This window comes from Denticeps clupeoides, chromosome 12, assembly GCF_900700375.1.
Source record: "Denticeps clupeoides chromosome 12, fDenClu1.1, whole genome shotgun sequence".
Taxonomy (NCBI): Eukaryota; Metazoa; Chordata; class Actinopteri; order Clupeiformes; family Denticipitidae; genus Denticeps; species Denticeps clupeoides.
The window spans coordinates 16,411,927-16,700,284 of record NC_041718.1 but is presented as its reverse complement, the minus strand read 5'-3'; the positions used below and the strand labels follow the sequence as shown (position 1 = coordinate 16,700,284).

Below are 288,358 nucleotides of genomic sequence, written 5' to 3'. Positions count from 1 at the left end.
ATCTCAATGTATGCCTCATTTCCACCCAATGAGTTTAATTAATACAGAAAAAAAGACTAATAATGCAAATCTTTGGGGGATTTTTCACGCACTTCTAACTGAGAAAGAACCAATGTGTGTTTGACAGACATGAAGCTAATAGAAAAATTGAAATAATTTTTATTTGTTAGAGCATCATGCATTGTTCTTTTCATATTGTGGCCATAAGGTCTCTGTCACACCACGATGGTTTTGGAAACTAAGACTTAATTAATGTGATTGGTTTGATTGATGAGGGCTGTCAGTTGCAAACAACAAAAACAAAACAAAAAAGTATCAGGTCAATCTCTGTCACATTGTAATTAACAATTATTTGTTAAATAATTATTACATTGAAATAATGCACATTTGCATAATTGTTTTCCGAATGCAAATTCTTCAAATTAAGTCATCCAGACTATGTGACCCTATATAACATAATTAATATGAAATAATAATTTTATATTTTTGATGCTTTTTTATTGTTGTTATGAATTTGGAAGGCCATGTGGGCATTTATCTTCTTGCATAAGCATGTATCTTCCTCGTGAAGCAACTCCACATTTTCACTGGAGGCTTGCGGTGACTAGCTTCTTTCTTTTCCGACTCAGTGTGAAGACCAAACACGTATTGGCTTTGATCACTTAATTCCCGCGCTTAGTGGAGTTTCAGGTGAGTGCAAGTCTGAGCTGAGAGCAGAGTGGCTCAGATGTCTTTAGGAGCTTTTAATGTCTTTATTCCACTTCGTAAACACGACATGCATCCATTCCTTGGACAGTGGCTACAGTGAGATTTTAACAGCGCTACAGACCACATTTAACAAGTTTTCTATAAAAGGGAAGGTTAAACAAACACTGTGCCTTTGTAGCGTTACGGCCAGCCCTTCATCCCGCCCTCCTCTTCAGCGCCGCATGTGAATAGGCTGGGTGCTGGTCCTGACTGCCTCTCCCAGTGGGGCTGTTGGTCTGGGAGAATGGGGAGTTTATACAGAGGCCTGTGTGTGAATGGGGACGACTGCTCTGATCTTTGGTGTCCTCAGAGGACCGATCGGGCTGTCAGGCTGAGTGAGGTTATGTGATGACTCCCCTCTGTGGGCCCACTGAGATGTAAATGCTGTGATTCGGGCAATCTAATGATTGCTCTTTCTAGGCTGCTCTGGCCACTGGAACCCCAACCCCCTCACCCATGACCTCTGTGTCATGTGACTTCATGTGGGGAGGTCAAAGCCTCTACTGCGAAGTCCTGACGCAAGTTGAAAGTGAAAGTGAAGTGATTGCCATTGTGATTGCACACGGTGCACACAATGAAGTGTGTCCTCTGCTTTTAATCATCACCCTTAGTGAGCTGTGGGTAGCCATGACAGGCGCCCGGGGAGCAGTGTGTGGTACTTTGTCAGTGGCATCTCAGTGGCACCTTGGCGGCAACCTTCTGATTACGGGACCACTTCCTTAACCACTAGGCCACCACTGCCCCAAGTTATGTGTGTGTGTCAGATGCACTTGTGTGTGTGTGCACATACAGTAAATGAATAAACAAGTACATAAATAGTTATATGAAAGTGAAAGTGAAGTAAAGTGCATAATAAATACAAAATAAATAAAAAAAAAATATTTTGAAATGGTCTGACTCCAACATCAGCACCATTTCCGGAAAACTAATATTTTTTCTAAATAATTTTTCTAATAATTATTACTGTAATAACATCATGACCTTTTAGACAATTTTTACGAGACTTTCCAGCACCTTTACTGCTCTAATGAAGATAAAAACATGTCTAAATTTTTTTTAGTTTTGTCAGTTTTAACCTAATTTGAACACAGATGATATAATGCGCATACTGAAACCAAGGCTGTATTTTTATTTGGTCTAATCCATAAAATCTGACACGTGTTTGGGAGCCAACATTTAATGTTCGGTTATGACACTCTGACAGCGAGGGGATAAAAATTATGCACTTTTCAGATTTCCTTGAGCAAATGATGTCATTACAGCTCCCGTAATTACACCCGTTAGATGACGAGACTGTGAATAAGCTCTCAGCGACCAAAACATCAGCACTTAATATTAACCAAAACAGGCATTATCGTGCCCCCCCCCCTCCCAAGCCAGTTGGGTTTTATGAACAGTTGTGTGGTCTGTCAGTGTGGCTCTCTCTCTCAGTCTCTCTCTACTTTCTCTAAGATAAGCGGGGTTGGCAGCAGGCGTGTGGGTAGTGCCAGGCCAGGGGCCAAAGGCCTTCGGAGACCACGAGGCCCCTCGTCCCACCTCCCAGTCGCTCGTCAGCGCATGACTTGTGAAAAGTGCCGAAGTGAGGATTGTAACTGAGCAGGACACTCATCACAGCCCGGCCCGTGCGGGCCTGTGACACCTGTCACTGCGGCTTACAGTGAGGACCTGCTGTTCGTCACCTCCAGCCTGGCCTCGCGGCACCGGGAGGGTCAGCTGGGGAGGGGGAGGCGGATGGACTCTCTATCCCGACTCGGAGCAGCGTTAGCGGGCAACCAGCAGAGACGCGGCCGGGCCAGGAACGTCTGCCTCGGCGAGCACACGTCCTTCAGATGAACGTGCTGCTCGCTTTGGGCCCTGTGGCTACAGAATAGTGAGGACAAAGACTGGACGATAGACCGGTGGGATAAACACAAACTTGAAACTGTGGCTTTTTTTTCTCTTTTGGTTGCCAACCTCCAGAAAAAAGTAGAATGGGTTTCCCTTGTGACCCACAAGCTTCAGATTAAAGGAAAGAGGGGAAAATGCTAGAATGTTAATTTCATTCTGCTCTAGATGAACTATGTCATCACTTAAAGAGAGTCAAGGGAGTGATTAAAAGACTGCTGCTCACTTCTTAAGGAGAGAGGGAATGGGAAAGCAAGGCAAATGGGGAGAAGCACTGAGAGAAAGAGAGAGAGACAGTAGAAAGTAAAAAAAAAAAAAAACTTGTTTAGTTCAGGAACCATTTAACAACTTCCCCGGGAAATTGAAAAAGGAAATAGTTTGAGGACGGATAGCAGGGGGTGGGGGAGCAGGACGCCATATGAGTACCAGATGAAATGAGCTCCGAGCCAAGCTGTGCGGAAAGCTGAGCGGGAGGGAGGGAGGGAGCGGGTCTGCCGGCCAGGGCAGTGGTTTAGCAGGAAAAAAAAACGAGAGTGGGGGTGGCTGGTGTTTATGAGGTCATTTACCAAACTCGTGTTTTCAACGTTTCCCTTTGACTTGAATTTTTTCAGCTTTGTTCTCGGCTAATTGCTTCCATCCTTGAACAAGAGAGCGGAGCAGTGTGTGAACTGAAAGAAGAAGAGTGGCCCATATCCCTTTATCCCAGAGAGCTGGCAAAATCTGAATCCTCACCTAAGTTAAACCACTATTTCTTAAATTTTCATTTTGTCCTGAAAATGTTCAGTAATTCAATGGAAATAACAAAAGTCTTGCTTTTAGGATTTATCTGTGGATTCACTTCCCTTTTCCATTCTCTGGAAGTAGCTAATGAAATGTTAATCTAAACAAATATCATTCTAGAACAGTTTACACTGCAATTTAGTTGTAAATTAAAAGTACACATGTAGTGAAATTAAATACCATGACACACACACTCACATTAGGCTACACTCCATTGCTAATGTGATCTTTTATATACTGGGGTCAGGGGTCAGCTCATTTTAGGTGCATTCATAATGGAGGGACCTATTTTACATTCCTATGCTAATCTAGTGTTCATTACATTATACAAATAATACGTAATAATGTTATTATTTAATCTGAACTGCTGCAGTCTTTAGTAGAAGACATACTAAACCTGGCACCATTAGGAAACTGCTTGGGCCTGAAGTAGACAGCATGAACACAGCCGTGTTCTTTAAATACTCAGAGACAGGGAATCTCTGTCTAGCTGTTTCAAACGCAATAACCTCCTGAACTTTTTTCTATGCTTGCGACAAAACGTTCAATATGTAATGTCCTTATTTGCATGTGATAAGGTGTAATGTAAATACCTGTCGCAAAGGGACCCTTAATCTGTTTAGAACAGGTAGCCTTGAGGGTGTCCTAAGGCCCTGATAAAGGGATTAATACATCTACTGGGTGAAGGCAGATGCATTTAGAAGATAGATGTCACATAGCAATTCATCTACAGTTCTCAGCAGTCTGGCAAGAATTTTGTGAAATGCTAAATTTGAAGTATTTGTATGTGAATTGTTGTAATATAATTGATTGATATTGTTAAAAAATATTTTAAATTGTATACGGCAATGTGTACAGCATGGTACACATTAGCATTGAGGTAATTGACGCATGTTGATTGTAAAAGTGGCTAGAAACACTGGCTACAAATTTCATGAAAACAACAAATTCTAATTTTTAAATTTTTATGCTCTGTTTCTTTAATGGAAAAGTTTTTTCTCATTGTTTTTAAACAATGTTACAACTTGACAGAATTAGCATGTTTGCTAACACATTGATTATGTGAATAACTCTACAAACTGGCCATTTTTGGCCAGTTTGTAGAGTTGCAGGGTTGTGACATTAAACATGTCACAGGCCAAGACATCAGTAAATAGGAAGATGACAAAGACATACATTTGTGTTGTACTCTTACATTTAACTTGGTCTTTTTAAGTTTGTTTCATGTCTTTTTGTAGGCTGCTTTGCTCAAATTAATAAAAAATAGAGATTGTTGGAAAGGCTGTCGTACTTCCTCATGTGAGTGAATTTCCTGCTTAAGCTCTTGAGTGTGTGATACGTCTTCCTTATACCTTTCAGTTTATTCATAGCCACTTATCACAAATTTCGAAAGAAAAAGGTTTAATAAATATAATACAAAATATCGCAAAACGTTCTTACAGAAGCTCCACAAAGGCTTGTTTTAAACTGATTGTCTGGTGCAAGGAGCAGAAAGAAGGCCTTGTTGGGTGAATTGTGTAATGCCGCACGAGGTCCCCAGTGTATTAAGCCATGTAAGCGAGAATGAAAATTTTATAAATGCATCCTGTCAGTGGTGGGAGACCATCTTAAGGAACCCTCAGATTGAAAATGCTGTTCTGACACATGCACTGGCTCGGTTATGAGCAGCAATGATCTCGTGACTGAACTGTGCATCTGAATACAGACGACAGAAAAAAAAAAACGGGTAAATTACGGTGTGGGAATGACAAAGTAACAGCATTAAAGCTGTGAGTCATGCAGAGGGATGAAACAGGAGAGCAGCTTCACATGCAAAGCATCCGCGCCAGTGAGCGAGTGCTGGGAACAGGTACGGCACACAAAACCACAGCCAATCCTGTTCTCAGATCAAAGCTGGCAAGCAGAATGGCTGCCATCCGCATGACGCATGGGCTGACAGGCACTTGCAGGGTAGCCGGGCTGGCCCTCAGAAACACCCACGGTGATCATAAGCCCGGCCACCGCCGGGGCGTGTGCTTTTACAGATCACATTAAATCAGAAGTAGCTGAGGCATTCCGGCACGAGAATTCGGAGAATGAGCGGCTCAAGTCACTCTTCGGCTGAAGCGCGTTGAGAGATTCTGCGAAATCCTCCCACGGTGCAGCCAGACCGCAGTTAACAGGAGCACCTGGGAAGTGAGAGCCCGAAGCGCGGCAGGAGTGACGAAGGGCCGGTAAAGGAACGCGTCTGGTCAGCTGGGGACGTCCGCTGGCATCCCGGGCCTGGTTTGTTAACATCGAGCCGAGGCCCTACAGGTCTGGCCCTCGGGCTGGGAGCCTGTCAGTCTGAATTACAGCCAGAGAAGGAGTGCAGGCTGCCAGCGCTCCGTGCCTCCCGCCGAGCCGGGGGGGACCTGTCTCCAGAGAGTCCGGCCCCCCCCCCCCATTCACCCACGCGGCCCCGACAGCACCTCGCAGTGTGTTACACTTACACCACACACCCCTGGGAGCCCCCCTGCCATGCATCTGTTTATAACCAATTTGAAAAGGAAAGATAATTAGCGCTAGAGCTGTTCTACCAAAGCGGGAATTACAGTGGGCCTGCAGTAATCATGGGTTTGTGGGATATCTGGGCAAACATAATTCTCCTGTTTGTTCGTTTATGCAATGTCGGCAAATACCTGTTGACACATCAAACATCAGAGACGAAGTCCAATTTTGTTCTGTCAAGACCCAGCTTGTCGCCTTGTAGCGAATTGTTGCTCTTTCCTCTTCCTTGCGTGGGACACATTCACACACGGCTTTGCTCTGGTCGAATCCAGCCAGCGTTGTTGAACACGAGTTAACATGTCACATATGGAACTTGCCTCTGAGCCTAAACAATACATTTTAATGTGCTACAGAGAGGCTTGCTTTCATTAATGCAAATTTTTGTCTTTTCACATTCATGGGCTTGCTCTGTGAGATGCACAACTGCAGAAGAAAAAAAAGTGTTATTTCGGGTTAATTGCGTTTCAAGTAACGAGTTCACCACTCAAATAAAGTATTAGTAATGCGAGGGCCTTTGATGTTTACATTTTGGTTTAAGGCCCTGGCCTGATGTCTTGACCAGTTGAAGACTCATTAAAAATAACTGGATAGCGGCTCACAATAATCCCAATTTCATTGAATTTATTGCTGTAACAATTTGTTGGGAGGACAGGGCCCTTGGCAGAGAACTGCCCCATTAATTAGGAGAGCGTTGTTGGTTGAAAGTGCTGAAGGGGTCACGCAGCCTCGGTGGACGAGTTTGCGTTGCTACCACGTGTCTAAACCTCCAGAAGAAGAGAAGTGGAGGGACTGAAGCAAGGAGGTGAAACTGAGCTTCCTGCCTCTGAAATATGCTTGTGTAATTAAATAGTTGTGCATCATCTGACCCTAAGCTATGCTAAATATTAATTATGTGCTCCTTGCAAATTTTACCAGAGGGGCAAATAAATGAATATTTATAAGAGCAAACCTCATTTTTCGTTCTTCCAAATATGTTACTGGCCTCGTAACTGCTTTGGACGTATTGGCAAATATTAATATTTTCTTTATTAATTCATTGTGAAGTTAGATTGATTTTAATTTGTAATTCCTATTGCATAAGCAATATACATAAATAGAATCTTCAATATGTGTATTTTTGGAATAAATACAATTAGAAATACTATTATAAATAGTCCATCTAGTCCAAAGTGTGTGTATTTTTTTTTTATTTATTGCAGAATTTGATGCAAGCACTTTAAACAATGATGTTACGTGTATAGAGAAAGAGACAGCATTATTCTACGGTTCTCTGAGCAACAATACAATATTTTACAGATTTTTACTTGTAGGAGATCATTCATTAGTTTACAGAGTTGGGAGAGACCAACCCACAGATCTTCTAGCACACCTCTACAAACAAAATTAAATTATTGCCTTTTGCACCAATGATTATTATATACATATGTGTGTGTGTGTGTGTGTGTATATATATATATATATATATTTTTTTTTTTTTTACAATTTTAGATGTACTATTTTTACAGTTACTGTTGCGGTTTAATTAGTTTCAGTGCTGACTAAATCTTTTCGCACACTAGTTCACCGGATGGAAAATTGATTATTAGCAGCTACATAAAAGCACACAAATAATATACATATGTATACACACACACACATATAAATATAGTTCATTTGACTTTCTGTGTTTCTCTTAATTATAATTTTTTCTAGTGAACCAGTCAGGGGTCACTGGAGAGGCAGCTTGCCCTCTAGTGTTGGAAATTAGGTTAAGCAGCCAACAGTAACAACTTTTGGTGGGAAAAATATTTTAATTTATATATATATATATTTACATCACTACACATTCATCACAACATTCTGCTGTGCATCTGACATCAAGCCATGTTTGATCCTGTATACTAATTTAATAGTCAGAGGGTCCTTTTCTTGTGATTTGTCGATAAATTGCAATGAATCATATTGGTGCTTGGTCAAGAACAGATGTCATTAGAAAAAGAACAAAGGGGGGCCTGGGTGTCTGCAGTGGGAATCCTGGGCGGCTCTTTTTGCCCCCCACTGTTTGTGGTTCTGATTGAGAGAGGTCAAGCCCCACACCTGAGGGAGCTAAACGAGGGCCCGTTGGATTTAATTACCAGGTCCATAACCTCGGCCATTGTCATGCACAGACGACGAGGCAGGAGTGGTGGAGCGCAGACAGCATGCCACACTAAGTGTAGGGTGGGACAGGTCACCAAGATCGTCATCTCCTGTAATTACCGGGGGGGACCCTTCCCAAAAGAGAGGGATAGCGAGAGAGAGAGAAAAAGAGTGATTTCTGGAGAAAGCTCAGAATAATAGACAGGAAGAAGAAAAAAAAATACAAATAACAACTTAATGACTTGTTTTCCCTTCTCTTTACTCTGGACAACGCAGACTGTCATTTATGTTACTGTTCTACTTAAACGTTGCAGGTGTAGAGAAAGCTTGAGTGTTCATTCCTGCTATTGATATTTGCTTATGTTTTTTTTGGAGGATCTCCCCGTCCAAAAGTCACAAGTGGAAGTGGAACTGTAGCTGTAAACGTGAATTGCATATGCAGTACAGGCCAAAAGTTTGGACACACCTTCTCATTCAATGTGTTTTCTTTATTTTCATTACCATTTAAATTGGTAGATTCTCACTGAAGGCATCAAAACTATGAATGAACACACGTGGAGTTATGTACTTAACAAAAAGTGGAGACCTGAACCCAATCGAGATGGTTTGGGGTGAGCTGGACCGCAGAGTGAAGGCAAAGGGACCAACAAGTGCTAAACACCTCTGGGAACTCCTTCAAGACTGTTGGAAAACCATTTCAGGTGACGACCTCTTGAAGCTCATCGAGAGAATGCCAAGAGTGTGCAAAGCAGTAATCAGAGCAAAGAAACTAGAATATAAAACATGTTTTCAGTTGTTTCACCTTTTTGTTAAGCACATAACTCCACATGTGTTCAGTCATAGTTTTGATGTCTTCAGTGAGAATCTGCCAACGTAAATGGTCATGAAAATAAAGAAAACACATTGAATGAGAAGGTGTGTCCAAACTTTTGGCCTGTACTGTATTTGTGTTGCATGCATTGCAGCCTGCTGCTTCAGCAAAGCGAAATTACATTTTACGAGGCTTTTACAGGGTGCATTTCTCTCTCGTGACACAACCTGTTGTGCTATATCTAGAGTGGGGCTGGTGGCAAAAAACAAAGCACTAAAAAGCAGGACGACGATGGCTTCGTTCTTCCAACACCCTTTCTCTTTCCCCAAAGCATGCTGGGAGAGCAGGCCAGTGGAGATATAATCTGTTCTTTATATGAATTTAAATGCATGCAGCATGTACCCCCGCACCCGAAAGCCCACCTTAAAGGAAGGAATAGAAATGAACCATTTGCTTTGTATTTACGGCTGGGGGGGGTTTGGGCTTTGCATGCAAGCGTTCTCATCTGGTAGAGATTGCCTTTGGTTCTCAAAAAAAATAAAATCTGCAGAAAACACTAAACAATGGAGGCCTGTGCACTGTTTTGATGCTCAGCCCCTCATTGGTCCTTTTTGTCATCCGTACGTAAAGTGGTAATGGCAAAGAAGCTTTGGCCGTGTCTTTTTGCTGCATTATGTTTTAATCATTTTTGTTTCTGAGAGATCAGAGCTTCATATAATTTTTTTTTCCCTTGTTGTTTTTGAATTGTTCTCTTTTCTTCTCATTTAATCAGCATTGTCAACCCAAAGCCCCAACACTCGATACAGTCCCTTTCAGCGCTTGTTTACAATAAACAGCCTGATAATCATCTGAATGGGAGGTGGCCCTGAGGGCAGAGGTCAGGGTGAATGGGGGCGGACAGAGCCTGGGCTGCCACCGAGTACCTGCGAAGATCTGAAGGCAGCAAAATCAGAGGCAGCAAGTATTGTTCGCGAGAGATGCAAAAATGTTGAAAAGTTGATCACAACAAGATGCCCACACCAGAACAGTGTGTGTGTGAGGCTGCTCTGTCTAGGCTGTGATTGACAGGTCCAGTTGTTTCCCCTTAGTTAAGCATGGCCTGCTCTTCCATATAATCTGAGACCCAAGCATCACTTCCCTGCACTTACATAATATATATAAGTGAATTCAACACAATTAAACTATACAGAAATAAACCTTTATAATTAAATGTTACACTCTATTTAAATGACTGCATTGACCGTGAAGGTGAATAATGTAAGAATTATATACTAAAAGTATGTATAGCTTGAATGTACATTTCACCAGGGCTCTGGAAGACCGTGGACCCTGTTTTGGGATCTGTATAAAGTTGAAAGAACATAAATGAAAGTCAAAGGAAACAACCTGCGGAATGTACGTGTCTTCATGAGTCAGACAGTCTTTGTGGACTTCTGCACTCATCTGCAGTGTTTTAGAAACAGTCCTTGGCAATGTTGCTCAGGATTTGCTTTGAACGTGACTTGGCAGTCATCTTTTTTTTTTTTTTTTTAATTAACGTAAACTTAACTGCTGCATTTGGTAAAGGAGAGAAGTACTCGGCGCAACTAACCGCATCACCTGATAATTACGTCTTGACAGGTGTTTTCTCTGATGATAAGCAGCCATGAAAACCTTAACAGGATGCAAATGATCTCTGGCCTAAGGCCCTTCCAGCTCTGACGCATTCAGGGCAATTAAGACTCTCAGGATTCAGCTCCAGAGGTCAGATTTTCCACAGATCAACAAAAAAAAAGGCATTTAAACCTGTCCAAACCTGACTTCAGCCGAATGGGGGGAGAAGTAATATCCACTACAACCCTGGCCTAGTAGAACCTTCGCTTTGCTGCAAAGATATTTAACAGGGTTCAGTTAAATTGGCCATGTAACAACAATCTACATCATCAGCAATCACTACTACTACTATAATAATATAGTAGTAGTGGGGGCAGTGGTGGCCTAGCGGTTAAGGAAGCGGCCCCGTAATCAGAAGGTTGCCGGTTCGAATCCCGATCCGCCAAGGTACCACTGAGGTGCCACTGAGCAAAGCACCGTCCCCACACACTGCTCCCCGGGCGCTGGTCATGGCTGCCCACTGCTCACTCAGGGTGATGGGTTAAATGCAGAGGACAAATTTCACTGTGTGCACCGTGTGCTGTGCTGCTGTGTATCACATGTGACAATCACTTCACTTTATTATTATTATTATTATTAATAATAAGGTTATTTTAAAAAATGTAAGAATTATCTACATTATTTTCTTCTGTGATCTTCTTACATCATCGTCAGATCCAATTAGTCTCTATTGAAGGAAAATGCTGTGATCAATGAGCCACAAACAAGACGAAACAATCGCAACAAGGAAACAAAGACAGTGTTCTGCCTTACAGCAATAAAAGAACCACAAAACCTTTTCCATTTATATCTCCATTGTGTATGTAGAGCAAATATAGAGGCATAGAGAGAGTTTTTTCCCAAATAAATATTGAAGGTGTTGTCATGGGGAACACAGATTAAGAAAGCAGTAAGTGTTGAGGTGGGTACAGTGAGTCACCTAAGCAGGATTTGGCCTGTTAGTGTTGCAATTAAACTGAACAAGCACAACACAACAAGTCACTCCGGAGAATTCAGAACTATCCAATGCATCATTCTTGGTCTGCATCATTCCTGGTCAACCCCACCTCCTTGCACACACACACACACACACACACACACGCACACACATTCGTTTTTAAAGTTTCATTTTACCACAAAGCTATAAATTAACATAACTGCAGAAATGCAGAGCAATAAAATGTTCTGCGGAGCTGTCAGATGGCATAAATCATTAGGTATAGTCATTCCTCTCATCCGAACATCAGATAAAAAACTGTTAAAATTTTGAAAAATATTTCTTCTCTGAAAAAGATTTCCAGGTTTCTAATCCAACGTCATCATGATGCAACCCGGTAAAAGACAAGGAGGTCCGGCTCACAGCTGTATTAAAAAGAACCAAAGTTTTTTTTTTGGTTCTTCTAAAAATATTTCATAATTAGAAATGTCATGTCATTGCAGGCTTCTGTTTTCTTCAAAGCCTGTGTGCGGCTGCAGTGTTGGCAGCTGATGAATTTACACCGAAGCTCCCCGGGCAACTGCTGAAATGTCACTTCACACAGAGAAGCTGCTTCTCTTAATGTCAAATATCCTTCCTTTCATCTGCAGAGAGGTTAAAAAGTGAAGATTGTTCAAATGTCAGACACACTGAAATGTTTAAAGACAACTATGTTTTTTTTTCTAACCTACTTAAAGTAGGTTAGATGTGAGTTTGTAGCACATTGCAGATAAACGATGACAAATGGTATTAAAATTGTAACATATGTTGTAGTGATGACTAGAAAAAAAAAATCAGGACATAGGAGGTTAATGTGCTAATATATATTAAAAAGTTAGATGACACAAAAATCTCTTTGTTTTTCTCACATAATGAAATATAATTGTCATAAATGTAATTCAACATCATATGGACTGCAAGGTTGTGTGAAGTGAAGTGAAAGTGATTGTCATTGTTACGCACAGCACACGGTGCACACAACGAAACATGTCATCTGCTTTTAACCCATCACCCTTGGTGAGTAGTGTGGGGATGGCGCTTTGCTAACTGGTGTGTGTGTGTGTGTGTGTGTATATAAACACACACTAGTTTTTTAATTATAATGACAATATGAACTGAAATCGTTATAAATCTTTGAAATCTTTTTCCATGAGGACATTTGTAACTAGTTTAAAAACAGAAAAGGTTAACACTGTTTGTGAGCATCTCAGGCCCGTCACTTGATTTAATTAAAAGTGTGAAGCGCGTGAGGACAGGCTGTCAGCGCTGACAGGTTATCCAGGGCAGGATGACTGCAGCTCATTAACGGCTGCGTTAATCAGGGTTCTCTCAGTGCAGTTGTTGTCGGGGGATCTGTCCAGACAGGCAGAGACGAGTGAGACTGTCGCTCGGTGTGTCCTGCACTCTCTCAGCTGTCATCTCACACACACACACACACACACACTGCAGTCAGCATGCAAAGCATGTCACGATATGGGGACGTGGGAAGGTGGAGTGTTGGTGGATTCATCTTATACTCATCCACACACCTTGACCTTCATTAATCCCAAAAGGCGCTCAAGGTTAAAACATTAGATTTTACATAAAATCTTTTGCAAAAAAAAAACAGACAATGCTAAGTTTTATAAGTGGAAAAAAATAAGAGAGTTGGAAGCTTAAAACTATCTTCCAGAAAAAAAAATGTATCATGTAAGTGTTCCAATATTTATGCAGCACCTTATAATTTAATTCAAAAAGCCCAGAAGTAACAGGACCCCTACCAATCACAAAACAAAAATCAAAAAGCTAAATATCACAGAAATATCTTAGATAGATAAAGACATGAAGCAAGTATAATATATTTAAGGTATTTTATGTTGATATGTTAAAATTCAGAGGTGCTTTTTAATAGAACAGAAGAAATATGCTGTGCATGTATCTATCTTTAACACACAAAGAAACAGTTTAACATGCTACTAAATCTGGCCGCGTCAGACAATTCTGGCGTCTGGACGATACTCTGAACGGTCCTGCATTGATGTTGGGCAAGAAAGCAGCATCACATTTTTAGTTACGGCCTTTAACAAATTGTATCCTTATCGGCCGAATCCTTTGGGATCCTTCACGTCACGTTCCCTTGGTGAGTTTGCAGAAGGCATCAGAATAGGGTTCTGCACGCGTAGCCTGCATTTATGCACCCTGGAGGTCATGACCTCCACTGTTTACTTTTCTTAGACACATTACTACTCATGCATGGAAGTCACAAATCACTGCTTGTAATTTTGTGTAATTTCATGTTGTGTTGCTTGTGGAATTGGAATGGATGTACCCACCAAACACGCTGCATGCTGCACAAATTTAAAGCAACACTGAAATTGTGGGTGCCATTCGCCTTCAACAACACTCTGTGTGGTTAAAATTTCAGGACAGAGTAATAGTAGCTGACCCCCCTTTTAAGATAAGATGATAAGATGAGAAGAGATTACCCTTTTTTTTTGTCCCACAAGTGGGAAATTTACATTGTCACGGCAGAAAATGGACAATACAAGATATATAAAATGTTCAATATAAAAATAAATAGTGTGCGGAAAAAAAAAACAGTGGGTTTGTCTCCTGTTGGTGCTACAATCGTAATTGAACCCTGACAACCGGACCAACCCCCCCAACTCTGACACTACACACATACACTCCTCTGTCCTCTTGCCCTCTCTCTCGATGCCCCAGGGCCTTTTCACTATGAAAATGTGCCTTATGTGTTTCTAATAAATCACCCAGCCTAATGATGCCTTTCCTGCATGATTCATGACTTCACTGACAGGTCAAATTGCCGGTGTGAATCTCTGGCATGAAATGAAATGAAATCTAGCCCTGCAGGTCTTAAAGCTCTGTGTATGTGTGTGTGTGTGTGTGTGTGTGTGTGTGTGTGTGTGTGTGTGTGTGTGTGTGCGTGGTGCGTGTGTGTGTGCAGGAGGACGCATATTGCATACTCTTCTATCTCACTGTTCAAATTTATGATTTAAGCAAGCCACCCTAGAAATGAACAGGTAAACATATTCTGTCTTTTCACGTCAGTAAAAGACCAAATATGTGATTTCAATATTCATTCCAACAATTCATTCAAAATTTGGGATATTATATATTATATATAAGATTACATACTTCTAAACGCTTAAAATTTGAAACATTTTGTACGTTTGTTTACTTCATAACCTCATGTATTATTTCATGTATTTATTTGATTGTAAATATTAGCAGAAAAAAGTATGATTATTTTTAATTAGCCCTCCCAACAGGTTTTATATTATACATATTATATTATCTTTTGTGATGTAAACATATTACCATAATTATTTTACCACGATGTACAAATTGCAACACTGAAATTAGTGTCCACTAGTGATTTGGTGCCCACTGGCACTAGTTGCAGCTCTATCTTGTCGTATTTCCTTGTATGACACTGAATAATTTGGGATAATCTGTTTATGTATGCTTATATTTACGGCATTTTATAAGACACCCTTAACCAGAGGGACTTATGATCAGTAGTTTACAGGTACAGACCCCCTGAAGACACTTGGGGTTATAAGTTATAAGACAAATCTAACACTTACACACGCACATGCGTACACATTGCACAAACAATACAAAAATGTATAAATACGTTAATTTTTCCTCGTCTAGCACCTAACAATCTCTGAGCATGCTCCTCGCTGACAAGTTGAGCCTTATCAGGGCTCTTAGTTTGTAAACTCAATATTCTGTAGAAATCAAAAGAGAATTGCTGGTGTCTTCCTCTTGTAAGTCGCTTTGGATAAAAGCGTCTGCTAAATAAAATAAAGTAAAGTAAAGATAAGTGTCTAGCTCAGGGACAAAATAGTAGTAATTTGCAGCCATTTGATTAAATCATTTAAGCAAATAATTTTTCCAAATTAATGTACACACAGCACCCCATATTGACAGAAAAACACAGAATTGTTGACATTTTGGCAGATATACTAACAAAGAAAAACTGAAATATCACATGGCCCTAAGTATTCAGACACGTTGCTCAGTATTAAGTAGAAGCTTCCTTTTGATCTAATACAGCCATGAGTCTTTTTGGGAAAGATTCTGGATTTTGGGGATCTTCCGCCATTCCTCCTTTCAGATCCTCTCCAGGTTGGTAGACAGCCATTTTTAGGTCTCTCCAGAGATGCTCAATTGGGTTTAAGTCAGGGCTCTGGCTGGGCCATACAAGAACAGTCACAGAGTTGTTATGAAGCCACAAATTCTTTTTGTAACCTTGGCCAGATCTGTGCCTTGCCACAGTTCTGTCTCTGAGCTCTTTGACCTCATGATTCTCATTTGCTCTGACATGCACTGTGAGCTGTACGGTCTTATATAGACAGGGGTGTGCCTTTCCTAATCAAGTCCAATCAGTGTATTCAAACACAGCTTGACTCAAATGAAGGTGTAGATCCATCTCAAGGACGATCAGAAGAAACGGACAGCACCGGAGTTAAATATACGAGTGTCACAGCAAAGGGTCTGAATACTTGGCACCATGTGATATATCAGTTTTTCTTTGTTAATAAAGCTGCAAAAATGTCAACAATTCGGTGTCTTTCTGTCAATATGGGTGCTGTGTGTACATTAATGTGGAAAAATTATTTGCTTAAATGATTTTATCAAATGGCAACAATACAACAATGCTTTGTATATCAGTCTGTAATATGACGTGAATTCCATGCTATGAGTTTATTGAACACTGCTTAAATTGCAATTAAAAACACGGACATGAGAACCATTTGCCAAAAACAACCAAGTTTAACTAGTATTTACAATTATTTTGTTTCAAATGTGAATGATGCATGCAGTGTTGTCTTTCTTTTTTCTCTAGCATGTCGACCGTAGCCAGTGATTCAGAGTGCGTCCTCCCTCCTTAACCCTTCCTGCTGCTCCCATTTCCATCCCACCCTGATGCAACAGGAAACATTTACGATTTTGTGGTTCGTTGACTCGATGGCTTGTTTACATGCAATAAATTGATGTGAAAATCGTAGTCAGGGCCCGGACATTCGAAAGCAATTAGCAAGAGTTGCATATGATCGAGCGGGTTTATGACCTTATAAGGCCTCTTCTGGTTTGCTTTTAAATTGCGCTCGGCGCATAAATCAGTGTTAACATTGCAAGTACAAGAGCTTTCTGTGGCGACGGTGGTGAAGCAAAACTAGATTTAATGTCCCCACCACCACGGCACTGGCTTGGCAAGACATGAAAACAGTGTGACTGTGGAGTGTGGGGCTTCTGATGGTGACAGCCCTTAATCATAAAGAAGGGCACTACTGCACTTTCAATTCTCTCAGAAATTCTACGCAGAAACATTAAGTAAGCGTTGAAAAAAAAACAAGAGTGCAGTGCTCCTCAATGGCGCATTAACGGTTTCTACAGCATGTTTACAGTATCGGCGCTCTTTAAATTGGTGCATGGCATGCCATGGTCTTAATTAGAAAAATGTGCTTTTAAGGCTATTTAGAACTCAAGGGGCTGATGCGGAACTCAGGAAACCATGGATCTTAGGTGAAGGCAGCGTACGGACTGCCCCGACGAAGCAATCCGCTTATTGTTAAATTTTGCATTTCCCTTTCAGATTTTTCCAATTACTGGTTGTTCTCAGTGATGTCAGTCCCATACCAAAAACATGTTTTCAACTAAAGGTCCAATTCTTCTCAGCCTAAACGGAGCTGTGCCGGCCTCGCACACACAACTGGAGCGAGCCCTCGGGGGGGTTTGTGGGAAGTTTTCCCACACTGCAGCAAAGACTTTCAGCGACAAATAACAGACCCTATCTCTCCACAGGGCAGCCCAGAGCAGCACAGATGGGTACAGATTGTGGTTCACGTCTTCAGGAAGACAGGAACAGGGAGGCACCGGGACGCGTTTCTGCCACCATGAATTTCGGAGCGTATGGTTTAAAAACGTTTTGCAAATTGGAAAAGTGATGTGTGCAACTACCATAGATTCATATATATCATTAAGCTGTCATAATGCATATTGAAAACAGGCAGTCTTGTGGTGCAGTAACCCTCTGTCCCCTGTATGTTTACAATATTGGACAATGGTTTGCAAAATTAGGACTCAAGATGAATAACCATTAGAAAATAGCAAAAGAAACCGTCGACCACACAGTAGTGGCTCCAAAGAAGCCTCTTTTTCAAAATCAAGATCCGGAATGAAGGGCTTATTCATATAATATGCGTCACTCCAATTTTCAAATGTCCTCCAGACATCCAGTAATATGCTGATCTAAAATCAGTGGTGGGCTGAGTACACAAACCATACACTTGAGTTAAAGAAGAGACACCCAAGGTAAATATTACGTCTTTTAAAGTAGTATTTTTAGTTATTTTTTATTATGGCTGCAAATCTGTATAACAAATTAAATCACATTGTGCACGTTGTGCAATGAATACATCACAATGAATCATAATTCATACACATACACATATATATATCCAACATGGGGTGACAGGGAGATGGTCTGGTCAATGTGTCTATTTGCAACATTTTTTAATAACATTAAATACATGTATTTATGTTAGTAACAGTGTTAGCACAAAACTAGTGAAAACATGTCCTTGGTATGGGATTCATTTAAAGTGAAGATTTTGGGATTTAAAAAATATTTTATTTTGTCTGAATGCTAATGATAATCATAACTTATTTATGCTAAGCAGGGCATTCATTGTTCTGAACATTCTCCAGCCTGTCACCATACGGTGCAAATTAGACGACATAGTCGGAGATTGTTCCGATCAGTATCTGGTGTGGGTTCTGAGTACACGGTCATGCAAAAACAAAAACTGAAGACCGCTGGGAACCGAAAGGGTTACCCGTTATAAAGCGGACTGTGTGTTTCCTCCATTACTTTCTCTTTTTTCCCCTTTACCTCAAGTCGACAGCGGACAAATGTCGTCTTGAGGGGCACTTGCCACAGCAAGAGAGACATTTAGGGACAGGGCTAGGAAGAGACAGGAACCACAAGCTGTCAGAGAACAAAACACATCAGACCCACTGGCCCTCTGCTCACCAGCCACCACTGCGTCTCCGGCTAAATGCAGTTCAAAGGCTGCCCAAGCACAGGCCCGCCATCAAAGCCATTTTTTTTTCACTCCAGCTTGCACGTTGGACAGCATTTTCCTGTGGTCTTCTGTTGAATGGACACTGAAAGAGAGCTGGGGATGAGGTCTGTCAGCATTACGCCAGAAAGGGGGTCCGCGGAACACAGTTACCCCCCACAAGAATGGAAATATCAAAACATGCTTTTGCTCTATCAGGGACACAATGCAGTGTCCTGTTGCACAACTCCAGTCCAGACAATGCGCTTGTTTGCTCACAACAAAAGCAGATTCAGATTCACATCTGCGCCAGGACATCTGGCATGTGGCCCTGACGTCTGAAGTCGAGTAGAAGATGCGTGCAGCTTTCAACACACGTCAGGCTTAATTCGACCGGCAGAGATGCGGCTGATGTAAACTGGCCTCGACAGGTTACAGCTATTGTCCCGTTAATGTGAAAATTCACCTGACATGCAAAAAGCTCAAAAAATATATAAATTATGTTAAAACAAACAAATTATGCAGTTTGGAAGTATGACGTTTGTTGTCATTATGATTTTGTTGTCAACACTCACCTACTCTATAATAAAAATGACTATTAATTGATTATTATTATTTCACATTAAGTGGTTTAGAGAGCAAATTTTGGTGGGATGATTAGTTTTTAACAAATCGTCACTGAAACTAACAAGCAGAACCTAACCTGCATCTCAAAAAGAAAGAAAATGGGGGTCTCCCCTCAGGTCACACTCTTACCCTGGTCATCTTTCTAATGGTCATATGGGAGCAGGGAGTTGCTGGAATCTAACCCGGGGGTCAGTGGTGAGAGGGGCATGGTGGGCTTTCTAGACCTGAACCGGTGACACCAGAGACCGGAGACACGCCAGGATCGGCATTGTTCCACATTTCGCACAATACGGCCACCAACACCCAAAACAATGCAGACTTATTAGTGATGGCATTACATTAGCATTGGCCATTGTTGAGAGAGTGACACCCAGCATGGATGTGTGACTTTTAGAGGTGACTTTAGAATGAGAGAATGAAGAGAATGTGAGAATGAAGAACTGATCCAGCTTTAGCACCTGATGGTTCACATTGTTTCTTTACGGCAATATGGGTCAATACTGAATTATAAAGTGAAGTGATTCTATTTGATACAAATATTAAATAAGCTTCTTCAACTTTTACTATTATTATTTTAAATAATAATTTACTTTATTATGTTTTAAGGTCCAAGTCAGAATTGTATTGATAGGTGTGTACTAAATGAGAATTAATGGCTGCATCTGGCCTGGAAGATCACATAGATCATAATTATTCCCTTTTTGGCTAGCTTGGGTTGGGAATGTCCGATTTCCATACACGATAAATTATTGACCATATGTGCCATGTACATACGGACTTTCAGATCTCCCCCCTCTCCTTCCCTATAAGTAATTTCCTCGTCCGTTCACCGACTTGCATAATTAAGGAAGTAAACAGTTGAATTGGCAGCCCGCTTGTTTAGTGGCAGTCGCTCCATGTGAGGGCTGTGTGACTCCTTCATGCTGTAAACAGGGCGACAATGAAAGCTGGGAGCTTTCTGACAGCTCGGCCCCTCCAGGCCTGTGTCCTCTGGACCTCACAAGACCTACGTTACAATTCAGCTCATTCACACAGGTTTTTTAATCATTCTGAGAACCATTAATTATTAACCTCCACTTATGCAAATCCAGGGTCATGTGAGACGCTTCAGGGCCGAGTGTGATGGCAAAGAGCCACTGTTGAAAGAGATGCAAGGAATAATTTAGTTCTTTATTAAAATTGAGAAGTTTTTCAGGTCTCTTGGTTGTCCATCTAAATTGCAAGCCAAACCCATCAGATTAAACCTTTTAACATTTCACAGATTGTTGCTGTTTGCAGTGAAGGTAAAATGAGTAAGATGAGCTGCTGCTGTAGCCACGCAGCACATTACTCTGCTAATCTGAAGCAGCGTTTAATGGCCACAGCAGGGGTGAAAAAATTCTTCAAATAACTAATCGATATCCAGCTCTGTGCCTCGTTTCGCCCAGAAGCATAATGGGAAAAAAGGAGCGGTCAATACAATAAACGCTGAGGCAACCAATATACCATTAGGCCTGAAGGAATGAGCAAATAAATAAAAGCTGAAGAGCTCCGAGTTCACTCAGCGTATGTGGCTTAGGCTAGATCTGCTGCTGCTTCATCCTTGAAGGCGGTGCATCCATTATTTCAACCTCCACTATTTCAATTTTCTTTCATTTCGGCTCTGAACAGATCAGGACCTTCCAGATCACCTGCCTTACTTTCCGATTGGCTGAGAGAAATTGTGGGTATATGATACTTGTACCAGTCTGATACATTAATACCAGTCGACCTTTGTTTATAGTTTACGCAACCAACTTTTGTCCTTACGCTGCTTAGGAACATCCGAAACCATGACCAATATGAAAGGGAAAGTGAAGTGATTGTCATTGTGATACACAGCAGCACAGCACATGGTGCACACAGTGAAATGTGTCCTCTGCATTTACCCCATCACCCTCAGAGAACAGTGGGCAGCCACGACAGGCGCCCGGGGCACCACAGTGGCACCTTGGCGGATTGGGATTAGAACCGGCAACCGTCTGATTACGGTGCCACTTCCTCAACCGCCAGGCCACCACTGCCCCAATATATATCGTTGTAGGATGTGCTTTACGACAAAATGAAGATACCTTCTGAAGTTTGGGCCAGATCCAACTGATCACTGCTCACCAGTGCTGAGATTTATCAGTAGATCTCCCCCACTCATGCATTACAGCTCCACCTCCTCACTCTCACTGACACCAGTGACACAATCCTCCACCACCCTCCAAACTTCTACTTCTATTGTACTCTCCCCTGGACTGAACTGACTACTTACAGCTTTTAGACTTTCATGATGGTTAAAGGTCTGAGTCCAGCATGGAAGGGCAACTAGGGGAGAGCTGAGCTTGGTGGGAAGGAGGTAGAACAAGAAAGGGATGAAGAAAATGTCTTACAGCTGACCGGCACAGTCCAGGGCGGAGGAAGTGTGGTGGGTGCGGGGATGGAGCCAGGAGGCCTGTAAAGCCGACCTGCCCCACGTGGCTCTGGCTCCGGGGCTTATTACAGCGACTCTGCACTGGCAGCCAAAAGCCCAAACAAAAGCTGCAGGGACCTTTTTTTTCAAGACATTAAGACTGACTGTGTGTGTGTGTGTGTGTGTGTGTGTGTTGGTTCTGTTCAGATCAAGAGAAAAACAGGGAAACAAATGGAAAGACAATAAAAGAAAAGATAGAACTGAATTTAACTGAACTGAATTAACAGCAAGACACACAAAAAAAATAGAGAGAAATGAAATGGAAAATAATTTAACACCCTTTTATTTCAGATTACAAATTCCCACATTTAAACCAGCATGTGCAAAGCTTAATAATAATAATAACAGTAATAAAGAAGAGCCTGGATCAGTGCAAACCACCATCCACCTCTGCACTCACCCTCATTTGACTCCAGGTGGAGAACTGAGGTACAATAATGAAAATAAGTTGAAAAGTTGCCTTGAATCAAATTGCATTAACAATGATAGAACATCTCAGAGACCCCAAATCAAAACAGGAACAGGAAGTGAGACAGACAGTAAGACCAACAGACAAGAGAACAACCAGCCAACCAGAGTGGTAGAAGAGGAGTCAGCCAAAACTCCTCCTAGGAGACAACGTGTGTCGTCTTTAGCGCATCACTGTTTACAACAGATCATATGACATGTGAAGGTCTTAAATGTCACTGATCTGTGGCAGATACTGAAAACTGAAAACAGCCTTTTCCTCCTAACACAAAGCTATTTTAATATAGGGAAAATCCCCTTAAAAATGATATGTTTTGACACGTCACTGAATCATGTACCTCAGCGGCAGATAATTATAACCGCTCACATATTTCACAGCCGTGCATGCTGACAGCTTCTTACACCACACGAGCCATGCTAAATGAAGATCTTGGTAGTTGACAAAGTGAAATGCCCCTTTTCTAACATTTCACATAGTCCACATATCAAAGTTAAATGACTTTAAAGAAACAGGAATTTCTGGAAAGTGATTGTCATCTCCTTCTTTTTCATGGGAATCTCTACCGCAGCACACTGCAGAATTGTAACAGGGTGTATAACATGCTAATTAAAGAGAGATTACAGTTTCATTAACAGTAAATGTCTCTGTTTTGTCATGGTGATGACAATCACTCAACAGGAGGAGCGCAACTGCAGAAACCAGCTGGTGGACAGAGCCATCTAGTGGACAGAGGGCAGCATTGCTGCAACCAGACAAAGGCATTAACAGGTAGCTGTGAATTTTTAAATACATATTAACTTATTATATTGAACTATTTTAGCTATTGGATTTTAAAAATAATTAAGAATCAAACAACCAATCAGACTTTATTTATGTAGCAACATTCATGTAAATATCAATAAATGGAGATTAACAATAGAGTTTTCTGTGCAATCATGAAACAATTTATTTATAAAAATTGGAAAAAAATCTAAAAATCTAAAAAAAAAATTAAATTAGTTATACACAGCAATTATGGGAATGCAAAAATGAAGAGATGTGTCTTAAAGTTTTATTTAGAAGAAAACTATTAATAACCTGTCTCATCAAATATTGTACTGTAATGTGACTAAACCAAACAAACCTGCTGTCAGTAGCAGTATAGTAAAGTAAAAAAAAAAACTCAAACATAAATTAGATGGCTTAGTTTAAAAGAGCAAACTAATATATAACTAATAATATACTGTAATGAGAATAAACACATGAAAACAAACAAAAGCTACGGTTGATGGTTTTCAGTGCATCCATACACTGTTGTCACAATGGCTGGAAATGGCAAGGAAGAAGGACGCATACGCAAAACCTCGCAAAACGGGGGTTTAAAACATGGTGAACAGGACAGGGGAAATATCACCAAACAATGACCTGATGGCAAACAGACACAAACAGTGCTTTATACAGTCAGACATAGGTGAAAACAATCGGGAAACTCTGGTTCGAACTCCGGACCAGATCGTGACAACTGTAGAAAATGCTGTAATGCAAATGAATCAAATCAGAACTGTTGTAACCTGTTTACTTACATTACGTTAATGCAAAAATATTAGGTGCTACAGATTACTTATTTTTTTAAGTTTAGCCAGTGTTCACTTTTTTCAGTGTAGCTAGAATGATAACAATTAACAAACAAATATCTGAATACAGAATAAATTGTGATATTTAGATTTCATATTAATTAACCTTATTATGATATTATGCTGTTCATCAAACTACAATTTATTTCTAAATACATGATTCACTTTTTGTTTTCTCTAAATTAGACCAACTCACTGCTGTTATCAACATTGTGACTGTGTATGCTGAAATATGACAAGATGGAAATATGGTGTCGAGGTGGTGTGAACGCCACATCACACAGCCTACAGCACCCACCTGCGGTGCCCTGGCAGGACGTCATCATGTGACTCAGCACCTGACTCAATCGCAGGCCGCTACTTTGGCAGCAGCCGCACACGACCTGGCACACGTTCAGCTTGCTGCTGTTTCTGGGGCAATGGGAGGGACCTTCATGTGGAGTTTGGGCATATGAAACACGAACTGCAGGCCCGTGGTGGTCTCTTGAGGGACCAAGAGATAGTTACTTTCCAATGCTAGAGCTCTGCTGTCTCAAGGAAGAAGGACCCAGAGGAAGAGGGGAGAGGAAAAAGAAAGTGAGTCTACAGAAGATGCAGGATCCAGATCACACACACACACACACACACACACACACACACACACACACACACACTACAGCTACTACAATCATAGCTCACCTCCAGATGCCACATTCAGAAAGTCATGAGATGAATGTCCTCAATGGCTCAGTTGTTAAATTTTTATTGACATTTTTTTGTCATATTAATATTTTTCCCCAAAAATTCAACCTGTTTCTATTACATCAAAACATTTGTAACATCTGAATTCAACATTATGTCCTTGTATTTGCAAAATTACTGCAGTAAAATGTTATACAAATGTTTGGTTCTACTAGGTTATTAAAAATGTACAAAGTTAAAGAAGGCAACTGTCCACTTGGTGGAAGTGTTGTCCCAGAGTTCCTACAGCCTAACAGGAAAATCGCACAAACGATTCAGATTCTGTCTGTTTACAGAAGGGTTACGAATCCTGCAGAGTTCCGACAACATGAACACATTTCTCACTCATAAACGTAGTCAATTGTGTCAAAGTGTCTGTTGTTGAATATAAAACAGTGAAAGCGCCAGGCTAATTACTACATCATTATCTGTGACCCTTGCCATGTGAGAACTGAGTGAAATGAAGCAACGTCCTCATCATTTTGCTGTTTGGAGTGGGGGTGGTAGTAGCCTAGTGGGTAACACAGCCACATATGGACCAAAAGACAACAAAGTCCCAGGTTCATATCCCACTTACTACCATTGTGTCCCTGAGCAAGACATTTAACCCTTAGTGTCTCCAGGGGATTATCCTTGTCATTAGTGACTGTAAGTCGCTCTAGAGAAGGGCGTCTGATAAAATTCCATGAATGTAAATGGAACGAGTGCTGTGACTGCAGAGTCTCCATTCCCACAACCCCTTCTGCATTTCAAGTAAAAAAAACACTCCTATATTTTATGACACTTTGCTGTTCAGAAATGGCCATGCACACACACAACTGTATATGTACACAAACACATGCTCATATGTGTATATCATACCTCATACACTCTCCTGTTAACACACACACACACACAAACAAAGTCAAACATGCAGGCATCCCACACACAAACACACACATCTGACACACATACACAGACATGAAGAGGGCTCCAGAACACAAGTGCGCTTCATCAGCATGATTGGAGTGGAACAGCACCAGGCGTCCCTGTGTTACCTGCGTTCAGATGCTTGCTTTCACCATCTGTGGGAGGGACGTGTAAAGCATGATGGATTTCTGCAGCTACAACCTGCTCGCACCTCCAGATGGCACGGCCATAAAGTCCAGAGATACTTCTTGTCAGGGGTCCAGTCATTTCACTTTCGGATTGGAAATACAAAAGCACTATTTTCTAATAAAACTGCACAGTAAATGCATCAGGCTTGGTGCTTTTTAGTCTCGTGACGCCTCCTGTGTGGCCCATTACTCAGGTGCCAGATGCAGACCCAACTGCTGCAGCTGCTTTAAAAAACACAGATAGCACCAGAAAATGTACTTCCTGAAAGTTAATGTTGAGTGCCATGTTTGACCTGTTGCATGTTTTCCACATATCTTTTTTTTTCCTCCCAGGAAGCAGGTTTTAACCCGGCCTCACCTTCCTCTTCTGGACATGAATATAACAATTATGATGAAACTTTTCTTGAGATTGAATCAAATCATCAATAACATTTTAAATGTTGTAACCACACATGGAATGGTTCTACTGGGCTGTGCTCTATATACAGTGGGGCATATTTAAAGAATTTATTTGGAAAATATGTGGTCAGTAGCAAAAATTCACACCAAAACTTCAAAAGGTTTCACACACTGTAACTGGTAATTTGACCCATTGTTCCATGCAGATCTTCTCAGGAGATGTAATGTTTTGGGGCTGTCACTGGGCACATATTCTCTATCGGATTGAGGTCCTGAGACTGGCTAGTCCACTCCAGAACCTTGTAATGCTTTTTATGTAGCCACACACTTTGTTGCTTGGATGTTGTGTTTGGGACCATTGTCATGCTGAAAGATACAGCCACTTTTCATCTTCAATGCTCTCACTGATGGAAGGAAGTTTTTCCCAAAAATCTCACAATGTATCGCTCCATTCATCCTTTCCTTATTATGGAGCACTTGTCCTGTCCACTTTGCAGAAAAGCAGGCCCAAAGCATAATGTTTCCACTGCCATGCTTCACAGTGGGTCTGATGTTCTTGAGATGCAACTAAGCATTCTTCCCCTTCCAAACAAGAGTTTTAATTTGGTCTAATCTGACAACATGACCTTCTCCCATTCCTCCTCTGGATCACCCAGATGGTTTCTGGCAAACTTTAGACGGGACTGGACATGTGCTGTCTTAAGCAGGATTTTATTACATGACGATGTAATGTGTTTCTAATTGCATCCTTTGTTACTGTGTTCCCAGCTCTCTTCAGGTCATTGACCAGTTCCACCCCATGTAATTCTGGTCTGTTTCCTCAGGATCGTTTGCACCTCACGAGGTGGGATCTCGCATGGAGCGCAAGGTCAAGGGAGTGATTCTATTTTCTAATAATTGCTCCATCCTTTTGATATCTTCTCACAAAGCTGCTTGCCTAATTTAAATTTGCTCATCACAGTCATGTGCAGGTGTACAGTGTTGTCCCTGGTGACCTTGGACAGCTCTCTGGTCTTGGCCATGGTGGAAGTTATAATCTGACTGTTTGAAGGTGTGGACAGGTGTCTTTTATACAGATAACGAGAACAATCAGGTCCCATTAATACAAGTAACGAGTTAAGGATAGAAGAGCTTCTTAAAGAAGAAGTAACAGGTCTGTGAGGGCCAAAATTTTTGCTTTTTTTGTAGGCGCTAAAGACTTTTTTCCTGCACTATTATACACATAAAGTCTTCCTGGATATTTTTTTTCACATTCTGTCTCTCACAATTAAAGTGTACCTTTCCTCTTTTTAAGTGGGACTTTTTTTTTTAAGTGAGTCAAATTTTTTTGCACCACTGTACATTTATAATCAGTTTATTATTACGGCTGGTATCCAGCCAGTTACGATTGGTCAGATATGGAAAATGTTTTGGGCTTCTCTCTGTCATCATATATCAAAAGCAGGTGGGTCCAGTTTATTTTTTCATATTCAAATGAGTTTTTGGTAATATTAGTGGATAGGCTGTGTGCTCCACTGAAATATCTGCTTTTCTGAAAGTGAAAGGGTTGGCTGGTGTGGAATATTTTGGCAGATTTAAATCTATAGATAAAGTGGCAAACATGAATAAAAATCCAGATATGTTTATGTATGAAGTCTGCGATTAAAGTCCCCCACACTGGTGGGTCCAGGGAAGGTGTAAACCCAGCAGCGAGGCCGATTTGGAGCTTGCTGTCTTCCAAGCTGTAACAAGTTGATAAGCATCTATAGCAGAGCGGGGCATATCTCATTCAACTTCTCACGATCACATCTCAGACTTCTGAAATCACACTAAAAGGAGCTTTAAGATGAACACATCTAGCAAAAACTAAGTATGTGATTTGTACAAAAAGACTCAGATTACTACACATATGCAAAATGTGAAACATCACTTTTAAAAGCATAGTATAAGTAAATATATAAACAAACAAAAATGATACATTCACTACATGTATCTATATATAAACAATTAAATATGGATTGTTTGTGTACTTGGACACTTTTGCTATTAAGAGTGTGATGGATGTTCCTTCCAATCACAAGTCCTCCTCCATGTCGGCCTTCACTGCACCTAGAGCAGATCATATTATTGCTCGATTGTGAAGTGATTGTCATTGTGATACCCAGCAGCACAGCACACGGTGCACACAGTGAAATGTGTCCTCTGCATTTAACCCATCACCCTTGGTGAGCAGTGAGCAGCCATGACAAGCACCCGGGAGGACGGTGCTTTGCTAAGTGGCACCTCAGTGGCACCTTGGCAGATCGGGATTCGAACCGGCAACCTTCTGATTACGGGGCCGCTTCCTTAACTGCTAGCCTTTCAGCCAAAAAAAAGCCTAAGAACCAGCATCATCACCTACTATCGTTAAAATGGTCCTAATGGATCCCAGTGGATCCACAAACTTTTATTTAGAGGTCTGACTGCTACTTTCGATGTAGTAAGACTTGATATTTTAATACACGTATTACACTGCATTTGTTGTCAAGCTGAGTGCACAATTTTACTAATACTCTGAGTCACACTGTATTCCTTTAGAAATCTTTGTGCCCCGATGCAGAATCTGTTCTCTTGGAAGAAGAAATAATCAGAAGAGATGGCCAGTCAGGCCGGGCCCATAACTCTGCAAGCGTCATTGGGATTTGTAAGTTGATAGCACTTCCTGTCATTATATTCATTATGTCCATTGTGTCAAGCTACAGCAGGCAGCTAAGTCATCACTGCCTGCAGTTCCTTCCAGGATTCAGAGATTATTTCAGGACAAAATCAGGAAAATGCGCCCTAATTCAAGTGCACCTATTCACTTATACAGAAAAGAGAGAAAAAACAGAACATTTTTACATCTCTGCATTAAAACACTTCATGCACCTGCATTTGTAGCCTAAAACGCCATGTGCCTTTCCTACCCTGCACCTTCTGAAGATGTTTTAAGTGTGCGTCAGACAGAGCGCGCCTGTTTTTGACTGAAACAAGCTCCCCTGCACTGAGTGTTTTCCCCCTGACGGCGGCAGGGCCTTCTCAGACAAAGACAAACTCAGACAGCGAGAGAGAGAGAGAGCGCGCAAGAGAAGAGTTCTGTCACCTGCTACCTCCGACAGACCCCACTGCAGGTGGAGCGTCGTCTGCCTACCCTGCTTCTGTTCAAACATCCTCAGCAATTATCAAGCCACTCCCGAGGCCTGCCGGTGCATCATCTGTCAGCCCGTCTCTCTTCCCCGGTCCCTGTCAGTCTCAGCCAGGCCCTGATTAATCCTGAGTTGTACCGTTAATGTTCCGCGCCTTTGGAGGGGCGGAGGAGCGGCAGACTCCCTCCCCTCCTTAATGAAAGCTAAGTGTACGAAATGGAACGGGTCTACCGCTCTGTCAAAAATAAAGAGTCGCTTCTGACTTCGAAGAACAACGACGAACAGCCCCACCAGGGAGCACGGTGGGGCTACATGTGGGGTGTCAGGAGCGATGAAGAACCTCTACGGGGCGACATATCGGCCTATCGCTCAGTCAATATCCTTGACAGCCGCGCGACGCGATGCAAAATTCATGGAGTCGAGGTCAGACATGACATGCTGTAACAATCAGCCCCGGCTTCCCCGCGCTCAAGTTGGATGAGATCCACTTAGGCGTTTGCATTATTGAACACGTTCAAGCTAAGTCTTGCTGGGCCTGAACCTGGCATCAGTCTCAGACCCCCATGGGGGAATCATGCATTTCAATCGAGGGGAGACGGGGGCAGGGATTGTGCCGTTGAATGGCACAGAAATTAGAGATTTACCTTCAGATTTACTCTGTCATGCCTGTCCCTTGATTTCGATGCTCAGAGAGCAGTTTGTTCTGTCTGGTTTTATTCTATGAATGGAAAACAGACAATAGTCTGGCCCCCGATGGGAATTGTTATTTCAAATCTCCCCTAAATGGGCCGGGGGGATCCTCTTATCTCTTAAGGCTTTTTCTACAATAAAATCTCAGCCATGGTTTCTGTAACGAGTAATTAGGGAAGAAAGGCGTACAGAGGGGCATTGACGAACCCCTGCAGATGCTAGAGGAACTGGGCTTGCTTTGTGCTGCATGACGCACGCATTGCCAAAGGGTACAAATTTAATCAAGATTTCATCATGCAAAAGTAGCTATTTAACAAGCTATTAATTTTGTTTCATTTGCGTAGGTTAATATTTCATATTCAAGCTATGCACGCATTTCTGCCCCCTACCACCTGGGGTCGCCACTGAGCCACAGGACTTGGGCATAATTTCCATATTCTTTGGTGTTTGGGTTTAATGTTAATGTTAATAATGAATTAAAGTTGTGAATACAGACAATAAACTAATAAGAATAAACTGCCTACAATAAACGACAAGTATCTCTTTTGCAAGCTCATTTTCATTTGACGCTTCAGCAAGGCGCAATGCCTGATGGGTAATTTTGCTTATCAGCCTTAGGTGAAGAGATGCACCGCTGTTCACTTATTCCCCACAGGGCTCACAGTTGCCTTTAAACTGTGTGTTTTTTATGGCTTTAAACGTGGCTGGATATCCTGTGAAGTCCACTACACAGGGAACTGAACGGTGATTGGAATGCACCCTGTGCTCCAAATTTCCTGTCCTATATGTTTTGGTCCTTTGTTCTCGATTTTGACACCTTGTTGATATATTAACCATGGAAGGTGGTGTTTTGAACAGAATCGTTGAAAACGGTTTCCAGACCAAAAACTGTCAAAAATTATCTATCAATATTTAATTCACTAATTTAACACTAACATTTAGAGTGAAGAGAATTGAACTGTTTTTTCTCGCGTATTTGATAAAATTGTGTTTTTTGTCTTCTTACAATGCAAATAAATACCACAGCTTTACTGTATTGTGCCTCTTCAACCCTGTCCTGAACTTAGGAAAAATCCCTGAATGGAGGGCTTTTTACTCAGCCAGAACAGGAAATTCCTTTTTTTGTGAATACGTTTGGGATGAAAGCATGAAATGGGGATAGACAAAGCGCCAGGGTTGGAGCACTACTTAACGCAGACTTCACAACAAATCCTGAAATCAGACATGAACTCATGTGTGCATAAGGGTGCATAAGCGCACAATCAAGCCACCAGTTGGATGGGCAGATGGTCGTTACATTACCGACTTTTCGCTATTCATCATCCTAACGTTCTTGTTTTTGGTGACTGCAGTGTCCACAATGAGCCTGTTCGCAGAGGCAGCATTATTTTAATTTTTAACACCTCTGCTGAGGACACAAAGCAGCATGGTTGCTTTACAGACTCCACTGTGACTCACGGCCCGTGCTCCACACAAACAACACACTCACAGTGGGATCACTTGGGAAGAAGGGCCGAATGATAAAGGAATCAGAAGTGAAATAGAACATGTAGTCTTAATGCAGTAAATAAAAATGTAAAAATACAATAATACTGAAAATCGTTTGGCACTTAGACCCATGAGATGCACCTTTTCTCAAAGGGTGCTCTTCTATCAAAGTTCTCAAGTTAACAGGGAGTTGCATTAAAACAAGTCAGTTTTTCATGATGAAAAACCCACAAATAGCATTTTTATTCTCCTTTACTTTCCCCCACTTAAAATTTCCAAATTTCTTTCTGAAACATTCTTGCATATTGCAAAAAAAACTATTGCTTAATTTCAGAAATGCAAAGTTTTTGTTGGAAACGGGAAGCGCACACACACACGTCCGTAACGAGGAAGGTACGTGTGCGGCTCGACTGCGAGCATGTGCTCTAAAATTAGGCCCGGCTTTTAAAAACATCAAAGCAAATCAAAGCGCCATTTTGACGCAAACTTCACTTATCGCTCAGAGCAACAGATGCAGTGGAATAGACATCAGAAAAATCAAAAGGGGCTCTTTTCAACACCTCCTTTGACAATATAGATATATGCAGCGATATGCAGATTTCCGAAACTTCTGAGGGCCGCCTTTGAAATATAATTGAACTGTTACGAACGGGGTATGGGCCTCATACTGGATTCCTTTGCGACGGTGCGGGGAGTGAATCACTGGTTTGATTGGATTGTTATGAACACTGCATGCTTCGACAGCTTCTGCCAGAATCTGGAAATGTTTGCATCTTATTTGGTTCGTTATGCGCACGCAGCGTTACTCGCTCTAAGGTGCGCAGTCCAAACTGTCTGCTTCATGCAGCGGCGACGGCCAAAATTAGCTACTGAGCACAGCTCATACAGTATGTGGGTGAGAGTGGTTACAGTCCACTAAAAATATGTTTCAGGTATAAACTACTTTTTCTAATGCAATGCAATCAGCAGGTTATACATTTTTGACAAAGAATGCATGTGGTATGTTTGAAAAAATAGCTTGCATGAAAAAAATTATTGCAGTAAACAGCAAACACAGCCCATGATTGACAAATTATGAAGAGTCATAAATTAGATTTTTTTTGTTAAATGGCCTTGGCAGATCCCTTCTGCTTTGTAGAACAGCATCAGATCAACTGCAGAACTACTGACAGGCAAACATTCATGACAGGGAGACTTTAGTCCAATCGTCATGTCCTCTCTAACCCAGTATGACACATTTGAATTGCAAATGACAATTACCTGTGAGCGAGATCTGTTTCCATCAGAGCCCTGACATGAATACAGGCCTGAGTGACTCGTTTGAATAGTTTGATAGAATAAATGGATGTCGCCCCCTTTTTTATGTTGTTTTCCTTTAAATGGAACACTTGCCAACAAACATGCACTTGCAAGCAAACCTATGTTTAGGGCATGAGAGATTATTCAGGGGAAAAAAAAACAGAACAGAGTTTTGTGCTTGCAGAGCATGTGCTGCAGTTTCAGAGATGCTGTACTGCACAGGTAGCAGCTGCACAGGTGGGGCTGGTAACAGCGGTACCCGTGCACCCTGAAGGGTCCAGACGGTCCTTGTAAGTGGTCTCGTTGGGACTCATTGGCACAAAGAGCTGCTGCAGTAATCTTCTCATATTTGCTGAAAGCTTACAGAAGGAAATATGGGTTCTTTGTGGATTTTAGATGCATCTTTAGATAGATAAACAGATAGATAGAAGGATAGATGGATAGATGGATGGGTGGGTGGGTGGATGGATGGATGGATGGATGGGCCTTTTGGGCCACCATGCTGGCTCCATCATTTGCATGGCAGATTAGTTTGCTTTTCTAATCAGTGACGTGCAGCACAAGTGTGAAAATATCTAATGTCGACCTGGCTTTCATAATGCCTTTTTTACAGTTCCTCTGGCTGCTCATTTGGCTTTTCCTGAAAGGAAACCCAGTGGAAAAATCTGATGAAGACCAATTAGAGAGCAGTCTTTTTGAATATGGGAGGAAACTGGAGCACCTGGAGAGAATCCCGAGCAGAAACGTGAATGGATGAAATCTGCAGAATTCATTTATCCCCACTTTCAATTTTGCAAGGAACCAGTGCTAACTGTGCTGAACTGTCCTTCTACAGGTCTAAATAATTAAATTTTTTAGCCTCCTAGGATTCCAAAATATTTAGATTTAAATAAAAAATTGGGAGTAATACAATCACTACAATCTTTAAAAAGCGAATATTAGAGTCATAGTAGCCTAGTGGGCAAAACACTCCCCTATGAAACAGAAGACCAGAAAGTCAGAGGTTCAAACCCCACCATTGTGTCTCTGGGCAAGACACTTAACCCTGAGTGTCTCCAGGGACATTGTCCCTGAAACTACTGATTGTAAGTAGCTCTGGATAGGTTTGTCTTGTAAATGTAATGAATGTTCAACATAAAGTTCTCAAAAGGTGTCACGTCCAGTGCAGTGGGAAGACAAATACCAAACCCAATCGAAATATTGTGCTTTTATTTACAGTGAGCAACAAACCAAACCAAAAGTACTATAAAAGTACTAAAAGTACTACAACAACTACACAATCCACAGGAGGAAAACACACCATGAAAGGAGAGACAAAACAACAACACAACAAAGCCACAACTAACCACTCTAATCACTAACACACAACAAAAGGCTTATCCAACTACAATCCAAAACTAATACAATCCAAAACTCCAACCAACTCTCTCCTCTCGCTTCCTCCTCCTCCGGCTCCACAACAATGAGCCCTGAATGGTGGCTGGAAGGGTCCTTATGTAGTGCTCTGTCCTGTGCACTGATTGGCTGCCAGTTGACGAGGGAATTGGTGGGTGGAGCTGTAAATCCAAATCTCCTCCCCCAGCAGACAGCCTAAAAGAGAACACGCACAAAACAGAGCACCCCAAACCATTCTACGGACTAAAGGACGTAACAAAGGTCACATGTTGGTTGCCCTTCTCTCTGGCTTTCATGTATGTTAATGAAACCACCTGAGCCAGAGTTTGAATGACTTTGAAACCGCCTGGGTACCGTTGAAAGAACTGCATTGTACGTGGGTGATAGATTATGTCTAAGGCCACCTCCTCTGTTTAATGAGGGTCGTCCAAGCTTGCAGTAAACTGCTTCTCTCACACCTGGTTTGAACCAATCCTGCAGGTTTATATGCTACACCTAGTAGTCAGTCAGACTTGAGAAAGCCCACTGGAATGGAAGGGGATCCAGTTGGCAGTGACATATTCTTTTTTGAGATAACCATGACCTGAATGACTGAGAACCCGCTGTTATATTGAGTAATGTTATGTGTTATTGCACTATTTTACTTTGCGCATTATTATTCATTTCTCTAGTTTAGCCCTGTCTGTCTGTCTGTCTGATTGTACTGCCTGTGTCCCTATGTTTGTACTTTATGTAGCCCAGTTTGTCATTGTTTCATTTCACTACGTAATGTCTAACATGTATGTAGCTGAAATGACAATAAAGCTCAACTTCATCTAAATTACAGCATTGTGCAGCATGAAAAAGTAATGCGGCTGGATAATTCTATTACGGTTTTCGGCTAGTCAACCTGTGGGATGGTGCTCAACAACAGAAATGGTTAAATGGGTTCTAGATTAAACTGAGTCAAACTGGGTGTACTGTGATCTGTTCTTTTAGTTCTAAGCATTTCAACGGTGCACTGGTGAAGTAGGTTCCAGGGCTACGACCATTTCAAATCCCTAACAAGACAATTCCAGTGCTAAGATGAACCCAAGAACCCTGTATTTTCTCACAGCAAGGGAACACTAAAGACACCCTCACATGAAGGTGGTGCAAGGTAAGCAATGTAAAGACCACAGTGTCACCTGTGAGATCACAGGCTGCACCTAGTGTGGCTTTGTTTACTGATGGAAGAGAAAGCATGTCAAAGGTCAGAGGTGCACGGGTCAGTGGATGAGCATTGTGGGAGGAGCCTGTTTCCTCTGCATCATTTGTCACAGGCAGTGATCATGTGGAATCGACAGACATCCTTGATGCTGCCTAATCACATGCACCCATGGAAACCAATGCTGTGAATAATTTAAAAGCCCCCCAGTGCTCACCCATCATTGTGCTTCAGTTAATAGCAGACAGTGGGGACACAACTACAGTACAGCTAAGCCATCAATAGTTATATAATTTATGCATGAGTTGAATGTAATTGCTGTTTGTAATCCGATCACAAGGTTGTCACAAAGTTACAACCAGACAAATGAGACAGTGAAGACAGCTAGTTTAATAAGATTAATCAGTGCCATGCTACCTTGCTCACATCTTCACTGCAATATCCTGGACTTATTATTATTATTTTTTTTAAGTATTTAAGATGCCTTTATGCTTTACCATTGTGTATTTGTGTGTTTTTTTTCCCCAAGCTGGCGACTGCTGTGAGTTTCATACTATGTTGTTATCATGCAGCACAAGGAGGTGGGCAGCAGTTCCAGGTGGGTAAGCAAACTCAAATCTGAAAAATGACTTGTGGTCTCAGAACAGACTGAATGTAGGCAAAATAACATGAAGTGCAGGTGAGAAAAAGATGAGGTGAGACACAGACACAGGGAAAGTGTGAGGGAAAACAGGACACAGGTGAGACACATGAACACCAGTCAAGCCATGAGCCAATCTGGGTCACAATGGCTGAGGCACAATTGTCTTGTTTTTAGGTTTGATAATGACATCATTATCCCCTTATCTCTCATCGCTTGAATAATGTTAAAAACAAGATATTGCTAAACTCCAAGGTAAATAGTGGCTGGTTTCAACTTAGTAGTACTTTTATTGGGCAGTGGTGGCCTAGTGGTTAAGGAAGCGGCCCCGTAATCAGCAGGTTGACGGTTCGAATCCCGATCCGCCAAGGTGCCACTGAGGTGCCACTGAGCAAAGCATCGTCCCCACACACTGCTCCCCGGGTGCCTGTCATGGCTGCCCACTGCTCACTCATGGTGATGGGTTAAATGCAGAGGACAAATTTCACTGTGTGCACCATGTGCTGTGCTGCTGTGTATCACATGTGACTTTCTTCTTTCTTCTTTCTTTCTATTGTAGGCTCATTCATGAATTTTAGTAATTCATGAATGAACCTATAATTTAATTTAGGCACTGTACTACCCCATGCTTTCCTCCAGCCCTTTTCAGAGCATTGGAAAATAATTTCCTAGTGACGCCTATGTTTTTTTCCCTCAGTGGTTTGACAGGAGTTATAATAAAGTAAGAGAAAATTAATCATATGAAACCAAATCCACCCTAGGTTTGCCCTAAGTGAGCTTTCTTCTGGTTAGCCTAAGTGACATTAATGTCACAATGTGCAGAGATGGGACATACTGACGCAAAAAGGGATTTAATAAACATAAAACGGCATCAAGGCCAAAATTGACTAAGCAAAACACAAAAGGAACTAAAATTAACCTGCAGGCTTGTGGCAATTGCAATGAACTGAAAACATACTGAAGGTAAGTAACAGAGTCCACATTAGATAACAGTGTTGCTTTGCTGGTCCTCATAACAGGGCTCCAACCATGGATGCCTGATCAGCCACACTTGTCCATGTTTAAAGCCCTGCTGTCAGGATGAGTGGTGCCAGCTGTGGCCCCAGCTGCATCCATCCATGACGCATGAATTTATACGGCTCAAACACGTTCTTCTTTCGAATGTACCCTTCAATAAACAATACAATGAAAATACTGAGATCATTTGTCATATATGTTTAGGCTAAGGTAGTGATAATGACATTATTTTAATACATTATTTCATACTCCATAATTGTTTAAGATTTTATAGTGTCCATTTTTCCTTAGGGTGGTGGATGCAATTTCCAAACAAATCAGAACACAAGGACGAAAAGAAAGCCTCTCACTATATAAGACAGTAAGAGACAATGAATCACAGGTTTGACAATCACAGGTAAAAATGTTGTGGTGGTGTCCTCTGGCAGTTAGGATGTCACAATATACCACTGACTAGGGTAAGAATTCTAGGATTCTGCCCGCATTCTCCATATTGGTCATATTTCTTTAATTAAGCAACTTTTTAAGGGGCGGTTAAGGAAGCTGCCCCGTAACCAGAAGGTTGCCGGTTCGAATCCCGATCTGCCAAGGTGCCACTGAGGTGTCACTGAGCGAGCAAAGCACCGTCCCCACGCACTGCTCCCCGGGCGCCTGTCATGGCTGCCCACTGCTCACTCAGGGTGATGGGTTAAATGCAGAGGACACATTTCACTGTGTGCACTGTGTGCTGTGCTGCTGTGTATCACATGTGACAATCACTTCACTTTTCTTTTTTTTTTCTTTTTTTATAAACTAATATACTGTTAGTGGTAGTATTTTCAATTAATATAAGTTATTTGTGTGTTTCTGGTACAGGAATGAGGTTATACAAAATATCCAAAAAGAGATGTTTTGAGTCCTCAACATACACAAATATACACACACAGCATGGCTGCTGTTGCTATTACTTATTTTTTCATTTATTTATTTCAGTGGCATATTAATAGCAGCCAGTTCATGGAACTTCCAAATGGGATACTGGGTGCCCTGCTGTTGTGTTGGTGTGTTGTTGCTTATGTGACCTATAGCAAGGGAACTAATAGTCCATCACCCCAAATGTCCAGATCTAAATTCCCCAGTCCTCTTTTTAACCTATTCATACGTTTGAAATGTCAAAAAGATGGAGGGGTGATGCTGTGGGACATTTCATACACCAAATTCTTATCTCTAGTTTATCCTTTGAAAATCCTCTGACTCTGAGGGGGCAGCGACCACCTGCCTCTTGTGCTATTTTTCCCTTTACCTTCTTGTTTTCTGGCATCTCCTTCGGTTATTCTCAACCTGCATATATGCCTTAGGCCCTTTCCACACAATCATGGAATGTTTCATTTCCACCCAAGAACATTCTCACAGAAGGGCAAAAATGAGTGACTGCGCTGTACGTACATGCCAGACCAAGATGTGTCAGTGTTAGTTTGACATGTCAATATGAACCTACAACAGGAGATGACTTCAGGCCTGCATACCAGTTCTTTCTCGCAGGTTTCATCCCCAAATGTCTTCTAGCCAGTTGTTCCCTGGCCCAGGGCTCGAAATTCAGTGTGGGATTTTTGATTTCAACTCAGTTTTATTTATCCCTCCATGGTCATCAGATATATGCTCAAAACACAACCTCACAATAGCTGTCACCACATCTAGAGTAGATAATTTGGAGTTTGGGCAGAGTACAGGTCAGAAGCCAGATCTGTTCCTGCCCTCACATACCATCACAAAACCAGTTTAAACCCTGAGAGCAGTCCTGTGCGGCTCATTCTTTCCAAGGGGTTAAACTCCCTGTCAGTCCCACTGTGGGACTGCTTGTGGTGGTTTGAGATGAACCGTAGAGAAATTATATTTTTTTAGACGTAGCCTGCAGTACTGTAAATTAGGCACACAAACTGCATGTGGTGCTGCTGTGCCTATATTGCAACAAAATCCAAGCATTCTTTTCTGAATTCCTGTCTGGTAAATAATGTGTCTCTGCAGACCACTGTACCATCCATCCATCCATCCATCCATCCATCCATCAGTATTGCCACTTTCTATACTCAATTGCACCAATCTATCTCAGGAGGAACCCAATCATTGTGGAAATAGCACAATTCCAGATTTAGCTGCAGTGATGGCAGCATGAGCAAAGCTCCATAGTCTGCATTGCTGCTTCTTTGGATGTTCTTTGAATGCAAGCAGTCGTGCATTCTTTTTGGCAGTTATGTCCTTATTTCAGAAAAACACTAAAACAAAACAAATACTGATCTTCGCTCAAAAGAAGCAGAAAACATTTTCACTTTTATTTCTTTATGACATGCTGTTAAATGAACAATTACATAAGATTTTGTTATACTATTAATTCAATTTTTTAATAATATCCCCTCTGGTAACAATATTACACAACCTCTGTAACACTGACAGACAGCCTTGTAATGTCACATGTCACTGTGGTAAAAACCGCCACGTTCTGTCTCTCAATGATTGAAACTGCTGAAAGACACAGGAGACGGCAACCAGTTCGTCTTTCACACAGACCCCAAGCCTGTCAAGTGATCATCGCTGTAAATTAATCTCAAACTGTAGAATAAGCCCTATGTGTTGGAAAAAGGGGTTATTTCATATTGATTCTTGGGCATTCAAGTGGGAAATGTGCGCATTTGGGTTGTCTGGAAAGAGAAAGGCAACAACTTCACTGGAATGCTGAAATGTTAGACGAGTCGAAGTAGCATCAAAAGGTAAACTCTGTAAATTATACATGCAAAATAAGCAACATAAGTTATTTATGTTAAAATGCGGACCCTGCGAGCAAAATGAGTGGTTTAATGTTGGGTCCTGAGAGATGCAGAAGTGGCTCTTTTGGAAGTGGTATATCATATCATATAGATTCAGAGTGCACAGATAAAAAAAAACTCACACCCACATCTTTGGAAACACATAACTAGAGAAAAAGACATACATTTCATGTTTTACAGAAAAAGGGAATTAATTGCATGATAAAATGAAACTCAAATATTTTTTGTTGTTATCTTGGGTATTGAGAAATATATATATATTAAAAAATAGTGCTCACAGTCATTTCACTTGCAAGTGCAAATGTAGTAAAGAACAGATGTGACGGGAATGTTTCTATCTAAAGTCTCATAAATCCAGACAAATTGGCTGGACTGGGCCATGTGGCTGCAAGTCACAGATAGCATCTAAAGAGATAAGGAAACAATTTAGAAAACTAATATTTTTAGGTGAGGTTTACTTTGTAAGTAATTGTAAGAGCACTGGTTAAAAAACTCATTTTTATTTGGAAATATCCCTCCAGTGGGACATTTCTGCAAATCCTGTTATATATGAAGGTAGCAAAAGATAAATCCTGAGTAAATACTGTATTCAACCCTCAACTAGATTATATGGATTTCAAGAATGACTTGCTATATGCTACTGGTGAGCCAAAAAAAGCCTCAAACAAATGGTGCATTAATTATCAGTCATATGATAACCTTGGTGTGTCTTTCTTCTGAGTAGGTTATGTGCGATCTTCACAATTTGACAGTTCATTATTAGGAAGATCAGTCGCTCCTCTGTTCCTTAACTGTGCAATTAATCACATCGCTATGTAATTGTATTGTTAATTGATGTGTAAAATCCCAAGCAATTACAGTAAGTGTCTGATCTTGGCTCATTCGGTGACTCTTGTTTCACTCAAACTGTTGGACGATTCTGTTGCAGCATTGGTGCCGACCAGGTTATTCAAGAAAATGCACCTTACTGTCATACATAATACTGATCAATAAAAGTGCCATTTTATCAGAACATGTGCAACATGTGACATTTGGTCTGAGGCCGTGGTTGCACTACAGCAACTGATAACGTGGCATTTTAACTTAACACGCACAATCAAGCATATAATAGGGCATGGCAAGATCTCATTCAGAGTGATTAAAGAAAACTTGATGTGGCTGATAAAAAAAAGACTTAATCCTAATTAAACTGAGCCTCTTTGTTAGTTTCATTGCTTCATGCACAACGTGCTCTTGGAAGTCAGTCATTAGCCATCCTTTCTCATTTAAATCCCCTCAACAAATAAATACAGCTTGAATAAACGATACCCATGCATTACAGCCACCCAACAGGCTACTGAGACTAAGCCACAAGCACAAAAAAACAGGGCACCAGTCTTACAGGTGAGTTCAGGGACTTCATTTATTTGGTAAATTACCTGCCAGCTGCACAATCTGCATGAAACTGCAAGAATCCTTCCTTTGAATCCAGACAAATTTTGGAACTATGTGAGCAGATTTTGACCATAACAAGGCATCTTGGCATCTTTTTAAAGAAGTGAAGTGAAAGTAAAGTGATTGTGATATACTGCAGCACAGCACATGGTGACACAGCGAAATGTGTCCTCTGTATTTAACCATCACCCTTGGTGTGCAGTGGGCAGTCATGACAGGTGCCCGGGGAGTAGTGTGTTTCGGGACAGAATCTTGCTCAGTGACACCTTTGCGGATCGGGATTTTTACCTTCTGATTATGGGGCCGCTATGGGATTGATGAAATTTAGTCATCAAACATTTATTTTTATCCATCCAAATGCTGAATTATAAATCCCATTATAAATCCCAAATCCAATAAATTGGAAGCAGATTGTGGAGTTTCTCTCATTTTTGTGGAACCGCCATGAAAGCTGGGTGGAGAGGTAGCACAAAAACAAAAATGTTTAAAATATCATTCATTAATGAGAATGCCCCACTTTTAAAATGAACCCCCCAGTACCATTAAATAGATGAGATAAACATGCCAAAAAACATACTGGTGACAATTAAAGTCCAATGTTACTGAGCTCCTCATCACAGACAAAACAGAAACCGCAGCCCACGGCTTTTTAAAATAAATTTTAAATCATTAATGAGGATTAATCATCACCCAGCATGCATCAGTACAGGACATGTTTGCTTTCTGTACAACAATAACAACCCTTTATTTTACATTGTCTGCATTAGAAACTTACAAAAACTACCAAAGAGTACATTATTATTCCATTTAGACAGGCCTGTCTACACAGCTTACAGCATTAATCAGACGTCCCCTCTGCATAACAGAGAGGGCCTGTCTACAGATCTGATTCCTGCAGAGTTAAGGGCCACTTTATTTTCAACACTGGATGTTTTAGGTCATATTCTCATGGGAGCCTGGAAATTTCTAAATGGTTCATAAACTTTCAAGCACCACTTTATTAACAAAACAAGGCAAGTTTTTAACCCCGCATGTTCCCATGTAGCTAGGCAACAGTATTGCATAGCATAAAACTACAAGGATTGTAATAATTTTAGTAATTGCTTTTAGGAAATTATAAACGTTATCATTATTCATAAATACACTAAGCATGTATCTCAATAAGCATGCTTTAAAGCATATACAATCATACTGTCATGGAGTGGCATTAAGGGGGTTCTCTGGATCCGCGTCTAGACCAGATTACTGTGGAGTGTGCTCCTCTAATTTCTTGAGTTTTTTTTTGTACCTGCTGTTATCTGTAGAATTCTGCCCTGTTTGTATCATGTCCTGTCCAGTCTTACTATGTGTACTTTGTATCCTTGTCTGTAATTAGACTCCATTTCTGTGTAGAAGTCGTGCAAATGCATCTTCCATTACCCACCGGCAACTGTGACACATACAATGTCAGTGTCCACTGGATGCAATCAAAATTCCAAGAAGTGCTACCACAGTTGAATGTTTTAAAGGCTATAAACATACTATTAATCCACAATTACATTATTAGCATCACATTTAACATTATGTCACAGGCCCCACTCAACATCCAACAGAGACGTGCAGACGATTGAGGTGGCGCGGTCAGCCAACCAACCAAAAGCAAACAAGGAGGAGGACAAGCTTACACTTCATATGATTCTCTCTATGTTGCTTCTTGCTTTTTTGGACTGACCTCCCCTCATGCCAACCATATTGTCTATTGACTTCTCTTCTGGATTGCCCCTGACTGCCTTCTATTTGCCACTGATGTTGCGGACTCAACGCCGATTCTGCTCATTCCCATTGTTCTCCGAACCTCACTATTGCCAAACGTTTCTTGACCATTCTCTCTCCTGACGCCTGCCCCCACCAATCAGCCACGGTAAAAACTGAATTCATTCCTACACCATGTGCTCACAACTCGACCGTGGGGTGACGTGAACATGGGCTCATACTGTTTCCCAGCACCTAAGCATTCCCTCATTCTGTCACTCCTGCCCTTCAGCCCACGTCCATCCACCCCCAGTCCCCCTGACTCACCCAACGCAAATCCGCCCTCCAGCCCCAACCCTAATACATTATTTACTCAGTATTCCACTTAGGGTCAGGTTTTAGAAATTAGGGTTTAAAAAGGCAACTTTTTTAATTGTTATATGAAAGGCTGATTGAAAACTGCTATGAGGCTCTAGAAGTGATATAGATTATTTCCTGATGTGTAATGGACTGCTTGCAGAGTTAAATTAACCAATGCTAAAATTTTTAAATGAGTGTCACACTTTGCACAATGGATTGGGGATGCACGAGGCACAGACACAAAACCTGGTGAAAATCGAATGGTTTAATTACAAAAATAAACCTGGCACGATGGCCGCAAGCACAAATAAACATCACTAATTCAGGACAGGGGAGATACACGCTAGGACCCACAATCAGTTCTTTTGAGCAAACTGGTGGACCAGGGGCACCGTAGTTTCACAATAAGCTCAGGCCAAAGAACGTTAATTAATTTATTTTGCTACGTACTTGAAACTGATGCCACTTGTTGGCACTCAGTATGGAGATAACTTGGTTATTCAGTGCTGGCCATTTAGTAAATTAGAAGACCACAAAGCTTAAAGTCTAAACACCACTTATTCCAGGGGGACTGTTGATTGGAAGTTGCTCTGGGCCTCTGTTCAACCCCACCAATGAAATAAACACTAGTCCATATCTTTCTGACTAATCATTTGGATTGAATAAGGAGGACTCATGCATATCTTGTAGAAGTAACAGAAAATGACAAGATATGCATTTTCCTTAGTCAAAGTATAAAGTTTATCAGGATGTCAATAAAGTGGTAACTAGCGTATTATCACAATAATTTACTGAGGTGGTTTTGTGCAATGAAAGTACAACAGTGCCACCATATCCAGATATAATTCTCCTTTATTAATTATAAATGAATATTTGAAATTATTTAATTTATATGTTATATACATTGTTTAAACTATTTAAATGCCTTTCTCTTCACACAAACACTGGCAAAGTGAAGAGGAATCCATTTGTTTGCTTGTTTGCTATCACAAAATCCTTACTTTCTTAAAAAAAAAAATTCAGTGAGGATTTCCAATGCTTTTGGAATGTTTAAAACCACAATTCTATACTGTACACAATAGCAACAACACATTTAATGTACCATTAGGCAATAACGCAAGAAACTTGATGGTGTAACTTCTGGTAAACGTGTATATTATAAATATTGATGTGTTATTTTATTATACAATTTTTCAACATGCAGTGAGGCTGCAGCTTGAAACCAGATACTAAAAAATGGGAATCATATTTTCAGATTTTATATATTCATATATTTTCCAAAATATTCTTATTGCTTATCGCAAATTTTTTTTTTGTGCCTTTGGCAATTTGAGGCATGTATTCATCTGCACTACCTGCACTAATCCTGGTTGTAGAAGTATGGTCCACATAATTCTGAATGAGGATGCCACACCACTGCATGTTCTAAATATAACAACATATGTTTTATGAAATCGTTGGCCAAATTAATTCAATTAGTTAAACTGACAAGCTGCAGTCTTGGCAAGGGGAATATGTAGTGGCAGCCTTTTCACTGAGCAATGCCATGCTCTTATCACAAGCTGCACACTCCTGGTAAAACTTGCTGACACTCTTTGCACTAAGGGGTTAGTTCAGTCAAGCATTTTAGCTGTTAAATGAACAACATCAAACATCCCACTCGAACCCAAGTCGGTTCGATTAAAAATAGTCTGCGACTGTCCTGAAACGAACCGGCGCAGCAGTTACAGCAATGTAAATGCCAGACATCCTGTTTTATTCATGCAAACTCGAGTCTCATACATGCTGCAACATACAGAGGTGTGTTAAACTGTGCATGCACTGAACATGTGTAAGTATGAAGGATAGTTGTTTCTGTGCAGAAATCTGGTTTCACCTGCATCGTTTTATATAATTTATGAACATGATTTGGAATACTAACTGTTAAAGAGGCTGCTGAAGGCTAACAGGAATCCACCGTGAGGTAAGGAGGCACCACTATGTGAAGCTGTGCAAATGGAATGTTGGGTGATAAATGTAACAAGGCCTTCAGGTTTGATATTGTCCTTTATTGTCCAGACGTTAATGTGTTTTAATAAAATTGTCAAATAAACATCTTTCACCTTATTTTCTTTTCTGTCCGATTTTAGAACTCTTTTATTTTGATCTGCAGGGCAAGGACAGAGAGACACACATATATTTTCACACCTCTATGAGACAATAATAATAAAAAAAAATCACAGCCAGGATTGCAGCTTGTTGCAACCCATAAGAAACTTGCCTTGAGACACCTGAGTTATGATTTCCCTCACAAATCATGGTATCTAAGTATACAAGGCCTTTCGATATCAAATCGTCCCCTTGGGGTCTCCAAAAAGCTATTAATCTAGACAACATTAAAAGCCTGAAGGCCAACTTGGGAAGTGCATGTAAATAAGGCTTTTGATACTGATGTTTTATGTTAATCCGAAATAACGCAGATTGAAAAATGCAGAGGACACATAGAGGCAGCAACTCTGTGGATGCAGTGCTAAAAAAAAATTGCACTGGTGAGATTTAAGGTGTTTTTCTCTGTCATGGGCCATACCCATGGATCGTGCACTTTTTAGACTGGGAGTTGTCCGGCTTTACAGCCACGCGAAGACTTTTAATTAGAGGTCTGTACTTTTGAATCCAGCCGAGATGACGAGGCAGAGGATGAGGGAAGGGGGCAAGAGGTGAATGATAGATAATCAGACAATTCTCCCCTCTCTTCCTCCCCCCTGTTGAGCCATTTTCAGCTCGGACAGACAATAGTGGGGCGCATTAACTGGGTGCCACCCTCTAATTAACAGAAGGTGAAGAGCCCTCTGATCTGCCGCTTCCATGCTCTAAATGTTTCTGATGTGCCTTTGAAGGCAGCCTGGGCCGAGGAGATCCTTTCAACACCCCTGGATCCCCTGGCATCGGTGAAGCGGCGAGCAGCTTAGTGCACATCAGGTGTCTGAGAGGCAGCCAGGGCCGGCTGTCTTTTGCCACGTGGAGATAGACTGCCTCACCGGCTCATAACCGGGGTCCCCCCCCCCCACACACACACACGTGTTAAGGCCGTGATGTTTTTGGCTAGGTCCACTGATGCTCGGCGACAGGGAGCTTTCTTTTCTCCAGTCCTGTTAGACGCTGCCAAAGCAGGAGCTCATCCTTGCCACTCACAGCACCACTGCAGCTCCCCAAGGTGAGTTTCGAGCTCACCTTGTGGGAATTATAGCACCGGTGCTCAAAACGTTGGCTGTGTGTTCACTGAAACCTGTCATTTCAATGAAATCGACTCATAAAGCCTGAGACGTACAACTTATTCCAGGCAGTTTGGCAGCCAGGATCTCAATTAGAGGTTTTAAGAGATAGAATAATGCATAAAACTGACTGTAAATTAAATATTTGCAGAAAAAAATAAGCACACAAACCTTGATTTTACCATAGAAGGAACACCATTACTCAACTGTGTTTTTCTTTAAAGCCAGTTCACAGACACCATACCCTCACTACAGCCCCCTGTCTATCTTCTTCTTCCTTCCTCAATCCACCCCCACCTCCCAAACCCCATATCGCAGCTCCAAGGTATGACCCTGGCTTCTATGGACCTACACGGTTAAACTTGGATAAAAGCAACAGGGGGTCTTCAACCTCAGTCTAAGCTTGGGGAGAGTGCTGGCCCTCTGAAAGACATCCTGCATTTTTTCTGGTCCTAAGAAATAACTATTAGCTTCAACTGAATAGCTGTGAACCGGTGGCACTCATGTCACACCCAGTGGTGGCCTAGTGGTTAAGGAAGCGGGTCCGTAATCAGAAGGTTGCTGGTTCGAATCCCGATCCGCCAAGGTGCCACTGAGGTGCCACTGAGCAAAGCACCGTCCCCACACACTGCTCCCCGGTTGCCTGTCATGGCTGCCCACTGTTCACTCAGGGTGATGGGTTAAATGCAGAGGACAAATTTCACTGTGTGCACCGTGTGCTGTGCTGCTGTGTATCACATGTGACAATCACTTCACTTTTTTTTTTTTTTTTTAAATAAGCCTCTGGAGCGACTCTTCCTCCTCAGGCATCAGGTAAAACATGCCCAGATGTCGGCGTGAAGGATTCTATCCTGTACCTCTTGCACCAAGCCCATTTGCTCCTGGATAAATGGAAACAGCATGGTCAGAATCTTGTTCCTGGACTTTGTCATGGAGAAGGTGTGGCTTGGCATGGAAACAGGACAATTGCATGACTTCACTGAAGCACACAATGGGACTGCTTTATACACGTAACGATCATGAATTAGGAAGACAGCAAACTCCATGAAACTCCGACCGGCACTGGACTATCTGGAGTAAACCCAGAACAGTGACAGCCTGCAATACCATCCGGCCCATTCTGCTCCAAGCAAAAAAACAGTCCAGAATGTGGGTGGACCCATGCTTGGTTGCCTGTATCCCCAACTGCCTCACCGACAGACCGCAGTATATCAGGCTGAAGAACATCACATCTGACACTGTGGTTAGCAGCACATGAGCACTACAGGGAATGGTGCTGTTCCATCTCTGTGTCACATTCAGAAGTTTGAAGGAGACACAGCCATCATCAAGTAGGACAAGGAAGAGGAGTACAGGAGTCTGGTGAGGAAGCACCCGGACGACTTCCAGAGTCCAATGATAAGACCACCGGAGAGGTGCAGGTGTGCACCCAAAACAAACCCAGGTCTCACCGACCCAAAAATGGACTCATGACTCGATGGACAATCTTAAAAACAATATACTTCTGACTCTTATGTTTACAGTGTTAACAGTAACACTGCAGCGATGTTAATTTGGATGCTCTTGCTACCCTGGAAGGGTGTCCCTCTCAGAATTTTTCTCCAAGTGAGTTTTCTAGGCAGTTGTTCCTTGTGTCATATTTAGTGGTAGTAAAGCTGTAAAGCATTGAGATGATTTTGGGCTATACAAAAACCAATTGTTATTGTTATTTAACTTTTTATTTACATGTATATATTTTCTTATATTTCATGCCGATTTTATGCTGCTGCTTGAAACTGAATTTCCTTGAGGAATCTTCTCAAGGGATTGGTAAAGTTCTACCTATGAATTATCCAATGTCAGAATGTCTTTTCAACAGGCCAGACCAACTCCTGTCAAATCTCCCAGTCACAAATAAAACATATTCTTACTATGTAGAGCAAAATGAATGATAAATAATTTATTGAAAAAGTTATCTGCACGAAAAACAGTTTATACAAACACTTTTCTCATTAAAAAAATACTTGGGAATAGGCAGAGCCAAAGTTGTACTGAACCCTGCCAGTAGGGGCACTACAACAACGGTAGAGAAGTGTCCATGTTCTCCTTTTTTTTCATGTTTTACAACTGTTTTGAATTGATCCCGAGGGCAAGGACAGAGACACATATTCACAACACTAACAAACAGAAAAACTGAACTGAGGAATCATGGGAGCGTTTCATTTACCAAGCCAGGAATGCAGCCAGTTGCAACTCATAAGAAACCTGCCTTGAGACACCTCAGCTGTGCTTTCTTTCACAAATCCCAAACAAAATGACCCAGTCCTGTAGAGTCAGCACTTGCTGTGTGTCTGTGTGTGCATGTGTGTGTGTGGGGGTGATTCTCAGGTGCACAAAAGTGATTTTGCATTATGGGTCACAGCAGCCATGGTCTATATGAACGGCATTGTCTATGATCTCTGCTGGTAACCGCATTGATCTGAAACTAATTTAACATTAAATTATGAATATTTACCTGTTAGCAATGAAAGCCTAATCAGATTTAGATTTGGTTCTGTTACACTTGTTGGCTGCACAACCACACTTTGAAATTGTATGAATACCAGGCAGCTGCCAGTGTTTCCACTACTTTCTTGGGTTTTGTTCAAATTCCTGCCCTTAACTTAATTAAAAACCATTTTCCTTTCACCATGCTCCTTTTATCATGCAAAGTCTCCCATTCCCCGGGTAGCGAGATGCAGAGATAAAACGCACATTTTTTTCGAATGCATTAGCACAATACCCCAGAATGACGAACAATACACTCACGCCCTGCGGGACATTAACTGTTGGATGACATTGAACTTAAAAGTAGCCGCCTGCGTGTAAATCATACATGCTAGCTCTGCGGCCCTCGGCAGGCGAGAAGCATTGTATGCACCGCTGTTGTCTGAGATACGCCTGCATTTCATTTTAATACAAGACTCTGACATTGCAAATGTAAACAAAAGGTGCAGACAGAGGTATTGACTGGCTGCAAAAATGTTTTTTCTTCTCAGCATGGAATAGTAATTCTGCAAAGTAAGCTCTTCTGAGTCACATTCACAGTGCGACCACCGTGCTGAAAAAAAAAAAAAAAAGTCAAAAGAGATTAAACTAAATATCGATCTAGACATATGTGAATGCGGCACACTGGTGAATGCCTTTATATATGGAAAAAAAAGAATAATGGACAAACATGATAGGTCATCTTTATTAGTTTCAGGATTCGATTGCTACTTGTCTGTCAATAAACATAAAACAACACTTATATTACAAGACATTGTAAAATAAACGAGGTTACCTTTCATTGATTGTTTTTAGAAATAATATTTAAGTACAAGTTGCAAGATTGATGTGTATGAAGACACATTTGGGGGTGAACAGGCACTCGGGAAAATGATGACTTTTCCGCAAGACAGCGTTGGACGGAGCTGCTGTGATTGTGGTTAGCAGCTCATTCAACTAAACAAAGGAACTAGAGATGAGAATGGCAGGAACCCGCAAAACCCACCCACCCATTTCCCTCATGCTGTTTATGGAGGTAAAACAAGTTTCATTTTGTGGTACATTGTGTGGCATGTTTTTGTCGGAGACGTACAGTATGGCTGGTCCAATGAGGGCAGTGCTCGTTATTTTGTCATGAATGGATTTCCAGTGGGGTCTGACATCGTCACCATTTAAAGGAGATTTTTTACAAACATGCGCATGAGTGATTCACTAGGAAGGATGCTTCTCTCTGTTCATTTTAGCAACGCCGATGCACCACCCCACACATATAGAGCAAAAAAGCGCTGCAAATATCGAGACTCCAGAGGCCGCGGCGAAGACGGATGCTGTTTTCACCGAATGCGCTCCAAACAGGGGCGCATTTATTATCTCAGGTTTTCCTGCCGCGTCCTCAAATTAAATAAGTGGCTGGCAGTTAAAACGATATAAGATTAATCATGGAAAACTCTATTACCGTGATGGGAATTAATGTAAGGAGCGGCTTGTCGGTGATGAATGGTTAAATCAAACGTCGGGGTGAAAAAAATAAGGAAGAGGAGGTGGAAAAATAAAGCTACAGTGACAACACAAGTCAGCAGATGCTACAACTGTCCCGGAATCCTCCCGGACTTCTTTTTTCTTCATTTATTTACGGCTGTCTTTGGGATCACAGAGCATAAAAACAACAGCAGGGCCGCGGCCAAGAGGGGGCCGCAAACACGGCTCCACTTAATGATTCTGAAATATTACATGAAAAGCACAGCGCACAATGCTGGTACGTACGTCTTCAGCTCTGAATTTCTTGCCTGACAAAACATGCTGGCTCAGCATATATGAATATTTACCCGTCTACAGATGTACCCAGAGAGAGAACACGAGAGATGTTGACCAATAAGCTTCTATTTACTGAGCTGCTCTGCGCTATTGTTCGACTCTGAGGTGTAATTATGGTTTCGGCTACAGCTTTAAACATGAATTTACACACCCTATATGTCAGGCTTATATGAAGAGTTGGACCCAAGTGCGATTCTGAATCAAGTGTGGCTTTATTTATACGTGCTTAAGACAAAATGGGGATTGTGACCCTAAAACTTAACCACACGGAGACTGGAAAAAAAACGACATTTCTAGGAGACTAGCACAGACACGGGGCAATATGTCTAGTTTGGCACGAGGATCAACACTGGTGTGTGCCAGTCTGAGACTTTTTGTGTTTGACAGGATGAAATAGGTGCAATTGGGCAGTGATGAGCAGTTGAAGGTGCCCCCTCTGCTGGAGGGCGGTGCTGCTGGGACCATGACAATTTTTGGGTACACATATTAGGCAAAGGCTAGAAATACATAGCTCTGATGTGCCCTGCAACCTCATTCAGCGCGATTTAGACTCGCTGACTTCAGGAACCAAGTTGTTGAGCAGCATCATGTCTACAATCCCACTAGGACATCTGCACTTTATTTGGGGTTAATCAGAGTCTCTTTAATTGATGGGAGGCATGAACCCAAGAAGACTTAAAGCTTTAAATGCACTAATGCAAGCAGTTTATTGTACATTTTTGGTAAGTTTCAAAAGCTGAAATTCAATCTAGGGGTGTGTACACGGTTTATGCACTGTACATGACCACCACTGACCAAAACAATTAGATTAATTTAACATCAACTTCTGGCCAACAGCTTTTTAAATAAAAAGAATCTGCTAAAATCTTGAAACTGCTGCACAAATAAAGGGGGCGAATTTGAAATGACAGCTGGTGACATCCATTTAACACGATGTGACATGTCTATCTGTCCTTTGTCACGGCCCACAATTCCTGTGGAATCAACAGGGACCATTTTCTTGTCCGGTAGACAATGTAATCTCAAGTGCATTTGCACAGCCTCCTCACAATCTGATGACAGCCCGTTTAAACCCTTCATTTCCTCCGGACTGCACTGCATGCCTGATGTCAGCGAATAAACAGCTGCTTGTTTCAAACGTCGACTCGTAGTTACAATTAAGGCAATTAAGGAGGTGATTGTGCCATTCAGCAGTACACGGTAATTCTCCCCGGGTTCTCTTCGCTTTAGTTGACTTTTATCTGTTTTCATCTGTAACCAAATGTTTCAATTATTAGATCAATACATAAATAGAGTGCTTGTGCCATTGCTATCATAAAAATATCCCATAAGATTGAACTATAAATGTAATAAAAAAAAAAAATTATATTTGTGGTGTGTAGGATTGCCATACTGTGGAAATGCAGTGAAGGACACATCATGTAAAACCTGAATGTATTGAATAGAGCAGAATAACAGATAAATATGAGGGCTAACGTAACAAGTGGAAGTGGAAGTGCAGAGGTCTAGCCATAGGATGTATGGAAAGCATCTCAGCCAGAGGTCAGTCTCATCCCTCCACCGCTGGGAGGAGTTATAAAGCCGTACAGCTTGGGGTATGAAAGGCTTCCCGAGCAGGACTGAGATAGCAGTCGGCCACCACACACACACCACTCCGCCTGGTGATGGAGCTGTACAGGGGAATGTTATGGGTGAATGTTAAGTACGTTTACATTTACACCCTTATCCAACGCGACTTACAACGTGATTTCATGCTATTATCGATGAAGTAATCAATTCTGGTTCACTAGGACCCCAACTATGAATAGAAATAATTTGCTTGTTGTAGTTTTCTTTTCATAAGTCAGGTTATAAGAATGTTACAAGTTAGTCTAAGTATTCTCTAAGGTGTAAAGTCTTAAGTTGACATTTGAAAGTATTCAGCGACTGTTGTTATTAAGGTGCAGGCAGCTACTGGGAACCTGTGGAAGGAGTGTGGCAGTGGGGTGGTGTGGGAGAATTTGGGAAGGTTGAAGACCAGTCGTGAGTCCTGTGTTGATAGATATGATAGATAGGCTGGATCCGTCTGATATTGTAGAGAATGAATTTGCATAGAAGTGGAATCTACTACATAAACTTATCAGACACAGCATTAAATACACTGGCAGGTAAAGAGGTTCGGACTAATCTATGGCTATTAAATTTACATGAAAGGTGATGCCAATGAAAGTGAAACTGAAGCAATTGTCATTGTGAAACAAAGCAGCACAGTACACAGTGACACAATGAAATGTGTCTTTGTCATGGCTAGAGGGCGCCTCACCAGCCTGGGAGACGATGACCCGGAAGTGGAAATGGAAGCGGGCGGTGGCAAGTATAAAAGTGAGGTAACCCCAAGGAGACATGCCCGCTCTTTGTATGAGTTTACTCGCCAGAGACGCTAGCTCTCTCACCCACGACCCAAGATAATTGTGATTCCTGAAATACGACCTTCGCCTGCCCACGACTTCGAGAATTGCCTGATCCCCTGGAAACCACTAAAAGAACCCCGACTGGAACTTCCTGGCTACAACCTCTGCCTGCCCCTGACCTTGAACCTGCCTGGCCCATCGGTTAAGACGGGATTCCATGCTCCCCTACTTTCCTGCCGCCCAAGACCTACTCCCGTCCAGTCCAAGATCCCGGACCATCTTGAAACCCGCCGTCTTCCGGTTCTCCTCTGCCCTGGTCCTTCCCAAAGATCCCGAACTGACTCCCCGCTGCATTGCAGCGCGTCCATTGCGTCCTCATTCCTCGCTGGCCAGGCGCCTCCGGTCCTCCTGCCCCGCTCGCCCAGTGTCCTCTACCGGTACGCCGGTTTATGCCCACGTCCATAGTATGTCTGCAAGTGCGTCATCGAATTCCCCCTGTGACAGTCTTCTGTTTTTAACCATCACCCTTAGTGAGCAGTGGGCAGCCATGATAGGCGCCCGGGGAGCAGTGTGTGGGGACAGTATTTTGCTCAGTAGCTCCTTGGTGGATTGGGATTCGAACCGGCAACCTTCTGATTACAGGGCCGCTTCCTTAACCGCTAGGCCACCACTGCCCCACAAACCACCATTGCCCCACCTCTAAAACATCTTCCATTCAAAACATCTAAACATTTTAAATATTTGAGCATCAATATTATTTAAAAATGTATTATAGATTTATTTAAATATAAAGTTTTTTTTTTGTTTGATGGACAGACTGGCTCAAGACTACCCCCCACCCCACCCCACTCTTACTGACCCCATGACCCCATCCTTTTTGTGTTTGTGTTGTGGTGTATTCATCTTGATGTTTCCATTTTTTGAGTTCTTGCTTCTGAGCTGGATTGGGAAAGGGGTCTCTTTTGTATTGTTACCTTTATGCGTACTGTTTACGCGTATTCATACATAAATCAAAAATTAAAACTGACCAACATTGGTCATATTGTTACAGTGGTACATTTCAAGCTTTGTGATATATTATGCAGTAAAAAATAGTGAAATTTACAGATTTGAGAGACTTTGACAAGGACCACATTGTGATGCTGTATCACTGGGTCAGAGCATCTCAAAAACAGCATGCACTAGTTGGAACTTGGCATATGTGGTCTAGAGAAAGACAACTGGTGAGGGAGCAACCGGGTCATGGTGCCCAAGGCTCATTGAGACATGAGGGGATTGAAGGCTAGCCCATTTGACTTTTTTCTTTATTGAGCTGCATACCCACAGACTGGTCAGTGTGACCCTGCTGACCCCTGTCCATTGCCAAATTTGTACAGCATGTTAATAAGGTGCACTTTGACATTCTCTTCCAAATGTGTCACAAAAGTCTGACATTAAAACTATTGCTTCAAATGCAAAACTGAGATACCATGGGAGTGCAGCTTTTGGGTATCAAACTGATTTTGGAAGATGCCCTGATTTTTCAGAATGCAGTTTTTTTCCATTACAATGGTGCATTCTGTTGCAAATTGTGTTTCACAAATCTTTGAGTCCCAGGGGAATGGCTCTTGGAATTTTTTTAAATGAATAATTAGACGGTTATTGCTGTTTAAAAGTGTTAAAAGAGTTTTATATTTTACCTTGGTAATATTTGACTTATATTCTCCCAAATAGTTGCACTTTTACTTAGGTAAGGAGTATATATCATCATGATTAAGGATTATGATTTGAGGAAACAAAAGTTGTCTGTGTTTCTCCACATACTGGAATCCGTATGAGTCAAACATTTCAAAATATTTCTTTTCTGGCTGAGCACAGTGGGTGCAAATCTGTGTGACATATTTGCAAGTGGAATTTGGCCCAGTACAGGGTGACATGGGAAGATTGGGCCTGAAGATCTGCTTTGTCAAAAAGGTAAGGAGAAGCATTGACTCGGAAAGATAGAAGCCCATTCTTTTACAGGTAAATAATAAAAAAAAAAGAGAGGGGGGAAAAAAGAATGACGAAAGCCCAAATTCTGTTCCATCAGTCCCTAAACTCACCTTTCACATTTTGACTTTGTTTACCTTTCCAGCAAATCTGTCATCCTGGTCCCAGACAGCTGGGGTAGACAGTTGTGAGGTGAAGCAGCTAAAGAGGGCCATATCGATCATGCCATGTCTATGGTAGGGGTCTAGTGAGCTGTAAATATCCAATGTGTAGTGGATGAGTGCTTCTTGACTGAACAGCACAGGTCACGAGGCAATAGCTGTCCTCATCCAAATACACCACATATGCCCAGGAAGTAGTCCAGAGATTTCTTTGCTTCCAGAATTTTTGTGTTCACTTAAATGAGACTATATCAATACAAATTGGACATATGTAATTAGTAGATTTATGTAATTAAATTAATCTACAATGTGGTTAATATACTCTTTAAGAAAGGAACTTTCTACACAGTTTTCCTCAATATTTGGGGACATCATACCACTGATTGACCAACATAAAATTATAAATCTCTTTTAGCAATTTCCTCAGACTTTCTCAGTCAACATGAATATAATCAACAATATCAGTTTTTAGTTTCACTCAAAGAAGCAGAACTAGATGGCAAACCTGGGTGTGGGGAAAAAAGAAGTTCACATTTGAGTCATGTGGGCTGCAGTTGTAAATGTGCAGTCCATATTATCCCCAGTCAGCCATGTGATGTGCCTGTCTCCTATCAGTCCACCCGAGTTCTGCCAAAAAATAAAGCAAAGTACTCAATGATCCAACTATGGCTAAATGAAGGATTTAAAACCCATGTCATGTTTAGAGAACAAGGCTGTTGTGACCCCACTGCCTCTGTTGGAGATGCCTCTCTGCATTAGGATCAGTCTGATTTATCTACTTCAAAGAGAACAGGAGTTCTTCTAAACAACCTAGAATCTCAGAAAGACGATGTTAGGTCATTGGTCTGCAGGCTGAATTTGAGATGCACCTGGGTCATGATCAACCTTCCATCCAAAATGAGTCAGTAAAAAGGTTCCGAATCTCAGTGGCGAGCTGAAGCGCAACCTGAAGAGTCCAATGTTCTTATTTTCCTCTCACCGTATGCCAGCGAATTAGAGCTGATGTGAGGGGAGCAGCTGGCCAAAATTCCCGCTCCCGTCTTTTTAGGCAGCGCAGCTGGAGCAGGTTCACAGGTGGCATTACCGTTTATTGAGCAGGCAATTATTTTTTTTACAAGGCTGAAGAACTGGGAGTTTCATTACTATATTCTGTACACAAAATGAGTCACATTTTAGATATTTTTTGGCAGGGGTTCAGCACAATTTCCTCTTACTTATTTGGCTTCAGTTGAAAAACACGATCACATTTATTAACAGAAATATGCTAATGAAAATACTCAAACACACAAAAAAGCACAGAACACAAAGGAACGTGGAATCAAAAAGGCACAGGATGATTTGTTCTACATTCTTTGAACTGCCATGTATCAAGTCTAAATCCAAATTATTTTTTTTTACATTTTTAATATTTTCTGGTTAAAAAAGTAATTAAAACAGTAGCACATGCCTGTCATGCTTATGATTCATGCCTATCACCAGAGCCCAGAAAACCAAAAGAGGACCACATACAGTTTTGCTGTATTGTTGTTGCTAAGCAACATTAGACATTCAAAAGAAGGGTATATATCAGATATCAGGTAAATAACAGGGCCGTTGCCAGGAATTTTGTGAAAGAATATTGTTCTAATAATAGCCGGTTTTTGATGTGCCCCAGTTCAGCTTTAAGCCTCTAGAATTATTGTGACCCTTTGCCCTATTAGCAATGCCCCTGTAAAGTGATATCATGAGACATCAGCACCCCTAGGATGACCCTCAGCCAACCAAACTGCACCAACTGTCATTTAATGTGTCAAGTGATTAAAATGAATTTGCGTAGACATGAATATTAAAAAAAAAAAAAAAAAACAGAACAAAAGAACACTGTTAGGGGCTATTTCCTGAAGCCATTGTCAGCACGATGGTTTCACTCTCTGTTCTTCCCTCCCCTGAGTTCTGCTGCATTAAGAGAGTCACAGTGATCCCCCGGAGTGACCAGGCCGTTTTTTTCTCCCCCTCCTTCCCTGTTGTTGCAAGGCTTAACGCATCGCACGCAGGGTCCTCAGATGACTTATACTCCCCTGCTGAGTGCTGTTGAGCGAGTGATGAAGAGCTGACATGCATCACACCGCTGCGGAAACAACCGGCCGACGCAGGCAACACAAGAAATGAGCCTGGGCTACGATACAGCACTGGAGCAGGAGGGAGTTCAAATACACATGGCGTAGTGCGAACACCGAGGAAAATGAGATGTGAGCAATTGGCGGCCAAACACATTGCTTTTCTATGATGATTTGGAAAATCCCACACTTCCCACAATCTTGCACATAAAAAAAAAGAGAAAGAGAGGCAAAGTTTGTAGGCACATTCTACACTGTTCTTGTGAGATGGTTTCGTGAGTTGTTTCAAATTGTGCTTTCACAGCACATTGGCCAAGTGCCTTTTGACAGATGATGGTAACAGATTGTCTGATATCAAGCCTGACTTTTTTTTTTTCCTCTACAGTGACTGGCAGTGTGGCCACGCCGCCGAGACATTACACTGTGAATCGAAGTGTAACTAGTTACCAGAGGGAGAGCACGCAAATTGATCAATCTCTCGTTCCGCGTTTGACAAGGTCAAGTCCAATAATTGCAATACTCAGGGGCGACGCCCCAAATGTGCAGTGGCTAGCAATGTAAATTCCCATGCTGAGTGGGAATTCGCATGCCTGAGTGGCGGGCTGAGCGGGGCTGGAGGAACTACTCAAGGTCAGAACTCCCGGAAAATGACCGACTAAGAAACTTAAATAGCACTTAGATAGATTTCTTCTCAGTTTTTCGCAGATGAGCCATGCACACAAAGAGATTTAACATTTACCGTTTCACTTCCATCTTTCTATATCTCCAAGCAATTGACAATTATGGCAATGCTCTCTGCCTCTTTATGGGTCTTCATAACCATTGGCCTGGCCTCTTTGTTCGGCATCACCATGCCAGCAAAATGCCCGCGTGATAGGACAGTGAACTTCAGGTTTAGTGAATGGTTTCAGCTGCAATGAAAATCTCCAGTTATTGCCACAGCTCTGGCACTCGACTTTGAAAACTGATATGCAAAGGTGTTTGTCGTCACTGTCCGGTCTTGTGACCGATACGGCTGATTTAAGCAGAGATATGGTGGTTCTGTAGGAGTCTGTGCATAGTACTTGTGCTCATATGGCACTAATCTGTGACGATGCTTGCAAATTGTTCATGGCCTGTTGATCATTTCTACTAATTTCTATAGAAATGCTGAACACAAATAACTTTGGTTGTGGGTGCATTATCTGTTTTTTATCTGAGTGCTCTTTTGCTTGGAGAGATCACATCATCACACCACATCATCACATCACTGGTAGCTAATAAGTATAGCTATTTTATAGATTTTATGTTTTTGCATTCAAAATGCACTGTACCTCCTACACTGTATCCAGAGAGTGTTGAGATTGTGTTTCTCTAGAACAAAATCAAGTACAACATGAGTAAAAGATCATTTCATCCTTAAATGTGTCTGTATTGAGGGACTTTATGCTATATGACTTGGTTGACAATAAACATTTCTTAAACATCTCTAAAAATAATTTTTTTTTAGCCACAGACCAAGAGCGCTAAATTAAAACCAGATAAAACAAATTCTTGATTTGAGGCCATACTGGGCCAGAGTTTGAGTGTGTATTTATTTATTTATTATGATTCCTGCCTCTCAGTACATGGCAACTTTCACCATCACTTTAAGCCTTTACGTTGCATTTCAGAAATTTGCCAGTCTTTTATAACAGTGTAGATGAAAACAGTTACTTCTCCTTAATGAGATTATGCATGCTTTAATCCCCTTATTTATTTTCCAGGGCAGATGCAATTTTGTGCCGGTGTTGACCGATCCTTAAGGCACTGCGACTTAGTGCTGTTTTTTTTTTTTTTTTTTGGCTCACTTTTCTTCATTGCCTTCCTTCAGCCTTTTTTTTTTGCATGATGCATGAATTAGAGCAGGATGGGAGAGGGAGAGGACTGACTGTACCTGATCAAACAGGAAGGGCGGGAAGTCAGGAGGGACGTCAAGAGGGAAGTTAGTACTACCTTGTAAAATTAGAAGAAGCCTGAGGCAAAGTTGCATATATGTTGCATATGAGGTGTTAAGACATGCACAGTATGGCTGAGATTCAGACATTCTAATATGACTCCAACACATCATGCACACAATGGGCAGTGGTGGCCTAGCGGGTAAGGAAGCAGACTCATAACCTAAAAGTTTCAGGTTCAAATCCCAAACCATCGAAGTGCTAGTGAGGATCCCTTGAAAAAGGCACCGTACATTTTGTTCTGTGCACCTCATGCTTTGCTTGCAGTGCATCCAGTGATGGATGAAGTATTTACTTTAATGACATTTATCAAAAACCCTTATCCAGAAAACCTTACAATCAGTAGTGACATAGACAGTCATCCTTGGAGACACTCAGTGTTAAGTGACTTGCTCAGGGACTGTTGCTTCAGACCACCTTTATATTTTTGGCACAGACAGTCATTGGAAGAAGAACCAGTGTAAATTGTAGTTAATGAACGCTCACCAATATTGAGCCCTGCCATATAAAGCACTGATACCACAAAAACTTTAGATTACTTAGATTAATGCAGTGCTTCAGTTGCCTTGCCAAATGTGATCTAGAATGCGTTCTTCTGGTAAAAGTTCCATTATACATTATAATATTTGTTATAAAATTGTTTATATAACTGCTTATATAATTGTTTATATTGATTTTTTATATGCGCAGTCATGATAATGTTTTATTGAAGCAGCAACATCAGAATGGAAATTGCATATGTACGATCATTGTCATTTTAAGATGTTGGTACCATACTTCAACATTTAGGATCTGGCAACACTGAAAACAACGTAATATAAATTACACTGAAACGAGTAGCACAGCCACTGAACTGAAATGGATCAAATAGCTTTAGCTTGCTACTGCCATTATGGGTAGCGGCGTTTTTCCCAACCCATCTAGCTAACTTTGTTGAGAAACCAGCCATCAGACATTTCCATCAGAATTTATTTATACCTCTACGTGTTTCCTTAGATAAGGTGGTGATTTCTTGTAGGACGATGTCATATGGGGCTGAGGCCATAAGGCCATGGATGTTCTGGCAAAATGGAATATTGCAGGTGGGCTGTAATTCGATTGGTGCACTCATCTTTCATATACTTTGATTCCTTCTGAGGCATTGTAGGAGACACGGAACGCACGCGTTTCTCTGACGCTGCACGCCGCTCTGCATCTTACTTTTGAGGTTAGATTTTTTAAACGTAAAAAAAATGTTAATACTTTAGTAGAGTACAGATACAGAAAAAAAAACTGTAAACCAGAAAAAAAATACAGAAAAAGTACAGTGACGAAAGCAATCACTTTCACTTTTCAAATATACTATCAGTCCCAAATACTATACTATCAGTTACCAGTGTTCCCTACCTGCTGTTATGGGTTGGCGCCACACCCTGCACCCAATGTCCAGATATGGACCCCGACTGGGGATTCATTGGATGTGGATATTGGGGAATGAGCCCTTTGTGTATATGACACATTGACACATTAAACAACATAATACAGCTGAATGATATTTATCATGAGAAATTGTCACTCCCAGAATTTGTCTCAACTGCTGAAAAGCCCCGATTTATATAATATACATCACTGTAAAATGCTTTACAAAGCACATACAATTACCAATGGAAATTGGATGAATCACACCATCTATGTGGTCTTTTTTTTCCAAATTATACTAGGCTTGTAATGTTAATAGGGATCCATATTTTTTTATTTGCCAGTGGCTATATTCATTTCAATGCGTGCTTTAATTTTGTGGGAAAAATGACCTGAAGTAAAGCTCTGTTCAATTAAAGCATGTTCACTTCAGTCAAATCACTTCATCTCATTTCCAATTCTGCAGCAAGACATAATCCTTCCCTACACTTCACACTGATATCTGCCACTTCCACCTCACTTTGCTTAATTGTTTTTTGTATCAAAAAATTACAAGCCTCACTGGCAAGACAAAGGATTAAGACATAATTCTACACTCTTGACACAAAAGATAATTGTCTCCAGCATCAGGTAAAATCGCTGTAGCTCGGCCTGTTCATTAAATAATTAAATCCTCAAAGTTGAGTTTGAAACCAAAAGTTTGATTAATTACCATTTCCTTAATAGCTCTGGGTGTGAAGGGGCTTGTTCACCGTGGCCAACAGTCTGGCTTTTGATCAAAGCATAATTCGTAAATCTGACATGCTGCCTAATCACATACAAGAGTGCATGAGTTTATTTTTTTCCCCTACCTAGAGCTCTTTGCGTCATTTCCTCTAAAGGGTGCATGACAGCAGCACATAATGACTCTTGTCGCTCTCCTACCCAGTCCCCTACTCAAGTGATTGTGCCCTTCTTTTCACAAGACAAAAAAAAAATAAAAAAGGCAGCGACTGCCTGTGCATCACAATTAACAGACAGGAGGGAAGAAAGTGTGCTCTGGAGTGGGCAAAGAATGGAAAACTCTTGTCCAAATGATGGCCTTGCTCATAAAACTCTTCCTCCACATTGATGAGTAGTTGAAGAGCGCTATTGTGGGTACCACAGTATTCAATTTGTAGGAAGGTGTTGTCCTCTGACCTTCACAATAATTCTGTAAATGTTCCAGTTTGAAGCAGCACATAGCTGTGTGATATATAACTACAAATGGTCTTCTCGCCATTATGGCACATGTGTACTTTGGGTGGAGCAATGATGAAATTTTAAAATGCAAATATATGTCTTTTTTTTTATTCTATTACAACATTACGTTTCACCCTACATTTTAATAACATTCTTCATTCAAAAAAGCCTGTTTAGGGCTATGACCTGTGAAATCATTAATTCATTCACCTATCAGTTCAACATATCATTCACATACTCTCATATCAATGAATCAATCATGGCAGACAGCTCTGTCATGGTGGCAAGGCAGAGCAGGTAAAAGGCGGACACAATTGGAGTTTTAATAATACAAAAGGCACAAATGGCACACAAATGTACAAAATATCAAACACAAATACAGGGCAAAATGACCAATGGCATGACACATTGTGCCAACTCAAACACACATACAAACAGTTGAAATCAGGGAGAAAACATCGACAACGTAAAAACTCTGGACTGGAACACAGAGCCGGAGCACCCACCAGAGACAGACCATTTACAGTCTCACATGAGCTGTAACGTCCTGATCCAAAATTTGACAGACTCACACCCAGCATTTCCATAATTTTTTCATTCAGACACCTTTTCAGAAACAAATCAGCTCCATACCTGTGCTGGGGTCTTTTGCATGACTTACAAAATCTACTTTTGGCATGTAATCAATGACATGAATTAGAGAATTTTTTTGGTCTTTTTGCACCGTGAGCAAGCCAGTAAGATGGAACACATGTGCAACTAGGGCAACTGTGTCCTAATTGGCTGAAGTCATGTGCCGATTGGAAGAATTGCCCTTGTCTGTGAGAAGGTTGAGAGTGACAGCAATTGTAAAAAAAAAAAAGGCACTGCAGTAATTTAAAAATAAAAGGGACATTAAATATTCATCTTTTCAAAGTTCTGTTGCATAAATGAGTGACAGCTTCATTATCTGTCATACTTTAATTATCCTTTGTATTAGACACTCACATCTAAATTACCATGACACAAAAATGTGAGCAATTTAAGTTCCAAATCTCAATGTTGGCATATAAAGACGAGGAATATGTGACCCCCCCCTACTGTGAGAAAAATTAAAACCCAAGGACCATCCAGTTCATAAATAGACACCATCTGCCCTGGCAAGTAACTATGTATTTACCTAAATAGCATTTACAGTTATTTTCACACAAACACAGACACAGATTTATATACAGATAAATTAAAGAAATTGCATTTAAGGTTCATTTACTCATAACGAGTAAAACTGATAGAAAGAGAGTAATTTATCATAGCTGGGGGGCTGTCTTCCAGGAATGAGGATGCATCGCTGATTGGTTGATGAGAATGAATATGGCAGAAATGATATACGGTGGGTACGGAAAGTATTCAGACCCCCTTAAATGTTTCACTCTTTGTTATATTGCAGCCATTTGCTAAAATCATTTCAGTTCCGCCTTGCAGATCCTCTCCAGTTCTGGCAGGTTGGATGGTAAATGTTGGTGGACAGCCATTTTTAATTCTCTCCAAAGATGCTCAATTGGGTTTAAGTCAGGTCTAAAAACAACTGAATACAATATCCACACCACATGAAGGAATGTTTTTTTTTTTTTTTTTGAAAGAATAGTGTTAAGTGTTGAAGAGCTGAAGCCAGTTTTAGTGATTCATACTGTATGGAATTTTTTGGTTGTTGTTGAAATAAATAATTAAACGCCGACTGGTTAACTGCATTTAAAAATTATCTGCAGTACAAAGTGAAAAAATATCAAGACCTTAAAAATCTAAATGGCAGTGTATTTATTTATTTATTTATATTTTTCAAAGCAGCTCAAAAGCCATCACAATTTCTGTAGCTGCAATTTTCTTCCATTTTAATTTGCACAATTGCTGAACATCCAGTCAAAAGCAAGCCTTTCAGAAAATAGCAATTTGCAGTTCTCGCTACCAAAAAAGCATTGTTTTCATCCTTAAGACAACAGACTCTATTAATTGTCTGAGAGTAGCCATTTGCCTGCTTTTAGTCCCGTTAAATAACAGCATTTTCACCACACTTCCATTAAGCTGGCTGCCTGTGTCACATTTCCTCCATATACATATCCTTCATAAAGCATTCCATTAATTCTATTAGTCTGGATCTCCTTTTTTGCTCTAACACTGCTTCTGGTCTGCTGTAATCAGGCTTCTGCCCAAATGTTAGATTAAAATCAATTAATTTTCCTTCAAAGAACTTGGTTTTAAGTAAATAAATTGTACCATGAGAAATGTGGACATCAGTCAACAAGTGTGTACCACTGGGCGAGATGCCATGGCTCCTTAGTTTCATCTAATGGCCACATTTCACACTGTCTGAACATGAAGGCAAAATGCCCAACACCACGGAGCAGGAAATGGCCATTCATCGGCTGTAGGCTCTGTATGGTGGTGGCAAGGGTGAACATTCATTCTGGGAGGTCGTTTTGCTGAAAGATTTTTAGCAAAACCTTTCGGCAACTGCATTTCTCAATGTCTGTAACACATTTGGAAATGTGAGCAGCCCACTGTAAGTCAAATGATTTATTTCCAGCTCCCAATTCTTTTTTTTTGGATGAATCAACATATCAACATATATTGATGAACATGGAGAAACCACTAAAACAGTACTTGCTGCTGATTATATAATTAAGATTGAATCAAGTTGAATGGATGTACTTTCCAGCAAACCCAAAAAATCTAATTTTTTATTCATCTCACTTTATTATTCATAACAATTATACTTTTTACATTGTATATTTCTGGTCATACAACAAGTTGAATAAGTGAGCTTTTATACTAAAGAATTTTTTAGATCAATTTTTGTTTGTCACTCATTCACTGTCAATTAATTATTTAAGAAATTATAAAGAGCCATAAATGTCCTTGCAAACCAGAAGCATTTAAAATGTAGTTCTTTGTTGTTTTACACTGGCTGCCCTCCAGTTCCAGTGTGTTAGTATAATAATAATGAGCCCAGCAATTATGAAGTTTCACTTTTGTGACCACAGCATCTAAGACATAAGAAAATTGACTTTTTAAAACTGCTGGGGCAATCGCCAACATGCTTTTATTGCAAAATGCACTATGTTGAGAGCTCACCTTTGACCTGGGTAATGAGATAAGAGATCTCTTCCAGGTTCTGGGTGGATCACGATGGGATACAGACCAAGCTCATCATTTAAAATTCCCGTAACAACTCTATTCTTGGCTGATTTCATTTCACACATTCTTTATGTAAGTATGAAATTCTAACAGGCATTAGTGTGCTCACGCTGCATAAAATGGCGTTATTACAAGACTGATAGCTTTCTTACTTCAGACAAAATTGTGAGTGCGCTAATTAAAAAACACTTGTCATATAATATCCAGCCAATAAGGACAGCTTCATTGTGCTTCTGTTTCAGTCCAAGTCAAAAGGGGGTCCTGAATGCACAGTTGCTTATGAGAAAGGCATTCAGCTAGAAAAATTAAACAACTTCATTGTACCTTCATCATAATTGAAACCAATTTACCTAAAAGAAAATCACTCATCATCAATTTTTTTGCACCCTTTGAACTCCATGTAAAACAACATGTAATTAAAAGTGGCCTTGTTGACAACATGTCTGTTTGGAAAAGACATCAGATCCTTTTTAAATGGATCCTAAACTATCCTTAGGGTCTCACGCTTTGTATATGGTAGGGTGGTAGTAGCCTAGTGGGTAACACACTCAACTATGAACCAGAAGACCCAGGTTAAAATGCCACTTACTACCATTGTGTCCCTGCGCAAGACACTTAACCCTAAGTTGCACCAGGGGGGTACTGTCCCTGTAACTACTATTTGTAAGTTGCTCTGGAGAAGGGCGTCTGATAAATGCTGTAAATGTAAATATATCCATACAATGGTGCCATGCCATCATTCCAGCATGACGGTCCACTAACCGACTCTATTTCTATTTGAATTTATTGTGACTGTGTTGCACATCATATATAAGATGTTGCAAACATCTGTCAAGATCATATCATTTCACTGTTCAGTACAGTTCCTACTCTGGCAATGTACTGAAAAACACTGCTCAAAAAAATAAAGGGAACATTGAAACAACACAATGTAACTCCAAGTCATTCACACTTCTGTGAAATCAAACTGTCCACTTAGAAAGCAACACTGATTGGCAATCAATTTCACATATTGTTTTGCAAATGGAATAGACAACAAGTGGAAATTATGGTTCTCAGTTCCAATGTTTTCTGGCTGATATTTTGGTCACTTTGCTGGCAGTGCCTTCACTCTAGTGGTGAGACGGAGTCTACATCCCACACAAGTGGCTCAGGTAGTGCAGCTCATCCAGGATGACACATCGATGTGAGCTGTGGCAAGAAGGTTTGCTCTGTCTGTCAGACAGGCCAGTACATCAGGAGATGTGGAGGAGGTCGTAGGAGGGCAACAACCCAGCAGCAAGACCACCACCTCCGCCTTTGTGCAAGAAGGAACAGGAGGAGCACAGCCAGAGTCCTGCAAAATTATCTCCAGCAGCAAACAAATGTGCAAGTGTATGTTCAAAACGTCTGTAACAGACTCCATGAGGGTGGTAAATGGGCCCGACGTCCACAGCCCAATTTGCCAGAGAAACACCAAATTCCCCACTGGCACCCTGTGCTCTTCACAGATGACGCAGTTTCACACTGAGCACATGTGACAGATATGACAGAGTCTGGAGACGTTGGGGAGAACATTCTGCTGTCTGCAACATCCTTCAGCATGACTTGTTTGGCAGTGGGTCAGTAATGGTGTTGGGTGGCATTTCTTTGTGGTCGCAAAGCCCTCCATGTGCTCGACAGAGGTAGCCTGACTGCCATTAGGTACCAAGATGAGATCCTCAGACCCCTTGAGAGACCCTATCTGTTGTGGTTGGCCCTGGGTTCCTCCTAATGCAAGACAATGCTAAACCTCATGTTGCTGGAGTGTGTCAGCAGTCCCTGCAAGATGAAGACATTGATGCAGGTTACCTGTTCCCAAGACCTGAATCCAATTGGGCACATTTGGGACATCATGTCTCACCATCCTCCAATGTCACATTGCACCACAGACTGTCCAGGAGATCCCTCAGGAGACCATAGTCAGATCAAGCCCAGGCGTTGTAGGGAGGTCATACAGGCATGTGGAGGCCACACACACCAGGCCTCATTTTGACTCGTTTTAAGGACTTCCAGACCTCTATGGGTTGATAAATTTGATTTCCATCGGATTTTGTTTTCAGCACATTCAACTATGTAAAAAACCTAAATATTCAGTAAGAATATTTCATTCATTCAGATATAGGATGTCTTATTTTTGTGTTCCCTTTATTTTTCTGAGCAGTGTATTTTGTGACCTATGACAGGTGATTTTTTTATTCTATAAACACTGAGCACAGCAGAAACTCATTCCAAATGAAATTATTGTGGGAATAACGTGTATGCAGTGAACTAAGGGGAATAAATTGGCCTCTTGAAGTGTAAAGGAGCTTAGCAACTAAAAAAAACGTCAATGTCACACAAGCATGCACCAATGAAGGTCAGCATAAACTGCTGCTGTTTCATTTTTAAAAAATCAGAAAATGGTTCATATGAAGATCTGAAGCCAGTAAATAATTTCAATATGCTGCAGTGAAAAGTCATTTAAATAGCATAGACTACCTTTGTAATCCACAGAGAAAGGACCTTTATTTATGTATCTATAGAGACCTCTTTACAAGGGCAGCATCATTGTTAGATTTCCATAAACCGCCAGACAGGCTTTGTGTTGAGACACAAAGGTTGATTGATTGCCTCTAAATTTTTTAGTCACTATTAAGCAAGAATTCCCCACAATATACCAGGTAACCTTCAGTAGACTCCAAGCAACAATAAACACTTGTCAGACAAGACAGGAATAATGAAGTGCCCTTAGCTGAGAGATCCACAAGCAATCTTGTTTAGCATTTTGTGTTTCTTTTTTTTCTCTAATAGAAATATATGTTAAGTCTATTCAGTCAGGGCTGTTGCTGGGTTTTGATCATAATGAGCACATTCTTCTTTCTTTTCTCCTACTACTGTACATAGCATTTTCCTGATTTTGTAGGTGGCATAATCTCATTTCTCATCTCCAAAAAATTTAAATGAGTGAAAAAGCTAATTTATTACTTGATTGATCTTCTAGAACAGTAAGTGCACATTGTGATGTAATGTGAGCTGTGATGCATACTGTAAAAATGTTAATCTAAACCCTTTTTGTTCATTTTATTTTTATTTTCTCACAGATGCATGTTACAGGGCAAATAAACAGGAAAAATGTGGAGCACACAGTCCTCCAGCAATGATGTCTTGCAGGTATTTATGCAACTGTGCTCAATTAAGCTTGATTTAACTTAATTAGCTCATAGCTTGAATCAAGATGGATATGGTGTGTAATTGATTGAATGAGGTGGAAAAGAACATGCAGGATGATGACTGTCAGCTCCACCCCCTACGTACAGAAGGATAAATAAAGTTGGTGGTGTCTGAATCAATATCCATGCTTACTACTTGATTAAGACATATAATACATTTTCAAAAATATTATGTTTAAATGTTATTAATAACACATTCACTAACCCTTGTAAAGATTTCATTAGATTAATTATGTATATATTCTTACACTTGCTTTCATACCAGTTACTTTGGAGGATATCAATAACAAAGCAATGGAAAAAGATGTCCTGCTCTGATGAATCATGTCATGTTTGCATCATATGGATGGCAGGATGCGCTGTGGGAAAAAGGCAAGCCAGGAGAGTCTACTTTGGACAATGCACAGGGCCACATTGTAAAAAAAATGGTTCAAGAATGGTTGGACAATTCTCCCTATCTCAAACCAGTCGAGCATCTGTGGAAAATGTTGGGAAAACACAGTAAAGTGAATCTTTATGACGTAATGGAAACGAGACTAGACACATCATAAATGCTGGTCATGTGACAATAACTATAACAAGCTATATTGTATTGTTGATGAATAAAACAAGACTAAATGTGGTTAACAAAATAAAAACTATACTAAAATGTCTCTTCATTTGCTTTGATAAAAATTATGTTTTGTCCTTTTGTTACAATTTTTGATGCAGTATTTTGCAGCATTAATTAGATTTCGGGGTACTTGTAGTGGGTTAGCAGAGGGCTGGGAGAAAACGATGAAACGATCTTTGGACGCACTTTTTTTCTCTTTTAAAGAAAAGAGAATGTGTGCTCGAAAAACATTGAATAACATAACGTATTCTTGAGTCTATAAGGTAAAAGTGGTGGCCTAGCAGTTAAAGAAGTTGCCCCATAATCAGAAGGTTGCTGGTTCGAATCCCGATCCGCCAAGATGCCACTGAGGTGCCACTGAGCAAAGCACCGTCCCCACACACTGTTCCCCGGGCACCTGTCATGGCTGCCCACTGATCACTCAGGGTGATGGGTTAAATGCAGAGGACAAATTTCACTGTGTGCACCATGTGCACCAAGTGACAATCACTTTACTTTAATACAATATTAAAATAACAATTTTAATTATGTTACGTAATGACTATAAAAATGGTTTTGTAAATCCTACTAGTTACTTGTGCTTTATTGACTGGATTACATAGATTACTAAAATGACATCAGTTTTGATTAAAATAGCAATGGATATTATTATATAACTATAATAATAATAAAAAGCTTAGACTTTTAGTTGACTTTTTAGTCAAACTTGACTAGACTAAAAGGAGTATGGACATGACTAAGACTAATCAAAAATAACAAAACAACTATAGCAGCCCGGTGCCCATTTGCACAGCACACCTTTAGGGTCCAAATTCTATGCCTCAACAGGTCAGGCTTACTTTGAGTAACACCATGCCTGGAAACACAGATTGCAGCAATGTGCCATTTCTTAAATACATGTGCATATGCATCCATGTTTATAATCACATGGAGACTAGGACACAGACCTGCTTAATGTCAACCATGTTAATGGCTGTTATAGAGTAAAAGCTGGCACGACTGACCTGGAAGAGGAATAATATGAATGCTGATAAGCTCAGTAATCCTTTTTACATAAACTACAGCAGCAATTCCTTTAAATTATGGCATCTGTTCGAGTTTCAATATACTAGCTACACATTTTATTCACATTAATATTCACTGATGACAGCATGAAATGTTCTATGAAAATACATTGGAATCATTAACATTTAAAACATTGCAAAGCTGTCAGTAAGGCACCTCTTTGGAATAATGACCCTTGACCAGCTGGTTTGGGAGGATGATTTGCAATTAAAATGACCAGTTGTGGGGCTGGAAACCTCACAAATGACCTTCAGTTGGCAGCACAGCAACCTATTTGGATTAGGCCATCAATACAGATTTTGAAATTGTGATTTACACTATAATCAACAAAACCTATTACTGATAATTGCGTCTTTGGCCACAAAAAAAAATTATTCAACTGGAATTGTGAAAAATTAGTCTAAATTCCCTTCTATTTCTTATAATCCCTTTTTTGTTTCTCTATGAAACTGCATAAATTTGAAGGACTCATAGTATTAACATCAAAGAAGACTGACATTGATATTTAATATAGGACATTGACAATTATTTGCAAAATTTAGACCCTTTTTTTAGCATTACAATGACATGCACCACAGTAATTTTGTAACACATCCTTTAGCATCAAGCATAAACAATGTTTGCAGTAAATGAACATTTCAGAAGTAACATTTGTGAATGTCAAGAAATCTAATGGCATTTTAGATGCAAATGAAATGCCATCCTCAAAACTATAATACCCCATAATAAAAAAAAATGCTCAGACAAGGTCTGCCTTCATTTATGTGGAGACTTGGTCGTTTCCGCCTGATTAGATCCTCTTTCAGGGCACTAATGCCTTGGCAGCCACAATCACATGGTCAGTCATCTTAAGAAAGGTGATGCATTGGTGTCTTCAGTGAAACTTTTTTTTTATATTTGGAAGCCTCCAATTAGTTGAGTTTCCCTGTCCCATAACACTGAGCGAGCGTGAGCCAAATGTGCTGAATGAAAGTCGGTGTGTGATGTAATGATGCATTTCCAAAATTGCGTGTGACCCTTCTAAAGACCCCGACACCTCATTAAATGCAAATGGAAGTGCATGTCTAATTCTTCCACTCCATTTATAGTTCTGACTCTACGCTGAAAATGATAAAAAATCTTTGAACTGTAAATGATTATGGCTCCTTTCTGTGGCGAGATGATAAGAGGTGTCACACTGGGGGAGTGACAATCGCTACAGCGGTTTCTCCGTTGTGTTTTTTGTCTCCCCGTCTGCAAATTAAAGAGCTCTCATTCTAGAACATTCTAAATTGATCTGTAGCCAAACCACTGCAATTCAATACTATATACGCACGTCTTACTTCTGGACATTTTATGTGCCTGATATATGTAAAAAGGAGTTGCATTCAAATTCTAATAATTGTTATTCATATTAGTATTATTTTTATTACTAATATTATTATTATTACTTAAAACACACGTTTTGCTAAATTGATGACATGGACTTAAAAATAGAAATCATCCTGAAGCACAAATGGCATATCCAGTGGATAAAACTAAGAAATGATGGATGAATGAGTGGGCTGAGAAAAATTTATAGATGTCTCTACAAACAATCAGGCCTCAGGGCTACAAAGCCATGGGGCATAGTATTCCATCACAGCAGAACTTAGTGGCCTTGATGGCTAGAGTAAACACAAGATTTTATCCCTCTCATCCCCAGCTGTAGGAGGATGAAACGACAGAAACACAGGCCTTGGTTCAAGTGCCAGATAGAGCTGCTGTTCATGCGGCCCATTCTGTCAGGTCAAACAGTCTTATTAGCACTGTCCAGAACATTCTTTGTTGCATTGGTGCCAACGTCCAAAGTCTACATGTGCATGAATGTGATAAGGTAAAAAAAATTATTATAGATTGAGGCTATTATCTTCATGCAAAGTTTTCTGGTTCAAACCCAAATTCGATCACTTTTGAAAAATATGGTCTATTTATTCCTTTTTTTCTGTGCTGCTCCAAGAGGCATTTGTGAACTTTCAACATCTTTATATATACAAAGAACACAGGGATATTCCATCAGTGTTTAATGAGCACATGACTATTGAAGAAGGTATAGTATAATGGTGGCTGGGAATGGCCTGTACCTTGCAGAATCTTAAAACCCATGGAACCTAAGCACATATGTCTCTTATGAATGGACTATGATTTTTTAATCAGATTTATTGAGAGAGCCATGCGACATGAACCGTTCTGTGAAAGTGCAAATGAAAATGTATCTTATCAATTCTTCCAGGTAAGAGACAAAAATGCTTCTCAAAAGGTTTGACATTGAGATTAGTAGATTTAAACCTAAGACACACCCCCTGGAAATATCCCTGTCATAAAACTGCATTAATATTAAATTAAAGTCTTTCTCCAAATGCTAAGAATATTCATGTTACACTTATCTGGCATGCATACGAATTGTGGTGAAAATGCTCCCTGTAAAAATATTATCCCAGGATTGACATCTATTTCTTGAAACGTAATCACAGCCCCTTAATCAAATTACCCAGAGATAGTGGATGCTAATGATTTTTGCAAATGACCCACAAACATCCATCAGAGGCTGTGATTAGATCAGATCTCTTTTGCAGCTCATGAATTCATAAGTTTAATTTGCAGCATTGAGGTTTTTGAATATGCAAACAAACATCAATATTGGAAGAGCTTTGTTTCCTCCTAGACAGGCTACCTTGAGAAAGCGGAATCAGAACCAACAGCCCAACCAAAGAACATCATGGTTTTTACCAGTATAAAGAAAAATAAAAAATCCCCCAAAAATGTAACTGCTCAAATGAGCTGTTGTCACACACCCAAAGACTTCTGGGACATAATCCATCTTCCCCGAGACCCTGACACGTGCATATGTCCAGTACGCAAAAGTGGACGGATGCATTTCGAATTCTTTTCTTTCGCCATCAACAAATGGGCGCTGTTAAACAAGGTTATGCAAAAGAGATGTCATCTGATTCTGGAGTGGTAACGTGGGAGGCTGATCTACTTTCCTTTCAGAGTTCCACTCTACTGTATTGTGCTCAACAAGCTCTCCTCTCAGTAAATAACAGAACAAGGCCGGGGGAACGGACAAGTGAAAGCGCCTGTGACCGGATGCGGGGTGCATCTTCTCTCTGCTGTGCCTACTTTTTTTTTTTTTTTTTTTTTTAAACCGTTCCAAAGGATTAATCGCTAAGCCAAGAAGCCTTGGCAGATCGCCCGGCGAGAAGCCCACTGAACGCTGTTTTAAATTCAGCGCAGAAGTGATCTGATCATCCCCCTCGCGGCCGTCTCTGAGGATGTGCTGTTCCCTTGGCGCCGCGTCTCTCCTACACAAGAGCTCTGTTGTGTGCTCAGATGGCTCTTTGTGAGCAGAGGCCACAGACCCTTAGCAACAAGTCAACTATTATCATTTAAAAGCACCGAGAGCCAAACTGGGCTAAACTAGAGACCATCTGTTTCATATCATACTTCATTTGACTGGCACCCAATCTCAGGATATATTTGGACACAGAGCAGGACTGACACTGTCTGATACAGTGTCAAATATTAATTGCTCATCTAACCTTGCAGTGGCTTTGTTCTACACAGAACACCAACAAGTGGGCAGTTGTGCCTCCAATTCTTTTCCGGAACCAAAAAAGGCTGAGGTCTGCTGTGTAGGAGGCATACAGTTCTGTGTGAATTTCTGCACACTTAAAAAAAAAAAGATCCCCACACCAAAATGAGTTCAGTACTTTAACAATTGGGCTAACTAAAAAAATGTTTTGTGAAAGATGTGGAAAACTCTTGATTAATGACTGTAATATTAAAGAAGGGACATATTAATCACCAAATATCATAGAAGTAAGTTTCACACTGGAATGTCTTTCAGATTATCTCATCCTATTCTGACTCTCATCCAAGTCAGGGTCACAGGGGAGCTGGCGTCCATCCCAGTTATCTTTGGGTGCAGGACATGAACAGACCCTGGGGCAGGACATCAATCCCATCCAGAGTGAAAACAAACACACACACCCACAGCCGCAACACCAGAGCACCTGACCTTTGACCTATGTGAGGACCGCTGAACCAGAATGCTACCCATCAGATTGCTTATATCACTTTTATTACTGTTTCTGGCACTTTGTGCTCTAGCAAATACATTACAAGTCAAAGTTTGGATGCATCTACCTGCAGGAGGCCACTTTGAAGAATCCAGTTCAAGAAGCATATTTAATATTTTGTAGCAGGTGAAAGAGAAGTATGTTTGGCGAATCTGTTTTTTCAGAGTTGCCAGTTCACGATTATCGTCATCAAAAGCCACTTCATGAGATGCTCAGTAATATGAGTGAATGAAAGGAAAGGGTTCAGCATAAACCTTCAGGACTGTTGGAAACCATCCTTAAGATGGTGGAGAGAAGCCAAGCGTGTGACTTGTAGACATGTTTGCTATTTATTTTTGATTATTACATAACCTCATTTCACTTTTGTTCTATAATGTAAAAATGCAAGACCCATCAATAAGTAGGTGCGTGCAAACTTTTGAGTGGTTGTGTAGTAATGTCAGTTATAGCAAGCAAATCTGGACATTGTCAGATTGCATGACATTTCAGTAAAATTCTTGACCAGCGGAGTGTTTTTATTTTCTGATTGTGAAATGTCAATTTTGGCTAAATTTTAATGATAGTCTGAACAATGGCTGTATTGCATATAATACCTGTTACTCCTGACCTAGGTCAAATGGCATTTTAAGTGTGAAATTATTCACCCAAATTAGATTATTTTATTCCAAATCAGAGTGTGAGAAGGTTCAAGTCAGCACTAAGGCAAATCCAGCATCCATTCACACGAATTCAGACTGGCAGTAAAGGATATTAAAATTATAATAAGATTGTCAAATGATTGGTGCATTCAAAATGTTTTGACTCATATACAGTCTTAAATTGTGCCCATTAAAAAAGTTTTAAAGGTACATCCAATCAACAATTTTTGATTGCCCGTTTTTGTCCATTTTGTTATTTTTTTATATAGGACTTGCAAGAATCTCTGCAATTAAAGGCTGACCAAGGCCTTGACCTGAGGTTCTCTGACAGTTACCTATAATGGACCTGACTTTCCCTTTTATCAGTGGCACAGGAAAAGATCATGTGGGTAAGGAAAGTCTTGTTCACAGGATCATGTTCTTTCCTTTCATTTTTTCCACTCTTGCTTTTTTTTTTTAAAGGGCCGTTACTCTTTTCCAGCCAGACCCTGTAGACTAGAACGTCGGATTTTTAATTGGGTCGAAAGTCACAGAAAAGGTAGGGTGCCAGCTGTCCATGCTCATATTTGACAGCCTTAGTAACACCCTTAGAAAAGAAGATAGAGTATCACAGAGGAGGAAACGAGAAAGAGAAAAAAGAGAGAAAGACAGCATGAATGGAAAAAGATGAGGCCAAATTTATGTTAAATTTAAAAAATATATCAATCACCATTTAGCTTTTGATTTTGTCTCAGATTGTGGTGCTTAAAGAATGTATTAAGAACACTTCTGTTGCTATTTCATAATGAAATGTTCAGTAAAAACAATCCATCAAAATATATATCTGTGTGTAATTGTATTAATGGTATTTTACACCTTTTAGACTGTAAATAGATATAATAGATGCAAGCACTGTATTAAACACACTCATCTGATGTTACCTGGCATGAAAGAGGCATGGCACAATAGAGGTTAGAAGAATTAACAGTTTCTAATTTATTAACACCAGTAAATTACTATTACAGTTACATGGAAATGTTGTAGGTATCAATGTTACTGAAAAAACTAAAATAAGAGAAAGGAGAAAGGAGGAAGAGAGAGGAAAAAGCTTTGAACCAGGCTTCAGCGGCCTGGCCCAGGAGAAACAAGGAGAGAGAGGCCCAGAAAGCTGGGGCTGGGGGTAGAGGGGTAAAAGAGAAGAGCCCTCAGACCACAAGAGAAAATTAGTTTATGCATTTGACTCCCAAAAAGTTGCCACAGACCAATCAGGATTTGTCTCTGTCTTGTCTTTCTCATTGTGACACCTTAAGCCATTTGTTGGCTTTTGACACCTCTTGTTTGTGAGGTGGCGCATCTTGACAAAGATACAGGTAGGGGACCTTCAAAATGCCATGGACCTGGAATTTCCCATGTTTTATTTTTTTTGAGTCATTGTGAAACACTGCAGCACAGCACATGGTTACACAATGAAATGTGTTGTCTGCTTTAAACCATCACCATTGGTGAGCAGTGGGCAGCCATGACAGGCGCCCGGGGAACAGTTTGTGGGGACTGTGCTTTGCTCAGTGGCACCTCAGTGGCAACGATCTGATTACGGGGCCACTTCCTTAACATCTAGGCCACAACTGCCCCTACAAGACATATCTTACAAGACATTCACCTTTTCCCACTGGTTTAGACATTTTGATTGATTTGGGATTACAAAATACAATTACAAAAAAAATTGCAGAGTAGAATGTTATAAAATATTTTATATTATACCTAGTAAAGTGAGTAAAAGGGCGTGTCGTAATTTAACTGTCCACAATTGCGGAAATAGACCTGACAACCTACAGGTTTATGACAGGATTTCTGTAGATGGTGGTGCTTAAAATGAACGGACATGGCCAGCACGGCAAAACAACAACAACAACAACAACAAAAAAGATAGCAGTGTTTGAAATCGGAATTGGACAAGGCTTACCGTGCACAAGTGCCATTAGTTCTTGAGCGTTTGGTTTGCAGGAGTGCTGAACGTGCATGCGTGCAATCAGCAATTGTTTAGTATGCCGGTCACTCTTGCAGAAAGTTATAATTTGTTCAGAGGGCCCGCACTCCTCACAAATCCTTGCCTTTGCTGCATAAGTGCTACCTGCTGTGTGTTGATTGGTAACTCTTGAGACGATGATGCCAGGGTTGGGTTAATCCCTTTTTGTGCCTGTGCATTTATCCACCGGGGCAATGAGGAGAAGTCGCTGGGAAATGGTGCGTACGATGATAATATACAGTAGTCAGCTGGCATACTGAGCAACCTGCACAAATGTAATTCAATAGACTTCATATGAAAAGTCACTTTAAAATCCACAAAAAGCCCCCAATGTCTATTGTTGGGGACCCAGCTTTATTTGTCGTCCAATGACTGGGAAAAGGTCAGCTGACATGGAGATCAGAGGTCGGCCCGTGAAAACGTGAAAGTGCTGAAGTGAATCAGTATTAAAGAGGGCACTGCGGCAGGATGAGTCAGATGGGAACGGGCCACGTGTCATCAGCAGCCGGACTGTGGATCGACAGCTGGAAAAGGTCCACATGAGTCAACAGGCACAACCACTGGGACAGAGGGCCTCAGGGGCTGAGTTCAGTCTGGGAGATTTAATGTGCCCTGCCTATGGTGTGCAAAGACTCCCCGCAAACGGATATATTTTAGCGTGGGCCTCAGGCAAGGCCAGTCGAGAAATATTCAACTTGACAGGCAACCCAGGGGAAAACAAGACCAATGACACAGGCTGTGCCTTTTTGAACCAAGAACCGGAGCCTCTCTCATTTTTCTACATCCTTATATTTCATGTTGGGGTCAATGGTCTGATCCAACTTTCAGGCAGCAACTGCTGACACTAAAATCAACAGATCAAAACAGGCAATGAGAGACGTTTAGCACAATTAAAAACATAATCTGAAAACGGGGTTGAAATGTCACCATGACTGCTTAGTGAATTGGTACGGAGTGACCCTAATATCCCTCAGATCATTTTTTAAATTTGCCTTCGCCAAAAACTCCAATCTGGCAACCCTCCTCCTGAGGTCTCATCCTTGGCTCTTGCCGACTCTCTCTTTAAACCACCTCTTAATTACCCCAATAAATGCCGTAATTAATCATATTGAATGCTTTGCCAAAAGTCATTACCAGACGCTGACAGGAAATGCCCTGTTCGTGTACTGCAGGTCAGAGAGAAGTGTGCGATCAAAAGGTATCCCCTGCCTGGACTCGGGGCAGGTCAGGCCTCACGGCGCACAGAGAGCTGCACCCCCGTCACAATTAATGAGAATCATATTCGGCACAATGTGTTGACGCTCGGTAATTATTACAAGCAGCCCTGTTAAAATGAGAATAATCGGATGTTTCTGTGGTTTTCAGATGATTAAATAATTGTTTTGTTGACAGAAACCTCAACCGTAAAAACATGTCAGTTCACAATTTTATTATTGTGATGTTAAAATTAAAAAGTACATAAATTGTGTGATACATAGCACAGCACACGGTGACACAACGAAATGTGTCCTCTGCTTTTAACCATCATTCTTGGTGAGCAGTGGGCTGCCATGTCAGGCGCCCTGGGAGCAGTGTGTGCGGTGCTTTGCTCAGTGGCACCTTGGTGGATCGGGATTCGAACCGGCAACCTTCTGATTACGGAGCCGCTCGGACATTACGGAGCCACAGGGACATTTAAGGGCTTTTTTAATATAATACCCCTTTATGTTCCAACAGAAAATGATCAATGATGAAATGTCACATAAAGTTCCCAGATTTCATGACGGCTGCTATAACATAAATCAGCTAATTGTTCCAATTTGTCATGATAACTTTTACAAAAAACCCTACAAACCCGATTTAAAAAGCATTTTTAATTCTGCAAAGATTTTTATGAAGTGGCTTGTGTGCAGACAGTGTAGTCTAACTGGTGCAGATTAATTTGTGCTTTATTCCAGTTCTCATCACCAATAAGGAGCTTCAGTGAATTGCCTCACCTGTGTTCGGTTTTGACATTAATTTAGGCCCTGCCCTCTTAGTTTCGAGTAATCTTTTACGGTGTTCATTTAATTGCGGCACTGCGCTGTAATAAGCAGTGGTAATAAGAGGGAGATGTGAGCTTAGAAGGCCACAGTTTAATTCTATACGGCGGTGGCATTAGCTATAGCGGTCTCTGTTCAGCGGTCCGCATCTGGATCATGGCGGTGGGATGAGGATTAAAACCCAGCCAAGCAGCTAATTTATACCGGGCCCAGTAAGAGGGGGAAGCCGCACTCCTCCTTTGCGCAGGATAAGCCCGACGGGCAGCAGAGCATTCAAGTCGAGAGCTTTCCCGGACAGTCCACTTGAGTACGTCCGATAGGCCCAACCCCCTCCCCACTCTTATCGGCGCCACTCAGTCCCAAAACCTGTATGAACTGGTCGACAATGAGTCCGTGTTCATCCGGAGAGGCAGGATGAGGAGATGCAGCCTCTGCGAGAGATGAGCTTGCTTTAGTCACAGAGCTAACCTGTTCCAGATAAGCCTAACCTGAGGCCTCGTTCACATGGAGAACCTGCCTACTCTAACGCGCTTCAGTCCCGCTCCGCTCTGCGATGGCAATTCAGGTGCCCTGCACACATGCACAAACAGACTTTTTTTTTTCTGCCACAAGTGCATGTGAACTAATTCTTCAATTTTTTTACAGCGCACTACTGTGGTATGAGAGGATATTGATGTTAGCAAATTGTGGGCTAAAAGCATGCTGTCCGATTCTGCTGTTGCTTTGATTAAAATAAACAAAGCTAAAAGTGCACTGTACATATTTCAAGTAAGATAATTACAATGGAAATGAGTCTAAAATGACTTATTAATTAATGAGAAGGCACTCCTACTGATAGCTGCTAGTTAGTTACGTATTCCATTTTATTCAAAATGTATGTGTTACATGGATTAACAACATGAAGACAACCAGTTTGAGATGTGTAGTTTCAGTTCTATGTCAGTAATTAAAACGCATTCATGCAGATAATTACAAACTCCTCTGATATCTTTGTCATGTAACTGAATGAAATATTTTTTCATGCTTCTTTTAATTTCAGTTCAGTCAGATACACTGTCCTGCCAGAACTAAATGCAAGAGCCTTTGATTGGTTAATTACTGCAGTAGTTAATATGTTTCATCTTAAATGAAGCTGTGAACACTTTCTAACGTCTCAAACCTGGAATGGCAAACCATCACCTCAGAAGAGAAATTGTGATCGGATCAAATACGAGTTTTTAGTGAGGCTAATCATAAAAAGGGCTTCGGTTTGCTAAGGAGATTGGACTCTAGATCAATTTAAAAACGTCATGTGGTTTTATGAGTCCTGATTGACCCTGTACCAGAAGGTCAGGTTAAGGAGCACTGAACCTGTCATGCAGAGTCCCTACAGTACAAGTCCATGATCTGGGGTTGCTTCAGTTGGTCAGGTCTGGGTTCTGCAGTGTTATTTTTTAATAAATTTATGTCAACTGACTACCTGAACAAATGACCATGCTTTCCCATCATTGTATTTTTTTTTCTTGTAACTGTGACAGAGGAGTTCAAGGAGCAGGAGTCATCATACTAATACAAATCCTGACCTTCACCCCATTGAGAATTTCTAGAAAATGTTGCTTTATGAAGAATGCTTTATATGGTGGTTATACCTAGAAACAAAATCTAGGTAAATTTAAATAAAGGTTGTGACAATGCATAAGTGTAACGAAACAATGCTATGGCAAATGCATGCTCTGTAAAACATTTATTTTTAATTTTTTTGAACAAGCCATTGCAGATTTAATCTGTGTGCATTATTTTAATCAGCAAAGCCCAAATTAACAATTCCTCTAATTAATCTTCTGTTAAAAAATGTCTCATAATTCAATCCGGTAATGAAGCCATTAGCTGGAAAGGTCAACTGGCAGTTAAATGGGAACCTGAGGCGATGGGCTGCCAGTGTGTGACAGGTTGCCAGGCCCAGTAGGTACAAAAGCAATGGGGATAGTTGAAGGTAGAGTCGGCAAGTGCTGTTCACTTTCATTTAGTTTAGTTTGTTGCATGACACTCTCTAGATTGAGAATTTACCTAAAAAGGAAGTATTATATGTATATATTTTCATTTTATAAATCCCTACTGAACACATGACAAGATTGAACACCAATTAAATCCAATTTGTATGAAGTTATTAAATGGTAATTAATTAATAATGTTGCTCATCATTTCGGCACATAGTACTTGTTAACAATGTTATAATTACTAAAATTCTAATTGACCCATTAATTCCACAAACTATTATGCATAGTGTTTATATAGCAAGCAAATTGCCTCACACCTCCATGGGTTCGAATCCTGGCACCGCCTTGGAGTGGGAGGAGTTTACATACTCACCTTGGGTTCCTCTGTGAGAGTCTCCACCGTGCACCCAGTCTTCCAGGAATGGCTGCAGTAACTCTAATCATGATCAGGAATTTAGAATTTAGCAGAGTTACTTTAAAATATAATAATAAGTAAAAAGTAGTCATCCAACTGAGTAACTGTTGTATTGTAATATCTCATTTATTTTTCAGAAAGGATGCATTGAGACAGAAACATATACATCTGTTAATTCTGATATTTCCTAATAATAACAACTTATTTGTAGAAATAATGGAGTACATCTGAGTTTACAAACTATCTTATACATGCTAATTATATGTCTTTGTAAATAAATAAAATGGCAGTGCTAATTCCTTCCTCTACAGAAAATGGATAGTAATCTACTTATCTTAACAAAATGTTTAACAAAAAGAGGCGATATTAAAGAGTGGGATTTTTCCTGTAATTATTGGTTAGAACACTGGAAAAAGTCGCATCTGTCATTTTTCATTCTGTGTCTGTGCTGCGTGATGGGTTGTTCCTCTATGCCACCATTTTTTGTGGTCATGTGACTGCATGGCCATATCTGATTGGTGAAATGTATGTCTGAAAAAAAAAAAAAGATATATCAATATCTAATATATCAAATAAATGGTTCAAGTGTTGGCAAATGAATCAAGCCTTGTCCAATGTAGTGAAGTAAGTGTAGAATTTCTAAATCACAAATGTACTCAAGTAAAAGCCCTCCATGAATATGAATAGTGAGTAACAGAGGGAGTGGGTAGTCTCTCAGTCAAACTTGCCCAAAACCTTTACACACAAACCATTTTAAATGTAACCGGATAACTAATGAACAGAATTTCCTGTTTGTTTCGTCACCTGCAGAGTTAACTCTTTTATCTGACAGAAAGCCCTTTAGGTCAAAGGAAACATCCTGCGAATGACTGGCAGGTCTGCTAGCCTGCTGTCAATGTGTCAATCAGTCTCCTGGATTGCCCATTTACCCAACGTCTGATGACTCTCTCACATGGGTGACCCTATCAGCTGAATGAATTCTGCGCAGCACGACTGATTAAAAAAAAAAAGAAGAAGAAAGAACGAAATCAAGGCTGCTGGCGTAACACTGTAACATCGTACACACGCTCTCAGGATGATAGATGAGTAGCATTAGCGAGGATGAGCGCTGCGATCTCAGGACAGTATTATCTCTCACATTAAATGTTACGGTATGAAGGGGTGCTGGGAGAAATGTGCAAGCTCTATTGCCGGGTGACTTTGGCTGATTGAAATTGACCTGCGGTCCTCAGTTAAGATCTTCTATAGTGGAAGAACCGAGAGGCATCGTCTGGTTCTAATTTGAGTGGTTCTCATGTGGCTAGCAAGGGTGAGATTTTTTACAAAGAGCAGTCCAGCCTGACGGGGAGAGAGAGGAAAATGTGCCTGTCAGTCAGCGGACGATGAGGGTGAGAAGTGCAATAATCTGTGGGAACTGAATTAAATCATTTGCATTTCTTTTAAAAAGTGAATTGATAGCACAAAATGACAGGGCAAGTGATTCATCCAGCAAAATTAACATTTAAATACAAAAAAGAGAAAAACGACTCATTGAGCATCACAGGTTTGTTTTCTCATCCTCTGATTTGTATGTTTTAAAGTTCTTTTCTTGCTTAAGCAGGGTTGTTCCAATTAGACAACTCCAGAGTCAATTACAGTAAAACCTGTTAACATCTTGACCCAACAGAACCAGGCACAACCATAATGATACTATACATTTAGATGAAGATGTTATTCTTCCTGTGGTATGGTTGTAGCTCTTGCACATGTTGCAATTGCTTATCTATTCCCTTGTATGCACTTTATGTAAAATCCTTAATTTCATTAAGTATGCAAATACTATTCATGGTTAGATACATAATTGCTTTCATGGTGATGCTTGATGCACACAGCCTGTCTGTACATATGAGACAGAACGTGCTCATGTTGGACGGAAGGGTTGATTTAGTTCATTATGAATCGCAGAAACAATCACTTAGCAACAGCGAGAGCTCCTCTTTCATATTCATTTCAGTTCTGTATTTGTTTGCATGATCCCTTCATGCAGACCATGCATGGAAATGAAAAATCTGCTTAATGGTGAATAGAGCAGGCTTGTTGCATGAAGAAACGTGTTTAGTCACGGTGAAGATGAGTTGTGTCTCATTTTCTGTCCTTGTCAACTCTCTCCTTCCTCCTCTTCTGCCATAACTGTCTTGGTTATACCAACCTGAGCTGAGTTTGATAGCTTAATATATTGTAGTTTATCTGGTTTGTGTGTAGGCTGTCTTTTACATTTAATGTGTTGCATTAAATACCTTCAAAGTTGCTCCAAGGTTCTTACAACTTGACAACTGAAATCCATGTTGCCACTTTGTATGCTTTTGAAATGGCTGTGGTTGCAACGCACTTTTCAGAAGCTGCTTCTGGTGTCTAGGTAGTTATTTCTGCAGGAGCTCTTGGGCTAAAAGATCAAAGTCTTCAATAAGGAAAATGTCCAGGGTGCCCATGTGGAATACATTTAAAGAGCCTTTATTTAAATAGAGCTGTCACATTAAAAAGAAAAAGTCGCAGCCTGTGCTCTGCGGCAGTAAAAGCCTCCATCAAGGTTTGATGAAGGCTTCTGCAGACACAATGTGCAGGTTGTGAGTTCACTTTTTCAGTACTTGTTGACTGCTTCCTGCAGGGGTGCTTTGAGCAAATTGAGCCCCCTCCCCACGAAAGACACTCTGTCAGAATAACTGAAGTGACTATAACTGCTATGCAGATAGTTTAGCGTCTCCCCTGGGTGCCGGCTCACTGAGAACAGCTGTTTTGGTCAAGATAATAGTCTAGATGCCAGGTAAAGTCCCAGCCTAATACCAATGAATTCCCTTTTGCATTGGCTCACAGTTAAAAATACAGTTGCTATTTCAGTGTGTAGCAGTAGGGTGGCATGGGTGCCTGCTGACTGCTGCTGGCTGAGACAAGATAAGATAATTACTTATTAGTCTCACAAGTGGGACATTGGCATTGTCAGGGTAGAAAGTGGACAGTAGAAGATAAGAACAACAAAACTAAATAGAATAAAACCAAATGATGCCAAAAGTACAGTATCAGTACACTATACAATTTTTTGAAAAAAAAGAAGAAAATATCAGTATATGTGAGATAAATAAAAAATCTATGTATACATAAAATATGTGGGTGAAAGTGAAATGATTTTCATTGTGAAACATTGCATCACAGAACATGGTGACACAACATAATGTGTCCTCTGTTTTTAACCATCACCATGGGTGAGCAGTAGGCAGCCATGACAGGCACCATGGGAGCAGTGTGTGGGGACGGTGCTTTGCTCAGTGGCACCTCAGTGGCACCTTGGTTGTTCGGGATTTGAACCAAAACCTTCTGATTAAGGGTTCATTTTCTTACCCACTAGGCATTTTACATTTACATTTACAGCATTTATCAGACGCCCTTATCCAGAGCGACTTACAATCAATAGTTACAGGGACAGTCTCCCTGGAGCAACTTAGGGTTAAGTGTCTTGCTCAGGGACACAATGGTAGTAAGTGGGATTCGAACCCGGGTCTTCTGGTTCATAGGCGAGTGTGTTACCCACTAGGCTACTACCAGCTACTAGGCCACCACTGATGCTTGATGCACATAAGAAAAACAGTATAGTGTGTTTCTTAGACTATGTATGGGGGGTTGGTTGCGAGGACTTTGTTGTAGAGTCATTGGTTGGAAGGAAAGGCTTTCTGAATCTCTCCTTCCCACATCTTGGATTCAGGAGCCTGCCACTGAAGAAGCTGCTCAGTGAATCTCCTGCATGGGGTGGGCCATGTTATCCAACAGATATGACAGCTCAGGCACCATTCTTCCATCATTCACTGCCTGGGTCCAGAGGGCATCTTAGAAAAAAGCTGACCCTCCAGATCAGCCTCTTTCTGTCCCCAGCGGAGATGCTGCTGCCCCAGCAGGCCACAATATATAATATTCCTGATGCCACCATAGAGTCATAAAAAAAGTGAAGTGATTTGTCACATGTGATACACAGCAGCACAGCACACGGTGCACACAGTGAAATTTGTCCTCTGCATTTAACCCATCACCCTGAGTGAGCAGTGGGCAGCCATGACAGGCGCCCGGGGAGCAGTGTGGGGGGACGGTGCTTTGCTCAGTGGCACCTCAGTGGCACCTTGGCGGATCGGGATTCGAACCGGCAACCTTCTGATTACGGGGCCGCTTCCTTAACCGCTAGGCCACCACTCAGTATGGCATTTATCAGACACCCTTATCCAGTGTGAATTACAATCAGTAGTTACAGGGACAGTCCCCCTGGGGACACGTAGGGTGTCTTGTTCAAGTGTCTTGCTCAGGGACACAATGATATTAAGTGGGGTTTGAACGTGGGATTTTTTGGCATCTGCTTCATAGGCAAGTGCGTTTCTACTAGACTACTACCACCCCTTGATGTTCAGTGGTTGCAGTGGAGGATGTTTGTGCATTCAGAAATCTAACACCAGCTCTTTCGTGTTGAAAGTCCATCCAAAGTCCACAAAGTCCCAGGTCAGTTCTCTGTACTCCTTGTTATCCCAATCAGTGATGAGGCAGACTATGAGGCAGAAACAGTTGGTGGAGTTGTAGGAGAAGTGTCCAATCAAAAAACATGATTCTCACAGCGGTCATCAGGGAATGATGTGGTGGATGACAGCATAATCCACACCAATGCCAGGCTGGTAGACAAACTCAAGTGGGTACAGTGATATGCTTACCAGGTGTTGTGGTTGGTGAGGAGGAACAGTGCACAGAGAGCGTGGAAGCCATGTGAAGTATAGAGGAGGTGTGAGGTGTATGAGGTGGAAAAGAGCTGGGGGTGTCTGTAGCAGATGTTCGGGACTGCATCAGGGAGGGCAGTATGGGTGGAAAGGCAGGGGCAGATTAATCAAATCTGTTAATTTGCCCGCCTCACATCCCCCACCGGCACAGAGTTCTGTTCTTTGTGGCATGAGATGGTTGTAAGGCCTCTCCAGACTAGCTTTTTTATCTTGTGCCTGATCCCTGATCAGCCTTTTCAGCAACTCCTTGCCTCTTGATTTGAAGGACAGTCTGCTTGAGGACAGCCTTGATTTCTGGGGTAATCCAGGGATTGTGGTTTGGGAAACCCTGCATAGTCCTGGTGGGTACAGTGTTATCCAAACAGAAATTGTTGTAGGGTCTGTGGTCTCGTGCCAACATGTACAGCATTTCTAAAAAGAGAAATGTCATTGTGTAAGGTGGTATACAGGTATACTGTATGTGTATAAGGTATGTAAATGTGTCCAGGAAGATGGGTACATTACATAACGTTGACCTTCCATCTATAAACGTCTTTTGATTGGGTCTTAATGCCTGAAATAAGGATGTGTAGTTTCTGTTGAAAGCCCTGGTAATTGATTCCCAGAGTAAGACCCTGCCCAGTGGTTTAAAGTATAGGGGTGATGAAGTTTCCAACATGGAAGGACACATCTCATCTCACTGTAAAGCTGATAACCTCTACTGTAATTACTGGCCAAAGTCATTCAAATTAGGGGTATGGCAAAATAAATGAGAATGAATAGAGATATAATCCCAAACAGCAAGGACTTCATCTTAAGGGGATAAGCCATATATCTCTTTTAAAGGTCCTTTATGCGCTGGGGAGGTGTCTGTTCAATGACAAAGTTATTATCTGTCAGTGGCTAAGGTTAACGGAGGAGATCCATGGGAATCGGAATTGGAAAAGAGGGTATATTCACCAAGGAAGACCTTCTTTATCACATTGGAGTTTGTAATAGATGATCAGTGTCATTATAATTGATGAGCTCATGGCAGGGTTATGTAAAGCACTTGTGAGTGGTGGCCAATGACTTTCATTTCAGACCAGAACAGAAACACCATTTTTTCTGCAGCGTGTCCCTCATGGAGATGAGTTTGCAAAAACCTATGACCTAATTGAGCTCCAAACAGTTTTAATTTGCATGTATCTACTTAATTGACACTCTGACCGGCTTCTATTTATTAATAACACTACAACCCCCACACCCCTTTGCCCGACACCCATGTACCCACCCATATTTAAATTATCATATTACCACCTCAAGCAGAACAAGCCGAATATGCATGGAAGGGGCAAACATTTAAGTTTTGTACTTACAAGGTTGTGAGTTAACCTTTGGTTTCCATAGTTTTCCAGAGCTCCATTCCATATTTGAAATAGGTTACAGTTTACAAGAAATACCACAGGACCTGGAAGAAAGAAATGGAATTTATTTAGTATCAGTCAGTTGCCTAATGCAATGGTGTTTCCTTGCATACCTCCTTAAATGGGGCAATGGTGGTCAGCATGTAAAGAAAACAGACTCAACCTAATCTCAAACTGTCAAGGTACTATTGAGGTCCCCTTGAGCAAAGTACCCGGGACACACACTGATCTCCAGGCACTTTTCATGGATGTCCATTGCTTACAAAGGGTGATCTGTTAAATGCAGAGAATACATTTTGTTGTGTCACCATGTGCTGTGCTATACTGTGATCACAATGACAAAAACTTGTCATTGCTTCACTTAAAAGCCAAGCATGACTATATAGCAGTCTTTTTTCCAAAATAATCTGTGCATGAATAAGGCATCAACCCCAAAAGTACAGATCATCTGAGGGATTTACAACTGCTGTCACTGGTTTTGCAAATGCAGCTTCAACAGAATGGCAGAAAAATATTCTGGTGCCAGAATATGCGCATTAGCTCAATGTCATTTATTCTAAATAGCAACTTTGACAAATCATTACTATTTATCATTGGGTGAACTTTACCATAAAATAACAGAGCACTTCACTCTGCACCCATAGCTAACTACCCACTGCTCACTAAGGATGGCGGGTTGAATGCAGAGGACACATTTCCTTGTGACAATCACTTCACTTTCAAATAATGTGAGGAGTGTAGAAAAAGTAATTTTATTATAAAAATATAGTTGTGGTAGTTTCCCAGGCCCTTTGGAAATTGTGTTGATTATTTTGCACAAGGCGATATTCAGATAATAGATTTTAAGTAAGCCAAGAAAAAAAAAATTTGAAGGTGACTCTTCAGATTCTCTTTCATTTCATCATCACCAGTTCATGCCTGTATCTGTCACTAAGTTAAAACACGACCCGAGTCCTCCCTGGAACAACGCTGACAGGAGGAAAAACACAAATAACCTTGCGTTAGATAACCTCCGACAACTCAGCAAGCTGTGTAAAATGGCTAATCATGTTGCCTACAAGGAGTGAGCGAGCATTATCAGCAAGGCCGGAGATAGGAATTGCCCAACTTCGGGAATAAGACATTGATTGATGAAATGGTGGCACAAATGGTTTAGAGAGGTTATTGCCACATAGTTCCTGTGTTGAAAGTCTTCTGAACCCTAATCGCTTGTTAAGTGCAGAAACACCCCACAAAAAAACAGTTCTGGGAGGTCCATACTGGCAGAGACTGAAACCAACAGCGTTAATAGGGTCCTTTGGATATTAAATAATGCACTACAGTAGGCTTTAATAAAGCAAACATATTGTGCCTGTCAATGATTATAGGCCTTTTGGAATAATAATAACAATTTAATTTAATCTTATTTGTTTTAGACGACAAAAGCTATTGAGTTGTTGGCTTATCACTTAACCCATGTTATCCACATATTGCACTCTAAAGCTAGTGCCTGAACAGTCCGGTGGAGCTCGAGAGAAAAGACGGAACTAACGGACTGCCATTTAATTGGACTTCCTTGCAAGTGGGCACTGAAAATGAAAATTAAATCAAGACTAATGAGCACCGAACAATAAAAAGGGAAGATAAATGGTTGGGTGGCAGCAAGACTGGCAAGGTTGAGGAAGTCAAATCACTTTCTTCCCTCATAATTTTCCCATCTAAATGGGTGCCGATGCGATAAAATTATTTTCTTTTTTTTCTTTTTTTTTCTTCATTGGGCTGTGTGTCATTTGTTCCCCTCATCTCATTCCCAGTTTTTCAACATCATGATTCCTTTCAAGTTTTTGATGGAGATCAAGCCACTAAATTAAATTAGATAGCACTACATTTAACATTTAACACAAATATCCTTTGAAGGAAGAGAACTGAAACCCCGAAAACAAGAAATCTAGACAATGACATAAAGTGTCTTGCCACCATATGAAGAGTTTTCACCAATTATATGAGATGAGGAGCTGTCAATAAAAATGTATGTTAAAGCTTCTGGAAAGTTGGCAATTATACACACCAAATGAGTATGCGTATCTAATTCTAGGCATTAGAATTTCCTTTAGAAATTCCTTTTTTTTTTTTTTACTTTTTTTTTAAGTTATGCAGGCTATAGTCACGAGAAAAAAAATATGACAACATGACCACTACATACAAAGTACAGATACTGGTGGGTACTTTTAATTACAAAGTGATCTTAATGTTTAAAGTGTTGGCGACAGCTACTACTACATCATTTATTCTCATATTTTTCCCAAAATCTCATACAATATGTCTCGGTGTGCTTTGACCGTCCCTTACAGTTGACAGCCCCCTAACTTAGAACTTACAATCTGAACACTGGGTAAAAGATGGAAGTGTGTGTGGAAGTGGGAAGAGTGTGTCAGAGAGTTACTACCTTCCAGTGAGCATATAATAGGTGCCAGAGCAAGAAAGTGACTATGAAGAAGAAGGTGAAATGATTGTCATTGTGATACACTGCAGCAAAGCACATGCTGACACAACGAAATGCTTCTTTTTTATTCAGCTTGTCCAGCGAATTGGTCCCCAGTGTGTGTCCACTATGATTATAAGGGCACATTCAGTCAACATTCAACTGGATCAGAGATTAAAGCAAGCCTTTGTTACAATATGCATGAATAAATGTTTAGTATGTGAAATTATGTTAAATATTATCTGATAGCCATAGCTCACTCCCACTCATGTTCATTAATACTGATTGCATTCTCATCCAGTAAACCACCCTGGTGCAATTCTGCCTGACAACTATTTGGAAGACCTACAGCATACTGTATTATTTTTCACAATGCAGGATGCGCATATTTAAGGTTGTAGATAAATGGATATAATTATAGATGTATTGTTCAGATCAGGCTATCAATCCTCCTCTGAAGTATATCACTTACACTCATTTGGTTCTCAGCCCTTGACATACTAAGAACTGGTATGTGCCGTGAAGACGTGCAATACTAGCACAACATGCTAGTTATCCATATGTGAAAGCAGAAATATGTTCAATACAGCCAGATCCCATCAAAACTCTTCATTTCATCCATACCATTATTTGAAAATTAATTAAATTAAAATGTTGTTGTTGTTCCAAATGGCCTACAATCATTGACAGGGGCAATGCTTTTTCATGCTTTTTTTTCCCAATGGTGCATTATTTATTATCCCAAGGCCGCTTTTTTTCACGATTGTCTTCAGGCTCTCCTTGTTACTTTGTTTCTACACTTAACCAGAGTTTCATCCATTTTGTCAAAAATCCCCACGGTGTAGATCATTTTCTAGCACATTAAGTAAACTCAGGTAAGGTCAATGGTATAACAATATACATCTTAAAATAAAACCTCTTAAAACCCTCTAGAGAATCTGACATGACACAGAATCTAACCATTGTTGTTTTTCTTCTGATGTAGTTGAGCCTCTGGTTTGTCGAGTAAGATAAGGCACAAGGCGATTTCCAAAAAGAGTTCATGTGTTACAGATGTCTTAAAGCAACGCAGGGACATCCGAGAAGATATTAGGAAAGATTGCTTTTGTGTTTTTTTTGCGTGTCTCAGAGTTAAATGCAGGCTGCAAAATGAAAAAAAAAACCACTGGCCTACACAACAAACTCTTATGGATTCAGCTATTACACTAACTGCACCATTCTTACAGCATTACATAATGCATTTTTTTTACATAATGCATTACATAACTGCATTTTTTTTTTTTTTGCAAAAGTTTTATTTTGTAAAAATATAAACTTTGCTTTTACCAAAACAGAATGACCTGCATCTCATTTTCTGACATCTGGATACCATAAAGGGAACAACATCAGGGCCTTCATGTGGAAATCAGTACCAGCTTAAAAAAAGCGAGACCTCTCAAAAATCGCTTTCTGATTACTGCACCTAAACTTTCTGTGGTTATCCCAGAAATGTCAATAAAATGCAATTGGACGTAGTGACAGAGAATGACTACACTTTTCACAAAGCAATCTGTGGCCTTGCAGATACCTTCATTCAGGATTAATGCTATTATTACAGTTTGGACTGAGTTCAACATTGCCAGATTGACTGCTCTCAATTTGTAGGCCGTATTGGTGATGCGAGTTCTGAAATCTCTGGCATTTGCTTTTGTAAGCCGGTCAGATAATTACGTTTCTGGGAGGGAGAGGAAAGAAACTGAGATGCATGCACACGTCGTCCAACAGAAATAAGCAAGAGACGCACACTCGTGGACATCTGTTAAACATTGCATTAACAGCCCTGTGACAAGGGCAGTATTAGCAGCCCCGATCAATTGGACACCACAAGGTATCACCTAAACGTGTATTGGATATTTAATTAACTGAACAAGCAGCATCGACTGTTGTTTCGACTGCGGACTGTCTCCAGTTCAGTGCTTCAGCTATTTTTTTTTTGCTGAACAGAGTAATGTGGAAAGTGTACAACTTTCTCTTTTTTTTACTCTCTGACATGTTCATATGCTACTGGATTTACTCAAGATTTTGCAAGAGTTGAGGACCAGAGAGAGCAGGTGACATTGAACATATTTAAAAAAAAAGCTGATGAAAAGTTCTTTCTTCTTCCAATAGGACATAAATACATTTATATTGATTGTGAAATGTCACAGTGGCTGTCATCCAACTTCTCCAACTTCTGACCTTTCTTCCACTCCCCTTCACATCTCTGACCACCACTTCCTGACCTTTACACTCACTGTACCTACAGGATCCACAACTGTCCCCCATCCATCCTTCATTAGACAAAACCTTCACACTGTCTCACCTTCATCTGTATCTTCCTGCATTCTTTCACATCTCCCAACCTCTGACTCATTCCTCTCCTTACCACTAGAGACCGCTTCTAACTCTCTCCTCACCTCACTTTCCCTTTCCATTGATCAACTCTGTCCTCTATCAACTAAACCCAAAAGGACTTCTCCCCCTGCGCCCTGGCTCTCCGATACATTGCCTAGCAATCGAAGAGTTCTTCGAGCAGCGGAGAGAAAATACAAGAAATCTCAACTTGACTCAGACCTACTGTATTACCAGAATTTTCTGCGCACATTTTCCACTAACCTCACTGCTGCTAAAACTGCTTTCTACAAAGCAAAACTAGAAGCCTCTGCCCACAACCCACTAAAACTCCACAGCATCTTCTTATCCCTACTCAACCCTCCGACTCCCCCTGCCCCAACTTCCTTAACAGCTGATGGTTTTGCCAACTTCTTCACAGGGAAGATTGAAAAAATCTGTGAGACATTCTCCACCACTAATCCTACTCTTCCTTCTGAAAATTCGACAACTACTCTAAATCAATTTTCTAAGCTCACATCTAATGAAATCATTCAGATTATATCCACAGGCAACCCAACCACCTGTCCACTAGATCCAATACCTTCTGCAATGTTTCAAACTATCTCCCCTGACCTCATCCCTTTAATTTCTTATATCATAAACAGCTCAATCTCATCTGGCCATGTACCATCCGCCTTTAAAACAGCCAGGGTTCTTCCAATCCTAAAGAAACCCACTGCTGATCCTACAGACATTAACAATTACAGACCAGTTTCCCTCCTCTCATTTCTATCCAAAATCCTTGAGCGCTGTGTCTACAACCAGCTATCACTCCATTTATCACAGAACAACCTCCTGGATCCTAACCAGTCTGGTTTCAGAACGGCTCATTCCACCGAGACTGCCCTTTTGGCGGTTACCGAGCAGCTACATGCAGCCAGATTGGCAAAACTGTCATCAGTTCTTATTCTCTTCGACCTATCTGTTGCATTTGACACCGTTAACCACAAGACTCTCTTGTCATTCCTGAAGAGGCTTAGAATTCGGGGCTCAGCATGGCAGTGGTTTGCTTCTTACCTTGATGAGCGATCTTAGCAAGTGACTTGGAAAGGATCCACATCTACCTCACGTAGACTCTCCACTGGTGTCCCTCAAGGCTCGGTGCTAGGTCCTCTCCTTTTCTCCCTCTACACGAGATCATTTCCTCACATGGATTATCCTACCACTGCTATGCTGATGACACACAACTCCTCTTCTCCTTTCCTCCCTCTGATCTACATGCTGCTTCCAAAATCTCTGCATGTCTAATCGACATCTCGTCTTGGATGGCAGCCCATCACCTCCAACTCAATCCCACCAAAACTGAACTAATATTCATTCCAGTAGATTCTTCACCACATCAGGATCTTGCTATTTACCTAGACAACTCGCACCTTCTGCAACAGCCCGCAACCTTGGCATAACAATAGACAACCAACTCTCCTTCTCAACTCACATCAGCAATCTTTCCCGCTCATGTAGATTCCTTCTCTACAATATCAGACGAATCCGCCCTTATCTGTCAACCCAGGCCACCCAACTACTGGTTCAGTCCTTAGTAATCTCATGACTGGACTACTGTAACTCCTTTCTAGCTGGTCTACCACTATGTACCATCCGACCTCTACAACTAATACAAAATGCAGCAGCACGACTAATCTTCAACCTTCCCAAATTCTCCCACACCACCCCTCTGCTACGTTCCCTCCACTGGCTCCCAGTAGCTGCACGCATCAGGTTCAAAATACTGATGCTGGCCTGCACCATCCTACCTCACAGCCCTTATTACACCTCACACTGCACCTCGTATACTCCGAGCCTCCAGTACTGCTTGCCTGGTCCCTCCATCTCTGAATGTAAAAGGAAAACATTCATCTAGACTCTTCTCCATCTTGGCCCCTCGGTGGTGGAATGAACTTCCCCTCGAGGTCAGAACAGCTCAGTCACTGAGCACCTTCAAACGACAGCTCAAGACCTTCCTCTTTAAAGAATATTTAGATTAAATTGTAATTTTCTTGTTGTCGAACTTTGTGTACAGAATCTACAACAGAGTGAATAAAATAGATGTATTCATAGTTGGGGTCCTAGTGAACCGGAATTGATCACTTCATTGATGGTAACTTGAAAGCACGTTGTAAGTCGCTCTGGATAAGGGTGTCTGCCAAATGCCGTAAATGTAAATCAAAAGAACACCAAAAAGATGAAGGATGGAATACTGAATAAATGAATAAATGGCTTACTGCCATTCAAGTGTTTGTGTAAGTCAGATCAAGAGATTTTTCTAAAGTTGGTGAAATATCACTTACAACCCTTCAGGCTCTTAACCTTCGATAAACAAAACTCATAACGTGTTGGGAAAACTCCTTATCTTATTTCTGCTCACATCTCAGCAGGCTTCTTGTCCTTACAGGAGGCACATCTGGGCCAAAATTAAGACCCGGTCCTCACAAGTGTAAAAAAACAGCAGCAATTTCATCATGGTCAATAAATCTCAGTTGACCCACCCAGCCTCCATCCAGAATACAAGAATCATTCCTTTCCCCATTACTTTATCATTCACAATGAACATTGTGTCCCATTCGTAAACATTGAAATTTAACATTGATTAAACATTGATACATGCTCTGTAGTACATTTATATTTACAATTACGCCCTTATTCAGAGCGACTTTCAATCAGTAGTTACAGGGACAGTCCCCCCCTGGAGCAATTTGGGGTTAAGTGTCTTGCTCAGGGACACAATGGTAGTAAGTGGGGTTTGAACCTGGGTCTTCTGGTTCATAGGTGAGTGTGTTACCCACTAGTCTACTTCCACATGCTTATGGTTTTGCAATTAGAGGATTTGTCTAATTAATAATTAATCATTAATGAGTGATTATAATTAGTATAATTATAGCATAATTACACCTAATCTTATAATGTTACTGGTCTTTGGTGTCACATGCATTTATAAATGCATGCAATTCTGTATCCCAATAAAAGGAAAACATAAGACTCAATTCTGGAACCAAACTGGCAAAACCAAGACCTCTTCAGGATATACAGTATAGCAAAACATACTGATTTAAAGCTTAAGCTGAGTGTAAACCTGACATTGCCAACTTCAAAAGATAACAAAAGGTCATCTAGTTATCACTAGCAACATAACATGAATGCAGAAAAAAGATCTCTGGCCAGTTCAGGTCAGTGGGGCTTGAGCAGAATTCCATGACATCATTTATGCATTTCAAGAAACCTGAGGTTTTACGGTCAACACTGTCCTCCATCAGAGCATATGAACTCTCTTGTAGAGTTTGCAAAAAAATTGTACAGTTCCTGTCAAATAAATAATGTAGCTCTAGAACAGCCATGCGGTGAAACTCTTTGCTTTGGAATTTTAAAAGAGACCTTTCTCAGTGTCTTTTTCTAGGAGGTAAGGTTTTAGTTTAAGATAACAGTTAATTATTTCTCATACTGGGTGGCGCCAACCACTTCATGAGTGAAGAACAGATATTTTCAATTTCTGCTCCGCTCACATGCTCTGTCCACCATACAGCCACCCCATCATACAGAAATGAAGCAGTTTGATGAGCTGAGTGTGATGTTCTTTTGTAGCTCATCAGAGGCATTACCAAAGAATCTGTATGACACCAGTGTGACTCTGGGATTTGCCTCGGGAAACTGGCTCACACTGATGTCTACAGTCCTCTCCATCTTGTAAGATGTGACTCCATCATGAAGCCCAGCAGACAATTTCTATTTTTCTCTATTCTTAGATAAAATTGAGCAAATCGATCACAGATAAAAACTGCAGTCAATGATATATAAATATATCTTATATTTAGAAAATCAACAACATTTCTCATGCCGCTGTTTAGCAGTTTAGACTAGATGTTTCCATGGCATTAGTAAATAAACAGTGATATTGAGGGGGATGTCAGCTTTAATCATTATAACTGCTATGCATTTCCTTAAAACCTCACGTTACATGGAGCAGTAAATAGACAGTTCCCTTCATTCAGTTTTTTCCTGTTGTGTTTCTATGGCATTAAAAAGAATACTGCCTTGGAGATTTCCTTTCCATTTCATTTAGCACCAGCATTAGCATGAGATTTAAGAACTACAAAATGCAGGACGGGCTTTAAACATATGGCCATACATGCATGCTCAATCAAATTGTATCACTCATATGAAAAAATATATTGTAGAGTTGCCTCTTCATGATCAAATGCCTCTCCAAATCAATTTTGTTATAGGTAACCATTCCATTAGGCTGTAAACAACTATAAGCGACCTTGACCTTTTATGACCACTAGGCCACCACTGCCCAAGACCTCATAGTGACCTTGACCAGCTTTGAGTCAGATGAACACGTGTCCCAAATTTGAAGAATTTCCCTCTGAGCATCCAAAGATCTTGGATGGTCTGGACATATAAGAGTATATGACAATAAGTGCAAAAGAATATAGAATATTATACTGTATTATACAATACAGTATTCAATATTCTGCAACCAACTATCTTATATACATTTTAGACAAAAAAAACATAATTTGAACATCTCTGAATGCAGATAAACAACTAACTGATACAAACATGATACATTTAATACAAACTTTAATTCAGTGCACTGCTAACCCAAAGGTCTCAACAGTTTTGACTCCAAAAATAGTTGAGGGAAAATATTTGGAGAAAGCTGAGGCGAAACATCGTCCTTCCAATCTATTTCACGGAAGACTGGTGTGACAGGTTGCAACTAAATAGTATGATTGATTGCTGCGTTCTGAAGCAAACCAGTTAAGGCGAACATAGAAAGAACCAAAGCTGCACTGACTTAACGTTGGCACCAACAAAGGCTGTTTTCAGACAACTTAAGCGTGTACTTGTAAAGGTGCAATTTTATGATCTACTTAATTTATCAAGTTACAGGACAATGGCTGGCAAATCTGACAATGCTGAGGACAAGTGCATGAGACCTGTCCACAGCACAGGAAAATGCAGCAGGACAGGCTTCAGGTCACTGCCTTTTATTCCTTTAGATCAGCATATGAACTGTGATATTTTTACAAAAAATCAATGCTGTGCCTAGTCAGCAAAAGGCTCTCTCACCAGGCTGTCCGAAACTGCGAAGGCAGCACACAGCATTCATTTTGACACAAGCATATACTCTTCCGGACACAGCATTCCCCACGCGGTGCACAGGCCTCCATAACCTGCCTCTGAGTGATCGTTGCTTTTTAATTTATTGGTAACCCAAGGGACAGAAAGCCCCTGTACCTGGACAAAATTAAACAATTGTCTACGGCCCCCAGATCCCCGAGTCGTACCAATTCCACACTTCCACTTGCATTAACAGCAGCCCGCCATAAAATCACATTAAAAGGTAGAGGCACTTAAAAATAAAGGTCCCCTCAATCAAATCAAGCCAGCCAAACTAATGAGGTGGATTGGGCTAACAGAGGAGCATTATGTGCGTCTTAGATAGAGCTGCACCTCGGGCTTCCACACGCTCTTATCACTCACGTTCAGCACTAGCACCACCCCAGTGCACAGCTGTAATTTCCAATTCATGTCAGGGGTGTCCAGCGCCTCCTTTGTCTCGGGTGTTGTTGTTGCCAATGACAGTTTACGGACAATGCACGCAATCGGAAGGGTACAGTAGGCTTAAGGCAGCGCTGTGCAATGGCATTGATAAAGCAGTGCAGGTGCAAAATGAAAATTAATACATGCACCATATGCCTGAGCTCAGTTTTTGGTTTGTGTGTGTGTGTGTGTGTGTGTGTGTGTGTGTGTGTGTGTGTGTGTGTCATCTAAAAACATTGTTTTCCTCCACAGGCCTAAACTGAAGGCTTTGCATAACTGTGTATCATAATTATTACAATGAAAGCTTGTAATCATTTCCCTTTCAGAAACTAATATTACAATTATTATGATTCCATTGTGACACTGCAATAAACAAAATAACAAAAACAGTATTAATTAAAATGAAACATATCATCAGTGGACAAGGCCCCAAAAGATCAAGCCTAGGCGATAATATAGCATGCTGCATGCTACATGCTATGTGTTTGCTAGAGTTTAGGAGAGGCAGTGAAAAGAGGAAGCAAATAAGTGTGTCAAACTCAAGGTAACACGAATACAGATTTAATGAACAAAAGAGACGAAACCCATTGACAGCCCCTGTATTTGCCATTTTTTCTATAACAGATCGGTTTCGTGTATTTTTCCATGAACCTATCATTGTGGCTGCACAATAAAGGACAATGAACGCAACTTTTTTACTGCTTTGCTTAATGTGTCAGCCATCAAAACTACGGCAAAAACAAATAGACACAGGGAGTGCCGGGAGATGATCTGGTAATTCAGCAGACTCTGATGGTCAACAACATTAACCCCAAAAAAGATTTTTTTTCCCATTGCGGCCATGCACTTATTGTCCCGTACAATTCTGTAGCCTAATGGTTTGGGACCCCTGCTTCTGAAAAATCCTAATGTAGTCCAATCAATGCTTAATTTAAAAAAAAAATGCATAATGATGAGTGTAGCAAGGACAAACTAAATCCTATTATCCTAAGCCATATAAAATATTTAGTTACAGACCTTAGCAGGCAGCTGCATTTGATGCAAAAGTTTTTCAAAAGTATGTCAGTTGTCTCACAATCTTTAATGAATCTTCTGGCTGTCAAGTCAGAAAAACTGCAGGACACTTTTAATTAGAAGCCACTGAGTCTTTAACTCCGCATGATTCCACCGGCTTTTTGTTCCCACCGGGCACTGCAACTTATTCCAGCTGTGCTGGCCGTGCTTGGAGCAAATTCAAATGTGGATTAGTGCCACGATAATTTCCGAGGCTGACTCCAGGGCTGGACTGGGGTTCTTTGATGACCGTTAATGAGTGTTCTGTGTATTTGTCTTGAATGATTCACGCAGGTAGTGGCCTTGTAATACATTTACCATGCTTCATGGCAATCCTTCTTGCTGGCTTTGAGCATCTTACTCTCACAGAAACTAGCAGCAACTCGGCTAACGTGAATTTGCCACGATGGTGCTACAAAAAGCGTTAATGGGGAACTTCGACATTACCATTGTGCAGACATAACTGCTAACAGTAAAAGTTTACAGCATTTCTTGCTAGACTTTTAATAATTGATATCCTGCTTATGCCTAACCTGCAAACACATATTTAGTGTAATGAAGGGTGTGTGGTGCAGGCAATTAATTATGCAGTTTTACTGCATAATTACTTTAGTCAGCAAAATTCCCTGACTGAGACCCCCATAATGTGAAAACCTCTGGCTGTGAAGTAAAATGAATCAATAACATGAAAAATATGAAGAGCAAATTTTCCCTAAAGCAAATATTCGACCGCATTGATATGTCTTGATCAAAAAAAAAAAATCATATTCACTTTTTAATCGGCCTCACATTTATTTAGCATTTTTCATTCATAATATCAGTGGGTTTGACAATCTTCCAGAAATTATGTGTGAGGAGAAGAAGAATAATATTACAGTTTAAATCGATAAATGCAGTGAATGTCTACGTACCATTGACTGGCATATTTATTCATCTGGCCTTGACCATAAATTGATTATGAAAATACATGAAAATACAGCCCCACAAAACCTGATCCATTCGGCTCTGACACTTTCATAAAGCTAGCAAATGTTCTTTTGACTGACGTTTATTGAATTTTATGGTTATCTCATCATTTTTAATATGAATATGCAGGTACATTTGTCTTGTTATCTTCACATGCCTCTAAAGCTTCACAAGGTATTGATTTAATTTACCTCGGGGTGTCCATCTCCTTCCTCCCATCGACAAAATGCAGGTTATTAAGTGATGTAAAAATTATTTAATGGAAGAACTTAATGAAGTTACACCACTGGGGTTTTTGAGTCTACGGCATTTAATTAAATAGTGAGGGTCAGGAGTTTTGCAGACTCCCCTTTTCACATGAAATTAAGGCCAGAGATTTTCTGCTCTGATATATTACAAAGAAAATAATAATTAAAAGGGAAAATGCTGCCACATTTATAAGCAAATCCCTTTTCTACACGATGAATCTCAAATAAGCCCTGCTTTTTTTTCTTTGTTTTGAGAAAGAACAATAGATTACAAGTTATTGTTAAAAACTGCAGTGTCCACATTATGTCCTTAATCCTACAGACTGAAAACAGGAGACAAATGCAGGTCAACACGTTTCCTTTGATGTCTTTTCAAATATTCTACATCAATTATATGTATTTAGTAGGAAACACACCCAGGTTGGATGCTGCTGCACCACATGGTCTGATTCTGCATTAATGAATCTTCTGAAATCAGACCTTTCTTGATTTATGGTTCTTTGATCCTAAAGGGTCTGAACTTGTCCATATGGGCTTACCCCCTTCATTTTGGGTAGCACGCCGAGAATTGTGCCTATGGCAGAGGGTACTGTCATGAACTGGTCCAGAAGTGTATGAATGTATAAAGTGGCCCTGTTTGTGTGTGTTCTCCATCTGGCTGTTGTTTGGTTATGTTTCCCCTGTACTGTGCTCCATGTAATAAATCCCCTGTCTTGTGACCTTGTGTGTCTGCATCCACTTTCCTTGCCATGTCCAGGCATTGTGACAGCAACTTTATCTGCAACACCATTCTGCTCATATAAAGCTTTAATATTGTATATAGATAAATGAAGCTATCATAGTACCAACTAGTACCGTAATTAGGTGTGAATGAATTCATGAATGAAAGCATGTCATATGCATTCTTTTATTTCCTCTAATTCTGAAGGAACCTTCTTTATTGACACATTTCTAAGATCAGTATTTTGTTAAAGTTAACCACGAGACTTTCTTGGTGGACCAGTAGTTAAGCAGGTAAAATTTCCTGAAATAACAGGAAATGAATTAATTCATTATCACACAATTTACCCTACAATTTAAGATTTTATCATGAAAACTGAATCACAGAGGTTGCATTTATGGCCATATCACAATGAAAATCACTCAACAATCTCTGTATGGTGCTACAGACCAATACAGACCCACATGAATGTGGTTGGCAACTGGAGAACCCAGACTGGATACTGTAAACTGGAACTGGACATACAGTAGAACATCCAGAACATCGAAGCACAGTGCCTCAGTACCAATTGCTTCAGCAGAAAACATTAATTGTGTTCTCCATTAGAAATATTTTTTTAGCAATTCACTTTGTTCAATCTTTTTGGGGGTTTGATTGGAGATTTTCCAAGTTGTGGTAGTTTCCTCAAGTGTTTTCACATGAAAACAACTTTATTAATTGATCCCTCAAAGCTCTTTTATGTTCATCATGTTGGTGTTCCAAACGCAGATGATTTGGAATGTCTACGATTACTGCTTAACAAGAGTAAATCCCCCAAAGGGCGTCCGTGCTTTGCCTACTGGCCTCAAGCAAGCTGAGGCTCATTAAAATTTTGCTGATCTGTGAAGAGCAGGGCATTTGGACAGACAAATGTCAATGGAGTCGACAGAAACTCTGGGGTCTCCCTTAATTTCAGCACACCCGTGACCTTTAAAGTGCAGTTTGGTGTTGTCCACATGCCAATGGCTTTTGGTCCAGTGTGTATTGTTAGCATGCAAGTTCTTAACACAACTGCATAATCTTCTGCATAGCAAGCAGCTCTGAAATGTTTTGGTGACTCCATAATTAGTGAGGCAATATGCTGCTGCTCAAAGCAGACCTTTTCCAAAAATGTAGATGGGTGTAGATAAAAAATAGGATGGTAGTAGCCTAGTGGGTAACACACTCGCCTATGAACCACAAAACCCATTGTGTCCCTGAGTAAGACACTTAACCCTAAATTGCTCCAGGGAGACTGTACCTGTAACTACTTATTGTAAGTCGCTCTGGATAAGGGCGTCTGATAAATGCAGTAAATGTAAATGCAAAAAATCCATTCAATATACCATGTTCACCAACATATTAAATAGCAGATATTTCATATGAATGGGGTCAGGGAACTGAGGGCAGATGGCCATGATGCTCCTCTTTTCACTGCAGAAAGCCATTGTTGGGGCTAGGTGCAGTTCGGCCAAGGACGGCTGCTACAGCCTTTCCCAGGTTTCGAGCAATTGTACAGCTGGAGACCCGGCAAACCGCTCGATAGTGACAAAGACGTCCTGATCTATGGTCGTGCTGCATAAACTCGGAGGCACGAATCCAGATTCTTGTAGGTAGCTTGCTGCTGGTTCACAGAATCATTTCACTGTTATATACCTGCAGTGGATGTCTATGACAAAAATGTATTCCTATTGGCAAATCTTTATTTATCAGGACTTTATCAGGACTTATCTGGCATCCATGTTAATCCAGAAGAGATTTATAATTCAGTGAATAAACATAAGTACTCAAAATACATTCAAATTTATACAAAAAAGTTAAACTATAAAGTGTTTATAAATATGTTTATAGTTAACTTTTTGAAATCTGAATCAATAGTAATATCTGCTATGAATGCATGGTGTGTCCTGGTCTTGTGATGGTCCCCAGATGTGAAGGCTCCCTCCAGTTCTTCAACAATGTCCAGCAGAGCTGTTCTGAAACATCCAGCAGAATCCCTAAAAAAATTATGACAGGACTGGACAGCAACTTCACCAGGGTTCTGGAAGTGAAAGAACAACAAGAGAAGTGTGTTTTGAGTATTTTTAAATACTTTCTTATGCACTTTCATTGATCATTTACCCTTCATTTTAGAATTAGAATTGTATTCCTAATTCCTATTAAAATAGTGTCATTTTGTCTGCATTTATCTGTGTAAAGTTACCTGGTTAATATTTAATATTATATTACATTTGTGTAAAAATCAGTCAGACGCATTTCCCTTTAGAACACATAAGCAAATAGACAAAAATTCTCTTTACATTTTTCATAATTAAGACATTCTCATTAATGAGCCAAATGGGATCTAAAACAATATGAGGTTGCGTAATGTAAGCAAATATACTAAAAATGCATCACGGTTTTAATGAACATTCGAGAAATCTAAAATCCACTTAGGGAAGCCACGGCTGCTTTTTGACATAATGCTGTTCACATCTTCGGCTTCCCCTCTGAAACCATTCCTCCTCCTTACAAGGCCTCCATGTCCACAGAGCCTCATTTGTGTAGAGCCAGGAGCTTAAAAAAAGGAAAAGAAGCCAGTTTAAAAAGGGATATTTCATTTGAAAAAAAAATGAAAAGGTTACTTTAAGGCTAAATGAATAACTGAAAAATGCCATTATGAGGGCACCGATAAGCCCTATTAACAGTGTAATAAGTGCAAATGCCACATATGTCAAAAACGAATTATTTAAAAGAAATGGAGTGTTATGATTTAAGGCCCGTGGATGTTTTGAAATAAATACGGTTTGGAAAGGAACACATGTATCTGGGTGAAACAAGAGAAACACGGCAGTTTGTCCTCAAAGTCAATAATGGCCAGGGGAGCATGGGCAAGACTCCCCTGTGCACTTTTAGCCATGGGTTTGTCTGGATCAAAAGCTATTACAGCTGCTGCAGCTCGGCGGTGGGCACGGCTAAATTGAAGTGACAATGTAGTCCCCCGGGGAGGGTGACCACAGAGGACAGGGAGCAGGGAGCTGAAAGGCCAACGGGACGTCGCCCGGCGAATGATGGCGAAGAAAGGAGCAGCTCGCCTCCTCAGCCGAGGAGGGCCGGATAATTGCTGAGCTCTAACTGCCAATGTTGATGCATTTGAGAAAGCAGCTGTCCTTCACAGAACAGGAGTGTGGGAGAGAGACAGAAGCAGAATGTTGTGTGGCTCATTAGCTTTAATCCTGCCATTCCCCCCCCCAATGCTGTAATCTCAAGTGGAAAACATCATTACGCGCCGACTGCAATGGCCATTGTCTTCAATGACTTGTGTCTAACCTTTTATTAATTTGATCACTGATATCTTAGATGGCACGCGTGCGAAAGTTCTGCTTCGATGCTGCAGAGGTAAACGCGCGAGCTGAAAGATGAATTGCAAGTTTGCTGACCTCAACGGGGAACAGTCGGTGCCGCAGAGCAGTTACTGGCGTCCTCGCCATCTCTTGTTGAGCTATTATAAAGACAAAAACGCTGATTTACAGCGGCCCAGCGTTGCCTGCGACAGCCTGTTTCTCACCTCCCACACATTGCAGGCCGCAGCCAGCCTTTTCACACAGTCATCCGTTTGAACCGCTGCCATTTTCCCTTCAAAAAGCTAGCCTCCATATGGCACACCGTCACGAGAAAGAGTTTATCCATCTGTCCGTCACTTCTGAACACCTCGCTCTGACCCAGATAACCTTTGGTCGGGTGTAAACTAAGCGTAATTGAGCGCAGCAGTGAAAGTGTTCATTAATCATTGACAAATGGTGCTGCGGGCACATCTGGAACGTGGCACGCATGGCAGCAATGGACCCCTTCTGATGTTTTATTTAAAGTTCTACATGTCCCATTTGACATCCTTTTTTTTTTTTTTTGCTATGGTCTCAAAAAATATATATAAAAACCACGTGCATTATACATTCGTTACGCTGCCATCAATTCCCGACACTTCATGTAAACTTAATGCGGTTGTTTGGTGGTACTCTCTGACACGAGTACATTCGCCTCTCCGGTGGCGCTTTGTGCGCTCCAGACACACCGCCTGCAGTAAAAGCCCCACAGTGAGGGAATGAGCTAATTACTGCAGTCAGAACAGCCTCCACACTCACCCCTTAATGGCGCGGAGGCTGTTTACTTAGAAAATACTTCAAACGCAATGGAGGGATTCCATTGCAACACTCACCTATTATTGTGACTGGTCACATACATCGTTTCTATCACTCTGTCATCCATCTGCCCTGCTTAGCATCTGAAACGTGGAATTATCTTGGTTTCAGAAAACCTTGCAGAAAAATGTTGTGTGACGCGTGTGCAGGCTTGAAACGTCTATTGAATTTCTGTTTTTAGGTTATTTGTGTCAGTGACCATGAAAAAATGTCAGATTGAGACATTGGGACGTCATGCCAGGGTGACTCGGATTCTGAAACTGGTATAAAATGTAACATTCATTTCGTGTATACATCATTTACTGCTATTTCTCGAGCAGAGGGAGGTACATCGATGCCGCCGAACCCTGGGCGTGTGCCTCAGTAAATCGCCAGAGCACAGAAAGAGTGGGTCCATGATTACCGCGGTCATCTCGGGAGTCCTAAAATCCATTGCAACATCCACTAGATTATTGTTCTGTGAACATGGGAGAGGCAGGTTGAAAGCGTTCTGGTTAATGTACATAGCTTGAGAAGCATAAAAGAAAGTAAGAAAGATTGCAGATGGATTGCTGCTCCCTGTCCTTATTTTCCCACTGCAGATGTATGTTAAAGTGCCCTGTCTAGTGGAGAAGTAGGTGAAGGAAAAGCTAATCTGACCCCTGGTCCTCCGCTTCATCCTGTTTGACTTGACAATGGGAAGCATATTGTGCCATTTAGGCTGCTAATGAGAATGTGTCTCATTTGCTCATGGCGTCACTGAGGGCAAGAGATACATGACGTGCCGCCGCAATAATAAAGTCTGCAAAAGTAAAAAAAAATGAAAACTTCAAGCTTTCTTCCAATTAGGATATGTTTCCCAGACGAAAGTAATGCTTCATGACACTTGGTGCTTCAGGCTTGGCACTATGCACTGGTAGATGCAGATATATTTAGTAAATTAAGTGGATTTTTCGAATGCAGACAGGAACACCCTGGGGGTCCCTTCTCATGGGCATGAAGAGCAGGCTGATGGTCAGCAAAGGGCACCCTTGGGTCACAAGAAGCAGAATTTCAGCTAATGCACAGCAAGCTCGGCACACGGCGTGAGAGCAACTAGATAAATAAAGAGACAAAACATATTTTGCAATATTTTTTTTTCCCCTCTCCCAGTTCCCAAAACTTGCCTGTGGCTGGAATTAGCATTTTATTCCACACAGTATCCAAGTTGTGTGCCTCTGTGCTAAAGGCTTACTGCGGCCTCATAAGCCAGGCGCGCACTCCGGGCTGTTTTTCCTGGCATTTATAATTACGCAGATACGTTTGCTCATCAGGCAAGGGAAGTGCATGTTTTGATTATTCGCATTTTTCTGATTACAAACAAAAATGTAAATGAACTTCATCTGGAACAATGCAAAGGCGATAATAAAAGCCACCAATCAAATCAGTTAATAAAACACTTCTCTGTTAAAAGAGGGAAGCAGTTGTCTGTATCAAACTTGAATGTCCTCAAGGCCCACCTTAATGTCTGCCATATATTGTGATTTACTAAATATTGTGGTGAATGGACAAAGATCACCAAAGGGACATTGTTGAAATGATCAGAGGGTGCTGTCCATGGTTATGATCAATCGAGTTGTTGTCATACATCCTCATGATTGCTGTCCATGGTGCTGATTTGTCAAGCTTACATTTATGGCATTTATCAGACAACCCTTATCCAGAGCGAATTATTTTCAGTCGTTACAGGGACAGTCCCCCTGGAGACACATGGGGTTAATGCTTTCTTGCCCAGGGACACAGTGGTAGTAAGTGAGGCTTGAACATGTGATTTTGTGGTCTTCTAGTTTAAAAGGGATCCAGTTACCCACTAGTTTACTACTGCACTTGTTCGCTGTGACCTCACCTGTCCGTGTCTCTGGAGTACCGATTAGGCTGTGACAAAATAAAAACTAAGAAAACAAGAAGGTCAAACAAAAGTTCATCTACAAACTTTCACAAATTCCTGTATGTAAATTTAGTTTAAAATATTCTGTGTCTGATTGTTGCATCAGCACTCGGCAGCAAATGTCATGCCCTAGTTTCTCCACAATATGTGCTTGGATATACATTTTAATGTGCAATATGATTAAAAAAACTAATTTCAACAAACCAAATTGTGGGGGTGCATTTCAGTCTATAGAATACTTGGGCTGCATTATGGGTGAAACTGAATTAATTTGAATCGCTGCCATGTGACACTTCCAGACACCAGTAGCAAGAATGTAAAGTGAATGCATTTAAATGAATCGTAAATCCTCACTGATGTGCAGAGTCAGTTGATGTTCCAGATGAGAAATTCCCCTCATTAACCAAATGCTTCTACCTGTGTAAATGGTGCATATGAAAACAATGTAGTTAATGTGCAGAGATCCTATAAATTTTTTATGTGCCACTGAAATTATTTTAAATGTTACACTGGGAGCACAAAAATAAGACATCCTAGATCTGAATGAGTGAAATATTGGGGACATTGTTGAAATGATCAGCTGGTGCTGTGTCAAAAGTGAAAGCACCGCCAGCATTCCAAAGTGACCAAAACATCAGCAAGAAAGCATAGGACCTGAGAAGTGATCTGTGGTCAACACTGGCAGAATCACAACTTTATTGGTTATTAGCAATTGTTTATTGCAAATTGCCTATAATTTCCACCTGTTGTCTATTCCATTTGCACAACAGCATGTGAAATTGATTGTCGATCAGTGTCGCTTCCTGAGTGGATGGTTTGATTTCACAGAAGTGCGACTGACTTGGGGTTACATCCTGTTGTTTAAGTGTTTTTTGTATTTTGACATTACTGTAAACTTAAATCCACTGTACTCATTTGTACAGATTGGGCTCCATTCCTATAATTCAACCAAGAATATTGTGCTTGTGCTTCTTCAAATTTTGTTCAAACGTTCAATTGGACTAAAACATTAAGTGATTATAATTTGGAACTTCAGAGTCAGGGGTCAATGTCACTGCGACCAGGTATTACTCTCAAGGAAATGAAATGCCAGTGAAGTAAGAAAGGAATCTTAATAAATTCGGAGCGCACGTTAAAAACTCTGGCAGAGTGGCGATGGAAAGCGAATGGATGTAACTTTATAATTGCATGAGCAGGCCAGAGGTTTCTGCAACTTTTGGAGTCTGGCTGAAATGGAAGAAGGATCACTGTTTAAATAGAAACTCTGTGTCTTTAACATGTGCTGTCAGGGGAAAAAGCAAAGTGACACAATGCGATTTCTCATGATTTAATAGAAAAGCACAAATATGCACATTGTAGTTGATTGCAAAGAACAAATAAGATTGGCAAAAATAACGTCAACAATTTCAATATACTAATAATATCAAGGCACCTTATTTACAAATGAAGTTTTGTCTGTGATTTTGAACTACATTTTCATATCATATTTCATTTTTTTCTCTCTCATTTTCCAAAGATCTACAGTATCTCTGAAATGCACTGGTAATGTCTGCATCAGTTGCAGGAAAGAATAATATCTCTTTGCCATGGGCTGACTTACTGTTTTAATAAAGGTGCTGTATTTCTTTCAGTTCCTTCTATTTATAGAGCTTTGAATTATTCTTTCAAACATTATCCCAGTGAGCAGAGAGTTATGAGGACGTCCCCTTACATCATCTACCGAGAAATGCCACCAGATTTACCGTGGATGCATCCCTAGGCTTCGGGCAGAGAGACAGAGAACAGAAAAGAGAAAAAATATATATATTTTCCTTTTTTTTATTTTATTGCTGTACATTTCACTTTCAATCATCAGTCATCATTTATTTTTGGCTCCACAACAGGCCTTAAGTCACAATAAATGCTCATAGCAGGTATTCAAAAAATCCCTGCCTCAAAGTCAGATGTGCGCCTTGCTGGGTCTAACCTTTAAGTCCAACCAGTTCAAGCAAAACAGGGGGGTTCACTTTAAGTCACTGTCAGAGCCTGACGACCTTTGTTGATTTCCCCCCAACACCATGTTGTTAATTTACATGAAGGGAACTCAAGTGACACGTTCACTTCTTCATTACTATGCTAACCAGTTCATTGGACGCGCCCAGGTCTGAAACAGAACTTTCTCAACTGTGCCTTCTGCCACATCATTTATAATTTTTTGGCCAGTGTGTGTCTAGACATGCCAATCAAAGAAGAATATTCATCTCCCAGAGAGATTAAATGTCATCAAGGGATACGAATGCTGTAAAATCCTTTCCCTTTGCTCGACCATAGAGTGGCTCAGGGAGCTTGGCTTCAGGCCTGATTAAGGAGACGGGCGGAGTGTGTTTTGCAGGCTGCTCGCGAGTCTCATTACAATACGCTAGCATGTTGTCAGAAATGGTCTCCGCTTCTCCCCTAATCCCACCCGCAACTAATGAGAGGTGTTCTAGACGATTACGGCACACATCCTGATTCGGGAGTGACACCGGACTCAACTAAAGCATGGAGAACTCCAATTCTGGAAGAAGCTATCATTCATGAGGCGGAGTTTCCGTTTGCAGGAGTCATTTCAGATGTGTGTCGAAGTGTAAAATGAAAACTGTGCTGGAACATGTGGGTGCATATAAAAAGGTGCATATGTATTTGAGTGAATGAATGAATTAATGAATGAATAAATGAATGCCCTGTTTCAAACTTGAATTAGCATATGAAAACAGATAGTATAGCACCATGCAAATTATGATCAATTTGGTGGTAAGAGACCTGGAAGAAATATAGATTGTAACTTCAGTTCCTCAGTTTCTTTGCTTGGTTCTCCTGCAAATGTATATCAAATCATAAAGTGGAAACCTATTAATTGTATTATGAGGTTCAGAATTCAGAACCTATTGTTTTCCCATAATAAGGCTTTTATGAAGATTTTATTACAGTTATATAAATGTATTCCAATTTGAGTGTAATATTTGGAATTTGGCTGCCATTGCAATAGAAATGTATGTGTGAACATTGCACATATTTATAGAGACAGGGTGCAGAACAAATCAGGAACCCATCCCAGGATCTGGATATCATGAGTCAGAAAACAAATAGATGAACACAATGATTAACGCTCTTTAGTATAGAAATGTGGACATAATGTGGGAAAATGTGACACAACACCAACCAATGCACATGTCTGCAGTGTCTGTATGTGTCTGTTGTGTGATTTGCAAATAGAGGCGATATGGAAACATACAGTGCAGACAGGTAAAGTGATTGACAAAGAGCCAAGATCCAGTCGCTGGAGCGGCTTTTGGATCTGAGAGGTTGATGAGAGAGCACTTTTATGAAGGGGCCAATTGACTATAACAACTGTTGGCATCACACATCTCATCCATGAGTTATTTACTGGGTAAGGACCACTTGCCTTTCCGTGACTTTCATTTATTTTTGTTTAAATTTAATTGAATTGAGATTGACTGAGAACATGAATGCATGTTTCTGACCAAACAAAATGTGGCTTCATGTTTGTGTTCATCCAGCATTAATATCCTGATTAAGACTAGTCACGGTGCATATTCACAACCCAGTCACTGGGGACCCGTGTGACAGTGTAATTCTTGGTGTCAGTACCAAGCCCAGTTAAATGGGGAGGGTTTTGTCAGAAAGGGCACGCGGCATAAAACTTTTGCCAAATTAATTGTGACAGCCAAACCGGCTGATCCGGTGTTGAATCCTGGGAGCGGAAGATGGTACATATTCATACTGGACACAAGAAATTGGAATGAAAAATTTAATATAAAAATAAATATAATATAATCCTCCGACAAATTACACACCAGAAATGTACATACATCTCCATGAACTAGGGTATGAGTAAGCATATAACCCTGAGCATAGTATGTTTTAATATTAATAATATTAATTATATCGACCCCTGTGGCAAATATTGCAAAACTGTATTCTGAAGGATTATTTAAAGAGGATGAGTACCTTACATTTTGTCCAATTGTGTCTCACTAGAAGAGCATATATCTCCCTTTTGGTTTTTCAATTAAAATCCTTTAATTTATTTCCATCCCACAGCTTTAAATCAACTCAAAGGGAAATGCCTCCTATGCGTTGAGAGACTCCTTTCATTACTGGAGTCATCTATCCTGCATTCCCTCTCCGGGGGCACACTGGTAACAGTTGCACAATATTTTTTTTCTTCACAGTTACATCGAGTGCAGTTTGTCCTTGACATCACCCCATTGTAATAAACACTTCAGAGTCAAGGGAAATGTTGCCTCCAAAGCAATGCAGTAAATCAAATGGAGTATGCGAATTAACCACAAATCATTCATTTCTCAATATTATTGTTATATTGTTACAATTTATTTAAAATAATATTTAATTGTTTTTAAAAATTGTATAATCATTTTTGTCTCCCTGTGGTACATGCACTCCGGAGTGAACAGAATCGAGAGGCACTTCGTTCAGAGCACACATTAAGAGAGGCACATAGAGTTAGGCCACAGAAATCCATCACCACCTGCGGTGTACCCCGGGAGACTTCATTTTGGTAAGATGAATATTGCATGTGTCAGAGAGATTATACTATTTGCACAGTTTATTAACATGAAAAAATCAATTTGACCTGATAGAGCAATTATTTTGGCATTGTGCTGCCTCATCAATAAGCCACAAAAACTACAAAAAAGACTCCACCACGAATGGAGATCAATACTGAATTCTAAAAGCTGGGATCTTTTTTTTTTTAACTGTCTCTGGGTGTGAGGTTGAATATCAGAAGAAAAATGCATGCATCCAGTTAAAGATCTACGAAATCACAGCAGTAAGAAGCAGGTTCAGGCCTTGTGTAAAGAGGGATTTTCAGGATTGTTGTAAAAAGGTTTCTGGATATTGTTATGGAGTTCCAAGCTCTGTCCTTTAAACCAGCTTGAGAGCTCTCTAAAAAGATACTAACTTCATCAGCAGTCATTGGTGTGAGCAGATCTGACTTTTATGACTATAGCTGAAGTACATTTTATAACAATTATTCCCACTTTTCATATAACAGTTGTTTGCAATTATGCTTTACATGGCCAACACCCTGTATTTGTTTGGAAATATTTTATTAAATTAAGCTTTTTAAAAATCAGATCTGATTCTGAAACCAACTGCATCATGGAGTCAGTAGACATTCATTATGATGATTAAATGAACCTAGACTTTACAAATATTGTTACAACTTGAATTAGTGATCTACGGAGTGAAGCAGAAATAAACATTTTGGTCACTGTTATACTCTATTAAATAGAATTCTACTACATCAAAGGGCGCAGTAAAATAAAGTGGAAAGAAGGAAAAGGTTGCAAGCTGCTGGGTCAGTTAAGTGACTGAACTAAGGGAATTTTAATCTGAGGCCCAAATAGATGACAATTGCTGATGTTTGCATTTTTTTTTTGGCTCTTTGTGGTGTTTCATGAATAATAATCTGGCCACAGTGTGAGTATGATTCTTTGGCGGATGAAGGAGGAGGCAACGCATTTGATGGGTCAGTCCAGGTTAGATCATTTGGGGAGTGTGGGCGCTCCTCAACATACAATGGATCCTAACATGCGTCCAAACCTAAAGGACCTGTGGGTGATAATAATCCAGCTATGAATTTGTGCCACCTGGTGCTCCAGGTGCACCTTGGCATTACACAGTGGTGTTGCCATGCTGGTCCATCATGCATGCCACTGTGCCACTGTTACATTGGTACATAACAGTGAACTACAAAGTTTCTTAACATAGTTAATGTAAATAGGATTTCGATTTTGGATAAAGCACAATGTCAATGTTTTAGTGCCTCAAAATATTAAAATGCCAGCAACGTGTCCAGCAAAGCAATGCTCTCCCTGGTGCCAAAAAGAATTCAGACTTTTTGGTTTGATGAGATGGAAGTCGTCAGTAAGGGAAAAATCGTTCTCCTTTTACCACCAAAAATGCTGATTATGGATTTGGACAAAGTTTGGCAAGGGCCACAAACTGTGACAACTATCTGTACATCTGCTGCTGTATGATGGGTTCTTACAGAAAACAGGATTTTGCAGGATATCTTATTTCTCTGAACCACCCTGAACACTAGAGCTGCTGTAAGATTTCATAACATTCGCGCCTTAATTCCCTACTATGACGACACCTGATATTGTTGTTGAGCGTTCTGGGCACATTGGATATTTTTTGCAATATTTCTGATTCTGGATCATCGTTCAGAAATAGTTTTCATATAAAATATATTTCAATATAAAACATATTTCATTTTTTTTATTCAAAAAGTGCCTGAAGATCATTCAGATATAACCTCCTCCTCTAAACTTAAACCTCAGACCACTCTCTTCACCGACTTATTTGTTACATTATGTACTTTTCAAATGTTCAAATGAGCAGCATTTTGTCTCTCATCATAAATCCTCATCTATTAAAGCATCTGCTAAAACAGACATAGTGTAATATTTGAGATACTGTTTTATTTCCTTTGGAATGATTGAGCAAAACGTCGTTTATTTGACTGGAGACCTGGGTTCGAGACCGGGTGAGCGGCTGCCTTCTGCCTTCAGTCCACAATCACTGTTTCAGCGTAGGCAGCCCTCCACTGCTTAAGACTTCTGAGATGTTTTTGGGAAGTGATTGGAACTTTGAATCATTTTACCAGAGCAGCTCTTCTGACTGCCTGATTCAGTGAATCACACAAGGGTTGAGTCACGAATGGGGCAGTGGTGGCCTAGCGGTTAAGGAAGCGGCCTCATAATCAGAAGCTTGCCGGTTTGAATCCCGATCTGCCAAGGTGAGCAAAGCACCGTCCCCACACACTGCTCCCCTGGCGCCTGTCATGGCTGCCCACTGCTCACTAAGGGTGATGGGTTAAAAGCAGAGGACACATTTCACTGCTGCTGTGTATCACAATGACAATCACTTCACGAAGAAATGTGTCCTTCTTCTTGTCCTCCTTCTTCGGAACAGAGTGAATGTAACACAGTGAAGTCTTCAACTCCTGTTTGCATTTTCCACTCACTTTATTGCGACACACTAGATGCAACACACTTCTGCATTTGGCATTCATAAAGCCATCTGGTATCTCAAAACACTTCATCTTTCTTCATCTTTCAGAGCTTGTAACAATATATTTATAGTGATTTATATTTTACAGGGAGACAAACAACAGACACTCAATGGAATTGCTGCAAGCCGCATGTATCAAGTTTTACAAGGATGTTAAAATGTTTGTATTAGAGAGTATTTAATGTTTTATGCTCCACTGCATAAAACATGTTTTTTTACTTAATGACTTAAAATGCATTTTGATCTGTGTTTTCTTTATCAAGATCAATGATAAATAATTCAAATTATAATTATCAAAAAGATAATTTATGCAAATCGCACTGCCTTGCCATATGAACAATGATAGAGGCTGTTTTTACTTTACACATATTTTAGAGTTTTATTTAGCTTCTTTACAACAGTGGTCCCCCCTTTTTGTTCCTGAAACATCCCTGCCTGTGTCCAAGACAAGCCAGGACCCCTTCTTTCCATCTTGCATAGACACATTAAAAGAATTAATTGCAAACTTTTTTTGTTCTTATTCTCCTTGGTTTACACTGCAAGCTAAAAAGAGTCGATATTAGAGCTATAATGGGCCTTAAAATGTTAGGCCCAACTCGAGCCTTAAAGAATTCAGTCAGAGCTGGAGCCGAGCCGACTGTGATGCTGTGTGGTGCATTTCATTAAATGCATTTCATTTACTGTGTCATTTCTATACAGCCACGACCCTGTGATGTTCTTGCAATGTTCAGCTTTTTAAAAGCCCAGTTTTCTTAGCTCAAATTAGCGGGTTTAAAATTTAATCGGCAGCTTTTTGCCTCCATTTTACCTCCTCAGCATGTCTTTTATGATAATTAAAACACATAACCTGACATTAAATTAAACAACATTTCTTTAAAAAAACTAAAGAAAGGACAGGTACAATGTTTGCTGACTGAGCCGAGCCGACCCGACCCAAGCATGCTAAAATGATAAAAAGTGAGCATGAGCCCGACCTGACCTGGGCCAAGATTACAGCTCTAGACTATATAGAACACAGGACTATACAGAGTCTGGTGTGTTATTGTTCATAGTTTCAGAGGTTACCAAATATAGTTTTGGTAACCTCAGCACAGATACAATTCTGCGCCTCCCCTGTGATCTCTTCCATTTATGGTGCAAACATTTACATTTGCTGAGTAAACTTGGTGAGCCATCATGCCCAAGGCAAATGCTCATGCAGAAGACTATAATTAATTTTTTGTCTCCATGTGAATTAAATTGTATTTCGCACAGGGTTATCTGTCAAATGGAGATGCAAACAATTGGTCATAAGTATGGGGATGGACCCAAAAGGGAAAATGAAGATTGGCCACTGAGAAACATCTATGCCTGAAATCTATAAAATCCATCAATTGACCAGGATTGCAGGTTTTTCATGTGGAACTCTTGTTTTGCAGCACTGGTCTTGACAGGGATGTTATTGATCTATGTTCTGCTCTCTTCACATGTCAAATGATTTCCAAATGGAGACACTTTTCTCGTCAGCAGAAACATGTCTCATACGCTTCTTAGAATCATCAAGATCATTTTATTTTATTGAACGCTTCCCGCACTGTAAAATAAACAGCGATGCTCTGGTTCAATTGGCCGCCATTGTATAGAAATGAAGGCAAAATTACAAGGCAATGCCTTACATCTTTGTTTACACACCTTTATTCCACCACTGGGCGAACAGGTCACGCATAGATGCATCATGGGTACAGCCAGCCAGAAGCAGTTAAAGCCAGGGTTGGTGTCATGTATAAGCTGCTGGCAGCCACCTTGCCCACTGCTCACTCGTCGCTATACTTGTTGCTGCCCAGCCTTTGTTTCTCTGCCTTCGCCTGTCCCTTCTTGCCTGATTCGATGTTCCAGACCGAGCACCCATCCCCGGATTATTCTTCTGCCTCGCCCACTGATTGCACTGATTGTCTGTCTGCACAACCCGAAGCTTCTTTGCCTTGATGCACACGACCTGCCTGCTTCTCATCCAAGCTCAGGGCTCAGTCTCTGGCCATGATAGGATTGTTTTGGAGCTGAGAGTTGATATGAGTTATACCTGTTCATCTGGAGCCCCGTCCTTCTAAAATATATTTCTAAATAAACTTCGATTACTTATCGGTTGTTGCAGCAACTGTCTGAATTAAAACACAGTTTGAAGATATAAAGCATAGAAAATACAAGCACTTGCTTCATTTTTATTAGCTAAGTTTTTTTTTTTTTTCATGTCATTTTAGTGATGTGAGGTTAACCTATTCACCCTTTTGTGGTAAAAGGAGGTCAGAGCACTCCTGCATTCATTTGCATGGGAATTGATGATGTACAAACACCAATAATTAACTGGCTGGCAAGTCTGTTCACCTCTGCAGCACCCATCCAACACAACCCAACACAACCCCCCCCTGCTAGATTTCTACCTGCTTACTCAGCGAAAAACTGCAAGTATGTACTGTGACTGTGAATAATCAGCATCTTATTTAGAGCACATTAAATGCAGCGGGGGCCCAAATAAAATATGAGCGCCAGGCTGATGTGTTTATGAGGCCCGAGTCTGGAGGCGAGCACCGTTCAGATTTATTCAAGAAATGATACAAACCATTTTAAAATGATATTTACTTAATTGTGCCATACTGCCACACTGTAGCGATACATTATATGCACAGAAAGACAGAAAGGAAGAAAGTGACCTTCTTCTGGAAGTTCACCATCTGCAGTCAGCTATAAAGTTGCAATAGCAGATGGCTTGCCGGTTGGAAACTAACAAATAAAAATCTCAGCAAACTTGTTTCAATGAAAGATAATTTTTCTTGCAAGAAATGTACCATGCATTGTTCTCACACTCTTTTTGTTATTTAGGCAAGGGTTAAACAACATACAGAAGGCGAGGAAAAAAATAAAATCTTTAAAAGCATGTATGGCGATTTGTAAAGAGATGGAAAAAAAAAAATCAGAAAGTTGGTTCAAACATTTGCTTCTGCTACAAACGCCATAATGAAAAATGTGGCCGTGTGGTTAAGTTCGTGGAAGACAGACAATAAAAAGGCTCTGAACTGACTGAAATTCCCTTCCATCTGACCTTTGTGCCCCCCTCCCGCTGCACAGACAAGTGTGTGGAGACTGAAACAAGGTCAGCGTTGGTAATTCTTGATCTGTGAAATTTTTCAGAGCTGACTGCATAGGGACGAGGTTCTTCAGTGCGCAACACAATGGAAGCCTTCCCACATGAAGCCTGTCTGCTCTGCAGCAGTATTAACCGCAAGATGAATGAACACGGTCAGACAATGGGCCCAGGTTATTCCGTTTATCACCAGTCCTTTTCTTCCACGCAAATGTAACCGCCACATCAATTTAAACAAAGGGAAATATCGCACCTATCGAAAATCAGTCCATAGGCTAATGCTTTGAGAATAACATGTTGAGTGTCAAAAAAAAAAAAAACTGGTTCAAAGGTAGTTTTTATATATATATTTAAATATATATTAGTTTTTTTTCTAATTGGTGAAACAACTCGAGGGGAAGAAAAAAGCACTTGTTGAATCTGGAGTCATACGGCGCCATCTCGGAGGTCAGCCTTTCATATAAGCCACCTACTCCAGACAAGTGGCTGTAATCATTAAATAGAAAAAAAGAGCAGGCCAGAGATCGTTCCTCTGCCACGCCAACTCTCTCCTTCAAAGATGTAGTGCCATCCTCATTATTTTCAGTAAGACACTCTGAGGATGCCAAAGAGGGACTGATAACCTTGCCAATGGCATTTGTCTGGCATTGCTGGTATATGTGCGTCTCTATGTGAGAGCGTGTCTGTGGGTGTGTGTGTGTGTGTGTGTGTGTGTGTATGCATTTTGCTGCACTGAGACAGCTTGTGCATAGCCCAGAGTCCGTCTGGCCCCATGTGGAGACGTCTGTACCCCAGCGTGCTGAGTCTGATCAATTCTTACGGGTCAGAAAACCTCTCTGCAGCCCTGAAATTCTAATCCACTTGTATAAAGATGCGAGGAAATGAGCTTTGAATTTGAACGTCAGATGGTCAGGGCGGTCCAACGCGTCTCCCAGCCCGATTATCATGATGGTCACAAATTGGCCTTAATTTGATTTGTCATTCACTCAAGCCATTTGGTTCCGATCTGAAGGCATTCAGTCAAGACATCACCAGCTTTTTTGCTGCTTTCCTAACTGTCCCTACCAATCTGTGATAAAGAAAAATCCCCCATTACATAAACGTGTCATAATTTAGTAATTCGAGGCTTTTATGTGAAATGATGGCATCTTTTTTTTTCAGACACAAATGCAACTTAATTTCTTTATATATTTGTTTGCATGAGCAGAGAAAAAGAAGGACAAATAAGACAGACAAAAGGAGCTTTCAATGATTTTCTTTTCTTTTTTTATGCCCTGCATATAAGTTTTCATTTTACAAAACCTGAAATTGTCAAGCAAGTTTTCCTAAAATAGTGAAGCTCTTGGCCAAATGTGTCAGGATTGACTGTGTCAGGATTGACAGCACTAGACATGAATAAATAAAGTGAAGTGATTGTCACATGTGATACACAGCAGCACAGCACACGGTGCACACAGTGAAATTTGTCCTCTGCATTTAACCCATCACCCTGAGTGAGCAGTGGGCAGCCATGACCGGCGCCCGGGGAGCAGTGTGTGGGGACGGTGCTTTGCTCAGTGGCACCTCAGTGGTACCTTGGCGGATCGGGATTCAAACCGGCAACCTTCTGATTACGGGGCCGCTTCCTTAACCACTAGGCCACCACTGCCCCCTTCGGAGGGGGCATTGTTTATTCGTAAGTGTTTATTGTTTATTTCATAAGAAAACCCCTTCCCAGCATGTCAGACCTCTGTGCTTCCTTCCCCCGTAAGTCCGTAGTCGTGACAAAATGGAAGCTAAGAGGAAAGAATTCAAATCTTTGAATGGAACATTGGACACGTTTACTTATACCAATGTCTGAAATAAATAAAAACAAAGCAAAAATTGGGTCTCTGGGATTTTCCAAATCAGAAACATTAAACTTCATGGGATCAAAGACCTTTATTTTGAAAGGTCGTTGGATTTGTACATATTATACAGGTGTACATTTGTCATCGGATTGATCTTTTGCACTAAATAATTAGATGTTTGCAAGTATTTATACCAGAACCTGTAATTGGACTCATATATTTGGTTAATGTTTTACAGCCCTGACATTGACTTGACACAACGTAAAAAAGTTTGGTCTGCTTCAGCCAGGCCTGAGAGATTTCAGTGCTTCATTCCAATTCCGTTCTCCTCCGTGTCCTTTTCATCCTCTTTTTGTTCCTGCTCCTTGCAGTTTTAGTTCAAATGGAATTGATTTGCATAATGAAAGGAGATCAAATTTACTGTTCCAAAAAAGTGGCATAATAAAGATTTGTCTCTTAGGGAATGAGAGGGTATAAAGCGAGCAGAAAAGAGAAGAGAGGTGAAAGGCAGAAACAATAAAATGTAATTACATGGTGCCAATAAAGCCATAATTCCTATATGTACAAATAGTGAGATAACTCGCACACATTATTCAGTTTTTTTTGGAAAGACACAAAGTCTCATTCAGCATCCTGACGAGCCGTACAACATGACAATTCCTTTTATCAGAAGTGCTCCAAAAAGTGAAATTACAATGTCATCAGCTCTGTGACACCCCCTTTTCCTCTTGGAGGTATAACTAATTACATTCTTCATTATCATGCTAATGTGCTCTCTCAACATAGAATCCCATTTAATTATTCTGTTATTTGTTATATCTCTGTTAGGGACGTGTTTGAATGGGATAGCGATGTATTATATTGCCTCTTTGAAGGAAGGTGTGTGTGTGTGTGTGTGTGTATGGAGCACATGAGCGATAGAGACTCTGTTTGGTTGGTGAATAATGGTTGTCTTATTAAGGCCACAGGGCTAGATTATTTTGGTGACGACTTCTACAGATTTATTATGATGATGAACTCCTCCCTCCAGACCCATCAGGGTGGTGCAGAGGATGAGAACAGAGGTCCAATCAGGAAAATACATCCAGAAACCCAGAAACCAAAGTTCCTATTTCACTGCTCTGTTTTGGTGATGATGGAAAGAAATCTTTTAAGCTGACCGATCTGCAAAAAAATCTCAAGGCAAACTTCTCAGCTCGTTTCTCTCAAAAAGAAATAAAGAAATAACTGATTCTGAAATAACCATGTTGAAGTTGGCAGCACATTTATTCACGCCTATTAAAGAAAAGCATTATCCAACAGACATTTTTGCCAAACAAATACATGCAACATGGTTGCAATTTGATATTCAGATCAACATATCCAAAGCCTCAGTTCCTGCCGCGACGACTCGTGAAACAGGCCGGTGTAGGTAGGCAACCACGTCTCAAAATAATGCTCAGAGGGTGTAGCCCTGCAGGACTGCGACCTCTGAATTGAGACAAAACCAAAATCGTTATACGTTTAAGAAACAGAACAGGTTAAAAAGACCAGATAACTTGAAGGAACAAGTCATCAAATGGTAAGTGAAGCCAAATGAACAAGAACAAAGATTCTAAATAGAAACAGAGACGTTTCAAGGCTATAAAGACAAGACATGAATACTGATTCTGACCGGTAGAGCTTAAAAACAATTATTTCTTTAGCAGAGTGAGCGTGAAATTCCCTTATTCTTTAGGCTGTGTCACAGTGAGGGATGACCCAGTCACGGTGATGCTAAGATCTATTTTTATACATCTCTCCAGAAAAAAAATGACCATGAAAATGATATTTGGTCCCATTTCATAATTCCTTGTCACTTTTCCACAGGATTTGGAAATAGAAATAGCACAGGTTTTAATGTTACTAAATACACCCCATCTCATTGCTCAATCTCAATCTCTTTCTTGCATTCCGCTTGGTTGCTCGTATCTAGATTCCAGATTTAAACAGTTTTTGCCAAAGGCCAGAGCATCCTTATGCAACATGTGGAAATATGGCATGGCATCGCAGCTTTTGTAGCCCAACAATACATCTTTTAGGACATTTCTGTGACACTTCCGAGGCCTCAGCCTACAGATATCTGACATCAGGCCCACAAACACCCACAACGGTCCTTTTAAGGAACCCCTAATGGCTTCATTGTGAGGGAGATGCGTTTCCGTTTGGATAATGAAAAAGGTGACTTACCGCACCACCCACAGCAGCTCCACCACGCTTTTAATAATGCATGAGGAACCACGTCTACACTCCTGTCTGGGCTCTTGACAAATGTCAGAGGTGAATGGCGAAGAAGTGCGATCAGACCACTTCCTCATATATCACAGTACTTCAAATGGATATGGTCCATCCAGATATTCACACACACACACACACACACACACACACACACATTAATTCACATTCTAGCCTGGAAATTGATGGAGGCCTCGAAATAATTCCATCTGCTGCTATTTTCTTAAAGTTTGTGTGCCTATAATAAGTGTGCGGCAGGCCCATATCGTCCCACACTCAAAAAAGCTAGGTGGACTATCATGTACTGTTTATTTTAATTAAAACAAGAGGCAGTGTTCTCCCCTTTTCCAATTATTGGACTTGGATATGGTTTAGCTCTCGAGTGCGGGACCTTGGATTAAGCAGCTCCGCTTTAATTTCAGTACATGCAAAATTTCATCAGTGGGGGTGAAGCCATATCGAAAGCACTTCTCTCGGCTGGTTATGGATATTGTGAGACGTACCCTCTTATGTTGTATTATTAGCAATGGAGACTGTAAGCCCAGGCATTATAAACAACAGTATAATCAAAATTGTGTGGATAGTTTACTGCAAAAAAATAAATAAAATCTGCACTTGAAGTTTCGCCTTTTGTTGTTATCTGAAAACCAGATTTCATTATATGAACCACTGACAAAATCATTTCTGGAGGCAAATATCTTTTTAATACTACACCGTTCCAGTTGGTTTTACTTTCCAGGTTGGCTGGATATGAGACTGAGAACATTATGAAAGTAAAAGTGAAAGTGAAGTGATTGTCATGGTGAAACACTGCAGCACAGCACACGGTGATACAACAAAATGTGTCCTCTGCTTTTGGACATGGGGTCATGGTCTCGAGAAACCATTAACTTGCAAAGAAAATGTGCAATAGCTTGTAGCTTTTGATTTTGATCTGAATCATGTCCTTGTAAAACCCAAATGTTGCCAAGCACCTTCAATAGCACATTGAATGTGAGGCATAAAGACATAAAAAAAATACATTCACAATTATTTGGAAATCCAGCACCCTGCAAGGCCATTAAGAAATGTTATTTCTAATCATGCTGCATCAAACAACATTTTAAGTGGCCAGTGCATATTTGTTAACTTTTCATCATCATCCATCACCCAGCATGTAAGTCCTTTTCTTATTTCCTTTCAACGGGGCAGTGGTGGCCTAGCGGTTATGGATGCCCCGTTATCAGAAGGTTGCCGGTTCGAATCCCGATCCGCCAAGGTGCTACCGAGGTGCCACAGAACAAAGCATCGTCCCCACACACTGCTCCCCGGGAACCTGTCATGGCTGCCCACTGCCCACCAACGGTGATGGGTTAAGTGCAGAGGACAAATTTCACTGTGTGCACCGTGTGCTGTGCTGCTGTGTATCACAAGTGACAATCACTTCACGTTCACTTCATTGCATGAGACGGGGGTTGCATGAAACACTGCAACCCCCGTGTTTATTTCCCTTGCTTACTTACCTGGTTCTAGTTTTCACCACTTTCTTTCTTCAGAAGATTCCTTGAAGTTCAGTTATATTTTTCCAGGTCTTAATAAATCTATCCCCCTTTCTTGCTTACTGCCTGAAACCTTTGTCCATGACGGTTTTTGGGTGTTCATGTTGTTATGAGTGTTCATGTTGTGGAACATAATGTTCCCTCAACATGCATCACACTCTGTTTTTATTGCTAAGTGGAAAGCAGGAGCTGAAAATGGGATGAATTGTGACTTCTTTCCCTTTCCCCCCGAAAACAGTTCACTGAAGTTTGAACACTTTTTCCCCTACAGATGGCTGTTGTTGTTATCCACATTGACTGCAATATAAATGGATTTCTGCACCGATTTTGGGCACCATTGTTGCTAGTTTAGAAGTCAATTCCAACGGCCTCAGCAGTCAGCATTGTGGAATTCAGTGCCCAGACGAGGGCTTTGCATCAAGTTCAGACTGAGACCAGGAGTTAGTCCAGGTCAAAGTAAAGACCAGACAGTAAAAAAAAACATTTAATGGCAATTTAGCCCCAGCTCCGAACGATACTAACAGTTGTACACAGTGCTGAGGATGTGAGGTGAATTCCTTCACCCCATCAGAACGGGATGAGTTCATGTTTCACTTTTGTTCTTTTTCATCATTTTCTCCAGTGTTGTATCCTGTAATGTCTGTTCAGTTCATCTGCCTTTCCTGTTTCCTGTTTCCCTGCTTCATGTATCTAATCTAGTTTGCGCACCCTTGTCATATCCATCACCATGGGAAGATCCTTGATTGCTTTTCCTTGTTTTTTATTTCATGGTCCCCATCCTCGGTCCAGTCCGTTTTGTTTATGATAAGACCCTTCTTTCTCATGACAACTCATGACATCTAGAGGAGTCCATCTCTGATATGACGAGGTGTTATTGGGCCTTGGACTTTAACAGACAAAGAATGGCATTCTGGGACATTTTCAACTTGTAGAATGCAGTATGTTATTAACATTGTCAGAACCGGCATTGGAATGCTGACACACAACTCAAGGACACGTTGTCACGATGTCTACCCTGAGTTCCCTGAGCACTGAATGCTGGCCACACCCCCTCTTGATTCCCTGCACCTGAGGTCCTCACTACATAAGATCATCTGCTTCGGTGTTCTGGCTTCTAGTACTGCAGCAAAATCGCCCAAAGCAAGGGAAGATGCAGCTTTCGCTCAGCCGCTCGTGTTTCTTGGTCTGAGTGGTGTCACGCTGGTTCATATTACCTGTCTTGTATTTGTCTTACAGGTTTGGTCTTGTGTGAAGTGTCCCCCGTGTTACTTCCCTTTCCTGTCTCCACTTCCCAAAGCTTGTTCCTTTATGTTGGTTTGCTGCCAAAACTTAACTGTGGCTGGGTCCTCCCCTTTTCTTTGGCACAAACGTGCCTCCGGGGCAGTGGTGGCCTAGCGGTTAAGGAAGCAACCCCGTGAACTGAGGTGCCATTGAGCAAAGCACCGTCCCCACACACTGCTCCATGGGCTCCTTTCATGGCTGCCCACTGCTCACCAAGGGTGATGGTTAAAAGCAAGGGTGATGGTTAAAAACTTACTCTTGTCACTCTTGTGTCGTGACTTACAAAAAGTCTCAGTACCTTTTCAAATTAAGTAATAATACTCAAGGGGGGGTAGGATACTGTGAACAAATGGTGAAATGTCATGGTTTCTGCACCTCCACCACGCCCACAGAGGGCACATGTTTGGACCCGCAGCCACTGACCTGGATGTAGATGGAGGTCAGCATGCTTCTTGGTGGTTGCTTGCTCATCAATGTGGGAGTTCCCATTTTTCTGCCATTTCCCTGCCTTTTGGATTGTCTTTGCCCACAACCCTTTTTCTGTGACCTTGACCTTGTCTTTTGGATTTCCCTTGGCCTTATTTGATTCCATGTTGCCCTCTAATCACTATAATATTGCAGTTGGTGAAGGACTTGGATCTTGGATCTAGTCTTTCATTAACATAATTTAGGCAGCGTGTCATGTGACGTTGCGTCTGTAAGCAACGCCGTGAGAAGAGATGATAAGAGATGCTCACTGCAGTCCACTCATGAATGAGTCCCGTGAGTGGCCTCATCAAAAACGGCAGGTCACAACTAATTGTGGAACGACAAATGCAAAGCCTCTTCATCTGCAGCACTACCTGCATTATGCATTAAACATCATACAGAATACCGTTGCCACCTGTAGAGGGGTGGGTCCAGTCACGTTTGGGGTTTGTTTGAACCGCTATGATTGATCCTGAGCAGAACGTACGACTCTTTTTGAGGGGCGCCTAAAAAAAAAAAAAAAAAAAAAAAGCACATATCAGTTGCCTCCCCACTGCGCTGGCATACAGCTGAGTTTTTACATTTCGGTGGGAGTAGATATCAGACAATGTTTTTTTGCCTAAACTTGCACCAATTTCTCAGCCTGGGAAGGTAGGAGGTGGCGTGACTCCAATCCCACCACATGATAGGTGTCCTGCACGCACGCAAGAAAATATTTCCTGCAGCTTACTTGCTTTGGAAGAGGAATTATGGAGGCGTGCAGCCCTTGTCCGTGCCACAGCTCTTCTGTACGAAAAACAGTAGAACTCCTCCATTGTTTGCATTGCCTCTGATCCCATTTTAGAAAGACAGGGAATATTTTTTTTTTTCATCTCCTGAATGTTACGGAGCATGATGAACTGTGAAATGAGCCCAGCGTGATGTAAATAACACCCTTTACCACACACGCCATGGAGAGCGAGACGATGGCAACTGCAGATGATTACATCTGCAGCACATATGGCCATTTAAACATCTGCACGTCTCGATGCATGGCATGCAGCGGGGCGAAGCTTTAATACGCATGGAAGCTGAACACGACACGGGTGACAGAGGTGTCACTTCACCCCCTCCAATAAAACTCATTAGCGTCGGCATAAACAATATTAGCATTGTGCCGCCCGTGACCTCCATCGCCGAATATAACTTTTGTTGTGTAATCTATGGGAAGAATCTTAATTAGCGGCAGCATGGTAGACGGCCGACGGCGCAGGCCTTTTCAGCGGCGCATTGATCGACGGCGTCTCCCACGTGTGTGCTGCCACTCATTTGCATAGAGGTCCATGTGAAGCCAAGTTCAAAGCTGGAACATTTGCACCTGATGTTTGAACAAAGGCCGAGGTGCTGATGGGGCTTCTGTGCATGAGTAGAATTAATACATTTTTTTTTGTTCATAACTTATCGGTGTAACAAACTTCGAATGAATCCTTAAAAACACACTTGTTCGTGAATTTTATTTATTTGCTGAAATAAGAGTGAATTGCGCTGCTGAATGCTGATGCCGCACCTGGGGTGGGTCCCCCAATGACCCAGGATGGAATGGACTGGGGCACCCACGACCCAGGTGTGGGTGAAGTGGCTGTTGAAATAGAATGAGTGGGAGAGCGCTGCACCGTAAGACCCACCTGTCAGCCCAGTGAGTCAGAAACCGTGTGTAAATTAGGTAAAGCGATCGCTGGCCCATGCAAAGACTCTCATGAGAATCGGTGGTGGCAAAATCCATTTTTGAAGGGCTCCCGGAACTAACCAGTTAAAGCATGACGAATCATGGCGCCGTTGTCTTAAAATTCAGTTTATTCAGGTTGTCAGCTGACTTCATTTTATTGCCACATAATGTTGCTGAGCGCAGACCTGACCTACTAAACCCACCACAGATCATGACACAGATCCACACCTCTACAGGCGTATAGGGGACGGAGTTAGGGGAAGACCACATGACCTATTTGTATTGGCCTCCAATGCAGAACAGTTGGAGCCTTTCGTTTTTCTTCTGACCACGCATCTGCTTTGTCCAAATTCACTTTTTCATTCTCCAATCACTTTGCAGATTGTTTTCCGAACACATATTCGCTGATGAGAGATGGTTCGAGATTTTAATAATGGGTGGGAAAGTTCTTAATCCAATCTGTGATTGTTTTAGCCAGTAATTTTGACCATTTGGAAATGCACTAACAACACGTCCAAAACCTTGCATTATTGCATCAGTTAACAGTAAATAACATGTTGGAAGCTGAAACATATGAATCGCCATGGTAATTAACCAATCAAATGCTCTCTCCAGATTGCACACTCTTCTTTTTTTTTTTTTTCAAATGCCGTTTGAGCCCTCCAAAAAAGGTAGCATGCAAGCAGCATCAACCAGGCATCATTGTTTAGAAGTCCTACTCAAACGTGATAATTTAGCAATCAGTATATTTTGTTGACAACTTCGAAAAAAAAAAAAGCCTCTGAAAACAGATGTGTGACAGATGTGCTCGGAGAAAAATCGTTTTTTGTGTGTCTGGATGTGAAACTTTATTTTGATAAAGTTAGCACGCACCTTTTTTTTTTTTCCTCCCCAACGTAAATTTCCAGATTGTGTCGTCATGACTCAACAGCGCGCTACGCTGATGGGATTTCATAAACCAATCAGTTTTCTGCGATCGTTCGATCATGCCTCACAATGTGTGATCCGTTACGTTGATTAATTCCGGTGGCGCCAGGGCGCCTGTAGCCCAGAGCATTTTCAGCATTCAGACATATACATCAGACGACGTGCTCATGTTGCCCTTGGAGAAACCAGGTGGGGTGTGTGTCTGTGGGCATGGGGCGGGGGGGGGGGGGGGGGGGGGGGGGGGTTCATGATTTATAGTGACGTACAGCATTAATATGTCACCCTGAACAGGCCATTACTGAAGCATGCTGTTGTGAAAGGGAGGGTTGAGGGGGAAATATGAGGTGGCCACATCCACGGCCTGTATGTTCCGGCTGTAAGCAGTTTACATTCTTAACATGCGCCGCTTCATCACTCCGGCTGATGGGCCTACCTGTGATGTGTCATTTTGGCTCAGCAGCCCACCTGGCCCCCTTCCCCCATTGTTCAGTGCAGAACTGTTATGGCGGGAATGTCAGATGAGAGCACGTGTGTCATGAAGAGCTGACATCCTGCTCTCAACGTCTGTCCTCTGCGAAGCCCCTCTGTAAAATGTAATCAAGGCAAACATTCCAATAAATCCGCATTGCGCGCAGGTTAGCATCCAGTACCCACATGGATGATAGCGTGGAAGCATCCAGAACAAAGACGTGGAATCAGGTTCGAGACTCGCTGATGGGTCCTGGAGTAAAATGTATACTTTATTTTGGTTTTCATTTCCCAACCTTGACCTTTCAGTGTCTTTGAACACCCCGCAGACGTCTTGACGGAGGTTTCAGGGCGTGTCCCGGCCATTTGACAGCCGATGTAATCGATGTGCCGGCCGAAGGCAGCTTGCCGAAGACAGATGTGCTCCCACAGGGACGAGCCACTTTGAATGAATTAGTTTGGGTGCCTGTTTCAGCCAATAAAGGATGGACATTTGTGTCCTTTCAAAATAACACCACCGGTTGTACTGACAAGTAGCTGAGCTGCTTCAGAGGAGAAGATCAGGACAGAGCTTTGTGCTTTTAAACACGGTGAAATAGCAGGTTTTACACTGCGATGGCTTAAGTGCTGCCAAACCTGCAATAACTTTTCAGTGTTCAGTCTGGGTTCAAAATGGGTATGAATTGTAACGTTCGCCACACATGGAGTCCTTTTAGCATGTGCTTCTTGTGGTTCATGTCCCCTTCAAGCTGCTATTGAAACAGGAGAACTGTTCTTCAGACTAATTTAAATGTAAGCAGGCGGTTTACACTTAACTGTCTAAATAAACCACTGCTTCAAGACTCATTTTCTAAACTAAAATAGTATAAAAATGTCTTTTTGGGTACAGCAGTTCATTCCCCTCGACTGGGAAAATCGTTTGAACCTTTTTTACATATTTAAAACCATTTGTTCTGAATCACTGAATGATTATACATGAGTTAGCACACATTCAATAAAGATTAAGCATAATTGCCGTTTGCAGTTTCTGAGATGCGGGGCTTGACTTGGCAAACAAGTGGCGTGGCATAAAAGGCATTAGAATATGCAAAAATGTACTTCTGTTTGTAGATCAAATCCATGCTCTATAGGGACAGGCCAATCAGATAATGCAAACATTAATAAGACACAATGTAATCCAAAATGTTACACTGAATGTGTCTGTGATGCATTTCAGCCGCTGTCTCAGGGCAGGAGAGGTCTTGAGGTGACCAGTTTTAGATCAATGCTTAGTGAATCAGATTTCATTCGAATTAGCATTATTTCTGCTGGAGTCGAAGAAGCTGGGCAGAGTGATATATCTATGGACACCATGACGCATCGAAGAGCTACTTAAATAAATAATTATATTAAATAAATAATAGAATGAAATCCGAGGAGATGGCACAGAGAAAAACGTTAATTTGATGAGAAGCTGTGAACAGTTCGGTTTAGAGGCGCTTCCGATTTAAATCCATCAAGGGGGAAAATTGCGTCTTTTGATCTTCGAGCTGCTGATGATTAAGGCCGACATGCCAGTGCCAAAGAAAGCCGCGCCCTTGTTGGCAGGCCTGCCAACTTTAGCCACAAGTGTGATTTGATGCCATGACGCTGCTCTGTCAGGGCAGGATAACTCAATGTCAGCACTATGATCTGCCAGCGAACGTCATTGGCAGAGGCTCACGTGACTGGCTGCAGTCCTCCATTACATGCCAGGAAGACAGTATTCCAAGGTCAAGAGGTTATCTCGCCATCAAACTGTTATACAGTCAACGTTAAATGTTGTAGGTTGTAGCATATACGCCTGGTCTCTTGCTCAGTTAAGACAAATTCTATTCTGCTGTTGGTGATATTCGACTAATAACTATCAGAAAAACTCAAAGCCTGTTGTTAAAGAATTTCAGAAGCTATTTGCAGTTTTGGTTTAAATGAAACTATGCTGAATATTAATGCATTAGGTCTGTATATGCATGCTGCGCAGGTGTCATCTGTTGCTTTTTTATGCCTGACAAGTTCTGAAGCAAAGTAATTCAGCAAACAATCAACATGTCAGACAGCTGGATAACGCTCTCCCCGTCAGACTGAAGCTTCAGCTGTCATTACAGGGACAACACAAAGAAATGAAAATGTATAAATTAAACCATACAAGTAAATAATACACGCAACTCAGAATGTTCCCGAAAATCATCATCTTGCAGATCAGTTGACTGCCTTTTGTTGTTCAGGGTCCTGGTACGGTGAGATGGCAGCATGTGAGCATCAGGGTGTGATGGGTAAAAGTTTAGAGGTCAGGTTAGATGTTGCGGAGTCGTTGTGGAAAGCAGGCGACTGAACGAGAGTGGCCTTTATTGGTCATAGTTACCTGAGGAGACGAGCTGGGTGAAAAAATAAATTCAACCATTCAGCCACAACCAAAAAGTGACAAGCAAATAAAAGGTATTTTTGCAATGTGATATTTTATGATCTGGTAACATAAAAGAAACAAATTGTACTTTATGTGTAATGTGTAATGAATGTGGCATACATGCAAAATTAAATAAATATCATGGCCGCCAGACGCCTCCACAGCTACCCAGAGGAAGTAACCAAAGAAGACAAAACACGACATAAATAGCAGCACAAAGAACAACTGGTCGCGAACTCATCCGCAGATGACCCCTCATATCTGTAAAGCATTTTTTGGATTGCCAGTCGACCGCTCTCTCTGACCTCTCTCCTGGACTATCTCTACCTGTCTGATGTTCTGACCCTGTTGTTGTGACGTTTTCTTCTGGTCCCAACCAAGCCTCCGTGACTCCTTTTGGAAATCAACCCCATATGCAAGCCAAAATGCAACATGTTATATATCATATGTGCGCGCTCCAATACGACTCGCATTAAGTGCTGAAAAAATGAATGAAAGAATAAGAAAACAAACACCCATGAACACTTTTTGTTTGTTCAAAATTGTGTCTTGGCAAGATCTACGAGACAATTTCGTTGTATGTCTAACCACCTGGCCATAAAGTCAAATTTGGGACTAGAGCAATAAATGCATTCTGAAAAAACAACAATCCAAGAGTATATCTTGAACCAAACCCATGCATTAGTACAAGAGGTGGCCCAGCAGTTAAGGAAGCGGCCCCGTAATCAGAAGGTTCCCGATCTGCCAAGGTGCCACTGAGGTGCCACTGAGTACTGCTACCGTCCCCACACACACTGCTCCCCGGGCACCTGTCATGGCTGCCCACTGCTCACCAAGGGTGATGGTTAAAAGCAGAGGACACATTTCGTTGTTGCACCAGGTGCTGTTCTGCAGTGTTTTACAATCACTCCTGTTTTATATGTGACTAAAAAGCCAAAATCAATACAATGTGACCAGAGTCTACACGTTGTAAGAAAAGAAATGAATATTTATTGACGTATAATTTTCCATACATTTGCCAGTTAGGGTCAACATTTAAAAGAATGGAGTTCTGGGTGTTCTGCAGATGATAAGTTTTTTGCCTCGTCACTCATCAGACCCAGAACTCAAAGTCAACAGAATAAAAAAAAATCGAATCATCCAGATTAGAAAGTAAAACAGATGCATAAAAAACACACTAGAACATGAGATCATTCAGAACAGTAGCTGGGAGAGAAATTGGTTAAAGATGTTAAAAAACCTTGGTGTTTTGTGCCAGAAAAAAAATTGCGCTGTAATATTTTTTCCCCAAAAATGTAACATGTAAATGTACATAACATGAATGATTGCAAAAATATTACAATACAAGAAATGTCAAGACAAAACCAAGAGCTTTTGTTTTGAATTGGTATATTTTGCCACCATATTTCATAATTTTCATGTTAGTATTTTACAAAAAAGTATTTCCTAAAAAATAAATACAAATATTTTCACGACTGCATTGAACAAATATTATACCTTGCAGCTGCAGTGCATTCACACTTCATTTTTTTCGGTCCGTCCATTCACAACTCTACCGTCGTGGTCCGAAATTGTTCTTTATACAAATGTGATTTTTTTTCCCCTTTTATTATCTATTTTTTTACTCAAACATCTCTACACAGTGAAGTCCATTGTTGCTGTTTTTATTGTGGTTGATTATAATAAATAAATAAATAAAAATCAATAAACACATAAATAGTTTTTCTCTCTCTCTCTCTCTTTTTTTTTTAATAAATACATTTATTTGGGGATAGTTTGCCTTGGCTAGAAAACAAGATGGTTCACTCTCCCCCAAAACACACGTTGGTAGCAGAAACACCTGTAAAGGGGAAGGTCTGGCCTCTGCGTTCACAATGAGGAGAGGAGCCCAGAAAAATAATCACATGGTGTCATTCCCTTCGTCGTCCTCTAGGGTCGAAGGTCACTGGACGGCCCCCAGTTACTTTGCTACTGTAAGACCTCAGTAAGACTACTTTCGGTCCGGAGAATGCAACAGCCGAAGGGAGAAGTTAGAGACTCTATAAAGTATGACACAGTTATAAGCATGATAATAAAAACTTATAACAGGGTCATACAGCTCATATGAAAGTCTGTCCCCTTAAACCGATGTGTCGCCAGATCTAATGAAACCATCATGAGGAGAGAGGGCTGAAGGACGGTGAGGATGTCGGGCTGTTGATCCAATTCAGATGAGTACTGACGAGAAGAATGCTAGGAACCCTCTTCCTCAGGATGTCCTGGGGCGTAATATCCCGCCAACTGCTTGAAGCGAGGTCCCCAGTCGCTGAGGTAGGAGAAATCCTGCTCTGAGGTTGTGGACAGGGTACGGATGGAGCTGAGAGAGAGGGCGGGCGAGCTCGAGCCCTCGAAGGCGTACGTCTGGAACGAGTCATACGGCGGGACAGACAGGTCCGCGTCAGCCTGCTCCACCTTCTTGCGGATGTAGCCCTTGAAGAGGGAGAAATCCGCCGTCCCGGCATCTCCGTTGGCCTGGTTCTGGATCCACTGAGGCAAGGAGTGAAGTTCTGGGCCCGAGTCCGAGCTCTTGACCTCGGGGAAGTCGTAGAGGTTCCTCAGTGCACTCATGTCGTAGGCCTGCGTGTCCTGCTCACCGCCGCCCTCATCATTGTATTTGATGACATTGTCGCGCATGTCCTCCTCATCCTCAGACATCCGCTGGCCCTTACGGTGGCGCTTCAGCGTGAGAATCAGCAGGACAAGCACTGTGGAACAGAGGGAAGAACATCAGCCAGGAGAATGTGGAATGCGGAAAAAAAGACCATAAAGTCGACAATGTCTGTAATTAAATTAGACAAGCTTTCTAGTGAATAAAGGAAACCTTTTTCACATGTGGATATTTGGCTACAGGTGACTTTCAAATTCTTTCGAATTGAATTACCCACAATCATCAGTGACTTTCAACTTTGACCCAAGACAACCTAAAGAAATCTGAGGCATTACACATTTTTTTTAACAGGTCATGGTGGTGCTGGCCATTGACCAAAAACTATGAAAATTTATTTGAAAGTTAATCATTTCCAGTTGTTCTGAAAAGAAATACAAAAATCACACTAATGAGGATGCAATGCATTTCCATCACATCACACTCACAACATTCTAACTTCCTTCTAAACCACTCTATGCACAGACATTTTTATGGTTTGACCTGAAACTCAAATACTTCAAAAAGGTTTAAAATAAGTGCCAATTGGCAAAAAAGTAGTGTTAAACAATGTATTGATTAAGTAAATGCAACCAAAACAAACCACACGATTACAGAATGTGCGTGACTTTCTCATAATATTTCCACAGACCTACATCGCTGCAAAAATATGAATACATTACAGAAAGAGTTGTGCATAAGGCTGCTGAAAGGTAATGCATACTGAGCTCTTTGTAAAGAAGCCCCACCGTAATCAGTTCTAAAGTTCAAAATAGAAAGAAAACAATTGAGATGGATAATTTAAAAGACTAATGAGACAGAAGAAAACAAAGGCTGTATTCATCCAAAAAAATCAATGAGCCTTTAATCCAAGTTGAATTGTTTTAATTAGTGCCTACATTTGCGATTAGGTAAACTCCCCCTCACTTAGACGCCTTCCAGACACATCATTCTAATTGAACTCATGGTTTTTGCCTCATCAAATCCACACAAAATGGTTCTTGTGGGAAATAGCGGAGAAATAAACGTACATATTTGGAATTCATGAGAGAAATTAACTTAATGGTTCGGTATTATCTCTTCTGTCTTAAGCCACAAATATGAACAAGGATCATTAATTCACTATGGGTGGAAACCATGGAGCCAGAATTATTGTTCTGTGATTGAAGTTATAATGAATGTGCAGTAGCGTTGAGGAACAGTGACGGGTCATCCAGTGGCCCTTTCATCTCACACTTGATGTCTGGTAATGAAAGTGCCTTAAAAGAAGCCCGGCCATTAGGTAAGAGGATGGCACGCCGCTGCTCTTTTAAAAAGTGCTATGCAAAGGGCTCTGCACTCATGATTAATGTCTCCGTGTTTGAGTTTAGTGCCATCTTAAATCTGCCATCCTTATTTTTTTATTTTAACGTGGCTACAGTCATCCGAGAACTTTATTGCTTTCTAATTGTCCCTATCTTTTTAATCCCTTAACACCCAATGTCTTGTTACAAAAAGACAATCTGCCTTAAATAGATGCTCCTGTCATGTATATGAGAGATAATACACTCTGAAGTGTGTGAGAATTTAATGCACATTAAGAAGAATCTAACACTACCCACATATTCCATTCTAAGATAAATAATCATAATACTATGGGCATTGTTTTTTAATTGTCTTGAACGTGCTCTGGGTGACAGAAGTTACCGACAAAAAGGGATGTTTTTCTACTTTAAGGTTCGAAATAATACCAAGCCTTTGCTTGCTAGGCATTGTGCGTAGTGCCAGCTCAATGTTTACCAGCCAATCAGAATCAGATGAGTATTTTAGAATCATACTGAATCATTGGACCTTTACTGTTAAACTTGCATGGATTTATAAAGTTATTGAACTTCAACATGGCTCTGTCATACTATATACTTATAAGATGTTCCAACGAGGACTTGTGTACAGCTGCTGAAAGTATGATATTCATGCCCTCTATTCATAGTTCATAGCACCAATTATGCAAATTGCAGTCCATGCACCGCCCACAGAACAGGGGCTATTACAAGGTTAATTCCAAAAGAGAGGATTTTTTAAAACAATCTTTGCTTTGAAATAAATTGGGATTTTTTTTTATTTTTATTATTTTTAAAGTGTTTCTTGTGCAGAACTCGCGTTTTGTGTTTCAGGCAAGTGAAGGACAGTGAAGCAATGAATTCTCAGAAATGAAGGTGACTATAGACCATATCTCTCTGCCTGACCTGGCCTGCAGCCTTCTGACCTTTATTAATATGGCTCTCTGTCTTTTCTACACAAATAATCTGAGAGAAGATTATATTTGTCACACACACATTCTTACTCTCTCATACACAAAAATATCCAGTATGATGATTCAGACAAGGCCATATGACTAAAGGCATGAAACACTCGTATGAGCTCAGCGGGGCGGGGGACGTGGACAGATGGGCGTGACACATAGACGAGTCCAGTTTAGAATGAGGAGGAAGCACCGCCTGAGAGTAGTTCATAATTCGCTGATAAAATCATAAAGACAGGACTGGGTGTACAGATATTACAATGAACGCTGGCCAGAATGTGTTGTGAAAAACAAGTACAGTTAGTTGAAAAAAGCTGGGACATCTGCTGCCAAAATCCTGATGCTGTTTTATGCTGTTACCCTCACAGTACATTCATAATGGAGTTTCTTGGAAAAGTGACCTCCCCGTTATGGTTGAGATGCTGAAGCAACACTCCAATTATTTCTTCTCTAATTTTCAAAGAGGATTGTGTGGAGAAAAAAAAGGCCTGACAGCCATATTAATCTGTATAAATTAGTTGTGTGCTGGTCCTGTATTTGATGTAAAAGACCTGAAAAATAACAGCGTGAAAAGATGGCACAGGGCAGGCGGTTGGAGCGCTCGGTTTGGGGAACGCGATCCTCCGCAGCTGGATGAAAAGCCTTTGACCATTTTGATAGGAGACAATCATTGGGGGCTAGGGATGCTCACTTTGATTTCAGAGATATGGTGGCATTGCAGTATTTATGTGGTTTCAGTCATTATGCATCGGTACTGAGTTGGCTAGTTACATCTCAAAGCAGCAATGAATTTGTGTATAACAACAGGAGACTGCATTAAAATTGCATACTATGTCAGCAAGTTTTACAGACAATGCAATGTTAAGTGCATTTGTGGGCTCTAAACCTACTTACGCATAATCTCCTCTATGGTAGCAGCCTAGCGAGTAACAGACTTGCCTGTAAGCCAGAAGTCACAGGTTCAAACCCAACTTACTACCTGAGACATTTAACCCTGAGTTGTTCCAGTAACTAATGGCTGCAGTTTGGTATCAAGAAGGGCGTCTGTCCAACATCACATTTGGCATGATATGAAATTGTTGTTATTTCTAGTGACACAAACCATATCATATAAAATCCAACAAGACAGCCATGTTTATGTCTCAAAAGTAACAGATCTAAAGTACCAGACACCCAGGAAGGACTAGTGACTAGTTAATGTCTATGAAATCCAGTGACAACATCCAGTGAAATGTCCAGAGTTGATGAGATGTGAAATGAGGGGGGTGGTCAGGTGATTTACCACTATAAATAACTTTTTTTTTTTTATATATACATTGACTTTTACTTTCATTTGCACACCTTCACCCTACCTGTTACACATATTTTATGTTGAAGACATAAAAGTGTAATATTTGGTCGCTAAAAGCATTTCACTGCATATCATACCGTGCATGACTATGTATGTGACAAATAAAATTAGAATTTAGGACTTTTGTTAATGGGGTATTGCCCCCTCTTGCCTGAGTGTAGCGCCAGCCCCATGTGGAAGGGTCCTGTCTATTCTAGCGATGACTTAACCAATGGGAACATAGCATATTTTTTAATAACAGATGAGTTTACCTAGTCATTTTTCAAGGCAACTGCTATCCAGTAGCAATCGAAATGGACCCTTATCTGAGTCCGTTAGTCTGGACATTGATTCTGATATTTCGTGATAATGTTATGGGTAGGACTGGCGATAAAACCTCAGATTATTTCAAATAAATGGTTACATTTTGCTCAGCTGTAGATTTTATTTCTTATTTTTTTTATTTCTTATTTTTTGCCCTTCATAGCAAGGGCTGGTGTGGTTGAAATAAAACCTTTTGCTGCGAACATGCGGAGTTCCAACTCTAGCATGGTCCAGGGCACGGAACTCTAGCATGTACCTGTGTTCTAAACATGTGGCGGGTCCTCTGTGTGCAGATGTTGCGATAAACGGTCCCGACAAGACGGCTAATTTACCCTTGGGCGGCTGCGCCGAGGACTCCATCACGGCAGATGGGCTGTAATTGGGACGGATGTGCGCAGATGCCTTGCTGCGCCAAGATGGATTCATCACATCACCCCCGAAATGAACTGATGGAGGGAGTGTTTGTTTGTGGGTAATTAGGCAGAAATTTGTTTTCATTTTCCTCATCATGCAACAATTGATCTCATCGGGGTGATGGGCCCTGCTGAGGGCCAAACATTACCCCCCCAAAAAAACCACTCCTCGACTCACCCCGGACGGGTTAGACTGTCGCCACTGCGCCGGCGGAGCTCTGTTTGATCCGGATGATCGGTTCGGTCCTTCAGAGACTCGTCATCAGAGCCAGAAAATCTCGCCATTATTACAAAACCTCCGGGAGCTCGGTGCGGCGCCGTCTCCAAACTCATTATTTGTGCATCCTGTTTATTAATCTCTTATAACTGCCATTCCTTGTCTGACATTTACGATTGTAATAACTGACCAATACTGTAAGTAAATAACGCACTTCAATGCCCATTTTTAATTACAGACTTAAATGTTGTCCTCAAGTTCATTATTATTTCTTTATTTGCCAGACCTTTACATCCACGTCGCTCTGTTTAACATTTCAGCACAGTGGTCCTTTTAAAAACACCAATGAATAAAATATGAATTGGTGTTGCAGAGTGTCACATCTGAGGTGACTGAGGCGCCGTGACTTTTCATTAAAAGCGGCCTGGGCTTGTTAAGAAAACCCTAATGACACAGGCAGCATATTAATCATTCAAAACCCGGCAGCAACAACAACAACAAAAAAATTCACATTAAAAGGACCTAAATAAACAAGAGCACTCGCACAAAGCAAGGACAGCATACGGCCAAAGCAGATAGAGAAAAGCGAGGGCGAGCGCTCCTCATAAAACTTTAAGCCGGGACAGCGGCAAATTCCTTTCTGTTGGAGGGAAGCGTGAGTGCTGCTGCTGGGAATGACTGGGAAGCCGCGGCTATTTAAAGCCCGGCTTACCAACGGGACAGAAGTGCTGATGCAGCCGGTGCGACGGCAGGACTGCATCATTCAGCGGCGCCCCTGCACTCTCGGTAGCAAAGTGGCTCGATGTCATTCATAAAGCCTTATATTAACACCAACCCGGCTGGAACAAAAGCTTTTTTCTTCCCGCTGTAATGCCCCCTGCCGTGCCCAATAGTCAGAATGGCAAAAATAAATCCATCTACTAAGTAGGAAGCAGACTTCAAAAGTCTAATCAAAATGCTTTCTAATACAAGGACATTAGGGTCGAAGAGGTGAAAAGTAAGTATATAAATGTTTTTTCCTCATATATAAAGGTTTAGACTCTTGTCTTTTCAGCCACTTTGATTTATAATCTAGCACTTTAAAGCGATTATAAATATATAGAGAGGTCTTGCAGCCCAATAATGTTCAAAATCCAAGTGTATGGTATTTTGTTAAAATGTAATTAAATATTGACAGTTTGGTAGCGAGGCAATACATTCTTTGAGGTGTTCCTTATAGGAGTTTTACAGGGTTAATGTATTTTGTTCTATAGCTACTGGATTCATGAAGGTTACAAATGAACTGCTAATTCAATTCAGAAGGCAATCTGTGCCCTCCAACAGACAAAAGAAGACAAAGGGAGTTACAACATTACAAAGTCAAACTAATGTTCCAAATCCATAGTTACTCTGTGAAATGTGGACTATCAACTCCCAGAAAACCGTCCTACGTGGTGGCTCCAAGGTGAAAGGGGTGTGCATAACATGGAATTACCTATTGCAAGAGGTGAGAACACATTTCTGGATGGGGTAAAAGTAGAGAAAGTCAGTGTGACAGTGGGACTGTCCCTGTAACTATTGATTGTGAATTCTGGATAAGGACATCTAATAATAACGTAAAGGTAAATTTATGGAAACACAGGTCATTTCACAATAGTGTTCCACTGAGTTTTAAAATATTTTTCTTTAGAATATCCAAGAGTCTTGGACATTCTTTGTACAAGAGATTCTTCTGCAGGATGTAGACCACAGCTTACCGATGAGGATGAGCATGCAGACGAGCAGGGCGATGAGGGCACCAGGGCTGAGGGCGGCAGAAATGACGTAGGCCGTGGCGTTGCAGGACTGGATGTCCCCGTTGGTGTCGCAGCCGCACACGTGGATGGTGAGGGTGCCCGTGGTGCTCAGAGCCGGGGGTCCGCTGTCCACCACCAGGATGGGCAACAGGTACGTGTTCTGCTCCTGTCTGTTGAAGCCCGAACGCTGGGTCCTGATGCCTGCCGTATTATCTGGAGAGGGAACAGACGAAGAGCTTTAGAATTGGGGTTAACATAACATGAAAAAGTCCCTTTCAACTCTTATTCCAGTTCAGCATGTTTTTACCTGTGAAACTGTTCAAAGTCTTGAATAATGTAAAAACGGAAAAATATGTTCAGCTCAGACCAGCCCTATTATACAGTACAGTTCTGCTGACCTGCTAGATCCAGACCATTATAAGTGAATAATGGTTGATTATGGTATACAGAAAAACCACAAAGCACAAGACTCCTATAACCTGTAGAAAGCGTAGGTTAATCTACTGGCTGAAATTTTCATTAGGCACAAGGAATAGAGATTCCTTGAATCCAAAAGTACCTGAAAAAGAATGAAGTCTTCAAAAGCTGCCAGAGTGCCTCTATTGTGTGGGGCTGTGACATCTTACAAAATATCTGTTACCTAATTTATAGACAAATATAGATGACAGCTCTCCCAGAAACCCGCCGCTGTTTTCCTGCACCCACATTCCCTGGGATTAATTTAATAATATCCCAAGAGAGCTGCTCCATTGGCAGCGAACTACAGTTTTTGCGTCACTTCTAACAGCGACTGAAAAGTTTTCAGGCATGAAAGGAAAAAAAAGCTTCATGTTTGTCCTCATGTGTCAAAGCTCAATAAGACAGAATGCAATGTGAAGCCGGGATGGTGAAAGGGAAAAGTGACAGATCAAATCTGACAGGTTGACAAATGTGTCCATGAAAACAGAAGTGGGGAGGGTGGGCGGCGGGAGGGGAAGAGGTAGGAGGATGAAAATGCTGCCGTGTGTTTTTCCCGCTCCCCTGAATCTTCAGCTTCCTCGCTCTACTGTATGCATGTGGCGGTATAAGTGCAATATTTATCACGCGCTTGCTCGCCTCCGCATGAAGGTTCATGTGTGTGATATGGGCACCTTTCGTGGCTGCCCACCGCTCAGTAAGGGTGGGTGATGGGTTCAATGCAGAGGACTTTGCCAGCGTTACCCTGGCAAAAACATGTATCATGTGTGTTTGTGTGTCTGTTTTCACAAAGTCAGCATGTGCATGTGTGTGCATCAGTCAGTGACAGTAAGTGACGATTGACTGGACGTGAGTGCCAGAGCCGTCACTGGGACCCGCTGTGAGGCCCTGGCTGGGGCACGTGAGGGGAGATATGGTGCGCCCCGGTCCTATGACATTTCCCTGCCTCCTGTCCTGACATTTTCATTGTGTCAGATCAATCCTGATTTACCAGCATGTCACATCCAGTTATGTACACGTCTCTAAAGAGCCATTTGCTGAAACATAAATCCGGCTGGGACAACCTTATCGAAAGGAAAAGAAAACAAAAGAATGGCAACCGTGGGCTCTTGCAAGTTTATGACATTTTCCATCAAAACTGTTGACCCCTCATCTGCTACCTTAACTTTTTACCAAACACAACATGCCATGTACAATTATTAGCGATAAAATTATGACCACACACCTAATAGTGTGTATGGCATGAACTCCACTAGACCTCTGAAGAACAAAGCCGGCAGTAGCAGTTCCTTCAGTAAGAATGTTCTACCCACGTGCAGCAATAAGCTGTGTGGCCATTCATGAACCTGTAACCATTCCTTAAATGGTTACATTCCTTCTCTTTCCATGGGGCGATGTGGGATGTTCAGGACACCTCAACATCCCACAAGAGCTGCAGGTTTAGAGAATATGACCTAGACACCTAGTCATCAGAATCAGAGGTGGACAGTAAATTGGCATTTTACTTTAACTCCACTACATAACAGTGTTAATTATCTTACTTTTTATTCCACTACATTATGTAACTGTTTCATAACTCATAATCTTATAACTACCTGGGTGACTTAATAACACATTATTTGTGAGCTCTTCACATGTTCAGGGCAGCAGACAATCAGAACTGCACTGACATTAAGATCCAAGCAACTTTATTCTTTTACAACAAATGTAAAGCACGGTCTGGGTCCCATTAAAGTGAAGGGCCCCAGAAGAACGGAAGAAGTGATTGTGAGTGATTGTTACACTGTGATAAAACATTTCTATCCTGATAGGAGTGCTGGCTTCCAGGATGATGATGATGATGACGATCATTATGTCCCTGGTGATGATGCCACTGAATGGTTGATCATGCAAAAAAAGTTTAAAAAAATATGAAGATTTTGTTGTTTTTAGACCTTTTGGATCAGTGAAGTCTGGATTTTTGTTCATCTGTCTACAAATCCTCATTTTACACACCACTTTCAACTCTCACTATACCTTTTACATCCCAGAGGGTGAAGTGACGGTTGTTGGACGCCTCAGGTGCTAGCGTGAAGTAAAAGCGATGGCCGGACTGAGGCTCGTCTCTGTCCACCACACTGATGGTGTGAATGAGCTGCAAGAAAATGATGGAGGAGACAGTTAAAGAGAGGGTGAAAGTATTTTAATAACCCGACAGTGTTACTCTAGACAGTAATGTGCACATTGTTCCCTCTAAAACCGCCAGTGTTACGTTCACCACGGTTCTTGTGCTTGATGAATTTGGATTTTGGCCATATATCAACAGGGGAGGACACCGCAAGCATGATGGAGGAGGGGAAAGACTTCCGAGTGTTTTAAAAAAAATCAGCCCCATTTATTAAATTAGCTGATCGTGTAAAACAACAGGGTTACGTCTACGAGAGGAAAGGAATGAGAGTGAAATCCGACGTTCAGTTATTGCTCTTTTCTCATTATACGCCTGTCAATAGGCTCACCGAGAATTTATTTCACTCTTTGGGGACTCAGAGCAAATCCAAATTGGAAATTAAACAGCAAAAGACATTTCCCAGTGAGGTTTTTCCCCCCATCTTATTCCTAATTTCCTTTTGTATAGACGAAAGTCATGAGGACACACACACTCAAATAGAAAGAGAGATGGAGAGCGTGGAAAAAGTAAAAAAAAAAAAAAAAAGCCAAAATGCATATGCATACACATTCAATTTACTCACAAATCCGCCACAAGGACAAAATGTTCCCAGGCGCTGTTTGTGCTCAGAGGAGACTTCATATAAGAATAACAGCGGCAAGTGCTCACCGTGGCACTTTTCAACATGATTAAAGCAAGTGCTTTTTCTGAGTCGCAAACTGCTGGGTTTTAAGTCCTTACACTGGAAGATGTGGTTTCCCTTGGCCTGGGCATGCTGGGACACATCTGCAGATCATTCTGGTGGGAATAAATCAGCCAGTTGCTGGCTACTATCATGTATTTGTCTTGTATGCTTTGATAAGGATCAGTTCAAACCAAATTGTACGAAACATTGAATCAAAGCCGCAAATTAGCAATTACGAAAAGCATGCATCACAATTCATGTTTTTAAGAAAAAGGTACACATGATTTACTTATTAAATAAAATTTTGCTGTGTTTGATGCAGTTCCAAAGTTTTGACATAAAGTTAGAGAGAGCAAGTATTGCTTGCTTGATCATATTTTACTCACTCATTCACTGTCTGTAACTGCATACTAAGCCCAGAATGGTGACTCACCCAGGACAGAGTGTCAGTATCACACACACACACACACCCTTCTTTTGCACCTACAGACAATTTAAATACTATGTATGACTTTGGAGAGTGGGAGGAAACCGGAAAACCTGGAGCAAACCCATGCAAACATAGGGAGAGCATGCAAACTCCACACACATCTCACTTTATGCATGTGCAAATCAATTGAGTGCATGTATAAAAAGCGATGACTTTAGTGAGTAGTGACATCATAAATGAATAGTTTTAATAATACAAATCATTAGTAGAGAAGCGTGTGTGTACTAATTACAGCATCTGCTTGGGGAAATAACCGTGCTAGTTGTACCCAACATTTTACTCCATTATAGTTTTTTTTTTTCAACTCCATGACTATGGTTAGAGAGCCAAGCTATATTACTACTGCTAGAATAAACATGTACAGTTATGCCATTTTAGTAGAAGTCCTTCCCAGAGAGTAAAGTGGTTAAGCATCTTCTGTCTCAGGGACACAATGGTAGTTAAGTGGGTCCTGTGAATTTGACGTCTATGTCTGTGATCAGACCACAGTAAAGTGCCATAATATTTAAAATGTTTTTGTTTTTTTTTCTCACACGACAGCTCAGAATTTTTCATACATCGTGATGGTCATCATTAATTCACTGGATCTTAGCCTGAAAATCACAGGTGCCGAGTGAGGTGCTCATGCCTCAGGCCTAGTTTTCTGAGTCACAACAATACTGCTGACAACACCACAGTGGAGATGGGCAGTGACCAGGCAGCTTGTTTAAATGAAAGTCCACTGGCATGTTTAAATAGATGTGCAAGTAACAGCTCAAAGCAAAGGCTGCAGTAAAACTGCAATGAACTGGACCAATTTTAATTTACATTCATTCATTTAGCAGACACTCTTATCCAGGACAGTACACATCCATTAATTGCAGGGTCAGTCATCCTGGAGCAACTCAGGGTAAAGTGTTTGCAAAGGGACAGAATGGAAGTAAGTGAAGGTTGAAGCTGTGACTTGATCAGCTGTCTGCTGATTGATATTCACCTCTAGGCCACTGCCACCACAACAGCACATATTCTTGGTAGAAACACATGTTTTATGTTGAAAAAACAAGAACAGTCTCTGTGAAGTATTGTGAAAGATCATTCCTCAGTTTAAATAAATGGGAATGAATGAAAAACACTCTCAATATGTTTTCAGTGAAATTGAGTGGTAACATATGGGAGGATAAATAAAAGAAAATAATAATAATGAATAATGGGGTCCAAACTAGGTTTAATTTGGCCAAGAGTGACATTGTTCACTAGGTCAAATTAGACTTAGTTTGGTAATTTCGTCTGAGTAAAATTCTGTTGCCATGACCCTACAATCCTATAGATGGCAGCTGAATCGCAATATAACAAAATTGGCACAATTTTCAAACTGGCAAATATCAAAGGACTATGCACTTAGCATGGGGCTTCTTCTAATGATTTACTTAAATACATCCCTAAAACAAGAAACACAACATTTAACACAATATTAACCTTCCAGCTTCAGGAACTAACGTGAGTTAGTTTAAATTATTTTTTGGAAAAAAATCACCAAAGATCGTGTTCTGGGTTTTAAAAATAATTAAACATGCAAACAAAATGGGCTCTTCCTTTCTCTTATTCAAGATACAGACAACTTCCAATCAGAGACGCCTTTGACTTTAGGAAAAAAAGCTACCTGCTTAGTCCATAGTGCTATACTATACCAGACAGAAAATAGGGTCCACGATGTTAGAAATACATATTCAGAACTAGCAACTCTCTAGACTGCAGTTGGTCAAATATCTAACAAATGGAACCATTTTCAGAATATAACCAGATATATAAAGTGATTCCTGTCATACATCTACACATAAGATGACCCTTTATTAGTCCCACAAGTGGAAAATGTACATATATAACATAGGAGCCGGCTGTTGGAGGTCTGCAACTCTCCCTAGTGCTCTTCTAGTTTGGTAAATTTCCTTACTCACTAATCATGCACATGCAAAGTACAATTCCCTCAATACACACTGTCAATCTGATCTTATTACCCAGTCACTGATCAGAGGAGCATTTACTGCCAGTTGCCCATTTATTTCTTACCTTGTGGAAAACACAGTGGGCCCGCTCGCCGCAGAACTAATGGGAAATCAGTTCATTTAAAAGATACAGGCATGACAGCGGATGCGGGGAATTTTAATGCACGGCTCTTGGCGGTGTCTACAATGCGCGTTTTTGTGTGAGCTAATCAAAGCTCAATGCTCAGGTGGTGCAGTGTCACAGGAAAATTGGGTGGGGACTGTGAACAAACTCGCGCTGTTATCTCATCCCCGTGAAACGGCGAATGCGCCGAAAGTTCTGCTTAGGATTCAGACACTTTGCATTTCATCTGTGCAGAAACACACAAACAAGCAGACAGGGGGCAGACCGCCGGCCGCCACCCACTGAGAGCACCCGCTACCAAACTGCATCTACAGTCATTTAGTCCGACCGCGTACACAAAGAGCGAGTGTGCGCTGATGCAAAAGTCCACCCTGTTTTCCTATTGTGACAGTTTCGACTAACTAGTTCCCGCTTGATCTATGAAAATAATGGAAAAAACGATCAGAGAAGTCCACAAACGACCAAACACACATTATTATAGAAACACATTTCTGCAGGATCGGCGGACAGGAACCTGCATGTGAAATCACTTGCATTGTGGGTCCCTGTGGCTTTCCGACTGTGTGAGAGCGAGTGTGTGTGGGAGTTTATTGAGTAGCAAATGCATCTCCCTCAAGCGCAATCTCCTAATTAGATTTCTATCTAACTGTCCTCCTTTTGACCCACCGAGCTCAGGCAACCCTGGAAAGAGAGAGGAGGCTGTTTTCCCAAAACTGTCCCAGGTCCTCAAGGTCCCGCTCGTGGATCAGAGTTCTCATTTGTGGGAGTGACCATAGTGCCCTGAGATCTAAAGGGATATTACTGGAATTAATGAGACTCTGTTTGCATACTTGTAGGAGAATTCACATTAATGCAAAATATTCAGTGTAAAACAGACATGTGAGGAGTATTAACATTAACTTCAGTCTGGATAAGGATCATGCACCTTAGAGACTAATATTTAAAGTTTTGCATTGTGAAAGTTGTGATAATCTGATCTGTGTGTTTCTATATGGACCGAAAGAATTAATACATAATGTAGAAATATGCTTGTTAGCAATCTGCATGTTGTGGGTATGGTCCTGTGAGGTCAAGGACAAGGGGTATTTTGAGTGTAGGAGGCAGGATGCTGCGCTACAAGCTGCTGAGCTACACCTTGACAGGAGCAGGCTTAAATCATTCTGAATGAGAATGTCGAGTGCTTGGGAGCTGTCACTCATCCCTATAGGTGGGATTGTCTTCTGAGTTTCATAAATAATTATACACCTGGAAAAAAGTTGGTTCCTACTCTCCAAGAAACATAGAAATTGTAAGTAGTCCTATCTTGCTGGTATCTGTTTGTCTGTAAATCCTCAAGATTTAGAAGCCGTGACATTAGCAGAAATGCCCCAAGTACTATGTCCAATTTAGCCCAGAGAAAATATTGGGTTTTGGGGATATATACTATACCAGGTTTACCATATTATCTTAAATATGAGATAACCCCCATTTTCAAGACCAATTAAAACATGATTACAATTATCGCACTATGAATATTGAATGTGGCCCCTTCTTGTTTTTTATTATTATTTAAGGTATTTTTAGAGAAAAGTCTTATGATTGGACCAATATGTCGCTTTCCCAAAATGTAAAATGATAGATTAAAATGATGTGCATCATGTGCTCTCTCTGACTCTTCTTCTGTGTTCCTGTGTGTGACCACAGCAACATTCGAATTTATTAATGCCTGTGAACGTACATTACGCATGTCGATGTGTTGTCGGCCTTAGAAGGGCTCAGCATTAGTCATCTGGCCACGTCGTTCCCAGGGGAGGACTAAACCCGGGCGATCTGTCACACGAACCCGCTCAGTGTGGTTTGATAGCCTGTGTTGGGTTGACAGGCTGCTCTTCCCGAGGCCATTCTTAGTATTTGCTTTTCCACCCGGCCTTTTCCTGCACACACGACACTATATGATATCTGTCCCTTTGCATTTGATCAGCCGAATGTCCAAATGCCACTGGGAGACGGCAAAAGCCACGCACATGCACATGTTTCAATGCGGCAGGTAGACGAGGGCAGAAAAGCGGGATGGGCCGGATTGTGGCCATTTTTTTTGGCAGAATGAATGGGAGGCTTGCCGCATGATAGGACTTTGAATCGTACTGAGTGGGAGTCCTGCTTAATTCAACAGGTCAGACTGAAATCTCGCTGGATGAAAGGAGAGTGAAGCTCCTCTGACAGCTCATCGGTGCTCCGCTGCAGAGGAGCACCACGGGCCGATCAAGAGTGACTAATAACTTTAATGAAATTCTGCCCCAAGAAACCCGTCAGAACACCCCCTTGCTTGTTTAAAAGACACTCACCCCTCTGATCATAAAATTGTCGTATCGCAAGGAACAATCTCCCTCAGTCGGCGGGGAATTGAAATGCTGAGTGTGTTGTGGGCTGCTCCGCTGCAGTCACACCACTACAAGGAAGTACATCCCTGAACCAAATCTGCTTATTCGGTGTCGCGTAAGTCCTTTATTTATGTCTCCAGCCAACCCCCCGCCAACCCCCATCTCAGATTCGTTCCTCTTTTAAACCCAAACAAATACGCTGTGTTGTCATCCTTCAAATGGGATCAGACCGGATGCATTTAAAGGCTCAGGCTAATCTGATTTCACCGTCCTGTCATCAAACCTGAGCCGTGTGGCAAACGGACTCAGCGGATATTGAGTGAATCCGCTAATTGGCCTCATACAGTAGGTCTTTTCACAAGTGAAGAGGGTAACGCTTCGAAAGCGAACGATCAGCATCAAAATAATTGCTGCCTCCCTGGCTGACAATTGCATCAAGCTCTGCATGCAGAAATCAGACAAATCAAGTCGTTACTACACACTTTTTAATTGGGTGTTGGCTAATGAGTGTGCAATGATTGGGGATATTTTGTTAGCGTTAAGACCATATAACTGTTTATAATTCTTAAACAACACTGACCGTCTAGCTCCATCTTCGGCTTGGTAGGCATGTGGTCCAGAGAGTCACAAACAAGGTGCAAGTAAAGAAAACAGAGGACAATGGAGCAGAAAGGGAGGAGACCTTGCATCATTGTCGCCAGATTGGACCATTTTCGCATTTGCTTAAATGCCATACATTATGCAGCAACCCCCACAAGATACATCTTGAGCCCTTTGTCATTTCCTATGTGGTGTGAACACCCAGATTCCTTAAGGGCAATGGCGAGGTAGAAAAAAAAAATTATCAAGTAACAAATGTGGGAAAAATTATGTAAATATTTATGTGGGAGAAATTAGAATGCTGCTACCATTATGCTAATGGGTGGGAAAAATTGAACAAGGAATTAATTTTCTAACAACAAATGCCCACATTATTCACAACCCTTAGCAAATTGCTAACAACATACTAAAATCTGTGAAACAAATTGCAGAATTTTTCAAAGAATTCTCTCATAGGATGCTAACTATCCACCAACAGCTTCTTTAAAAAGCAGCCATATGCAGTGGAATAGAATCGATCTATACGGTGCTTCTACTTGAGACTATATTTTGGGTATAAATTTTGCAGAGCTACCAGGAGCATCCAAGAAATATCCTGTGCACCAGGTGTCAGAGAAAGTGCTGTAATTACGCTTGTTTCATCCAGGAGGTCGTTTTCTCACCGGGTTATTATATTGATTAATTGCGTAGTGGAGAACCGCAGCCATATGAATACAACCCCTTGCCTTCCCTCGCCTCCGGTCTCTGGTCTTATTCTGCCAATTTACAGTAAAAATATTGGCCATTAGGGATGTTGGGTAGCATCATGCAAATCACAAGCCGGCTGCACCAGTCGTTCCGACACTGTACGGTCGGCTGGGGTGGATTATCACCCCAGCCTCCTTTAGTGACGACTGTGCATTTCATGAATCCATCAAATGTTTGTGATTTCACATTTGATTTTTAAAAATTGGATGATAAATAATACATATATGAATATAAAATGATGAAAATAAATAAGTAAAAGAAAATAAATGTTCCTATGGCGCGACATAGTATGTGCGTCAAAGCCCCTGACCTTAGAGCTGCACCTTTCATTCTGTGTTCCAGCAGAGGACAACAGTAGAAGCATAAAAAATAAAAATAAGCATTTCCTTCATTTTCTATGAGAACAAAAAAAACCACTGTCAACTGCTTCCAAACAATATTGACCCCAGGTCACAGGATAAATAAGAACATCTGTTATTTCCAACGATTTGTCTCAAAGAGACTGAAAATTCTATACATACTGTATGAAATACTTAATGCCCTCTCATCCGTCTCCCTTCCCCGGCTTGTTGGCCCTGTGAGCGAAGTTGCCCACCTGGGATTGGGTAGGGGGGGATATTTCAGCCTGATGGGTCTGCTGTTCAATGATTGCGTGTGCAAGGTTAATGTCAGTTTGCAGATGGAGAGAGGACGGATAGATACACTAGTCGGAGAGGCGTATCCTCTGATAGGCCAGTGCGGTGGGTGATAAACTCTTAAGTGTATCAAGGGAGGAGGCCTGAAATTCATTACACATGTAAATGTAGCTTCCAGCATCGAGGCCTTGTTTTAAAGTCCTGTTTTTTTTGCTTCCAGACTCTCTTTTTTGTGATTATTAGTTGGCTGCACACATCATAATTGGATCCAGCTGAGCCTGGAGCTGTTGACTGAAACTGGGAGGGAAGAAGGGAGCACTTTAATGATACGGTCCATTTTTAATTCCTACTGAGCGTGTGGCTGGAGTGTGGTGAATCTTGTGCCTACTGGAGGCGAAATGTCATTGCATCATCTGTCCAATGGCACACATGTTTATTTCCCCCGACGGGGCGGGGTGGGGTGGGGGTGCCGTTTGATGAGTCCTGAACGAGTTCAGCAGTGCAGATACGGAGCTGAAAGGAGAGGCATGTTGAATTATAGTAGAGCTGAATCCAGTCAAGCTTCTCCAGCCAATGTCATTGGGCTCAAATGGTTACTGCAGGGAAATAAGTTACATTCAATCTGGCAAGTTTTTACGCCATATTTAGACCCAGAGACATGGGTAGTTTTTCATGTTCCCAATAATACAGGCAATTCAGAATATATATAGCATCATAATATCATATGATACATTGATATGATACAATGATACATTTACAGTACAGCAATGCATTTTAAATATATTTTGAATATTGCAAATATATATTAAATATGCAAATTGGTATCTTGCTATATTTGTTGTATATAACAATAAACTGAGTAACTGAATAAACTGGACTGTAATAACTAATAATAGGCTTGAATCCTGAACCACCAAGGTGCCGCTGAGCAAGGTACCGTCCCCACACTCTGCTCCCCTGGAGCCTTTCATGAGTGCCCGGTGCTCTCCAAGGCGATGGGTTGTGTCATTGTGTGTGGTGCTGCAGTGTTTCACAATCACTTGGCTTTCACGAAATTCCAAGATATGTATTAAACACATATAATATAATATAATGTTGTGCATTACGTACTCACTCACTTTCCATAACCGCTTAGTCCTACTCAGCTGCCGGAGACCATACCAGGACACTGGGTGCTGGGTGTGGATTCACCCATGGCGCAGCCCAGCCCACACACCACATTCACTTCACACACTTACAACTACGGTTCAGTGGACATGCTTTTGAATGGTGGGAAGAAACTGGAGAACCTGGAGGAAACCCACGCCAACATGGGGAATGCATGTACATTTTAAATTTATAGCATTTGGCAGATGCTCTAATCCAGAGACTTGCATGAAAAACCCATCATAGAACCCATCATGACTGATCTGTATATACAATTAGCATTATGACTCAGCACAAAAGCATCTTTTTTATATAAATATATAGGTAAGAGGCCTTTTTGATGTAAGTATTTCCTAAAAATTACGTTTTTTTTAGCTCCCCTTCGAAGATCTTTAGTGACTCATCTAGTCAGTAATCTAGTGGAAGTTCATTCCACCACCAGGGGCAGTGGTGGCTTAGTGGTTAAAGAAGCAGCCCCGTAATCAGAAGGTTACCAGTTCGATAATTGATCCGCCAAGATACCACTGAGGTGCCACTGAGCAAAGCACCGTCCCCACACACTGCTCCTCCGGCGCCTGTCATGGCTGCCCACAGATAAGCAAGGTTGATTGCTTAAATGCACAGGACACATTTCGTTGTGTCACCGTCTGCTGTGCTGAATTGTTTCACAATAACTTCACTTTCTTCTAAAAAAAAGTTAGAGGAAAGTCTAGAAGAATGTTTTCCTAGTACCTTGAGAGATGGTGGTACCAGTGGTACCTGGATTAGACAGATCGAAAAAAAAATGATAAATTGTTTTTGTTTAATCAACAGTAAGAGCCTCAGGGTTCTATCTAGTGCTGGTGAACGAATGGACAAGCACTCACAGGCCAGGGTGTTTTGTAGACCAGAAGATGGATTGGTTTTAACAGGTTCCCTTCCGAGTTTGTTTTACACATTTCGTGTGCGGCGGCCTAAATTAATTCAATTCATCACCCTCTCATTGATGGGTACCAAGCATACCCATTAGCTAGCACACCCGCCTAATTAATAAAGCTATCTGTGTGTGCAAGCAACAGATAAATAGAGAACAAGAGTTAGGCGGCCACAACATTTAAAAAGAAATGCTGTTTGTATAGATCTGACTTGTACACCGGGCCGCCTGTAAGACTTTGTTGCTTTTTTTGGGGGGGGGTTTGGGGTCATGAACAAGAAAAGAACTCTTCCTCATGCTTCTTAAAGCTCTGTATGTAAATCAAGTAAACATATGTACAAATGACAAAATGATGCTTTAAAAAATGAGTTGAGACGCCCTTTTCATTATACAGGTCTTCCCCCAACACCAGAAAACACCACTCGGAACAGCGCCTGCACATTGTACACGTTACCCCAGTCTAAACTGTTTACCAAGCTGGGGGAAAAGTCGAGTTTATAAATTGCCTCTGGAACAAAATGTCAGACAGATCATTCTTTTCAATTGAAAAAGGTCCGAACTAGAAGCACGGCGGTAATGAAACAATTCTGACAAAAAGGGAAAGTGATTGGCTTTGTAGTAAAACTGACACAAATGGATTGTTCTGCATTGCTTCCCAGACCTGCTTTGGGCAGCAGAGGCATTGAGGTCAACAGAAGAAGATTTGGATGCTCCCCTTTACCGAAGCCCCCTCTGTAATGCGTGGGCAGGAAAGGCTGGTGGTTTGGGTGAGTGGGGGTAAGTGATAAATTGCATGTGAGTTTAGACGTTGGTTAAGCCATGAACATGCATCGCATCAGGCTTATGCCAGCAGGGTCTTTAAATAAACATACTCCATTTTCATTAATTATTAGTTATAAAAAAAAAAAAGTGAAGTGAAAATAATATGTACTTCATAGTCAATGCAGAGTTCCAAGTGAGGAGACTGTCAGTCATTTTGAGTTTATTCCATTTTCTAATAATTGCGCTAACAGTTGTTGCCTTATCACCAAGCTGTTTGCCTATTGTCCTGTAGCTCATCCCAGCCGTGTGCAGGTCTATCATTTTGTCCCTGGCCGCAGCTTTGTTCTTGTCCATAGTGGAGAGATTGGAGTCTGATTGATTGAGCCTGTGGACAGATGTCTTTTGTACAGGTAATGAAAGGAAGAGGCTTCTTCAAAATGAACTAACAGGTCTGTGAAAGTCAGAATTCTTGCTGGTTGGTAGATGATAAAATACTTATTTTATGCAATATTTAAAAATCATACATGTGATTTATCATACAATGTGATTTTCAGTTTTTTTTTTATTTTTTATTAGATACTATCTCTCATAGTTGAAGTATACCTATAATGACAGATCTCTCCATTTGTAAGTTTGAAAATGTGTCAGTGTATCAAATACTTCCCTACTGTAATAAAGAATTAACAAGGAACAAAAATGACCAAGATGAAAAATACAATGAATTAATATTTTGGTAAAAAGCAACCTGAGGTTAATGACATAAATCAATTACATTTTACAATCTCAATAATCTGAACAATTCCTGTTTAATTTTTGGATCACACTGAAATGTCTTGATATGTTTCTGAAGAGGTCTACATCTAACATGCTTACGACTGCATACAGTTATGATGGTTAATATTCAAAAATGATCAATGCAGGCAAATGCAGTGTTGCAGGCAAATGCAGTGTTCCCAGCGTGTGAGAGGCATGGTTTTAAGTAAACACCACACAAGAAATGAGTGCAAGCAAGCAGGAAAGCACTGGTAGCATTTGCTGTTCAGAATTCAAAACCTAGCTAGATATTGGTATGGTTGTGAACAGGAGGCTTCTGTTCCCACAGCAGTCAATAATACAAAGGAATGGAAGGGAATGAAATAGAAGGAAGTCTGAGAGCCAATGCCTGCCTACCTGGCCTGGCTTGGCATCTTCACAGATAGAAGCTTCATACGGGGTTGCCAGTTCAGGAGGGTTGTCGTTGACGTCCAGAATGCGGATGATCACGGCAGATTGTGATGTCTGAGACAGGTTGTCTGAGGAGTGACAGTACAGTAAAGACAGCTCTCAGTTATTCAATTCACTGTACAGCCTGTGATTTACAGTCCCTGGCCCAGAATTCAAAACCATAGTGATCTCTTTCAATACTGGGACAATATAAGGTAAAAACAAGGTAAAAAAACAAAAAAACAAGGTGAAAACCATATTAGCATAGTTGAACTTGGGGTGAAATTTAAATATTCGTATAAAATGAAAGGGTGTGAATGAATTAATAAATATATTACTTTTAATAAGTTAATCATTTTAAACAGTTGGTGCCAAAAATAAGCTTGTTACTATTTTTTTAAATAAATATTTGTGAATGTGAAATCAGCACATATCAAATTTAGATCCATATATGATATGGATTGGCAAAGTACCAATGTCCTCTATGGTCCTCACTCTTCAATATATCAATTTTTTTTGGATGAGTACTGAATTTACACTGCTTGACATAATCTGGAAAGAGCTCATGAACTGACTGCAAGGCGGTTGGGATTTTGCCCAGAGCGTTGTCTTACACCTCTAGGGTGCAACATCTGGATCTGGAGATATGTAATATGAAGAGGACAACATGGCACACTGAAAAAGCGTTGCTACAGTAATCTTAAATCCATTTAAACACATGCTAATACACAGTGTAGTAAGGAAAGAACAAAGGGCAGGCTGGGATCTGACTGTTTTTCTTTTTATCGAGGTCTGTCATTTTGCTCTCTCTGAATATATGCCTCTTAATTTCCCACTGTGCCACCTCAACTGGAGACTCACACTCCCTGCTATTAGAGACTGGCTACTAAATTACATTTCCCATTTTCAAATCTAGCAGCACTATCAAATAATATATGCTACATAACTTTAATGATTAGAGTGCACCTCTGGGATTTAACAAACATAAATTACTGAACAACAAGGACTTGGTTTTCGGCACAGCGAGAAAAAATTATATGTGTGCAGCCACATGTAAATCCTGCGGGACTGAAGTGGAAAGGGCAATGCAGACTATTCAATTGGGATCACCTTGTGGAAAGTGTAGGGTCAAGATGAGTTAACATCCTATGGGCAAGGAACTTGAGCTATAGCTACAAGTGCCCCAATCAACAAGAACTGGACAATTATGCAACTGGATATATTTAGGAAATGGCATTCTGAGGAAGAGCACAAAGACATTATGGGACCCCAAGACATTACAGGGTTGAAGACAATGAAAATGTCCTTATGCTAGACTCCGCCAGGGCAATTGAAGGTTTTAAAGACTTTGGACGGTGTGGAGTTGTCAGGATTGTTCGAGTGAAACGTGAAAATGAAGTGATTGTCATTTTGAAACACTGCAGCACAGCACATAGTGCACACAACAGTGTAGGACTTTCCTCAGTGGCACCTTGGCATTTTGGGACCACCACTGCCTGAGGGCCTTCAGTAAAGCAATGCAATACAGGAAAGGTTTAAAGAATTGATACCAGAACACTCAAAGCAAACAATCTACTATGATTTGGTTCATTCATTTAGAAAAAAAAAAGAGCTAAATTTAGCTGCCTGAATAATTAATATTTGAAGTTGCTAAGGTCAATGATAGAGAAAGGTCTGAGGTCATGACCTCTCTCTTAGAGGGGTTCTGGACCTATTCCCCCAGAAGGCAACCGTGAGGAACACTAAGGGCTTGTTGTTATATCCAAACACTGCCAAGGGTCAGACTGGGTTTCCCTGCGGTTGCCAGGAAAAAGGGTTACTCCATGCCCTGCTGCCACTCTCAAAATGTCACATACTGAGCAGTTTTGGCACGCTCCTACAGGGCAACAAGTGGGGTGCATAGAGTATTATTTTTTTTGTAGTCAGCACAATCTAAAATCCACCACATTAAACTAATATTTACAGACCACAGTGCCAACTTAAACCTGCAATTCACTTCAGTTCCTGGTTATTTAATTGCGTTAGACATATTAAAATGTGTTGCTCTGCCTCGTGTTACAAAACAGGTTGTGTACTCTCCCTTGATTGCATTTTATTAGGCTAATGTATATTAATTATGACCAACCCATGATTAAAAATGCATGTCTATAAATGTATTTGTGGTTTGAATATGTGCTGCTTGAATATAAACTTGAGAGACTGTATGCCAATTAAAAATCTATTACCATTTTTTATTTAATCAAGCCAGTTAAGTGCAAAATTGTGCCTGGCCAGAGGCAAAATCAAGACTATTAAAAACAAGCAAATACATGAATCGTCTTATGGTACAAGGAATACACAGTATTGGTTCTGCTTAAGCTAGTTACACTAAAATTCTCTGAAATCATCAAAGCAGTTTTTTTTTTTCCCTTCATCTATTTTGGCTCCAGCGGAACGCACACAATTCATGGATGTTAAAAAATGAGCTCAGAGAATCACTTTCTTAAATAAGATGACATCATCCTTTAAGTCACTGTTAGGTCTACAGTTATGCTTTTGCCTATACTCAAACACTCTGCACCCATTAAAGGACTAAGTGTTATGCTAGCTTATTACATTACGTTAAGTTAAATGTCACATTTATTCAGAATACGTTAAGGCCAGATAGCAATTTGTTGCTTGCCCAGCAATTCAGTGTAATTGGCTCAGTTTCGCAGCATAAAAAAAAGGCTGCAAACAAAAGAAGGAGAGAAAAAGTGGCAGAATAAGACTAATGTTTGCCTTTTAATACAAGTCTACTGTACACGTTTTAAAGGGGGAACACATCAGAAGCAAGGCGGCGGATCAATTTCAGCATCAATCAGCCAGAGACAGCCACAGAATGGCATATCCTGAAGAAAAGTTCATTTGGTCCCGAGGCAAGTCGATCTGTGCCAAATTTATCTTTGATGTTACAGCGGCACCAGATATTAAGAAAACGGATTTAACCAGATCACAGGCACATGGGGCATCTGCTGTGTGCTCACCAGATGTTGGTGGGCCACATATCTTATTGATAAATGAAGATACCCAATCTGGCAACCCTTAGCACAATCTTAACAAAATTGGTTTTGTTCTACTTCTTATTACATTATTATTATTACTATTGGAACTTTAAAATACTCAACAGAATATTTTAATTACAAAATATGTGTGCATGTGTGAATGGAACACACAAGTGACCTCCTCATAACCCACATGAGACTTACTCGCTGGTCAATTACTGGTAAATCTTGATAATTGAGTGAAAGGCGTGCTTTCATGATCGTCTGAGCAACTTGATCAATCCAGGAAACCAGTCTGTTGAACTGGTTCCACATGCACGTGCATGTGTATGCTGGCTTCACGCTACATGTTCATGTGTGTTTGAGTGCGTAATCACTGAGAGTGACAAGGAAATCAGATGAGATTGGTTTTAATTTAACGCTGAATTTCCTTTTACACTCAGATTTTAATGCACAAAAAAATCTCATAAAATGTCCTTTACAGCTAGATAAAGACATTTATTTTATGGTGAAGGCTTCTACCTTAAGGGTGGGAAACTTTTCTTCCCATTCTCCCAATTACCTGTCTTAAAAAAGGGGGTTAACAGTGATATCATACTCTCAATCACAGGTCTCTGAAATTATGTGTCACTCTCTTCCAGAAGATAGTATTCTATGGCGACTGAACAGGCTGTCAGACTCCAAAAGCCTTGCCTTTGACAGGGTTCCACCAGTTACCCTCCTGTCTGGAAAGAGCACTGTAAGCAAGGCACAGAATTTATTTACTTTTTATAACTTCTTCCAAGATTCAAATAAAACTCCTCTTCTGAAACTGCTCATTTGCTGCAGCACATTTAAAAAAAGAGCCTCAGGCATGATGGTCAGTAAGCAGCTACAATGCAACAAGGGTTGCACTCTGAAGCATCTGAGAGACATACTGGTCATTACTAAAGTCTGAAAAGTGGTCAGGAAAGTGGTTCCCATGAAGATGACATCATTTGCATTAGACAGAAGTCACAGTTTAGATCCATCATGAGACCAGTACTACAATTTATATAGTTTATAACTCTATATGAATAAATAGTAAACAATGAAGAGTACATGAACTGAAGACAATAACGTCAACCAACATTTTTGCATTTGCAGTTTACCATTTCCCCCCATAATTCCATGCTGCAGATTGATCTGCAATATTTTTTTTTGACTGAACAAGCATGGTAAATGTTAAATTAAACCTTTACATAAGGGTAAATGTTGTAGATCTCTTCATTACCATTTGGAAACATACAATATGATGGCAAGTGCCATTACCAGATATTATTGCCCCTCACTAAACAAATAATCTCCTAAAAATACTTTTCTATACCTACCAAATTCTATTTTAATACATATACAATTTATGACAATCACAATCAGGCAGCTTTTTCTATTGTTTATTGAAAATCAGGTGAAATCTGCTAATTCCAAGCCTCATCAATAAATAAAACGTATTCCATAAACCCATTTGAAAATTTCCTTATTTTTATTTATTTTTATTATACTGCTTATCTTCATTTCCAGTCTGACCAATCCCCAGATTCATACCAGACCAGTGATAAATGCCATTTAACACTGCACAGGGAAGACTTCATTTGCAAAGCTGTACCAACATCTGAGCAGCAGTTCTACACATTTATATGTGGAACCAAAACCCTGGCTGGGTAACATTGCTTCACATTCTCATTATGTGGTGGGCAAAATAAGACCTTAGGAGCATTAGACCCTGTGAGAGAAAATGTGTAGCACCAGGGAACACAGGACTCTTTTTCATTTTCCCATTAAGTACCATATAAATGTGGGGAACATGGAACCCTGGGAATACAGGAATGACTCCAGTAGCAGCATTTTTAGTAATGCAGCCAGATCCAAATTGCTCACTTTTCATAAAATGTCAGCTGACGAACATTTTCAAATGTAGTTTAAGACTTTAAAAGGCATTTTATTAAACAGCTTAAACTAGATTTTTGGTCAGACTTAGCATGGAGCTAAATAAACTTCTTAAGAGCAGAATGCGAAAAGCGTCTGCATTCGCTGTATGCTGATTTAAAGTGATGTGAAAGCTTTAGGGGAACACAGATCTGTCAGCATCTCCGCTTTTTAGATAGCATTCAAAGACGTCCCGAATATACCTGCTTCCACTGCTGTCACAGTGATGTTGTGCCAACCTGCCGTCTCTCTGTCCAAAATCTTCCCTAGGGTGATGGCACCTGTCACAGGATCAATGTTGAAAATCTGTTCCTGGTCAGTGCTTCGGTCAATGGAGTACCTGGGGAAAAACAGAGCCCAGCAGTTATTTTTCTCTCTCTTCTTCTTCTCTTTTGCTACAAAAAGTAATGGAGTACCATTAGAACTTTTCCATATGAGGCTCCTGGGACCTCCTAAATAGCCATGCAGCCATACGTTAGCAATTTTCAGAGACAAACCCTTATGTTTTGGAAGTAATTGTACATTTAGTCACTATCGAGAACCTGCCATAATTTCACCCCCCTCGCCTTTTTATATTCCACACAAGCCAACAAGAGGAAATGCCTACTGCCTAGACCACCTAGAAAATCTAGATTAATAATTTAAGATGCACTCTGATGAAACCAAAATACATTTCCAGTCCTCTGCGGTACATAAGCACCTCTTAAAAGGTTATGGAGTCAACAAAATTCAGGGAGTGGGTTCCGTTTCCTTTCTTTTCTCTTCTTGCTCCATCTGCTTTAGTTCTCATGGCCGAGGGGCCCACAAAACACCACCCAAGCTTTAAAGGATCCGAATATAAAATTATAAAAGGATTAATAAGATCGTATTTTACCCTAGGTAACGCAGGTTCATCTGGGGGTTCAGAGAGTGCTTCAGAGAGTGCTGGAGAAACATGAGCTGATAACAAATCTTATTATAGCATTTTGCAAGTCACATCTGCACATTAATTCTCCAAATTGTCTCAGTGCAAAAGTATTAATACACAGAGTTTACAATAAAAATGACTGTAGTCATGTAGGCATCTGCTCTACTGCAATACACTAGCTGGTACACTAGCTGATGAGGAGCTATCAACCATGATAATACCTTTTTGCAACAGTTTTCTATGTTTGTTAGGAAAGAAAAAATATCCAGTTAGCCTGTAAACATTTATGAGGTAGGCTGTTAAAAAAAGATGGCACAAAAATACCTCATAAAAATCTTAAGACAGAAACCCATGAATCTCCATTGTTTTACTGTGTTATTAAGAAAGAAACTAGACAGCCGTGCCCTTTTTATGGCTTTTGCAATCCAAATGAGCAAAACACAAATATTTCCTAACCCCCTCCCTTCCAAAAAAGGGGGGTGGCATTTTTCAGCTCACGCATCCATTCCTCAGGGCTCGGTGCCCTTGGTGCCAGGCCCTGCAAGAGCTAGGTGGCATGAATGGGAGATTGGCGAGGGAAGGGGGGGGTAGCGATGGTGGCACAGTGCAAAGACCTGCTTGGTTAGCTCAGTCCAATAGAGATGATTAAAGTGGTACCGACGGGCATGGGCAAAATGCCAGGCCCCTGTGCCAGTCAGCCAGCCGGTCTGCCTCTGTGCTGTTCTTTATTACACCTGGAGCACTTTTGGTTCGGCTTCATGCATTTTTAATAGAGGTAATTTGCACAGACCGTATGCATCCGTGTGCGTGAAGCTCCACATCCCTGCCGTCGCCTACACACCTCTGCACAGAAAACATTTAAAGCATGTACCTCAAAGAAAACCATAATTCCAGAGGAGAATGTTCTGAATTCTGATTTCACGAATGGTGCGCAACATAAGAACCGGTGCTGGGAGTCAACCAAGAAAAAGTAGAAGAATGAGGATGAACTTTGGAACTGATTGACTCAGGAGCCATTTTGGGGCTTTAAAAACTTTAAAGGTCTCCAGGTACAGGCTGTCACAGTTTGTCATTCATATCTTCATTTTTGATGAAAGGACCACTGCTGACCTGATGTGGTTTAGTTGTATATTAACAGGATGGTCAGGATTTTTATACACGTGAGTAATATTAAAGTACAGTGCATTACAGTGCGGTTATTTTCACAGTCCATTAATCTTTCATTTGTCTTCTATTTAGCAATTAGTTGGTAGACAGAGAAAGCAGACTGCAGAAAATCTCCAAATTTCAGTTTTTTTATGGATAAGATAGTTGATAATCTTTTTTAATCTTCGTCTTTAAGACTTTAACAACACTTGAATGATTCATATAAAAAAAACCCCCCGAAAATTACTGTTGTGAGTAGAAAGATGAGTGCAAGGGCACTTAGTTGAGTTCAGGGAAGCCCGGGCAGACCTTGCGTGTTCTGATCGGCTCGCTGAAGTGGACATGAGCTCCGGGGGGGGCAGGAGAAGTGAACAGGAGGGGACGATGGGACGTGCAGGCACGTGACGTGTGGGAGAGCCGGGTTCAGTGGTGAGTGTTGGAAAGAGAGAACAGGAATGCCGAACAGGAACAGGAATTGAGTAGGGTCCGGGGGCCGAGGGGGAGTTGCAGGACTGGTGGAATCAGTAGTTCTAAGGACTGCCCCACTGAAGCAACTCTTTCTCTGGGACAAAATGGTAGTAGGCAGGGACCAAGCATGTGAATTTGTGGTCATCTGCCAGCAGCCAGCAGGGTCGAGAGACACGGCACTATGGAACTACCACCACACTACATGGCTGGGTAGGGAGTTGCGCTTGAAATAGACCAATGATGAAGGGCAATAAGTTCCCCAAAAACAAACTGTGCACAAAACCCGGGTGTTTCTATTAAAGTGGCCAGTTTTAGGAAACTAATCTCAGGCTGAACTATTTTCAAAAAACCTTTGAGTGTGCCCCCCCCCTCTCTCTGTGTGTGTGTGTGTGTGCGCGCGTGTGTGAGTTTGTGCAGTTCTCTGTGCGCGAGAAGCAGATTAATAACTGTCAGCCATGGGCCTCTGTGGTATAATGAAGGCAGTGTCCACACTCCAGCAGCCATACCTGGTCCTCGCTCCGTTACTTTGTATATTTGTTATAATGGGACATACACACACCTACTGTCTCACTCTTGCACCTACTCTCTCACTCTCACACGCAGACACACTCAAGTACACACCAAAGGGCTGAGCCCAGATTTCGTCCTGTTTAGCTGAGGAGTCATTAGTCGCCTGTTCTGGGAGTTTGTGGAGACAGCAGATCGTGTTCCTCTACCACATGCACTTACAGCTGCATCTAAATGGCTGTCATCTAGGAGTCAGAGGCCTGTGGAGTTGGAGTTTTTGGTTTTTAATTAGAAGGCAATTATTAAATCTACTTACAATAGCCCTGAGCATTCCCATACCTTAACATCCCAGTGCATATTGTAGGTGTCGGGCCGTACCTGACAGGAGCGTTCTCTCTGTCCGGGTCCTTGGCTGTGACGATGCCCACAAGCGCACCCAGCTTCGCATCTTCCTGCACCTCCATAATGGACCCCAAGGGTGGAAAGAAAATGGGCGGCTCATCTGTGTCAGAAACACTGACCCTCACGATGGTCTGGTCCCGGAAAGACCCGAGGTCCACAAAGCGAGGGTCCACGTGTTTGTTGACGGCCTCCACCACAACGTTGTGAGTCTGCTTGTTTTCGTAGTCCAGGGACTGGGGAATTAATCGCACACATAATGCAGCCATTACCGGACGGCCTGATGGAGGAAAAGGCTATTTCACGAAAGACTTGCCATTAAAAACTGGACCACAATCATCAGACAAAATGCCCCTCCAAAATATATATATACACACACACATGCACACACTCACACACTGTACAGGCCAAAAGTTGGGACACACCTTCTCATTCAATGTGTTTTCTTTATTTCCATGACCATTTACGTTGGTAGATTCTCAGTGAAGGCATCAAAACTATGAATGAACACATGTGGAGTTATGTACTTAACAAAAAGTGGAGACCTGACCTCCACAGTCACCGGACCTGAACCCAGTCGAGATGGTTTGGGGTGAGCTGGACCACAGACTGAAGGCAAAGGGGCCAACAAGGGCTAAACACCTCTGGGAACTCCTTCAAGACTGTTGGGAAACCATTTCAGGTGACGACCTCTTGAAGCTCATCGAGAGAATGCCAAGAGTGTGCAAAGCAGTAATCAGAGCAAAGAAACTAGAATATAAAACACGTTTTCAGTTATTCCACCTTTTTTTGTTAAGTACATAACTCCACATGTGGTCATTTATAGTTTTGATGTCTTCAGTGAGAATCCGTCAATGTAAATGGTCATGAAAATAAAGAAAACACACTGAATGAGAAGGTGTGTCCAAACTTTTGGCCTGTATGTTTGTGTGTGTGTGTGTCTGTGTGACGTTCATAGAAGAAAAAGAAGAAGGTCTCCCTACATTTTTGATGATGATGACTGCTTCCTGGGTGTCGGCATCAGTGGAGACTCTGAAGAGTTCTCCTCCCTCCTCGTCTTTAATCAGGTAGCTCATGTCGGTGTTGTCGCCCATGTCTGCATCCGATGCTATAATCCTCCCAACCGCTGTCCCTACTGCTGCCCCTTCTGATACCGAGAACTGGTACATCTCTGCCGTTGTGGGGAAAAAGCCTGCATGTCAATTTTGCAGCTCGTTTAACATGAAAAAAGTCATTAATGTAAGGATGGATGCTGCTGGATTGAACTCAAGAACAAATTCCCTCAGACCCATCGATGTCTGATGGAACCAGAGCTCCATCCTTCATTTCACAGAGCAAGGACGTCATCTTTAGGGGGCTTTACGTAAAAGGCAGGCTCGGCTTGTACAAAGGAAATGTGTAATTACGTTATTATGCGAGTCTGCTGCGTTCTGAGAGAATGTGGAAAACAGCACACTCCAATGGAGTGCAGGGCATATCGGTTAAGCCGTGAACGTGAGGAAAATAGCGGACGGGCATAATAAACCTTAAGCACTGCACTTGTCTTAAAGCAAGTGTATATTGTATATGAAGAGCAATGATTAGTGACCTAATGATCAGTAATAGTGAAGAGCGGTGGATGTTGAAGCATGCAGCCACCCCCCCACCCCTTCAGTAGACAAAACTGAATAAAAGAGACACAGCATAGAGAAAAAAATAATGAAAACACCTCATAACTTCTGGACCTTTTCTTTCTTTCTTTCTTTCTTTTCTTTTCTCTTTGGGTCTGGTAGACACACATGCTCTCCCCATTTCTGCCCCCAAGACATAAATGTATTAAATGCATCAGCCAGCACATTATCTGTGTTATGAGAGCAATGATATAAAGGGCTTTTCATTTGTTTGAAGCTCTGTGCTCACTGAAAAGAAAAAAAAAAAAGATCTTTTGGAGGTCTGCTCTCTGGAGCCTCTCCTGTATGTCCATGTGATTGGTGTATACTCCAAAAAGAAGAAGAAGAACCCGCACACTTCCTCTTCTCAAAAGGTTCTTGGGTGTATTATGAACAAACACCCAGGCAAATATCAGCAGTAGAGGTGTGTGCACACTGGCCGTATGGCTGCCAGAATTCGGATATTAACAAATCACTCAGGCTGCTCAGGGTCAATTTTAAAAATTGACATAAGTCATCTGACATCTGCTAAGTGCTGGCCCAGACCTCTAGAGGTGCGGATTTGGCAACCCCAACCACCATCTTTAACTGAAGGAATATTAATAGGCCCATATTTTGTGTGTGTCTGTGTTTTTTCCCCTCCTGTTTATAAAATGTCACATTCACAGAAAGTACAATTACAATAAGTATAGCATTTAAAACTTGAGTGCAAACTCCTTTAAAAAAGAGAGAGAGAATTTTCAGTGAGAGACACCCACTCTGAGAGAAGCGTGGAGGGTTGTCATTAACATCTGTGATCACTATGGTCACTGTGGTAGAGCCAGAGAGACCGCCCATTTGGCCTGCCATGTCTGTTGCCTTGACAACCAGCTCGTAGCGATCCTGCGTCTCCCGATCGAGATCTGCCACCGCTGTCCGAATCACTCCTGGAGAAGAAAGGCATGGAAGGGGGTGGGGTGGTGGGTGGGGGTTGAAAAATGAAAGGTCATATTAGCAAATTCCACGCTGTACGATGGTGAAGATATTCGCTCTTTTGTGTGTAATTTCAAAAGCAATTAAGCAGATTATAAGACACAAGTGGAGCAGGGTCCGCCTGGAGCTGCGGGTCCTCTGCGATAAGGCGGACCGTGTCAGATCTTCCTCTGCACTTACATCATTCCAGATGACTGGCACTGAAAAGAATGACCCACACTTGCAGTGAGGGAATGACTCAAGAACCATACAAGCTCGCCCTGCTCGACCCAAAAGACCCCCATTTCAGGCACCACCTTGTATCTCCTCCACCCTCTTTTCACTGGATGCTTGCGGTGCAAAACGGGGTGGGGGGGATCTGACAGCTGCAGATCCGCATCCGCTCCCTTTCTACAATTCCAGTCTACATGCCCACCTGTACCTTCCCCTTAATCAGGCCTAAGTCTGCATAGGAGTCGCTAGTTCAGACACACACACACACACACACACACACACCAATCTGAGGAATCTAGATCATGTTCTGCAGCTTTGTTTTGTAATAATCAGTGCAGAAAATGATCAAGGTGGTGGGATGCCCTAATTCTGAGGTAAAGAAAGTAAAGCCACCATTCATATCTGTCCATGTCGCCTTTTCTTTACTTTTAATGAAAGAGCGGAGCAGATATATTTATTATTTCCTTTGATCTTTTCAGCCAGACCCAGTGAGGCGGGAGGAAGACACCAATTCACCGTCAAACTGGATCTGCCAAGGACAGCGATCTAATAAAAAGAGCAGGGAATTTGAGTTGCTGCGTAACCAAATAAATCTGCGGTCCAGGTTGGACCCTCTCAGGAGCCTCTCTCTCTCTCTCTCAGCATTTAGCTTCATTTCAGAAAACATCTGCACGATGGAATGAATCCTGCGCTCCAGTCAAACAGCAGCCACACTCACTAGGCGTCTATGATTCAATTCCCCCACAGGATTTCAGCATCAAACCTCATTCCCGTCTTCCTTGGCTCAATCTTACCCCTTCCGTGGACCATGTGTTGTGTTAGATGCACAAAAACCCCAGAATTCCAGCCGCAGAAAAGAGCAGGTCGCTTCAGGCGCTGTCTGCGTGGGACCATTCATCCCCGCGTAAAGCTCGGCAGTAACGATGCAACTCTGCCTTTGAGGAGATCAGCATCAAACCACAACCTGTTTTGTTTCTTTGCTCTACATCCAACAATGACAGTATTCCAAGCCCAATCTAGCAAACAATTGCTGAAAGATTTATATTTAACTCCACCCCTAGGTCGTAAATGATTAAGTGAGGGTCTGTGGTTTCCATAAGATATTCAAGATAAATGAATAAATTACGGTCTGAGCACAGCTCTTGATGATTCTGCATCATCTAGTCATATTTGGACATGTTTGTGTTTCATTGGGACACACTGGGAAGAAATGATTCCCTCAAAATGGGACGCTTTCATGCTGTTGATGCACTTTGATCTAGTAACCTTCTCTATGGGCTCAAACAGAACACTTATTTTGAGTGATGAAGTGGGAGTAGAGGAGTGAGACGTCGGACCATTTCCCACAAATGTTTAACAACTTAATTCTCTACTCTTCAGAATGTTAAATCAATATGAAACAGACAAAAATTGTTACTGTATTATATACTGCAATTACTGTATTAGTATTTTTTTAATCAATTTAACATACATTCTTGTCTGTGCATAATAAAAAAAAATTATTGACAGCCCAAACCACACAGGTTTTCATCACCCAATGTATTTTTCATCATTATTATTATTATTTCCAGCTTATTCATGGTGTGTGCTGAGCTATTCATCCAATACTGATAATGTTGGTACATACTGGTATCTATTTTATAATTAGTTATCTAAACAACATCAAAATGAGTGGTGAGAATACACATGGAGGAAAGTACACGTGATGAACAACATTTTTACGTTTACATTTACGGCATTTATCAGACGCCCTCATCCAGAGCAATTTACAATCAGTAGTTACAGGGACAGTCCCCCCCGGAGCAATTTAAGGTTAATTGTCTTGCTGAGGGACACATTGGTGGTAAGTGGTATCCTCAGTCTTCAGGGTTCATAGGTAAGCGTCTTACTAACAATTTTGCTGCTGCTGCTGCTGTGTGTTCAATGTTAAGTCGTTTTCTTTTTTAAGAATGTGCCAATCGAAAGAGCTTTCATTTGATATGTATATCTCCATTTAGTGAAGATAGCCATATGGTTCTCGCCTCTCTAAATATCAGATGATTTGGTATGTAGTTTGTAGCAATGCAATATAGGTAGACATTTGTCTGTGTTTCTCAAACGACTGGAGACCACACAGGCCTACAAAACCCACTTGTTCACATGTCATTTCTCCTGTAAGCGCGCGAACAAAGATAGACCCAGCAAGAGACACCTAAGAACCGACTAATCGCCTCTTCAGCCACTGACTAGTGTTAATGAGATTATCAGTAAAATATACAGTTCTCACCGCTAACCTTTCCAGCCGCCACCCTGCCCGGTGACTGGCAGCGCAGAAAGAGAGCCAACCGCAGGCAACCATAGTCTCCGTAGGTGAGGCAAAGCCATTTATCATCCAAGGCACTGAGGCAAACCAAATCAAGGCCCCGAGGCCGAAAAGAAAGAGAAATCATTAAAAGTTTAGCGCTATCCCCCTCGGACATATTCGCCTTCAACAGAACCGGTGCGATCCCTGGGAGATTACCTGGAGAGCCGCGGCGCTCAGGTGTGGGTTCGAGTATTGGATTAGGCCGACTCAAAACACAACTCAATAAGAATCCTACATCAGCAATAACAACTAATACAATGGCACTTAGATTTAATGTTCAGACTCAATATCATCTAATGGGCTTTGCTCGCTGGATGCCAGGAGCCTCCAAGATGGAGCTTTTAAAACAGTTTATGGTAACACACTGTACTTCCAGCATGTGGAATAGTATAGATATTAAAACATAAAACAGTTTCAAAGTTTCAAATCGAACTGGACGTGAGCAGCATTCATTTTACATTTACATTTACATTTACGGCATTTATCAGACGCCCTTATCCAGAGCGACTTACAATCAGTAGTTTCAGCGGACAGTCCCCCTGGAGCAACTTAGGGTTAAGTGTCTTGCTCAGGGACACAATGGTAGTAAGCGGGATTTGAACCTGGGTCTTCCGGTTCATAGGCGAGTGTGTTACCCACTAGGCTAATACCACCCCATTTTATTTATATTAGTCACACTATATTGAACCTGGTCAATGATGACAATGGTTTATTGAAAGTTCTCCTTCAAGAGAGGTTATTATATGTAGTCTTAATCACTGCCTTCTGGAATAGCATAATAGAAATGTGAAACATTAAAATCATGAATGTTATCAATCTGATAGACATATGACAAGATTGCCATTTCCATTAGCAGCAATCAGCAAACATTCAGATATGTTTAAACTTGCAAATGAATGGATGATGATTTTGACAATCACCTGCTGGTTATTTCTACTCGCAGGCCCCCGTAGAGTTACCTGCTACCTGTTTTGGAGTGGTCTGATCTATGTTATTTTTTACAGTAAAGTTGACCGAGGCTTCTATGAAATAAATTACTTTCATTGTCTTGTTCAATGGAATATTATCAGCCATTAAATGGTACAAAAAAAAACATTGAAACCCTTGGCTTCTTCAATCTATATGCAGTATAGTCTGGCTGATTACTGTTCCTGCATAGCAGTTTACCCAAAGGTGCAGCCTGACTTGACCCAGATGATTTCCTCCGTCCATTTTGGCGGGACGTGCAGAGCACAATAGAGCAAAAGCTCACCACAGAAATAGACCACTGGCATAGCATGGCTCTCTATAGAGAATACAAAGCGCTGCAAAACTGGCCTTTTAGAACATTATTTTACTGCATTACTGCACATTAAACAGAGATCCTGCCCTAGTTTCCTCAACAACTTACCCATTACATTAAAATCTTAAAAATACGAATAGAACTTTCAGTTCTAAAAAGAACTGTACCCACCAGAACAGATAAAAAAATACGTAAAACTCTGTATCCCAGGTTCATCTGAACCCCGGAAAGACGTTAACAGAAGCATGCGGGCCTCCAGGGCGTCCCTCACCAGTGTCCCTGTCCACGGTGAAGAAGCGCTCCCCCTCCAGCACGCTGTACACCACCCTGGCGCTGCTCCCATACGAGGGGTCGTCGGCGTCGGATGCCGCCACTTTCATCACCGACGTCCCTGCGAAAGAGAACCATACGTCAAACAGACAGTCCAATCTAGACGCTCCATTGTTTGTTTATTCATTTTTTGGGAAGCGGCCCAGTATTGCTCATTATTACGACGTCTAATTATGTCTTTGCAAATGTGTTTACCCGAGTCATGGAGGTTTTTTTTTTTTTTTTTTGATTAAAACTGAATTTATTCGGAGCCGCGCTCTCCCCAAATCAATTGTGTGCATCCACTAGCTGCGGGCTCCAAACGCAAAGCACATATTTACATTTAGTCACACGTTTTAACCAAAGCAAAGCCTGGAGCCTATCAAGCTTAATGGCCCACGGTCCCGGGGGGGTGGGGGGAGTCTGCCTTGTTACTTTAAAACCATTTTTTTTTTTTTACAGAAATTGAAATACAAAAATACAAAAATGAAAGACAAAACGAAGCTCCTCCTAGTTTTGGGCGGATTTGTGGAAGGGTGGCGCCCAAGGACAAGGCGGTGGCCTCTGCTCCAGCCTGGGCGGCAGGTAATTACTGACAGCTGGTGGTGTCCACAAAGGTCACCGCTGCAGCCATTCCTCGAGATCTGTCATGCTAGTGTCCAGCCACATAATAGCGCTATGCTAATTAGGCTAATTAGAAGGACGCGTCAGAAAGTCGTTTGTCTCTTGTCACCCACCCTCAGCCGGCCCCAGATGCATCTCCCGCATCCTCGGTTCCTGCTACGCCCTCAGCAAAGGAGCCTGCACTACCGCAACCGTGACTTGGACGTGAATACAGAAACATTGGGGAGCAAAATGAATCTTTATCTCACACTGCAGCAAACTAGATGTAACTAGTCTGACGTGGTTAGCTAGGCGCTGCCCCATCACATGTGTGCTGGGTCCTAATCAACCGTAGGTGGTGCTTGGTACTAGTGGGTAAGCCACTGGGGTCCCCTTGAGCAAAGCACCGTCCCCAAACACTGCTCCCTGGGCGCCTGACATGGCTGCCCACTGCTCATCGGGGCTGATGGTTAAATGCAGAGGACACCTTTTGTTGTGTGCACCGGGCGCTGTGCTGTGTCAAATGTAACCTTCACTTTCACTCACTGTTAGATAGGACCCTTTAAATGTTACTTTCTCCCACACCTCCGTGTCCTGCATTGTGAGTTTACCGTTATGTTACAATGTTATAAATTAATCTCAATGATTAATGAATTCCTTCTGACAGCACTCATTTTATTCTGATATCAACCGTTAGATCTTCAGACATAGAGACGTGTTATTGTCAATCCCCCAGATCAGTTTTACAATCGCACTTATCAAAATGAAAAAATGCCAAATTATACAACATTATATCTCGCGGGACTTTATAATTCCGCGCACCTGGCTGTGAGTTGGTAATAGGACGGACCCTTCTTTCCGTGGGATTAGCTTCTTATCTTAATCTTCCCCAGGTAATAATCAGTATGACACTCAGATAGTTTGGCTTGGTATGCCAATGGTGAAATCTATATAAATGCAAATGCTACTTTATTATGTTTATATTAAAAAGGCAGGAGCTTCAGTCCTTATTAATGCATCGCCTCGACTTTCATAAGAAGTCATTAGTTATTGTTTTGCGAGTTCTAAGATGGTTTTTGTCAGCTCAAGGGTATACAAAAGACTACATAAAAATGGCATATACTGTAACATGCTGTAACTTCCCTCATGCTTATTTATTCTCCATCTATCTAGATGGATGCAGAGCCATGAAACTACATCATTTCGTACCGTGACCTGATGTGTGTTTCTTATTCTTTGAGCAAATAGTCCTCCGGCAGGTGAAAATAAATTGTGCCTGTTTGCAGTTCCTGATCCTTTGGAGCCTTTTCTATTGCGCGCCTCTATTATATAACCGGCGAGAGCCGAGTGTCCTACTAAAGCTTCCTTTCACATTCTCTTTCACAGATAACACACTTCCTACCATCCAAAATACATCTAAAAGAGTGAAATGAGACAGCATTGAAAAAGCGCAAACACATACACAGTTATTTACTGTACAAGGAATGTAATCAACACACACACACACACACACAGCTTTTTTCATAAAGTTGATGGAGTTGATGAAGTTAAAGAATATGTAAATCACTCAAAGTTCAGGAAATAACCTAAAGAAAGAACAATAATAATTTGGATCTGATTTTTATAAGGCATGTTCACTAATGAAAGTAGTAGTCAGAAACATTTGAATGTCTGCACATCTGCATGGACTGTTGAGGTCATATCTGACATGGAGCCACATTTCATAAATGGGTTCTTCAGGTCATCACTCTTCAGCACCAAGCGACGGCCGATGCATCACTTTCTTCTTTTTTTGTGGAGTGATTGTCATTGTGATACACAGCAGCACAGCACATGGTGCACACAGTGAAATGTGTCCTCTGCTTTTAGTGAGCAGTGAGCAGCCATGACAGGCGCCCGGGGAGCAGTGTGTGGGGACGGTGCTTTGCTCAGTGTCATTCACCTCAAATCGGGAATCGAACTGGCAACCTTCTGATTAAAGGGCCGCTTCTTTATCCGCTAGGCCACCAACTGCCCTTGACTTCCATCCAAACCTCACAATTATAAGCCCATGATAGGCCCGCCCACTGTCATTAAGCTGTTTTGTTCCTTTTTGTACATCTTATCTCACTCAACCGACACATTACAGTTCTGTCACTTACACACAAATCTCATGTTTCTGACTTTTTGTTGGGCAATTTCACTGGTTTGAGCTTTCTGTCCTGGTGCTTTGATGTCTTCACTGTTTCATGTTAGTCATATGTTATGTTTCCTGATCTTGTTCTCCTGTTTATGATTGTATAAAGCTGCCCTGGTCGTGTCTGTTCGCCGTCGGGTCATTGTTTGTGCTGTTTCCCTTGTCCCGTTCATCATGTATTAAACTCCTGTTTCGTTACGTCGTGTGTATACATCCTTCTTCCTTGCCATGTCCAGCCATCGTGACAACTTTGTACTCGAACCAGATTAAAAACAGCTGACTGGAAACACCTAAGCGTCCTGTTATGATCCTTTCCATTGATTCAGTTGACAGCCGTTTCAGAGGGACATGTTTCCTTATAATTAGCCAAGTCTAAGCCTTCGCTATTTTAACTGCAGACTAATTTGCAGTTTTTTAACTTGACAAGGTATTTGGAAAGCAATTCATCTTTTTTCCCTACACTTGATCTGCTATGAATTATAATAGCTGTCATTTCTTTGTTTAGTACATGCAAAATTACAAAAAAATCTGTGATTCCTCCATTTTTTTGGCAGTGATGGCAAATTTATCCCGAAGCATATTTTTTGCTAACCTAATTAAGACAACTTGAATAGGGTAATCTTCATCATCGTCCCTGTAGCAGAAACCTTTCCAGGTCCTAATTAGAGCTAAAAGTTTCAACGCAGAACCTCGGAAGGTTCCCCAGCTAATACAAGATTTTCTTTAACCTGGTTCTTTCTCATTCGGATTTAATGCAGATCTGTTCAACCTTTCAGCAAAACCGTATGGGGCTTTTAAATAACAGTGTAAGGTGATTACAGAGAGCAAAAAAAAGAACAAATCCTGGATTGTGTTAATTTTCCGAATGTGTGAACAGGTGGGGGGAATGTGGTGGGTAAATCATTTAATAGCGGAGCTCGGAATTAGAGACACTCCTCTTACAGGACGTCTGATCTAATTTAGACACAATTTCTCACAATCTCTACGACTTGTTGGAAGCCCCGGCCAAGGGGTTCAGTGCGGGATATCTCATCTGACACCCTTCATTTAAACATGAGACTGGCATGGCTATAAAAAATACATTAAAGCGAGAAATTCAGGGCTGATAAATAAATATACACGCTGTCATCAACGTCTCCCCTCAGCGTCGGCTTTAACAATGTCCTCAGTCATGATGCGCTGTTTGTTTGGGTCGGTCCGGTTCACACCGGTGGATGATGTCAGTGCGAGACAATCTCCCCGACGGGCTCCGTGCAGCCCACCACGTGGCTTGCTGGGAATCTTAATTTGCGTATAGCAGGCCGTACTACAATATTACTAATATGTTGGGGTTTTTCTTTTCTTTTCCTTTTTAAATGCACACCGAGCTCCTCGAGGAAAACAGCAGCGCTGTGATGAAATTTTAATTTTAATGCGACCCGCCCGTGGAGGAGTGAATTTCAGGGGGCTATTGCTTTCCGACCCCCAGGCGGACCAGGGAGATTTATGACAGAATGCGTTTAATGGCGTCGGCTCGGGCTGTTTGAAGCACCCTCAGACGACAGCCCCTGCATTTAGGGAGGAGATGGTTCAATTACGGCCGGAGGAGGCTGGAGGAGGCTGCTACACGTGAGACGCTAGACTGACAGTTATTTAAGCGGCGGCGTCGTAAACGAGATTTGTGCCCCTCTCAGCGAAGAGGCTGCAGCGGGCGGTGGGGCCGGCTCCTCCGCTCGGCCCGGCCCTGATCGCAAGGAGCAAGAGCGTCCCTCCAAAAAATCCCCGCGCATTATGGACCACTTAGCGGGACTATAAAATCCTGACGTGTTTTCACATGAAAAGTTATTTCTCCTCCACTTCCGCTGTGATTCATCCCTCACTGGCCCACATAAAAAGGGGGAAAAAATGCCATGTCATAAAAGTCAATGGGGCTGATTTTTTTATTTATTACTTTTTTTTTTTCCTGAAACAGGTCCTACATAGACTTAGCACTAATATTTTCCATCCTTGGTGACAGACACATAAATCTGGTCCTTATCAGCCCCAACCTGGGGTCCTTTATTGGATTGTGCTGCTATTTGTTTAGCAGGAGCGGCGCGGGCAGAACCGGCCTTCTGCCGCTGCCAGTAACCGCCGTGACAGTACCTGCAGCGAGTGATCAATGTAATGACGTGCATGCGGCGGCCACACGCGCGCCTCGCCTCCGCGCTGCACGCACCGGGCACGGCCAATCGTGCCAGAGGCTGGTTAACGCACACATACACAATCGCAGAGTCCAAAGGCGGAGGAATCCAGAGCCGAGTCGAAAAATAGACTCCTTGATATTTTCAGCTGTACAATAGGCTGCGGTAATCTTCGTCCGCCCGTTTAAAGTAGGTCATTCTCAACAACGCCCGCCACTTTGTTCCCCTTCTGAATGCACATATAGGTGCACGTCTTGTTTTGGAGTGCGATTTGTGTGAAGAGGCTCATGGCTCAAGTCTGGTCCAAACCGGACATCAGTCATGCAATTACAGCTCAGTAATCCATCAAGCAGCGGTGCCTGGAAAGAGCGACCTGACCCGGGACTGAGCCCTGCCCTAGTAAGGGTTTCATAAAAAAATCCAGAGCCATGATTTCAGACCACCAGGTTATTAGTTTAATAACAATGACCATAACAGGAAAATGAGTGGAACTGAAGGACTCATGATAACCCATAAAACTGAGCAGAATACTAGCAATCTCCAAAAAAAAAAAGATCATGCTTGCTTTTTGCTATTTAATTAAAAAAATTAAACCTTGATCTACATTTACTACACCTAAAGTGAAATATTTCACAATTTATGTTGGTGATTAGCACTAATAACTCAAGGAACAGTACAAATCCAGTATTGCCAATGAATTGAACATTATACATGATTAATCAATTAACAATTCATGCAATTGAAATGCCTAACTTGGGGCTAAGTTTTATCTTCTTTAATTAAAATTGTCACATATGCACTAGTATATTCTACAGTTAATGTCAAATATTATTAAAAGCCGAGTCTTTATTCAATAGAAGTTTTCACTCTACCTGAAAACACAAAAGCATACGGCTTAAAACGAGCACAGCTCGCACTTCAAAAGTCCGTCTCACACTTCAATGAAGGATGAGTCACCATCACCTCACTGAATCACAAATCTCCAGAAGTGTGAGGGTCCTTTCAAAACCATGTTGCACTTACACCATGGTGCTCTGCACAAATAGCGTGCTATTTTTCGCATGTGTTGAAAGTGTTCAAAATATATAAATAAACTGCAGATCGAACGATACAACGCCTAAATATTTAAACTGCTACTTTGGCCAGGATGGCCACAAAGAGCTGAGAAATCCATCTTTCTAAAAGATTTATAGACTGGCTCTTCAGAAACATGAGTTCAACGACCACATGACCTCTGAACTCACTATTTAATGCTGAAATGCATTGCTCCAAGCCATTTTATCAGGTATTTAACACGGAACAGATATTGTCACAGAGAAAGTCACAGAGACCCCGAGGGTCTTACGAACGTGAAAGTGAGTGTAATTGGGCTTTTTGTAGCTTGAAACAAACAACGTTGAAATATATATATTTTTAAAGATGCAGAAATGTAGTTTTATGACTTTGATCAGTCAGTAGCAGTAAACAGTTCCCATACACACACACAAACAGACACAAATATGCCTCTGCTACACACATCATTTATAAAACATTATCTCTTTAGTAAAGTGACTTTGCCTATCCTGAGTGCATTACTGAAGGACAAACTCAACCTCTCTGTCACTCAGGCAGCAAGTTCCTGCCTCAGTTCCCGTGTTCCAGATCCTTCACACGAGAGCTTGCAAATTTACCGTGTGCTTGGTATTTGCAACAAAATAAAGGAAGGGAAAAAATCACACTGAAAAAAGTGGCCTTTCAATGATCCATTACCAATGACGATGGCAATGCACTGACAATGAACCCATGGTAGGTTCATAAAGCAGGCCAATATTATGACCTAAAATGTGTTCCCACTGCCCCATAATGTGTCATATTTTGAACAACGTGGCAATTTTTCACTACAGAGGGGGAAAAAAATAATATGCTGGCCGGCCCTAACATTAAATTCACCCCCCTTATATTGAATATAATGGGCAGCTCCTGAATGGGTCTCAAGATGTAGGAGGCAGATAATGAACCAATGCCTGATACCTCACCCGTTTTAATGTTGTGGTTGATGGGTGTATAATCAGGCCCTGTACGGTGAAATGGCCGCTTCAATTTTTGTACTTAAGGCAAAGTGTCTGGCTTCAAGGTGCAACTAGGTAAAAATAATTAAGAATTAAAACCTCTAAACATTTGCAGCAGCACCAGCACAACAATTTAAAACGTGTGTGTCACATTACATCAAATTATGCTTCAAAAGTTTTAAGACAAGATTTGTACAGTCCAGTGATAATTACAGCTGTGGTAAAATAAAACACCGAAGGCCCATAAAAATAGTGCCTTCTGTGGTGTCTGTCCATTCATGCATTTACTTTCCATAAATGTTCAACATGGACCTACCACATAGTAAGGGATTTATGCACAGTAAATAAAATAATATTTTCTGTAGTATATATATATCAGTCCATGATGTCCTTAAAACTGAAATGAAAAATCTTAGCATTAACATAGAAAAGTGTTTCTGAAACAAGAACACACACTTATTTGATCGCAAGTCTAAAGCTAATGGGAAATGCAATGCATGCATATATAAAATATTCAACTTTATCTCCACTGAACATTGCATTCAAGCGCACACAGCTCGGCAGCTTTGGAGTCCCTCTCAGGCGCAGAACGCATGGTCTCCCTGGGTCACTGTTGAACACAGTTTAATGGTTTCATTTAATGCAATATGGATTCAGGTAGGTAATGTTCGCAGTACTCTTCATTTATCTACTCTGATGTGTAGTCCATGGGTGTAGCTTTGGCACTGATTCGTTGATTCACTGATTCCACTAATGCTGTTGTGTGGCCAGTATATTAATTTTACACAGACTGATATGGTATTATGGTTATATGGTATTACTATATTGCTGGCCTTCAAAATAAAAGACAAAAAAAAAAAAGTCATTTTGTTCTCCTCAGCCAATGGTCCCATGTAGCTTAAGCTGACAAAATCCAGTCAGGTGCAGAACAGAAATGGAAGGTGCAATGTGGAGTTCACTGCAGGATCATACTGTGAAATGTGCTCTGAATGAACTCAACTGCAACCTTGCTGAGCCACTGAAGCACAAGGAATAATGGGGGGAAACAAACATAGGCTTGTTGTTGGAGGCCACGGCACTGGTGATCTGGATGCGAGAATATGACCGTAACATGAAATGATGTGTGATTTGGGTGCATTTCTTCTCATTTGGATTGCTGCAGGGTTACAGTGCAAAGTAGTGCACCTTTCAAAGAGAAATTGGAGCCAGGTTGTAGTTGTGGTTCTTTTTTCTTGGATCTTTGAAAATATTCTTTCGCAGCATGCTTGAAAGGGCTTACTGGTATTCAGTGTCATATAAAGAAGTACCACTAGTTGGTGCTGCCTGACTATGTGCACGGTTTCGGGTTGATCAATACAACCTATAGATTTCCAATAGATTCCATACTGCCCTCTGGTGTTTAAATTGAACAGGGACAGGAACCGGAACTGCTTTACTATACTGCAGTAAGTCCAGGACCATCCAGCTCTAGCCTGCAGACAGCAGCATTTAGTGCAATGGTCAGTAAATCAGAAAACATCTGTTGGCGCCCGGTCGGTAGTTGAATGCCAGATTCATACGTAAATAAAAAAAAATAAAAAATGAACACATGCAATCAGGGAAAAAAAAATTCGGATTTTTTCAGAAGTGCATTTTCTCTCCGAGCGTCCTAGCTAAGGAGTATTGACTGCCTGCTGTCAGTTCATCTGGCTTTGACGGAGTGCTGGTGACCTTATCAGGGGCATGCTACAAGTGACGCCACTGGCAGCGGTACAGCGGGAAGGCAAATATGGCCAGAAAACAACTGGGAAATGCTGGACTAAGCAATACGGCTATCTCATTAGGGTCGGCGCTGTGTTCGATGTATAAAACATGAAGTGCACACTCATTTAATGTGTAATTTGACTGAGAGGTGGCTGAACAAGAGGACGACGGACGAGGGGGAGGGGCTGAACAGTACCTATTTACACCCGTCCCTCTCTCTTTTTTTTTTTTCTCATCTCGCTGACTCCCTCTCTTTTTCAGTCAATCCGTGGTCACAATGAGTACCGCAGGCCACAAAATCTTGCTGAGGAGGCAAGAATTAATTCCAATAAGGAGGTCCACCGCGATGAAGCGCTGGCGCGATTACATTTACTATGGCATGCTCTTAAAGTACTCACAAACAGGCTGTATCTGTCTCAACACACACACACCTCCACTTCTCTTCCAAACTTCTGCTATTAGCGTGATTAAACCATATCCATCACAGGTTTTATGATCACGTTGAAACCAATATACGTGGATTCGGAGTTTAACTGGATCCCAACGGGTAATAAAATTTGTGAAAATTTTGCTCACATTCTTATCGTGTGAAATTCACATTCACTAATTACTGTTTCAGATCATTGTGAGAGGATTGTGCGATGGCATTTCGATCAAATTTGCTATTATAGTGCAAATCTCAACCAAGAGAACAGCACTTTCACACAATAAGATTTGATCATGAACCCAAACTCTAGATAGATAGATATTTGCATGAAGCTTGTTATAATAAAAGAACAGAACAGATTAAAATTCATTCTTTGGTTTTATTCTTACCGATTGGTGAAAGCTCAGCCACGCTCCCAATGTAAGGTCCCTCCAGGAACTTGGGCTCGCTATCATTGATGTCCTGGACCTTGATGACAAACTCAGACTCAGGTTCCAGAGGGGCGTCTGTAACCCGGTCCCTGGCCTGGGCCCGCAGCGTGTAGAAAGCCTTCTCCTCGCGGTCCAGCCTTTGAGTGGCGTGAATGTCCCCCGTGATCTCATCGATGATGAAAATAGTCCCCGCTCCCTCACCGGAGATGGTGTACTTAATGGTGCCCTCTCCACTGTCAGAATCTGAGTGGATCTGTAAGTCAGAGCCCAAAAAGTCGTGGTTAGGGTCGCAGAAGAATGAATATAAACATAAAATAAGGGCACAGACCCCTTTGCCTCAGTAAAACATGACAGCTGTGTCTGTCACCCCATGGCTGCAAACTCGACTGAAACTCTGCTCATACTGAGAATATTTTGATACTGGTTTGACCTTGAAATTGAAGCCCAGACATCACAAAAGCATGAACACTCGCAGGGAAATCTGCTGAAAAGGAGAGTGACTAAAAGCTCTAATCCTCCCAAAATGGCACCGTATTATTTGATTGTTTTTTTTTTTTTTTCTGGTACCCCCAAATCACAAAATGCATGTGTTTACCTGACAAAACCCAAGTGTAAAAGATATTTTAATCAAATATTCCACAGGCAGAGCAGCCCCCTCTCTCCCTAAAGCCATAGCAAAAGTCAGTACAGCGCAGATGATTTGCACATTCCCTCATGGCATGGCCTTCTGCAAAAACGGCATCCGAATTATCAGATCAAATTCATCTTGGAGGCTGCTAAATGTAGTCATGAACAGAGGGAACGGGGGGTGTAGTGAACTTAAAAATCCCCTATAAATCTGCCAAGACTTCTCCTAATGTGATTTGAAGACATTTCCCAGCCTTGCAGCCTTTGGCTCCATTGCCCATTTACCTCTTCTGCCTCCCTCGCCATCCTTTATTTCCCATTATAATTCCGAGCCGGGCGCAGCCAGAGTCTAACACCCAAATAGCGTCGGACTGACGGAAAAATCCCCCCTCTGCTCTGTTAATATTTTATAAACCCTTAATTAAATACAGCATTCTATCACCCCCCAGGGATTTTCATTAAGTATTTGTCGTAAAAAAACGAGGAATAATGCAAGCACAGCTTCCATATTGCACCCCCCCCCCCCCCCCTTTCATTTCAAATCCTCCCCAAGTCAAATAAAATGAACACTCAGAAAATATACACTTTTTGGGGGGTATCAATATTTCAGTGCTAATAAAAAAAAAAAAAAAGTCCAGCTGCCAGACAGAAAAATCTCTGTAATATGTGAAGATGGGTTGCTGCTGGATAAAAGAGAGCCTTTCCGTATTACCTTAAGGGCTCTACTGAAAAATAGAGACTAAATTAGAACCAAACTATACATGGAACTGGGAGAAGTTTTAAAAACCCCAAAAAAACCACATTTCACAGGTAAACAAGACTCCCAATGCGTTTGTTAAAAAGATTAAGCCCTTTTAAATCCCTACTGAGACATGAGACAAAAAACATGAGACAAAAAAAAAAATGATTTGTGAATTTGCAGGAAAATGAAGAAACAGACTGACATCAATTTGAGTTTCTCTGCACCAATTTATGGAATGCAACAACGGCCCACGTCGCAGTTTAACGTCATTTTTATGTAATTTTTGACAGATCGGGCATGTCCCGGCCCCATGAACGTGCATCAGTTTCAGTGTGTGTGTGATGAATCTGACCGGGGACGTCTGCTGAGAGGTCAGACTGAGGGCTCAGTAAAGTCAGCGAGCCTTCGCTATAGTGCCCACAGCATGCCTGCTAAGGCAGCATTCGGTCACAGTCTGGAAAAAAAAAGTCTCGTCCATGCTGTTTTTGGGGAATGGGACATTTTTAACTATGCTAATAATTAATCATCCTAATAAATAAATCACTCGCATGTTTGAAACTGAAAGTGCAACATAATTTATTTTTGGCTAACCTGATCTACTGCTCTTCCTACTCTTGGTTTGATTGATGCGACAATTTTACAGTGAGAAAAGACAAGCATATTGGGTCTCTTAGAATGCGACATAAATGTAACCCTCAGGGAACATTCCATTTTTTATTTTTTTTTTAGATTCTCATCTGGTACGTCTGGTACTCATCTTCTGGGGCAGCGGTGGCCTAGCGGGTAAGGAAACGGATTCGTAAACGAATGGTGGCGGGTTCAAATCCTGAACATTCGAACATCCCCTTGAGTAAGGTACTGTCCCCACACGCTGCTCCCCAGGTACCTTTCATAGCTGCCCATGTCTACGATTTGTTAAATACAGCAGACACATTTTTTTGCTGCGTGCACTGTGCATGCTGTTGTGAATCACAATGACAAAAACAATCATAATCATGACCTTCCACTTTAGAACATCTCACTTCAGTCCAATATAATGTTACAATAGAAACGTTGACATGTGGCTGTTTTGACGTAAATGGTGTAGAGGAGCACACACCACTCTTCTTTCTAACTTTCTAATTGAGCTTGCAGAGTTTTGTGCATCAAGAATATAGCAAAAGTCAGTACAACGCAGATGATTTGCACATTCCCTCATGGCGTGGCCTTCTGCAAAAACAGCATCCGAATTATCAGATCAAATTCATCTTGGAGGCTGCTAAATGTAGTCATGAACAGAGGGAACGGGGGGTGTAGTGAACTTAAAAATCCCCTATAGAACATCTCACTTTAATCCACTAATCCACTTTAGAACATCTCACTTCAGTCCAATATAATGCTACAATAGAAACGTTGACGTGTGGCTGTTTTGACGTAAACGGTGTAGAACGACCGTTATAGCGAGCATTAATTTGGTTGGTGAGATGGTAAATATTACTAATGTAATGTCTTATTGTCTGCAGGCAACGCCAGAAGTTCTGAGAGGAGCACACACCACTCTTCTTTCTAACTTTCTAACTGAGCTTGCAGAGTTTTGTGCATCAAGAATAATTGATTTTGAGATGAAAATTGCCAATAGAGTTGCTAGGAGTGATACCAGTGGTGTCGGCTGAATATAAGCTTAGCAATTTTCCTTTGATGAAAATAAAGGTTTGAGCGGAGATGATCGGCGGCGATAATTGTGTTTGTTGAGGAGACAGAACAGAGTTTGATTATTTCGCCTCGGTACAGTGCATGCGAAAACACAGCAGATATAAAGCGGCCGATGGTTCTCACCCCCACATCAGGTCCACAGCATAAATCCACTGGCCTGCACGGACCTTGGGTGAGCAGCACCCAGGATCCAGGCAGACAGCTCATTTGACAATCATTCACTACTGAGGAAAGTTGACCTCTGTATCAAACCGCCATGCACTGTGATGGACTTAGAATTGAGGAGCGAAATGGTCTGTGACCTCCGGGATGAATCTCCAGCCAGGTGTGTATGTGTTGTGTCTGTGCACGTGTCTGCGTGCGTCGGTGGGCCACATGGATCTGCAAACATTACTTTAGCCGATGTCTCCTTAGCTGACCCACAGGTTCTCCACAGCGTCCTCACAGAGAATAATGTCAGGTTCATGGTTACAAACAGACAGTTATTTGTGTTTGACAATGTATGATACCAAAAACCCACAAAGAAATATCTTTGGGCGTGTGTGGGAAAGCATCGACATGTAAGGAAGACTGCACACTCACGCTGTTTCTGCCGAGAAGGGGAGGGATAAGAACACTAACAACGCCCAGCCTGGACAGGCCTTTTGATGGAGGTTCAGATAAGAACAGAAGCACAGTGTGTGACTGTGTGGAGGGTGACGCGTGCCAAGGCTGCCCAGAGAAAATGCAAATAGAAACCTCACTTCTGGTCACTTTGTGGCTTAAAAATACTGAGAGTTAAGGTCTATTTGAGAAGAGAAAATTGGCACGACAGCAAAAAGAAAAGTTTCACGATGCAATTCATTTACAGCTTTTCAGTGTCGGCTGATTGAGATTCGTGATTTCAAGGTTCAAGATTCATGACAAAAAGAATCAAGAATTTAATCTTGAATCTATTTTACCAGTCTCAATGGTCAAATGAGCTCAACTTTATTTATCCAGCTAATACTCAGATAAGAAAATTATGAAAAATAATAGTTTCATAATGCAGAGCAAAGCCAAAGAGAATAACACATTAAACTAGCCACATTTACATTCAGAGGGTGAAAAATAATGAAATAATGAACTTCATCCTTAAAAAAGTGATTTTCAACCAGGTGCTTAGCACAGTTTTAAATGTGGGGCTTTTTCGGCCAGAGTAAGGCCAAGCGGTTCTTTCTTTCTTTAAATCTATTTCTGTAGATCCGAGGATGCCTAACCTTACGCTGCGCTATCAATATACATCACTAAATAAATGGCTTGCATTTACATATTTGAAGAAATGGATCACAAAGCATCGTAAAAATGACTATAAAATGCTCCTCTGCTAATTATGAACAGTGAAGCTGCCTTTAGATAATAAAGTAGTTTAATTTCAGACAGTAAAGTTGTTCTCGTGTTGCATGAAAAATGAATTCAAAACAGAATGAATTTTCAGCGTCAGCACCGTGGTGGCTGCTCTATTGGATCCAACCTTTTCTTTTGTCTCCAACTATTAGCCTGACAGCTTATTTTTACAGATGAAAGAGATCAAAATACTTATAATAAATTCATGAGGTTTTATCCACTGATCATGCAGTGAGCTCTCATGACATTTAAGTTTTGTTTTTTTTTTTGTTTTTTTTTTCATGTTTATATTTTGAATGGAGGAAATATATTTTGTAGATCTGACGAATATATATTTGATATCCAGAGCACACCAGACTTGTGTTTAAGACTAACTGTCTGCTAACAGAAAGTGATTTAACAAGCTAAAAGTGAAATAAAGCCAATTATACAGAATGCTGTTGATGCAATAATCTGTAAACCCTCCAGCTAAGTTTTAAATCATACTATCCAACCCCACAGACCCAGTTTTATTCTTCCATTTCCCTTTAAAGTTTAACACGGCAAGAGACACATTGTAAATATCCCTCACTGATGTTGAAATATCTCCAAATGCTGTTGCCTTGAAAATATTGCACTTATCTCAATTCAACAGAAACAAATTCCATTCAACGTGTTTCTCATTGCTGCTGTCTCCGTGTCAAGACAAGTGCATCCTCTCCCAATAAAAGTGCCACTGCTCACATTTTCAGAGATCCTTTGAGGATACGATGTCCCTTGGGAGGCACAGGGCCAAAGCACCAACTCTACAGATGTGCGCTTTAAGGACATGGGCATCAGTAGAAAGTTAAATGCCCCCTGTGGAAAATTCAGTCCACACAGGGGTGAAGCCAGGCTAATCGTACAAAATTAGCCACCTGTTATGTGAATTTGTGTGAGAGTGGTCAAGACACGTCAAACTCAACAATCTAAGGGTCAAAGTTCAACAACAAAGTCAGGCACCGCAAGTGCATTACAGAAATAAAGGAAGTCTTAATAATTCTGTCTCCCAATGCCTTGAACAACAGAAATAAGACGTTTTTTTGTGAGGACAGATCTCAAGGTGTATAAATATTTCATCTGACCCATTGACACATACTGTCATAATGTCGATTAGACATAACATTGGCATCAAATTGCTGAACACTTTTTTGAAAAAAAAGTTCTGGATTGTTCCAGGTCTGTAGTGGTCGAGACCTATCAAAAATGATCCAAGAAATGAAAAACAGTGAACCGGATTATATAGGTTCAGTCATTCAGATCAAATTGTACAATTTACAATTTGAGATTTTTTCTTTGTGGCCAGTTTCAAAGAAGTAAACTCACTAGAACAGCACAGAAATCAGCATTGTACATCAATAAAATATAATAATCATGCATTGTAATAGTCTGAATATTGCATGGAACAACTGTATATTAACTGTATATTAAAAATAAATGGCAACAAAGTGTAATTATATCATATAAAAATCTGATTAGGCTCTGTATGAGAAGCCTCAAAGCTGATTAACTACAAGTAGTTGTTTCTCAGTGGAACCAAACAGTACTCTTCTGAGAGCAGCTCCAACACCACAATCTGGTTTTCTGTGTATAATTAATTAAGATGAAAGCGATCATAACCTCATTTTAAAACATTATCTCATTTTAAGTATGCAGTATTAATACAGAGCTTTAATATACTATTACATACAGATTATGAATCTCTGGATGATCACTCTTTGTTTTATTCCAGTCAGAGGCACATATTGATTAAACGTTATTATATATGTTCACAAAGACGGAAATAGGAAGTGGAAGTGGAGAGTTTTCAGAATAAACAATATCATCCACATAAATTTGGACATTTGACTGCCAACCATAAGAGGTAAGGGCCAAGAACTGACCTTTGGGGCACAATATTTTGATCTGTTTTCCTCTAAGCTTATTATTTTCAGGCAATAATAACTACTTACTGAATAAATGTACTGAATATAATGCTTTGTGATACTCTGCAACAAATAAAATATGCTGGGGGGGTCATCCTATTAGAAGAGGACACTAAAATTCATGCCCTGTTTAACACACTATGAGTGACCATTTAGGAAAAATCATATTTCATTATGGAATGAATGCCCAAGACAGTCTTGGCATATATGCTGGGTTGGAAGGGAAAAAAATGGAATGGCTACTGTTGAGAAAAGGCAGACTGGTCATATTTAATCCTATATTGCCCTAATTAAAGTCTTTGATACCCTTAGCGATGGATGAGTCCAGCAACACCACCAGCCACTATTAATAGTCTTGGCTCGTGCTCCGGCTTCACAGAGTGTAATAACTCTTTGTAATTTTATTAATAAAAATCATCCCCCCCATGCTATCCCATTTATACATCAGAATCTTGCTTGCCCCCGCCACACTTTCCACTAATGAATCACTTCCGAATGCCCAAGTCTTCCAGCACTGGCCCCTGCCGCACGTCCTGGCCGCAGACTCGGGGTGCTAATGGTGCCCAGCAGTGGAGGAGTCCACTAACAAACACAGCGGAGGAGGGGGGGTGGAGAGAGCAAGCTAGCACAAACTATTGGGAGGCCAACAAATTCCAATTTTTGCCAAGGGAGATCAAAGCAAGTCAAACGGACACCCGGAGTCTCATCTGCCCGCCGATGGAGACAGAGGCAGTTGAGTCATTTCTGCCAGCTTTCGATATATAAATGAATAAAAAAACCTAGGATGATTATAATAAAAGAATCATTTTTAAAGTACCTTTCCGACATAAAGAGGCTCGGTCCCGGTGTACTCCTCCACTACGAAGAATTGGTTCCACACCCAGCCTCTCTTTACTCTCTCGTGGGACACGGAGTCCTGCTCCTGAGCTCTTCTTGTTAGCTCGCTGCTAGTCCTCGTGTCCTCCGCCGATGCCAAAGAGTAGCAATGCAGGACCCCCAACGTGATGAGCAGAGCCGAAGCCCCACGTCTCCTACAGGGAGCCATGCTGACCACCCTGCCAGGTCTACATGTGGTGCCAAATAAATAAAAAAAAAAGTCTGTTGTCTGAGATCACCAGCCCAGCTTGATGTGGATTGTCAAAAATACAAACGAAAAAAAATTCCAAGGTGTGTAGGTAATTCCCCTTCCTCTTTGTTCTATAATTCCAGAAGACGTCTGCACATTTCGAACAATTCCGATCTCCACTGATGGATTTCAGGGGGGGGAAGTTTTAACAGGGGACTGGCTTCATTGTGAATGTACATGCAGGCTACAGAGTCTTTTTTTTCTCCCGTTCAGAAGAAGAATCTTTTCGCCAAGCTGCTGAACAAAAGCTGGGATGAAGTCTCGTGCTCGGAGATTACGTCTGATCTCAGACGAATGCTGGAATTAACCCGCAGGAACATGGCATGTTTCTGGTATGCTCTCGACTGAACCCTAATCAGTGTGGGTAAATAATTGGCTAAATATGCGACTACTGACAAACGCTCCCTGAGAATCTAAAAAAGATGAAAATTTACAGCTGTTGCAGCTATAAAATGTCAAAAGATGATGTTTAATTGCAGCACTGGGAAAATAATGCACTCAGTAGCCAACTTCAGAGCGTCAGCACTCCGGAATGGGAAAATGAATATCCATTTTTAAACACGTGTCCTGTAAATCCACGTTTAAGACTGTCGCTGCAGCTTGGCGGCCGGTGAACCTCGTTGCGCTCTGCGCTCATCCAATCAGACACGCGCAGGCGTCTCCGTGCTGGAAAGGACGGGGACCTCTTCTTCTGGCCTGGTCCGGACACATGCTTGTCTAAAAGGCAAAAAGACGAGGACGGAAGGAGCTGGAGCTGCTTCTGACTCACTGGACGAGTTCCGAAGTCGGAGAAAAGAATCCCTGTCGAGCCTCCATCGACTCTGACCTTTGACCTTGCAGGTTCTGCTGATCGAGGTGAGCTTTATCCATGGGGCTTTTGCTCCTTTTGATCCTAAAAAAGGATAAAGGACCAGAGGAATTTAACAGCAAACCATAAAAAAACACCGTTACAGCAATTAAGTTAATTGAGTTGTATTTCATTTTTTTACTGTATTAAATTTGAACCCCTGTAACAGACTGGGCGAACATTTATAGGAAAACATCATAATTAACCACCATTCGACTGCTTTCCATTTATTTCTGCAATGGCACCAAATCACAGAAACAAGCCGTTTCATTTTAGTCAGGCTGTAATTAAATCCAGCATCTGTTTTTACCTTTTACTTGTCATTTTAAAGACCGAGCAATAAAAAGCGTGTTTTATGTCAGGCTTTTTTTTCCCTTTTCTTTTGTGAAAGAGTCACAGCCGCGCTCAGTGGGAGACCCAACAATGCGTCCGGCCCTTGAGCAGCGGCTTACACAGGCTATCCAGCCAGGTGTGCAGAGCGAAGGGAGGGGGTGCAGGTCTTCACAAAGAGTCGGGCGTGTAAGCATCTGTGCACCTCGGCCAGGCCAACAGCACGGAGCCAGCAAGGGGCCGGCTGATTAATTGCATGAGGGAACACTAATTGGATAAAAGTATTAATCAATTAATTCAATCCATCACAGTAACAACCTTAATGCTTCAAACAAACACCACAGAGGAAGGGAAGCAGATAAGAGCGGGTGGGCAGCCAATGAGCACGCTCGGGGTCGAAATAGTGTGATTAATGGGCTTTGCAAAACCTTCAGAACCGGGAAGGGGGGGGTTGGAAAAAAAAATAAAAACAACAACATTTAATGTGCCTGAGATGTCACAGCCCTGAGGACAGGAGGCAGCGCCAAGCATCAGGCTTTAGAAGTCAGGGCTAAATCTCTCCAGGCTATTGGGTATTTAACCTACTGTGTCGCCACAGGCTGTGTGTGTGGGGGGGGTTTCATTTCTGGCATAAGTCTTGCAGCAGGCCGTAAGCTCTTTACGTTTCTCCCCGGCATTCGCCGCACCGGCCGCCTGGATGCAGTGCAGCGGGAGGAGGAGGAAGGGGAGGAGGCTTCCAGCATCGCTTTCTGCCTTTTCAAAGGCCCTCAAAACTGTGCTATAGGCTTGATCTCACGCAATAACACAACATTGCATGGTTCAAAGACAACATGAAGCAAAAAAACATATATATACTTTTACATGTTATCCTTCAATTTTCATTTATTTTATACATTCATTATTAATTGTGAGACACATATGTGAAATCGTTAGAAATTGCCTTGTTGAATTATTCCGACTTTAAAATGTTTAAAATGTATAGAAGCCGTAAATATTTATAACATGCACCCTGCTCGACACCCCCACCCCCCCCGGCTCTCACATGCTGCCGGTCACACAAAGACCAGGCTTTTACTGCAACCTATTTCTGTGGCCCGGCACCAGCAGCACTGATGGATTCTTGGTCCTTCATGTCTGAACACGGTTTGACAATAAATGGCAGTGACGCGTATGACATTTAAAAAGGAGAAGCCAGGCCAGCCACCGACAATCAGTCACAATTCCACAAAAAAGTGCACCCACAAAGAAACTTGCAATGAGGATAAAAAAACATTTCTATATATAACATAAATTTGAAATGGATAAAAAAGATTAAATTGGACCCATTTTAATCAGACAGTCAGCTGACATCCTGTTCATATTGGTCAACTGCAACGTTACTGGGATTTCTCTATATTTCCATACATTAGCTCATGAAACGGTGTCCTGGGAAGAACTCCGTAAGCGATCGATTTCTAGATTCCAATATGGAACCTAAGACATGTCGCTAGCACCTCATGAAAATTTAGTATTGGTCTATGGGCTTTTCTGGGAATAGATGATAGGCGACTTTCATCTAATTCGGTACAAACACAAAAAAAATTGTCGGATTGTTTTTTTAACACATACACACACAACATTTCCCCAACACATAATTAATGTACCTCATCACTTTTTTTACCTTCATCAAAGTATTACGCTTCTTTAAACATCCGAATAACATTACAGCAATCATCTCCCAGAACCGAGACATGAGACCACAGAAATCATGATTTTGGTCTCTGTTTCAAACCGTTACATCTCGCCTATTTATGCTGGATGCTGGTACTGTAAATAAATTTAATGTCATTCAGATGAGGAGTTTATTGATGCTTTGACAATGCTTTTATTCATGATAAAACGTGTTTGAGGAGTAAAACCAAATAGTTGTCCCAAAATGTATTTCTAAAGAACAAAGCTTCAGAGGCGAACGAATATTGTTTATTTCCTTCTGTCTCAAAGGCAATGTGTTGTTGGGGAATGAAGATTAATTAATCGTAGCCCTGCCCTGCTTCAGACGAGCTTGGCCATGTGTGTATGATTAATTACAAACTATTTGTATCAAACGCATTTATCGGCAAGACGGTTCTTCTGAAGTCATTCTCCAGACCAAAGTTTTTCTTTTTCCAAGAAACAAGTCTCCACCACTGCCCCACCCGTTCCCCTCATTCGCCCCGCAGAGCTTCCCCTCATTTCCTCTGTTGTTCTCCACATCCTATTAAGCACATTTCTCTAATTAGCAGAGAAAGCAGGAAGCGCACACAAAATTGACCGAGGAAAAATGGTATCATATCCCAGCGTTGGGCCACAGGCTGAAGTCCAGGGCTAATTAGTGTCGCGTCAATTAACGGCCCACGCGGTGTCTGGTGACAGCGGAGGGCTGATACAGTCGTAAGGCGTTTGTTTCCCCGCACAAAACGCTATTGGCAAGCCACATGCACTGAATCGTGACCTATTAGGTCGCGGATTGATTAGAAACCATAGCTGCTACTTCTCATCAGGGGCCGAGCGCGAGAGCAGGGGTCCTGACAGCTGGCACCCACTGAACGAGTGGCGAACGATCACCAGGACTTCAATTTCTCTCTCTCTCTCTCTCTCTTTCGATGGGTCCACCCTCCACGTCCGTAACCCTTTAAATGCATATTAGGCCGTGAGGGTCTGCAGCAGCAGGACACGGCCAGAGAATCGGCCATAAATCTGCAGAGCATCCCGAGCATCTCTGCATCTGTAAAACGGCCCTTTTTCAACCGGAGGAACACCATTGATTACAATCTGCGGAAAGTGATGCGTTTTAAGCCCAGCAGCCTCGGGTTAATACAAAGTTCCTATTCCCCGGGTCTTTCACTTGTTTTGATGCTTTCTCTGATTATGCATTTGATGAACGCTGTCCCAGCGTGACCCCCCCATCTCATATCTGATGGATGAAAGTTATCATCAAAGCAAGGCCCACACAGAGTTCAGACAGCCTGCTTATTCAAGTGAGCCATGTCACCAGAGTGAAATCCCCTCCCTGTGCTTATTAAAAAAGGCTATTTTGTCATCTAAAATCCCAATTTGTCACAGCTGCCTGGCTGTGGGGACTGGTGTGAGACTGACAACCAGAGAACCGGGCACACAAACATGAAACACCTTGTCTGCTCTAAAGTGCCATGTGATGGTGTTATCTTCTAATGGTCAGCCAGGGCCAGGGCTCCCAGAGCGTTCAGTTTATAATCAGCATGACAACAACAGAGCCCCTGCAAATGTATGCAAACCCAAATAATAAGAAGAATAAGAAGAATAGCCAGCAATGAGCCCTAATTATACCAGCCATCCTCATTTAAATATTAACATCTGTAATCAGTAAATCTGATAAGCATGAATAATGGAACCATGAGCCAATTATCTATACAACTTCATAGCTTTTAGATTGTTTAGATATATCTCCTGGCTTGTCATTGACTTGTTTGCTTTTTGTTACATGAATTATCCTTTTCCAGAGACAGGTGACATTTAGGGCCCTATTTTGATAATCTGAAACATAGAATAAACCAGAAAAAAAAAAGATTGTTCTGTATTAGTTCAAAGCATAAAAATGCTGTCTTAAATTATTCCGAGATGTGTTAACATGTAATAAGCCAGTCACAATAGTTTGTGACCTCTCCCTTTAAAATGTAGGGGCTTTACAGTGGAGATCTCCTTTGATCAATAGCCTGTCCCTTCTGCCGCCAGAACACCCCTGTCAGGTTGCAAAACCACTGGCGCAATAACATAACAGACAAGGTTAGGTGGAAAAACACGGCTTGAGAATAAATCTCCCTCTTATGGCTTCATCACATGCCATTTTTACGAATGCATTTGGACAACTGGATGTAAATATTAATTCTGTTGCCAGATCAGCTTTAATTTGTGTTAAACTGCCCCTGAAGGTAGTGTAGTGTGCACGAACCATGCGCCCAGTTCTCACAAATTTCCTCATCGAACCCTAAACATGAAGTCAACAAGGCTGCGCTAACATCAGAACACCTGGATCCGTTGGAAAAAAAAAAAAAAAAAAGAATGCTGTCGATTGCTGTTGTGCTTAACTTCCATTTGGAAACGCATTTCGGCTCTCGAGACCGGCTATTATTATCTGGAACAAGCGCCCGACGGCTCCTGGTCCAGAAGACTATTTCCTTTTGGCAGCGGAGAGTCGTGCATCTAAGGGCGCAGGGAGCGCGGTCGGTATTGGCACATGGCAGCTGAGGTAATGGATGGAAAATGTACAAAGCGTGGTATATGCCACAGTTTCAAATTAAGCCCTGCGTTTGCTTACAGGACGTAAATGAGAGGTGACATGTATTGTCACAGCCTTGCTAAAGCCGGTCGTCTAATTACGCTAATTGCAGCTCGCCGCCCCATCCCAGCTCTCATTTTTTTTTTTTTTTTATTTTGCTCTCGCCGTAGCCGTCCGTCTCTGCCGTACAAGACTCCTCAGCGCCAGCCCTCCACAGCGGCGACTCTTCCCTCCCTCCGGCCACCGTCCTCGTCATCCCCCTTTGACGATCGCGCCCCTTTCTGATGTTCCCTCTAAAGGGTACTGTGAGTAGCTCCCCTCGTCTAACCTGAAACACGCTCCCCACATCATTACCGCCTTCATTACTCTTTCTTTCTCATGTCATTCCTCTCCGCCGCTAGTCTGCGCCGCGTAATAAAAAGGCTGGCTCTAGTGCCACGGTGGCGCAGTCACTGGCAGCTGCACAATTACTCAATCGTTCATCTCATGGGTGGCTGGCGTAGCCCCGGCGCCGGCCAGTGATCACGCGAGCAGCGTTCCGCAGCCCACTGGCAAAGGCACACTGAAAGGCAGGGGACGCACCGGGGCAGCTGACAGCTGTCCATACGCACCGGAGGCGACTCGGCCGGGGGGGGTGACGCGCCTGGCCGGCTGGTGCCAAGCGTCCGGGGTGGCGGCGCGGCCCGTCTCGCTCCAGACCAGCGGCCCGTTGGCTGTCACCCCCAAAGACACTTACGAGCTTTTAATTAGCAGCCGTCTCTCTGGCGCGCTCACATCAATTGTCAGTCGGCTGTTGACCAGGCAAAGTCGTGATTATTTTGGCTTTTAGCCCCCATACATGAAGTGAGTCACCCCAATCTACACCGTCTTAGTTTTCTGTGTTATTTTTAATGGGTGAGAGTGAAGCTCAGATTCTAATGGAACCATAGCTCTACTCTCAATCTGCACAACAGTGTACAGAGGGGGAAAAAATGCAACTCAGTTGGGCTTTTCATTACATTTACATTTACATTTACATTTACAGCATTTATCAGACGCCCTTGTAAAGAGAGAGACTTACATTTACATTTACATTTACAGCATTTATCAGACGCCCTTATCCAGAGCGACTTACAATCAGTAGTTACAGGGGACAGTCTACCTGGAGCAACTTAGGGTTAAGTGTCTTGCTCAGGGACACAATGGTAGTAAGTGGGATTTGAACCCGGGTCTTCTGGTTCATAGGCGAGTGTGTTAACCACTAGGCTACTACCACCCTACTTACAATCAGTAGTTACAGGGACAGTCCCCCCCTGGAGACACTCAGGGCTAAGTGTCTTGCTCAGGGACACAATGATAGTAAGTGGGATTTGAACCTGGGTCTTCTGGTTCATAGGCGAGTGTGTTACCCACTAGGCTACTCCCACCCAAAAGTTTGACTGTCGTAGATAATGGTAACAATTCTCTATGTACTCAGTAGTAACGCAACAATTCACCTGAACAGGGACTTGAACCCTGGACCCTCAGATTAAAAGTCTGATGCTCTACCGACTGAGCTATCAAGGCTCTTTTCAACACAGAACCCTCCACTATTGACCTCTGCAAATCTCCCCCAAAACAAGTCTTGAGTAGGAGTTATCCATGCCGTTACAGTGGTTAATGTACAGCATTTAAGTTTATTTTCAGGAGAAGCACTGCATTTACAAAAAGCCTGTATGTCAGTAATATTGCCTGTACTAAGTGCAGTGAGATAGCCTCGTTACTCTGGCCACAACATACAACAACAAGACCAATATCTTTAATATATTCAAGGTCAATGACAATAGCTACAGTCATTCTATGGCTGCTTACTTTGAAATTTGGTTTCAGTGTTGAAATAATGGAATAAGTAAAAAGATATTTAGAGACATCTGCTTTAGGATAGTATGGGATGGGAGACCATTCAGATTTGTAAGAAGTAGTATGTTGGAATTCCCGGCCCGTGGCATAAGCAATATAGGCAAAACTAGTTTGTTATAATGTGTCTTAAAGTGAAAAGAACAAGACCACATGAGTTTACCCTACAAATGTGCTAGGGCCAGGCCTGCCTGACATGACTGTAACAGAGACCCTGTGCATTATGGGTAAAGAAATCAGAGCACTGCTTGTAAGCGCGTTCGACTTAGTGGTGGGTATTATCAAACGTGGGTGGTGGGACTAGATGGAAGGGAAAGGTGGGCATTGCACTACACCTAGGCATGCGACGTATTACATCACCAATTACACCAGCAAAAATGAGTTATTTATGTACTTGAGATGTGCTTATTTGAAAGTTCAGAAAAAAAACTAAATAAAAGTATTCAACATGAATATCACTAAAACTTCTGAAGGACGTGCTGAAAACAACCCCCTTCACAGCACCAACAACCAGGTGGGCGAAGTGCGAGAACACAGCAAAAGGTCTCCTGCTGGGAACAGAGGAACATCTTGCCACTGATTTGACCACTTCATCATCAATCCCATTGCGGGCGATCTCTCCCCAGCCTCGCCCTGCACGCACCTTCCACCTCCCAGAGTGCAGTTCATTTTCTACGCGTCGGGCCCGCAGCTGGAGCCCGCCCATTCCTGCGCCGCGTGTCCCGGACTCTGCGCGCTCAGCCGTAAGATTCCCATTAGGGGAGGAAGCGGTCACCGGGGCGGTGCCTGTACCGCCGCGCTGGGCCTCGCTCGCGGTGGCAAAGGGGAAATGTACCGGACCAGCACAGATTCTGACTCGCGCGCTGTGGGAAATTAGGACTGGGACAACTGCTTCACGCCGAGCCTGGGAGCACCCATAAAAAAACTCAGGATGAGAGCGGTGGGGGGATAAAAGCCGAAATTAGGACTAGGAAGAGTAAATATATTTGAAACTAGGGCATTTCTTCATGTTTACCGCAGTTGTTTTCTGTAATTCCACAAAACCCATGAAAAGCGAGACGCAACTTTGTAAAAACATGCATTGTTCGGTTTAAAAAAAAAAACTGCACAGACTAAAAGGACAATTAAACAATCCATTTCATCGCTCCAGAGGCTTTTAGGTGATGTGCCATGACCCACTTTCTCTCCAGCAAGGCAAGCAACTTTCCCGGCTTCCGATAGGGAGCTGCGGCAGCACGTCAAGTGTTGAACCCACGTTGGCGGCCAACTTGACAACAGGCCCGCGGTCGTCATGGCGAGGGGCCATTTCACAAATCAACGAGTGAGTGACGATCCTTAGCGCGGACGTCGTCGGACTGTTTCCCAGCACGCTACCAACTTCCGCAGGAGAGGTCCCACCGAGGGCTGTGCTCTTCATGTCGAGCATTTCCGAGCCCTATAAATATTTTGACAGCGCCAACCCAATTCTAACAAGACTCCTGGGACCTCAAGGGAACCGTCGAGTGCGGCAGCCCCAGCAAACACGCAGCCCCCCCAAGAGAAATATCGCACGCATATACCGCGCATGGTGAGATAAACAGTTCCCCAGAAAACTCGGAACCCTCAAAGAAGTCATTAGCGCAGCCCCATCTCGTACGCCCTCTTGAAGGCGGCAGCGAGAAGGGGTAATAAAGTAAAAAATAAAAATATAAATTGCCTTCATGTCAAGCAGATCATACTTACGTGAGAAATGAAACATGAAACGCTTCTCCGCCTCCAGGTTTTATGTCCCCAGAGAAGAACGCTCGCATTAGAATCCTTAACGAACGCTAAATCCATTCCTATTATTACAATTATTAAAGGGCAGCCAAAAAAGCGCAGGGTGTGGTGCTGCTTTACACTTTTACACTTTTACACAGATCACAGGAGAGGGATCCCAACTGCCCGCCTGGCCAGGAATTCCCAGAAACGCGATCGGCTGATCCGCCTGCTGGGAAGAGATGGATTGGTGTTTTCCTGAATCCAAAGGTTTAAGGGGGGAAGCTCAGAGAAACAGCAGGTTACTGCAAATTTGCTCCTCGACCTTCATTTTAATATGTGCCAGCGTGTGGATGGATGACAGCTCACGGGACGACCCCATTCATGTTTCATTGTAAGGCAGCAAACTCATTTCTTTAACCATAGTAACCAGGCGTGTCTGGAATAGAGTCTTTATCACTATATCAATTTTAATAAACTAGCATCAGTGTCTTTGGAAGCATAACGCACTGTGAGGTTTTTTCCTGACGCAACAACACTCCGCCTCTTGTCTACTTCTAAACCCTTCAACAAACGCCTTGTCCTGGATTATCCCTTTCTTAATTCACCTGATGCTACACTCCACGGTGGCTTCGACTCTTTTTATTATAGGGCCAGTGCACCCGGAGCAACACGGGGTTAAGTGTTTAATTCAAGGTCTGCCATGTTACACCCAAAACAAAGAGCAGTTATACAATGCACTGTAATTTGATGCAGAATATTGTGGCTTCGTTTGTGCTGTTGTTGCTGTTGTTTCCCATGCATTCTGACATTCAGGGACCTGTATGCTGCTCAGGTTAGTGCAACGCTGCTACTATCAAGGGTCAAAGTGGCAGTGGTATCACCACAGCAAGAGAGAGGAAGCCTCTCATGATCTGGTTTAAATCTGTATATCTGCCCAGATATCTATACGACAGATATCTATACATTCAACCAGCAGCCAAAACGTATTTCTTTAGAAAAAAAAGAGATAAAAAGAATAATTCAGCGAGTTCAAATATTATTTAAAGGCATTTTCTCCATGTTCATTGTAAACTAAATGGAAAATATAGCATGCGGCATGATTCAGAATGATTATAAACGAATCCAGAAAAAAAATCAGGTTCAAAAAGACAATCAGCCTGTGCAACTTAGAGTGTGGGTTTCTATATTCATTTATCTCCTATTCATAAAAAAAGAGTTAATTTGATAAATTGATGCGAAAAATGTTCCGATGCATGATGCATTGATCCTGATCATACTGTGAGTACAGGCATTTATACTACAAAGCAAGGTGTAGTTTAGATACGATTTCTTTCCATGGCAACAACCAAAGTAGCTCTCAGTGGGTTTCTACAACATGCATTTCTGCCTTAAAAATAAAGGAATACTCAGTCTTTACACTCCATCGCGCTGAATCACAACTCTTTCATAGAGAGCCATCAGACCTGCTGGGACAATGGTACAGTAATCAGCAGACGATGGCAGCTTGGCTGATTCAGGAACGGAACCGCCATTACTATGACCACAGTCATTATTGCTGTATTATGACTATTATCAACACAAACAGCTCTGTGACTGTGAGGGGCCGCACTGCATCATCTGCGCCCCCCCATGAGGCAACCTGTTTCAAGATTTCAATTCTGCTTGGGTCAGTTCCACAACCACAGACTGTCTGAAATATCCCTTCCTTAAACAGGGATTCAGGCTGAAGTGGCCCTTTTTGTACGTGTCAAAAAGACATTAATTTATGAATATGTAATGCATTAAACTAAATGATTGCATATAATGCAACTGCTTCTGTGTGAAAGAATCAGATACAAAGCTCATCCTAGCTAAAGCCAATCCCTACACGGTTGATTCAGATGATGTGTCTGTTGCGCACACAGGGGCAGTGGTGGCCTAGCGGGTAAGATAGCCAAGATGCCACTGAGGTGATACTGAGCAAAGCACCGTCCCCACACACTGCTCCCCGGGCGCCTGTCATGGCTGCCCACCGCTCACCAAGGATGATGGTTAAATGGAGAGGACACATTTCGTTGTGTCACCATGTGCTGTGCTTGCTGTGCATCATAATGACAATCACTTCACTTCCACGTTCACATATATGTAAAATATGTATACAAAATATGTGACTCAGTCCTCTACAAGAAGCACACAGAGCCGTAGACAACAACTGGGCACTTCAATATCCTCTTTTCAATCTTTTCATTTTGCCTTAATATTTTTGGTGTCCACTAGTTCAGTGTGTTAAAATGCAAAGACAATATAGTTAAAATTCAGTTCTGAGTTATGTTGTTTTGGCTGAATTATTAATGATCCACCCAGATCATACACAGCATCTTGTATATCAGCTCTGATCCTACATTTTCAGTAACTGAAGAATATCACAATATGTACTGTATCACAATAAATTGTGATATAATCGTATCGTGACTCATGTATCGTGACACTAATCGTGTCATTAGACCCTTTGCCAATACACACCCCGATTAATTACTGTCAGGGACTGATGGATGTTTTATTTAAAAAGGCCACTGTCGCAGCAGCAGGACAAGGCAGGGAAGAAGAAAGTATTTACTTATAAAAAAAGGCATGTCATACAGTGCAGGGTACAGGGACGTACATACAATGACCCCGAAAAGGACTAGACATGACAAGACTGCACAAAGTTATTCAGGTTCCTGGAGAACAATGTGGTACACGCAACGCTAAAAGAGATTAGAGACTATTTATTTAACACACACACTGTCATGATCCGGACCGGCAGGGGTTTACTCCGGACCGGAGTTTCATGTTTGTCCTGTGTAATGTTCCCTGATCATGTTCACCTGGTGTCTATTTATATAATTGTATAAAACTATCCTGTTCGTGTCTGTTCGCCGTCGGGTCACTGTGCGTGTAGATGTTCCCTTGTCTTGTGAAGTTTGTATTAAACCCCTGTCCTGTGATCGTGCGAATGCGTCCTCCTTCATGCCATGTCCAGCCCACCCGTGACACACACTTATGTACATTTCATATTTGCACATATCACCATACCTGTATAAACACATCATAAATGATCATACCTTTTTACATACTACACAATATATTTTTGATATATTATATATTTTTTTTTGCTATTTTGCACACTCTTTTATATTCTGATTCTGATATGCTTAACATCAAGTGCGCACAATTTGGAAATGAGATGTGACGAGATGCGAACAACCTAAAACTCCGAACCGGAACACGGAGCCAGAGAACCCCCAGAGTCAGGACCGTGTCAGTCACATAATCTGCTTCTGACCCTCAGTCTGGCTCTCTTTCTCCATTTGTCTGTTTATATATGTATTACTTACGTTAATCACAGTTAATTCATTTCAAAATGTGTGATTTATTCTTTCTTCTGAACTGACAGAGGTAATATATCTATAACAACCCTATTCTCACACACATATTCTATATATTCACAAACACACCAAGAAAACAACACTCTGAATTGAATATGATATGAATATTTCATGTAGGCTTTCAATGGGTTCAAACTGTGCACATTTGTTTGTTAGGCACTGTACACTGTTGTAAAATAGCGTTGTACATCAAAAGTCCTAATTATGTCTGAATTAAAAATGGTACTTTATGCACTTTTGACAGGTTGTGTCATAACCCATTACTTAAGCGCCCTGTTCAGATGTATCGCACAGTACCCATCCCATCTCCTCTACCACAGCGCAATACAGATAATACAATTGCATTATTTGAGTAAATAAGAAGCGCCCCTGAAGGTGATTTTTTTTTTTAATCTGTCCGTGTTGGTAATGCATCCACAGACAGTGAATGCCCACTGGGGGTCATTAGGACCTGTTTTTCAATCACAGCCACTCACAAAAAAAAAAAAAAAACGCCAGCTGTTCTTCACCACTAAGGCCTGCACTTTTCATACCAAATTGTCTCAGTCCAGCACAGCGCTCATCTAGCCCACACTTGTAGCCGAGAAGACATGCTCAAAGACAGCCTAACCCCTTTTTTTAGCTGAGCGGCTGCTCATTTTCATCATTAAAATGATCTGAGCAAGGCACCAGTGCCGCGGCAATATGCTCTCAGCTATGGGGGCTTATGCAGAGATTCACAGCCGACTGGCAAGCGTTAAAAAGCTCTGCCTAAGTAGCTGGGAAGGTAAGGATGGATGACGGCCAGCATCAAAGAGAAAATCTGTTATAGTCATCAGGAATATACAGCGGTGTGTAAACAGTGGAGTATCGTTCGTCATTAGTAGCATCTCATTGGCCACGATGGGAGCGTTTCAGTGGTTTTTTTTTTTTTTTTTTTTTTAGAGCTTTAATCTAAAGGCGTAATTAAATTTCTGAAATATTAGCGGCAGCTAGCTGGAGTGGGGTCCCCTCCTCCCATTTTTCTTAACTATCATCCAAATATTCTCCATCTGCCGCTTCATTAGGTCCTTTGTTGGGCACTTAGTGACGAGCAAGAGATGATGGAGTGACAGGATGGTACAGCCTTGAAATAAAAAAAAAAGTGATGTGTGATCTTCAAGTGCTAATCAAGCTGTGCTGCCTTTAGACGGCCGTCTCAGAGGTGTCTCCGACCTCGATATATAGCGACAAACATATGGCAAGAGCCGCAGCAGCAAGGTTTCCTCACGCAGAGTCAGGCAGACATCCTAGGTGTGGGTGGTAGTAGCCTAGTAGGTAACACACCCACCTGTGAACCAGAAGGCCACAAAACCACAGGTTCAAACCCCACTTACTACCATTGTGTCCCTGAGCAAAACACTTAATCCTGAGCGTCTCCGGGGGGACTGTCCCTGTCACTACTAACCGTAAGTCACTGTGGATAAGGGCGTCTGATAAATTCAACAGACAGACAGAGAAGCTAGGCTGTTATGTTCAGTTAAATAAATGCTGGTGTCTAACAATAGCCTCTTACTGTTTATATGTTTCCCTGCTGGCCTCCAATTAGCGGTGAGTATATTGACTTGTCCTGTAACAGTGGCTATCACAGTGGGACGTCATGATCAGCTGAATACATGCAGATCCCTGGGATTTTACTCTCATTACCTTCCCTGTGCGTCCTCTGTCGCCTGCAATGTACCCTCAAGAAGTTATTACCCCGCTTCGCATGTCAATCATGTCCTAGCCATCGACAGGACGTCATTATCAGCTGAATAAATGAGAGCCCTTTTATTTCAGTGATCTAATGCATATTGTAAGCAACAAAATTTAGGGGCTTGTCCAAGTCCATCCTGGGAAATATCCATGTTGCAACTTTTTATGGAGAACTACATTTATGGATGGGAAACTGACCCTCTAACCAATAACCATATACAATATAAACTTCTTTTAATTGTTTATAATACATTCGTATTTACAATATAATGCATCCACAGTGATAGACATGCAGTGGTGGCCTAGCGGTTAAGGCTGCCGGTTCGAATCCAGAACCGCCACTGAGCAAGGTACCGTCCCCACACACTGCTCGCTGGGTGCCTGTCATGGCTGCCCACTGCTCACCAAAGGTGATGGGTTAAAAGCAGAGGACCAGTTTTATTGTGTACACTGTGTGCTGTGCAGTGTTTCACAATGACAATCACTTCACTTCTCTTTCTAGCAGTGTGAAACACAAAAAAATCATTTTGAAGGTTAGAAAATGAACAAACCACCGCCATCAACGAGCCATCAGTCAAGCATCCTCAACCAATATGTTCTGATTTGCACAGTCATAATTTATCCAAATTTAAATGCCGTTTTTCAGTCCTCCAAAGTACATGTAAACACCCATAATCAATCATAACCCATAACTCAACTGCTAATGTGTTTTTGGGGGGATTTCTGGAGATACGGCTTGGGTTGTTTTTGGCTAAATGAAACTTCCCAGGATGACAGGTCATTTCAGTTTTAGTCTCATTTTCCACGACTGAAAATGTAATTTCTGCCATGCAAATTTCATTCAATTTTCAGTGTATAATAACGGCCTCTTTTAGAATGCTCATTTGCTCCAACATGAAACTTTTTTAGACTACATTGTAGTTAATGCCCAAGAATCTTGATGTTGTCTTTATTTTGATCATTCCAGAAGAATCTGACCTCATAGTGTTTTGACCACTGGTGGGACTGCAGGATCTGGGATTCTACTGTTATTACCTTGCCTGTGCGTCCTCTGTCGCCTGCAATGTACCATCAAGTAGTCCTTATGCCTTGAAAAAAACACTTCGCATGTCAATCATGTCCTAGCCATCGACAGCGCCGAGCTGAAGAGTTTGAGGAGCTATCAGAGACCGGAAAGGGCTTGAGAGAGGGAGCCCTGGCAAGGGTCAGCCTCTTTAGTTTGCTCGCAGGCTGCCATGGAAACTGCTGGAAGTGTGAGATAACTTCCCTTTCTCTTTTTTTGTTCCTTCTTCATTGCAAAGTTTGAAGATAAGGCAGGGAAAGGACTAGAGGCGCGACACATGCCGAGTTCTAATTGGGAAAGTTTGACGGAGTGGAGCCTGACTGAAAAATGGATCAGAGGACTGGGATGAGGTGCGGCGGAAAGGAGAATTGCATGCATCTACGAGAGAGCGGTCCCACAAAGCGGACATCAAAACGCAGAAGATGCTCCACAAGCTGGTACATGGCGGTGTAGCTCCACGGCTGTTTGCATGTACTGTAATGAGGCATGTAAACATGCACGCTGTAGATGTGAAGACTGCAATAAAAAAAAAAAAGGGTTATATGATGAAACCGTGCCGTCAGTCAGAGCGACAGCAGCTCCTTGTCTCATCCGTTCGACTCCCGATAAACGCGCTCATCCTCCTCTCCGAGGCGCATGGAAATAACCTCGGTCCAGACCTGTCGGGTTACATTAGTTCTTCCTGGTTCAAGGTCAGTTGTGGCAATAAGGTTGTGTAAAGTAATTTAATTTGAGCTGCAAAGATTTGGGCAGAGTTAGGAGAGCCTGTCGGAAGAATTAACGGTGGGTGCGGTACAACCTCACTGTCTCCTCGAATCTCGTCTAAGTCATCCGAATGCCACAATCAGAGGCGTACTGAATTAACAAGAGCACTGGAGAAGAAGGCACAAACAATTAGTTTGCCATAAAGTTGACGTGCGTGGAAGCAAAAATAAGGAATTAGCTAATCGTGCCCTCACCTTTTATTGCATGCGTCAAATTCGATGACCTTCCTACACGGGGGGAAGAAAATTAGCCCTAAACAGTGTTGGCTTTTTAAATCTGGGTGTGATTATGCATCCTCTCCTCCACATTTTATTTGAGTGCGTGTGGGTTCTTTTTACCTGAACAGTAATGGACCAGTTTCCATTGTGGGCGTGACTTACGAAGCTGACACAAAGAAACAAAGGATTGTTCCCAAACCACATCAGAAGGTGAAACAAAAGGTCATGTTTTAAGTAACGGGTTAACCAATTACTGTTCCCATCATTACAACGCTGTTACCATTACTGACAGTAACATGCGGTGCATCAATGCGGTAAGTACTGACAGTAACATGCGGTGCTGTTTTCCTCTGACCTGCCTCGCAACTTTGGTGAGGGGCAAGACAGCGGCATAAGTAATGATGATTGGCCGCGGTTGGTTCACAGTAAGCCAACCAGAGGCAGCGGTGGGTGGGTCATTACAACAAACACACACGTGCAGGAGAGACACAGAAATGGAAAGTTCAGTGGCATTTTTACAGTGGAGATACAGACATGACTTGAATTAAAAGGTAAGAATATAGACTTTAAACGTAGATTACGCACTTTATCCACGTCTGATGAATAATGTGACGAAGCTCCTCTCCTCCTCTCATGATTCTTTAAAGCTAGTTGCCAAGAACGCAGAAGTGGACAGCAGCTCGAACCCAGGTGTGGCTCACGAGAGCTCAGCTAACAAAGGAGGAGACAGAGCCACGCCCTCCGCATTTATGACATATTGGAACAATTTAAGTCAGTTGGTAACTAATTACCTTTATAGTGCTGTAACTTAGTTTCTAACTCAGTAACTTTTTGAAAGACATAACTATATCTAATTACTAATGTGACACAGAAATAGTTTAAAATAGCTAGATTTCAGAAATGAATTATGGATAATTTATTGCCATACAGGGCCTTCCTTCTGTCCTTTTTTCTCATTCTATCAGAAGATGGTTTGGGTCATTGCAGATTTTGACGCTCTTGTAAAGCCCTAAATAGGCATGACATTTAAAGTGGGATTGTCTTGTTCTATTTAAAAGCCATGAAATTTCAGTGTTCCACATTGGACTACATGTGACAACAGTAGGTCCGTACTCCAACTTTCTGTAGTGCCTCCAATTCAATTAACACTCTTCTTAACACAAAAATGTGACAAAATGTTACCACCTTTCATTTAATTTAAAAAGTAGATCATGCAAAACTGAATTTATTTGCTCAGCTTCAGATATTCTAAATTGTCTGGATCCATTGCAGAGCTACAGATGGAAAGGTGTATTTCAAACGTTTTGGTCTACATCTTTTTAAATCATTTAAAAAAAATCATGTTTTGCTTGGATGTGACCGAGAAAGCACTTTAAAAGTTTAAAAAGTGCAAACTGCAATAAAGGTGTGAAGGATTGAGATGAATCGTATCTGTATGTTCCGCTACTTCAGACACAGAAAGCAAAACAATGTGAGATTGCCAGTCAGAAAAAAAATGAAAAAGAGGGGAAAAAATCAATACGCTCGGTCTATAATAATGTGTCTAAAACAACAGTGTGGTCCTGTGGGTAGAGAAGGAGTCGGTATTATAATGTGCACCCTGTCTGAAGGAGAACAAAACGGCACGTCCATTCATCGCGAAGCCAAAGCCTCGGTAGATCCCTCAGCCGCTCTTATTATTAGAAGCTGCCGGACCTTCTCTGGCAATGCCATGATGCTCAACAGATGAGCAAAAAAACACGTTCAGAGCACAAGGATGTATTTCCATACTCGTACTTCATCCATCTGCACTTTTCTAATTAACTTCTCCAATGAAAAGTCAGCCATTCAATGATTAGAAGCTGATTGACAGTGGGACATTTTTTTAAGACTATGTACAATTAAATTCTTACTAAGACGTGAAACTACAGGGCAATAATAATTACTCTCCCATTTTCTGAAGCATATTAAAAACTGCAGTGAAAAATTGCATTACAAAATAACTTGGTGACACTGTGGTGACTCTTGTGGCATTAAATAACAGCACTGCCTAATTATGAACTTTTAGAATTGTGGGGTAGAGTGCTGTGTGCTTTCGAGTGTAATTGCCGTAACTTGCAGAGAATTATCGATCACAAAATATCAGGATTTGCCACTTCAGGGTGACATTGGTGGAGAAAAATAAAATAAAAAATCCACCAAAGAATTAATACATGACCTTTAAAACCTGTCCACCCACATCAGTGGGCAGATGTGTTCATTTTAATGTGCAATTAAATCCAAGGATGCATTTATATAAAACCTTTCAGCATGGTATAGCACAAACCCAGAAATGTTTGTGTGTGTGTGTGTGTGTGTGTGTGTGTGTGTGTGTGTGTGTGTGTGTGTGTGTGTGTGTGTATATATATATATAATATTAAATAATTGGCACACCACGGTTACTCAAGGTTACACCATTTGAAAATGAAGTGACTGTCATTAAGATACACTGCAGCACAGCACACGGTGACACAACTAAATGTGTTCTCTGCTTTTAAACATCACCCTTGGTGAGCAATGGGCAGCCATGACAGACGCCCAGGGAGCAGTGTGTGGGGACGGTGCTTTGCTCAGTGGCACCTCAGTGGCACCTTGCCGGTTCGGTATTTGAACCGGCAACCTTCTGATTGGGGGTCCGTTTCCTTACCCAATTTGCAACATTTGGTCTGAAAAGGCATAACATCTAGTGTAAATTATTGTGTAATTTAATAAGAATATGAGTTAAAGACTAAGAACTGCTATAGAAGAAGTAGAACTAAAACCCAAGGGTCACCTGCCTGTAAATATACTGTCAGGACAAAGTCAAATTTTCAAAACCCCCTACAAAAATACTGTGAGTTTTAAAAATACTTATAAAGAATGAAAATTCCTTAAAAAGCAAATGACTTGAATGAGCTCTGTATTAGGAAAAATGTATGACCTGCATGATTGTAGGAAACAGAGACTGAGATTTGTTCATATTAGGCACTTTAAGATGCTTTCTTGCTTCTGAATAAAACTGAATCCTGCGCCTGTCAGTAGGTACATTTACATTTACTACTTATTACTGAATACAGATGGTAAACAGCATGTTTAATACAGTTTGTGAAACTGTTCATAAGCAACTGCTTCTTAAGTGCAAGAGTTATTTAATATTAATGGTGCAATCGGCAGAAATGTGGATACAGCAATCGCAAATGCAGAAGAAGTGGGAAAAAAAAGAATGAGACTAGTAAAAAAAAGTAGTAGAAAAAGTAAGCAAGCTTTCACACAAGTAATGCAAGTAAAAGGCACAGACATCATCAATAGATGGATTCCACTAATGTGCATTTTGTATAGATTGTGCAATGGCCAGTGCATGCACAATGCACTTTAGTAGAATCCATCTATTGCACCTTTAAGGCACTATTTTGAAGTGGTGCGAAGTACAGCATTACATGCTGAGCATGGGACAAGTTCACTGCTCTATTGTATCCTTTGTATTTCCATATATAAATAGGGAGTACAAGAAATAATTGATTGGTAGTTATCTGTTGATAGTTAACTCTACCAATGGTTGGCCCGTGGGGCCCCTAGCCCAAAACAATTTGCAACGCAAACAGTTTTTTTCACATTGGAGAACTTCATGGGGAGAGACCTATCTTTTCCCATGGTAATAACCAGGCTGCTGAATAGAAATAAATTAAAGTTAAAGTGAAATGATTGTCATATGTGACACACAGCAGCACAGCACACAATGCACACAGTGAAATTTGTCCTCTGCATTTAACCCATCACCCTGCGTGAGCAGTGGGCAGCCATGACAGGCGCCCGGGGAGCAGTGTGTGGGGACGGTGCTTTGCTCAGTGGCACCTCAATGGCACCTTGGCAGATCGGGATTCGAACCAGCAACCTTCTGATTATGGGGCCGCTTCCTTAACCGCTAGGCCACCCACTGGGATGATTAGCAAAAGTCCTTTGATTTAGAGCATGAATTGTATGATATTCAAATAATGTTTGTTATGGTACGATCTGGTTGTGCTACGTTGCTACCTGTCTCTATAAACAGAGATGGGTACACCAACTCAACACGACCTGGCTCAGTGATAAAGTAAGACCAGTTCACCCCTTTTCCATAATCTAGCTTTGTGCCACCCTATCTTACTGCACATTAACATGAATGTAACACACCAGTTTGTGTTAAATTTACAGCTGCCCCACTGTTACAGCGGCACTTACAGCTCAGTTTTAGAAATGGAAAAACGTTTCCGTCTTGACAGGATATATACACATATATACATATATATATATACACACACACACACACACGTATATAAGACCACGCCCCACACCATAATCCTTAGAACTGTGCTTAGGCCCAGGTAGAAAATATACGTGGGGCAGTGGTTAAGGAAGTGGCCCCATAATCAGAAGGGTGATGGTTAAATGCAGAGAACACATTTTGTTGTGTGTGCTGTGCTGCAGTGTTTCACAATGACAATCACTTCACTTTCACTTCAAAATGGTACAAACTGTTATGCCTTTACTATGTACCTCAAATTTTGGGCTGTGCCAAATCTTATAGAATGCAAAATGTTGGTTGTTTGGAGATAAGGACAATATAAACCTGTGAAAATCCAGACCATAGTTACAGAATTAATAAAATGTATTTGCTGAATAAAGAAGTTCATGGTGCTGATTCCTGGATTTTTAAGGTGAAAGTCTTCACATCAAAAATATCACTCCATCCCACATATGAAGAAAGTGAAGCGAGTGCTTCCTCTGCTAAATTGCATATGCGTGATTTATCAGCATGTTTCTAGGTTATCGGCATCTGAGATCTACACTAAAATAGACTATTTGTTTGGAGACGACGCCAGCCTTTGGGCATTTCCCATGCTCCTCTGCACACCACACTTCCCTTCCCCTGATGCTGGGTATCGTTTGAGGAGTGGTGACATGTCCTTTATATCTTGGTGCAGAATTTTAAAAATTCATGCTTGTGAAGACACAAAGAAAAACTGCAGTCTTTGACCCTGTTCAGGTGTGATGCGTTTATAGGATGTGGTCCAAAAGTTACCGGGCTTGTAATTGTTTGTGAGAATGTGCCGTAATAAATTTAATAAACATTTATGATCCCATTCTAGATAGCGTGTAATAATGTTTTATTAACCATCACGCTTGACCTAGCCCTGATCTTAACTGCAACGTTTCAGATTGGGACATTGCGGCAGACAAACAAGTCAACACTTTGGTGAAATCAACAGATAACGCGTCCAACTCGTATTTATTTGCTGCGCGTGTAGTGATATGTTCAATTGCAGGAATGCAAACAGTAAAAACAATGAGCATGCATTATTAATTCTTCCGCGAGCCTCTACTGCCGCGGTGGGAAAATAAAATATCAATTCTGAGAAGTGCAAGCGGCGATGCTGTCAAGTTAGAGAACAGGTAAATTAACCCTGTACGTTCAGGATATTTTAATCGTCACCGGACGATAACGGGGAAGTGTCAGCGCTGTGCTGTGATTTGTGGAGAAAGCGCGGTGGGTCCGGGCGGCGTGCGAGGCCCTCCCCCAGCTTGAAGTCAGAGACGAGTGACTGACAACAGCAAATTAAAGACAAACACACAAGATAACACTGATCGTATTCATTTCCAGCTCAGCACTACTCCAGATGCTACTAAAGACCCCCTGCTCAGATCTGCCGTATTATAGCTTGTTAGACGCTTCTTCGCCGCTGTTGTTTTTCAGTCACAAAAAGCTATGAAGTGGCAGGGTAGGGCACTAAATAAACGCTTTGGTGGTGGGTCAGAGGGGAGGCGGAAGGAGAAGAAGAAAAAAAAAGACCAAAAAATACAAACGTAAAAGGGTCAAAATGGCCTTGAAGAAAAGGTGAGAGAACAGCGTGTGTGAAAGTGAGATGCGGCGGAATCCAAGGCCAAGGAAAAAATTGATTGTTTGGGCTATAGGTTCAGCCCCCGCCAGCGGTCAACTCCATCAAACTCCACCCCATTCTTCACCCTGTATTACCCTACCAAGCAAGGACCCCTATTTCATGCCTTCAATTAAATGTCTGCTCTCACATAATTAACAACTCTTTTGTCCACAGATCAATAAAGGGCTGTTCATTAAATGTCTCTTGGCCTTTTTTTTTTTTTCTTTCTCGAGGTCCCCTAGAAATTTTCTTTAATGGTATGAAAGAAGGTGGCAGAGAAAATTCTCCATTGGTGAAAGGCATGTAATTCCCTGCTTTTTCAACCGGGCAAAAAGTGGTGCTCGCTGGGATGAGCCTGAAAGGGTGAAGCCTTTGGAAAAAGGAAAAAAGGAAATAAAGTCCCTTTCCCAGAGACCCTATAAAACGGCTGAATATCATTATGGCCTTTCAAGCCAAAGCTATTCTGTTGTAATAATTAAACATTACATGGCACATGATGCAGTATCCTGTATCCTTGAAAGCTGTATCCTTGGCCTCAAAAGGATAACCAGACGTTCCACGATGCCCGACACGTGGCCGTAAAGGATGCTCATAAAGCATTTAGCGTTACTGCTGATGTGCCTGAAAGCGACTTTTCCTGACTGATCTCAGATCAGGTTCTTCTTTGAACTCAGCTGTTAATTAAAAAACGACTGTAAAGCTATTTAGACCTTTTCACTTGTTTCATTTTACCATGTAGCAATGGTCTGAGGGCAATTAAATGACATTTATGCAGCAACTGAGCCATACTTTGCAGGTGCTAAATAAAAGCATGTGGCATGATCATTAATGTCACATCAGGCAGACCAAAAAAATATTGGGCCAAATATAAAATCACCTATGATCAAATATATGTCGGACAACACCCCCAATACTACATATTGCATTGGGCACCATCTAACAGTATTGACACCCAAATCAGCAATTTTATCAAGCATATTTAGCAATGAAAATATTTGGTAACTATATAGAAACAGAAAAGGTCTGTTTGCTAGTTACCTGTCTCTCAGAAACAAGGAATTCCACATCTGTCAGGCCCTCAGCCCCGTCTGCCCCGTCTTGCCTACCTGTCTCCTGTCTCATGGTTGGGTTGTCACCTCCACCTGTCTGCCACAATCAGCTCCGCAATACCCTCCACCACCACACAGATATACGGACTCATCACTTCCCTGCTGATTCTACCTTCTCACTGTTATTCTGTGAAACTGTTATTCAGAGAACCTATGAACCTGAGAGCCTAAAGACACTGTCTTGTTTCTGTTTATTTGAGACGTTTGCACTTGGGTCCTCCCCAATAGTGACAATATCCACCCAAAGGTTTTGGTTGGCATGTAATTTTTTTCCAAAACTCAGAAGATGAGGCTTCAATAAGAAAAGTCTAAAATGGGAGGAGCCTGCTGGCATGACTGACAGCTCTCATCTTCCCTAAATTCTATACACTCCTTATACTGCTATTCCATGGAGGTGTGTCATTTGACATCCAGGAACCACACCCACAAACATGGCTTTTTTGGCCACATGAGAACAGAAGCACTAAACTGCATTTGGAATCTCACACAACACCCAGCATCGGTACTATGCGGAGTGGTGGCAGAAGCATATGTTATTGGCATAATTCTATGCTTCGGGGATTATGGCGCCTGAGACACTCCTGCAGCACAAAATAAATGCAGAGCGGGGCGGAGCAATATGTGTGTGAAATCTGTGAAATCGAACAAGAGACTTGGGGCCCGGAGCAGAGGACTCATCTGGTCCCGAAATGTCCATCGAAAACGGAAGGGGCTTAAACAACATGCAGCCAGCGTTCCATCTCTGACCTCAATCCATTTCAGAATCTGTAGCAAGAAATGAAAATTGCTGATCACCAGCACACCCCCCACTTCCATCGAACTCTTCGGAGATGAAGCAATTTTGGGTGGAAATGCGGGGTGAAATTGCGGCGTCCAGATGCACGCCGCTGGTACGTCCTGACCTGAAATCACTCACAGCTATAATTGCTGGAAAGAATACAGTAGCTTCTAAGTACCGCAGTACATTTCTGGGTTTTTACTGGTGATTAATCCCTCAACCACCCTGCAACAAAAAAGTTAAATAAAATCTGCTTCACGAAGTAGCCTTACTCAGTCTTTATCTGTGCCACAGAAATCTGGGTACAATTAATTTTAATTCCATGCTCTAACATGGCAAAATGTGAAAAGGTCCTTGGGTGAGTTCTTTTTATAGCCTCCAACTCCCCCGTTTAAGTCACCCTACCGCACCGCTGGTTAACTTCTTTTACGTGTGCTAGTCAAACCATATACTTACTAGGCTGCTTCAGAAAAATACATATAGTTCTACATTCAATATAGACACATTTCTGTAGTGATGCTTAGATGTCAATTGGTCTATTGTAATGAATGTAGACTATAAAAAGAAAAGCAGACGTTGTGCTGTTTTAGCACTGTGGTGGCATATTTGTCACGTTACACGCCGTTGGCTGAGCAGCAGTGAGCTTCTCTCGCCATGCTGCAGGTAAGATGTACAGAATGCTAATGAAGCAGGCCGCTTAAAACAAATGAGGCTCCATTGCGAGCTCTCATGTCTATTGTGTTTATGATCGTGAATTTGTCAATGAGTTAGATTTTATTTTATGTAAACTGAGCACATGTATTGTTTATCACTTGGAAAAAAGGTCATAGAATTTTAATGCAGCGCTGTCAGTTTTTTGTAATTTAATCAACATGACTTTTATATACATTTCAGAAAAATAGGTTGGTAATTCCACCCTGGGTGGAATAAAGTTTAAGACATAAAGACTTCATTTTCACCATAAATAAGCTCATGTTTATAATAATGGTTAAACCAATAACACAATGGAAATTTCCACAAAAGACTCTCTGTGCCACAAGGCAAATCTGCAAACAAACCCTTTAAATTATAATGTTGAAGTTCATTAGGGAAGTGGTGGCCTAGCAGGTCAGGAAGCTGGCTCATAACCAAAAGGTTGCGGGTTGAAATCCGGAAGTGCCACGGTTGCCACTGAGGTCCTCTTGAGAAGGGCACCACGCACTGCTCGCCAGGCACCTTTCATGGCGGCCCACTGCTCACAAGGTTATCATTTAAATGCAGAGGACACATTTTGTTGTGTTTAATGACAAAAACAATCACTTTCATTATATTCAGCTCCATGACACTGGGCTCAGCTTCATCAGGAGCAACATGGCTACCAGAAACAAATACTGATGAACTTCATTGACGTAAACTAAAAGATAAAATAAGAAAAAAAAATCCATCTAACTATTGTAGTATGTAACTATTTCTGTCACCCAGACATAATTTATAATCTTTTTATAAACAGTTGTTACACTGGGAGGAGCCTAATGACTGACAGTCATTATTGACTGTAAGTATTTCACATGAGCACATGTCAATATATTTACATAAATCCTGATGACATCTTGCAGTTTCTTGCATTGCACATCCGGTTTAGCTAAAACCTAATTAATAACCATGTTGTTATAAGTAAAATCATTGAAGGATTAATAATCTAATAAAATAAAAAAGTTAAATTAGTTGTTTTATATATTTAGTATTTAGTAAATTAAACACTGATCCAGAAGTTCCTAAGCAACATACAGCAGGCAGCAGCTGGTCATTTGACAGACATTTAAACAGATAAATGAGATATTATCAGGATTCCTTATAGCCAATCAGAATGTCAGATCTGATCTGGCCGTGGTTTAAACATGTGACTATTTATCTCAGGTATAAATTTTCAGGACCAAAAGCCATTGATTTTGTCTTACAAGCCACTAAAGTAAATAAAATTAAGGGTTCTTCCAATAATAATATGCAACTCCAAACACAAACTTTTATTCTGTTGAGCACACAGTTTTTTTTTTTTTTTTGTATTATTCCAAAACCAATTTCCAAACACTCAGCCTCGGTCACTTCTCCAATTGGATTCTCTTGTGTACCATTTGGGTCTCTCGACTGTCTGCATTTTCCTATTCACATTCTGTCTATAAAGTAGTGTAAAATCCGCTTGTGTGAGCGGAGTGCTTTCTCATTCCTGGGCATCAGCTCAAAGAGCTTTACATTGTGTAATTACCAAGCTATACAGCATCTGCACGGTAAAAAAAAAAAAAAGACTATCCCTCCCCCAAAACCCACCCCTTCTTTTCTTCCTGGCACTTCTTTTCTGGATTCACAATCTGAAGCACATTAACATACGCAAAAGCGTTCAACTCTAAACACTGCAGCTCCCCCAAGATGTGAATTTACACTTTTTAAATGGACTAACCCCAGGGAATCTTCTTTTTTGAGGTGAAGGTTAATAGCTTTCCTACATATGCCAAAAACATACATACATACATCCAATATGCATCCATAAAATAAATTCATGATGCACTACACATCACCTCAACAGCTCTTATGCGCTGAAATAAAATGGCTTTGAATGGAAAGAGTGATGTGGGGTCTCAGAGTGGGCCCTCATCACCAATTCAAGCATGCTGCAATTACAATTTTCCTCTTCGTGTTTAAATGACTTGAGGACAGAAACTATGGCCTTTTGTGCACAAATAAAAATACGCAATGGGTATACATCCATAAATCCATGGAATAAAAAAAGCAGGCTTCTGCCAAAATGCTATGTTGCTTGGAGACATCAGATTATGATGCACAATCAATTACAAAGATGGACAGATGGCGCCGGGAAATTTACACGCATAATCTAGACGACAGGACTCTGTGGTCAGGCATTTTCATTGCATGAAAATGCCAGACAGGCAGAGGCATATTAGAAGACATTAAGGTCTATGAGGTCCATAATCCCCCGAGTCAGCAGAACCGGGCAGCATGTTAATCTAGCACAGTGGGAAAAGGGGAACGGCTGAAATCTGCCCCCCCCCCTTCCTGGCTGTGGTTGATTATGGTAATCAGGATAGGATCAGATCTATTTATTTATTTATTAAAACTGTTTACAGGATGAGCAACAACAACAACACCAAAAAAAAAGCACAATAGCAATATACAAGGCAGCCACTCAAAATTAATGCCACATGCATATTAATGCCGGGCAATTTTCCCCGTCCTGTGCGAGCACGTAATTTAAATATCTGATTATTATTCCATGACAAAAGAAATTTTCAAAACATGAGTGGCAGTGTAAACCCCGCATTGTCTAATAATGGCGCCAGCAGCATGGAAGAGCCGTGGTGGTGGTGGGGGTGGTGGTGGTGGTGAGTATGTTTTTTTTTTTTTTGCGCCTTGTGAACCACAATCAAATTCAAGCTGCTTCCAATTTAAACGATTGCCACTCATTTGCTTGTTGACACCACATCATTCACCACTGCAGTGGTTGACCATCGCACAACAGAAAGAAAAAAAACACAGCATCATTCGCCTGAAACGAAAGAAATTAACAAGCACGCCACCGGTAAAATGCTGGTTAATTCATTCATTAACTGCTTTTGTGCTTGCTGACTTTTATGTTAAAGAGTCGTGCATGTACAAATGTAAAAAAAACATTTAAACCTTACATCAATTGGGTTGAGACGAGTTCTGGGGGTTCATACTTCTTTTTTTAGTCTTATTTTCCTTCCCTCCATCTCTCTGGGTCCTGCAAAATAGAAGGAAAGGATCAGACAACTTAATTGTTTTCCAGGTAAAGAGAATTTCTTACGTTTTTTTCTCTGCGAGAGGCGCACCTAATCCCAGAAAGGGGAGAGGAGGTAATTTGCTAATGGACCGTCATGAAAAATGGGGGGACAGCTGGAGTAAACTCCCTTAAATTCTAAAGTAGGAAGGGGCATTTAAAAAGTGGCTTTAAAAAAAAAAAAAGAACCATTATATGTTTTTATTCTTTTTTTTCTGAAGGGGTATGCACTGGATGAAGGCCTCGCCGAGCACATTCAATAAAACACAGTCTTCATTTAATTACCTTCTCTCCCTGCCCCCCCCCCCCCCCCAAGGGCCCGCTACAAGATCCCTGGAGGCACATCCACGTCTAGTTAAACTCCTTTAATTATGCTTTAACTACGGCCTAATCGCGCAAACTTGGTCCTGACAGCGCACTTACAGAGAGATACATCCTGCGCCGGCCAGCCCTCCCACCCTTCCAATCCCCTTTTAACAGGCAGACCTCCATCTCACGCCTAGTTGGGGCTGTGCTAATAGGACACGGAGCGAGACGACGAGCTCTAACAAGCGCGTGCACAGCTTCCTCGCCGCCACTATAGCAACTGGCACCAAGTACCTCCCTCTGGAAATTGAGAAAGTGAGTTCATCTGAACAGCGAGAGTGCTGAGAGGAAGCCAGTGTGCATGAAACGCTCGCTCGAGGGGGAGAATCTGATCCGGGCTGGGAGCGTCCCCCCCGACAGACCACGCAATACACTTTGTTTCAGGAACAGAACGTTCGGATAACGCCCAATTACAGCCCACTAACGTAGTTGTGAGTAATACAGATTCAATTACATAAGAGTGGAAATCCGAAGCAAATAAGAGGTGGCATAATCGCATATGATAAAGTAAAAAAGAAATTCTAGACTAGAGTGAAATACACCCAATTTAAAATACAGGCACAACCCTGGGTGCTGGTATGCATCTACAGTATGTACAGATGTATATTGCATGTAGGAAAAAAACACGATATGAACTAAATAATATTTAACTGACATGAAATAATCCAGGCCTGTTGAACAGCCCCGCCAGCAGAAGGCAGAGGCAACTGTCCTATTTTTCCTAAGGAAAAGAAAATGCGAAAGATCCGGTCCAGAAGGGGCTACTTCAAATCCGGGGTTCAGACCGGAGATTCATGTTCGTGCTGTTTTGTTTCCTGATTGGTCTCGCCTGTGTCTGCCTGTATAAAGCTGCCGTGTTCCTTTCTGTTCTCCATCGGGTCGTTGTCTGGTGATGTCTTGTGTTTTTTCCCTTGTCTCATGACATTGTGCTTATGCATCCTCCTTGGTGATGAAACACAAACACGCGAGGCATGCACGGTTTTATGCATTTTACTTGTCCAGTGACAAGAGAAGCATTATGAGCAGCATTCAGATCAATGAAAGCTGATCCGTGTCTGAGGCAGGGAATGCCAAGGAATATACAGCATCAGATCCCCCTTCTGATTTTCCCACTAAACCAAATCATATTGTACTCCCCCAGGAGATGCAGAAATCCCAAAATGTACTGGTGATGTCTATGTGACATTACATTTTATGAGGAAAATTCAGTGGTCAGTTTTGCATGAGATGGCAAATAATGTGTGAGGGCCACAATTTATTTATTTATTTATTTTTTACAAAGCAGCCCAATGCATCTTCAACCCTTAAACGTGATTAAGATGGTATGCTTCCATCAGAATGGATAAAATTAACAGACAAAAAATATATAATATATAAAAACATAGAACTTCCTTAGAGGCCCAGAAATACACTTTGACAAGCTGACGCATCATATAATTATTATCATCATTTAGAGGGTTGCAAATTGAAAAGATTTTCTTGATCAACAGTCATTTTATTATTCATTAACCCAAGTGTCGATATATGGTGTGGAGTCTAACAAAAATATTTGTAATAATAACCATGTAATTTGCAGGCAAGCAGGCAGCTACAAAAAAATGATAAAAATAATTGTATTTATTTCATTTATTTTATTTTGTCTGTTATCTATTAATATTAGGGATGTCACAGGCGATGAAATAACAGGTTGATTGTCCCATATTAAGGGTTAGTTAAAAAATATCATAAATACCTGGAGGAAGCCAGGTATTTATGAACAAATGAACATTTGCAACATCTGCCAAAAACAGCCCTTTTAAGCTAAATGAATAGACTTTAGTTAAAAGCTACGTCTCTCTGAATAAGACACTGTCAAAGAGCCGGTCAAAGATCCAGTGTGCAACAAAACAAATTTAATCAAAATTAAAAATACTTAAGTAACTGTGAACTTGACTCAGTCGAATAGGTGCTATGAAATTGAACAGATTAGATATAAATGGTTAATGGGTAGCCCGTTAAACGTTGGCTTTGGATGACAACTCGCTCAATGGGAGAGGCTGATAAGTGATCAAATCTCTTTATCGGAGCAGCGGCATCTGAACTGGAATGATATGAAGCCCGGCGCCCAGCCCCGCCGTGTCCCAGGGTGCCGGCCTGTTTGTTTTGGGTATTAGCAGATGAGCATGGAACTGCTTTAATGTCTGCTCCTGAGGTTCTGCTTCAGAAAGCGGCTGCAGGGGAGGATAAATGCACTCGGTCTCACCACAATCCCTTCTGGCCTTGGGCTCCCGGAGAGCTGCGGCTCTCTATCTCTCCGCAACCCCGAGGTCAGCAGTGAGAGGCTTACAGCCACTCGGTCCATGGCGGCGCAGGTAGGGAGGGGTCGCAGCCACGGCTTGTACCCAGCTGCTTTTGCTTGGTGTGAAAAGTTATCTTTTTTTATAGCACATGGCTTGGATGCAGTCCGTTTTTAAGGGTACGTCTGCAGGGGAGGAGTATAAAAACGGGAAAGCGCCCAAATGTCTGAGTGGTATGTAAATTGTACCATTTAGTCACTGCTTACGCAAACTGGATCACCAGATAAAAACTATATATTGCTGCCGGCGGCTGAAAAAATAAATAAAATGAAAAACACTCACAGCTTATTTTCAGGGCAGGCTGGGAAAGAAAATAAGATCTAAATTTTTTTGTTGTAATCCAGAGTGAGCTAAGAGAGACAATGGTCCATCAGGAAAAAGTACTGCAAGCCACGACTGCTACCTCAGCCAGACTGTTGTGATCTGCCTCATAAGCTCAACCAAAAACTCTCATAAGCACATATTTGCAGCAATTAAGCCCCATACACGCTTACATCTTCTTGCCCAACATCAAAACTATCTTTATCTGAAATCAAGTTCAAATTAACATCTTGATCATGTAGAAACTACATTGAACAGAGACAAATAATTAATTTATGTACCTGATCATGCAGAAGCAGACCAGCCAGAAGTGAGTGACAGTAGTCTAGTTTGGAGATGACCAGAGATTGAAGTATCTGGATAGCCTGTGTTCATAAAAATGGATGAACGCTTGTAATGTTGTAAAGAAGGAATCGACAGGAGCAAGAGCCACTGGAAATGTAAGAGGCAATTGTTCAAGTTCACATGCAGTGAACGGGAAATCCTGTTGTGGGGAGGAATGAGATGAGATGTCAGACTGGCACCTTGGTGGATGCATGCACATCTGATTGGGTAAAAGAGAAGAAGAGTTGGGTGTCAACTGCTCAGCAGTAATATGATAATCAATTGAAGGATATGAGCTCAGGGAGATCAGGAGTGGGCCAAGTACTGAGCCTTGAGGGACACCAGTAAAGACGGTACGGGATTGGCGGTACGGGATTCGAACCATCATTTACCGGCTAGGCCACCACTGCCCTGTACTGAGAACAGTCCCGTGGCCCTGTAGTAATCAGTAAGGAGTGGTTTTTAGGACAGAAATTGCACAGATGAATGGGTTGGTGGGTGGACGAGAACAACAGCACACAGCCCGTGTTGCCTTTGAAGTGTTCATTTAAGGTACCTAATGAAATGGCCAGGTTGTCCTCACAGCTATAGGAAACTATCAAAATACAAGTTCAAAGGTTACACAGTATTAATTAGAGAACCGTAATCGGAGACGGTTATGACAGCTCCAACTGGGCAGAGGGACCTGGAGATTTGAAAAGCTGTTAAAAAGTGGTCCACAGTAGAAATGTCTTTGAGACTACAAGACTGCCATTGAACAGAAATAAATAAATAAACCCTCGTAAGTTTTTCCCAAACCGAAAGCCTCATTCTCCAATGGATGAAACTTCAAAAGCTGGTTTAAAAGAAATAGCACCTTTTATTCTGCACACTTGTGTGTGCAGCACTGTCTGCAAAAAAAAAAAAACCCTCACAATCACTCTGTGCCGATTCCAAGAGATGAGGCTAATCATACCAATACATCATACCAATATATCTTTAAAAAAAATGTCTCAAATTGAAATCTGCGGCATGTTTAATATTAAACAGCGTGGCAAAACAGATGTAAAGGGCTCAGAGACTCCAAAAAGTTTCTGACATCAAACAGCTCAAAATTTTCATAAAATACTCCCAACACATAAAAAGGAGGCACGGGCGGATGAAAAAGCATTATTTAGCACAAGGAAAGGGACGCGGGAAGGAAAGCAGGGGGTGGAGAGGAAACAAAATCCCATCGCCTCTCAGATGAGGCTCCCGAACTCACGAGCCGTGGGGGTGAAGGGACACGGAAAACACACAGTCCGCGGCGCAACATGACAGGGAAGAGACAGATACTCCACCTGCGCCGTGGGATCGGGGCGGAGGGGAGGTGGCAGCCCTGCTCGCAGTCAGTCCTACTGCTGTTTCAAAAGCATCAACATTAAACGGGAACGAGGAGAACCGGCAAGGCAGAAATGCACAAGATAAAGCAATGAGCGGAGGACTGCTTTTTTGTGGGCGTTTTACATTCTTACAGTCGGAAGATACACAGAATTCTATTACAACTGGGTTCATCATGGACACGAATGTCATAGCAGTTAATAAACGGTTCCTTCCTTTTCTGGTGTGTAATCATGGTAAAACAGGATTTAAAATACAAGTAGCACCTCAGTCACATGCTTTTGGTGGCCATCAACTTAGCTTCAGGCACAATAAATCGGGCTGAATAGTTAAACACTATTCATGGCACAACTGGCAGAGTTCATCGGAATTTATCGGGTCCCTGGCACGGACCTGGCTTTTAAGCCCAGTCCACACAATTTCTACAGGGATCAGGTAAGGACTTTGGGAAGTCAATTTTAAAAATATTTATCTGGTTTATCCATTCGTAGTCCTCCCTTTTCAACACTTCATCCACTTGTGCAATATACGAGTACCACAGACCCCGAAAACCATGTTTGCCAGTGGGTAAAATGTTCAAACATCATGTTATTGTGGTCTCACCTGACCATAACACTTTCCAGACAGAATTTTAGTCCAGCTTGAAGGTGGACATCACCCCTCTCAGTTATTGGAGAAGCTCACTTGACTGTACACAGAGACACTGTTGTTCTTGCAGCTTCCAGTTCATGGCAAATTTAATAGCCTGGGTCTTCTTCCAGACCATGGCAATATGGCAATTATAAAATACAGAGACCTTCCTGACTTCCCGAAAATTTTCCCCACAATCCTCCATTTATATTTATGGCATTGACCAGACAGCCTTATCCAGAGTGACTTGCAATCAGTAGTCACAGGGACAGTCCCCCTGGGTTCAGTATCTTTCTCAGCGACGCAATGGTAGTAAGTGGGAATTGAACCTATGACCTGAGAGATTTTCTGGTTCAAAGGCAAGTGTCTTACCAAGTAGGCTACTGGCATCTATATCTTCTGATTGTTCTAGGTGTTGGTCAATCTAATAAGTGCTGTCAAACAAACCCTATCAAGAAACTACCAGCTATAGTCAATCGTGGTTACTAACAAGGAGGTAACAGGCCTCGGCCTTGTCCAGTCAAAAAATGTTGTAGAAACTTCAGCACCACTTATGTAAAGATGTAAGACGAGTCATTTAGACCCGGTGCACGGTGGACAATGCAAGGTGGTCAATAAATACACACATTAAATACACAATAAATAATTACATTTTGACGATGCTTTCAGAAATTCCAACCAGTCTTTGCAGATGTAGAATGAGATTGGTGCAGTCAGTAAATAAATAAATATGATATGAATTACATGAATTAATACATTTGAACACACATATCATTCTATTCTAGAACTTAATTCCATAAATAGCCATATCTTTACCAAATGTAATGACAGCAATATTTAGCACCTGCTAAAAAGTTTTGGCAATTTCTGGATGGTCAACAGTTTCTTGGATGATCCGAATGTTTTTGTGTCAGTGCATGAGCTGAAAGGTTCTGCTGCCACTGAAGGCTTAAGCAAATTAAAAGCTTTAGTTAATTGGTTTCCATGGCAGATTATCATCAGCCGTGTGCGGTATTAGGATTGTATTAGCCAATGCACGGTTCATTACTGTAATGCAGCACCGAGTTCTGCACTACAACTGTTTACCTTCTGAAGACATTCAGTGCCCTGCATGCTATTAGTAGAAGTAATTTTATCATTTTTATGATCAACCATTTTAAGGGAAATTGTTTTCCAGTGCAATATTCTGCTTTTTTATTTCAGACTCCATATAGTAACCTTCGGCCAAAAGGAATAATCTTTAGCAAGTTTAATAAAATAAGTCATAAAATGTAATTAATGTGGGTTTGGCTCTTCGAATGCAACTGCAATCAAAATAACTGAATAAAAGATTTCTCGCAGTGGCACAAAGTAGAGCTGCACCTTATGAAGCGAGAATAAAACATTCATTTGACACTGCGGCTGCACCCGACGGGTGTCTTCTACAGGAAGCACGCTGTACACACTGTAACAGAGACAGCACGAGTGAGACCCGTTCTTACAGAGAAATTCACTGAATTCTCTACGGCCAGGTGTCCATGGTGGCTTTTGTGTCGTTCAATAAAACCAAATTAACAGCAATGCAAGAGTCTCTGCTGCTTCCTAAAGAAAAGGTTTGATTCTGGTCGACGTTGGCAGCGAACGGCCTTTCCTTGCAGTTTGCCGGGTAACAGTGGCTAGCGAAGCACAAAGATAAATATCCCCTTTGTGGAAGCTTGGCATTGAATCCATGAGCTATGCAAGTATCAGTGAACAAAAACAGGGACTAATTCCGAATGAAATAAACAGAATAAATACCCAGCATCGGTACCCTTGTGGAACGCACTTGTGCCGTAAGCGTACGGCAAAATGACACGTGCATCTTAACATGATCTGAAAAACAATTACATTTCCGTTCAGGTTACATTCTGTCCGCTTGCCAGCAAAGCCTCTGAAGTGTAATTTGTCTCAGTCAAGAAAAATCTAGCGTTTTTTTTTTTTTTTTTTTTTAGATTTGAGCCACAGCATTCTTGACATTTCTTTGAAATCTTCAAACAGCTCCTGATCTGCATGTTTCCTTCTCTATATGCTCTAGATCCCTAATGGCATTCATGGCGGTCTGCATGAGCCGAGCCCTTAATGCCAATCAGTATCTGTTTAAGCAACTGGTAACTGCAGCACCATAGCAGTGGGTCTAATGGTGAATGAAACATGTGTATCTGCCATAATAGCATCAAATTGAAATAATAACAGGGTGGAAAGGTACGTACAGCTCATGCTTCACACGCTCCATGCTGCCCAGAAGATAGAACTTTATTACGAGCCACTTCTGGAACGCTAATGGCACAGGGAGAAATAGGGTGCCTTGGGTGTTGCGACAAAATCTGCAGGCATTATCCTGGCATTATGGTGCTAATTTTATCTGTGAGAACCTGAGAATTACTAGTGCAGAAATAATGGTGCTATTTCAGATACACTGACTTCACAATTTCACATGAAAAAAAATTAAGAAATTTTACATGGGAGGGACATTTAAATACAAATATGTAAATGACTGATTGACCCATTGTCTTATTAAGAATAGCCCTTGAAGTACTGATGGATAAAAATTTACAATACATTGGCCTTATGTGTACCCTGTCTCAGAAAAAAAGCCTTGGAGACCACAAGGGGGCGATACACAATCAAACAGATCTTGCATCAAACCTTCCAAAAGTCTATAATAAAGCCTACTTCAATTAAATGTTTTAATTTAATGTTTAATTTAAGCATCATAGACCTCAAATAAGGAATCGTTCTAGAGTGATCCTGTTTCGAGAAGTGTTGATTACCAATATTTTGGTATATGTACTCATATATCAGATTTAATTTTACACCTGAGATGTCATTTACAGCTCTACCTGTATCATTAGGAAATGTTTCTGATTACCTTCAGCCATACCCACTACTACTGGTCCTGTTGTCCAACCAAAGCATGACCATTTTCAGTATGCAGCTCCTTCTGTCTGAAGGACAGCTGGATTCAACTGACATGTGGAATTTAGGCAAGAAATCCTAATACTAGGTTATCAAGTCTGCATAATTGCATTACTTGATTACAGACACGTTCACAGTCACTTCATTTTAGGCCAGTTTCACAAAACCTTGAACCAAATGCCAGATCAGGTCTCTTTTCTTCCATATTCTCCACTGAACTGTGGCCAGGAGACACAACTGGATACTTTTACGTCACAGGTTAGATTCTGCAGCTTTTCATCAGCTGCCGCCAACAGCAGATGGAAGTGGCACTTTCCTCCGAGCTGATATATTTCACAGAATACCTTTGAAAATACCTCTCAGAGCCATTGTACCACATAGTATAACATAAGGAAACTTTTCTCCATTCTCACTGGTACCACATCATCTAAACCACCAAAATGTGTGTGTGTGTGTGTGTGTGTGTGTGTGTGTGTGTATGTGTGTGTGTGCGTTTGTGTCTGTGTGTGCATATATATTAGAATATGGCTTCCATTTGGAGTTCTGTGTGATTTAAGGGTTGCACGTTGGACATGTCGTAAATATAAATGTACATGCAGCAAATATAGGACAAGGACATATAATTGAAAACACAGATATTGTGATGTACACACACAAATATATACACACACACACAAACAAAATCCAGGAAATGACATTGACATAAAAATGACATAAAGCTGCCCTGTTCGTTTCTGTTGTTATGTTACATGTTCACCAGTTGCCGGATTTCTCCCCTGTCCTGTTCTTCACCAATTAAGCCCCTGTATCGTGACGTCGTGCAAATGCGTCCTTCTTCCTCGTCATCTCTTGTCACCGTCTCAGTTCACCTGCCTCGTCATGCCAGATGGTTGTGACATTTATACAAAGTAATTCTTTAAAAACCATGCAAGATTTGCTGGATTTTTTTCTCTTGCAGTTGAACCTCTGATGCAAATTACAGACCTCTTTTCTGTTTTTAAGTGTGACAATTTGCACAATCTGTAGCTTGCCCCACTGTACACGTGTGTGTGTGTGTGTGTGTGTGTGTGTGTGTGTGTGTGTGTGTGTGTGTGTGTGTGTGTGTGTGTGTGTGTGTGTATAGACGTGTCACTACTTTGAATGGTAAAGATTTGATGTCTTTCAAACAATATTTGCACATGACCCTAGTGTTAATTACATTAGGAAATGACGTCTGGTCCACATCTTGCCATTTATAATGCAATCTCTTGGTCTAGAAGCATTATTCCTTCATCAAGCACAGTGTTTATTACTGGCCAACTCTGAGCTGGTCTTTAAAGATAACCGGTCACCCAGAGATCACCTCTTCTTTCAGGCACCGAGAGTCAAGATGATGCTCGGCACTTCCATTACCCTCTCTAGCCTGTCTTTCACATCCAGAGCGGGGGTACAAGTGGACATAATGTTCCCGTCTCTCTAAGATGAGCTCCTGGGCACCTCCCTCCATTAGACAGTAGTCTCTCCTGGTGACCTGATAAGCTGGAGGCTTTGAATTAGCTAAGAGTGGAATGAGAGAAATGGAGGTGAATGGCAACAAGAGAGGCAGAACGAGGGAGTGGAAACTCTGTGAAAAAAAAAAGATGAATGAACGCAACAAAAAAAAACCCAAATATTCATTATTTCTGCCTCCTTGGCTAAAAACTAAAACTAAAAGCAATTATGGCTCAAAATGATGGTGAGATATTTTTCCCCTTCTTCTTCTTCTAGTCATCCGACGAGATGAATTGTCTTATTAAGGTAAGTGACTCATGTATCCATAAGAGCCTCCCATTTTTACTCCAATTACACATTTTCTGTGTGAAAAATGGCAGCTACCGAAAGTAATATCACCCTCCAATTGGGAAAAAAAGACATGCAAATCACACCCTGCCAAAAAAGTGATTCAGTCTGGCAACATGCAGAACACAGTACAAATTCTCCCCCTACCTGTACGCCTGCTATCATTAGAGATTATCCAGCAATTCCCCCGTATCAGTGCTGAAACGACATGAAACAGGTTCCAGGACTCGCGGGTGGAATCTAGGAGCGTTATAGGACCCGAAGTGGCCATCCTGTGCCTGGTTCATGTCAAGAAACTGAAGCGGTGAAGCACAGTAAGCAGGACATGCTCTCATCGCCGCCAGTTCCCCGGCCCTTCGATCGCACTCTCGGAGCTGCGTGTTCCACAATGCCGCAGCCATTAGTAAAGACAGGCTGCACTGTAGGATCTATAAAACAAGGAACCTGCAATCCTGAGCTGCGACTGAGTGCTTTTAGTGGGGCCCATTGTTAGCAAAATGTTTAATCTCCCGGATCCTGTGATGTGCGTGATTTACAAGGGCCTTTACCACAGTGCGGTGGGAGAAAGCAGAGAGATTCGGTTGTAACGACAAGAAGAGCAGATTAGGCCTGATCCGTATCATACCATCCACAACCATAGTGGTTTAAATGTAAACTGATTAAAAAAGTGATATATTTGCATGCGTATGAAATTTTTTCAGAAAGCCCGTGGGTCCCAGGATCCCCGTGGGACAGGAGTCCCGTTCGCTATTAATCACAACCGCGGCGGGACAAGAAAAATGCTTATGGGAGTGAATGGACGCAGGAATCATAAAAATAGGTCAGTTTTTATATTTACGCACCATGCAATTCTAATTCATTTCGAAACCTGCATGAATCCCAATTTTAAATTCGTGATTCTGGTGCACTTGCACGACTGCTCGACACAACCGGCTCAACCGAGCATCACTGTAGCTCCAGAAGTTACGTTAATCATTGCCGAACTGAGCGATTAAGCAGCTATGGTCCACTTTAACTGGCTCCTACTGCTGGTTCCTTGTGTACACTTCACACATTAGAATTAGCGGGTCTGTCATCGATGACAGATGCTCATTGGAAAAGAGAGGCGGAAACCGCCCTGATAAACGCTGCTGCCTGCACGCGGCAATGTCCAATGAAAGCACGTTTCGGGTTTGCGAGGTTTCACTAATTACGCTCGCTTACGTTCAGCACACAGGTAGCACCATTTGAAAGTGTAATCCGGCGCCCGTGGAGAAATCAGCACAGGAGCGGGGCCGCGTGAATAAATCTCCACCAGCACTCGGCTCTTCCCCAGAGCCGCGGCGAAGGCCTGTCGCTTGACAGGGTGCGTTAGCTCCTTCCAAACAGGAATTACAGCCGTCGCCGCTTCATCAGGGGGAGCTAATAAATAGATGATAAGGTGTCGGCTGATAATAGGAGGGCACGTGATTCCGGAGCCTGCGAGCCGGTCTTGGTTTTCCAGCTGACATTTAAGCGCTGTTTTGCTGGAATAGCCGTATTAATTGGGTGTTCTTTTGTAAAAGTTTGAGACGTGACGCGCTGTTGTTAGGCTACGTTTTTCAGTTTAGATGTCAAGTGAACACAATATAGACAAAACACTCAGACTGGATCATTATAAACAGCCCCCCCGGCCGCAGGGCTAGATAGCTCCAAAGAGTGTTTATTTCCCCAGAGAAGTGACCTGGTTCGGGTTCTCAACCCCCTCGCTCCAACCTGCCTGCCTCGACGGCATCCTCACCTGTCAGGCGCGTCTGCGGCGGAAGCCAGCAAACCTTTCAACCGCCATCAAGCCGCCGCATCTCGCCTAAATGAGCCCTCTTCCTTCAGGAAACACAGAGCTCACACGTTGCAGTACACATTCGGCACGCGCCCATGAAGTGTTATGTACAGTGTCTGTACACACACACGCACACACACACACACACACATGCTACCCAAGTGATCCGGTGGCACCGAGTCTTGAATAATTAACTGGTGAAAGACACGACAGCACATTCATTACTCACCACAGCCTGCCTGGGACTTAAGGATATGGGCTGTCCACATAGCCATCGTCCATATTTACACAGAGTCGGCCACTCAAACATTCAATCAGTAAAGAGAAAATTGCATGTTCTTTATCTTACAACCTTTCGGAGCGCACTGGAAGCAAAAGTGAAGTTAATACGAGGCGCCTCCCCAAACTCTCCCATTCATTACCCATAATCCTCTCTTCTATTGCCTTCGCCTCTTCAGTAATTACAGGTAAGGGCGGCCGTTGGCCACCGAGGAAGGAAGGGGGAGCGGTGGGGGAAGAAAACAGGACTGCATTACTGAGAAGATAACTATGGTGTTCGAGCACGAGTCTATTTAGCCCTGATTGATAGACCATTGTTTCATACAATTACATTTAATAACTGAATGGGAAAGTGCAAAGAGTATGCTGTTTAATAGATGACAAAACAGAGTTTCATTATTTTTTTTTACCCTTCAACATCACCGTTATAGAATTGCCCCCTTAATTATAGAGATAAGGGAATGTGGTGATGCTCTTGTGTTCCTTGATCTTGCCACCCAAGCAAGGAGTATAAAGTGAGCAGTACTGGGGGGTCCTCCCTTAAGAAGTAAATTAACAATTGAATAAAAAGCTAAATTAGATTATTCTGTTGTCAAATGCCATTAGACCAAAAAAATAAATAAATGGGACCGCCTATAGTCCATTTAAACATATGTTAATTTAAATCAATACACAGGGAAATCGCAGGCTTTCAAAATGTCCCATCAATCCAGTGCTAGAACTGCGCCAAGGCAACAATGCCAATGAAATGTGAGGGAAGATTTCTGAAGAAGGAGACCCACAGCTCTAACTGAGTGGCTTTGTCAAACTTCCACCGTAAGCTGGATCATCATGTCATTCGCTGATTAGGCCTTTGTCAAGTCGCTGTCGTCGGACGGAGGCCATCGGAGCTGATCTGCTGCGCTACCAAGCGCCCTCTTCCAGACACATGGCTCCTTTTCAAATCCTGCCAATAGCCTCGCGCCTGGGAAGCGACAACTCTTCTTTTCATGCATGCATGCCGCCTCATGGCTCCAAAAAATGCATAATTTCTGAACAAGGGCTCCCATGATAGCTCTCTGCTTTGAGTAGCAATTAATGCCTTTTCTTGCTCAGTGGTTTGTCAAACACATTAATCTGTGGCCAGGGAGTGCAGAGAAGTGAGTGAGAGAGAGGAGAAATGACAGGGTGGTGTGGGAAGCATTTCAAGGGAAATGCAGGAAGCTTATTCCAGTTCAAATTGATGATGAGCTGGTGGCCCCTAAAACGCCCTGGTCACAAAAAGCATACAAGCGAATAAATCATGCTCCCTATAAATGCTTCCAGTAGGTGGCATTGGGTTAATTGGAAGTGAAAGTAATTGCTAATTCGATCTAGCTAGAAATATAAGACATGCTCCAACAAGTGCAAAGAAATGTCTTGCTAACAGCCATCAAGATTGGAAAGGCTACACGACCTTCACTTCTGGTTCCATCACAGGCTCAACAAATTTGGCAACACACACTTGCAAGGTTTTTTAGTTTCTATGGTCAGGGGATGGTCACATGAAAATGTGCCATTGGCTCTGTTTTTTTGCCTCTGTAGGACTACCTACTTTATTTCTGAGCTTTAAAAAGAGAGATGAAGAAGACATGGCCGCTGCTGTCAGAAGACCTTCGGTGCACTCCAGAACCGAGTGCCAAATTGTCATAAGCTGATGCTCATAAAAAATATTCAGGGTACCTAAGTCTCCAACAATGGCAGAGGAGCCCAATAAGTCAGATGGGTTGGGGCTTATCTCCACTCCCCCCAGAATATATGACCACAAGTATAGATAGTCAAATTCAGACAGATCCTTCTGGGTGTGGAGGCAGGTTTAGAGCAGTAAATCAGAGTCCACGTGGTACCGGGCCACATTACCCTGAAGCCCACATCTGCTCAGTGACAGTGACAGGGCAGCAGGCAACCATGAAGGGCAGAAGAACACTAACTGTAGGCCAGAAAACTGAATCATCCAGTGTGGGTCGAATCAGAGCAAATATCTGCAGGATGGCAGGGAGCATATAACAGTACAGAGACCTTGGAAGATAACACAAAAATATCTAACCTACCTTCCACGGGTTATGACGGACTTGGCGTCAGGAAACAAAGGATTCCTCCAATTCACTCAAGGATCACTGTTCCTTAAAAGCCCCCTGACATGAAAATTATTTTTTGCTTTATATACTGTATCTGAAATCTTTTTCCAAAATTCAGCCTTGGTGCAGAATTACATTCACTTTGATCCAATCCCACAATGAGATTTCCCCAGGACGCACCGTTTCAGTGTCTGTAGCTTTAAATGCTAATGAGGAGGAGAGAGGCGGGACGAGGAGGAGAACGGCCTATAGAAGTTGAGGGGCCATTTGTGGGAATGACGTCATCTTAACCATTCACCAAACACACTGAACCACTCACTGGTTCTTCAGAGTCTTGTGTGACGAAACAATTCAATCACTGAGCAAATGCAATGCTTTGCACATTTGGAAGCCATGTTAGGGGAGGGGTGGGAAATTCTCAGGGTGGAAAAAGCATAACAAACGGAACGTAACCTATGACGTCATAATGGGACAAATTCCAGATCTGACCACCTGAGCTGCCACGCTCTGAACGGTAAAGCATAATGGCCAAAGCACTCTTTACACCTATCGCCATTTCTAGCCACTGCATGACCATAGACAGGCTAGGGGAACTCGTATTCATTTAAAATAATCTCACAAAGTGACATTTTTATGCAAGAATCACAGTCACAAAAGTCACAGTCACAAAATGTTGATTTAATGGGTAGAAATAAAAGTTAGGTGGTTATTTTCATGATTGTGTGCTTGTTTGGAAACAGCATTTGAAGAAATACTCAATGACTTACCCTTGCACACTGACTAGACATAACTAGCACACTGACTAGACATCTACAGTGGTACTGGTTGCAAATATCTAGATTTGGTCAAGTATGAACAAAAAACAAAAGATTAGATATAGTATCAGATATATCAGAATAGCTTTTGGTGCATACCAAGGAATTTCCATTTGAACCAAAACATGCACATCAATGTATTTATTTTCTTGTTGTAAAATATTCACTCGTTTCGCCAAATCTGCCACTGGTCAGACACTACATATGTCCAGTCAAACCAGGCCAAGAAAATGGAAGACATCACCTGAAGATTGCTTATTTCTCCTGCCAGAGCATCTGCTCTGCACAGGAGTGAGACAAACAAGGAACTTTTGATGTTGATGCCAGGGGAAGGCACCCAGCAGCTTTGGTGTAAAGACTCCGCGGGACTTTACCACTACAGCTTGATTTGAACTATGGGTAAGAACCTGTAGGGCTGAAGCATCTCAGTGGAAAGACCCAGAAAACATTCATCTATCGCCCATTCATCTATCGCCCAACCCAGGAATTGTTAAGGAAGCAGTTCATTAAAAAATTAAAGATGCATTAAGGTTGTCAGTTCCTAAGACTGATATGGCAGAAACCACAGTGTTCAACTTCATAAAGATTGACTATTCCATCCAGAATGATCCACCTAAGTTTGATCACAGGGATGTTTATGGATTTTTTCTCAACCTCTAACTTGACCAAGGGAATTTTTATACATGAAAGTCAATGCTTCCAATGAATAACACATGAACATAATCACTAGATGATTTATAATTCTCAGGTGCATTACAGCAATGCCTTATGATGAATTGTTTCATTTAGAAATGCTTCGTATTAGAGTGAAAGACATATTTTCATATGCAGGTTGGATGCATAATCACATGTTTATACACACACACACACACACACACATACATACATACATGTATGAAAACTATGAATGAACTCATGTGGAGTTACGTACTTAACAAAAAGTGGAGACCTGGCCTCCACAGTCACCGGACCTGAACCCAGTCGAGATGGTTTGGGGTGAGTTGTGTGTATATGTGTATGTATGTGTGTGTGTGTGCGAGTGTATATATGTATAAACATATGATTACGCATCCAACCTACATATGAAAATATGTCTTTCACTCTAATACACACACACACACACACATGCAATGAAACAGAACCACTGTAAACAATGTAAAAATTGGGAGGGGTTTCCTATTGCAACAGGTGTTCAGTCCCTGGTGCCCATGGTAAGATCTGAACCTGCAACTTTCATGTAGGAAATGATAGTGACAGGTGTGTATATTGGGTTTTTGCTGCAAGGCCATAATTAGATCATTTGAATACCACAGCGGTGAGGAGATTTCACACCTCGGTTCGATCTAAAGGTTCTCAAAAACCTGAATTCACATCGGCCCTTTGTGGGAAGCATTGCTGATCCTTGCTCTAAACCATGAAGTCCAATCAATACTCAAGCGCAGTCAAAAAATACTAAATAAGTAAACGCGTCGTTGAGGTGAGTAATCAGCATGGGAACAGTATGACTGCAATTCCAGCGGCCTACTGGTTAAACGGAGTTGAAATGTGGGGCGGCACTAAGGCACACCGCAAGTAAATTAAAAGCAAATACTTCAGCTATTCCACTGTGGCTTATGACAAGCAGTGAATAGATTTCCTGCATTAGCGTTACGGGCCGAAGAAAGCAAAAATGTAAAATCAAACACTGGCGGGCATCAAGAGACAAAACCTTAATCAGCTATGTCAAATAAGAAAACCACTGATATTTATTTCATGAGTTGTAGGGCAAATCGGCTCACACACACACATGCACATACAAATTTCTCTGGAGAAGCTAAGATTAGAAGATCCATATTTCACCATCTTATCTAACCCAACAATCGGGGTGCAAGTTTACATTTACATCGTGTGGCAAAATGCGTGTTCCAGGAAAGGCGCTTAGCAGTCAGTGTGATATTGCGTGGCCGGAGCTTTCATTCGGCACGAATAATCACCGCCATTCAGGAGGTCATTACCCGCATAAACAAGATAATGAGTCAGGCCTGGCAAAAGATTTATCTCATGGATACAAGGAGCTTTTCCAAGCCATCAAAACAGAACATGAAATTAATGCAAAAAGTGATGGCCCCAGAGGTGATTTACTATCTGTTATGATTTCACTTGTGGGGCGCATTAATAATCAGAGGCTCCTTCACACAGCACACACTGTATATTAACAGACGCCTTATGGATGGAGGTAGTCATGATAATTTGGTAAATACCACAATAAACGTGCAACCACCTTGAAGCAATTTCCTTCGGAACATTAGTAAAGTTTTCTGATTCTGACATATTTCTTCTTATAATAAATACATTAAAAATATCTCACACAAGCTTGTGAGCTTATGAATCATCTGCTTGTTGTCAATCAGACATTGTATTTGAGTTATAGCATTCAATCCGTAAAGCTCTTTCTAATGCAGCACAAAAAATGCATCCTTTAGCCGATGAATCCTTCGCAATCTGACCTCTCCCATAATTCAGTGCATGGAATTTTTAGAGCATGTCGGCCAAGGAAAGCACATAAAAGTGCATGTTCTCAAGACACCATAAAAAAATTGTACGTAGTCTGCTGGCTGGAGACGCGGTAATTATTCATAGACAAAGATGATCTCATTTGATGATGTGCTTAATGCCTACTCTAGTCCCTCATGTCTCCATTCTGAATTCAGGTCCCTTGCCTTGTGCTTTGTCTCATTCATGTATGTATGTTTATGTATAGTCTGCACACGGTTCTGGTTATGCCCACCAACAGTTGTGTACATTTTCTTGCACTTGCGATCCTCTGATTCTTTGTGCATGTGACAATAATTGTGTTAATATATTTAGGTTTGACAGATTTAGGGTCAATATTTAAAAAAAAAACCCTGTGCTCAGAAAGTTTCTCTGCCTCTACAATTTCCATTAATTGTTGCAGTGGACTGATCCCACAGATGCTTGATTGATCTGGAGAAGCCGGAGACCCCTGAAGTCACTGTTGAGTTCCTCAAACCATGCCTGAACCATTTTTGCCACGTGGCCACAATGTTAAGTGTCAAAGAAACGCTCAAGGATCCTCAGCAGAGCATTGTCCAGACCATCTGCCATGCTGCCTTCTTCCCATGCCTTGCCACGTCTTCGGGTAAGCACTTAATGAAGACGTGACTTGTCAGGCCATGCCCCCCTTCTTCTATTCCACCATGGTTCAGTTCTCAAAGGCGCTCAGATCCGTACCCATGTGTGCCTGCTGCAGCCACAAGATATGCAATGTCCCTGCGTGTGTGCACATGATATGGTTTGCTCTCTTTCCTGTCATTCCATGGCTCCCAGTGTGTGGGAGGAGTCAGCTTAATTACAGGCTCCACCTATTAGCAGTGATTTGCTTTCACTTTTTATTTAAGGTGCTGGTGTTATAGGAGGGGCACTAGACTGGAAAGAGGCAGAGTCTTTTTTTTTTTTTTTACTTTTTTATCTTTCATCGGCGAAAAACAATGTCCATGTCTACAACTGAAAAAAACATCTCCAGTCATCCTACTGACCTGCATCATGACTTACAAAAGCAACCACACGCTCTCGGACTGCTGCAGAGAGCATGCCTCCAGGCCACAGTGTCACCTGATGCTGGTGCCAGAATTCTCACTGACATCTTTAACACATCGCTGAGCAACGTGTCTCAAGGCCACCACCGTTACGCCTGTGCCGCAGAAGTCTGAGGTGTCGTGTATTGATGACTACCGTCCCGTTGCACTTACACCATTCATGATGAAGTGCTTCGAGAGGATGATCATGAAACACACGAAGACCCTGCTGCCCTCCACCCTGGACCCACTGCTGTTTGCCTATCATCCGAACGGCCCCACGGACGATGCCACGCCCTCACCCACCTGGACAATAATCACACATATGGATGAATGCTGTTCATAGACTTCTGTTCAGCATTCAACACCACCATTCCCCAGAACTTTTATCGAGAACCACTTACCATCCTGCAGGGCGCTGCTGTCTGGGCTCCACCATCTATAGAGGGAATATTGCGAGCATTCTGACCAGACCACTGTCTGCTTTTGAAACTGCACCGCATCGGATCGAAAGAGCGGATAATGATGACAGCTGAGAAGATCACGGGAGTCTCTCTTCCCTCTATAACGGAGGGAACGGACGCTTTACTCCACACACCCCTCACATGCACTCTTCACCCTCTTACCATCCGAAAAAAAGTTGCTTCTATAGCATTTGGGCCCTCAGTGCCACACAGACACCTGAAAACGCAGGGACTTTCCCCTTTGGACTGACACACACACACACACACACACACACACACACTACTTCTGTTATATTTAGAAAATTTTAGCTATTATTACACAGTTCCATTTTGCACAGCAGTTTTTGCACCATTTGTACTTTGCACCTTCATTATTCATTTCATTAGTTTAATGCTTTGTGTCTGTCTTTTTTTTTATTCTTGCACTGCCCGAGTCCAGGGTTTGTACTTCATTCTGTCGATGTCGCACATGTGCACTTTATGTCAGTATGTAACTTTGTTGAAATGTTACACGTAGCACCTGGTTCCATATTTTACTGTGTTCATGTATGTAGCTGAAATGACAATAAAGCTCACTTGAGCCATGAACCTATATATATGTAAATAAATCCTGAGTAATCTGCCACATATTCTTCTCCATTTCGTATGTTGCCGGCAGCGCCACTCCACCATTTCTGACCCTAGTCAGGAACACGGCACTATATTAAGTGTACACAAGAATTCTGAGAACATTCTCTAAATGTGGTTTGAAGAAAGGGGAAAAAAAAAGAGTATAATGTCCCGCTGCTGTCAGCAAACACAGTTCTTTATGTAAATGTCGCTCTTAGCAGAAATGAAACCTGGTTCCTATTCAGACGCAGATTGTGATGAATGGCGGCGACTGTACAGCTCCACCGTCCAGAAGCTCTGGAGGCATCGCTGGCCAACCGAGTTGATCTGGCTCCAAGTACAATTCTGGGTTGTTTCCTTAATCTCTCTTCCACAGGAGCCCTGTCTACTAAACGCAAAGATGAATCAAGAAGTACTGACCAGCTGCATGTGAGAAGCACAGTTTTTGGGTGGGTGGCTTGGATGGTAAAGCAAATTCTGGATTTAAAACACATATTGTCTGCACATAAAGAGTATTATTACTGTCATTATTATTATTAAGGCTCAGGCATAAATTGCTATGAAATGGCATCAGACTACAGTGGCATCTGGCAGCAAGGCAGGTTTATTAGACTGAGGGCTCTTCCGCTGAAGCCAGGACAACTGAATAAAACAGCCATCGGGGGAGGAGGAATTTAAGCATTTTTTTTATTAGTCCTCCAGCTGCAAAGTGGGAGTATAGTGTGTGTGTGTGTGTGTGTGTGTGTGTGGGTGTTAATGGCCGAGCTGGTACGGGAGGGTGGGGGCTGGGCGTGTGGCCGGTCTGGCTGCTCATTCAGTCCAGGTTGTGACAGGGCAGCAAATAGTGACCCTGTTTGATTCTGGCAGATCAGGTGTCAGTGTTCCCTACGAGCCCAGGTGGAAGCATGAATAATGAATCTGCCACAGGGCAGAACCCCGCAGGGACGCGTTCGGCTTCTTGTGACCAGAATTACCAATGCACCATTAACAGCCAGTGATTCATGGAGGAGGCAGACTCAACAGGAAATGCCATTAGCTAACTGGGCAGAAATCGCGTACTAAGATGGAACACCCCCCGAGCACCCAAGTTCTTGTTGGAAATACACAAGTTTAGTGAGGAAAACAAAATATACGGGGCATGTCGAATAAATAGGTACCCATGTAAATAATGCATTTTATCACTTGGCACTGTTTATTTTATTTATTTATTTAGTTTGCATGCTCTTGTCTGGTCTTTGTGGTTAGCGGCTCTTTCATATCTCAAACCCCAAAGGGGCAATCCAGGAAAGCACTCTGTGTTCCTTGACACAATATTTAATTTGAAAACCAGTGAGGAAGCCATTCAATAGGTCCCTAGTGTACTAAAGGCATGCACACACACACACACACACACACACACATACATAATATTCGTTCAAGGTTCAAGCTTTTATTGTCGTACATAGATACAATGTAGCATCATTACCCATAACGAAATTCTTAGGCTCATGTATCAGCCATGTATCAGCCATACTTCATCAAGCATGATATTTACAATAACAGAAAGAACAGGGTAGAAAGGCATCTTTTGAATTTATTCAAATTCATGTGACTGAGAGCACGGCTCTATGTCCAAACGAAAGCAAAACTACTACTACGGGTGTAGTTTAATTACTACTATGTAATTCATCTTAGAATTTAGCTTTAATACATTATACGTTTACAGACAGGTGGCTCAAAATTTGATTACAGCAAATTACGTTTTTATAATTAATAATATTTGAAAACATAATACCAACAACACGTAATCATATTCACCATATCACTAGGTGTCACATCTCAAAGGTAAGGATGTATATTTATGCAACAAAGGAAACTGGTGCGATGGCCAGAAAGAACAGAAATAAATCAAAATGAACCTGAAGGCGTGTGTCTAATGTGACCGAAGAAAAAATAAGCACAATCAAAGGGCATGGTTCAGTCTCCACATTAATGCAGCAGCACCCATTGGGTGCTGTTGCACTGATTTTAAAGGAGTCCTGAGCAATCATGCCTAATCGGCTTAAGCTGAGATTACTCTGGACTCCTTAATCAGGTGTCCCTGGCCGTCACAGTACCCACCCATCAAGGTCGACCCTGTTGTCGTCGCCCATCATCGGCAGAGAGAGATTGACCCTCTAGTTGAACCCCAGACATTATCCAAAATCGTGGCAGCTCCAGCACCTCTGGCAACCTGCACACAATTGTCAGGGCCTGCTCCTGCACGTCCCTGCTGACACTTGACGTGTCTTTCCCTGCTGCCCCCAGGGACAGATTACCATACTGCAGGGTGTTGCTGTCTGCACACGTGCATGTCCCTGCCACTGCACGTCCCTACTGACTCTTTTAAGCGTCCGGACGCTGACAGAAGGTGGTGCTGGACTGCCCGGAGACCGCTCACCATACCACAGGGCCATTCCTTCTGGGCACGTACAGCCCCTGCCAACGCACATCCAGCGGGGCGAGAGGCATGAAGGCCCTCTCCTTACATATCTCAGCTGGAGGAACAGACGCGGATGGGCTGGGATGAGTTGCAGTCTTGGGCCGCATAGGGGAAAAAGGTGAGGTATTTTAAAGGTAAGGATGTTTATTAATGCAACAAAGGAAATCGACATGATGGCCAAAAAAAATGAATATAAAGAAAAGAACTCCTTATTCAGGTGTCTCGGCAGCTGTGGTTGCCCTGCCACTCCTTTGCCTCACACTAGGATTGAGAATAATGTTTTCAATTGGGATCCACTGTCACAATTAATATCCTTTGAACAAAAATTGATACAATAATATTCCACAGATTTACTTTAAGTATAGAAATGTACTCAGATAGTACTCTTTCTGTACTCTTTTTGTACAGAAGGCAAAGATATATATGCGTCCATGTGTATTCCGAAAGCCAAGACCTTAGCGGCCTAAACCTAAACCTAACCACTGCATGCCACGAAACCAATCAGGCAAGTGGGTGCATTTTAAGCACTGACAACAGCCCAGTGTCACCCATATCAAAAACCACCGCTGGACTCACAAATACAGACCACAAACACAGACCAGAAATATTGCACTCACCCCCTATTACTACAGGTATTATGAGTCCGTTAACATTGACAAAGGCTAGATGAAATAATAATATATTACTTAAGATAAAATATAATTAATATTGTATTTGAGAAGAAAAGGCTCTGTCCCTCACATTGTCTGCCGAAAAAACTCTGGCCCTTGAACAAATGTAGTTGACAACCTCAGGATCTGAAAAAGGCCTTTAAAAAAAGGTATCCTTTAAACCTGCAGAAACCCTGTATATAGGCAGGAACTAGACAAACAAAAGACTGGAAAGTTCTGCCTGTACTGCTGAAGTTTTATCATTGTTTCATTATCTCGAGGTCGTTACTGTTACTCCGCTAACAGCAGAAAAAACTACCACTATATATATATATATACACACACACACACACATTTATATATCTGTAATTTCTAATTTCAACAGATTGATGAAAGCTGCTCAGAGCATGTACATGCATGCAATTTTAATAGAATGAAGAAATGGTTTTATCCCCATCAACTCTAGTCTAATGAAATTCATATACATATGCCTTTATTTAAATACTACATTGGGAGTCAACTTGTTTTTTTCTGATGCCAATTTAGCTATGCAAAAGTTTACCAAAGGCAGCGTTATCAATTTACATAATGCAGTACTGTTAAACACATTCAGGTCAACACGATGCATGATCCTAAGTACTGAAACTTGTGGATATAGGTATTTTTACATTTTCTCACTTAAGGAAGAGCCCCCTGGTGCGTTAAACAATTGGAGATGCATTAAACATCTGTGGTTTCCAGACCCCCTTCATGCGAAGCTGGAAGAAAAACAATTAAGGGACTGGATGGCCCACAAAGAGCAACTGTGATGAGCAGGAGATGGAAGCAGACCGGCCTGGCCAGCTCAGCAAGGGGGCCAAGCTTAAACTCCAGTACACCAAAGGCCAGCCTGGGCTTATGAGACCCTCCAGCAGCAGACTACAGAGGAAGTCCAGATGGAGCACCCTGAAAAGACGATTCCTCCCCAAAACCTAAAAACGCAATATGCAATCCCTTACCATGAGCAGAGCTGAGAGGAATCCTGTCAACATTCTCCAAAACCCAAACCGACTGAAAAGGCAGTTTTCTCTCCATGAATATGGAATTGAAATCTGCCCATTGTAAAATGACAGGGGGCCCGGAGAACATAAAATTGGCTCTAGCAGGGAAAAGCATGAACCCTTGGGTCAAATTAGGGTGTGAAAAAGATATTTTTGTTATTAGCCTTTTGTCATTTTTTGGTCTAATGATCTCATCACTGTGCTCTCATCACTGTGACATTATTTGAAATAAATTTCATTAATGGCATGTTGTGTAATGTATCTAAATCGCATACAAATGTAAACAAAAAAGACAACAAGAAGGTAACATAAATGTTATCATTAGCTGTTAGTAATGTGAAACAGTATATATTCACTTGTTTGTCAATTCAGTCGCCCTATGATTCAAAATGTAACTATTAAAGACAATATTAATTAATGCGGTCGTATTTTTTACATTTTCAAATTATATTGACTTTTTTTTATGTGCTAGTAAGATAAACACATGATAATTGTGCTTTAGTGCCTTGGAACTGCTATGTCTGATCATGATGCAAACTTATTTTAAAGATATCTTCTAAAAACTGTAGGCATTATTTATCATTTTTTTCTGCTAGATGAACATAAAACAAAATTTTTGATTTGGTTATATTTTTATCTGAATTAGCAAATTTTCCAATTTGTTGGTGTGCGGGCGGCCTACCGAACACGCAGCCTCTGCAGGCCTGTTTAAACAGACATCTCAAGTACACTGCACAGCGGCAAGCACACATCTGCAAAGCACATGATTACACCTCTGTCTGACACAAGGACTATCTGAAGAGCTCAGATGGGAGTCTTCAAAGACTGCTCTCTCGGCGCAAGCAGGGCCCATTATCAATTTACATCTCCCTCGTTCTCCCGACGGGGACTTGTTAACCTCGGCATGGAAATAAATAAATAGACAAATAAGCTGGTGGGCCCGGCACACCCGTCACAGCACGGGTGGCTGAATTTTTACTGTCATGCGCCCTTATCAATGGGAGCTGTGGCGGCCCTGTCCATAATGAGCACTTTATCGGCTTATTACAGGCCGTCTCCAAACACAAATCAGCGGCGGTAAACAAACTCATGCCAATGCACCTCGCAGGACAGAGTCGTAACTAAGAACTCCGCACAAGTTGAATTATGTCATGCATTTCAGTGCCTTGTAAAAAAGATTTTTTTTTTAATAAATAGCCTTCCAAACCAATTTCAGAAAATTAGACCTCCACCCTCTCTCGCTCTATCTGAATTGTCATCAAGATGTTTGACTCCATTGCTATTATAAAAAGGTCAAACCTAATCAAGAAATCAATCTCAGGACAAACCCTGTACAATATGTGATGAGCCATGACCGGGAATAACGTCAGAAATAAATTCAAAGCAAGTTGGATCAGACTCTATTTGCCATTAAATATGGTATCTTTCAATTCAAAACGTTATTTGGAGTCATCTGTAATTTTGGGTGCATTTTTTTTAGTCTAACATTATTGAAAAAGTATTTTTAATATTTCAGAATGTACTAATTTGTTTCAAATTGTGGCAATTTATGAGCAAATTATGTTATGTTTACTTATTCACTTAAGATTTCAGTTGGAAATGTCACAATGGATTTTAATAACATGAAAAAAGAAACTTTTCTATGCTTTATCAAAATTTTTAGGCAATATTCTACCCAGTTAGCTCAGTTTATCTACCTTATATCTGAACTACCAATTTTTCAATAATGACAATGGCACCATTTACTTATTTTTTTTTTTCTGGGTTGAGGAATAGTGAAGAATGATGAAGAAGTGAAGTGATGGGCCACAGCGATTACTGTCATTCCCAGTAAAATCCACCTTCCTCTGTATTCCAATCAGGCTAAAGCTCTCTGAACTGGGACAATTTCACAATCCCCGGCTCAGGATTGTTGTGTCTCGTGGGTATTAACTTACAAAGCCCATTATGCCGAAGAAACAAAGGGGTGGGGGGGGGGGGGGGGAAGCATGTGGAGCACAGTAACTTGTCACACCGTGGCACTAGGCTTAATCTTGGAAAGATATGCATCATCAGAACAAATCCCACCGTGGACTGGGATTAAATTCATGTGCGCGCGCAGCTGTGCGCCATTAAAAACAGCTGTGCCGCTGTCATATCATAACTTATCTACACTGTGGAGAGTCTGTAGGTGAAAACACATACATGCCGAACACAGCATATTGAAATGTAAAGCATGCTTTCATACGCTAAAAATAAATATAGAGCAAAATACAATCGCACACACTTGATGCACATATCATTATCCAAGGTGTCAAATAAGTTTTAAAAAGTCTGCAGTGTCTGTCACTCTTTCTCTCACACAGACACACACATACACACACGGCCTGCCTGACCAAATTCACTCATCAAAATTCATGCCGAAGCTACAGCAGCTACCCACAGATCAGAACAAAAAAGAAATTCCGAAGTCAAAACGCACTAAAATGGGGGACATTGCGCTGCCTCATCCAAAAGGCAGCAGCAGTCAGCGTCCTTGTGAATAGCTCGGTGCACCAACCCACCCGAGTCAGGTAATTCAAAGCCATTTTCGTCCGAACTCTCTCCTAACCTCCCCCACCAGGCACTCTGGCGCTCTCGTTAGAGAGGGAGGCTCGGCGCTGCCGCGGTCCCACACAGAAGACTGTTTGATTCGGCCGCCCTCTCCAACACCTTGTAGGTAGAAAGCGGTATTATAAAAAAAAAAAGAAAAGGAAAGGAAAAAGTGCCCAGCTGCGAGGGCCACGTAAAAAAAACTAGAGAAAGGGCTTTCAAACCCCATCTAACTGGAGCAAATCCCAGACATGGGTATCAGTGAACATTACAAAGAGCGTGGCTGGAATCCCTGCCACGTACTGGAAGTGAGGGCACTTCAGGCACCTGACAGAGTGTCGGGCGATGCTGTAATATAAGGTAACACTAATGATTTTCTTTCTTTAAATACATTTCTCAATTTCAGCCTAGTGGAACTGTAAAAATGCCCATATGACTTTCAGCGCTCTGTGTGCCATATTTTCACAGTGCAATATGAGACCTAGCAGGTGGGGAATGTTCATTAATGTCACTGGATTTACTTCGTAGATGAAAGCAAATCAACCAATCATTTCAGTTCGATTACGACTATCGATTCATCAGATGCATCCCATCAATAGAGTTTTTATGGCTCAAGAGAGTTTTTCTGGCTCGTTTTTCTGGATCGTTGGCTGTCTTCAGGTGAACACAGACTGAGCGCTGACCAGTTTTCTGCTCAGTGGATGACGTCAAATGTTGCATGCACCATTTCTGTTGCTGTCAATTTCTGTCGATATAACCCATGAGCGTTAAACAGCGACAAGTGTTAATTAGCGTCAAGCAAACTCCAGTGAAATGCACATTGAAAGCAGCTATGTTGTTCAAACGTCGATGTGGATGGGTCCAAACTCCTACCCCGAGCAGCACTGTATTCATCTACCGTTTCACTAGATTTTTTTATGCCGGCGCCAGAAAATCACCAAGCAACGTCATTATGATGTAATCGATCATGTTCTGCGCGTCATCGATGAAGAATCGTCCTAGTCTGGATCACAAAGCATCGATTATGAGATTCATTTCAATACCCCACCTGAGCACCCCCCTCATGATCCTACCACACAATAATTTTCATAACTATACCCCATTACTTAAGTAAACAAATGGCAAAGTATGTATGTATTGTGTGCTATTTCTACGCTGCCAGCAACTGGCAACGTTCACAGTCAGAACACAACCTGGCAGACCTACAGCACCCTCCTTGTTTCTCCTTCCCTGAGTTGTGGCGCTAATATGATACGGTTGAATGAAATCACTCTAATCAACTTATAATCACTGCTATTATTAACCTCTCCTACATCTTGGTTTGAGCACCGCTTCGATGCTGTGCTTCTATTGGTTTGCGTGTTAATGTGTCACAACGCGCAAAGGTCACGGTTGCTAAAGATATCGGAGGAGCATTTCCAAGATAAAAATGCAAATTTTCTGTTACAGTTTATTTGCATTTATTGTCTTTATCAAACGCCCTTATCCCAAGCAACTTACAATCAGTAGTTACAGGGACAGGTTTAAGTGTCTTGCTCAAGGACACAATGGTAGTAAGTGGGGTTTGGACCTTGAGATTTGAGATTACATCAGTCCTGTTACTATACTACATTATAGTTATAAAAGAAGTGCATTATAAAAGACTTGCTTTCCAGTGGTTAGCGCCTCAAAATAAAGTACCTGCAAACAGGCCAATTTTGACCTTTAACGTAAGTCAGAAAACAAGCGTGGGAGATTCACTGAGGGAATGGCTCAGAAGGTGCGCTGCTCGTTCGAGGCACGCCAATTTGCAGAAAACAGTTTTCGTGCGAGTGCACCTAAAATACAGATATTCTTAGTATGTGCTGAATTTTTCTTCCTGCCACACACTGAATTAAGAAATATATTATAGCTATAATTATTATACAAAATGATTCATATCTTTGTTGAATAGTGTGTTTTATGTGTTAATTATGTAAGACATGTAGACTACAACATTACAATACACATAAATAAATTGATGAGTAAATATGAACCATATTTTATCACTGTATTTCCCAAGGCCTACTTGGAAGTCAGTGCTTTCAGTCCGCAGATGACTTATGACCTTCAACTTCTGAAGGGTTGGCTGAACATGAAAACACATTTCCTGACATCAGAAACTTCATTTCACCTTGTGTCAGAATAATGTCAGGCCAACTAAATTGTTTCAGATGTATTCATGCGTTGGCCATTTTATGGCTGCCAATATCTCGACACAAGTTCTTCCTGACATAATATGATTTCTTTTTTACTCGTTAAATCATTAAAATGTACTTAACTATGAAGCAGCATATTTCAGTAACTAAGTTTAAGTAATACTGTAACTACATGCAACAAAGCCATGAAATCTGTCTCTGAACACTTCCACTTCTCAGACTTTGCACAGATTCAATGCTTCACATGGCCAAATCATGTATGACAGAGAGGAGAAGGTCAATAAGGAAAGGAGGAGCAGGTCGTCGACTTACCTGACCTTTACAAACTCATCATATAGCATAACACAGACAAACAACTGGTCCAAGGTCCCACATTTACAATTTCCAGCACAATCATCCGTCAGTCTAGACACTTCTTGATAAACGGTCTGTCATCACAGAAGACATTTGATGAATCACCTCTGAACTGAAAGGCCAAAGACATAAAAACCCCCAGGAAAGCAGCAAAAAATAAGTGCTTGTAATTAAGATGGTATTAAAACAGTCACATTTTTGTCATATGGGGATAATTCCTGTCTTAAGTGTCAGGAGCTCAAATTTTGACATTCTGAGTCTCAGAAAATAGCATCAGGCACTTACTTTGACCCAAACTATGTTATATTTATTGTTATATTTATGTACATGTAATTTTATGTTGGTGATGATGGCAAATAGCGTAAAATCATTAGAATGTTAAAACAATTCGTTTTAGATTCAGTTGTATATGGCAAATCCGGGTTATATTACCTAAGTGGAATATAGTGGCGAGGGCATGTATAGAGATAGACTGTCGGTGCACTAAATGCCAAAACATATCATCTGCTACAGGGATAATGTCACCCACTAGCATCAGACAGTAAATTGGTTGCTCTTTATGTACATGGGTAGCCAGATGTATTTACATGCCCTATGAATAACGGGGACTATCAGACAATTTTTTTTTTTTTTTAATGGCTGGTGACTGGGAAACAGACTAAGGAAATTCAGCAGACCCCCGAGCCTGCCTGTCAGCGTCATGGATCAAGGAGGGCGGAGGGGGCAGCCCACTGTCACGAAACAGCAATGCAGACGGCTGGGTCGGCCAGTGAAGCACACACGGAATTCATATAGACCCTGGGACGGAGATCTGGAATGCAATCAAATTCCTGCCTCCTGTCCAGGTGGAAAAATGCAAAAAATGCATTATTAAACACAATTTAAACCTGCCATTTTCTATTTTATTCCACACCTCCATGAGCCATGTGTTACGGGCAGGTAGAACATCCTATGATAGTGTCCCTGGGTCGGAAAGATAGGTGGAACAGTAGTAGCTGGATGTCAGCTCTTTAACAGTTCAAGGATCAGTTGAATGACAGCCCATGACAGCAGGGGCCACTTGTGGCAGGTCCAGGAACAGTTCTGGGGCATTGCAATACAAGCGTCCCACAAAGCGCCAGGCTTCTGGCATTGCTGTGCGGCAAACCAGCTCACGCTACTCCAGTTTACAGCCATAATGTCCATAATTGTACAGTCATGCATTATTCAATTCAAGAAATTGTTATCTAAAGTATTAATAGATGTTAGTAAGATGTATATATAAGGGTGTAAGGGTGGTAGTAGCCTAGTGCCTACGAAGGAGAAGACCCAGGTTCAAACCCCACTTACTACCATTGTGTCCCTAATTTGCTCCAGGGGAGGGCTGTCCCTGTAACTACTGATTGTAAGTTGCTCTGGATAAGGGCGTCTGATAAATGGTGTAAATGTAAAATATTTATTTGTTTATTTTGCATTTATAAAGCCCATAGTGGGCATGACTGGTGCTGAATGAAGTCCCATCACCTCTGTCTGGTGACGTAAGGTCTTTTCACAAAAAAAAAAAAACATCCTTATCGGTTACACTTGGAAACAATGAGAAGAAAGAAACAAGATTTTTAAAAAAACATGAAAAAACACACATCTCCAGTCGGCGGACCGCTGCCAAAAACCAGCATTCGATTCCAAAGCATAAATTGCCATGGTAACACTACTTGGTGATTTGCCGGTGGAAAAACACATTATAATTCTCGACCACTAAAAAGTGCTGTAGCAGGCCATTATGATATCATCTCATTATTTACCACCTTCCTTTGCGATTTTGGCCCATCTTCCATGTTTTTGCCCAATTTTGAGTTTTCAAAATTATGTTTGTAAAAAAAAATATCAAAAAAATATTTTTCCTGTAAAACAAAATAACTCACTGTTGCTGTTTCGCGTTGAACTAATTGCACACTGGTCCACAACCAATTAAACAGCTGCTCTGGATTGCTGGAGACCCAGCAACATTTGACAGTTCTGCCAACTTGGCAACAAGTGGGAAAAAGAAAGTTGCCAACTATGAGAGCAGGAGAATAAAATAATATTAGGGGAAAAAAAGCAATAATAAAAAGCTGAGGATATTAGAATATCGCCCACCATATTGAAAACATAGCTTATAGTCACGGCGCACGACAGGCCACCGTCAAAGGAACCCGAGCGGGTCGCTAATCATGATCCACGGCCGCTTCAAAAGAGATACGCTCCTCTATAATGCAGCCGGTGTGGACTAAATATTGATAATAAAAAATGTAAAAAAAAACACGTCGGACCTTGACTAAGCTTAGCCAGGAGGCATGCTGGAGATACGCTGAGACCAAGTAAATGAAGATTCGATGGTCTGATGAGACCTTAAATTGTGCATCATCCGGAAAATGCAACCCTTACCACGAAGTGTTGGCAGGACGATGCTGTCAGTATTACCTGCATAGCATAGCACAGGATAAACCGTATTTTTCGTAAATTAATTGTTCAAAAGGCAACCACGAACCACGCGTCTTCCAGGCTTCTCTCTTCAAAGGAAAAAGAAAGGTTTCCAACTCAAATAATTTCAATGAAACACACAAGATATATTTGGCCCAGTGTGGTAAATGTTAAAGCCTTGCTGGGATTTTAAATGATTGTTTTTACTGTAGTACTCATCAGATACTAAGTCGAGCCACTTTTGTTTCACTTACAACAAGACGCGACATGAAGGAAAGAAATAGGTATGGATCGTCTTGCCTTTAACGATCATTGTTATCTGACTGGTGGAAAAACGGTCACATGATAAGTGTTTCGGGTCAAAAGAATGGATGGAACACTTCAACGGTCGTTCCATTCAGATTTATTGATTTTGCCGCATATTTAGGACAATATGGCGCAGCACATTTCGACAGTATGGCCCCGTCAGTGTCTCAAAAGGAAATAATTCCAGTCGGGACAAAGGTTTTGGAGAATGAAAAGGCTCGTCCATTCCGGGTCACGGAACAATCTTTTTCTGCCAGTGTGGCCCCGCAGCCAGGTGGGGAAGGGAATTATTGAAAACGGGAAAATCTTCAAATAACGACTCGGGGCCCGAGCCCACCCCCCCTCTCAGAATATTTGACCATTCCTCTTAATCTGAAGTTCATCTCCCCAAAACCCACATTTGGATTTTAGGGACCGGTGGCTCGGCTCGTTGGCGTGGCGATGGCACCGGAGCAGGTGCGAGATTGGCACGCGGCTGACCGGCTAAGCGGAGGTCCGCGCCGGAGGAGGCCGCAGCAGGGCGAGCTCACCCGCAGGGCCCAGATCAATTAAAAAGCCTGCGAGCGCTCCGTCCCGGGGGCCGCGAAGCCTCCCTCATTTGTAAGCCGCGTCTGTCGCCTGTACGCCGCCGCCACATTCATCAGGGCGGCCACCGTCCCAGCCCCTCAACCCCGGTTTACTGGGAGAGTCGGTAAGCGGTAATCAATGGCGTCCACCACGCGCGTGGCTTCTTCCAAACGATTGGTCAGAGTTCCCCAGGGACAACCGGCCACCGGCGGGTGTCCGCAGATCATCGTAAATCCTTATCAGGCTCAATTTGTCAACACTTATTCATGCTTTGTACCGATGCAGGCGCGCATAATGAAATTAATTAAGACCCGTCGTTTCCGGCCCAGACAGACCGCGCACCGAAATGCAAGGCAGAGGCGGAGAAATGATTTCCTGAGCAATTTCCAGCGATGAGCTTTCCAGGAACGTTAAATATTGATGCCGCGGTTACGGCCATTTGGGTGAGGAGAACTTCAGGCACATTAGCCTCGTTCCGGTGCTCAAAACTCCGCCTGTCCAGGGTATCTGCCCTCAAGCGAATAATGACCACCAAGGTGGGACCCACACAAGGCAGCGGTGGAGGGCCAGTCTGACCGGAACGCCGAGGTCGGAACACAACCAGGAAAACCAGGAGGGAGGAGAAAGAAGAGAGGAAGAAACAAGATCCACTTTCTGAATCCGGCACCACGGCCACTTTTTCACTAAAGCCTTCATCGCCAGAGAGTGGACGCAACTGCAGATCAACATTGGTGAAATATTAAAGTGCCGAGGATGAAAGATTCATGGTAGCGGCGGCAGGAGAGACCAGACGACGGTGAAATACGCGCGTAAAAAAGCGCAGAACCAAACCCACGTCGAGTAATAGATGGACGATAATTGTTACGTAAAAGCAGAAGAGATGCCTCTCACACCCCGTTATCGTTCACACACACACACACACACGCAGTGGGCGAGAGAGAGAGAGAAAAACACACGCGTTATATGAAAAGAAAAGCCGATGCGTAAATTCGGCCCGGAGACCCCCAAAACACGCGTCCGCTTCCCCTTCATTTCATTCAAAAATCCGACAGAGACGAACCAGCAAGTTCCATAACTTCACCAGACACCAACTCGTCTATCGACAGAGGAACGGCGCCGGTGACAGACGTAACTAAATATCGCGTAAGCCCAACGGAACTGCCTTTTATTATAATAAAAATGATCTTATAATATCGGTTCTTTCTCTGGTAAACAGTAAAATAGAAACTAAGCTTCTTCTTCTTCTTCTTTTTTGGTAGTTTCCATCCTCGAATGTCGTTTCTCTCTATCCAAAACCTGACCCCGGGTTTTTCGGCACCAGAACTACCCCGGGTTCGCAACAAGTCCCGGGCGCGTCGCGCTTATTACCGGAGTCCGCGGGTCCGCCGCCCGCCGCGCACGGCGGAAAAGTGCAAGGGGACGAAAAAGCCGCTCCAAAAGCCCGGCAAGTGCGGCGCGCCACCCCCCCAGAAAAGGCGAGGTGCGCGCCCCCGTCTTACCTGAGCGCGCCGCCGGCGGACTTCTCCTCCGGAAGGAGGTAGGATCCGGTGTGGAGCGAGGTGCGGGAGAGGAGAAGAGACTCTGCCCCTCCGCCGGCAGCAGCAGCGCCGGAGAAGACCCTTCGCATGGCGGGGGCTGAGAGCGGCGCGGCCTGGAGCCCCTGGTGGCGACGGGGGGGACTGCAAGACATTTACATTTACGGCATTTACCAGACGCCCTTATCCAGAGCGACTTACAATCAGTAGTTACAGGGACAGTCCCCCCTGGAGACACTCAGGGTTAAGTGTCTTGCTCAGGGACACAATGGGATTTGAACCTGGGTCTTCTGGTTCACAGGCGAGTGTGTTACCCACTAGGTTACTACCACCCCGTCCAGAGAATAAATCCCTATAGATAATCTAATAGTAGATTGCATAGAAAAGGAACAATGCCTAATGATACTTAGATACTACATGGGAAAGAAAAAAAAACTTTTATGCTTTATTTTGGTATGATAACCTTACATCTTCCGCCTCCGAGGTGCTACAGTGTCAGAAATGGGGTACAGCAGGGGTCCCTTCCTGATTAAAATATAACGCCTAGAAAGAATGATCACACCTCAAGCTACCTTGAGGACCATAATGTGCCTACACTGTATGTAGCCTTGAGGTACAAATGAGTCGCTTAATAGACTCTACACCAGCAGATGTAAAGAACAGTAAAGTGTCTTTTTTGCGACTCTGTTTATGCGATTACATCGTCAATGGTAGCCGGAAAAGAAAAAGAGGCGGGATGCTTACTGGCTGCTGCTCCACTTGATGTCTCTATTTGCGGCTTTATTTACTGTGACCATCCCGGGTTAAGTACCAGGCTGAAAGGCCCAGGATCAATACTTCACCCTGAGGTGAGTTCACACAGACAGGCCTGAAGCGTAAAGGTGAAATGTTTCTCAGAGCCTCGCCGCCCTGGTTCCTCGGTGCACAGCCCCTCCGATAAACCCCTGAGCTCCGAGCTATCGATATCGTCATAACGCGGAGTGGTGAGCGTCAGGCGTGGGTGGGGGGAGGTAGCAAAGCTTCCTGTATTAGTATTCATAATCTCTATTGATTGCTGGCCGCACATATCTGCTGTCACAAATGATTTAATGCCCTGAAACAAGAAAACGTGCACTTTGTCTTCAGGCCAGTTCATATGTAATCTTCTGGCCAGTAAGCTCTTGTAAGATCAGACTCTTGTGTCAGGATTTAAATGCATTTCTTTAAAGAGCAATGTTGAGGGGGAAAAAACAGCAGGTAAAATGGTGCTTTTGTTGAAACAATTAGTTAATTAAAAAAGAAATGTTAAATAAAAAAAATGTACCCTCATAAAAATAACAGAGACAGCATTATTCAAAATCAATTTTATTACATTTTAATCAATTTGAAATCAAAATTATTTATGAAAGTAAGAAGCTATAAGAGTCCAACACACCACGTTCCACAAACAAATAACCACGAACAGCCCAGTAACCGACCGAGTTGCGCAAATACCACTCTGTACAAATAGCAGCGCTGCAATTTACTTCCCTGTGTGTAGAGGTGCCAGTTCAAAATGTGGCCTTTCCTATTAGTTCTGCTGTCTGTACTCAATGTGCATTCATTATCTTCAACAAAATGAAAAAGGCAAACTGAATATCCCATCGGAAAACATTTCTGAAACCTTCAAACCCTTGGTTCCCAAACTGTGGTACCCAGGCTCCCTCTGTTAACATTTGACAGCTGTTGTGTTTTAAATGCAGTGTGGCTCTTATTCCTAATTGAGTCAGTAAAGTTAATGCCTTCAGTAAAGTTAATGCCTTGTTTGATGGTCATTAACAAATCATTTTCATTTTCGGAAACTATGGAGTACTATGATTGCCAAAAATAAAAGATCAATTATTTAAAATGAGAAGCTACATATATATATTAATATATTAATTCATGAATTAAATTACAGATGATTGGTTTGTCTTGAATCTGTGTCTTTTCATGAGTGATTAGCAGACTACATCAAAGCAGGGGATTCAGGAATTTAGTGAGGTAGTAATAGTGATGTAGTTCATATCTTGAATGGTAGCACCTATGAAGGTACAACAAAATGTGTCTGCATTTAACCCATCTCAATTAGCAAGCAAAGGGCAGCCATGAAAAGTGTGTGGGGACAGTATCTTGATCTAGGGGGCCTCAGTAGCACCTCGCTGTACCCACTTCATTAGCTGCCTGGTTCCATTATTCTCTCCCAGCTATGATCCTAATTCCACCCGCTGCTCAGTTTTTAAGGTTAATATAAAGTGTCAGAAAGAATGATTTCTAATGCGCTAACTGTGCCAAAATCAAATCAATTGTGAAATATTTCAATGTGACAACTTTAATTAATTAATAATGTTTATTTTTCAAGTTTTTAGAATTCGTCATATTGAAAGAGTTAATAAAGATTTAATTTCCAATTTTTTATCATTTATAACACATTTGATTATTTAAACAGTGGTGGATTTATCTATTCAATTTTTGCACTCACTAGGAAATGAGTTGAATAGGCCTACACAACTGTTTTACTGTGCGAGTTGGTGGTCAAACTCAAAAGTTTGCAAACCGGATGTACCAAATGTAAAACAGTAGGTGGCAGCTTGAGCCATTAAAAATATATCTATTTAGAAAAAACAGTATTGAAGTTTCATTACAGTAACATTTTGTGGCCTAATTTACAGTCCAATTTTTAAAAAGAAATTGTAAGTGAGCAGGTATGTTTAAATATCACTGAACATTTCAGTCAAGTGTGAGCCAGTTTCACAGTATGTCCAAAGAAATATTTTGCTGCATTGATGGATATGGGCCTGTGTGACGTGTGACGTGATCGTGTTTTCTTTACACATGATTTATACTCACTGAGGGACAAGAGGAGACAGATACTGGATTGACGGGTGGATGCCTATTCGGAAATCAAAAAGCCAGCCGGTTATGTTGTCCAAATGCGTTGTCTTGGGGGAAGAAGAATCATTTAATTTGCATTATTCATTTCCCAGATGACCTTATCCAACAAGCGAATACAAACTGGGGGGGGGGGGGGGGGTGAGAGAAGCAAATGGGCACTTAATAATTTAATTAGTTAATTCTTGATACGGGATTGGGAAAAAAAGGAGAAGCAGAAGAGATTCGGAGCGATGCAGAGTTATCGCCACGCTGACAGACGAAGACATGAAGACGTATCAAGCCTATCTGCTTGCACATCACTTTCATATGCGTGGAAAACATTAGATAGGCCTCTATCTCTGAAACTTCCCCACAGCTGCTCGGAGTGACTCCAGATAGGGTATTTTCACCCACGACCGTGAAGCCGATAATCGCCTCTGATTTGATTTTATCGGCCCAGAGACTCTGCGACTCGTTCAGAAAGACCCTCGGAGCTACAGCCCTACCCCTTTCCGCCCAGCGCTGCCCACCGTGCAGGCATTTACCTAAACACAGAGGCATACAAAAGAGGGCAGTTGCGGGCAGCTAGCCGCCGGAGCCACGGGCACGTTTTTTTCCTCTGTCTCCCCTCTTTGTTTTAACATTACCGCGAATTACGTGCAGGAAAAGCTATGAGTCATTTCCTAACAGTTCACGAGCCTAAAAATAGAGCGGCTTATTTGCCTCATTAATCTTTCTTTAACCCCCCCTGAGACACGAACTGGGGGACACAATTCGGTTATTTAAGAATAGAAGGTTCCTTTAGTTGTGTAGCATTAGGGGGGCGTTGCATTATGCGCACTTGTTTCCGGGAGCTGAGAAACTATTTATTGCACTTCCCCAACTTGCCCATAATTGAGCAACTTTTTAGTTTTTTTGTAGGGGGGTGCTGAAATGTTACCACAGGACGGCCCGAGCATGTCTGCAGTGGCTCCAGAGAGAGGAAGTGCCCGGTGTCCAGGCCACTGAATACCTGAAATACCATCTCAGCTTATGCATATGTTTTTTAATACTACATGCCCTGCATGGTTTGCCGAGAAGGATTGTTTACCTCCAAAGTCACCGTATTCAATTTCAAATGCATTGTCTGAAGGCAACTGAAGTCTAGAAAGGATATTCCAATGGGAAGATGCTACAAAATAAGACTAAAAAAGCGTTATCAGCTATTAAGGAAATGGGTTTGTGGCTTTGGAGGATAAACAGTGCCGAAGCAATCAAGGCGAGGCTTTAAATAAAAGGGATTTTTAAACGCGTTTCATGTGAGGGGAAGGGGAAATGCAACGTCCGCCACTGGTGCTAATTTCTGAATAATTAATGTATTTTAGTGTCTGGAAACAGTCTGGCTGGCTAAAAGAAACATTAAATATAAATATTAATACATGTATATAGTGTGTATGTCCATTTCATTCAGAGATGCGACTATGGAAGAACCATCAGGGCAAGGATGTTGCCAATGGCGAACAATTGATTGAAGCCAAAGGGAAAAAGAGCATCAGCATACTAATGTAATTTATATCAAATTTTCCTCTTCGCTGTCCTCCAGCCATAAATGGCCACAGCTTCAACATAAAGAGAAAATGAGAAAAAAAAGTATATTTCATCATTATAGTGAAAATGAATAGTGTTGCATCAGTTCAACGGATCTTAACAATTTACAGCCCACCTTGACAGGCCCTATGATGAGAAGGGCTTTGCTTTCTGTTGTTTTTTCGTTTCAAGTGCACATTTTTCAATATGGCGAAGGTGCTCTAAGGTTCCACGTCTGCAGGATTAATGTGCGCACGGTAGATGCATGTGTTCCAGCTGAGCAAGCTTTTACAAACGGCAATGTGCCTCTATTGGCAATGGGAGTGAGGAAGGGGTTTTACATAATATTGACCAAAATAGAAATAGCATATTTCATTCTCTGGTTCTAAAGACAAAGTGCGGTGGATTGTTTAGAGGGGGAAATAAGGACGAATGCAGGCGCCATGAAAATAACTAAAAAAAACAGTTGTTTTTATTGTAAGTGTGTGAGTTGGACGAGGACGAGTAAAACAGAATCAGGACCGAGCTGTACAAGGTTGATTGTTTGTCTCTGGGACAACCATGTTTGCGTGAGGCTGACCAGAAGACCCTTCGGAGGCTGGATCAAAAGAGCAGAAGGTTAATTTTTCACAAGGTCACGGCACCTGAATGATTAGGCCAGACGCAGAGTGCACCTCAGACCAAGCCTTGTCCCCTCCATCCTCAATCGCTCAGTCTCCTCCGTCTGACAGAACAGGCACCAGAGGGGGGAGGGAGAAACTGAATCTGTGTGTGTGTGTGTGTGTGTGTGTGTGTGTGTGTGTGTGTGTGTGATGGAGTGAGAGTATTTTTAAAAATCTAAGCTGTCTTTCAGAGGATAAACTGCCACTGAAGATGTCCCAAGGAAGGAGCCCAGCTGCTAGAAGGGCCTAAAACAGGTACAGCAGCATAATGCGATTTAGCACGGCGCAGATTAACACCACGCTGTTTACCATCATGGGGTCCACATCAAAACCGGAGCGTCATTTACAGTGGCGTGCAAAAAAAAAGAGAAAAGAAACCCCTCTGAAAAATAACACGATTTCAACTCCAAGCCACTTTAAAGGTGATAGAAGCAGGAAAAGTCACTCTCCAGCCGGCGGGCGTCTCTCTCGCCAATGCTGAACATCAAATAAATGAAATGGGGAAGGGGGGAAAAACGATGGCTCGGCAATTTTCACATTTCGCCGGCATGAGACCATGCTTCGGTAAAATCAGGCATGCAGTGTGCACCCATTAGGACCAGCCCGAATTCCGAACAAGTGCTGCCTCTCGGCCGTGCGGCCCTCAGAGGCAATATGGGTAAGCCTTTCAATAAATTCAAAATCATTCTCTTGGAAAGGAGTGCACTTAAAATGTTAAGTGGGATGAAAGCCGCACCAAGGTTTTCCTTAACAATGAGATTTTTCAATAATTGCATACTTTGTTGTGAACAGAAGAACTGAAGACACCAGCGGCATCGGGAGTAAATCAAGGAGTTTATTCTCGAGGATGGAATTGATGGAATTTCTACATTCGGTTTTATTTAAACAGTGTCTTTTAAATCTGATGTATTTCTTTGAACGGTGCGCAACATCGAGGGCTTTTCCTCAGCTAGAGAACAGGCCTGGTTTGCGACACTCGAAACTGCTGCCAGTGACCTTATAGTTCTGCAGATGGAAAAACCCCAGTAGATGGTAGTTCTGTGGGATGCACACATGGGGTCTAACTTCATCTCGGTTTCCAAGGTATATCTAGACATATATAATGGTCTTGTCACGAATTTGCATGCCTTTGTTGTCTGACTGCTTGGCAACGTACGTATACCCTGTAACAACCAGACAACAAGGATATGTAAATTAAAAAAGTTATCTTGTACTTACTGCCCATTTTACTTCCTATAATGAGGAAAAATATAGGGCTCACAATGATCCTCTACAATTTTGGATATTGTACTAAATTATGCCCATTCAAGTTACAGAAGGCAATCAAGATGTGTTGAAAATTGCGCCATGCCTTCTCGACTTGTAATTATTGTACAATCCATGTTGCTGTGTCCTTAATTGCTGGCCATGAGTGTGGACCATTCTCACAGAGAAATTTTGTGCATTTCAGAGCCAGACCGGAGCTGCAGTGGAACACTAGCCACTCACACAGGCAGCGATTGCAGTAATGTATCACTTATTATGGACTTTATTATACCAGCGCTCTGTGGATCCCAGAATCATTGTAGTCTCATTTTCATTTAAGGGGGAAAAAAAACCACCTTCACCTGTTCGCATGCTGGTCGTATTTGTCATTACCATGTGATATTCCTGCCTCTGGCTAGGACGCCGCAAGATTTGAATATCAAAGTAATCTTTTCAAAGTGGAATGCAGGGTAGCCTGAACAATAAGCATCCCACAGAAAGCACTGAGCTCCATCACACACTACATTTATCTGTGCTAAACAAAAGAAATCATATTGTGTGTGTGTTGTGTGTGTGTGTGTGTGTGTGTGTGTGTGTGTGTAAGCCATTGTGCTGGGTGCTGTACAGTTTGGCAGAGCAGCTCAGCGCATTGCTTTGAAAATGGAAAACTACCACATGTAATGAAATGTAAGGCAATGAAATATCTCTACGTAGGAACATACTCAAGACGAGACAAGGTGGGTTTCAGATAAATACATTTTGCATCATTCACAGACTATGCAGTCCATGGCCGAATGCTGTATGGTCACATCAAGAACTGTGTAACATATATAAAATCTAATGCATTTAACATATACTGTCACGGTGGTTACACGGCAGGGAAACAACATGGCACAAGGACAATACACACCGACGTAGACAAGTAAACACATTCAATAACAGGGCAGCAACAAAGCAGAAACAAGGTACATTTATTTGAGATATAACAGGCGAAAATACTTAGGAAATCAAGGGCACACATACGCACAAAATAAAACTCTGATCTGGAATATGGTCCGAGTCCTGACAGATGTACACTATTGACACTGTGTCTTTACCTCGCTCTATTATAAATGAAACATTAATAATAAAACTCATAAATATGCTGACACTGTGTCTGTTCCATGGGCTGGATGGGATTTCAGCAACTTACTACCCATTACTATCATTCCCTCTGAACGTACCACCAGCACCCCCGATATAAGAATAGGATTATTAAATGTTAGATCCCTTACACCTAACACGCTCATTGTCAATGAAATTATTACAGATCAGGGGTTTGATGTACTGTGCCTGACTGAAACTTGGTTAAAACAAAACGAATTTGTAGCATTTCTAGTCCTCCTGGATACAGCAATGTACACCAACCTCGCTTACCTGGAAGAGGTAAATTACTGGCGTTGCAGTAATTTATAATGATAACCTCGGTATTACTCATAAACCCGGACATGGATTTAACTCTTTTGAGATTCTACATACCAATATAACTCATGTAGTCTCACAAAATAAAAATCCTAAATTCATTCCATTGATTATTATTTATAGGACATTATTCTGAGTTTCTTTACAGATTTTGTCTTCAACTTAGTTGTATCTGTGGATAAATCCTAATTGTTGGCGACTTCAACATCCACTGTGATAAATTAGAAGACTCACTAAGAACAGCATTCCTGTCTTTACTAGACTCAGTTGGAGTTAACCAACATATAACAGGACCTAGTCATGAAGGTGGTCACGCGCTCGATCTTGTACTGATCTTCGGTTTAAATATAGAAGATATAGTTACTCTTCCGCAATCTGAAAAGATCTCAGATCATTTCCTCATGGCTTTTAAAATATGTCTCAGACACAATAAACTCAACTACCGTCGTTGTAGAGACAAACAGACAATTACATCGAGTACGGCACAGAAGTTTATTAATACCTTACCAGATTTATCAACGCTAATAAACTCACCGTCAGACCACGCTGAACTCGACCAAGCGACCGAATGTCTAGAATTAACACTGCATAGTATGTTAGATAAAGTCCCTCCCCTCAAAAGGAAGATAGTAAGAGATAAAAACTTAATTCCTTGGTATAATGATCACACACGCTCGCTTAAAAAAAACGCCCGGATATTAGAACGCAAATTGCATCGAAGTAAATTAAACGTATTCCGAATAGCTTGGAAGGAGATCCTACTTAACTATAAGAAGGCTCTTAGCACGGCTCGATCAACGTATCTCTCCTCGTTAATAGACAAAAACAAAAAGTATTCCCGTTTAGCACTATAGCCAAACTAACCTGGAATAAGACAGAAACGGATACTACCACTCAATATCATCATAGTAGCGATGATTTTATGAATTTCTTTATTACTAAAATAGTCATGAATAGAGATAAGATTAAAAGCACAACAAATAGCTCTGCCGATATTTCTATGGAAAATAATATTCAAATAGCTGACCACCGATTAGAATGCTTCAACTTTTACTAAAGAACCTGAATTAATTAAACTAATCTCGTCGTCAAATCAATGTACTTGCACTTGGGATCTGATTCCAACAAGGTCCCTTAAGGAAGTAGCACCCGATATTATAAATTCTATCCTCAAGATTGTTAACTCGTCGCTTAGCACCGGCCACGTACCAAGTTCGTTCAAGGTAGCAGTCATTAGACCCCTAATTTAAAGGCCTGATCTTGATCGCAGTCAGCTTTCAAATTACAGACCGATATCCAACCTTCAGTTTATATCAAAAATCTAAGCTGAGCGCATACCTAGACAGCAACAATATCCATAAAGTATATCAATCGGGATTTAGACCTCATCATAGCACTGAGACAGCGCTGGTTAAAGTGGTTAATGACCTGCTGTTGGCCTCTGATCAGGGACGCATCTCGCTGCTTGTCCTGCTTGATCTGAGTGCAGTGTTTGACACTATCGATCACGCTATTCTCCTTGCCAGGTTAGAGAATGTTATTGGGATTAAGGGAACAGCCCTTGAATGGTTCAGATCATATCTGACCAACTGATATCAGTTTGTGGATATCAATGGTGTTTCGTCTTTACATAGTAAAGTAGAGTTTGGTGTTCCACAAGGTTCTGTCCTAGGTCCGTTACTTTTTTCTCTATACATGTTACCTTTAGGTGACGTCATCTGCAAACATGGTATTAGCTTTCATTGCTACGCTGATGACACACAGCTGTATCTGTTAACAATGACAGATCAGAGGCAGCAGCTGAACAATATAGAGAATTGTCTGAAGGACATTAGACAGTGGATGCTCACCAACTTTCTCCTCTCACCCCGCAATACCTGACTGAACATTTAGTTCTTTACGACCCGCTACGCCCCCTTCGATCAATGGGTGCAGGGTCACTACTGGTACCAAAAGTACAGAAGGTCACAGCTGGGAGCAAATCCTTCTCCTATAGAGCACCGCAGTTGTGGAAAGGCTTGCCTGTCAAGTCCTAGACACTCATTTCACTTCACTTTGACGCAGTGTCAATTATAAAGTTCAGTTTATCACAGAGTCTGTTAGACACAGACACAGACAAAGTTAAATTCACCCTAGTTAGGCTGTCCTAGTTAGGGTACCGGACCACTGTAGCACCAATAAACCACTATTACCACATATTTCAGTATCGGTCATACAGTGCAACCGTCTGCCGCTGCTTCTGTTTGTTTTCTCCAAGACACAGAATCAAGCGCCCAGACTCCAGTGAAGAGTCAAGTAAATTAATCCTGGTTCCTGACAACTGCTAAATGAGGACATACCATGAAACAAACCAGAGGGTCACCACAGCCACCATCGCCGTTACGGCTACGGCTTCAGGGATCTTCAATTGGACCAGTAGCATCATTATGGACACGTAATCTAGACCATGACACTGGACTACGTTCTGGACTTCTCCAACCCTACAACTGTAGGACTTATTATTATATTGTATAAATCATCACCAGCCCGGCACTGACACCATTTGCAGGCTCACTCTACCCTGGAAGGGGGTCCCTCTCTATCACTCCTTCCCAAGGTTTCTTCCTTTCTTTTTTTTCTCTCTCCTAGAGTTTTTCCTTGTGTGCAGAAGGGTCACGTATGGGGAGTGTCAACTGTAAGGCTTGTCAAATCCCATTGAGACATACTGTATGTGATTTTGGGCCATATAAGAAATAAATGTTGTTGTTGTTGTTCCAGAATAGTTGGGAATGAAATGAAAACCAAAAGACTTTCACATCAGACAGGCCAATGTTTAATTCACAACAAAGCACAGATGATATAACAAATATTAAAACTGGGAAACTGTACACCTTTAGCCAAAAATTTGAATCCTGCTTCAGGTTCCAATGAAGTTGTCACTGGGGCAACTCAGGGCTGAAAAAAGTGTTAAAAGCTTCAGCTGGGAGAACATCTAGCAGCTAGATAATTGATCAGGTTTTCAACATGATAGGCTTTAAAATGTATGTCTCTGAAACAATAAGATGGCCAGAGTGCGTAAAAAGATCGTGGAATGCTTTAAAAACAGTGTTCCTCAATGTCAAATTGCAAAGGCAATTAATCTGCAACAGTGCCAAAACATTAAAAGATACTAAAAACTGTAGAAAGCTGTGTGCAAGGTACAAGACAAAAGACCTTTATTGGATGCCCATGTTCAATGCCATTGTGTCAATGACATTACTAAATTTCCCAACTAATTTGAGACCTGTAGCATGCATTAATTCTAAATGAGCTCTTTTTGTTCATAAAATAGTCAAATTGATCAGGCTAAGCATTTGCTTTGGATTTTATGTACAGTACAGGCCATACGTTTGGACACATCTTCTCATTCAGTGTCTCCCCTTTTTGTTAAGTACATAACAAACGTACATAGCGAGAATCTGCCAATGTAAATGGTCATGAACATAAAGAAAACACATTGATGTGAGGTGTGTCCAAACCTTTGGCCTGTACTGTATATAACATAATAATATCATGTGATTTTTAAATTCTTGTTAATTTTATGTTATGTTAAATTAAAATAACGTTCCAACTTCTCCAGAATTCAGGTTGTAAATGGAAAATAAGATTAGAATAGCATGATGCAAATCGATTAGACGCTAACCCCTTTGGAGGGAGGGGTGGCTTAAAGGCCTGAGTCTGCAGGACATGTCTGGCATAAAAGGAAAATTCTGCTCAGCAAGAAAGATTAAACTATTAGCTTTCATACATTAGGATTCTTACTTATTATTATTTATTACATACTTATTACCAGCATATTTAAGAAAGTGTAAATGTTGTAGTTGTAGAGGTGATTATTGGTCATTCCTCAGAATGTTTGCAGTAGTGGGCTCCTGCAGCACAACAATACAATATTGTGTTTTTTATTATGAGGCCAAATACTTTTTTTCATCAATCTTATATCATTGTAAACTGTACTGAGTCCTACTTTTGAGGACCTTCTCAGCGATTCACATCCGAGGGACAGCAATTTTTGCATTTGCTGGGACTGAGCTACAAGGTGCCAATCCAGGTGCATAACTCATCCAGTGCAATTTGGAAGTCGGACAAATGGCCACAGGCCTGTTGCATATCTCAGCACAGAAAGGAGCTGTCCATGACTGTTAATATTAAAGGACCCAATATTGTCCCCTGAGCTGCACCATAGGTCAGCTCTAGCCACAGGCTTGAAACTGATTTTCTAACCCTGTTCCTGATTTATACAAACATATATTATATATAACAAGGGACAGGACATGTAAAACGTGTTTATTAAGTTAATCCAAAAGACCAATGGGTATCGAATATTTACACAGCATGCTCATGCATTTATGATATTTAGACATTTAAACATGAAACACTAGTATGCAAAAGCATTTTATGTGTAATTATATTGCACATGAATAAAATTGTAGGGTTTACTATAAATGTTCTCCAGAAAAGCTCTTGGACAATCATGACAGCAATATTTTGAATTGACTTCTTACATGTTTGTACGTGTCCAGGTTATTCTAATTCAGTAATCCCCTCTGTGCAGAGAATCGCTGTATGCATATATGAACTGCCATCCAGGAATAGGCCCCAAACATTAATGATCAAAGGAAAAGCCTATACACTTTTACCACTTACTTCTTCAAGTTTATAGCGTTTTGCGATGATGATGTCTGCTTTAATCACAGTAGCCATTTATGGGAAAAAAACAGGCAGCATTTATCAGACTGGGAATGTCCCTTGGCCAAAACAATAGCATACCGCATGCAAATGTGATCAATGTGTAACTCGGTTTTCCCGAGGAAACAAAGAGCGCTATCCCCCCCCAACCTCTTTATAAAAATTCTTTCAACAGAGAAACAAACAAATACTTTGCAGCATTAATCCCCGGCAACGAGGTACATAAAAGTCACCCCGACAAAAATTTCAGCTATGTCAACAGCAAAAGCCACATGCCAGGCCTCGTTCAGGGCTCCCATGCATCAGTCGGCACAATCTTGTTACTGAGCCACCGTACACATGCCGTAGTCTGCTGTAAAATTTGTTTATTTTTCTCACTTTGCAAACATTAGATCAGATACAGTTAGAATTTTCATGTAATATTTAGAAGGTTCCCTTCTTTTTTTAAGGGCAATAATGTTTTCTTCCCTCACGCTTCTTGCTTTGAACTTAGCTCTTATTCTATGTGTGTGTGTTTTTTTTTTAATGTCATCAAATAAAATAATGTAGTTAGTATTCATGAGCAGTGGGCCACTTATGTGCAGACTGGAAATCTGTCATACACGCGCGGAGCTTTTGAAAAACCCAGCAATGTTTTTTTTTTTTGTGTGTGTTTGTGTGTGAGCAACGTGCACCCCATTTCATTTGACTTCTGCCACTCGCATAACTTTCTCTGCAGTTTTCTCCTTCAGAGAGGTTCTCTCAAAGCCGGCTTCACTTCAAGCATGGCATTACTGTATTTGATCCCTTCTGGTCTTTGTAGAACAGTGGTAGATGGAAACCTTCATCTTTACAAGGGACTTAAATTGTTCATTCAATATGGGAAAAAAAGCCCAATCCAATCCGAGACAAAAAAGGGACTTGAGGACGAATATTTATCCTGACACAGATAAATAAGAACAGAACATAGAGCTGCTGGACTTTGGTAGTCCTAATTCAAATTTCATATTTTACAGTAAGCCATGTGCATGCAAGTGGGGTTATCGTAACGACAATCACGGGTGACGATTGATTCATACACAATGGCCCGCTGAGGTAAAAGTCACATGATGCCCTGGCTCAGATAGACAACGCTGATAGATGAGCAGCATCATTCCGTTGCATGTCTAACACTTTAAATGGGTTGATGAAAATTCAGCAGCACGTCGTGCTCTTTTTTTTTCTTCTGTTCCTCTACAGCCATTAATTCTTCATAGCAAGAGTCATATTTCTCAAGAAAATTAATTCTGGTGACTGATTTGCTTTTGTAATAACCTAATAGTTTGCCCCTAGCCTGTTCTCTCAGCTGGAACTGATAGAGAGAAGAATGTATCGATTGAGTGTCTTGCGCCGCTCGTGATCTAATATAGAGATTTAATTTTGTTTCTTTTTTTTCCAATTTCTCCAACCTTCTTTGATAAGCAAAATAATAACAGAGAGTGAAAAATGTGCGACATGATTCACAATGACTGCATATCACAAAAGGAGCCTGTGTAGCCTTGATGACTTCAGTCTCTATAAGCCCTTAGTCAAACACTGGGTGACTGACGTTGAATATGAAACAGTGTTAAAAAGGATGTAATAGAATAAACTAAACAGAGACGAGTCAAAGTTTGCAAATGGCACTGGGGACACGATGCTATTGTGCACATTCAGAGGTAAATAAATAACACAATGTTGCATGCAAATCTGGAAGTTGAGCACTTTGTCCAAAGTTAGAATCAACTTGTATTGGCTAAGGAATTTGGAACAACAATACAATGCAATCTATAATGTGATGAAATCAATAAAGATATTATCTACAGACACAGTGTCGCAAAGAGGTATTTGGCAACCTCCGATTGTGCAAGTTGTCCCAGTTGAATAGATGAGAGAGGTCTGTCATTTTCATCATAGGTACACTTTTTTTTCTAAATTAATTTGTATACAGTGCAGAAAATAGCAAATGTTTGCCTCAATACTTTGTAATATAACCTTGGTAGACAATGACAGAGGTCAAATGTTTCCTGTTGGTCCAGGTTTACAGGTTTAGGTTTACATACACACAGGTATTTTGGTCGGATCTGAACAAATGACCTTCTCACAATCCTCCTCTGGATCATCCAAATGGTCTTTAGCAAACTTGAGATGGGCTTAGACATACATTTACATTTATGGCTTTTTGCAGACTTATCCAGAGCGACTTACAACATGCTTTCATGTTACCATCAATGAATTAATCCATGTTGTGGCTTTGTAGGCCAGAATCAGTATTGTGAATATGATGCGGGCAGCTACTGGGAGCTAGTGGAGGGAGCGTGGCAGCAGGGTGGTTTGGGAGAATTTGGGAAAGTTGAAAACCAGTCATGCTGCAGCATTCCCTATTAGTTCTAGAGGCCGGATGGCATTCAAAAGTCGACCTACCAGAAGGGAGTTAAAGTAATCTAGTTGTGAGATTACTAGGGACTTAAAGAAATAGTAAGAGGTCGGTGAATATGTTGATGTTTTTGTCTTCATTCTCATTCTAAAGGTAATTCTTTTAACGTGTAAACATATCAAGCAGGTTTTCACAACTTATCCATGCACAGTTGGCTCCTGGTAATGTGTGTGACATGTTGTTATGACATAGTGAACAAAGCAGTCATCGAGGTAAAAAGAGACAATTCTGAAAAAACATATTCATCTTCATCATTCATCTTCAGATACGTACTTCACTTTGTCCTGCTACAAAAATACAAAATATGTTTCTTCCATTAGATTCTTCATATTTGCCACAGAGTAGGGACACACTGTATTAAGTCTTTACACGTCACATTGAAGTGCCATTGAGTCACAATACATGTGTGTATATGACAACAAATCTTTAAACTTGACTTTTGAATAGCCATTTAGAGTTGATCTGACACCTGTTACAATGTCCAAAAAGCCCCCCCTCTCAGAAGAGGAATGAGATCTGCGGTTTTGGCTATTGAAACAAAGGGAAATGTTTACCTCGGCTACTGAGGATCATTTTGATTTTTTTTTTTTCAGGGCACCTTCAAAACACTTCACAGATGGACAGAGCAAAGTGCTGTGCGACTATTAATTACTGCGTCGAGTTATGCAACGTTCGGCTAGCTGGGGTGTTTTAATTGCTGCCGTATTCGGAGTGCAGCACTATAACACAGCCTTGGCTCCTTGTGCATAATTGCCACCCTGTATCTGACCGTCCCCCTGATGCTTTATTTTATGTCATGCCTTAAATCCCTGCCACAGATTACTGTAGGAGCTGTCAGCTAAGCTTCATTACCTGGTCCCACTGCCAGCAATTTTGCCCAAAAAAAAATAATAATAAACTGCCTGTTCGGTATCTCAAACGCAGTAGTCAAGCATGAGATGATAAACACAACTATCAGACGAACCAATTACTCTCATTTTGTAAATATTCTGTTCTGTTTCCGCCTCCTCTGCTTGCAGACATTATCTTTATTGCACTGGGTGGTGGTGGTAGTGGGGGTCTGTGTTTATTCCAAGATCCGGGCCGTCTCTTTTTAACAGATTCACTGCAACAACCAAAAAAACACGCTTTGAATTAAATTAATTGGAGGAATTAAAAATTCAGTATCAGGGAGTGAGCTGGATTCAGAGGGTCTCTGGTTTCTCCCTCCCTCTCCATCCATCGCGCTCTCTCTGCTGAATATGCCCATGAAAGACTGAGAAAAACCCTGTGGGCGACTGTTAGTGAAAATCCATGTACTGGGTCTTATTAAAACTTAATGACACCTGCCCTCTCTTACATCCATTAGCTTCGAGCTAAACAAATGATCCTCTGAGACACCTTTTATTCATCTCTCAAAGAGGAGGCCATTTAAATGACAGCAGAAAAAAAAAAATTCAGGTCCATATTCAACATTTGAAGACACATGTACCATCCTGCAAGTAAATGTATTGTGAAATGATCCAAGTGTATAATACATATTTCACTCCGCAAACCACTTGCATTTGGTCTAATTTAATAATTATGCTTATTAACACATTTACATGTCATGAAATGCCTTTTGAATATTATGTTAATATAATGTGGTCATGATTTGTTGAATTCGGTTTCCATTGTGTTTCACCTCATCAGCACATACCTGCTGAGACATCATTACTCCCTTTGTTCACCCCATTTCTGTGCATGTTTAGTTCCTTTAATGAACCTCTGTCTAGTTTACACTTCTCCAATGTTAGCACAGTCTGACAAGAGCAGCCAAATTCTAACATGGTGTGATGACATGTTTTCTGTTTTCTGTTGGCAACATATGAATAGCGGTAAGCGATCTGTTCGCTTTTAGACTACTTTCAGCATATCTGCATCGGTCTGTGGACAGCACAGTTGGGTTTCGTCATGTCAGGCAGCCAAAGCCACTCAACCCTAAATCAGCCCTGGCAAAAAGAGAGCAGCAAAACCACAGGAGGGTGAGTCTTATCGGAACAGAGGCTGAGGGAGTTGAGCTCTGGCCCCTTTAACCCCTCAAGACTTAGGGTGTTAGAAGGCTTAGCTTGGTTAAACAGGAGTAAGTTGAGTTGGGTCACATAATTTACATCATTTTCAGCCATTCAGTGACACTGGGTGGATGGGGCATCGCACCTTCTCTCAGATATTTTCATGCATAAGACCTTCATTTATCCTTTTTTCAAAATAGCAGCTGTATCTGGATTCATACAACACTATGCACAATTCAGAATGGAACTGGTGGATTTGATGTAATGCTGTGTTTTTACTCTCATTTGACTTTTTTTTTTTTTTATCCAAATGCATTTGGATTGCTGACATGGACGAGGTTGTGCAGCGCAATATTGCTTCCTGAACTTGGAGTAACTCAGCACTCTGATCCCATACCACCAGGCACTTCATCTTATCTTCTATGCTGCTGAGAACGTGCTGGCATGAGAACCATCCCGTATAGCTTCACCTCCTGCAGAAAACTGATGTCCTTCTTTTAAAAGTGGTCTCACTTCTCCAAGTAATTTCAAGAGTATTGTCGTATTTACTCTGCTACAGTGCAGCATCTATCTTCCTCTTTCCACTCCCCATCAAGGCTCATCATTTCCAGGGAACATCCAAGCAGGTTTGGTATCACACTCGTATAGACACAAAACAAAGTACAGGAGCACCTCACCTCCATCTCACAAATGATCTAGTCGCTGGAGGGACGGACACGGTTCTTCCCAAAGATATTCCCTCACTTGTTGATGGTGGCGATGGTGATTCTGTTTTGGAAGTCACAAAAAATGTTGTGAATGTGTTGAATTGGGTTGCAGTGTGGTGATTGAAGGTCGCATCATGTCATTTCCATCATTTTCATTCTCATCAACCATTCAGTGACACTCATGCCCTGTTGATGGGGGCATAGTTATTGTTGGTTGACCCTTCCCAATGAGGGGACAAGTGGACACAAACAATTTTCAAGTGGACCTCTGCTATTTTCATGGCTACGACCCCTAGAAAATGCCTTGGTTGCTGCAGAAGAGCTGTCCATGGTGCTGATTCTGGTGGATTTGAAAGAAAAGCATGAAATAAAAAATGTATACACTTTGAATATAGTCATGTGTTTAGGCTCTGCTAGATATTATCAGTATTCTATTTTATTTATTTATGAGGTGATTATGCCAGATTTAGCTTCTTTTTTTTTTAATTGTGGGGCCTTTTACAATGTTCTTAGGCATTTTGCAGCGCAAACACAAGACAAAAAAGTATTTTTATACGATTTCTATAAAAACTATATATGTACCAATATGTATTTAATCAGGTAAATGGGAAAACAGGAAATTAGTTTGTTTGCATGGTCAACATTACTCAGCACTCTCAGCCCCAGTAAAACTGTCCAAAAAAGAGCAGCAGTTTGTTGACCAACCGCAGCCAGAGAGCGAAACAGAGATAAATATAGTAGCCAGTTCTACCCCAGCAGGCCTGCAAACGCCAGGGTGTATCATTTCATTTTCTGCTATGGAATCCATGGCGAGACTGAAAACACCGGAGCGCTGCTCCGCTGCCACAGAAAAGGGGCTGACATCACATAATCTATTTGAGGCGCTGGCCGGCCCGCCTCTTCCTGCAGAGCGCTCTCAGGGGCGTCAGACTACATGATGTATGTCCAGTGTCACGGTGTAAACTATGACCTATTAGCTGTGATAAATGGTCAGAGGGCAGCCGGAGTCTCCGGCTGTAAGCTGCTGTGGTTACTCAGCAGGCAGAGCCCACGTTCCGGCCATAAACAGGTTATGCAGACTCATATTTATCATGGTCTCTCCTTCTGCCGTTGACACAGATGGGCAAAACTCTAGATCACCAAAAATTAAAGTAATCCAGTTTTGGCTGCAGTGCGAGGCAGTTTTACACAAGTGGTTAGAGTATCTGGATGGACAAGGTCAAGCCCCTGTCCCCTGGAGTAAATCAGGGTTAAGTGTCCTGGTCAAGGTTAAGTGTCCTGAACCTAGTTTACATTTACATTTACAGCATTTACCAGACTCCCTTATCCAGAGCGACTTCAGTAGTTGCTGGGACAGTCCCCCCCTGGAGACACTCGGGGTTAAGTGTCTTGCTCAGGGACACGATGGTAGTAAGTAGGATTTGAACCTGGGTCTTCTGGTTCATAGACGAGTGTGTTACCCACTAGGCTACTACCACCCTACATTCATCTGGTTCAGATGTTCATTTGGTTTTCAGAGCAATGAAGACTGCAGGTATAATGTGTGCATCACCAGGTATAAATGGCACAACGGGAGAAAACATAGCTGGGGGGAGTTATCACTCAAAACCTATTATTTTGAGCTCAAGATAAGCTTTTAAGATAAGTCATTTCATTTGGGTGAATGCAATTATAATAATATTTCATTTTCGATCAATGCTTTAATTCCATAAACATAGCTTTGATTGTGCAGAAGTCAGTTTTGTTTCATGTCATAACCCCATATTAAGCAACCAGTGTGTGTGTGGGTGTGTGTGTGTCCACATTCTTGCATTTGTTTGTATGCATATGCTGCATATGTCTATCACCACCTATTACATTTGTGTAATGTCCTGGTGTGTTTGTGTTGCAGGATGCCCTGGTGGTGATGGCTAAATGATCCCTCTTGTTCCTGCCACCTCTAATTAAGGGACTGTGCTTTGCCGTGCCATCCACCCCACCCTGCTCCTCCATCTGCCCCGCTGTCCTCCCTTGCATCACCTGTTGCCATCACTTCCGGTGTTCAGTCGCAACACAACTTCGTTGTCGTGACTGCCTGCTCATCTGTGTTTGTTTCTTTCATGCTTTATTTACCATTTATTCTTTGTTATTCATTTTGAGTGTATTTTTTATATATTTATTTTCCTTAAATAAATTGCTTTGTTCTGTGTTTGTGGGTTCTGCCTTTTCTTTTCCTTTGTTCATGTGCTGTACCCAGAGACTGGCATGTGACATCTGTTGACTCCTATTTGACAGTTTTGGGGAGTAACGGAATACATGTACGTATTTAGAATACAAAATATGAGTAACTGTATTTTGTTACGGTTACTGTTTAAATGAGTAATAATCAGAATACAGTCACTTTTTAAAAAATAAATGGATTACACGGCGGTCTTTTCATGTTTCATATGTTAGGCTATCCCCTCTCTATCCCCTCTCTAATTTTGGTAATTCCACGCTGCGTGGACCACGCATAACACAGGTGCTCTGTGGAAACATGCTGCCTATGGAGCATCACGTTTGCGCTCTGTTGCAGCGCCCATAAATCCATGCTAGCCCTGAAATTGTAAATAAATATGATGTAATTCACTATTACACCTTGATCTTTATACTCTTACGGTGCACATGGACTGAGTGTGTGTAAGGTGTGTAAGGCCATCACCCGGTTTAACCTCGCCGCTCGGAGGGTTTGAGGAGGGCCGCGCGGAACGGAGACGGCTGTAATTGGCCGCTTTCCGCCGCGAGGAAGGTGCGGTCCTAATCAAAAAGAGGGTCATTTTCCTTGTTCAAGGCTACTTTTTATTTTAACTAAGTGATGGAATATGTTGGTGACCATAACAGTATTTACTTTTCAATGGCATATTTTATGTTTCTCTTCCACTTTTCATTTTTACAAATAAAGAAATGGTTAAGGAAAAACAGGGCTTTTTTATTATCTGTGATTGCTACATTCATGTTGTTGTAAAAAGCATGACAATATCTTAAGTAATCCAAAGTATTCAGAATACGTTACTCACATTGAGTAACTTAACGGAATATGTTACAACCTACATTTGGGGCATGTATTCGGTAATCTGTAACGGAATACATTTTAAAAGCAACCTTCCCAACACTGCTATTTGCTATGTGACATTTCAACTCAAAAAACAGATATCCTAGTAGAAATAAAAATTGTCATTCCTTATTAACACATTTCCCTGACACTCAAACATTTTCACACTCACAAAGGAGAATAAATCCTTACCGCTGTCCTTTGCACTCGTAGTACTCAAGGCAGAGGTTTTCATGCCAGTTCACAGGTGACGTGGAAGAAAGGGCTCAAACAGTAGGCAGAGTAGCCGGAGCCACTCCTCTGCACATATTAATGCGTGAGGCCGCCTTCCCGGCGGCCCAAGAAGAAAACACCGGAGGACTCCTCAAGGACCTGTCAACACTGGCTTTGTAGAACTGAGGGGATTATATTCCTCTGGGATGGAATTGATATGGAAGCAGAGGGACACAAAGGGAAATATTTAGAGCAGCTTCATAAAGTCCTGCTGAACAACACACACACACACACACACACATATAGTAAAAAAAAAATTGAACATGGCAACACACTTCCCATGCCACAAATTGACAGGTGATTGATTTGCTTTGTCCGAGTGAAAGACTTGATGAATTGCACTTTTGTATATTTATGTGGTTTCTCTTTTTTATTTTTTTTGTAACTCTAGGCGGAAAGTTGTCTTACGTAACACTCGTTTCATCCTGTGGCCCTCGTGGTATCCTAGTAACCAGCAACGTGGAGTTTTCCAGTTTTTCATATTTCTTCTCACCTTTACAACCACCAGCATCTGGTGGATATTCTGGGGATGTGGCTCAGTGTCTTCTTTGCTTCTAGCTGTAGGCATCTGAGTGCTCCCATGATAAAGCTAGATTAATTAAGGCATAATACACAAGAGGAAGTGTCATACTAGCACCAAAGCTGCGGTTGTAGGCAATTATACTGCATTATGCTACAGTTTACTGCTGAATATTTATTTACAGCTGTTGAGGTGAATAAGTAGCGTGGCGGATAGTGCCATGTACTCACACCCCCCAGGGCTCTGAGTTCGATTCCAGGCACCAGTTTTGTGTGCTCAATGACTTTCATCCGGCAGCTGATCATGTGACGTTGCGACTGTAAGCAAGGTCATGGGATAAATGATATTGAATGAAATCCCAATATGCCACTCGTCCAGGTCAGAACAATCTGCGATTAAATCAGGTGCAGAAGAACTTGCAGAAGAGCAGGGCACACACTCGGCCAGTCGGTTCTCAGCTGTCAGTTACCGGCAGCTCTAAAGGCACCTAAAGGGAGTTCTGCTTCCTGCAAGATAGTGAGCCGACTCTCTACTGGAGAGCAGCGCTCTGCTTCAGAGCAGAGCTTCAGGGGTTTGTCTGTTTTTGAACTCCACAGCTGAGTCGCACAGGTTCCTGTGGCATCTAAGCACCGAAAAGCCTCACCAGCAGGTAGAGCCCAGGTATGGGCCGATTCTCCACAGAGGAAGGGAGTGGGCACCTGGTTATATATTTCCTTTTTTTCTCGCTAGCACGTGTGACAGATGGGCGAACATTTGTTCAGCTTTGACTAAAGAAATTATAATCTCACCACTATCCCCACAACAGGCCATACTCTCAAGAGACAAAGAAACAATCCACAGAAAGACTTGTGTTATAAATGCATGCATGACAAGATCGATGAATGTTAAAAGCGACAGTGTAGACATTAGAACTTATCGTTGTCAAGAGGAGCCATGAAATCACCTGAGTGATGTATAATCCTCATCCCCATTGTGTCCTCATCTGCAGGCTTCATGGGGCTAAATTCTGAGTACATTTTTCTTGTACATACATTCTGCACATTTATTTTATGGCCTTGGTTATTTCATAATGCACTTGAAGCACTTTAATTATATATCAGGCTCTATAAATACAGTTCTATAATTTATAATACATAATTAAATGAAATCATTACCGCAGTATGAACTTTTAAATGCAGACCTTTCCCATGTCTTTTGGGGTTTCATTTAGTTTGAGTTTAAGCATAATTAATTGTGTTTAGTAAATTAAAGGTGATTAAGTTAGGTATGCTTGTCTGTTTACATTTTACTCCACCTTGTTACAGTGTATCTGGAAATACAGTATACCATCTAATTAGAGTTAGGGTTAAGCTTATCTGTTATCTGTGGTTGCTGAACAATAACTGAACGGTATTATACATTCAAAGTTTAGGGTCATTCAGAAATGTTCTATTTTGATCAAAGCAACCATTCAGATATTGTTAATGTTGTAAACGACAATCTGTGTTCACTAATGGAAGTCACTCATTCACTCAGGAAACCCAAGAAAATACAGCGCATATTAACTCCACCCTCACACGGTGTGAGCCAGGATTCAAACTCACAACCTTGGACATGTAAGACCATGTGGCTAACCATTGCTCCATCCAATTAGTTGCACTAATTAAAGAAGCAATAAAGAAGGGGGTGGCAGTAACCAAGTGGGTAACCAGAAGACCCAGGTTCAAACATCACTTACTACCATTGTGTCCTTGAGTGTCTCCAGGGGGGACACTCCCTGTAACTACTGATTATAAATCACTCTGGATAAGGGAGTCTGATAAATGCCGTAAATGTAAATTTAAAAGTGGCCAAAAAGTGGGTATCTAGTGCATCAACTGACTTATCAAATTCATTTCATGCTTTCTTTCATCAATGAAAAGAAGGAAATGCCTAGAGTATTAGATTAGTAATTAGTAGTAGAGTATTACATTCAATATATGCTAATACAGATCTATTATGTGGCAGCCATCATCAATAGTAATTGATATTTAGTAAAGCTATTTATTGCATGAATATGACACGTAACATCAGGCTTGCTTTGAGGCAGAGAATCCAGATGAGACACATTTTTTTCTGTCTGACCCGTATTGTCGGGAAATCTCTGAACAGCAGAGGGGTCAGCGGCATGGACAGCGCATGCACTCTCCTCCCCTAGTGGCCTGTTAGCCGGACGTTCACATGGCACAAGAAAGGGAGCAGTAATGCACCCTCAGGATTGGCCCGTCCGCATCCTTTGTCACAATTTCGCAGCGGAGACGGCGAGAGGGAGAGGAGACAGAGCGGGGTGACAGATTGAGAGGCATGACTCACAGAACCACAGCCAGTGTTTCTCAGGCCCTAATCTGTGTGTTTTCCAGCATTCGCAGATGGAGAGGTAATTATGTCAGATATTCCTCAATCCTTTGTAAGTAATATGAAGCCACCAAATGGGATTTACTGTAATCCGCACATTAACCACTGGTTTTTGCCAAATGCCGCATCAAGCACTGATGCAGATTGCCCACAAATATGAAAAAAGTGAATCACATTGTCCTGTTTGTGCGTACATTCTCTGGGTGGCTTGTTGGATTGGCCTCACTAGAAACCAGCGTTCCCACATATTTCCAAGATCCGCAGACCAGGATTACTAAAATAATTAGAGAAAAATCAAAGGCAAGAGAAGGTTGAGACCTTCTGGGGAAACGTCTCACAGCCACGGGAAGCCAATGATTTATTCAGGCTAGCTGTGAATGGCCACAGGCTATGGTGTCACGGTGAGGTGGCTGCTCAATTAACTCAATTAACTGCAGCCAGTGTCCAGATGCCATCAGAACTGTTGCACTGTGACCAACATTCAATGTCCAAAAAATGAGTTTATTATTCATGTAAAAAAACATTGACAGCTTCATTCAAAAATGTTAAAGATTGTGATATTCATGATTTGTGGTCCTGGAACATCATGAGCTCATGATAAACGAACGTTTTTACTTTTAAATGACAGAAGAATTCCTTTTGATATCTAAGTGCCAAACTTCTATGCGTGGTCGCATAAAAAAAAAAAAGTAAAATTTTCTATGTGCCCCGTCTTTTCTTAGTGCCCATTTTTTGCGACGAAACACAAGCTGAAACAATGCCCACAGGCAGCCAATATCTCAAGGTCGCCACCAGACCACGGCCATGCAGAGAGAGAAAATTCTCGCATTCTCCCTCACCCTTTTTATTCTCCGAAAACAGTAAATTGACTTTGGGTAATCCTAATAGAAATGTGTGAAGATAGAAGATGGGTGGCTAGTTTCAGCCTCACTAATCTACAGCTCTGCTTCTCTAAACACTTTTCTCAGTCTAATCTGACGTGTTCATAATTACCTAGCCTGGAAGCAGCCCGCAAGGATGGACCTTTTTTTTTATAGCACAATTAGAAGCCACCACAAAAAAAAAACTTTATAGCTCGCAGAACCATCCTGCTAATGATTATTGCAATTATTTTCAATTATTTTAATGCCCTAATTGAGGGCAGGCAGCCCTGAAGATGGCTGACAGGTCCTTTCAAAATCGGGGAGGCGGCTGTTTGGCACGCCGCTCTCAGAGCGCGGCACTTTAATTAGCCGTGGCGCGGACTCCGAAGTTCTTACATCCAGCCGGTTCCACGCTGACACTTGTGACCTTGGCTCTTTAGGCATGTTGGACTGGCTATCGGTTTCCCAGCTTGGAGTTGAGATATTCCAGCCACCAAAGGCTCGCGGCACTTATAAATACTCTGAACTCATTAGCAAAAGGGATTTTTTTTTTTTTTAAAAACTATGACTTTTTGTAAGTGAGGTTGGACGTGTGTTCAAGCGAGATATATGTTTCTAAATTGAATTTTTGTTGATAATGTTGACGAGAGCCACCATTTGAGCTCAAAAGCCTGTGCCAATTTGCTGCCTTTAAAATCTGGCAGAGGCATGAAAAGGAAATGGACTTTTTTAAGCATAAAATTCTTAATGTTAAAGCCACTTTTGACATTCCCACTAGTCTTGCTGGTTTAAAACCAAAATACATCATTTAATCCCTGTATCGGTCCTGTGCAAGAAACTTGACAGAATAAAAAAATTTAAATAAAAACACTTTTATTCAAACACTGCCGTCCTGAATTTTAAAAAATTGGAATATTTATCTTTGTTTGGAATCATTATTCTCTAAGATTCATAACAATCTGTCCAGTTGGTCCCAGATGGCAGCATTCAGTTCCACCACACTTGCCCTTCGATAAAAGGTGAAAAGACAGTCTTAACACTTATTTTGGATGAAACACCCCTTTAAGACATTCATTCTTATAGGTGTGATATCACTACAACACCTTCAGGTGTTGGTTGAACTTATTAAATTATGAGAAATGGTGAAAGGTCAAAGATCAAGGTTGCATGTTGTGGTTGATGCATGAATCCTCTCAAATATGAGCTAATTGGGTGAGATTGAGCGGCAGCTGATTGTCTTTGCAACATGTGACAAATCTTGCAGTCGTACACTTCACTTCGTACATCCTGGGTCAGTTTCTTAAGAGAGAAGTTCAGTGATGTTCAATGAACGCCCTCAGTCGTCTTGATATTTTAATGTTTCAAACCAAATGCTTCACATTTAATCATGTAAAGTGTTTAAGTTATATTCAATGACAAATCACTTTGGATCACCCTAATGAAATCATTTGTTGCTTAAAAAAATTAAGCTGAACTAACTTTATATGTATTGTTTGAAATAATGCAAAGGAATTTTATAGCATTTGGCAGACGCTCTTATCAAGGAAATAGGACCATCTATATCAAATGAATCATGTGGAACCAATGTCCATTATTCAATAGGAAATCCAATTAATTATTAATTCTTTTTTTTCTATTTTAAGAATATATAACCTTAAATTTGCTGTTTGACTATACAAACCCAGTAATGGTTTAATTTGCTCATAACTGGTGACCTGTCCAGGGGCAGAACCTGTCAGAATCATAAATAATTCATTTTTTATTACATAGTTATTACACAGATCGAAAACAGTAATTACATGGAATATGCATGTTTGGAAGGATTTAACAAAGGCTATATTTCTTACAGTTACAATTTGCAGCTAAGTCTCATTTCTTAGCAAGAGGCATAAAGATCAGACATGGCGTGTGACTTTTTAAGACACATTCATTACGTATTCAACCCAGCAGATTAACTGATTATTTTAAATAAACATGCAAAGCACGGCCAGCTTTATGGGATCCACTGCAGGTGTGGCAGAGTTATTTATACGCAGGAATTCCTCATGGCGTGCCGGCCGAAGTCGATCCTGCTGGGCTGTGGTTTAATGTGCATCATTGGTCTTGTGCGGGGCTCTCAATTATTTAGCAGCGCGGGCCTTCCCCACCGGGAGCAGGCGCACTGTCGAACGTGTGTTCTGCATCAGCAGGGGGACCGGCGCCGCCGCACCTGAGCCTGCTTACCCGGCGCCGGTCAATGTGGCTGAGCGTGGCTCGCTAATGACGCCATTCATTTTTAGCCCTGTCAAACTCCGGGGCAGGCACTCATGAAAAATGGCTACAGGAAAGTCTTGTCTTCCTGTGTAACACTGTATGTGGTTGTTAGTAACCGTAGCTGTGGACATGTTTACTGAATGGGAAAAAAATCTATAGCGTGCCAGACATTTGTGTCTATACATCAACGATGAAAATATTTCATCTTCACCATTCATAACGGTATCTCACTATATGAATTCTTCAGTTTTTACATGATTGAATATTAACGTTTATGTGGTATTTAGAACACCCAACATCCCAAGAGTCGATATCGGATTCAGAATTTTTTTTTTCAATCGTTCGAAAACCCCTTGAAGGCAATGATTGAGCATTTCTGGGCCCTCCCCCTCTATGACACACAAGGACATGAACAATGATCAGTTACGGTAAATCTTTTACAGTCGCCAGTCTTTCGACCAGGGTGTGGCAGGAATTTATGTGTCTATGAGAGACAAAACTTGACATGGTGACCGCTGACTAAAAAATCGAGTAGAGGTATCCAGAATATTCAACAGAAAAGCCCAGATCCATAACAAAGCCCATGTAAAATGTTGAAAAAATTCTGAATACTGACTGTCAGAAACGTATACTTCAATGTATGTGTCATATTTATTACCTTTGTAAAAATAATGATAATGTAATAGCAAAAGCCAGTCCTTTGTCACTACCCAGCAAGCACTGCAAGGCGTCACAAGTTTCTTTTCTGTCAGCTATGTGTTTATTTTGGCTGGTGTCTTGAGGCCTAAGTGCCATAACTGTATAGCAGCGGCTCCACCAAAAATCGTTATAACCCCGCCTCTGGTAACCAGCTCGCATCAATAATAATGAGTCTTATAAGGTGACTAAATGTGAAGAACACCTCTAGCGTGGTATGTGTTACATAATTTCGTTGTCATTTCAGTTACATGCATGTTAGACAGTACAAAGTGAAACAAAACAATGTTTCTCAGGGCCCAACATTTAGCCACCTTACAGGACTCATTATTATTGACATGTAGACAGCAAAGAAGACAGACAGCACTAAAAAAACTGTGAAATTAGTAATGAAGGTGCAGAGTGACAAATGTGCAATGCTGCAGAAATAGAAAGGTAATAGAGATATGTTCTGAAAGTATGAGAAATTGTGTGTTTGTCAGTCCACCGTGGAAAGTCCCTGAGTGTTCAGGTGTGTGAAGGCAGTAGTGGAGGAAGTACTGAAGCTTGGTACTTAAATAAAAGTACATCAACAATGTGCTACATCAACAATCTTACTTAAGTAAAAGTCCTAAGTACTTACTTTTAAATTTACTTTAAAGTATTTCATTAAGTACTCACACAATGGTTTGTCTCAAAATCTGGGGTTTGCCATTTTGTAAAAGCATAGTACATATACTGACTTATGCCTGTACAGATGTCATTGCTCGTAATAATTACAAGCAATTATACAGTATATGTGTATTGGGAAGTTTGGTGTGCTTATTGTGCGTGCACTCTGCAATACTGTGTGTACCTTAGAATTACGCGGATGACAAGTTATCTACTAGGTATTACCCACTAATATACTATTAAGATAAAGCAATCAGGACATGATATATCTTTAAATCATTTATGTACTTGCAAAACTATTCAACATTTCTGTTAAGAGCAGTAAAAGGAAAACACAACAGTAACCAAACACCAGTGATTACAAAGGTAACTAGCACAATCAAGTATATCATTAGACCTATTTTCTGTGTTAAACTATGTATATAAACCTTATAATTTCGAGAGATTGCATTTAAGTGAATACAAAACCAAATTGGAGGGGGTCCTGAAATATGTGAGAAACCCAGGAAATACAGGAGTGTTGGTCTATTGTGATCACATCTCTAGTCAGAGAGGACTACTGATTGTGAAACAGGTGGAAAGCACCACTTCCAGCCAAGCTGGACCAGTGTTGTGAATGAACGCATTCAAGATTTTGAGGAAATTGTGTTCATAAAATGTAACGAGTAACGGCATAAATTGTAGAAATGTAGTGGAGTAGAAAGTACAGATAACTGCCGCAAAATGTAGTGGAGTTAAATAAAAAATATGCATTATTATTTTTACTTAAGTAAAAATACTTTGTTACATTCCACCACTGCCTGTGGGATGAGTCTGGCAGTGAGGGCCCGAATGCTACGGTATAGTTATTAGTACTTGTAAAGGGGAAGTCCAATGTTACCCCAAAAATCCCAAATAGGGTCTCTGGGACAGAAAGGGAACCTAATAAAACCATAGGCCTGTGATTTCTATCAAGCACTTCTTTTCAATGCACTTTAGGGGATGGTCACAATCTCACTAGCAGTCTGAAGTGAAGGGAAAGTGAAGTAATTGTGAAACACTTTGTGAAAAATGTGTCCTCTGCTTTTAACCATCACCCTTGGTGAGCAGTGGGCAGCCATGACAGGTGCCCGGGGAGCAGTGTCTGGGGACGGTGCTTTGCTCAGTGGCACCTCGGCGGCTCGATATTCGAACTGATTACAGGGCTGCTTCCTCAACCACTAGGCCACCACTGCCCACGCTACACCACCACTGTCAAATCCATGTTCAGAGTCGGAGGGAACTCTCAACTTGCTTTTATTCAAATAAGGAAATTTAGGCCCCCAAAAGTGATCATGTGAGAAATCTGTGACTGTCAGTCGTGCGATTTGCTGCACGGATGAACGTTGTCAGGCATCTGAAGGCATTAAAGTTCAGTTAATAGAGACCAGATGGCTGGGCAGGGAGGTCGCAGCCCACAGACAGCGTTAATCAAGCCGGGACGGGCCATTTATACGGCCTGACAGCACGAGCATATTCATTTTTGCGCGTTCACCTTGTTTACAGGACCATTTGTCGCAGTAACCTTGTCTCACCTCTGACTGGTCGTCAAGCTTCGGTTCATACGTCTAACATGACATGGCAAAAAAAAAAAGAACAAGAAACACCTCACATAAAGCGAAACCCGCCACGGTATGACGAGGACAGGGGCGAGGACTAATTTATATTTTCACATGGAGACAGGCGAGGGTGAAGAAAGCTCGGCCTTGGGCGTTATCAATGAATAACAAATTCACTTGAGGACGTACCTCATTCTGCACTTACGTGGGGCGCCATTAGCGCTCCCAGTGGAACCGATTGGCTAAACAGTCGTGGCGACTGAACACTGGAGGGCAGCTGCATGCTAAAACCACGTTGCGCTCTTTACCGCTCCCCTGGTGCGCTTAGGACGAGGCGCCATAAAACCAAACACGCGTTTGGGAACAAGTGACTCAAGAAAGGGAGGGGCAACGCCACAGCACGTGGGCTTTAAAAAGGTATTGACAAATGGCACTGACGTCAAAACGCGTTCATCGGTGCAATCAATTTATGAACTATGAATTATCGCTGTTAACATTTATGGCATTTATCAGACGCCCTTATCCAGAGCGACTTACAATCAGTAGTTACAGGGACAGTCCCCCCCTGGAGCAACTTAGGGTTAAGTGTCTTGCTCAGGGACACAATGGTAGTAAGCAGGATTTGAACCTGGGTCTTCTGGTTCATAAGCGAGTATGTTACCCACTAGGCTACTACCACCGTACACAACTGCTTGTTGTTTACTTTTATGCATTTTATTTACTTCCTGGTACGAAATTCATCGACAGACAGTAAAGAGGGTTTATGAGTCTTATGCATGTCACTTTTTTTTTTTTCAATGGAGACACGTGGCTGCCAAGGCACATCTAGGGGGGGTTGCCACACCTAGAGTGGAAATCAGGCACAACCAACTGAAAAAAATTTAAAACACTTATGATGCAGTGACCCAGCCTCTGTGGATGCAGGTGACAGTGTGTTTTAAGGTGGCGGTGCCAAAAAGTACCATATGATGCGGTGCAAGGCGTTTTTTTTGGCGGAAAAACACGTTGAATTTGCCCGACTATACCTTCCTGCCACGTCTGCCACGTCATCCTCCCATCACTCTCAGTCTGGGCCTCTTTCCCACAGTTATCATAGTCTTAAATATGCATTACAGCATGCTTTAGCGACGAAATAATCACACAATCAACTGAAGCCCCTGATAAATATGAATTATAACTACAATAGCACGCTGATGATTTAGCTAAATATCAGCTAAACCATTCTTGGTTTATTCAAGTGAGTGTTCTGTGTGTGTGTGTGTGTGTGCATGAGTGTTCTGTGTGTGTGTGTGTGTGTGTGTGTGTGCGTGTGTGTGTGTGTGTGTGTGTGTGTGTGTGTGTGTGTGTGTGTGTGTGTGTGTGTGTGTGTATATGTTTACAGCACACTTCAAAGCGGACAGCAGCGGCGCTCGGTGGGGGAAAGCGTCTCGCCGCGGCGAAACGAAGGAGAAATCAAACAGACCTGCCTCTCTGTTTGGGCTTTTCCACTTCAGCCACCCATGGAGGGCTGTCTCCCACTGGCGCGAACAAACCCGTCTACCTGAGCTGAGTTTTTTTTTTTACAAACTCGCAGCCGACGTGTTGACACCTACCCACATAAAAAAATAATAACTAAAGTTGCTTCTTTTTTTCCTGCTGTAACCCTGCCGCTCTGATACGAACATTCAATACGAATGCAGTACGTGGAACAGGATGCGGTTCGAAGACCCGGGTCATTCGTTCCCGCGGCCTGTGAAAGCCATTACCTACTTACCGTTAATTGTCCCTGCCCTTGCTTATCACGGATGCATTTTTCACTGCCCATCGCTGCTCCTCGAGCCGTAATGGAGAACTGACGCTAGCACCCTGAATGGAGTTTTGTTTATTTCTTTTTTTTATTTCCCACCCCTTTCTACAGTGCAGCCGAATGGAATGGATGGCGTGAGGAGCTCGATGGATTTCGACAGGGTATACTTCACTGAGCAATTACACCGCACGGCAGCGTAAAAATGGCTGATTCGTTAATGTCTTAGTTGGCGAGCTGCTGATCAATATGGACTATAAAGTGAGTGATTATTTATTTAAATTCCGCCTTTTGCGGGCTGCTGGCAACAGCTGGGTGCCAATAGAGATGATACAGGAGAGCAGACTGAGGCCTTAAAGAATCCCGCTGAACAGAAATCTACAGCAAAAAAAGGAAAAATGTGTCCCACCCCTTCCACCTCAAAAGCAAATCACCCACGGCAGTGACATGTTATGCTGATTCAAATACACAGTTTTTGCATGTTCGTTCTTTTTTGTTTTTAATGCTGGGGTGAAGCTTGTTAACATTCTATTCCTTAGGACAATCGTCCTAACGTTTTAAATCATTCGGAACATAAAATAAAACCAGTGAGAATGATTTAGATTTATAAAGTACCTGGCAAAGCGGATGTCAGTAAATATGTATGTATGCAATAATAAAACTGAAGTATACAGTATATGTGTAACTAATGAATGTAAGGGGAGAAAATATATCTACTACATATCAGCCAGTCAGGCAATTTTTTTCCTTTTTTATTTATACTCCCGAAAAAACAACAACAAAAAAGGGCCTGTAATTTTTAGGTCCCCATGACCACTGAAAGTGCAGTTATGACTCTTCTATTATCATTTGTTGAAATTGACGCTTGTTATCTGTTTGGGGCCATGAGCAAAGGACGGCTGGCAAAACTTGCCTTGTGGACTTCAGAATCAATTTGATCTGCTTCTTCAGCGAGGTTATGCTCGAAATGAATAGCATGTGTATGTGTGAGCATGCAAAATCAGGCCTTGTGATGTCCAGTATGCAGCAGGAGCCATGAGGGCGTTTATAAAACCTATTTACAGGTGGGTGGGACACTTGGATCCATTTGGCACCAGTTTGGCCATACATTTGGCTGTGTTCCCTTCAGGTCGGTTGGACAGTTCCTTTCAATCCGATGATTCTTAATTAGGTGAACATGAAGCCATCCGTTCCTTTACCTTTTGGGTTTGCTACCACAAATTTTAAACCCCCTTTATACCCGGTTTTAAAATCGATCTTCAGTGATCGTATCACAAGATGCGCCCATGCACTGTTTGTTTATGGTGTTTATGGATAGACATGTCCTATTAACACATAGAGAAATGACCAGAAATGTATTCAGTCTGGCAAACAACCCATCCAAGCATTTGTTGCTGTGTAATGATTTTTGACACCCGGAGGACATTTTAATTATATTTGTGGAAGGAAAATATTAAATGGGTTGAGCTTGAAATGAAATGCATCCTTTTTTTAATCAATCACTGACCAGTTTGTCCCAGATCTTGAGGAAAATTGGAATCTAACTGTAGATCTGTAAAGATGTGGTTTACAAAGGCAGAAAACTTCATAGATCATGTTCACTGAAGGAATTGACAACTGTTTGGTAGCTGTTATGGATAATGAGACTAAATTGCAAAATGTCACTCAATAAAGGATCCTTACAAAGATGTATGTTAGTAAAATTAAATAATATTATTTCATGTTCCATATCTATTTCAGATCACATAGAATAATCAGTGCTGAATCTGTTAAATAATCTAGTCTAATAATCCAGGAAGGACATCAGTTCATGTCAGGAATGAGTGGTGGGGAAGCAAAAAGGTAAATGAAACAAAGGTAAAAGTGAAAAATGACAGAGGTGCCACTGAGCAAAGTCCCCACACTGCTCCCTGAGCACCTGTCATGGCTGCCCACTGCTCACTAAGGGTGACGGTTAAACACAGAGGACACATTTTGTTTTGTGCACCGTGTGCTGTGCCTTTAAGATGATGTGTGTGTGTGTGCCGGCGAATGGCTGAATTGGTTAAGTGTTTTAATTCCATTTTCATATTGAGATTTTTATGTGTGCTTGTTGCAGCCAGTTGCACATTGTTTTCTGGATTAGAACTCATCTGTCTAGAGGTTAGACAATGTGAAAAGTTGTTATCTGGGATGGTGTTTGTATTAATCTAGTAATGGTAGTGGATGCATAGGCAACCTAGTTTTGCTTACAAATATGGGGACCTGGCATATGATTTCAGATTGCCTTCATATTTGTAATCACTTTTCTTTTTCTACTCGTGCAGTTGGATGAAATTTGCCGCGACAGCCACGGTGGCCTTTAAAAGGACATTTGAAGCATGCACCACAAGCATGTGGAGGTGGAGGACACACAGCCCTCTCTCAGGACTGAAGTATTTAACTGTTTTGTATTGTGGATACAGCAGGTAGATGAAATTAACAAAAATGGAAAGCAATGAGTGAGCATTGTTTTTTGGCAAAGCATGATGTGTATAACTGTATTTCCAGAAATGTTATGAAAACCTAAGCAACTTTGAAGAATCCAAGCAAACAAAAAATGAAATATCAGAACAGAGCATTGATACCTTTAGTCTGAACAATGTCTTATATTCAACCAATCCACTATGACTGAATTTACTTTTACTGACCGACAAAAACATTCGAATGCATGTCCATGCAGGTGGACGCTGTTTTAGGAAAGCACTCGGGTATTTGTGTCCATGTAAACAGATCAATCTGAGACTGATCTCCGTGTAGCCACAGCCACTGCACCTACTGGAGGTCTCGGCTTTAATCCACCAACTAACCATGAGAGAAATCCACTAGTGCTTCTTTTATAATGGCTTCTGTCATTAAACCTGTGAACATTCATGAACGTTCGTGGAGCAAAGAGGCACAAAAAGGAGGCTCTGTCACCATTGTTTCAGTAGAGTGGATGAGGTGCGTACCCTCAATGCCCAAAATAATTATGAATGCTCTTATAAAATGAGCCCTGGGGTGCTGTTTGTGCAATCAGCATTCATTTAATGGTGCACAATTCCAGAGTCATCTCTTCAAAAACATCATTAGTTATGCGCACGCATTAAATATATTTTAATGTGACATGATTGTCATTCCAGGCTTTTCAGTTCTCTTTCAATAGTGACCAATAGTTTCAGAAAACAGCTTTCTTTTGTTCCCACGCCAGTATTTTTGATGTACTTTTCTTTAAGGACAATTTCCATATTGAAGTACCATACTTTGACCAGATATAATTATAAATGCCTCTTTAAAATCAGCAGAACATGTTTACCTCGCTTTTTACAAGCAGCAAGACTTAAAGTTCATTAATATTTCATACGCATAATGGGTGCCATTAATTAAAGCTCGTTAACAGGTACTTAACCCAATTTGAGCAACAGCATCATTTTATCTTTAAAATGCCAAATCGTTCGGGTGTGTATGTGTGCGTTGGGGCCAGGACACCGTTAAAAGACTGCCTAGCCTCCCACCTACATTGTAGGGACCCAGAATAAATTAGAACGGAGGGAAATTATCTCTGTCAAGCAGATACAATTAGTATTGATAAGAAACATCCACCTGAAGCGTCTCGGCCATTAGCAGGACCTTATGTGTCTCTCAGCCTGTCCCAGGGCTGACAGGGTCTGAGCACGAGCCCCGTGCTGATGGGAGAAAATGGAGATAAAAGCAGCAGCAATCAGAGGGGTGCACCTGACAATAGGACCCTTTATAGATCCCTGCATGCAGCACTTTAATGATGGGGGCATTTCTGAGAGGCACTGATTGGTGCTGTCAAAGAATATGAACGTTGGGTTATGTGGGACATGGCATGCACACACACTGCATATCGCATTCAGTTCTTATTCTCATGTGACACCCTTAGTGACAGAAGTTTGTGTTCTTATTCCTCTCCTATTCCAGTGGGGCCACACAAAAAAGCCACTGAGCTGAGATGAAGCAACTGGCAGCAATGTGATGTATGACGGTTAACTAGAGGTCATCACATAGAAACACATAGTACACATTCAAAAAATGATCCGCATCACGGATTATTCATTGACGCTGTACACCGCAAAGGAATGATGATTGAACTTTTGTGCGAATACAGTATTTACATTTACGTTTGCAGCATTTATCAGACCCCCTTATCCAGAGCGACTTACAAACAGTAGTTACAGGGACAGTTCCCCCCTGGAGCAACTTAGGGTTAAGCGTCTTGCTCAGGGACACAATGGTAGTAAGTGGGATTTGAACCTTGGTCTTCTGGTTCATAGGCGAGTGTTTTACCCACTAGGCTACTTCCACCCCAATATTCATCAAGCAACAGAATTTTTTAGTTAGTAATTTAACTGAAATTATATACATGCTATTTTTATGTGTGTGTGTGTGTATATATATATATATATATATATATATATATATATATATACACACACACACACACACACACACACACACACACACACACACACACACACATACATATATATACATACATACATATATATACACAATAAGGTCATTTCTGGTTTTGTGTTTGGAGTTTGCATGCTATTCTCATGTTGGGTGCTGTCGGGTGCTCCTGTTTCCTCCAACCATCCAAAGGCATACACACTACACAAATTGGCAGCACTGAATTGATTAAATGTTATATATTTTTTATCACTAATGCTTGCGAGATAAAAATCCTAAAATTCTTAGAACAGTTTAATGAATGTCCTGGGGTGCCTCATTGAAAAGTTCCAATCCATCGACATAGGACTGTGGATCATCTAAGAACATTGAATGACATGTTGAAAGCGATGTACAAAATGTGCAGTCTTTAAAATGTGACCTGTAAGGATCCTTCCATGACTTTTGGCCTGGAAAACAACAGGGACAACAAAAGGCAAAGGGGAATTCAACACATACAAATAACAGGAACGTAGGTGTCACAGGTAGTGTTTTTTAGTTGTTTGATAAAGATATAGAGTTTGATTTAAGATAAATACATTGTCTTAAATATTTACATCACATTTTACATACACACACATAAACACATACATACTTTTAATTTGCTATAAGTGTTTGCAAGGGATATCCACAATAATTCTTCTCCCACAGCTGGTCTTAGACTTTGGGTCCTTGCTCAATTTTCTATTCATGCAACATGTTATTAGTTAAAAGGGGAAAATGGGCTTAGTCACCTCTAGCAAAATTTTACATAATGAAAGGTGTAGACTGACCTCAAGCCTGTAAGAGCATGCTTTTAGTGCACAGGGTTGAGATAAACATGCAGTGTTAAAAAACAGGTCATTGTGAGGATTTTAATAAGGCACTTACAACCATGGAAAGATTCCTATCACTTTTAAAAAGCAGTCAAATGGACCAAATCACCACAATACAATTAAATAAGAGTTAATTTTCTATTTAAAAGCCAAATTAACTTTGTGAAAAATGAAGATTAAGAGGTTACAGATAGAAATATAATATAAAAAGATTGCTGTGCATCTGCTGAATTATTATTAAAGGTCCCTTATGAGAAGAGTTGAGAAGCACTGGAGAAAAAATGTACAGATCTATATCAGAACTAATGGGCAATCTGCGACCATTCATTCTGCATCAAAAATGCCAAGAGCTCATGTCTTTAATTAACATTATTACACTGACATTTATGCTAGATTCAAGTATACATCCATACGTTTTAACATTTAATTTTAAAATCTTTACAGAGTCTGCAACTGAAGAACACATTGATGGAGTGGGAACCCCTCAAGTGACATTTTTGATGAAATACAGATATGCGTATCAGATGAAAAGCTACGATCAGCACTTTCTTCTGGCAAAAGGATATGAGTAAATTCCTAATAATTTTAGATTTACTAAACAAAAATAAAATGACTTAATACTAAATACACAGAAGTAGTTGGTGCAAAACAGGTACTTGAAAAGTGAAGTAATTGTCATTGTGAAACACTGCAGCACAGCACACGATGACACAACAAAATGTGTCCTTTGCTTTTAACCCATCACCCTTGGTGTGCAGTGGGCAGCCATGATAGGCGCCCTGGGAGCAGTGTGGGGGGACGGTACCTTGCTCAGTGGCACCTCAGTGCACATTGGCTGCTCAGGATTCAAACCGGCAACATTCAAACCGCTTCCTTACCCGCTAGGCCACCAATGCCCAAATGAGCAACGCAAGCGCTGGCATTTACAGCATTTATCAGATGCCCTTATCCAACCAGTAGTTACAGGGACAGTCCCCCTGGAGACACTAAGTGGTCTTTTGGTTTATAGGCAAGCATGTTTCCCACTGGTGACTATTGCTGAAATGTAACAGGCATTTAAAGAAATGTGTTGACATATTTTTGTTAAGTTAGATCAAAGTATGTTTGTTTTTTTTGGGGGGGGGGGGGACATCTTAGCTCTCCAGTAATGTTGGTAAAATGTCACTCACAGCAGTGTTGTTCTCACCCCTCAATATCTTGAATAAATAATAGACGGAGGAATATGTAGAATTAGGACTGGGGCCAGTGATGGCCAAGTGGGGTCAAATCCTGCACCGGCAAGGTGCCAAAACCCACACGCTGCCCCCTGGGCTGCCCACTGCTCAACATGGCGATGGGTTAAATGCAGGGGACACGTTTCACAATGACTTCACGTCACTGTCGCTTCATATTGCACTCTGTGAGTGGACTTTGGTATATGTTCCCCTGTCTAAACTGGGTTCTGTTCTCAATTTCAAGTCAACCCCAGTTTCCCCAGCATGTATTCCTCTCCTCTCAGTGTGGAAAAATCCTGATCTCTCCATTGCCTTTGATCGCAGTGGATCCCTCAATCCCTTAACACGCTCCTGCTGCTCCGCTAGTCTCTGACACTAGTTAGGCTTTGTTCTTCCTTGAAGCCATGCTGGTCGTCTTCTCCTAGTAAATCGCTTCCCCCAAGCACTAAAACTGATTTGAATCTGTCAATTTGATCTTCTCCGCGATTCATGCTTCAGCCGATCCGAGTCTCTGCTTTACACCCCACAGCCACGTATTTAATACATCGGTTCTTCAGGGTACCTGAAGAAATGTGCACTTTGCAAACGCCGTCTGCTGTATTTTTGAAGGTCTGTCAGATATTTGATCTCTTAACCTGGGAGGATTTCAGCCCAACATATGAACGGATTGCATTGTATTAACATCCATTCCATGACCAAACTGCGCCACAGATCCCAGCATTCTGGACTTATTCTTACCCATGGCCCATGAGTCCTAATGTTCTAGAAAGGCTCCTGTGGGATTTGTTTAATTTGACTAGCACTTACCTACTATATGATTTTTTTTTGTTCTCAATTGAAACTATATTCTATTTGATTCTAATTCTATCTGGATTAATAGAAAAATCATTAGGCCCAGTGAAATAAATAGTCTACATGCTACATGCTGATTTTGAATATTAAAATTTTTCATTATAGTTTCTTATTGTATATGTATTATGTGTATTCACATAAAAAAATTTTTCCTATTGGACAGAAATAGTTCAGAGTTCAGAATGTTCCGTGTTACATAAAACAGATCAGAGACAGGATGTCTGTTTCTAGACATCGATGAAACCTCAGGTTCTCAGGTTTAACCCACACCCCACCCTCGGAAAATGACTTCAAGCGTCTGAACTATCCTTTTCCAAGAATCTCAGTGACCTGCCCATGCGGGGAGATAGCAGTTTCCTTACAGCCGTCTCACGACGGAGAGACAGCGCCCGTGTTAACATCAGCACCTGCCCGTCTGACACTCGGAGCAGCCCTCCGCAACTCCGGGAATCAGCCTCGTCTTGAGAGACATTCCGCAGCCCTGCAGGCTCTAACGTCTCATCCCCTTCTGATTTTCTCAAGCTGTCAACACGTTTGGAGTACAACTCTACTCGGGATGACACATCCCCCTGCTCTGGTGGAGTGCATCTCAAACATGCTCTAGGCCTTAAGGAAGCATTTATTTTTTGACTTAAATAACTTATAAACAAGCTGGTGGTTAATGTTGCTTAGTATATGCATTCAGACATATTTAAACGTATGTAAATATGTAATACATATGTAAATATAAAATATACTATATATGATTTTTCTTCAGAGCTTTTTTTTTTGTGTAACCGATGCACAGAGGTGTGAGAGTAACTCCTTAGAGAGCAGGTCAGGTGATGACTGTGTTCCCAACAAGAGCAGTGTTTTGAAAGGCCTTTGTAGAGTGTGAAACTATACAAAATTAAAAAAGAATAATGGAATAATGGAGCCTGGAGTTCTTCTATCTTAGGAGCAGTGCTGGCCTAGTGGTTAAGGAAGCACCCCGTAATCAGAAGGTTGCCGGTTCGAATCCTGATCTGCCAAGGTGCCACTGAGGTGCCACTGAGCAAAAGCAACGTCTCCACACACTGCTCCTCGGGCGCCTGTCATGGCTGCCCACTGCTCACTCAGGGTGATGGGTTAAATGCAGAGGACAAATTTCACTGTGTGCATCGTGTGCTGTGCTGCTGTGTATCACATGTGACAATCACTTCACTTCATTTAAATCTTTCAGCAGTCGGTACTTCCCGGGCTGAAATCGGTACTTCCTGAGCTTCCCGGGCCTGCTCACTCTCTCCAGGTCTATGTAACATCTCCATGGATACCATGGATTTTCCTAATCTCTGTTATATTTGTTACCTGGAAAATTTCCACGTGCGAGGCGCAGAGCTAGATCATGAAATATCAAAAGACACAACGGATCCAAGAAAATATCTATTTTGGTTAATTATGTCCCCGCCAGTGCAGGGACTAGCTCTGGTCCGGGTGCCCTGGTCCGGGTGCTGGCTGCATGTTCCCCCTGTGTTCCGGCGCGGTTCCCGTGGGTATTCCGCTTTCCCTCCACATTCCAAAGACATGCATTTTTGGTGGACTGCTGATGATAAATTGGCTCTGCTGTTCTGCTGTGTGTGTTTGTTCTCCCTGCAGTCGCCTGGTCCAGGGGCTGGGATTTTTTCCAACTTCCTGGTGACCCTGAAATGAATAAGTGAGTTTAGAAAATAGGCAGGACGATGGTTCATGGCATAAAAAAAGACAGTATTGTCAGGATTGCCTGCAGCTGGCCTCCACACCTGACTTTAATCCTGACGCCCCATAAATGCCGGAAGTTTCCGCCCGTTCGGGGTCGCTGGCATTTTCGTGAACTCTATGCACGAACTTGACCTTGTTTAGTGTTATGTGTTTTGAGTTCTGGCAATCGCCACACGCCTACGGGTTTGTTTATGTTCTTTATTTAAGTTTAAATCGTTTTCGGCCACCGCGCCAGTCTTTATTTGTATTTCTTTGTTTGTTAATAAAAACCCCTCCCCAGTATGTCAGACCTCTGCGCTTCCTTCCCCCGTAAGTCCGTAGTCGTGACAAGTATTTTTGGTTTATCTTGCTATTGCAGATCACAATTAATAAGGATTTGTAATAGCATTGTTTTGACAATAAATACTCTAAATTCACATTTACAGCCATGAAATAGCAAATACATGCAAATGCAGACCAAGACT

At 41.5% G+C, this 288,358-nt stretch overlaps 1 protein-coding gene and 1 non-coding gene across 2 annotated transcripts; both read right to left on the bottom strand.

The window, feature by feature from the left end:
- Window positions 1-130,885: 130,885 nt before the first annotated feature.
- cdh22 (cadherin 22) lies at window positions 130,886-247,194 on the bottom strand. The gene is made up of 13 exons (XM_028998149.1): window positions 247,047-247,194; window positions 213,143-213,222; window positions 185,130-186,330; window positions 177,902-178,196; window positions 168,316-168,435; window positions 163,992-164,159; window positions 162,568-162,755; window positions 161,564-161,820; window positions 158,361-158,497; window positions 153,158-153,279; window positions 141,414-141,531; window positions 138,903-139,154; window positions 130,886-132,662 (listed from the first exon to the last, which is right to left on the bottom strand). Exons 3-13 carry the CDS (start codon window positions 185,355-185,357, stop codon window positions 132,151-132,153), a joined length of 2,397 nt encoding a protein of 798 aa, XP_028853982.1. The 5' UTR covers window positions 185,358-186,330; window positions 213,143-213,222; window positions 247,047-247,194; the 3' UTR covers window positions 130,886-132,150.
- On the bottom strand, window positions 192,361-192,433 carry trnak-uuu (transfer RNA lysine (anticodon UUU)). The gene has a single exon. It is a non-coding gene; the product is annotated as a tRNA-Lys (tRNA).
- Window positions 247,195-288,358: the final 41,164 nt, after the last annotated feature.

What these genes read in the sequence shown, in the direction of transcription:
- cdh22 (XM_028998149.1), bottom strand. Translation starts at nt 185,357, where the DNA reads ATGGCTCCCTGTAGGAGACGTGGGGCTTCGGCTCTGCTCATCACGTTG. An exon ending in AGCCTCTTTATGTCGGAAAG is followed by an intron (nt 178,197 to 185,129) that starts GTACTTTAAAAA and finishes TCTGACTTACAG; the next exon opens with ATCCACTCAGATTCTGACAG. An exon ending in AGAGAGAACGCTCCTGTCAG is followed by an intron (nt 158,498 to 161,563) that starts GTACGGCCCGAC and finishes GTTTTTCCCCAG; the next exon opens with GTACTCCATTGACCGAAGCA.